Source organism: Hyaena hyaena, unplaced genomic scaffold (genome assembly GCF_003009895.1).
Source record: "Hyaena hyaena isolate Hyena2069 unplaced genomic scaffold, ASM300989v1 scaffold_299, whole genome shotgun sequence".
NCBI classification, from domain to species: domain Eukaryota; kingdom Metazoa; phylum Chordata; class Mammalia; order Carnivora; family Hyaenidae; genus Hyaena; species Hyaena hyaena.
The window spans coordinates 1,074,505-1,280,258 of NW_024080930.1; the positions used below are offsets into that span (position 1 = coordinate 1,074,505).

The 205,754-nt window shown below is 41.1% G+C and overlaps 3 protein-coding genes, 1 long non-coding RNA gene and 1 pseudogene across 9 annotated transcripts; 2 read left to right on the top strand and 3 right to left on the bottom strand.

Annotated features, from left to right (window-relative positions):
• Positions 1-45,898: 45,898 nt before the first annotated feature.
• On the bottom strand, positions 45,899-46,210 carry LOC120242020 (annotated as a pseudogene).
• Positions 46,211-63,652: 17,442 nt separating this feature from the next.
• Positions 63,653-112,254, top strand: LOC120242013. The gene is made up of 5 exons (XR_005531003.1): positions 63,653-63,761; positions 64,958-65,118; positions 82,004-82,139; positions 83,609-83,747; positions 112,185-112,254. It is a non-coding gene; the product is annotated as an uncharacterized LOC120242013 (long non-coding RNA).
• BHMT (betaine--homocysteine S-methyltransferase) lies at positions 74,009-91,605 on the bottom strand. Of its 2 annotated transcripts, none has more exons than XM_039247459.1 (8): positions 91,524-91,605; positions 89,979-90,111; positions 83,607-83,725; positions 82,478-82,669; positions 81,971-82,118; positions 78,834-79,016; positions 76,715-76,943; positions 74,009-75,153 (listed from the first exon to the last, which is right to left on the bottom strand). In XM_039247459.1, the coding sequence occupies exons 1-8, from the start codon at positions 91,554-91,556 to the stop codon at positions 74,967-74,969; spliced, it is 1,224 nt and encodes a 407-aa protein (XP_039103390.1). In that variant the 5' UTR covers positions 91,557-91,605; the 3' UTR covers positions 74,009-74,966. The 2 variants fall into 2 exon arrangements, with proteins under 2 accessions (XP_039103390.1, XP_039103389.1); XM_039247458.1 differs by lacking the exon at positions 91,524-91,605 and adding an exon at positions 90,822-90,985.
• Positions 112,255-120,655: 8,401 nt separating the features above from the next.
• BHMT2 (betaine--homocysteine S-methyltransferase 2) lies at positions 120,656-138,356 on the bottom strand. The gene is made up of 8 exons (XM_039247460.1): positions 138,224-138,356; positions 132,868-133,000; positions 130,995-131,086; positions 129,421-129,612; positions 127,187-127,334; positions 126,307-126,489; positions 125,834-126,062; positions 120,656-121,592 (listed from the first exon to the last, which is right to left on the bottom strand). The coding sequence occupies exons 1-8, from the start codon at positions 138,254-138,256 to the stop codon at positions 121,511-121,513; spliced, it is 1,092 nt and encodes a 363-aa protein (XP_039103391.1). The 5' UTR covers positions 138,257-138,356; the 3' UTR covers positions 120,656-121,510.
• On the top strand, positions 132,979-200,642 carry DMGDH (dimethylglycine dehydrogenase). Of its 5 annotated transcripts, none has more exons than XM_039247449.1 (16): positions 132,979-133,177; positions 139,661-139,835; positions 149,421-149,515; positions 151,224-151,388; positions 154,105-154,309; positions 161,548-161,796; positions 163,597-163,795; positions 170,711-170,880; positions 171,892-172,045; positions 173,735-173,900; positions 174,768-174,898; positions 176,139-176,356; positions 177,746-177,903; positions 180,626-180,685; positions 193,992-194,126; positions 199,945-200,642. In XM_039247449.1, the coding sequence occupies exons 2-16, from the start codon at positions 139,694-139,696 to the stop codon at positions 200,158-200,160; spliced, it is 2,463 nt and encodes an 820-aa protein (XP_039103380.1). In that variant the 5' UTR covers positions 132,979-133,177; positions 139,661-139,693; the 3' UTR covers positions 200,161-200,642. The 5 variants fall into 5 exon arrangements, with proteins under 5 accessions (XP_039103380.1, XP_039103382.1, XP_039103384.1 ...); XM_039247451.1 differs by having other exon boundaries at positions 139,661-139,742; XM_039247453.1 differs by lacking the exon at positions 199,945-200,642 and adding an exon at positions 184,429-184,601 and having other exon boundaries at positions 193,992-194,077.
• Positions 200,643-205,754: the final 5,112 nt, after the last annotated feature.

A 205,754-nucleotide genomic window follows, 5' to 3' on the forward strand; every position in this document is an offset into this window, starting at 1 on the left:
GTGTGACAGACAAGTATATCAATTGGAATGATTGAGTGAACAAAAAAAGAATAAATGAATGAATAGAATAATAAAAACCATAAGACAAATATTTTTAAATGTATAGGCAGTATATAAATAATTAAATCTCATTTTATATAAAGGGAAATTATTCAGTGGTAGAAACTGATTGTTTTCAATTGTGCATCAAAAGAGAGGCTGAGAGAAGTGATGGATAGTCTACATCAAGACAGATTGTGCCGGGTCAGGCCAGAGTACATTAGGCAAGAATGACAGACACGAAAAGGGGCCAGGCCAACAGGAGACAAGATGTTGAGCATAAGTATCAAGCATGATGCTCGACCTAGCCAGTCTGGAGTGTAGGTCTGTAGGGACCAGCCTGGCACTGTGTTGGCCACATTCTCTTTCCTGTTTCCTTGCAGTATCATCTGTTCTCCCTAACTGAATTCGCGCAAGAAGCAGCTCTTAGTATGAGGGGATATCAATCATTTTTGCCAGAATTACTCAAAATGTACTGTGGTAGCCAGCCCCCAACATGGTCTCCCATGACCCCTACTTCCTGGCATCACACCCTTGTCTAGTCAACTCCCATGTTATATGAGGACTGGTCTGCATGACCCTGGAGTATGGTAAAAGTAATGGTACGCCACTTCCAAGATTAGGTTATTAAAGACTGAGGGATCCATCTTGGGCTCTTTCTCTCTCATCTCTCTCTCTGTCTCTGTCTAGTCACTCACTCTGGGGGAATCATGTTGTCACAGTGTGAGGAGCCCTGTGGATTGCCTCATATGGTGAGAGACCTTCATTTTTTTTTAATGAATTTAATTTATTGACTTACATAGAATACCCAGTGCTCCCAACAAGTGCCCTCCTCAATGCCCACCACCCATTTTCCCCTTTTCCCCAGGCTCCATTCACCCTCAGTTTATTCTCTGTATCTAAGAGTCTCTTATGGTTTGCCTCCCTCCTTCTCTGTTTGTAACTCTTTTCCTCCTTCCCTTCCCCCATGGTCTTCTGTTAAGTTTCTCAGATTCCACATATGAGTGAAAACATATGGTATTGTCCTTCTCTGACTGACTGACTTCAACTCATCATAATACCTTCCAGTTCCATCCACATTGCTGCAAATGGCATGATTTCATTCTTTCTCCTTGCCAAGTAGTATTCCATTGTATATATAAACCTCATTTTTAAAAAATTTTTATAGTTTTTTATTTATTTTTGAGACAGACAGAGCACGAGCAGAGGAGGGGCAGAGAGAGAGGAAGACACAGAATCTGAAACAGGCTCCAGGCTCTGAGCTGTCAGCACAGAACCCCATGAGGGGCTCGAACCCACAAACCGTGAGATCATGACCTGAGCCGAAGTTGGACACTTAACCGACTGAGCCACCCAGGTGCCCCAAACCACATCTTCTTTATCCATTCATTAGTTGATGGACCTTTAGTCTCTTTCCATGATTTGGCTGTTGTTAAAAGTGCTGCTATGAACATTGGGGTACATGTGCCCTATACATACATCAGCACTCCTGTATCCCTTGGGTAAATTCCTAGCAGTGCTATTGCAGGGTCATAGGGGAGTTCTATTGTTAATTTTTTGAGGAAACTTCACACTGTTTTCCAGAGGGGCTGCACCAGTTTACGTTCCTACCAACAGTGTAGGAGGGTGCCTGTTTCTCGACATCCTCACCAGCATCTATAGTCTCCTGATTTGTTCATTTTAGCCGCTCTGACTGGTGTGAGGTGCTATCTCAGTGTAGCTTTGAATTGTACCTCCCTGATGATGAGTGATGTTGAGCATCTTTTCATGTGTCTGTTGGCCATCTAGCTGTCTTCTTTGGAAAAGTAGCTATTCATGTCTTCTGCCCATTTCTTCACTGGATTATTTGTTTTTCAGGTGTTTGGTAAGTTCTTTATAGATTTTGGATACTAGTCCTTTATCCAATATGTCATTTGCAAGACAGTATCTTTTCCCATTCCGTTCGGTGCCTTTTGGTTTTGTTGATTGTTTCCTTTGCCATGCAGGAGCTTTTTATCTTGATGAGGTCCCAGTAGTTCATTTTTGCTTTCACTCCCCTTGCCTTTGGAGATGTGTCAAGTAAGAAGTCGCTGTGGCTGAGGTCAAACAGGTTGTTGACTGCTTTCTACTGTAAGGTTTTGATGGTTTCCTGTCTCACCTTTAGGTCTTTCATCCATTTTGAGTTTATTTTTGTGTATGGTGAGAGAAAGTGGCCTAGTTTCATTCTTCTGAATGTTGCTGTCCAGTTCTCCCAGCACCATTTGCTAAAGAGACTGACTTTTTTCCATTGGATATTCTTTCCTGCTTTGTCAAAGATTAGTTGGCCATACATTTGTGGGTCCAATTCTGGGTTCTCTAATCTATTCCATTGGTCTATGTGTCTGTTGTTGTGCCAATACCATACTGTCCTGATGATTACAGCTTTGCATTAGAGGCTAAAGTCTGGGATTGTGATGCCCCCCATTTTGGTTTTCTTCTTCAATATTACTTTGGCTACTCAGGACCTTTTGTGGTTCCATACAAATTTTAGGGTTGTTTGTTCCAGCTTTGAGAAGAATGCAGGTGCAATTTTGACTGGGATTGCATTGAATGTGTAGATTGCTTTGGGTAGTATTGACATTTTAACAATATTTATTCTTACAATCCATGAGCATGGAACGTTTTTCCATTTCTTTGTCTTCTTCAATTTCTTTCATAAGCTTTCTATAGTTTTTAGCATATAGGCCTTTAGGTCTTTGGTTAGGCTTATTCCTAGGTATTTTATGGTTCTCGGTCCAGTTAATAATTTTTTTTTAATATTTTTTATTTATTTCTAGGAGAGAGAGAGAGAGACAGCGTGAGCAGGGGAGGGTCAGAGAGAGAGGGAGTCACAGACTGAAACAGGCTCCAGGCTCTGAGCTGGCAGTCAGCACAGAGCCCGACGCGGGCTCGAACCCACGAACCGTGAGATCATGCCCTAAGTGAAAGTCGGACGCTTAACCGACTAAGCCACCCAGGCGCCCCCAGTTAATAAATTTTTTAATGTTTATTTATATTTGAGAGAGAGAGAGAGAGAGAGAGACAATGTGTGAGTGGGGGAGGGGCAAGGAATCAGAGACAGAATCTGAAGCAGGCTCCAAGCTCTGAACTGTCAGCACAGAGCCCAACATGGGGCTCAAACTCAAGAACTGTGAGAACATGACCTGAGCCAAAGTCAGATGCATAACTGACTGAGCTACCCAGGTGCCCCTGGAGAGGTTATCTAGGTCACATCTGAATGAAAATTTCTTTGGAATAGGGGCCAGAAATCTATATTTTTAACAAACTCCTGGGTGATTCTTATGTACTCATAAATTTGAGAACTACTGCCTTATGCATTTAATCAATTAGTATTACTTCTCTCAAATGAATTTGCATTTTAACCTAATTTCTAAGACTTTAAGCTGTAAGTACTGTTTAAGGCTTAAACACTAAGCCTAGAGATTCTTGACGGTTTTGAGTTCAAGACACTATTTCACAAATATACTTTTGGTTGTATGTTTCAAACAGTTAAAACACTGAATGGGGGGGCGCGCCTGGGTGGTACATTTGGTTAAGCCTCTGACTCTTGATTTTGGCTCAGCTCATGATCTCACAGTTTGTGAGTTTGAGACCCACATCATCCTCTGCTCTAACTTATGGAGCCTCCTTGGGATTCTCTCTCTCCCTCTATCTCTGCCCATCCCCAGCTCATGTGATATATCCCTCTTTCTCTCAAAATAAATAAAACATCAAATAAAATTTTTTTAAAGGGGCACCTGGGTGAGTCAGTTGGTTAAGTGGCCAACTTCGGCTCAAGTCATGATCTCATGGTTCGTGAGTTCAAGCCCTGCATCAGAGCCTGCTTCAGATTCTATGTCTCCCTGTCTCTCTGACCCTCCCCCACCCCTGCTCTGTTTCTCTCTCCCTCTCTCAGAAGTAAATAAACATTTAAAATTAAAAAAAAAATAAAAACGCTGAATGAACACTACCCAAACCAGCAATGGTTATAATTAATCACTGCTACACTATAGCCTTGTCCATGAAAGTATCCACACAAAAAACTACTCTGCTGGTCATCCTTCAGCCCTGGGCTGCTGTTTGACTTGCACAGTTTATTACTGACTGTGCTTACTCATAACTCAAGAGGTCAAAATTTTTCATATTCCAGCAAAAGCAAGTCAAGTTTTGTGCTAGATTTGTGGTGGGCCTCACCATTATTTTTGCATTATCTTTTATTGCCCTATCTTATATCCAGCCCAACTCAGTGTTGCACTGGTAAAAGATTCAAACCAATTCAGAACCATAGCCTAAACTCTTGATGATATGCATCAGTAGAAAGACTGAACATTCAATTTTTCATAATTCAAGGAGTGTTTAGTGACAGGAGTAGGAGCAAAGATGTAAAATGGGTGTAGGAACCCACAAGGCATAGTACCTAGTGGCAAATAGCTGAGCCATCACTGAGGACCAGGGAAGGGATTGGTTCTTGGAACTGGGGCACAGAGAGGGCTGTGCAGATCAGATAATGACCTTACAGGAGCTGAGCTGAGCTCTTTGGTGGAGGGAGGAATCTATTCCCTAGTGACTTCCATATGGAAGGAGCAGAATAATGATCTCACCACACCTCCCTTCCTCTTCTCTTGCTCGCCATTGGCCAGCATTCACTTTGGTGAACACTGCTCCAGATATGTTTTTCTTCTTTAGTACTGTTTTTTGAAAATGTGGCATAACAAACTGAGGAGGTTATCTTTCATGTAACTAACCGGTGTTTAAAAATCCTGTTGTAGGATATAATTTCAGCTTTGTCAAAATAAAATCTTTTACACTGATAATGGAGATAATTCTTTACTTTTTTTTTTTTTTTTTTTTTAAACCAGGAAACTATCAGTAGCCAGCCTCTATTCTGAGCTGCGGGTAGAGGATGAGGAGCCACTCATGATATCATGATATACTGGACGCTAACAGTTTTTTGAGTACCCAAATTTTCAGGAAAATACCCTGAATAAAAAAATGTCCTTTTTAAAAAGCACATTTTATAGTTAATAGAGATAATAGGGATGTGGGGATTAATTTTTAAAATGCTGAATCAAGTATTTGTATCATAATGCCAGGAAATTCTCTCTCCCTTTGTTTTAACTCTGAATAAAGTTGCAAGATTTTATCACTTACTTCCCCCTGATTTAAGCTCAATTTGTTTAGGTTTCATATAGGCCTGTCTTTGTAGTTAGATGTAACATAAATACTGAACCAAGATCCCGAATGATAGACTTCAGCTCCCAACTTCCGGAAAACTATGTTCCTTAATTTACATGTGTTTTTTTTTTCTTGCTCATTCCTGGCTTTGTTATTCGAACCTTAAAATGGTCAGAAAACTCCAGTTTAAGATATTTTTAAAGTCAATAACACAAAATAGGACCTTAGGAGTTCAAAATCGTTTAGCATTAAATTTGTTTGAAGGAAGAACAATGAGTTTTCATTTCCAAATCTGTCATGTTACAGAAGTTAGCTTGAACCTGTAAGACACCTAATAATCACACACCCCTTTCATAATACCAAAGATTCAGTTCTTAGCAGAAAGGTATGTCTTAATACTCCATATGCTTATATCTTGTTGATTCCGCCTTTCCCGTTTAGAAACTATATTGAAGTTGCTTGCTCTGAGATAATAGAAAATACATGTGTTGCTCTCTGCCCCCAGTTCGTGGCACAAGGCACCTGAAACTCCTATAATTTCCTAAGTGAAAAGAGTGCTATGAGCATCTCTTGTTCTAATATTTGTCTTTCACCCCATTTGTGATGCAAGGCTCCTAAAACTCTTAAAGATTTCTAAGTGATAAGAGCACCAGGAATATCTTTTGTCTATTGAGGTGACTCTGGGTAGGTTCCTGGATGGGGGCTGGTCACCAGAAAGACCAAACCATGATTAGAAGCTTGGAATTTTCAGCCCCATCCTTCATTCTCCATCCTGGGGAGAGGGCTGGAAATGGAGTTGATAATTCATCATGCTTGCGTAATGAAGCCTCCATAAAACCCAATAGTACAGGGTTCAGAGCTTCTGGGTGGGTGAACATATCCACCAGGAGGGTGATATACCCCAGCTCCTTGGGAACAGAAGCCCTGCACTTGGGACTTCCCCAGGCCTCACCCTGTTTTCCTCTCCATCCAACTGTTCATCTGTATCCTTTATCATATGCTTTACTAAACTGGTAAACATAACTGTTTCCCAGAGTTCTGTGAGCCATTCTAGCAAATTAATGGAAACTGAGAAGGTTGTAGCCAAATTGGACAGATGATGTGAGTAACCTGGGGAGCTACCATTTTTTTTTAAGAGAGAGAGAGAGAGAGAGAGCAAGTGGGCAAAGGGGCAGAGGGAGAGACCAGATCTCAACCAGGCTCCACAATCAGCACAGAACCTGACCCTGCTGGATCCCATGACCCTGGGATCATAACCTAAGCTGAAGTTAGAGGTTTGGTGCTCAATCAACTGAGGCACCCAGACACTCTGGGACCTACTACTTTTGATTGGCACCTGAAGTGGGGTCAGTCTTTGGGACTGAGCTCCTCACCTGTGGGATTTGGCATTATCTCCAACCAGGTAGTGTTAGAATTGCGTTAAATTATAGGATGCCCCACTGGATTCCTCACAAAAACTCTCTGCAACACAGAGACTTGTTCGATGTCGGGAAAACCCCAACGCACATTTGGTTATGTCAGAAATGTCAGGGGTGCCTGGGTGGCTGGGGCGATTCAGCGTCTGTCTTCAGATCAAATCATGATCCTGTGGTTTATTGGCTCAAGCCCTGCATCAGGTTCTGTGCTGACAGCTCAGAGCCTGGAGCCTGCTTCAGATTCTGTCTCCCTCTCTCTCCGCCCCTCCCTTGCTCACATTCTGTTTCGCTCTCAAAAATGAAAAAACACTAAAAAAAAAAAAAAAGGAAATATCAGAAGTAGAGCATTCTGGGTCAGTAGTAAGAGAGATACAAAGGAGAGAAAGATGGAAGGGAATGGTGAGGTTTTCCCAAAAACTCTTCCCAATAACCTTTTATTTTATTATTATTATTATTAATATTATTATTATCTTAATGTTTATTTATTTTTGAGAGAGAGACACAGAGCGTGAGCAGGAGAGGTGCAGAGAGAGAGAGGGAGACACAGAATCCAAAGCAGGCTCCAGGCTCTGAGCTGTCAGCACAGAGCCCAACACAGGCTCGAACCCATGAACTGTGAGATCATGACCTGAACCAAAGTCGATGCTTAGCCAACTGAGTCACTCAGGTGTCCCTGACAACAGTCTTTTATTGGGAACATAGAAAAAAAAAATGTCACATTAAAGGCAAAAAAATGAGAGAAAATTCACAGGAATACCCACTTATCATCAGCAAAAAGTAACACTCACAGAGAACCATGGAAAAGATGATTCCACGTCCTCTGGGATATAAGCCACTGATGGCATTGCTTACATAACTTTGAGACCATAACACCAGACTGAGTCAGGATTTCTAGAACTCTAGTCTCTACTAGCTGATGAGTTCACAAGATTGCTAACCCAAGATTGAGCAGAATAGAATTAATTACATAGGACTGGATGAACTGAGGAAGGATGATTATGGGTTTTCTTTGTAAATTGTGGATCCTGTTCTGTGTTTTGGATTTAATGAACCCCTTTATCTTTTCTCTTTCCCTACCTATAACTCATAACAAATTAATAAATAATGCTTTTATAAACAGAAATGAAACATTTATTTTTCTCCCTTGCCTGAACCCTCCAGAATTTGGAAATTCTTATTGAGTATTCTTTTCATGGCAACATAATTATTTGCTTAGGTTAAATAAGAATCTTCCCCCTTTGTTAACAGTGCATGATTGGAAATATTGGTTATATAGCCAAGGCTTTGACTGAAATATCATATTTGAGAATGACAGTCACAGAATTAGATATGACCTAGCATTTATAGGAGCTAAGGTTAGTTTTATGGAGCTAAAACCTACAAAACTTTTTTGGGAAAACCCAGGCTAGTAGCTGGCTTAAAGATTTCCTGGCCTTACATGAGAGTAAGAAGGTCACATCCTGGCAGGACTAGGAAACTGATAATATTTTGGAGATCTTAAAAAGAGAAGAATTCATCCAAATCTAAAGGTATTACAGGTAAAATCTGATGGTGAGTTTTTGGTTTCCCAGTCTTGTAAGACATGTAACAGTTCAATCTGAAGGGCACCTGGATAGCTCGGTAGGCTAAGTGATGGATCTTGGTTTTGGCTCAGATCATGATCTTAGGGTTTGTGAGTTTGAGCCCCGCATCAGGCTTCCACAGCAGGCAGTGAAGAGCCTGCTTGAGATTCTCTCTCTCCTCCTTTCTCTCTGTCCCTCCTGTACTAGCGCTGTCTCTGTCTCTCTCAGAATAAATAAACATAAAAAAAATACAAATTTATTCTGAGATTCCTTATGAAAACTTCTAGCAAAGCAAACTTAAAAAGGTCTATCATGGAAGGGTTCCTGGGTGGCTCAGTTGGTTAAGAGTCCAACTTCAGCTCAGGTCATGATGTCATGATTCACAGTTTGTGGGTTTGAGCCCCATGTCCAGCTCCATTCCTGACAGCTTAGAGCCTGGAAACTGTTTTGGATTCTGTGTCTCATTCTCTCTCTCTCTGCCCATCCTCTGCTCACGCTGTCTCTCTATTTCAAAAATAAATAAACATTGGGGCACCAGGGTGGATCAGTTGGTTAAGCATCTGACTTCGACTCAGGTCATGATCTCACGGTTGTGGGTTCGAGCCGCAAGTCAGGCTCTGTGCTAACAGCTCAGAGCCTACAGTCTGCTTCAGATTCTGTGTCTCCCTCTCCTCTGCCTATTCCCCATGCATGCTCTGTTTCTCTCTATCTCAATAGTAAATAAACATAAAAAAATAAATAAACATTAAAATTTTTTTCTAGAAAAAGGTCTATCATGGTTAATTACCATTCTTGCTATTCCTATGTATATAATCAAGCCAAATCTAGTGAGAATGGCCCTATTTTATGATAAAAAATAATCTTCCTTTGGGATTGTCTTTGATCAAAGGGGGGTGGTAAACTGTTATGAAAATTTTTATCTCATTAGAAAACTATACCATCTTTGTGGGTTATCACATTCATATCCTATGTATCGTCTTTGTGTTATATTCTACCTTTTTATTAATTGGAGGTAACTGATGGGTAATAAAAAGTATATTTACAACATATTACCTACCTGTAAATTGGACTAGATCTTGTCATCTTTCATTCATTGCCAACTTTTACCAAATATCAATTCTTCCATTTTTCTTCATTGGCCACAATTCTCTAAACTAATGTTTCAGGTTTTTCTCCCTCCTTTCTTGACTTAGCATTGAGAATTAAAACCTAACTATGCAGTGGGCTCCTGGCTGGCTTAGTCAGTAGAGTATGTGACTCTCGGTCTTAAGTCTGAGTTGAAGCCCCATGTTGAGCCTAGAGCTCGCTTAAAAAAAAAAAAAAAAAAAAAAAAAGACCTGACTACTCAGATCCTTATTGAAACTCTAGGTTGCCTTCTTTTTTAAAAAAGATTTTATTTTGGGGGCATTTGAGTGGCCCAGTCAGTTAAGCATCCAACTTCAGCTCAGTTCATGACCTCATGGCTCATGAATTCAATAGCAGAGAGCCTACTTCAGATCCTGTGTTCCCCCTTTTTCTGCCTCCTTCTCTCTCTGTCTCAAAAATAAACATTAATATATATTTATGTATATACATACACACACACACATATATACATATATATATAAATTTAATTTTTAAGTCATCTCTAAACCCAATGTGGGGCTCGAATTCATAACCCCAAGATCAAGAGTTGCATGCTCTACAGAGTGAGCCATCCAGGTGCCCCAACTCTAGGTTGCCTTACAGCTGGCCTTTTTCTTTAAAGTCTCTAAGCCTCACTATTTCACATGTACTTGAAAGGACATCACTGTGCATGGACTAGCTTTCTCTCTGGACAAGCCACTCTCTGGGCCACTAAGGAAGTCTAGCAAAATGCTCAAGTCATGAAAAGTAACTCTGGGGGGCGCCTGGGTGGCTCAGTCGGTTAAGCATCTGACTTTGGCTTAAGGTCATGATCTCTTGGTTTGTAAGTTTGAGCCCTGCGTCAGAGCTCTGTGCTGACAGCCTAGAGCCTGCAGCCTGCTTCAGATTCTGTGTCTGCCTCTCTCTGCGTCCCTCCCCCACTCTGTCTCTCTCAAAAATAAACATTAAAAAAAAAAAAGTAAGCCTGACTGGGAACAGCATTGCCAAGATCATCTACATGTTAGTTTCAATAAACTCAGCGAATACTGCTGCATAATTGAAAGATTTTCATCTACCAATCTTAGATTGTAATATAATATTTTAGATTAATATTTCTTTTTTTCATTTGAGGCATCCCTCTTTTAAGATGCCTGACCCCAAAACAACTGACCTTTGCCACCACCTCTTAAAAGATGGTTCTACTGATTTTGCAAGAACAGCAGCAAGGAGAGTGTTCAGGAGATGATATCTTGGACACTGCTTTACCCAATCAGGAGATTTATGATTCTTTGAGTAGTTTGGGTGCAAATGATATGATGGTTCTGAATGAAATGGGAGACTGACAATGTTTAATGTTACCTGATAAAGGAGCCGTGGGGCAAGCTGAGGGCAAAGTTCAGGCTAACAGCAACCCCCCCCCCACTCCCCCTCCAGTCCTGGTGGGACTGGTGTGGTATTCCTTGGACACTCCCAGTTACACAAAAACAAGAAAGGACAAAAAACAAATGGTTAAACTGTTAAGACTCTCCACCAGTTTACTAGAGAAAGGCAATCCCATCAACAGCCTAAAGTCCAAGAACTCCCTACTGTCTTAATGTTAAGGCTTTACTGGAGGGAAAAACAACTTGAGCTTGACAATAGCTAGGCCTCCAATAATCTGTGAGTTTTAAGCATATGAAAATCCCTCTAGGAACTCCCTCTTGCCTTTATCTCCCCTGACTCCATAAAACTGTCACCCCCCACACTTAGAAATGCAACTCTTTCTGCCGGCCAGTCCTGTCCCTGCGCTTAAATAAAATCACCTTTTTGCACCAAAGAGGTTTCAAGAATTCTTTCTTGGCCGTCAGCTCCAAACCCTATGACCCTTCCCCCCAGGTTCACAGCTAATGAGCCCCAAAGCTTAATCATTACATACACCCAATATTAAAAAGAAAACCACGGGCACAAGATGGAGTCACTTATGCCAGTCCAAATCATCAGACTGGGACTTAATACCTAACCTAACAGCAATTTCAACCTCCCTCTGAAATGGAGTCTTAACCGGTCAGTCAGGAATTTTCCGGCCAGCACCAGTAAACTAATCTGTCACTTCTCTCCATCCCCCAAAGGAAGATGAGGCAATCTGCCTATGGTAAAACCCCCTGCTCTTCCACCCTCGCTCCCCGCCACAGGAAGGCGACCTGGCCTGAAACAATCATTCTTTTTCTTTTGCTAATAAATTCCTTGCCCCACCCTCCTTCCTACAAACACTTTTTGGTTTTATACAATTCCTGTTCCTGGGAGCTCCCCTCTACTTGCCGTGTGGGATGCTGCCCAATTCAGATTAATAAAGCAAATCAGATATTCAAATGTACTCAGTTGAATTTTTGTTCTTTAGTGACTCTGGAAAGTAGGTCATAGTTAAGAAATCCCTGTACTCTCTGGATATCTGCTTGTTGCAAAGAACCAAAGTTCCCCACATAATTTAGGTAAAACTCACTCGTGACCTCTCATTTACGGCTAATAAGGCCAGACACAGACCCTTTAAACTTCCGTTCTCTGTTTCAGCATTGACTAGTTGAACTGTTTGTCCCCTGGAATTAGAAAGTGCTTGTTAATTGAATTTAGGTTAAGTTTTCCTTTTTCCCCAGGCCTCTAAACTTTCACCCACCCTCAGTCCTTAAAGGACCCAGCTGAAAATAGGCTGACCTCAGGGCAAAACATTCTGCATCTACTATCCGATCACACCAGCCCACCCTTTCATCCCTTGTTTACTCTTCCCTATAAAAGAAAAATCCTTTCTCTCTAACCTTTGAAACACTTGCAGATCTTGTCAGAGAGTTCTCCCTATTGCAATGGTCCCTCCTCTCCTTCCCACCCTGCCTAATCCTTTCAAATAAAGTCTCTACTTACCTAATCTGGGTTGGCTTTCTTATGTGACACTACTATATTCACTTGAAAGCAGGAACTTAGGTGGAGTAGATGACACTTTAGTGAAAACTTCTATGTATACACGAATGAACAGTTTGGAATATCTGTTTATGGTAGTAATATTAATAGTTACACAAAAATAAGCAATGTAACAGAAGTCTATTATAATAGGATAATATATTAGAACAGAATTGGTAGTTCTAGTAATAATATAAATACTGATTTTTTAAAATTTATTCATTTTTGAGAGAGAGAGAGAGCGAGCTCGCATGAGGGAAAGGCAGAGAAAGAGAAAGAAAGAATCCCTAGCAGGCTCTGTGCTGTCAGTACAAAGCCCACAGGGAGACTCAAACTCAGGAACTGAAGTCAGGAACCATGAGATCTTGAACTGAGCTGAAATCAAGAGTCAGACATTTAACCAACTGAGCCTCCCAGGCACCCCAATTAAATTATAGAATTTAACCTTTTCTTTAAAAAAATCCTGGAAATACTTTAATTAAAAAAAATAAGTTTATAACAATTTTGCCTGGTATTAAGTGGGAAGCATGTCAAGATACATTTGTCAAAATCCATAAAACAGGGGCACCTGGGTCACTTGGTTAGTTAAACCCCTGACTCTTGATTTCCACTCAGGTCATGATCTCATGAACCATGAGGTTGTGCCCCACTTTGGGTTCCGTGCTGACAGCACCACGCTTGTTTGGAATTCTCTTCCTCTCTCTCTGCCCTGCACACATGTGTGCATTCTCTTTCAAAAAACGACCTGAAGGGGCACCTGGGTGGCTCAGTTGATTGAGCTCAGGTCATGACCTTGATATTGAGTCAGGTTCTGTGCTGATAGTTCAAAGCCTGGAGCCGGCTTCCAACTGTGTCTCCCTCTCTCTCTTCCCCTCCCTCATTCACACACACACACACACACACACACACACTCACTCTCTCTCTCAATAACTAAAAACATTAAAGTTTTTTTAATAAATAAAAAATTTAAAAATTAAAAATAAAACATAAAATGTATAACCCCAAAAGTGAACTCTAGTGTAAGCAATTGATTCTGGTTGATAATGTTGGCTCATGAATTGTGTATAACAAAATGTATTGGTTCAGGATACTGAATTTGAGAAGACTTTGGTGTCCAGTGGGAGGGTATACATGGGAATGCTGGACTTTCAGTTTAATTTTGCTGTAAGCCTAAAATATAGTCTATTATTTTTTTAAAAAAACAAGAACTAAGAAAAAATTCCCCCAATATTAATTTCACTTGATTTTCAAATTATCTAATAAGCGAATTTTACACTTTCATATAAAAAAGATATCATGAAATGGAGAACTTATGAACTCTTCTGTTTTTGAGAGAGAGCAGAAGAGCCTGCAAGCTAGGGAGAAGCAGAGTGAGAGAAAGAGAGAGAGAGGGAGAAAGAATCCTGGACAGCACCTGGAACTTGGGCCTCAGTCCCATGACTCTGGGATCATTATCTGAGCCAAAATCAAGAGTTGGATGCTCTAGTGACTGAGTCATCCAGGCGCCCCATGAACTGGGTTTAAAAAATTGTTACTTAGGCAAAATAGACACAAAAAATGTCCCTTTTAAGGTTTGAAACTATAGACCATACCCCACTTAATCAACTGGGACCCTATTCAAACTGAGAAAATTACATTGCTATAATTTTATGTGCAATATTATTAAGTGCAATCAGGGGCGCCTGGGTGTCTCAGTTGGTTATGCATCTGACTTCAGCTCAGGTCATGATATCAATTTGTGAGTTCAAGCCCCGCATCGGGCTCTGTGCTGACAGCTCAGGAGCCTGCTTCAGATTTTGTGTCTCCCTCACTCTCTTCCCCTCCCCTGCTCATGCTCTTTCTCTATCAAAAATAAATTAAAAAAATAAATGCAGTCTGTCATTACATCAAAAACTATAGATGACCTTTACATTTATCAGGAAAATTTTCTGAAAAATGACAATTCTTTGTTTAAGAGTACAAACTTTTCAGGACACCTTGGTGGCTTAGTCGGTTAAGTGTCTGATTTCAGCTCAGGTCATGATCTTATGGTTAATGAGTTCAAGCTCTGCATCAGGCTCTCTGCTGTCAGTACAGGGCCCACTTCAGATCCTCTGTCCCCCTCTTTCTCTGCCCCTCCCTTGCTCACTCTCTCTCTCTCTGAAAGAAAGAAAGAAAGAAAGAAAGAAAGAAAGAAAGAAAGAAAGAAAGAAGAAAAGAAAAAGAATTCAAACTTCTTGAATCATGTGATTTTTAAAAATTTATGTTAGGCAATGAGAAAGAATGAAATCTGGCCATGTGTAGCAACATGGATGGACCTTGAGGGTGTTATGCTGAGCGAAATAAGTCAGGCAGAGAAGGACAAATATCATATGTTTGCACGTATAGGAGGATTAGGAGGAACTTGACGGAGGAACAAGGGGGAGAAGAAGGGCGGAAATGGTGGGGGAAAGGGAGAGAGGCAAACCATGAGAGACTCTTGAATGCTGACAAAAACTGAGGACTGATGGATGTGGGGGGGAGGGAGGGTGGGCATGGAGGAGGGCACTTTGGGGATGAGCACTGAGTATTATGTGGAAACTAATTTGACAATAAACTATTTAAAAAAAAATTTATGTTAGAAAACTGGTGAGGAGGGGCACCTGTGTGGCTCAGTTAGTTAAGCGTCTGGCTCTTGATTTTGACTCAGGTCATGATCTCTTGGTTCTTGGGACTGAGCCCTCAGTAGGGCTCTGCACTGACAGCATGGAGCCTGCTTGGGGTTCTTTCTCTCCCTCTCTCTCTGCCCCTTCCTACTTGTGTGCATGTTCTCTCTCCCTCTCTCTTTTTATTTCAAAATAAATTAATATTTTTAAACACTTTTAATTAAAAAAAAAAAGAAAACTGGTGAGGAAAACCTGACATCAGATGTAACTGAAAACGCAAATATGTACATGTATATATATACATACATTTTTTTCTCTCACTGAATTTACCAATGAATTTACCAATTGCTAATGCACTTTTTACAATTCTCATTATGAATAATTTCAAAATATTTTCAAAATGTACTAAAGACTGGTACAATGGTTACTATATTTACTAAATAATTGTTACCATTTCACCATATTTTTATTACTCTAACTGCTGTGGGGAAAGGGGTCTATATGTCTTAGCCATTTGCAGTTAAGTTGTAAACACTGTAAAATTTCACCTAAATACTTGAATCTGTAGTACCCAAGAGACTTGGGAGAGGCAGAGGAGGAAGAGAGAAAGAGAGAAAGAGAGAGAGAGAATCTTAAGCAGGCTCCACACTGAGCATGGAGTCCAATGAGAGACTTGATCACATGACCCTGGGATCATGACCTGAGTCAAAATCAAGAGCCAGAGAGTCAACCAACTGAGTCACCTGGGAACTCCCAGTATCTTATTTATATGTACTTATTCATACACCAGTATTGAGTTAGGCCAGATCTGAGGACCTGGATGGGGTTCCATGGGACCAGCCAAGAGAGTTCTTGGCTTTGCACAGAATGGAAATCAAACTCAAAGCAGCAAGAAATGAGAGCAGGGTTTACTGAAGATACAGAAAGAGTAGATACAGACAGTATCTGGGATACTCGGAAAGGAAAAGGAGCATAAGTTGAGTCTTTGTTTGGGGGTCTGGAGTTTCGATTGAGGACAGTGGTCTGGGATATGTGTCTTCTCAGACATCCAGGAACTGGGTTGAACAAGGATGAGGGCTTAGGTGTCCTCTATAGGTCACTTAAGCCCAGGAGCCAGGGGACTTGCTGTCAAGATGTCTGGAGTCAGTGTCTTAGAAAATGTGCATGATGGCCTCACCTGGTCACTCATTAGATGTTATTTATTGTGCTAGAAGACTCTAAAGAAATTATTAATTCCATGACCTTTATAAGGAGGACATACATTTAGGCACATGTAAGGCAGAGGTGCAGGTCCTGGCAAAAATAGAAGCAGGAAAAGGAGCAAAGAAGGCGGGGTCCCTTATTTCGTGGGGTCCCTTCAGTTTCACATCTCACTATTGCACTAACAATGAGGCATCCATGTGGTCTGCCCTGGGAGCAGACAGTAACAGGGTGCATTGTCTAGAAGGATCAAAAACCCATAATAAAAACCTATCATGTGTTGGCAATTCTAAGCAATGTCAATGATAAAATATTTCTCCCTAAAAATGTTTGTTTAGTTGTAAATATCGCTAGATACAATTGAGTAATATATATAAGATTCAAATTAGCACTTTTTACTACCTATTTTTAAATAAGCATTGTATTCTAATGGCAGTTAGAAAATTCCCAGTTACAAAACTGGCCCCTGGCATTCCTCATAGTTTGGATTCCTTGAGCTAAGTTGGGAAGGTTGGAGGTAAGGGAAAGATAGCTTGTGTTTGAAATCCCTGTGGGTACTAATATCCATGCATCTAAAAACAGAAGATTTGAAATGAACATTGGCATAGTCATTGTAAAGATAAAGAAAGAGAACATGACTTGCTTCAATCCTGCTGTTCTATGTAACCACTTGGAATCATTATCTGGGTTTAAAATTTAAAATAGCGGTGTGCCTGGGTAGCTCAGTTGCCTAAGCATCCAACTCTTCATCTTAGCTCAGGCCTTGATGTCAGAATTGTGAGTTCAAGCCCCATGTTGGGCTCCGCGCAGAGCATGAAGCCTACTTAAAACAAAAGGTAGGGGCGCCTGAGTGGCTCAGTCGATTGAGCATCCGACTTCACCTGAGGTCATGATCTCACAGTTCATGGGTTCAAGCCCCGTGTCAGGCTCTGTGCTGGATGCTTGCTCAGAGCCTGGAGGCTGTTTGGTAATTTTACAACATTTTCTAATATCTAAACAACTTTAGTTTTGTGGACAGAAATATATGGACCACTCCTGGTTTCACAAAGACTTGATCTCATAAATGGTTTGGGGCAAATACTGAAATGCACGTCTTAGAGCCAGCTGGAACTCCTGAGCAGAAGACAAATAAGTTTTCACTCACATAAATTATCTCTGTTAAATTAAATAATATCTTTATTTTAGTTGGAGTTCTTATTTAATCACAATTAAACTCTGTTATTATTCAAATAATGTTATTATTTGAAAGAGCACAACAGACAGGTATAATTTTCCCCCTAAAAATTAAATTAATTTAATTAATAGAATTAATCCATTACAGTTTTCATTTTTTAATGTAATCCTGGTTTCTTTATACATTTTAAAAAATTTTTATTTACTTCTTTTTGTGAGAGAGGCAGAACACAAGTAGGGGAATGGCAGAGAAAGAGAGAGACAGAGAATCCCAAGCAGGCTCCAAGCTGTCAGTGCTGAGCCTGACAGGGGGCTTGAACTCACAAGTTGTGAGATCATGACCTGATCTGAAACCAAGAGTTGGACACTCAACCAACTGAGCCACACAGACTCCCGTGTTTCATCATCATCATCATCATCATCATCATTAATCTGAGAGAAAGAGAAAGCATGAGCAGGGGAGAAGGGCAAAAGAGAGAGAGAATATCAAGCAGGTTCCGTGCCAACTGGCGGCTCGATCCCACAACCCTGGGATCATGACCTGAGACAAAATCAAGACTTGGATGCTCAACCAATCAACTGAGCCACCCAGACACCTCTCATTACTTTTTTTTTTTTTAATCTGACTGGTATGTTTTCTATAGTCAAGGATTAATAAAATAAAAATTCACTACTTTTCTGGACATTAGTATTATCATTTTGAAGTCATGATTATTACTGGAAATAATTTTGTTATATAGAGATTTAGGGGTTTAAAAATGATCAGCTTCAGGGGTGCCTGGGTGGCTCAGTCAGTTAAGCAGCAGACTCTTGGTTTTGGCTTGGGTCATGATCTCAGTTTCATGACTACAAGCTCCATGTTGGGCTCTGCATTGACAGTAGTGTGAAGCCTGCTTGGGATTCCCTCTCTCCTTCTCTCTCTGCTCCTTCCCTACTTTTGCTGTCTGTCTCTCAAAATGAATAAATAAAAGTAAATAAATAAATAAATAAATAAGAACGTTCAGCTTCAGGTATCAAATGAAATAGGTAGGCCACTGGTCATGTGTGAAGAATTAGCAATAATTCCCTATTGTTATCAATATATAACCAAGTAGCACTTTTTTTTAAAATTTTTTAATGTTTTATTTATTTCTAGGAGAGAGAGAGACTAGAGACAGCGTGAGCAGGGGAGGGTCAGAGAGAGAGGGAGTCACAGACTCTGAAACAGGCTCCAGGCTCTGAGCTGGCAGTCAGCACAGAGCCCGACGCCAGGCTCAAACCCACGAACTGCGAGATCATGACCTAAGCGAAAATCGGACGCTTAACCGACTAAGCCACCCAGGTGCCCCATATATAACCAAGTAGCACTTTTAAGCCCTAGGTTTTGCAGAACATGATCAGATTCAGAAGGGTGAAGGATATGGGATATTTCTACTGTCTTATTCCCCAAGCTAGTGAAAGAGAAGAAACAAATTTACCAAAGGTTAGCAATATGACAATAATAATTGTGGTAGTAACACTGACCACTAGGTAAATAATAATTTACCTAGAAAGCTCTTGCTAATGGGTCTAGCAGAAAATAAATCACAACAGTTTTACAGAATTTTACAACCTTGTTCCATCTAGAAATAAAGGACTGCCCAAAATAGAATGGGAAGACTCTGAGGATTTTGATAAATTGGGAGTGAAGTTGGAGGCTCTGGGCTGCTGCCCCAATACCAGTGTGGGGTGGCCTCACACTCTACTGGCAGCAAGAAGATAATTCTAGGAGGCAAGAATGTTCTTTTTGCTACCACCTCAAAAATCCCTCAAGGTAGTGAAAAATGAAACACTGACTCAGTTCCTTCCTTGCTTTCTTGAACTGGAGGCAGTAACTCTGGGAAATCCATCTCAGCTTTGTTTAACATTTCTTCCACTTTGTCCATTTTCTTCCCCTACTTGGGGAGGGCAACAGAGAGAATTCTGGATGGGTTTGAATGTTTACTTACTGGGTACATTGTAGAGGCTGCTTTTAGACAACAGGTTTGTGCATTGGTAAGTTGAGGACCTACAGTGACCACCAAGCTGAATGCAAATGGACTCATTAAGGGACCTGCCTCAAAATAGCCAGGGGCCTAGCTAATCACTGCGTTATTTACAATAAGGCACAAGTCCTGAGATTACCAAAATAGTGAAAATTTCGAGCTTTCCATACTCCCTCACTCCACCCTGGAACTATAGCTCCTCACCATCCCCTTGCTGCAGACAGTCTCTCCCTCACTTCCTGCCGTCTGCTCCTTTGTAGTGCATTCAATAAAATGTCTCTTCTGTTTGGCCTTGGGTACATTCTTTCACGGCCTGCGCCTGCGCTGTGGCCCCCATCCATTCCGCATGCTCCACATAAATTACTTATCCCTCCTTCATTTGAAAAGTAAAAATAAGAGAGGTGATAATAGTTAACATGTATTGAGCAGCTCACTGTATACAGGAGCTGCAGAGCCATTATTATTCCCGTTTTCCAGAAGAGAAACTGAAGGTAAGTACCTTGCCCGAGTTTGTCCTAGTGGCACCTTCTTAACCACTCCATATACTTATGCGAGCAGAGATGGTGAGAGGATTCAACACGGCAACGCCTGTAAACCCCTAAGATCAATGTTGACGGTGTTGAATCTTACCTGAGCCCTGTGATCCTGGAAAACAGCAGTGGTTAAAGAAATACCCCCACCCAGTGTGTTCTGGAAAATGATTTACTATCCTTAGTCCATACCTAAGGCTCATGGGTTCTCCCTTGTTTACTTACGATAAAGTCCAGACACAGATAGCCCAAATTCCCCTTCTTGGCTTCATAAATAATTAGCTGAACTGTTTTGTCCCCACTAATCAATCAGAACAAAATACTTGTCAAACAGACTGTGATTAGGATTGTCTCCTTCCCCCATGACCCTGGACTTTTATGCATCTATGGCCTGAGCTAACATGATTCAGCCCTTAAAAGCCTCTCCTGAAAATAGGTTGACCTCAGGGTAGGACTTTCACTCATCTACTATCAGATCAGTCACTCCACCCCTTTTTCCCCTTGCCCACTTCAGATTCCTTCCAGCCTGTTTACCCCTTCCATAAAAGAAAATCCATTTTGTCTCCCCCTTGAGAAACTTGCAAAGCTTATTGTTAGCGAATTCTCTCTCCTATTGCAAGAGTCCCTTCCTCCCCTACTTCCTGTCTTTCAAATGAAATCTTTCCTTATCTAAGTCTGGATTTGTTTTTTATTTGATGTTACTGGCATATAATAAGCACAGAGTAAACATTAGCTATTATTATCCCCTTGCATCTTCTTCCTTCCTCCTGTGTTAAAACTTTGTCACTATAGACAGGAAGCAATGGGGGAAATTCAGCTTGCTCCTTACACCTGATGGGTGTATATTAATCTTGGTCCCTAAAGGAAATAGATGGTATAATCAAATCTGAATAACTTAAGGGAGACTAGTTTAATAGATGTGGCTGGGGCACCTGGGTGGCTCCGTTGGTTGGGTGTCTGACTTCAGCTCAGGACATGATCTCACAGCTTGTGGTTTTGAGCCCTGAGCCCCATATCTGGCTTTATGCTGACAGCTCAGAGCCTGGAGCCTGTTTGATTGTCTTCCTCTTTCTGCCTCTCCCCAACTCACACTCTGTCTCTCTCTCAAAAATAAATAAACAACAAAAAAATGGGATGGCTGGTGGAGGGAACCACAAGTGATAGTGGCAATAGAGTTTTCAGCATCTGAAGGTTTTGAGAGGACAAAGAAGGCAGATGTTGCCAGAACCTGAATGGATAGAATCCTGTGGAACAGGCCAATTTGACAGCAGCATGGACTTTCCATTAATGAAATTGATGATTTTGGAGTGATGGGGGTCCGGAGTTAATGACCAAGAAAGAACACTTGAGACATCTTTGGTGCCAAAAGGTGATTTTATTAAAATAGAATCTGTGGGCAGCAAAAGCTGTACTGGGGTTGTAAAGAGTGACTGGTTATATGCTTAGGAAGCTGGGGGAGATAAAGTCAAGAGGAAGTTTTTAAAGGGATTTCCATAATGTAAAGAAGATTTTCAGATTACTGGAGGCCTAGCTATTGTCAAACTAAGGTTGTTTTTCCCTCTAGCAAAACATTATCTTAAGACAGTAGGAATTCCTGGAGATTAGGAATTGGTAAGATTCCTATTGGTAAGATTGCCCTTTTCTTGTAATTTTACTAGATATTGGTAAACTGATAGAGACTCTATCAGTTTAACCATTTGTTTTCTGTCCTTTACTTTGTTCTTAGGCAGCCAGGAGTGCCTGAGAAATGTCACACACATCCCACCATGGGGGCGGGGGTGGGGCAGGGGGAGGGGTTGTGGGACATCAGCTTGCCTTATGCTTCCTTATCAGGATGACCCATCCAATTTGGGTAAGGGAACAAAGCTCCATCCTTACTCTTCTCCCTCCCTTAAATCTTCTGTGCCACTCCATTGGCAAAATCCAACAGAAAGCCAGAGTGCACAGGAGCCCTGTTAATGTAATCCACAGAAATAAGGCATCTGGGGAAAAAGCTGGGTGGGAAAGAGTGGAGATCTATAAGGACAAAGTGGAAAACATCCACCACAAAGGGGTTCACAGGCTTCTATGTGTCATAGATGGGATCTTTGGAAACAGACTCTGAGACAAAGAATCCCATGCAGAAGATTTATTAAGGAGGACCCTTAGGAGATACACCTGTAAAAAATGGAGGAAGCAGGACTGGGACGCAGGGAGAAACTGACTCATGATGTGGTTGCAACGTTAAGGCCTCAGCCTATTCTGTGAGGTGCTGTGGATTTGGGAAGGTCCTGCTGAGGGGTCCCCGAACTGAGGACTTGAGGACACCCCTTTGTACCCATGCCATCAGCCAGTCAGGATACAACCTTGGGCTAGGGCTGGGCAGTGCCTGTGACCTAGGAAAATTCCCAGGGAGGGATGCAGGTCTGAACATTCAGTACCTGGAAGGGGGGGGGAGGGTGATCTAAGTGGAGCACTGCCATGTCCACTGCCATATGTAGGGGTGAAGGCAATTGCTGATGAGCTGGCCAAGGACAAGTAAAGTATTGAATACAGAAATGATAAGATACACTGCTGAGTTTTGAGAAAGGTTTAAAAAGAGTGAAACCAGATGCTTAAAGGCATTTGAAAAAATTCAAGCTCTATCCCTTGTATATATATAAATAAAAATAACTCTCTTCATAAAAATACTGTGAATAGAAAACTTCTGAACACAGCAAAATACCCCCCATGTATCAACCCCAGAGCTAAAATCATGCTTACTGGGGGTGCCTGGGTGGCTCATTCGGTTTAGCAACCCACTCTTGGTTTCAGCTCAGTCCACCATCTCACGGTTCATGCGTTTGAGTTCCGCATCAGGGTCCATGCTGATGGTGTGGAGCCGGCTTGAGATTTTCCCTCTGTGTGTGTCTTTCTCTCTCAAAAGGGAATGAATACACTTAAAATTTTTTTCCACCTATCAAATTAGCAAAGAACAAAATATTTGATAATGTACTTAATTATAGTTATAGTGTGAAGTTATAGTGTGAAGAAACAGGCACTCAGACACAGTGGTAGTGGGATAGTGAATGACTACAGTCATCTCTGAGAGACAATCTGGCAACAGTCATTAAAATTAAACACAGGCAAAGGGGCGCCTGGGTGGCCCAGTCAGTTGGGCATCGACTTTGGCTCAGGTCATGATCTCATGGTTCGTGGGTTAGAACCCCGCGTCAGGCTCTGTGCTGACAGCTAGCTCAGAGCCTGGAGCCTGTTTCAGATTCTGTGTCCCTCTCTCGCTCTGCTCATTCTCTGTCCCTCTCACTCTCTCAAGGATAAATAAACATTAAAAAATTAAAAATAAATAAATAAAATTAAAAAATTATTTAAAAAAGCCAAAAAAACAAAACATGGTTCAAGCCCCGCATCAGGTTCTGTGCTGATAGTGTGGAGACTCCTTGAGATTCTCTTTCTTTCCCTCCCTCTCTCTCTTTGCCCCTCCTCCACTCACTCTCTCATAAAATGAACAAGTAAACTTAAAGATAAATATATATGTAAGAAGAAAACATTTCTTATTGCATTTCATACCTTTGGATGAAGCAGGCTCCAGGCTCTGAGCTCTCAGCACAGAACCCTACACAGGGCTCAAACTCGCAAGCCGTGAGATCATGACTTGAGCCGAAGTTGGATGCTTAACCGACTGAGCCACACAGGAGCCCCCAAAACTTTTTTATGAACAGCATCTATATAACGATATGTCAGAGATGAATATAGAGATTTACCACCTTCCAGCCCAGAGCTGTGGGCAAAGGAGGCGATGCCTTTTGTGTTTTGTCCAAGAAAATGACTGTCAAAACATTCTCAAATCTACTCAATTTTTTATTTTATGGCACATATCGCCTCATCTCCCACTGTACTTGGGTAAACAGCAGGATGCACCATTTTTGAGCAGGTTGGCAGGTATACCCGTCTCTCAGTGTTTGCAGAAAGGCACATTTGGGCTGGGGTGTGTCTGAACCTCCCACGGGACTATAGAACCGCAGAAGAACAATGACCTCCATTGTGCTCCTGTTTTATGAGGCAAGCATAACAGTGTCTCCTATGGTTCAGGGAAATATGTGCCTCAGCATAAGCAGACTGAACATAGGTGATAGATGTCCAGAACGTGGGGTCACCACTCCCACCACAAGTGGGAATTGAGTTTGAGGGAAGCCCCTCTCATTGCAAAAAAGGTTTGCCTTACAAACCTGTTCAAACCTGTTCTCTCACCAGGGAATCCTTGCTGCTGGTCTTCGCATGGCTTAATATAGATCCCTAACTATTAGACTTTAAATACCTTCTTTTGATGCCCTTTCAAAATTTAAGGGAGCCAAGAAAAGGTTGTGAGATCAAACAACAATCTCAAGGAGGCCACTTTTTGATTACTGGAACACAGATCTTTTTACCATAGCAAATCATACAGACATGCCTCTGTATGATTATGATACAGTTTCAACAGCATGTATTGTGGGCTGGGGGGGAGGGGATCTCGATGGACAATTGTTTCCACTATCTAACTTCTGCCAGAAAGAATGGCTCAAGTTTCAGTTGCTGCCCTCTGTGGTCATTCACCAGAATTCAAATAGTCCCATGCAGCAGGTCAAGTTATACAGGTGCCTGGCTGTCTATTTTGCAGCTAATTCACACTGGCAGGCACATCAGGAAATGATGCTGTTCACAATCAGATGTTCCACAGGAACATTACTGGACTTTGTCTATGGCTGAGTGGCAAAATTGATGATACCTGCTCTGAAAAATTTCCACATCAAGCTTATGTACAACAGGCTCTATCCAGGCGCTGCTACCAGGAAGGTGAGTCCACACAATTCTGCAGATTCGTGTGTTTCTTTGGGGACCTAAACCAGGTCCTAGCATGGAGGCAAAGGTGTTTCTTGAAGAAAAATTCTGGCTTTGGCTCAGGTATTCTGCAGTCCACTTTCCCTTCAGCCAGCGGGTTTGTGGCAGGGTTTTCAACTTGTTTAATAGAATGTCAGCCTTGCCCCCTGCTTGCTCGATGTACAACATTTGTGTATCTTCCATCAGTCAGCAACATAAGATCCTAACACTACATCCTAGTTGGAGAATAGCCTTGAATTAAAATTTTCTCATTCTTTTCAAAACCTAGACAGAGAAAAGTAACCCATCAAGATTCTTTAAGGGACTTGCTATCCATCTACTTTTTGGTAACTGAAGATCTGTCCTTGTATCACATTAGATTATTGTAAACCTATTTATGCAATATTAACTTAGTCCTTTCTGGAGCCCCCGTTACTGAGTTTGTCTTTTAGAGAGTGCCAGAACCAGATTTTCTTTAAAACTATTGAAGTTATTGACTAATATGGCCTACAATATCTCCTTATGTGAAGCATCACATGATGGGTTTATTTTATTTATTTATTTAACACCTTGCCAGCTTTTAAAAAGATGTTTGTTTATTTATTTAGAGAGAGAGACATACACACATAGAGAGTGGGCGAGCTTGAGAGGGGGGCAGAAAGTGAGGGAGAGAGAATCCCAAGCAGGCTTCATGCTTTCAGTGCAGAGCCGATGTGGGGCTCAATTCCAAGAATGCTGAGATCATGACTTCATCCAGAATCAAGAGTTGGATGTTTAACCAACTGAATCATCCAGGCACTCCATGATGGGATTATTTTATCTTACGGTTTAGAACCAGGGGGAAAAACTGGTTTCCTCATTTCACATTCTAAGAGCAAAACATTGTATTACTCTTTCTTTTCTGGTTGACATAAATATAGTTAGTAATAATGCATACTTACCATGCTAATCTTTGGGGCCGCAGTATATGCACCCTCCTTGTTTTTATGGTTTTGGTATTATATTTCTATAGCAATAAATGTGTTATATATTTATCCCATATTGGAAGCTACTGTATGGCCCAACTTTATTTTTAGATAAAATAGGACTATGAATTTATACTATAGAATACTCCCATAAAAATAACACAATGCTCATTAAAAACAAAAATAACAGCACCAACCAAAAACTTATCAACAACAGACTATACCCAGGCAAGAAACAAGATTTTAAAAATAAATAAAGTCGGATAAAGAAAGAAAGTGCTTTTTATTTGTTTTGTTTTTTCATTCATTAATTCTTAAAAAAAATTTTTCATGTTTGTTTATTTTTGAACGAGAGAGGAGAGAGACAGAGCATCAGCAGGGAAGGGGTAAAAATAGAGGGAGACACAGAATGGGAAGCAGGCTGCAGGCTCTGAGCTGTCAGCACAGAGCCTGACACGGGGCTCAAACTCATGAGCAGTGAGATCATGACCTGAGCCGAAGTGGGATGCCAAACCAACTGAGCCACCCAGGCACCCCTTCTTTCATTCATTCTTGAATTCATTTACAATAGCTAAGTATGAGATACATTTGTTGATTCTCTAAAGGCAGTAGTAGACACTGGATATGTCAAATTCCATGCTGGAGGCTGGCACCTGCACCCTTTTGGGAGACCCCAGGAAAGGAAAAGAGTGGAGTGGGGGGACAGAATGGGAGTGAGGAGGGTCACAGGTGTTCTACATTCACTAAACATACATGCTTATCAATGTAAGCTGCTCTGGTGGATCAGTCTTGACTCTGCCAGGCCTGGTTAAGCAACGATGTAAACTCTGTGAGGGCAAGGATTTTTACCAGACACAAATGAGCTCAGCTCGGGTTTTCTATTGAATGAATGAATGAACGAACGAACGAACAAACCTCCCTGTGGTCATGGTGATCGAAGTGTCCCGAAGCCTGAGTTCTTGCCCTTATCCCCAGGCTTTTCTTGCTGGGAGATGGTAGCCTCACCTCTGGAAACTCTGGTAAGCTACTTCCCAGAGAGTCTGCCTCAGTGGGTTATAGGTCTTAGAAAAGGGACTCTTGTCTTTTCTCCATCCATACTCCATGCCTATAACTATAAAGCTGGTTGTGTTTTTAAATTTCAGTGTGTCTCAAAATTACCTGGAGTGCTTGCTAAACCTCAAGTTGCTGGACTCTATTTCCAGAGTTTCACTAGGTATGGGGTGGGGCTCAAGAATTTGCATTAAAAAAAATTTTTTTTAACGTTTATTTTTCAGACAGAGAGAGACAGAGTGCGAGCTAGGGAGGGGCAGAGAGAGGAAGACACCGAATCTGAAACAGGCTCCAGGCTCTGAGCTGTCAGCACAGAACCTGATGCGGGGCTCGAACCCACGAACTGTAAGATCATGACCTGAGCTGAAATTGGACGCTTAACCAACTGAGCCACCCAGGCGCCCCAAGATTTTGCATTTCTAACAAGTTCCCAAGTGATACTGATGCTGGTAGTTCAGGGATCACACTTTGAGAACCATGGCTTTAAACCAGGTTTTCTTACCTAATCATCTGCCTATTGTGACCCTTTGGTGGCGTCTGTCCTGAATGCTTTTGGCAAACGTGCAGAATGGTCTCAGGAGTGTGAGGCTGACTAATCTGGTGACTGTGACCTGCATTATCTGCAGCTGGTGGCTGATTGAAAAATGGAGCAATTAAGGATTAAGACATAAATCACAGGAAATTAATATGAAGCACCACTGAGTATAAAACCCATAAAATTGCTAGTATTCCTCTGTTTTGCTTAAACACGTGCATCCTGCTTTGCTCTGCTGTTCTCCCCAGCATGGATGTGACCACACCCAGAACAAATAAAAGACTGTCTGTCTCTGCTTTCAGAGAATGATAAGGTCATGGGCAGGCAAGAGAATAGAAGTCAATTCAATGAAATAAGATTCTGGGGCTGATGATAAAGAAAAATGCCATTATATTCATTTAATTTTATAAATATCTATACTCTGCTACTGTGGCAGAGTGGAAATCAGAATTTTTTTCTGCCTCTGAAAAGTGGCTTCTTTATGTCCAAATGATTTCTCTCTGAGTCAGACCTTCATATAACTATTTCATATTGATGAAGTTTTGGGGGGTTCGTGGGGTCTGGAGCCAATGGCCAAGAAAGAATTCTTAAAGACATTTTTGGTGCAAAAAGGTGATTTTATTAAAGCATGGGGATGGGTCCCATGGGCGGGAAGAGCTGTACTGGGGTCATGAAGTGTAACCTGTTATATACCCTTAGGTTGGAAGGGGGTCAGGAATAGATTAAGTCTCTAAGGATTTGGAAGCAAGGTTCCCAGGACCTCAAGGGGCTAGCTGTTGCTAGGGAAACGCCATTTATTACCATTTAATAAAACCTCAGTCATGAGACCCTTCAGATATATATTGGAGAACCATAAGCTTGGAGTATGATTGCAGCATATACTTTGGGGCAGCTGAGATGGGGGAAGTAGACTTACAGGATCCTCAAGGTTGGGATAATGTTAAGCTAAGATTCTGTTTTGCCCCTAGCAAAGTGTCATCATGGAGGCAGCAGAGCTCCCAGAGGGAGGTCACTCTGGGGGTTTCAAGACCTTGTCAGTAGACTGCAGGCAGTAAGGGACTTTAGTTTTTCATTTGCCTTAGTTTCCCACATCACCATGGCAAGCACTTAAACCCCTTTCCTTTGTTCTAGGGTAGCCAGGACTGTCTGAGGAATATCATACATATTCTACCAGTGTGTGTGTGTGCGCTCGTGCGTGTGTGCGTGCCAGCCTGTATTTTGCCCTCAGCTTGCCCCACGCTCCCTCATCAATATGGATTACTTATTGATTTTGATGATATGGCTTCTTAGAATAAAAACCTGAAGCATACTATAAAATAAATATGAATCTGAAATGTAGGCTGATGAGATGGAAACAAGCTGAAATTTCATAATGCCGATTAATAATTCATTTCACTTCTTAGAAATTTATATTTGGATTTCTTTTTATATACCCTTATATAAGTTGATTAGCACCAGGAAAAATGAATTGATATAATGTCTAGAAAATCTGGTAGGACTAATTTGACAAAATTAGTTTGAAAACTTTCTTCCTGTTCTATCCCTTCTATGAGGTCACAAAGTCACTTTTAACATTCCAGCCTTCTCCAAGTCATTACTTATTCTCCGAGGTTTTCTTTGACTAATCAGAACAAGATGACAAGTTCTTTTTTTTTTTCATCCTACTAATCTCTGAGTGTTATTTACCTAAATCTGCTCCATCTACAATTCATAATGATTGCATTGATGCACATACTTTAGGATGGAATTGATTTAAATAAAATTTATTTAAATTTAAATTACTACCCAGGAAGATGGAATGTAATAAGCTTGACTGCAGCTTCCTATCTCTTATTTGATTTAACCATAATATGGTTCTCAACTCATAAATAGGTATAGTTTCATTTTTAGAAGCTTACACCATACATTCCAAGTAGTGATTGATTCTGAGAATTTCTCAAACTGTTTTTGCTGTCTAATCAGGAAAAGGAAACATTTGAAACAAATAGATGTAAATTAATTGAAAGGGTTAAACACCTCTGAGTTAACAGGTTTATCATGATTTTATTTGGCATATTTTAAAATATGTTAGCATATCAACCAAAACAAAAAACAATGTACACTTCTATAAATGTTTTATCTGATTAAAACAGGGCATGCTGAAATTTTTTGAAAGATGCACAAAAATGCTGAAATTAATATGACTTGGAGAACAAATCTTTCACCTTCATCCCTTGACTTTGTGGGCATTTGGTACAGTACAGGGAATTATGCAAACCCATACTTGCAATCACTCCTTTACAGAAATTAACATAGAGGATGAGGCGGGATATCTTGCAGTAGAATCTAATCTTGCTTAGGGAAAAAGAAGAAGAAAAGGCTGCAATATCAGAGTTTGGGCCCGTTATGCATACAGGATAATGAGCTTGATAAGTTTAGAAGCTTGGGTCTAGCCCAACAAAGAGATGCCAATGTGGCCAAACAGTAATGTGCTATGTGGTCTCCACAGTGCGTCTGGGTCTCTGTACTCATCACCTTATATATAAAGGGCTATTTTGTTTCCTTAGTATATTTCACTGTAACTATACTACCTTTGAACATTATTGTTTTTCCATAGAAGGTAGTGTGTATGTTATGTTATGTTATGTTATGTTATGTTATGTTATGTTGTTATTGTATTGTGTGTGTGTGTGTGTGTGTGTGTTTCATCTTAATACTCACCCTCAGGCTGCTCAAGAATAATGAGGGTTGTATTTTCAGGGTATTTTGAGAGAAAGACTGAAAAGGGCAGATCTTAGAATACTAAGCCCATGTTGGGTTGTCTTGGACTATTTCAGACATATAATTCCCATACATTCATTGGACTTGAGAGATTTTTTTAAGTTTTCTGAGCAAGACATTTTTAAGCCATCTCTCAGGGTGGGTTAATTTTACAGAACCAGTCTTGCCTATAAAAACAGCTAACATTAAATGCTTGGTAAGTATTAATTCACAATAGGTCCTTACGACTACCCTGTGAGGCTGATTTTCATTTTTCAGAGGAAGAAGCTGAGGCACAGAAAGGCTAAGTAACTTCTTTCCTTTGTGTCCCCTTCCCCGGTACTAAGTGGTAGACCTGGGACTAGCCCTTTCTCAGTCTGGCTCAAGAGCCTGCACTCTGTGGTGTGTGTGTGCTACTTTGACAAGAGAAAAGCTCATCAGAGTTGGGGCAAATTCTGTTCTGGGTGGCAGATGATTTTATTCTTGAGGATGAATGGTTTTTTGGTTGTTTTTAAAAGTAGGTAAACAGGGGGCGCCTGGGTGGCTTAGTCGGTTAAGCGTCCAACTTTTGCTTAGGTCATGATCTCGCGGTTCGTGGGTTCGAGCCCCGCATCGAGCTCTGTGCTGACTGCCAGCTCAGAGCCTGGAGCCTGTTTCAGTCTATGACTCCCTCTCTCTCTGACCCTCCCCTGCTCACGCTGTCTCTCTCTCTCTCTCTCCTAGAAATAAATAATAAAAAATAAAATAAAAGTAGGTAAACAGTTTTAGGAAGGGCAGTGGGCCTTTTGCTGGGCCCTGATGAAGGAGATATTCAGCCAGACTATGATTTGCGTGCCACATCTGGGAGCCAGAACCTCCCAGAGCAGGGCAACAAAACCAATAAGGACATGGAACAGCTTCTATATAAAGCAAGAACTGGAAACTAAAGACACTTCCACTTTCTGTCCTCAATGGCCAAACCTGTCAGAGTCAGCAAAAGATAGGAGAAGAATTACTGCTCTAGAAGTTGGGAGTTTTGGGGTTTTCCCAACAATTCCTTTAATAAGCTATATGGATATGGGCAAGCCTCTTAACATTGCTAGCCTCAGTTTCCTTATCTATAAGATGGATTCTGGGTTTCCGGGGAACAGTTTCTGCACCAAGGCTGTATAGGGTAGTAGTTTGGAGTAATGACTCTGGAACCAAACCACCTGACTCTGTAACTATTTAACTTCTCCGTGACTAGATTCTTCACCTAAGAAACAGGAATATTAGTTTCTATTTCACAGGGTTGATGAGGGTAACAATGGGTTAGTACATATAAGTACAGTGCTTGACACTTGGTAAGCTCTGAATAAATGTTAGCCATTAACTCTATGAGTATCTAGTATAGTGTCAGGGTCCAACTTCATACAATGGAGAATATTTAGAAATGTTATCATCTTGGATCCTTTTTGTGGTCTTTCCTAGCTTAAGAGGCTCAAAAAATCAGAATCCTTTTGGCAACCCCATTCTGTCCCCACTCCTGTCCAAGCAGGGATTCCTCCCTCCCCACCCCCCATTTAAGCTATTGTCTAGGCAGCAGTTCAAGCAAGGGGAGGCAAGAATTGGAGCAAGAGAAGGAAGAAGTGGCATTGAGGCCAGATGAAGGGTGTTAGTCCAAGTTGTGTATAAGTCGGGAACCACTTATGTACTAATATGTGTGAGTGAAGCTTGATTCCCTCATGCAAATACTGTGCCTGGGCAGCTGGAGGTGTCGCTCTATCAGGTGGGTCCCACCCTATCCTCTGTCACCAGCTGTGTCACTCCCATCTGCCTGCATGCCGCTATTTCTCCATTTCCCACCCACACTGGCCATCACCACTACCTACATGCCCTAATGTCAAGGGAGGTAACCATGTGTCATGGCAGATGGTGCCTGTCTGCTCAGTGTCAGAGAAGAGCTTCATGAGTCCACGCATTGCCAGAGCTGGACTCATCCTCTTGAAAAGGGTGAATGAAATGAGGTTAGTTTAAAGTTGAAGTTTTATTTTATTTATTTATAATTTTTTATTTATTTTTGAGAGAGAGAGAGACAGACAGAGTGGGAGCGAGGGAGGGGCAGAGAGAGAAGAGAAGGAGACACCGAATCTGAAGCAGGCTTCAGGCTCTCTGCTGTCAGCACAGAGCCTGATGCAGGGCTTGAACCCATGAACCATGAGGTCATGATCTGAGCCAAAGTCAGACAGTTAACCAACTGAGCCACTCAGGTACCCCTAAAGTTCTTTTATAAAAATCCAATGTTTTAAGACTCTCTGTGAAAAACAAACACAAATCCTGTGAGGTTCCCTTTAAGGTGTACTCAAGTTCAAACATGTCATAATAGACTAAGACTTATAATTTAAACTATGACATACTCCTTGATTTAAAATATATGCTACTTAAAAATATATATATATGCTACTTAATTCAGAATTTTTTTTTTCATAAAACTTCGAATTTTAGGAATGAAGGGGACTTTGGAGACCATTCATTTCCATGTCAGCATTTTTTTTAGATGCAAGAACTGATAGGTAATGAGGTAAAGACACATGTCCTTGTTCACAGGGCTAATTAACAGAGCTGGGGAAAAAACAGAATACTCAGTCAAGAATTATTTTCCTTCTGTCACAGAGAACTCCTCCTCTAAAGTAGTTGTTCTTGCATTGCAAAGGGTTCTAGAAGGGGAAGTCAAGTGAAACTAGTAGCTCCAGCAGCTCATGCACAACAGTGGCAAAGACCACAGGGCCTAGGCCCATACCTGCCTGGCTGGAAGCTTGTCTTCTCTACTTCCCAGTAGAGAATCACAATTAACCCCTCTGTATAGTCACAATGAATCCGATTGCAAATGTTTCGGTGTGTTTGTCAGGTGTCTTGCTCTGTATTAGGAACAGAATCCATATTAGATGCATGTAAATCTGAAACCATTTCTGTGTTTAACTGCTTAATTATTGTTAAATATTATTTCTGAAAGGGTCACTGTGAGTATCTAGAGCAGTTATAGTCAACAGCTTTGCTAAATTGACTAATTGTTTAGGTCTTTCTCGATTTAAGAATCTTCAGAAATCAGAATTCTCTTCCTAACCCCATCCTGTGCCCACCTTAGCCCAAGCAGACACTCTCTCGACTCTGTAATCCTGAGGACAGAAACCCGGGTAGAACTTGATCTAAGCCCTATCCCAGTGTCCAGCTCAGTGCCTCAAAAAGAAATGTGTGTGAAAGATTAATGTAGTGGTACCTCTTGAATTTTGATATAAAAATGACTTAGAGATGATTATCTGGCTGGACTGAAGGTTAGAGTTTGGATTGAGATTGCATTTGCTATAGGAAATGATGGTGATGAAAGAGATATAGCTAATGTCCCCTCATGCCACCCCTTGAAATTACCAAAGAATGAATATGAGAATGAATGAATGAATGAATATATGAATAAATGAGTGAATGAAGATAAGGCTAAAACTCTCTGTCTCAGTAGACACCACCACTGGGATATAATCTTCAAGTAATGGAGGAGGAATTTCAAAATGAGATCTCAGATGGATTAAACTGGTGTAAACTGAGTATTAATGTATCTTCTTTCCCTGTTGACACCCCTCACCTCTAGAAGTCTGCATTATAATAGTTATACAAGGGATGCATTCAATGCCCTTGTAGGAAACCAAACAAATTGAATACAGCCTTTTCTTGTTAAAAACAAAATTCAACTAAGTAAATTTGAAGATGTAATTGGCTTTATTAAAAGATTCATGAATTGGGTACATCCCAGCTAACAAGTAGAACGGAGCTCCAAGGAATTATACAAAGTGGAAGGTTTGCGGGGTGCCTGGGCAGCTCAGTCAGTTAAGTGTCCAACTCTTGATTTCAATTCAGGTCATGATCTCATGGTTCATGAGATGGGTTCCCCCATCAGGTTCTATGCTTTCAGAGCTTGGGATTCTTTCTTTCCCTCTCTGTCTGTACCTCTCAAAGTAAATAAACATTAAAAAAGTTCCTTCTTTAAAAAAAAATAGGAAGGTGGGGGGGCAAGAAAGTTATTAGTACAAAAAAAGGATTGTTTCAGGCAAGGTGGATTTTCCTTTGTGGGAAAAACAAGGGGTCTTATCATACAGATTACTTCATCTACCCTTGGAGGATGAAGAGGGCCCCTGTGGCCAACTTGTGTGTGATCAGTACATTTCTGAGTGACTGGTATTTCTGGGGGAGGTTGAACTGCAATGAGATTAGGTATTAATTAAGCTCCTGGTTTGTGGACTTAGCCTAACTGACACCATTTTGGGCCTGTGGTGGTCTTTTTAACAGACCTAAGACCTGCAGCCTGGTTTATTTTATTTTTATCTTATTTTATTTTACCATCAAATCCTGGTTGGTGCACAATGTTACATTAGATTCAGGTGTACAATATAGTGATTCAACAAGTCTACGCAGTATGCTATGCTCACCGCAAGTGTAGCTATCGTCTGTTGTAATACCACCGGCTACATTCCCCGTGCTGTACCTCTTATCACACTGACTTATTCATTCAATAACTAGAAGTCAGTATCTCCAACTCCCCTTCATCTACTTTGCCCCCCCCACCCCCTTTGGTAGCCATCAGTTTGCTCTCTGTATTTGTGCCTGTGACCCAGTTTAGAAAACAATGTTCTAGATTGCGTATACCTACTGATGAGACTGTCATCACTTTTTCAATATTCTTCACAGTGGTGTGAGATTAATGAGATAACCATTTTACATCTTGTTGTGAAAGAAACTCAATATAAAAGCTATTATTGTCATGATTATAATCCACAATGGTCTGATGAAGTAGTATATTTAGATATCTAAATGTTAATGGAGAGTTTGTGTTAAGTTTTGAATTTATTTGATTGATTTGTTGAATTTTAAATTATTTGGAGTTTTTTAATTGGACTATGAGGTTTTAATTCACATGGGACCAATAATTATATGTCTTCTCTCTGTTGACAGGATCTATCTGTTCCATGTAATCCTTGTCTCTACTTTTTTTTGCATTCATTTTTATTTCTTTCTGGAAACTTGTCTGACTGGTCTTTGCTTCTGAAGACGTCAGGTTATGCAAAAGTCTTGGCATTCTTTGCTTGACGACTGCACAAAGGATTAATTAAGTACAAGGCAAATTCTTGTTAAATATCTTAGTCATATAATTCCAGAGAATTTCTTGTACATATTACTCACTAAAGTATTTTTTTTCCTTTTAAAATGACCACAAAAATTACTGAAATAGAAAAATGCTTTGTTCTTTCTCCTTTCTGGAGCTCTTAGTTTTCTGCTTTAGTTTTCATGGCTAGACTTCTAGAAACTTGAAAACAGTTTCTCTCTTGTTATTGGGCCCTTTTGGACAAACCCTGGAGCTGAAATATGGCTTGATATATTTTTGTTGTTTCTGAGCTTATCAACATAATTAATATTATCAAAACTGTTTTTGGGACCCAGCTTAATCCCTCAGCTTCTGTTCCTGATGCTAAGAGGATTTGCTTTGGAGAAATAAATTTTTAAAAGTTGCATGCCAGGCATGATAGCAGCAAGAGCATTCCTTAACCTTCCTGCTTCTGCCAGCATTTGTTTCCATGCACATCTGTCTGCAATGTCTCCGAATTCATGATGGTGCCTCCAGTCTAGAGAAAATTGTGAATCCTCTTTTCTGAGTCTTTACAATGACTTCTTCCTATGAAGGAGCCACAAGAACTAGAATATTTAGCCAGAATATTTTGTTGAAATACCCAATTTAAAAATCTTGGGTTCTTGGGGCACCTGAGTGGCTCAGTCAGTTGAACGTCTGACTTCGGCTCAGGTATGATCTTACGGTTCCATGAGTTTGAGTCCTGCATCGGGCTCTGTGTTGTTGCCGTGGAGCTTGCTTGGAATCCTCTGATTCCCTCTCTCTGTCCTTACCCTGCTCACGTGTGTGTGCATGTGCTCTCATTCTCTTTCAAAAATAAATAATAAGGGGCGCCTGGGTGGCTCAGTTGGCTAAGCGTCCGACTTCGGCTCAGGTCATGATCACACAGTTCGTGGGTTTGAGCCCTGCGTCAGGCTCTGTGTTGACGACTAGCTCAGAGCCTGGAGCCTGCTTCTGATTCTGTGTCTTCCTCTCTCTCTACCCTCCCCTGCTCATGCTGCCTTTCTCTCTGTCTCTCTCTCTCAGAAATAAATAAAACATTAAAATAAATAAATAAATAATAATAAAATTTTTTTTAAAAATCTTGAGTTCTTAGGGGTGCCTGGGTGGCTTAGTCGGTTAACCATCCGGCTTTGGCTCAGGTCATGATCTCATGGTTGGTGGGTTCAAGACGCATGTCAGGCTTTGTGCTGACAGCTCAGAGCCTGGAGCCTGCTTTGGAATCTGTGTCTCCTTCTCTCTCTGCCCGTCCCCCACTCATGCTCTGTCTCTCAGAAACATTAAAAATTTTTTTAAAAATCTTGAGTTCCTTAATAAAAACAAATTTCAGCAATGCTGTTTTCATTCCATATGCCTCTTCTCTCTTTTCTTTTCCTTTTTCTTTCCCTTTTTTCTTTTTTTCAGGTTCCTTCAGTAAAAATATTTGCATTCTCCAGTGTGCTGAGATCTTGGACAAACAGGACCTCAAGTGTCAAATGTCCTGTCAGAACTTATGTTCCATTGATGACAGACTGATAACAGTCAATAGTGCAATAGTGAGTTGCTATTGTTTTACCAAAAGGTGGCATTTCTTTCATCTTTAACATCACCTAAGTTGTTAAGAGACCATAGCTCGGTTCATAACGTTTATTGTATTCATTTGGCTCTTTCCTTAATATCCCTACATTTCATTTATTTCACTGTCTGCCCTGCTACAAAAGTTCCTGCTTTATCTCTGCCTAACATCCTTTCCTTCACACTCCCTACTCTGGTTTCTAAAGAAAACCTGGAAGAATAAGGACAGAAGTCCATGTAAAGAGACTGCAGGCAAGGAACAAGGAGGAGAGAGAGATTGAGGAGGGCGAACAGCTGGTGAGTGGGGTGGTTAGGCTTGTCGCTGCTCCTGGGCTCCTTTTTCCTCAGCTAACCAACCTGCAGCCAAGACTTGGCCACTGCAACTTCCTTTGGCTCCTGTTCCTGACTTCAAGACCATCCTCAGGGCAGACTGCCTTAGAAGGCAATTGGTTATCGTCCTGCTGGCCCACAGAGCGCTTCTGCCACTGTACCCACTGGCCTGGCATCATAGAAATCTGACAAGCCTGCCTTGCAGAGATATAACAGATCGGCTTCTGTCCTTATTTTCCTTTATTACAGTGGAGAGAGACAGGTCCAGAGGAGGAGGAGGAAGCCGCTGGTGCCGAAGTCGCTCTCTGGAAGGGAGCTTTTGTGAAATTCATTCTGCAGGGAAAACAATTGTGTGGGGGTGTCATTTTCAGTGTACTGTTGCTGGCAGGGTGATTTAAACAGTACTACGTCCCCTATCTGCTGGGGCTTGATTTCCACTCCTGCATAATGCACACGCGGGGTTCTTTGTACTGTGGGTTGCAGAGAGCCCACGGGTACCTGGGGCTGGAGAGCTGCAAGGGTCTCTAATTTTATGAGTCAAACAAAATCTAAGATACTGAAAAATTTTTTATTATTATTTATTTATAAGTTTTTAAACCATTTGTTTATTTTGAGAGAGAGAGAGAGGCAAAGAGAGGGAAGGAGAGAGAATCCCCAACAGTCTCCATGTTGTCAGCACAGAGCCTGACTTGGATTCAATCTCACTAACTGTGAGATCATGATCTGAGCCAAAACTGAGAGTCAGATGCTTAAATGACCGAGCCACCCAGGCCCCCAGAATACATATTTTATAAATCTTGTGTTTTTATTGCTAAAACAATATTAAAGATCAGTTTTAATCATCATTCTATATTTTGGCTATACAAAAACCACTTCTCAACTCTAATTGAATGGGTGAGAACTGGGTGCTCATTAGAATCACCTGGGAATTTTTCAAATTACAGACGCCCAGGCCTTATTCTAAACCAACTGGCTCTGAATCTGTGGTGGTGGGGCCCAAGCATTTGTATTTTTTTTAATAAATAAAAAACAATTTTTTAAAATTTTATTTATTTATTTATGTATTTATTTATTTATTTATTTATTGAGAGAGAGAGAGAGCAGGGGAGGACAGAGAGAAAGGGAGACTCAGAATCCGAAGCAGGCTCCAGGCTCTGAGCTGTCAGCACAGAGCCTGATGCAGGGCTTGAACCCACAAATGACGAGATCATGACCTGAGCCAAAGTCAGATGCTCAACTGACTGAGCCACTCACGTACCCCCAGGCATCTGTATTTTTAATTTAAAAAATTTTTATTTAAAATTTTATTTTTATTTTAAAATAAACTCACAGGAGTTGAGAACCAATGGTAGAAGATATTATTGGTGCATAACCTGTTTGCTCTCTAATCAGTTTAAGAAGTAATCTCTCTCTGGTCACATTTTGCTCCCTAGCCCCAGAGGTAATCACTAGCCTAAATTTGGTGTGTATTGTTGCTATCCAAATATTTAAACTTTTACCACATGGGTATGTATGTTTGCAACTCCAAATAGTACATAGTATGGCATATATGTGCTTTAAAAACTTTGTATACATGGAATTATGTCATATATCTTTCTGAAATATTTTTTGCTCAAGATTTATTCATGTTGTTACATGTGGTTTTAGTTCATTTTCATTGCTATAGAGTATTCAATTGTATAAATTTAAAAAATTGTTTTTGTTGTGAGCCAGTGAGTATAGCATTTTAACAGAATTATTTCTATTTTGGGGGGTATTTTCTCGCAGTTTTGTCTTCAAGCACACGTTTTTGTTTTTTGTTTCTTTTTTTAAGTTTTAGAGAAAGAGAGAATGTATGATTGGGAGGGAAGGGCAGAGGGAGAAAGAGAGAGAGAATCTCAAAAGCCAACTCAGGGCTCAGACCCATGACCCTGAGATCATGACCTGAGCCTAAATCAAGAGACAGAAGATCAACCAACTGAGCCACCCAGGCACCCCAAACATATGTGTGTGTGTGGTTTTTAAAAAATATTTATTTTTGACACAGAGATATTATGTGTATGAATACATGCATGAGCAGGTGTCAGGCAGAGAGAGAGGACACAGAGTATCTTGGCATTGACAGCACAGAGCCTGACGTGGGGCTCGAACACATGAACTGCAAGAGGACGACCTGAGCCCATGTCAGACACTTACCCAATTGAACCACCCAGGTGCCCATAGCATACATGTTTTAATAGTGATAATTTACATTATAACTCAATTTTGGGTTTTCTTTTTCCATTTAATATTATATAATAAACTTCTTTCCATGTTTTCATAGGTCATAATGATTATTTAATTAACTGCATAGTTTTCCTTCGTGTCTATTCATCATAATTAATCTGACTATACCCCTAATTTTTACCCCTAATATATTTTTGTAGGATGGAGCTGGCAATGTTATAAGATTTGCAGATATGCAGCTTACTTGATTTGTTGAATTCTTTCCCTAGAATAGTTTTCCAGGAGTCGGATTATTGAATCAAAGCCTCTGAAAAATTTTATGATTCTTGATACATTTTAGAACACTGGTTTCTAAGCACAGTTTTATCATCTCTGGGTTAATGCTGAATAATTTTGTTTCATAGGAGAATATAATATTAGGAGTGCTTCTTTCGGAGAAGCCATACTCTTGGTTCTAAACCCTTAGAACAAATTGAACATTGAAAAGAGTAGACTAGTACGCAAAGCTCAATGGAAAAGCAAATACATAAGAGATAGCAAATTCACTGGATAATAAATTAACTCCACATGTGATTTCATAATAGTAATTGAAAATCCCATACTTATGTCGCTGAATCTCTTTACTAAACTTCAGTCTTGGGGCACCTGGGTGGCTTAGTCAGTTAAGTGACCGATTTTGGCTTAGGTCATGATCTCACGGTTCGTGTGTTCGAGCCCTGCATTGGGGTCTGTGCTGACAGCTCAGAGCCTGAAACCTGCTTCTGATTCTGTGTTTGCCTCTCTCTGTGGCCCTTCCCCACTCATGCTCTGTCTCTCTTAAGAATAAATAAAAAACATTAAAACAAAATAAACCTCAGTCTCCTCAGCTGTAAAATGAGGTTATGATAGAAATAATAATAGCAGTGAGTAGCACAACAACATTTTTGCAGTTTTATCACATGCTAGGCATTGTTCTAAATGCTTTACATATACTAGCATTTAATTGGCTTAACAATCCTATCATGTAGGCGTGATTATTATTATTTCTATTTTGTATTTGAGGAACCAAGGCACAGAGAGGTTAAATGACTTTTCTACTGTCACATAGCTAGTACATGGCAGAGTCAGAATTCTAACTCAGAAAGTCTGGCTCCAGAGTTGATGCTCATAATCACTAAATAAATGAGATAGTTTATATAAAAGACCTACTTCAGTGCTTGGCATCTAGTAAGTACTCAATAAAAGCTTGATATTATAATAACGTATTTTTAAAAATCATTTGAAGGAGTATAGGGAGTGAGTGAATTGATTAAAAAGCTCTAGAAAACAGTCAATGGAAATTTCAGCAAGGCAAATTTTCACTCAACAGCTAGGCATGAACAATGAGAGGCTGAATGTCCACTTGTCAAGAATGCTGTAGAAGAAATTTCTGTATCACATGAGTGGGTGCACTGGCTGAACTCTAAAGCAGTTTCCAGCCACAGGATTCTATGATTCTGGGCCAGAATCTTATGTTCTTCTCCCACACGCTAAAGCTCACTTGTTTTCTTTAATATCAGTTTCAGTTTAAGAACCTTATTGATGTTATTTTCATTGTAATTATCTGAATCATTCACCAACAAGAGCGTGGCTTTGTAGTTTGTGTAAGCCTTTGGCAGTCTCTTATGTTGTAATGTTTGATGTGTTACAATACCTGAACTCATAATGATGGGTGCTGGGGAAACCAACATATAAACATGTCAGTTTCCTTGGTGGTCAGCCTTCCTATACAGGCACCTGTAGGGCTACTGTCACTTGGCTAAATATCATTTAGAGTCTGTCATCTTTATCAAGAGAACGTACGGGCCCATGAAATGGGGCTTTAAATGTTTACATTGAAAAATTATGGGACTATGATTTTGGATGTGAGTTGATGCCGCATTTATAATAACACAGTTTGCAAGTGATTCAGGAGAGAACCAGTGATTTCCGGGTGGGCAGGAGAATTGCTCCCCTGATGGAAGTAATAATTTTGCTCAAGCCATAGGGAAGCCACACCTGACCTTATGATTTGTTCTCTCTTTGGATTTCAGCCTATGCAATTATTTTGTCTATATACCATTACATCTGAAGCAATCTGTCAGGATAATGCACAATTTTGTATATGAGATTCATGTCATTTCTCCAAAAACAGTCATTTATTTTTTTTTTTAATTTTTTTTTATTATTAATGTTTTTTATTTATTTCTAGGAGAGAGAAAGACAGCGTGAGCAGGGGAGGGTCAGAGAGAGAGAGGGAGTCACAGACTGAAACAGGCTCCAGGCTCTGAGCTGGCAGTCAGCACAGAGCCCGACGCGGGGCTCGAACCCACGAACCGCGAGATCATGACCCAAGCGAAAGTCGGACGCTTAACCGACTAAGCCACCCAGGCGCCCCCAAAAACAGTCATTTAAAGGGAACAGTTAATTCCACTACAAAGATGATGTGGAATCCATAGCAAGTATACAAGATTGGCCCAGAGATTCAGGTCTTAGAAAACAATTTCTTATTGGCTATATATTATTATCTTTGTTCTAATGTTTTAGATTGTACTGAATGTGTAGTTACTATGGAGATAGATGAAAATGGGCATAGTTTTGAGTATCAAATTGTCAACAAATTTTTTATATAAAAATAGGATGTAGAGTGAGAAGGAAGGGAGACAAAGGCTTTCAAAAACAGTTATGAGATTTAATCTGTGATAGAGGAGGGAACGAAAAAGAAAAGAGCAGATAGATAAGACTTTAGACAATACGTTCTTCAAAATCTTAAGGTAAAACAACCAAGAGCCTGAAAATCCATGTATAATTTTTGACTCCTCAAAAACTTTATTAGTAGCCCAGGGCTGCCCGGAAGCCTTACTGATAACAAAAACAGTCAATTGACACATATTTTGTATGTTATATTTACTATATACTGTATTCTTACAATATAGTAAGCTAGGGAAAAGAAAATGTTATTAAGAAAATCACATGAAAGAGAAACTACATTTACTACCCTGTATTTATAGAAAAAAAATTCACGTGTAAGTGGACCTGTGCAGTTCAAACCTGTGTTGTTCAAGGATCACCTGTATTTATATTCTGTATTTAACTTGGAAACATTGTAACTCAAATGAGAACAATTTTAAAATGCCATTTTATTTTGAGTAAGCTAAGGTCAGCTTTGTAATCTGACCAACTAATAAGCAATTATGAGCATACATTTGGGGCATCTTGCTTTAGGGAACTCTAAAGACAGTAGCAAGCTGTCTGGCAGTAATTATAAGTGTCATTATCCTTGTGTTATTCATTCTGAATCCAATAGGATGAGGGTGGTGTGTCTAGTCAGCCTGCAACATGAATTGGAACCCTTAAGACTTGAATGACAGCAGTGGGCAGTCAGAGTCAGTGCTGTTGTGGAATGTAAGCAGAATTTCTAAAAGGAACACGTGTTACTTACATACATAACATAAATATTGAAAGATTGGCTTAGGCTAAAAATACTCCAGGTTAACTGTAGGACTGAATAGTAAAAGAATCAGTTCCTATTGTAGACTTTTGAAAACATTAAATTCTGTTGATCGTCTCTATTTAAAATGAAAGTCAGTTTTTTTAAACGTTTTCTTTATTTTTGAGAGAGAGAGAGAGCACAAGCAGGGGAGGGGTAGAGAGAGAGGAGAACAGAGGATCCAAAGCAGGCTCTGTGCTGAGAGGCTGACAGCAGCGAGTCTGATGCAGAATTCGAACTCGTGAGCTGGGTGATCACTACCTGAGCCCAACTTGGATGCTCAACTGACTGAGCCACCCAGGTGCCCCCAACTTTTGATTCAAAAAAAAACAGTGGGGAGTTGACAAGAAAAGTTTGTCCAAGAAATGACAAACATATATTACAGCCGAGTACAAATCTCAATTTAGAATTTGCTCTTAAGCAAATTATACTTTGACAGTATCTTGGTACATTTTAGAGAATGCATGATTATAAACATGAAATTTGAAAATATTTTTGACATATTTTATTTTGTGTAATATTTTGAAAAGAGTATCCTGAGCCAGATGACCTATTTGTCATTTATAAAACAAGGCAAAGAAATTGAATTTAGAAATTTCTTGTAGGTTAGTTGAACAAATAAAACTTTCCTACAGATCTAGAGGTTGACCTTGGTGTTCCTGCCCATGGTAAGGCCTCGAAGAGGGTCAAGGCAGACAATCTGGAAAAAAAAAAAAAAAAAGGCATCTCTCCTCTCTGCTGAGAAAGGAAGCATAAAGTGATTGGAGCAGCTTGGATTTATGCTTCTTGAACAAGTATTTCTCTGCCTCGGACACCTTCCGTTGTGGGATAACTCTGCCAGAGGGTTACTCAAGAGAATTTTTTTTTTTTTTTAGGTAGGATTCATGCCTAGTATGGAGCCCAGTTCAGGTCCTGAACTCACGACCTTGAGATCAAGACCTGAGCACAGATCAAGAGTCAGATGCTCAAACAACCCAGATGCCCTGAAAATTCTTTTCTTTTCTTTTTTAAATACAGAGAAGGCTGCTGAATAATATGTCGAGTATGGCATGGAAAACTTGGTATTCTTCTGTTGAGTGCTGTGAGTCACGGCTGCAGATGAGGCATGTGAGATCAATGGCCTGCCTGCTGAGATTGGAGCAATAGTGAGAGGAAATCTGCTCGGTGCCATTTGTGGGCAAAACGGCCTCCTCGTCAGCCTCCTTTTTTCTCCTGTCGTGTCCTTCCAGTCATTCCGACTTGGAGGCTCCTTTTTTTTCTTTCTTCTTAACTTTATTTATTTATTTTGAAAGAGAGACAGAGTGCATGAGCAAGGGAGAGGCAGAGAGAGGGAGAGAGAATCCCAAGCAGACTGCATTGTAAGTGCAGAGCCTGTTGTGGGGTTCAATCCCATGACCCTGGGCCGAAATCAAGAGTTGGACACTCAACCGACTGAGCCACTTAGGCACCCCAGCTTGGAGGCTGCTTATGCCCTTGCGTGGAAGGACAAGTGTCTCCTCTGCTCACTTTGCTAAGGTGGCATGAATTCCTCTTAGGAGTTGGCCCTTCCAAAGAGCAGGGAGCCCCTGAATCAAATGCTCCTGTGACTCTGCAGAGCAGCTTGGAATCTTACTAGTCTAATCCACCAGCAATGATTCTGGCACAAATCAAGGGATTTAGAACTGGAAGGGACTTTAAAGACTTAAAAAATCCAATCGTTATCATTTTACATGTGAAGAACCAGGACCATGTGAGAGCCACAGAGCTACTTAGTGCCAGAGAAATGGGACAAGAACTCAGTATCTCTAGCCGATTCTTGTAAATGGAAGAGCATGGCGTTAATTCAGGAGATCTGTGACTTCTGCCTCCAGGCCTGTGCTCATTCCTACGTGTAGTTACTAAGCGATGGTGGTAAGAAACATAATTTTAGAAGGGGTGATTTGGGGCTTCATATTTAAAGAAACGAATTGTCATGAGTCTGTCATGTGCAAACAGAGTGCCAAACAATTATCTTAACACTGTTTTATAAAACAATTGGAAGCCCCACAGCTCTTCCTTATTGGAATGTGTCCTTAACTGAACTCTTGGAGATTAATACTTCATCTTCTAACCCTCTGAATGTCTCACGCACATAGTGAGAAGGCTAAGCTTGAAATCCTGAATTCTCGGGCTCATATTTAGAGATGACTCCTTTTCTACTAGGTATTCTTTATCTGAGCCTTAAGACTAGACAGCTAGGTGGGTATTCATTTATTGGGAAGACCTAATGTCATCCCTTCCAGGCATTCTGCCCAACTTGCAAAGTGGAAGTCCTTGAAACTTTTTCTCTCACTTGGCCTGATATGTTTTGTGTAGTTATGTAAATTTACACAAAGCAAAAAATGTTCAGGAAGCAGAAACAGACAGACAAAAACACTTCATTTATTAGCATCCTGGAAGCCAATTGCATTGCTTTAGTCCTGCCCTCCATAAACATAGTAGTTGCCCCTTATCTGCAGTTTTGCTTTCTGTGGTTTTAGTTTCCCTCCGTTAAGTGCGGTCTGGGAGCAGATGATCCTTCTGATGAATCATCATGAGGTCAAGAGCAGACGAATGCTACATCACAATGCCTACGACATTCACTTCACTGTTGTGTTAACACAAGGGCACTTTACCATCTCATACCATCACAAAAAGAAAAGGTAAGTGCAGTCAGCCAAGGTATTTTGAGAGAGAGACAGAAAGACCACGTTCAAATAACATTCAAATAGAATATTGTTATACTTTATTATCAATTATTGTCGTTAATCTCTAGATTTATAAATTAAACGTTATCATAGGTATGTATGTATGAGAAAACAACAGTATGGGCGCCTGGGTGGCTCAGTAGGTTAAGCGACTGACTTCAGCTCAGGTCACAATCACACGGTTTGGTTTGAGAGTTGGAGTCCCACTTCCGGCTCTGTGCTGACCACATGGAGCCGGGACCCTGCTCAGATTCTGTGTCTCCCTCTCTCTGCCTGTCCTCCACTTGCACTCTGTCTCTCTCAAAAATAAATAAACATTCAAAGAAGAGAGAGAGAGAGAGAGAGAAACAGTACATATATAAAGTTTGGTACTATCTACAGTGTTAGCCATCCAATGGGAGGTCTTGGAACATATCCCTGTAGATACTGGGGGCCTACGGTACATAGAAGAACAGAATGCAGATATTGGCTCTATGAAAGCTTTAAAGCAAGTGAATTTTTACAAAATTGTATACCTGCTATGTGCCAGGTTTTTTCTTTTTTCCTTTTTTCTTTTCTTTTTCTTGGCAGCCCTAAAAAGGGCCTTTATTTACAGAAAAACGGATGATGAGGCTTTAGCCCCCAAAGCTAAAGAGGGTGCAGCCCTGGTGCTTGAGTGCGTAGACCATGTCCATGGCTGTGACTCTCTGACGCTTGGCATGCTCTGTGTAGGTGATGGCGTCTGGGATCACCTACTCCACGAACACCTTGAACATTCTGCAGGTCTCCTCATAGATGAGGTCAGAGATGCCCTTGAGGCCACCAAGCCGGGCCAGCCGCCTGATGGTGGGCTTGGTGATTCCCTGTATGTTGTCGCACATCACCTTGTGATGGTGCTTGGTGCTCCCCATGCCCAGGCCCTTCCCGCCCTTGCCGCCACCAGACATAACTGCCTACATGTGCTGTGCGAGTAGATTACAGTGGTTGGGGTTTTCTTTTTTTCATATGTTATTTCATTCAAGAAGATGCTTTATTGTCCTTCTGGCTGTTGTCTGTCATAAAAACTTGTTTTTGGGAAAGGATTTGATGTTGGTTATATTTTAGTTTATGCATTTATTTACCCAGTAAATATTTTTTGAGCAATTGCTATGTACCAGACACTATGCTAGGTGCTAGGATGCAATAGAGAGAAAAAATTAGACAAATTCATGCCTTTAGGTCTTAGTCTAGTGAGGGGCAGAATCTAATGACACAAATAAATGTAAAATAACTTGCCGAGCACTGGGAAGGAGAGGTACAAAGTGCTAGGAGATGAAGGGAGGGGGATTTGACCTGATCATAAAAGGTAAGGAAGGCTTCCTTATAAAATGATGCTTCAGCAGAAATGTGAAGGAGTTATCAAAGAGTGAAGAGTGATTCCAGTCAAGGAAACAGTATATGCAAAGGCTCTGTAATAATGGAGGATCAAGGGGCATAATATGCATTAAAATTTTTCTTTTGGGGAATCTGGGTGACTCGGTTGGTTGAGCTTCCAACTCTTAATTTTTGCTCAGGTCATGATCACAAGGTTGTGGGATCGAGCCCCACGTCAGGCTCTGTGCTGACTATGCAGCCTGCTTAGGATTCTCTTTCCCTCCCTCTGTTCTTCTCCCCTGCTTGTTCACACTCATTCTCTCAAATTAAAATAATTTTTTTTTTTTTTTTTTGCTTTTGCTGTAATGTGGTGAATAGGTTTGACTGGGGTTAAAAGCGATACTGGTTAGACTGGTTAGGTTGTTAAAACAGACAAAGCTTGGAGCACCTGGGTGGCTCCATGAGTTGAGCATCTGACTTCAGCTCAGGTCATGATCTCACAACTCATGAGTTTGAGCCATGCATTGGGCTCTGTGCTGACAGCACAGAGCCTGCTATGGATCCTCTGTCCCTCCCCTCTCTCTGCCCCTCCCTCATGTGTGCTCTCTGTTTATTTTATAAAAATAAATAAACATTAATAAAATAGACAAAGCTTGGCTTAAGAAGATGGAGAAGATGGAGGAAAACATAATTTTGACAGAACTGGGGAATAGTTTGGACATGAAGGTGAGAGGGAAGGAGGTATCATGGATGACTTCTGGCTTTCAGGCTTGTTCAGCTGAATGTCTAGTTCATTGAGGTGGGAGCCATGGAAGGAAACCAGGTTAGGAGAATTGGTGAATGTGGGGAGTGATGAAAGCATGACTTCATTAGGCTTGAACATTGAGAATCCCAAGAGGCCGAAGTAAGCTGCCAGTTGTATAATCAAGTTTGATGCCTGAGGAGACAGAGGCTTGGGCTGAGATATAAACTTGTGAGTCACTTCTGTGTGGACATTTAGTAGAGAGGGGAGCACATGGAAAAAGACTGTTTTAGAATAGATTTAAGTAAATGCTTTACTTTCCTCTGAAGATGGGTCATTTTTTTCTCTCCCAAAGTTGATTTATTTTGAGAAAGAGAGAGAGGGCAAGTGCACTCACATGCAAGCAGGAGAGGACCAGACAGAGAATCCCAAGCAGGCTTGATCCTGGGGGTTCGACATGGGGCTCGATCCTATGAACCAAGAGATCATGACCCAGGCTGAAATCAAGAGCAGGAAGCTTAATGGACTGAGTCACTCAGGTGCACCAAATGACTTTGATTCTTGATCAAAGTCTTACAAGTTTTAGAGCAAATGGACAAACTTAGGAATTGGGCAGAAATATCCCTAAAATTATGCCACACAGGTGGACCTTGCTGAGCTTGTTGAAAGTTAACAGAAAGACATGAAAGACATTTTTAAATCTTTAAGGAAAACAAGTTTTTAGCTGTCTGCTTGATGGGCAGATGGCACATATGGAGAGAAGGTCAGGTAAAGTGCCTAGATATATAAAGCACATTAAATTCTGTGTTGGCAAATAAAGTGATTAAAATTATCACAGATGTCCTTTCAATCTAAAAGTAGTTTGAAGGGGTTGGTGTGTGTGTGTGTGTGTGTGTGTGAAGAATGAATTAATCTAGAAATTAAATTAATTTAGAACATACCTACTGGTTTTTAGTTCTTGCACCCAAGAAAATACTATGAAACTTTTTAAAAAAGATGAAAGATAATGTGGATAACCTAGATGTATACTTTCATAGAAGGAATACTGTTATATGTTATTAGGTGAAAAAAAACATGTTACAAAACATTACTGAGGTATAATCTATGTATCACATTATTTTAATTTTTAAACAACATATGAGAAAAACCAAGAGATATTCCTATTTTAAAATTATAGGTTGAACATTTTTCATTTTTAAATATTCTTTAAAAACATAGTTTTTATTTGGTACATACTGTCATCGTATGAGCGTCCAACAATTTATTGACCCATTCCTTTGTTTTCCCAATATCTCATTGTTATAAAATCACACACACACACACACAGTATAGGTTCCTAGAACTACTGAGTCAAGCTGTTTGAGTTTCTTGTCAAATTGCTCTTCAGAGAAGCTGTCATGATTTTTCAAAATTTACAAATTTTGAAATTTTATAATTTTGAAATTTTGAAACAGAATTTTGTAATTTTGAAATTTTGAAACAAAATTTACAAAAATGTAGTCTCATTGTACTTAAAATAATTTAAAATGCCTTTTTTAAATTGAAATTTTAATTTTTTTAAATTTGAGAAAGAGAACAAGGGGAGGGGCAGAGAGAGAAGAGAGAGAATCCCAAGGAGGCTCTGTGCTGTCAGCGTGAGCCCAATGTGGGGTTTGATCTCACAGCTGTGAAATCAGGGCATGATTTCACAAGAGTCAGGATTTTAACCTATGAAGCCACCCAGGCACCCCCAATTTAAAATAAAGTTTTTTTATTGTTTTAAATTTTTTTTTGAGAGAGGGAAAGCAAGCAGGGAAGGGGAAGAGAGAGAGGGAAAGAGAGAATCCCAAGCAGGCTCTGCAGCATTAGCACAGAGCCTGACTCAGGGCTTGAACTTATGAACCATGAGATCACAGCCTGAGCTGAAGTCTTCATCTTAACCAAATGAGCCACCCAGGCACACCAACTTTTTTTTAATTTTAGAGAGAGTGCATGTGTGCAAGTGGAGGACAGGGACAGAGGCAGAGAGAGAGAGAATCTTACTTAGGCTGCATGCTCCGTGCTCAGCTCAGAGTCTAACTTGGGGCTTCATTCCATGACCCTGGGATGATGACCTGAGCTGAAACAAGAGTCAGACGCTCAACCAACTGAGCCACCCAGGCGCCCTTAAAATACCTTTTCAAAGTTAATAGGAAAAATAGTATTTCAATATCGTTTGTATTTGTGTCAGTTGTGTTACCAGTAAGATTCGAGGTTTTTGATGTGTATCAGCCACTTATATTTTTATTTGAATAATTTAAAGTTCTTTTTTTGAATAATTCTTAACTTTTACCTATTTTTCTATTGTTATATTTTGGAAATTAATAGACTTAAGGCATTTTTATATTTATAGAAAAATTGAGCTAAAAGTACTGAGATTTCCTATCTACCACTTCTATCTATTCTCTCCTCAGTTGTGTTAGTATTCTATATTTGTTACAAATGATGAGCCAATATTGATATATTATTATTAAGTAAAGTTTATAGTGGGTTCACTCTTTGTTTTACATTCTATGGGTTTTGACAAATGTATGGCGTGTATCTACCATTACAGTATCATACAGAATAGTTTTACTGCCCTAAAAAAATCTGTGTTCATCTATTCAGCCCTCCTTCCCCCATCATTTCTGGCAACGAGTCATCTTTTTATGGTCACAACAGTTTTGTCTTTTCCATGATGTCACATAGTTGGAATCATACAGCATATAGTCTTTTCAGGCTGGCTTCTTCTACTTAGTGATATGCATTTAAGTTTCCTCTGTTTCGTTTCATGGCTTGGGAGCTCCTTTTTAAATAATATTCATTCAACTGAAAGGATATTCCATGGTTTATTTATTCACCTATTGAAGAACATCGTGGTTGTTTCCAAGTTTTGGCAATTATGAATAAACCTGCTATAAACAATCGAGTGCTTGTGTGGACATAATTTTCAACTAATTTGGGTAAATACCAAGGACTGTCATTGCTGGATCATCTGGTTAAGAGTATGCTTAGCTTTCTAGAAACTGCTAAACTGTCTTCCAAAGTGGCTGCACCATTTTGCATTCCCATCAGCAATAAATGAGAATTGTAGCTTATACAACTTTTTAAAAACCTGTTTATAGAGATAACAATAAAAAAAATCTACGCATAAACTATTTGTCTGTGAAGGAGAACCATTTGTTTGTTGCACATGGAGTAGAGTGTCTCTCCTTTCCACCAGCTTATTGATGATATGTTAACACTCATTTTCAATAGATAATTTTACTTCAATGTGAGGATCTGCCTATAGTTAAATTCCTCCAGAATTCTTTTTGATATTGGATACTTTGGATTTTTTATTGTAATAGTAATTAAGAATCATTTTCTGGGGCTCCTCGTCTGGCTTAATTAGCTATGCATCCGAGTCTTGATATCTGCTCAGGTCATGCTCTCGAGGTCATGAGATCTAGTTGGGCTTCCCACCGAGCATGGTGCCTGCTTGGGATTCTCTCTTTCCTTTCTCTGCCCCTCCCCTACTCATGCTTTTTCTCTCTCTCTCTCAGAATAAATAAATAAACATCTTTTTTAAAAAGGAATTATTGGGTTGGCTGGGTGGTGCAGTTGGTTGTCTGTCTTCAGCTCAGGTCATCGTCTTGTGGTTTGTGAGTTAGAGCCCCACGTGGGGCTCTCTGCTGTCAGCACAGATCCTGCTTCAGATCGCCAATCTCCCTCTCTCTCTGCCCCTCCTTGCTCTCTGTCTCTCTCAAAAAATAAACATCAAAAAAAATTATTTTCTAAGTTTTAGTAAATTCATATGCTGCACTAACAACATGGCAAAGAACACATCAACATTTTGCTATTTTGTTACACAGCAGTAAAATATTTCACTAGTCAATTTTATAAGTAGATGCAATTAACTTCAGTGTGTAAGATAACCACGAAGACTTTGGGTCATTTTTACATTCACAAAAAATACTTTGTTACCATGATTTTCATATTTCTTTTTTTTAATTTTTTTTAATGTTTTTTTATTTATTTCTAGGAGAGAGAGAGAGAGAGAGTGTGTGTAAGCAGGGGAGGGTCAGAGAGAGAAGGAGTCACAGACTGAAACAGGCTCTAGGCTCTGAGCTGGCAGTCAGCACAGGGCCTGACGCGGGGCTCGAACGCACGAACCACGAGATCATGACCCAGGCGAAAGTCGGACGCTTAACCGACTAAGCCACCCAGGCGCCCCACCATGATTTTCATATTTCTTATCTAAACATTCCAAAGAAACAGAATGAGACCTTTAATATTATCAGGGCAGGGCTCCTCTGTCCCCTCCTCGCCCCTGCATCTGAGAACTCCCATATCCTGCAGAAATGAATTCATTTAATCATAGACTCCCCTAAGCCACAAGGACTCTCAAGGTGCTTTTTTGTTCAGTCGTAAGTCTGACCCACTTTAGGTCACACCTGACACGGGATGCTTGTCCTAATCTTCCACAATTTCGGATATCCTGGTCTCCTGAAACAAAAAGTTTCATGAGTTTTTCCTTCTTCAATACATTCTTCATTAGGTCAAAATAATCTTACCTGGAGTTAAAAAATCATTTCTTTGTGGGCTTTTTTTTTTTTTTTCAAAAGCATCCATGACCATTTTTCTTAAAAGTTGTCAAGAGACTCTTGAATGCTGACAAAAACTGAGGACTGATGGATGTGGGGGGGAGGGGGGGATGGGCATGGAGGAGGGCACTTTGGGGATGAGCACTGAGTGTTATGTGGAAACTAATTTGACAATAAACTATTTGTAAAAAAAAAAAAAAAAAGTTGTCAAGAGAAGAGAGCTTAAATGTTCTTACCATAACAAGGAAAAAGTGGTAATTATGTGATGTAAAGGTGGTGCTAATTAACTTTATTGTGGGAAACATTTTGCAATATATACCTGTATCAAATGATCACATTGTACACCTTGAACTTACACAATGTTCCACGTCACTTATATCTCAATAAAGATGGAAAAAATGTAAATCTCTTAGTACACAAAGATAGGTTCCCTCTACCCGCTACCCCGGCTTTTGTGTCATTATTCCTAAATATGCCTTCCATTTTATTTCTGGCATTTTGTCTTGTTCTTAAACATACATACAATATACCAGAAGGAATGATTCATTTTTACCTGGGGCTACTGAACAAGTTTTTATTTAGGAGGTGAGTTTTAGGACTTAAAGGATTTTAGGAGGAAGAAAGGGTTGCAAAAAGAGAATTCCAACTAGTGTAAACCAAGGATGTGAGCATGACAGAACATGTCATGTTTGGGAAGCCTTGGTCTCCTTTTGTGGCTAAAACACAGTGTATTTATAAGAAGATGTGGGGGGAAAGTTATGCTGGAACCAGACAATGAAAGTCCTCAGACTACTCTTGGAAAGTGGATTTTAGCTATGGGCAAAGACTAGGACACAACTATGTTTAAAAGCGAATTCTGGAGGTCTGCACAATCTGGAGGGCATTTTGGAATGGGAGAGCATCGAGGCAGGGAAACAAGTTATAAACCTATTTCTGTCATCCGAGTGGAAATAGCTAAGGGCTTGAAATGAGGTAGTTGCTTTGGGATTGAGAAGGGAGACTTTTGAAGGATGAACTGACAGGCGATAATGCCTAAATAATTGTTTCCAGAATTCTGGTATGGTCAAGGGGTTGGTTGTATGCCAGTTCATTTGTTCTTTCTTTCTTTCTTTCTTTCTTTCTTTCTTTCTTTCTTTCTTTCTTTCTTTCCTTTCTTTTCTTTTTTAATGTTTATTTATTTTTGAGGGGGGGAGGGGCAGAGAGGGGGAGTGGACATAGGACCCAAACCAGGCTCTGCACTGACAGCAGCCTGATGCGGGGCTTGAACTCCGTACCCACGAGATTATGACCTGAGCCTAAATCAAGAGTAAGACACTTAGCCGAATGAGTTAGCCAGGTGCCCCTTATTTATGTTATTATTTTATTTCCATGCTTTCTCTTCCTGAAGTGTCCTCTCCCGTTCAATTTTCACTATTCATCTTTCAAAATAGTTGGAATTGTTTTCTCTTTGAAACTTTCCCTCCCTACCCCACACAGAGAATTGACTTCTCCCTCCTTTGGGATCCACTATACCCCAGAAAGGTTGACATTTTACTGCACTTATTTAATATTTGTCTCCTTTTCCTAGATACTAATCTCTTACAGGAAGGAGCGATCATGAATTTTTACTTCTGTAGCTTCACTACCTAGAATAGTGCCTGACACATAGTTGCAATGGGAAAAACATTTGTTCAATGAATGAATGAAATGGCAGATACGGGAGATTTTCCAGTCTCATGTCTTTACTGGCTTCCATACACTATGGGTCACTGGAAAAGGGAAATGGCTCTATGTCTATAAAATGGGATGATAGTACTAACCTCACATTATCTGTGTGAGATTGAAATAGTGGAATGAAAGCTTTTAGGGAATTATAATACAACTAAAACTCTTTATATTATGGGAAAATTGCTTCTTCCACCCATAAGGGTGCATCCAGATGTGAAAACTGGTTTTATCTGCGACTTGTCTGCAAGAAATCTAGAGTGTTCAGGATGATTTGGGAAGAAGGTATCCTGAGGGCTAAGACAGACTTCACATAAAAAGAGGAAAGTTTCCTTAGGAGCATGTGCTTAGCATTTTTGGAAGTTTGGTTAATTCCGGGAGGAAGATCTCATACCATAATTTCTAGGGATAAATCTGCAAAGCCCATAGGTGGGAGCAGTACCTATTGACAGAGGCTCTGCCCACAGCTAGACTTAGGTGCTGGTCCAAGATGTGGAGTCATGGACTTGCATCGTGTGAACCCAAGTCCCCAGCCCAGTACTGTGAAGAACTGACTGTCACCTAAGCACTGGACTGTTGGGTCCTGACAGATGCCCTCTTGCTCTGGTGATTTCAACTCCTCAGCTCCTCCTATCTGTAACTGAAGTGAAAATGTGTGGCCCACACTTTGAGCCAACCACCTTGATCCTCTGCTATTCTGCCATTGCCATTTGGAAGCTGAGAGGCTGTTTTGTCTCCAGTTCTACTTTGCACTGAGTATTCACCGAGTACTTAATTTACTATTAAGCAGAGACCAGAAGGGAGAAACAGATTTTAAAACATTTAAAAGTATTTAAGTGCCAAAGTGCTTTTCTAAGGATAAAACTAATAACAGAATGTTGGTTTCCATCCAAGGGTTTCTGGAAGACAAAAGCAATTCTTTAGAATACATCTTGATTGAACCTGGGGGGTATGGTGGATGGGGACGTTGGATTGAAGTTGGAGGGGGGAGCAGGCTCTGTGTAAAATTGACTGTGGCCTCAGAATTTAAAATGAAATCATGTGTGTCGAGGTACCCTCCCCCCACTGTGTCAACCACACTACTCTTCTACGAAGAGTAGTTATAGATCTTAACTGTAATTTCAGGCACATTTTTAGTTCAAACACTTAAAAAAAATCCCAGTTCTATTAATGCCATGATGGATGTTTTTGCTAACACACAGAGCCAAGTTTTTAAAAAAACTTAAGTAGGCCCTATAAAAATTAGAAAGAATTAATTACCTGCTTCCCTCAATTCCCTGCCTTTTAAAAATTAAATATTCTAAGAAGACGTATGTGAGTGGCTAGCACATAAACATTGGTTGCTCTTTTCTATGCTCTCATATTTCTGCGTTCCTTCCTCCTTTTTTAAAAATAGTATATATATTGCATTTAACTGCATGTTTCCATATCCATCTCCCTCATTAAACTTGAGCTCATCTGGGACAGGACCAAGTCTCACCGGTCTCAGGCCCCTCAGTGCCTATGTTATGAGTGCAGCTAGGGAAGAGGTGTTTTTCAAAAACTATCTGTTGAACAAATGAAACATCATTTTTAGCTCTAGGCCTTTGTTTTGCTCTCGGCCTAATTAAATACTTTTTACTTCATCACAAGTGCTGGCTCTTAATCCGATCAAAGGATGATCACGTTCATTTTTAATGAAAGAAGTACAAGTAAAACTATACAGAGGTGCCGCATTGTCATCTGGTCATCCTTGTACACGTGGTATATGCAGTATTAACACTTTGTTAGTTGTGCACACTAACAGTGTTTCTAGGGAAGGCCTTTGGCCATATCTATCAAAATTAGAGGTGAACATACTTTTTGACCCAGAAGTTCCACTTCTAGGAATTTGTCTGGCAGATATTCTTTCACAGGAGGCAATGACACTTATAAGAACATTGACTATGGAGAGTGAGGCAGCTTTGTATATACTGATAGGGGGATGATTGCTAAAATCTGTTAAGTTAAAAAAAAAAGATATCATTCAAGGGGCTCCTGGGTGGCTCAGTCGGTCTGACTTTGGCTCAGGTCATGATCTCACAGTTCACAAGTTAGAGCCCGGCCTTGGGCTCTGTGCTGACAGCTCAGAGCCTGGAGCCTGCTTCGGATTCTGTGTCTCCCTCTCTCTCTCCCCCTCCGCCACTCATGCTCTGTCTCTCTCTTACGCTCAAAAATAAATAAACATTTAAAAAATTAAAAAAAAAAAAGATTCAAGACAAGCAAGCACCATGTGCTACCATATATTATATGATAATGAGATGCCTCGGTATATTTGTATGTATATGCATTGCTCTCTCTGCATGGACACTAGTGGTACGGTTACCTGTGGTTTAGGGGAACCAGTTGGATCAATAACAGGGAGCTATGGTTTTTGTCACTTGCAACACAAAAAGTCCCATTTTGCCCACTTTTTAAACCCTTTACCATTTTCCTATCACTGTTAGGATTAAGCCCAAAGTCCTTCTCAAGGCCTATAGGGTACCTCAGAGACAGAACTCCCACCTACTCCCCCGTCTCATCTTTAGCCTCTCTCCCTCCTTGCTTGGTCTTCTTTCAGTGTCTCAAAACCATTTGCTTTCCCATCTCATGGTCTTTGCAGATGCTGTTCCTTTGCTTGGGAAGCTCCTTCCCTTCACCCTCCCCTGCCTAATTCCTAGTTGTCCCTGAGGTAACAACGCTGAGGCTACTTCATCAAAGCGACCTTTGCTACCTCCCCAGGCTAGTGTAGTCTCCTGATAGATGCTCCCATGACAACCCAAACTTCCCTCTCTTTACCAAACATGACGATTAGAAATGATACATTATTTGCTTGAGGTCTGCTTTCATCGCTAAGTCACAAGCTGCTGTGTATTGTGGTTCCCTTTCTATATGTACCAAGCACAAAGCAGGTGCTTCTAAACCCTTGTGAAGGGAAGAAATGAAGGGCGGAAGCAAGGGACGAATGAAGGAGGCAGGATGGGAAGAAGTAGGGAAGGCAGCCAGGTCAGGGAGAGGTGAGGGAAGAAAGGAAGAAAGTACCAAGACATTAAAGGCCATTGTGGAGAGCTACCCTCATGTATGTTCTTCATTAGTAAGTAGCTGGCGGGCTCAGTATTCTCAGATTTATTTGAAAATTACAATGTTTACTCCGTGACCTTAAAATTCATATTTTATAAAATGGAGTATTTTGATTTACTGTTTAGGGAAAAGGAATTTATCACCACTGATGGACATTTGTTTTACGTTGGCCTAGAAATCCTGTTATTCTGAATATTTCCGTTTTTGCCACTGAGGGGCAGTAGTAACCTTTTTTCACACAAAGGGTTAGGATTTCTATTTTTTATGAGTGGGAAGATGTTTCCATATGTACATGTTAGGCTATTTTAAACACTCCACATATTTTTATACTGATGCTGCTGTTTAAGTATGAATCAGATGAGGTTTTGGTTGTATTGAGAATGAGATCAAGCCTCCTCCCCAGCCTCCAAGGCCTGAATGAGCTCTAGTCACACTGATCCTCTCACACCAAGGCCATCCTCCTTCAAAGCCTTGTCACTACTGCTTTCTCCATGGAGTGCTGTCCTCATTTAGGTCCCTGCAACTCAGGAGGGCTTTCCAGATCCTTCCATAGAAAGTAGCTTTCCCAGGGGCCACAAGGGTTTTATGAGTCCTGAGGCTTATACAATTTGAGAACAAAAAAAAAAAAAAATACAAAATTATTAGTATAAATATGCATACAAAAGTGAACATTTATTTAGAATTAGAAAAGAGGGGTACCTGGGTGGCTCAGTCAGTTGGATGTCCAACTCTTGATTTTGGCTCAGGTTAAGACCTCAGGGTCGTAGGATCAAGCCCCATGTTGGGCTCTGTGCTGAGTTTGGAGCCGGCTTAAGACTCTCTCTCTCCCTCTCTCTCTCTCTCTCTCTCTCCCCCCTAGAAATAAATAAATAAATAAATAAATAAATAAATAAATAAATAAATAAAATAAAAAATGACTAAGAAAAGAAGCCATAACAAAGGACAAATACCCCAAATGACACATACCCCAACCATTAGAAAAGCCAGAAAAAGAACATATATTTTTATTAAAGAACTGCCTGACATAAAATTGTTTTACGATGAAATTTTGGCTACATACTCTTCAGTCGCCTTTTCATGTGACATCGATGGTGTCACACATCTTTCTATACAGTGAATACAAGGATAATTCAGTCTTTGGAATAGTATCATTAATTAAAATGTGTTTTTATGATTGAGAGTTTAGAAAAGTTTCCTCAGTTTCACTACTCACTATTGGTAATGTCACGTAAATTTTTAAGATTGTTGTCAAAATTTGAGAAATCTCTTTTAGGTTTTTTTTCACATATGGGCCCTAAGACTTTAGGGTGTTCCAGGTGTTTTGTTTTGGATGGGGGGGGGGTGTGTAGCATAGTGTCCACATGAGGCCCTCTACTCTAGTGGCTACCATTCCTCCAGAGGCTCAGAAGGGACCTATGTAGATGAGGAGCTCCATCAGGTTCATGGTCAGGGCCCCCCTCTCTGTCCACTTCCCAATTACTTGTTATCACTTCACTTGGTTTTCTTTGCTTTAAAAACTTTTTTTTAAATGTTTATTTATTTTTGAGAGAGAGAGACAGAGTGTGGGGTAGGGAGGGACGGGAAGAAAGAGGGAGACACAGAATCTGAAGCAGGCTCCAGGCTCTGAGCTGTCAGCACAGAGCCTGTCATGGGGGTCAAACTCACGAACTGTGAGATCATGACCTGAGCCGAAGTCAGACACTCAACCAACTGAACCACCCAGGTCTCCATGGGTTTCATTGTCCTCAGCACTTTACACAATCCAAAATCATGTTAATTAAGCATGTGCCTGGTTACAGATGGCCTTCCTCCGCTGTGGTGTAAGCTGGCAAGGAAGAGAGCCCTGAACAGTATGGTTCCAGCTGAGCTCCCAAAGCCTCCCACAGGCTTGGACTAAGGAGAGGGGTTCAATCATTTGTTGAATGAATGAGTGAATGAATTAACATGGGATTTAATATCAATCTCTAAAATTTGTCCTTAGAATTTGTGCATGTTGATTTTTCTTAAGAGCCATTTTAAGGAAACTTAATTACATATCAAGTGTTATGAGCACTAATGAGGCTAATTGGATAATTTTCTGAAATGGCAGTTTTTACTTGATATCATCACGATGTGTTCATTTCTTTAACTACAAGTTTTGAAACAGCAAAACCACAGGGCGCCTGGGTGGCTCAGTCAGCTAAGCATCCGACTTTGGTTCAGGTAATGACGTCACAGTCTGTGAGTTGGAGCCCTGCGTTGGGCTCTGTGTGTCAGCCTGGAGCCCTTGAGCCTGCCTCGGGTTCTGTGTCTCCTTCTCTCTCTGCCCTTCCCCCACTTGTGGTCTCCCTTTCTCTCTCTCTCACAAATAAACATTAAAAAAATTATTAAACAATAAAACCACAGATTCTATAGTGTTTGTATGGGGCTCAGATATTTGATAGGGCAGCATTCAAAGGTTCTTGCTCCATTAGCCCACCAAGTAATTCAAAAACAAAACAAAATAATTGACACCAACACACGTTTTAAAGTTATTAATGTTTAAAATAATAAATTTAAATATTTTGCAAAGGATGTATTTCTGACAGTGTAAATTGACACTTCAATTGTATTAATTAGAAGCAAAATAACAAATTGATTTGATTCCTGCTTTCATTCATTTTAAAAATACATTAATGAGCTCTTCTTTCACAGCAGAAAATGTAGTGTTCATTTTTCTCCCCTAAATCTGTATTTTCATTCCACTACTTTCAATGTCATTTTAAAAAAATATTTTTAAATGTTTATCTATTTTTGAGAGAGAGAGAGAGAGACAGAGCGTGAGTGGGGAGGGGCAGAGAAAAAGAAGGAGACACAGAATCTGAAGCAGGGGCTGTCAGCACAGAGCCCCATGCGGGGCTCAAACTCACAAATCATGAGAACATGATCTCAGTTGAAGTTGACGCTTAAGTGAGCCACCCAGGTGCCTCAGTGTCAAATATTTTTATGCCTGTAAGTCTTCTGTGGATAGACCCATCGAACTTTTTTACAACAAAAATATGTATATACATTTAAATCTAAATTTTTAAGGTTTTGTGATCATAGGCTCAAGTACTAAAAAATTTTTGGATTGAGTTATTATAAGCATTACTAATATGTAGATTAAAATATAAATATACAACAAAAATTATGATATGTAATTATGAAAAGTAAAATTTTTTTAGCAATGCATTTCTTTTTTTTTTAACTTATTTATTTCGAGAGAGACAGAGACAGTGTGAGTGGGAGAGGGGCAGAGAGGAGGAGAGAATCTCAAGCAGGCTCCATCAACGCTGCCAACCCAGAGCCCAGTGCAGGGCTTGAATCCACAGAGCCCCGATATCATGACCTGACCCGAGAACAAGAGCCAGATGCTTAACCTACTGATCCAGCCAGGCATCCCACAGTGCCTTTCTTAATCAGATGATTGGAACTAATTTTTCTATAAGTTTATGTATCCATGTTTGAATATTATTTATTGCTAGAATTACACAGAGTTTAGCATAGATTCTATGCCTATTTGTTGTTTTATAGTTGTAAGTTCTGAGAAAACTTACTACAGAAATAAGCAGATGGGAAAGAATGTTTTGTCATAGCACTATTACTCAGTTTTCCGAGCTTGCAAGTTTTACAGTAACATATCATCAGTAATTATTATTAATGCACTCTCAGCCAATATGTCCTGCTTTTATATTGATAGCAAAGAATGAGGAACTTACCTGACAAGCAAAAAGATTATTTAGTCAGCCATTAAAGTCCTCAGCACCAGGGTTTAGGAATCTCTCTGTGTTTGGTGCCTCAGGGGTTTTCACATCTCTGGACGATCTTGGGTTTGACAATGAAATACCATACATGGCTTTGAGATGAGTGAAAGGTGTGCTTTTTAAAAATTTTGATGGTGGGGAGTAATTACTAAAATAAAAATGGTAAGGAGAATCCACAAACACCTGGACCATAAGTGTGTTTCCAGGCAGATTAATGGCAGGAAACAGTCCTTTCAAATTGAAGTTGAGAATCTGAAATTGATGTCCTTTAAATAACCTCTGTCTGTGTACCCAAGTGGAAAATGCCAGAGTCACATTGCAGTTGGAAGACCATGCGTTCTGACCATATTTCAGAACCACGTGTTTCCCTACCACACACCTTCCCTAGTCCTTCACTCGTGTAGCAATTTCTGTTTTCTTTAAAAAGAAAAAAAATGCTCTGGGAGCCTGGGTGGCTCAGTAAGTGTTCAACTTCGGCTCAGGTCATGATCTCATAGTTAATGGGTTTGAGCCCCGTGTCGGGCTCTGTGCTGACAGCTAGGAGCCTGGAGCCTGGAGCCTGCTTTGGATTCTGTCTCTCCCTCTGTCTCTTAAGATAAATAAACATTAAAAAAATTTTCTTAAATGCTCTATTATAATTAGCTTGTAAAGCTCCAGCAACTGCACTCAAGACTAAAATATGAATAAGCTGCATAAGGAAAAGAGCAGTAGGCTCTGGAAGTATAGTGTGTCAACTTCTAGAATCTGCAACTCACTCTTAGGAAATATGATTTATATAGGAGCATCACACTTGATGACTGTAGTAAGAGGATCAAGGGTGACCAACTATATATATATATATATTTTTTTTTTTTTCTCTGAGAGAGAGACAGCATGAGCAGGGAAAGGTCAGAGAGAGAGGGAGAGAGAGAGAGGGAGACACGGAATCTGAAAAATGCTCCAAGCTCTGAGCTAGCTGTCAGCACAGAGCCCGATGAGGGGCTCAAACCCATGAACCGTGAGATCATGACCTGAGCCGAAGTCGGACACTTAACCAACTGAGCCACCCAGGTGCCCCAAGGGTGACCAACAATACTTAAAAGCAATTGATAAGATGATGATTGCTTACAGTCACATCCACCAGGGTGAAATACTCTTTTAGAAAAATAAGCTGAAATTAAAGTACAAATCCAGTATTCAGTGATTCAGTTTTAATTCACCAAGCAAATATTTAAGAGTCTACCATGTGCCAAGAATGTACTGGTTGCTAAAGATTTTGAAATTAGTTCTTAGACTAATTAGCTTCTGGCAGAAAGGCATGCACAGGGTGACTAAGAGCAGCCGACGCTGGGGCCACCTCTGCTTTAACTCGGCTCCATTTTTTAGGGTTAGTTGGCTTCAGGCAAGTCCCAGATTCCTTTTCTGAAAAATGGAAATAATAATATGTAGTTCGTAGTATTACTGTAGGGCTCAAGAAGATAGTTCTGTAATAAACACTCTGAAAGTGGTAGTTACTATTATCAGCACTGTATTTATTGCTTCCACCACCCTGGCACCTGGCGTGGTATCTGCACATAGAGGGAGACTCAATAAATGCTACTGAGTCAACAAATAAATGGGCAAATAACAAATAACAAGCATTTTTATATGCCACTCTATTTGTAAACAAAGGAATTACATTGTGGGCAAAACAGGTTATTAACAAATGTCCAGTTTTATTTACAATATTCATTCATTCTACTCTAATGCCAAATAACATATTTATTTCTCCCTTCTATTCAATGAAATCATAGATTTACTTTCAGTAAGCATTCTGTGTTTTCAAACATTCTCCCATCATTTTTTTTTTTTTAGCAGAATCTGGGCGGATGAAAATTATTAAAGGCTTTTATTTTTTAAAAATTTATTTATTTTGAGAGAGAGAGAGAGCGTGAGTGAGCCTGAGTGGAGGAGGGGCAGAGAGAGAGAGGGAGACAAAGAATCCCAAGCAGGCTCCACACTTAGCCGAGAGCCTGACGCGGGGCTCAAACTCACCAACTCTGAGATCATGACCTAAGTGGAAATCAAGAGTCGGATGCTTAACCAACTGAGCCACCCAGCATCCCTCTTTTAAAATGGTACAAAATAGTTCCAGGAAACCCAAACGTTTCCTAGAGCTATCTGAACCTGGTGGTAAAACCGTTTCCCATTTTTTAGGATTCCCAGGCGGAAATGGGGAACCAATGCCATAGCGCCCTGGTGAGGTGAGAGTTTAAGGGACCATGGAGGACATATTATTGTAGAGCGTTTCTCTTGTGCCAGTTTGGGTGCTGCTCTGGTGGTACTAAGGGGCAATTCTTCCCCTTTTTGAGGTGAAAAGCCTAAATTCAAGGCCTCCAGCGTCTTTCCCAAGAATCCCTTTCTGTTTGCTCCCCTCCCCCGCCTTTACTTTCACTGCTCTGCTTATCCCATCCAGGAACAACCTCTGCAATACACTGGAGGGAAGGCTGGGTATGTGTGCCTTGTGAAACACATTGTGGGGCTCCCCACGTATAATTAGTGCTCCAATATTGATTATTTGAACAAGCTCTTTATATTGACTTGGATCCTGTTTCTTGCTCTTAATCATTAAAAAAGTATTGGGTGGGGTGCTGGGGTAGTTCAGTCGGCTGAGTGTCTGACTCTTGCTCAGGTCATGTTCTCACCGTCAGTGAGTTCGAGCCCCACGTCGGGCTCTGCTGACAGCTCAGAGCCTGGAGCCTGCTTCAGAGTCTGTGCCTCCCTCTCTCCTTTTGCCCCTCCTGTACTTGTGCTCTCTCTCTCTCTCAAAAATAGGTAAACATTAAAAAATGGATATTGGGTTATTAAAATTCAGAAACATAAATAAAGCCTGGGAACTAGTGAGCAGGCTTTTAACTGATCACTCTACCGGGTCCATTAATCCAGTCCTGAGCGTACTGGAGGAAATATATTTTAAAGTTTCCCCTAATATAAATAAATTTATTTCTAACTATCCTTCCTTTCAAATACAAAACAAATTTCGAAGTATTCTCTAGGTTATGTTAGTACTTTCGGTGATGGTGGTACTCTCCGTCTCTTGTCCTGTTTGAAAACTACTGAATTGTGCAAGCAGTTGAAGAGAATTAGGAATGTGTTTTGTTCTCTTTCCTAGCTCTGTTTTTCATTCTCTGCACGCCCACTCCTGCCCATGAATCCAAGGCTGCAGTCTTTCTCTCTAAAACCTATTTGTGCTTGCAGTGTACCCACTGGTTAATTTACACAGCTCTGATTCATCCTGACAGTCATAGGCTTCCGACAGGTGAGTACCTCCGGGCAGTCACCTGGAGACACTTTTCTGTACTAATACATATGTTTCATGACGGAACTATGTATCACCCTCATTTTCCAGGTATAAGATATGACAGAGTTCCAGTTTCTTATCCGATACTCTGTTTATATTTTTTTCATGTCTGTATAAGATGTTTGTATTTTTTTCATGTTTCTTCTTAGGCGTGTCTCAGCAATCATTTTTAGTTTTTCTGATCTTATCAATGATCCTCCAGATATTTCATTGTCCCTGTGGTTTCTTTCCCTTCTCGTTTGTAACACAATACTTTGTTGTTCCAGTAATGTATTAGTCGAAGATGATTTCTGCTGGGCCGTGTAAATAAATAATGAACCATGAAACCTGCAGGGAAAAATGGCAACATTACAGGAGAAAACTGTAACTAACAAGGAAGAAGCTGGCTGAAGGCCTGGTTTGGGGCTGGCTCTATTTAGGCAGGTGGAGTGTATCTTTCAGCTTCTCTTACTCTGTTGCTTCTTCATTCTTTCTTCCCTACCTGCAGTGTCCCTTGACCTCTCAGAAGCTTTGAATTCTCATGTTTCCCTGTTTCCAGGCAGGAAGAGAAGCCATCCGTGGAGGACAAACTTTGGGGCGTCTGCTATGCATACCATATCTCCGCCTGTTTTTAAATGCCTCCCTCATTTACAGGGAGGCTACCTGGTAGCCATTACTCTATCAGGTGACTCACCCCCAGCCATTATTGATTGTACCAGGACAAAAACGTATTATTCAAACTGGTGATCAGTTTGATAATAAAAAATGAGTCATTGAGGGGCACCTGGGTAGCTCAGTCGGTTAAGCATCCGACTTCGGCTCAGGTCATGATCTCACAGTTTGAGGGTTCGAGCCCCGTGTCGGGTTCTGTGCTGACAGCTAGCTCAGAGCCTGGAGGCTGTTTCAGATTCTGTGTCTCCCTCTCTCTCTGACCCTTCCCTGCTCAGGCGGTCTCTCTCTCTCTCTCTCAGAAATAAATAAAAAAAAAAAACATTAAAAATTTTAAAAAAAAACAAACTTCAAGTTTGGTCCAAAGCTCTTACCTCCTTTTCGGCACACAAAAGGCTCATGGTCCCACTGACTTATGTGTGATCTTGTGGTTTTGTGCATATGAGTGATAGGGGAGTGTGCACTCTTCTCTCACAAAAGCCTTTTTCCATGATTGACCCCTCTAGCATGGGGAGAAGGAAGAGGGAACAAGAAAAGATGTCTCCTGAGGCGAAATACTCTGCACTTCTACTGGAGTTCCTTATCTCTAAGAGGCATTCCCCAGCAGGCATCTTGAGGTAAATCGGCAAGACCAGGGTTCAGCAGCCACATGATCCGGGCCTGAGAGGTAAGGCTTCTCTTTCTTTCAGATTCCCACCCACTTGGAGTGGTTCCCTGTAGCTCCCCTCCCTCAGTTTTGGCGAGGGGGCCAATCCGCAGACCTGGGTTTCTTATCAATCCTTGCCTTTCTCCCCAAGAGGAAAACTCTTTAGACCTTTTCATTATAGAACCTGGCAAAGCAGTCTAGTGTCTCTGGTCCCTGAGAGTATGGGAGTCTCTAGTTAGCAACTGCTCCTTTATTTCAGCTCTGAGGATTTCCTAACTTTTCTTTTATATATATATATATATATATATTTTTTTTAATTTATTTCTAGGAGAAAGAGAGACAGCGTGAGCAGGGGAGGGTCAGAGAGAGAGGGAGACACAGACTCCGAAATAGGCTCCAGGCTCTGAGCTGGCAGTCAGCACAGAGCCCGAAGCGGGGCTTGAACCCACGAACCGCGAGATCATGACCTAAGCGAAAGTCGGACGCTTAACCGACTAAGCCACCCAGGCACCCCCTAAATTTCTTAATACAGCAGTGATCCCTGCACCCTTCTGCTAACTAGAGGGGCGGGACTGGCTCTTCAGCAGAGGCTCACAACTGTACTGCTGCTGTAGCTCAAGGGGGTTTTTGTTACTTACAACCAGCATCTCAGCTATTATGCCATCAAATAAATTAATTCTGTCTTTGAACTTTTCAAAATGTTTATTTTTGAGAGAGAGAGACAGAGTGCAAGCAGGGGAGGGACAGATAGAGAGGGAGAGACAGACCCTGAAGCAGGCTCCAGCAGTGCTGACAGCTCAGAGCCTGACACAGGGCTCCAACCCACGAATCATGAGATCATGACCTGAGCCGAAGCTTAACCGACTAAACCTCCCAGGCCCCCCATCAAATAAATTAATTCCTATTCATCTATGTATAACTTTTCCCAATGGTATGCATTTGGTAATATTGTTGTCTACAGAAGTCAATGTGTGTCGCAGAGGAATGACTCTTTCTTGAAACTTCCAATCCCACCATGTTAGTGCCTTATGTGAGACTCACCCTCCAGAGAAAGCTGACAGTTTTGCGATTTTTCCTCCAGTAGAAGTTGGCAGCTTCCATGTAGGAATAGAGAAAGCGTGCAGTGGGGTTGCTCCAAGGCTGGGCTTTTCAGGGAGCACAGTGATAAAGAAGAGAATGAGGAGGTGAAGGTGGCCGGTGGGGAGCTGTTAAAGCGATAACCGCTTTAGTGAGGCCCAGGGTGTAGAGCATTAAGTGGTTCCCCATCTCTCCTGTCAATGGAATCAGCTGCGGAGCCTTTGAAAGCTTTGCATGTTGAGTCTCTTCCCCAGGGCATCTGATGTCACTGAGGCAACTTAGTCATCCTGAGTGATCCCAATATAATGAAGGTTACAAAACACCAGTGTATGTAAGAAAAAGAAATGAAGGTAAATAGGCCCTGGCAGATTGAAAAGGGAAGGAGAGGTCACGACTGAGTGAGACCTGGATTCAGAAGGGAGGCGGCTCTGAGGGTGGGATGTTGGGATTGATGGTAATGATGAGTTTCTGGTGTGGCTCAGAGTGGCGGGCTTCCTTGAAGCGGGAGGAGGTGAAGGAGCTGATGAGGTGAGGCTGCAGGCTGGATCACCTTCCTGGGTGGTTATCATTTTCTGGGGGACTGACCGGAGGCTGCGGTTGCAGAGAGAGCATGTGAGAAGAGGTTCACGCTCTTGCTGACTATGGTGGAGGGATGGGGGGAGGGGGAGATTGAAAAAGACAGGGATGGGAGGAAGATGGCTGTTTGGATGACATGAGCTGCAAAGGAGAAGAGGCTTTTTGGGGTGGGGAAGTCATGTTTTGGGGAGGCTGGGTGGCTCATTAGCTAAGCGTCCAACTTTGGCTCAGGTCATGATCTCATGGTTTAGGGGTTTGAGCCCCCCATCAATTCTCTGCTGTCAGCACAGAGCCCGCCTCAGATCATGTATCTCCCTCTTTCTCTGTTCCTCCCCCCTTCTTGTGCACACACAATCTCTCTCTCTCTCAAAAATAAACTTTTAAAAACAACCCTAATTTCTTTGAAAAAAAAAAAGTAAGAAAGAGAAAGTGCTGGTTGGAAATTGCCGTGGGGAGTTTAGAGGAGCTGTAACTACACACTTCCCTGCAGGCAGTTTAGGAGAAGGTTGGTGTGTAGGAAAACTCAGCATCCCCCTGGGAGCTGTGAGTCACTCTTTTCTGTGTGTCTCCACTAGTCACACAAAACACGTCACTTCTGCTGACCAGATTGGTGGTCATGGGGAGGGGTTCCCTCACACCAAACAGTTCTCAGTGACACCAGCTGGGTGGCCTACAACTTTAACTCACTCTGAAGGTATTTAGTGTCAGGTCACACAAGATAAGAGGCTCAGTCCTACAAGACTTCGCACCCCACTTCCTTCTGTCAGATGCTAATAGCAAGTTCAAATTGTCACCTGTGCTTCTGACCCACGGGGTATAAATCAGAGGTAGCCACCACCCCCTCCTCAGGTTCAATTGATTTGCTAGAGTGGCTCATGGAACTCAGGGAAACACTTGTGTTTACCACTTTGCCCAAGGATATGATAAAAGATCCAGATGAACAGCCAGATGAAGAAAAATATAGGGCAAGGTGTGGGAGGGTCTTAAGAGTAGGAGTTTCTGTTCGCATGGAGTTGGGTTGTGTCACCCTCCTGGTGGATGTGTTCATCCACCTCTAAGCTCTCTGAACCCTGTGCCATTGGGGTTTTATGGAGACTTCATTGTGTAGGCATAGGTCAGTTATGAACTTCATTTCCAGCCCCTTTCTCTAGGGTGGAGGATGGGTGATGGGGCTGAAAATTTCCAGATTCTAATCAAGGCTTTGTCTTTCTGGTGATCAGCCCCCATCCAGGAGCCCACCTCAAGAGAACCAAAGAGGGGCACCTGGGTGACTCGGTGGGTAAAGCAGCCATCTCGATTTTGGCTCAGGTTGATCTCACAGTTTGTGGGTTTGAGCCCCACATTGGGGCTCTCTCCCTCTTTCCCTCAAGGAACAAATGATGTTCCTAGTGCCCTTATCAGTTAGGAAAGTCCAAAGTTTTAGGAGTTGTGCACCAGAAGCTGGGGGCAGAGACCAGGATATGTTTTCTATGATCTCACAGTAGGAAATGGGCAGTTGCCGTAGGACAGAGCTGCAGTCCGAAACTTCTTAGCTTTTAAAAGCATCACCAAGGATACTCCATGGAGAAAGGATCTGAGGAATCAGAGAGACTGCTGGAGACACCTGTGTGATGGCTTGATCCAGGGAGTGGATGAAGAAAGGAAGTGAGAGGTGGTTGGATTTTGGATAGACGGTATTTTGAGTAGATCTGACAGATTTTGTTGATGGATTGAAAGTTGATGTGAGAGAAAGAGAGGAGTGAAGGATGACTCCAAGGTCTTGGCTTGAGCAACTGGAAGACTGGAGCTGCCATATACTAAGATGGAAGACGCTGTGGCAGGGTCAAGTTTAGGTGAACAAAAAAGAGAAGGACCTGTCCCAGTGGTTAAGTGGGGCTGCTCTTAGGGTGTGGAGGGTTCTGGGAAATATTTTCTGGGACACCTGTCAATATAAGTAATTTGATTTAAACAGTGTTTTTTGTTTAAAATATATTTAAAAATTCATGAGCTTGGGTTGCCTTGGTGGCTCAGTCAGTCAAGCATCCCACCCTTGATTTTGGCTCAGGTCATGATCTCTTGGTTCATGAAATTAAGCCCCACGTGGACAGCGTGGAACCTGCTTGGGATTCTCTCTCTCCTTCCCGTTCTCTCTGCCCCTCCCCCACTTGCACATGGGCTCCCTCTCAAAATAACTTAAAATAAAACTTAAAGAAAATTAAATAAAAATTCCTGAACTTATGTGCGGTGTGGTGATCTGCCATGTGATTGAAAATAGTGGGTGGGAAAGGGGCACTTCTGTATTTGCTCCTTGTCCAACTAGTGTACGTAACAATTACCACCATCTCTCCCTGTTAAGGAACAGGAGCCATCTCTTCTTGTTCATTTTTGTCAGATGTGCTACCTTTCACATCTTCCATCAGGAGAAAAAGATAGCACGCTATTATTATTCTCATTACCATGCCATGGTTCTTTGGAAACTCTTTGTATTGAAACAATACAGATCTTTCGTTTGCAGTTGTCTAATGCCATTTACTAATGCTGATTGCATTAGTCTTCTTGATGCCACATCGCCCACGGTGCAGCCTAGGGATACTGGCTTCCATGACTCTCAGAGATGACTGCTGTGCTTTGTACATGACCACAAGTGCATGTCTTACCCAGCATATGTGGGAATATGTGAATGATAATTCATTTTATGCTAAACTTACTGCTGGGAATTTGAAAGTGCAAATGAGGAGGAGTATATCTTCCAACCATGTTGTTAGGGTGTAAACTGCCTTCCCCAAATGTGATTGCTTTCAGTGTTGACTGTGTTGCTGCCTTTAACACACATGCATCAGTAGGCAGAGCTGGAAGAGAAGTTCCATTCACTCAAGGAATGTCCATCCCTTGTCTGGCATGACTTAATACTAATCTGGGAGACTAGGATAGCACCATATTCATAAGAGGCCAGAGGACACTGATGGAAATAGCCTGTTGAGATTGTGGAATAATTTCTGGAAAAGCCTCAGAGGATGAGGCATGGCCACCCCTCTTGGAGGCCTGACATATGTGGCAGAGCCTGTGGAGGGGTGTAGAGGGGTGGGGGTGTTGGGCGTGGGAAGTAGCAGTATCTGGGGAAGGATGCACAGGGTGGTGAACAGCCATTGCCTCTTCTGCTGTTCTTGGCTGCTGTGGACTGTGGGTGGTGCTGAGGTGGGAACCCCAAAAGATGAGAGCCAATGTGGAGCTCCTGTAGGCTGCTCAAGTCAGTGGCTGGCAGCGATCTTTGATGGCCCAGAGCCCTGAACTTGTCCTGTGTCTGATACAAGTCATACAGAACCAGTGTTGGCACTGTGCTGGTAGCCCATCTCACTTGATTCTGGGACATTAACACTGCCCCTGCCCCTGGGAGCATCCTCTCCCCAGGTGCCGCTGCTGGAACTGGGGCCAAAAAGAGTCCCAGGCCTCATGAGGGACTTGGGTGCTCCAAGAGTGGGATGGAAGTGGGGGGCATGGGAAGGGGGTACAGAGGAACACGGGGCACCAAGAAGGGAAGAAACAGGGACCAGTCCCATCCAGGCTTGGGGCACCCCTCCTGGATGGCTCAGTTGGCCCTGACCAGTCTTAGCCACTACAGAGGGACTTAAAAATTTGGGGGGAGGGCATCTCTGGTGACCAGGTCCAGGTTTGGGAAACTCTTCCTGGACAGCCATGGGTAGGGGCTCAGGGTTCAAGGCCCAGGGCCCAGGTAAGGGACTGCCTTGGGTCTAATGGTCAGACTGATGTCAAATACATGTTCTTGGTAATGGTCCCATCTGGATATCTAAATCTGGGAGCCATCAAGCTTCTAAAAATGGCTTTATGGAAGGAAAAGGTTCTGAGGCTTCTAGCTCCCAAACTCTACCACTTGATTATAAAACATGAGAAGGCAGTTCTCTCCCTTCTTAGGTAGATGAAAAACTCTAAGCAAGAATTATTGACTTAATGGTTTCTAGAACTTCAATAGCTTATGGAAACCTACAAAGAACTCTGAGTCCTGAAAACAGAAGCAGTTCATACTGTGAAAAACCACAGACCCGAATGTCCCTAGGAGTAGCACCTCTGGGAAGGAATGACATTCTTCATGTCCCAGTGCCTGACCGAGTCTAAGCTAATAACATTTTCCCTGCCCTCTGAACAGCGTTACTTGTTTCAGTCTGCTGTCTGCGTAGCCAGGGGAATAATTAATTAACAGTTAAGTCTGCTGGAAGCATACCACCAAGTGGCACTCGGTAAATATTTGTTCTCAGTGATGAGGCTGTTGCCTATCTATACGATCAAATGAGAAAAATTAAAATGTGGGGTTTTTCTTAGCGAGGTGTTAGACGTTTGTCATCTTATTGATGAGAAAATTGAAGGTCAGAGGAGCGAGGTGATTTATCCAAGGGTGCACAGTGTGATAGGGGCAAAGCAAGCCTTGTACCCCCAGTTCCTGATTCCAAATTTATTCATTGCTTTTTCTGCTACATTGCACTACTGTTTTGGGGAGATGGCTGAATTCCACTAAGCAAATTCACATGGTGAGACATTAACCTTTCCAAAGAACAGTAAAATCTCATTAAGTCAGAATAATTGGAAGAATGGCCAGGATGAATTGGGGAAAAGTTTGAACTATTTTCAGAAATTTTCAGCTTTTTCCTTTCAAGGCCATGTAGTAAATTGGAGCGAATAACCACCAAATGGGGCCAAAGAGAGGTCTCACTGAACCTGTGTGAAGGAGCAAACAGGAATAATTTATAAATGGTACATCAACAGTTTGCATGTAAGTGATGACTACCAAAAATATTATAGGCATTTGGGGAAACAAATTCTGGTTAAAAATAAGCTAAATGTTTCCCTTGAAATCTCCTTGCAAAAATTTACATAGGGGCTTTAACAAATATGTCAAACCACATGTTAAAATTATTGCGCCTTTGATTTAGTGGCATGTAAATTAACCTGTTTGATTTTGCTGTGCTCATACTCACGTTATTTCCATAGCTCACAGCAGCAAGAATGATGACATCTGTTTCTCACTTTCTATCCCCTTGATTTTCCCTCTATCCAAGGCCCACAGAATGCTTCCAGCTGCCCTGAGCCTGAGCATTTTCTGTCTATTCCTTTCCCTGACCACACTCCCCCCAGTTTTCACCAAATGACCCTCCCCTTCCTGCCACCGTCTGTGAGAAGGCCTCACATTTGGCCACCTTTCAGGTTTTTTGTTCAAGCACTAACATGAAGTTGTTCTTGAAGATGTTCAGAAATGCTGGGCCTTGCTTTCTCTAATTCTGTTGTGGAGCAGAACTGTCAGGCATACTACTCCTGAAGCAGTTGGTAAGCACCTTCTCCTTTTCTCTCTTCAAATTGACTTCTTCCTCCTTTAATGGGTAAGAATTAGGGTTGTCTGTCTGGCAGGCAGCACACGGAAGACTCCACGCTGTGCAAGGGATTGTTATTGACTTACAGGCAGCTATTTGGGAAAACAGTCTGTGTAATGATCTCAGCCAAGCTATGTGCAAGTTGGGAAAAAGAAAGATATCGGGGGAAAATGGATACACACACATATATAAGGCTTTCTGTGCTGGGTGAGTTGTCCTGGATGAGATTCAAAGATCCAGGTATCTTAGGGAAAAACTGACCGAAACAAAAACCATGGCTACAGATACTTCTGCCATTTCATGTTAGTTTATTCTGATGAAATAACTTCACTTCAAAGCAAACTAGAGCTCCTCAGGCCTTCCCCGCTAGTGACCTGCTGCCCCCCTCCGGAGAAGTTGGAAATTGCAGCTTTTGGTTCCTTCCTGTCCATTTCTGTCTCCTTACCCAAAGTCACTTGGCTGCAGCGTAAAGAAGCATGGGGCCGTAAACTGCAAACCATATATTCAGTGAGTTTACATTACACTGGGTAATGGAAGGATCTTTATTTCTGGGCTGGAGGATGAAGTCTTTAATTTTGTGAATTGTATGTCCCGGTTCCACTCTCCTTCTCCCACCAATCCAAGCTAAAAGCGTCTTTCTTGGCAGGCTGGGACTAGCAAGAAGTCCTTTCTGACTTGGCATCCTACCTTAGGTATCTTATCCTTAAAAGGGAAAGTCTAGACCCCTGAGCTTTACGGTCCCTCTGGCTGATTCCATAAAAATACCATTACCAGTGAAAAATGTCTATTTAATAACTTGAAGAAACTCCTAGGTATTAAACAAGCCTTCCTTTTAATGAGCAAGATTTCTAGAAATAAATGAATTACACTTGGTGCAAGGGTTGAATTTCAAAAAATTGTTTTCAGTATAGGAAATATGCCGCTAGGAGGCAGTGTTGGCATATAGTTTTATTCAAACATATCCAATATAGTCCCTTTTGAGGAAAATAATTTTTAAACCAAAGGCTATACGAATGATTAGAAATTATAATGTTTTGTGTGGCAACAAAGTTCTGCAAAGAGTAGTAAAGGGTCATCTATCTTATACAATAATAGAACAGTAAGTTGGATAAAAGTTTCTATCATCTGTGAGTGAAGTAAGAAACACTGAACCTGATTTGTGAGAAATGGTAGGTAGCAACTTGGTTAAAAAAAGAAAAAATGACATTCACTCTCCTTTTATTTCACCTCAGCCACATGCAGCCTCTGAAAGCTGTACTCCTTTGGCTTTATTTCTATGCACTGGAAGATGAGGATAGATTACTAATTATCTTAGTAAGAAATTTCTGGAAATTTTTTCCTCTTAAATACTGCTGCCTTCTCCTTTAAAGCTCAAATAGTTGTGAAGTAGGAAGGTTGTTATTTTTTTAAATAGATGAATAAACCGATGCATGGAAATTTCATGTAAAACTTAAGCAAATTAGAGAGTAAAAATAGAATAAAATACAACCATTGTAGTCTCACTGCTCTTCTTTTTTAATAGCTGAAGAAATTACAATTGCAAAACACCCCAAGAATGTGTAGAAAGCAGCACAAACTTTTCATACATTGAGAGTAGCCATGTTTATGCTAATATTTTGCATCTTCAGGTGTGAGGTCTTACGGCAGAGTAAATGTTATCATGTAAAAATATCATTCTCAATCTAGGAAACTTGGATAGAATTTGGAGAATCACTATTTTTTCTTTATTATATGTAAATTTTTTTAATATTTATTTTTGAGAGACACAGAGAGAGACATAGTACCAGTAGGGGAGGGGCAGAGAGAGGGGGAGACACACAACCTGAGCAGGCTCCAGGCTCTGAGCTGTCAGCACAGAGACTGACATGGAGCTCAAACCCATGAACCATGAGATCATGACCTGAGCCAAAGTCTGATGCTCAGCTGACTGAACCACCTAGGTGCCCCTACTAGACTTTTTTAAATGCTAGCAAGGTAACAACAGGCTCACTGTTCCTCAGCCTTACTAAAGGCATTTAGGTGGATCCATTTTTGTGCAGGATGGAGAAAATCTAGCTACTGATGCCTCCTTTCCCCTCCCCCATGGGTCTATACATTTTTTAGCAGTAGAAATGGGTGAAAGAGGGAGAACAACTCTGGAACTCTGAGAGCAGGATTCTGGTCTTTTGATACTTATTGATCAGGTCCCATATGACTGATTTTTTTAGGAACAAACTTAACGAAATGGCTAAGTCCCCATATCCGAAGTGTTTCATAACTGTTTTTCAAACTGTGGGTCAGACCCCACTAATGGGTCATAAAATCAGTTTGAAGGGTCTCAACCAGCAGGTTTTATCATTGAGACAGGATGGAGAGGAATAGAATAGAAAATGCCAAAATGAATCTCACATTTTATTTCAGCGGTTATATGGTATGTGTTTTACTGGATTATTATATAACTTTTGTTTTTTGTTAAGGGTCATGTTCAAAAGGACTTGGAAGTCACTTCCCTCTGGCACTTTATCTGTCTCTGCCATGACAGCTGCTGTCTCATCCTTCTTACCAGCCTGCAAACTTCTTGAAGTAGGAACAAATATAGGAATAACTTTTCCTTGGCCACAGTGATTTCCCTAACACCCTATACGTGGTCTGAGGGAAACTGTTTAAGATGTACTTCTTACTTATTTTGCTTCTAAGTAAATTTCTAAAGTATACTTTTAAAATCGTCAAGTGTTATTTGTAGTTCTGTGTCGTTCAGCTCTTACCAATTTTATGTGTGAGCCTGGCGTTAACATAAGCATTGCTTCTAAGCCATCTTTTCCTGATTTGGGAGAATGGTGGCCTGAGCATAAAAGTCACTAAAGATGGTTTGCACTGAGGCTACTGTGCAGATTTGAATTTCTGTTTTTCAAAGAGCTCTCTGAGCTGCTGCTCAGTGGTGGCTTCTTTCTGCTGCATCAGCTCAGCTGTTCCTTTGGTCACTCCCCAGGCGTCGGGCTTTGACATGGAAGGGTTGTATGGCCTGCCAGAGGCTATCTGAAGATTCTCCCAGTATTCCTTCCTGGCCCTGGGGGAACAAGACACACAACATTAGACTCCTGCCTGAGCGTCCTTGTCTGTGTCACTGAGCTAGAATATACCTCCACAGAGCTGTCTTTGGGCTCTTGAGGTGTCTGGGTGGCTCAGTCGGTTAAGCATCTGACTTTTAATTTCTGCTCAGGTCAGGATCTCACAGTTGTGAGATTGAGCCCCATGTGGGGCTCCACCCCCCTCCCCCCCCAGCATGGAGCCTGCTTGGGATCCTCCCTCCCTCCCTCTCTCTCACTCCTTTTTCTCTTCCCCTCTCCCCCCCCCCGCCCACCTCCTTCCCTCTACCCTACCCTGTTCATGCTCTCTCTCAAAATAAATCAATAGAAATTTAAAAAACAAAAATTCTTCCTTCGCCCTCCTCTGCCTTTTTGCCCTCCGGGGCCATTAGCTTAGACTGCATAGCATCTGTGCATATTTCATACTTGAACTTGATAAACCAATCTGAACTCACCTATTTATCTCTCTGCCTATCAGACTGTTAGCTCCTTGGGGACAGGCCTGTGCCTTGTTCCTGCTACCTCAGTGTCCACACCCGTGTCACACAGTTGTGTACAATCAATGTCAGATGAACAGACTGAAACTGTTTCTTTTGCTTGGTGTTCACCCCCACACCCTTCTTTATCTTGTGGCTACTTAGCCCTTCAAAAATACAGCCTCCAAAATGCTGTCCTCTAAAATATCTTTATATTTGGCAGAGATAGCCATTCTCTTCTCTTGTTACTTTTTAAATCTGTGCCTCTACCAAAGCAGATACTGCAGTATAATACATTGGCTTTCTTACCCATTTTCCCCAGTACACTGAGATTCTCTAGCCAGCTTTTCATGTATATTTTCCCAGTGCCTTGCACATTGCCTGATGTAAAATTTGTTTGTTTACTGTTCATCTCTCCCATTGGGATGTAAACTCTGGGGGCAAAGACCCATCTTATTCACCACTATATTCCTAACTCCAAGAATTGTAGTTGGCACAGAACAGACAATTAATATTTGTTACATTTAATTTATACTTAAATCTTTTTATTTAAAAACATTTTTAAGTTTATTTATTTTGAGAGAGCATGCAAGTGAGCAAGAGAGGGCATAGAGAGAGGCAGAGAGAGAATCCCAAGCAGACTCCATGCATTTAGCATGCTTTTAGCCCTATGCAGAGCTCGATGAGGGGCTTGAACTCATGAACTGTGAGATCATGACCTGAGCTGAAACCAAGGGTCAGATGCCCAACAGACTGAGTCACCCAGGCGCCCCAATTTACACTTCAGTCTTAACAACCAATTGATTAAATGTTGTCCAGTGTCCACCACATGGTACTAGCCCAGAGCATGAAATCCCACTTCATTGCAATTTATATTATTTATATTCTAAAGCCAGAAATCACTACACAAGGCTATTTTATAAATGTCTCTGTGAAAGAATTTAAGGAGGATAACTGATTATTTATCACCACACAGCACATTATCTACACTCTGTTATAATCTCACTCGGATATACTCATAATCTAAATGAATTTGGTTTGGCAAATGCAGATTAAAGGTTCTTACCTGGCTCTAATCCAGGGTTTGGTGTGCATGTCCAAACCACTTCCCCAGCTGCCGTGCTTTTCTGATGCTGGTGGCAAAAATCCCCTTTCTGGGGCCAGCTCCTCTGCAATCGCCCTGATGTGGTAGGGCTCAAATCCACAGCACCCGCCAATGTACCTGACCCCCAGCCTGTAGGCCTCTCTGGCGTATTTCTGAATATCCCATCTGGTTGCAGCTCTGGGCTCCAGTCCTATAATAATAGAGTGAATTCTTTTTTAAAAATTTATTCAAATTAAACAGCTATAATAAGCATGTTATTTTCAAGAACTGAATTAAGAAAGTTGTCAACATTCACTTATTAATTTTTTAAAATTATGAGCTAATTTGTGTTTATATGTCCAGTTTTATTTATTTATTTTTTTAAATGTTTTATTTATTTCTGAGAGAGAGAGAGAGAGAGAGAGATAGTGTGAGCAGGGGAAGGTCAGAGAGAGAGGGAGACACAGAATCCGAAGATAGGCTCCAGACTCTGAGCTAGCTGTGAGCACAGAGCCCGACACAGGGCTCGAACCCATGAACTGTGAGATCATGACCTGAGATGAAGTCAGACGCTCATCCGACTGAGCCACCCAGGCGCCCCTATATGTCCAGTTTTAAATGCTGTGATAGCCAACCTTCAAGATCGTTCCCAATGATCCCTGCCCTCTGATGCTTTTACCCTTGTGTAGTCCCCTCTCATACTGTTACCAGGTTGGTCTGAGAGACCAATAGCATATATCAGAAGGCATGGTTAGTGACTTCTGAGACTAACTCTACAAGGCATTATGGTTTCTTTCTTTCTTTTAAATATATATTTTTTACATTTATTTATTTTTGAGAGACAAAGACTCACAGAGCACAAATGGGGGAGGGGCAGAGAAAGAGGGAGACACAGAATCAGAAGCAGGCTCCAGGCTCTGAGCTGTCAGCACAGAGCCCAATGAGGGGCTCAAATTCACAAGCCAAGAGAGCATGACCTGAGCTGAAGTTGGATGCCCAGCTGACTTAGCCACCCAGGTGCCCCGGCATTATGGTTTCTGCCTCAATTTCTCTTGTTCTCTTTGAGCAGCTGCCATGTTGTGAGAAGACTCAGGCATCACAATGGGAAGGCCAATAATCAAAGGAACTGAGGCCTCTAGTTCTTCTCAATAGAATGGCAAGACACTAACACCTATTCCTAACAGCCAACTTAGAGAGCTTGGAAGTAGATTCCCTAGCTCTCATCAGGCCTTCAAGATGACTACAAACCTGACCAATATCTGGGCTGCAACCTCATAAGGGATGCCCAACAAAACTATCCAGCTAGGCTGCTCCCAAATTCATGACCCACAGAAACTCTGAGATATAATAACTGTTGTTTAAAGGCACTAAATTTTGCGTAATTTGTTCTATGGCAATAACACAGATGCTTTGCCTTTCTTCAGCCATGGTTCTTCTAGATGGATTATTTTATAATACCTTACTTCTCTGAGGGTCCCTATAAAATACAGTATCTAAAAACCTTAGAATGGAGTAAGAAGCTGGCCAAACTGGCCCTGCTGGCTGGATTTTCAGGTAGACACACCCTGCTTTCCACACATGCTCGATCCCTTTCCCTAGACTGCATGTATTCCCTCCCTGCCTCTGCTAAGCCTCTTCTTTCAAAGTTGTTATACAGTAACCTAGTGATGGTATCTTCTCCTTGCCCCCAAGACTCTGGAGTATCTGAGCAACACTCAAAACAGGGGAAAAGGATCTTGGACATAAACTGGTCTAACTTTTTAATTTTTCTGATGAGAAAATTAAGATCTAGAGCTAGGCGGCGTGGCTAAGTTTACATAAGTCAGCGACAGAGCTGGAACTCGAACCACTGTCTTTGCTGATCTCACCCTTTTCACCAACCTACAGATGAAAGGTTCAGAGATCTTTTTTGCTTGCTGGTTCCATCTTTTCCTTCTACTGTGGTCTAACATCAAAGGGTTTTTGGTTTCAGGGAGAGACACTGGGGGCAAGAAATGTGATATATATGCCATTTCTTTACGATGATAAAGCTCTATGGCTATAGATTTGGAATTTGTCAAACATTAAGACATTGAGATAATTTATGAAATGTCTGTCTTACCAAAGGGGAATTCTGGCAGATCAATGAATCCCTGCTTGTTGCAGTCTGGAGTGTGGTAGGCCAAGGGCTGACTCATCAGGTGGGCTTTCAGTCCAGCAGCCTCCAAGCCTTCTTTCATGAGCTTCACTGTCTGCAAACTAATTGTGGGGTCAAAATGGCAGTTCACACCTACGATGGAAGCTCCTGCAAGTGGGAAGAACAACTGAGCTTTAGGGATTCACCAGATAACCAGTGGCCTCAACTCTCCTCACTTAATCAAGGAGCTTTTATTTGAAACAGTGAACTACAAGTACAGCCTTTGAGTCTTGCTTCCTTGCAAACCTATTTTACCTTTGGGTGGTGATGATTATAACAGGCAGCAAGGGATTTCTGTGAAAAGTATTTTGAAGAATCTGTTATAACTGAAGTGTCATTTATGCACACTTGGCTGTCCATCTTCTTTCCAAAAAATAATTATTGGAGTTGTTTTTTTTTAACTGCAACTTTTAGGAGTCAACTTTTCAACCTCAACACAATAATTTTTTAACACTCCCAGCTGCCAAATTGCACCTGTGGTACCATACCACTCACTTGAGGACCGATGTTCCTTTTCATCAGGCCAATTAAAAAATATCACTGATCCAGATTCTGGGAGCAGCTAAGCTGATGCCACAAGCCACGGCATCCAGTGCTCAGCGGCAAGCATCTCAGCTGTCTTCACGGGGCTGGGTCTGCAGTTGGCTCCTTCATTCTTGCTCCAGGTCTCCCTCTCATTATTCCTCTGGGTCTTTTTTCTTGTTCAAGGCACCAATGACCTCGATCTTGGAAATCCAGCTGTTGCTCCTCTGTTGTCATCTGATGCAGTGTCTCGGCAGCATCAGTCTAGTGGGCAATCCCCTCCTTCATCAACACTCCCCTTCTCTTGGCTTCTCATGTTCTCTCAGCGTTGCTTCTACCTCGCTGGCTGCTCTCTTTGGCGTTAGGTGCCGACTCCCTCAAGGCTGAACCTTTCAATCCCACAGTGTCACTGGGCCCCAGTGAGCCATGTTCTCTTCTCCTACACTTCCTTTCCAGTCCCAGGCTTTCAGTATGATCTATATCCAGAACTCTCCCAATCTCTCTCTCTAACCCTGACCTCAACTTTGGGTCCCAGACTTAAATATTCAACAGTTTGCTTAACATCTTCACTTGGATCTTGACTACCTTTTTGTTTCCTCTCCTCCTCCTCCTCCTTTTTCTTCATTGGTTTTTGCTTTTGTTTTTTGGATGTTCTGCTGCCAGAGTTTTTCTTTACTTGCTTGACTTCATTACACTAATGAATTAATCATGTGTTGCTTATCTATTGGATGTCTATTAGGTATAAGGGTCCTTTGAAGGGATTATAGAGAATTATAAATATAGGACATGGTCCCTGACACCATGGGTTTCATAAGGGTTGACACAAAGGGCTTCCTAAGGTTTGTTCCATGATAACAAGGCTCTGTGATCAATTGTGAGTAGGTAGCTGTTTACTATATCTCCTTCTTGGAGACTGCCAATATACACAAATACATCAAAGGCTCTGAGAAATTCTGTGTATTGTTCCAGTTTTAGTTTATGTGCTGCCTAAGTGAGTACTAAGGCTCTGAGTAAAGAGACCTGCTTGACTTGGTTTATCACAATACTTTCTACATATATTTCATGACAGAACCCTAATAATGTTCTCACAGATTAGAAAATGCTGACTGAGGATACTCCAAATCAATGGTATAAGTAGAAAGTGTTATAGTTGCTGAGAGGAGGGAGTGTTTCCTTGGGGTAGGGATGGTGATGTACGGAGATGTGGAGGTAGAATTTGAGCTAACATTGGAAGATGGACTGGAGTTATTAGGCTGATATTAATTAAGGACCTATTTTGTGGCAGACGCTGTGCTAGGCACAGGGCACTCAGTGCTAAGCAGACACAGTCTCTGCTTTTTGTGATCTTATAGTCTAGTGAGTCAGACGTTAAAGAGATAAACAAATGAAGTAAGTGGCAAGTGCTACAAAGGATATAAATAGGGTACAGTGATGTCAAACACTGTGGCCACCTACCTTGGATGGAATGGTGAAGGGAGAATTAGACGCAGGCCAGGAATCTCTGCCACTTAACAATGGGAGTCATGGAAGCCTCTTTGGATCTTTTTGAAACAAGTTAACTTGCTTATCATCCCTCCCCCCCTCCATTTTTATATTTCCAAAAAAAAAATTAGGATTATATAGCTTCATTCCTAAATCTAAATAATTGTCATTGTTAATGACAAGTATGCAGTGACTTTTGTGAAATATCAGGAGTTGGATAAAAATCAGAAGTGGAACAGCCAAATACAGTCTCTCTGTTCCCCAAGTGAGTAGGACTCTTGCACGACACTGAGCTGTGCCTTGCATTTAAAGTGAGGCAGCTTTGAAAACAATCTGTCACTTTTCCCTAATTGAAATGAAACCTGATATTAGGAATGGAAATTACTGAAAAAGATAAATTAGCATTTCATACTAAATTATTTTAAGTTCATTATACCAATTACAAAAAGTGAAGCAAATAAGAAATTTATGAACATGGAAAAACTCTGGCCAAGAAGGCAACTGACTTAAAAGTTATTGTTTAAAGGCCTCAGCTTAGGTTTAAAATAAAACACGTTTTTCTAATGCTCCTTCTGGTTGACTGAAATTCTTCTCATTTCTAGGTATTAAACCATCAGTGTAGGTCTAGTGGCCCCTTTGAAAAGGCTGGTATGTGTGCTTTTTACTTTAGTTTACTTTTTTCTCTTTTGGACTCAATAATATTATCAGTACTCCTAGGGGAGCAAATTTTTGGTTTTCCTTTTAGCAAAAGTAGTATGTAGGGGTTATAGATGGACCTACATTACATATGTAATTTTATTAGTTATTTATTTTTTGAGAGAGAGAGAGCACGTGGGCATGAACGCCAGTGTGGGAGAGGGGCGGGTAGAGAGGGAGGCAGGGGATCCGAAGCAGCTTTGCGCTCACAGCACAGAGCCCCATGCTGGGCTCAAACCTACAAACCATGAGATCATGACCTGAGCAGAAGGAGGACACTTAACCAACTGGGCCACCCAGGTGTCCCTGTATGTAATTTTAAAAGAGTCACTAATGACAAACTGGTCAAAATCCATCATCACCTGCTTTAACGAGGCGCACTGCACATTCGCCAGGGCTCACACCGTGCAAGTCTCCCTCTGGGCCGATGCACATGGTCGCTGCCACAGGTTTCCCAGATGATTTCAAGGCTTCCACTGCCCACACAGCCTCTTCCACATGTTCAAAATACTGAAAGAAGATCAGATTAAGGTACTTTTTATCTTATTTCTCCCCAATTAGAAAGCATATTTTATTGCTTAATAATTATGACTAGATGAATAGTCTTCGCATTTTGAGTGTGACCCATTAGCATTTTTTTAAATGGAATTGAAGAGTCATTACTGTGAATTGCAGTCAAAAGGTTTGAAGAACACGTTATTAGATTAATTGAATCAAATTCAGTAGAAAGCTTAAATTGGAAAAAGACGTTAAAACTAAATATTACTAGCCATGATTGGAACCTAATCTCACATGCTCCCCATGAAAACCAAAGATGGAGAAAATATACTAAGCAACCATGTCTCATCTTTGGCGATATCTTTGTTTACCTCTGCAATCAAGAAGTCCACGTTCTTCTTCATAAAGACCTCTAACTGTTGGTGAAATACTTTTTTAACTTCAGTTTCACTCTTGCAACTAAGGTACGAAGGCGTCTGACTCACACCTCCTGCCACCAAAGCATCCCCCTCATCAGCCACTTGCCGGGCAATGTCACAAGCAGCTTCATTGACTTTCTGCCCCTAAAGTGGGTGAATATATGACAGGTCAACATTTTCATGTGAAATTGAAACCAAATTATTATTCAAATGTCCACATCTCAGTTGTATGTTACAATAGAGATTTTATTCTAGAAAATGACAGGGAAAGAATAGTTCGCTTTACCAAGTTGAGCAATTTGCAGAAACAACAATAGTAGTAATGAAAACAGTAAATCTAATGATAGTATGTAGGATATTACGTACCAGTGATCTTTGAGAGGGTAAAAATCTTTACATAAAAGGACCTGGTATCTTCCAATGCCTAAGCTGCGCTTAGAAAAATACCTAGCAAATAGTGATGATGATGATGATAATGATGATTTAAGATCAACAAGAATAAAATTTTAAGTGATGACAGAATTCATGACTTTTTGTCATTATGCATTTTCTTAACAGATAATCACAAGGTATATTCTAATTACCTTAAGCATTAAATATTGACACTTGTCTTCACTAAACTCCAGTGCTGTAAGTCACATAGTCTCATGGAATTTTGGAACTTCTTTTTCATTTTAGAGATCAAGAAGTTGTTGCTTTGATGGCATAGTTGAAGGGTTTGCTCAACATGACAAGGTTGATTATAGCTGAGCCAGGAAGATTCCAGGGTCACTGCCCCCTTGTGCCATTGACCTTTCCCCTACACTGTGCCACATTAAAAGACTTGAATGATATAAGAATTTGTAAGGATACCCTCTCAGCACCTTAGGAGACTGAGACAATCATTTGTTAACTTCTTTGATCTGCTTATTAAATGCCTTTCGGTCTCCAGCTGAAACCTAAAAGAGTTGTTCACACATATCTCATTTCTGTATTATCAAAAAACCCTGAAGAAACTCAACATTTTTCTCTTTGAGAACTTTGGTGATGACAGGTGTGTTTACTATGCCCTTCTAAGAGTGCCATGTGTGGTTTTACTCACAGATATTTTCTCTGCAACATAGTTTCCCCTGTTCTCCAGCTTGTCTTCACTTGCATAAAAGGTGAAGGTTTGCATGACATTGGATCCAGCCCTGAGGAACTCTCGATGAAGCTGGCGGACTGGGAGATTGAATGAGGAAAGGTATTAATTACTATTGGTTTACAGCCTGTGATGTTTTCTAAAGACTATCAGATAAACAGATGTGAGAACACCTGCTTACATTTCTGGTTGCTTGGCATTGGTGCATGCATGTGGAGGCTACTGAGAGGTAGATCTGGTGTCTCCTGTTAAGAAGAGGAGATTATTTCTGCCATGCACACTGGGGTGAAGGGAAGAGGGAGGTTCCACAGGGGGGAATCATTTCAACATTTTTGCTGGGCAGAGAAGATGGGGAAAGGCATTCCCTACAGAGGGAAGGGTCTGAACAAAAAGGAGGCAGGAGTAGGCTTGGCATTCGGGGTGCAGTAAGTAGTCTGAAGCAGGTGGAGTCGAGGCTGTATTGGAGAAGTAGTAGGAGGGGCAGTTGGAGAGGTGGGCTGGCTGACAGAGTACAAATGGCCTAGCACATCATCCTAAGGAGCCAGGGCTTCAGACCACAGGTTTGGGGAAACCTGTTTTCCACTAGCAGTTTGTAAGCAATTGAGTGATGTTATTAGTTCAGTGTTTTTGAAAGATAATTCTGGTAGTAGAGTGGAATAAGAATTGGAGCAAAGTTCCCAAGCATAAGTCTGTGGATGAATGCCAAATGGAAAATCTTTTACAGACTAAAGAAAATATGATAGGGCTTTTCCCCCATACGATCAAATAAACTCAATTTAAGGAACTACCTTTGCTTTAAATAGTATTTCTGAACTCTGGTTCCCCATTAGACAGCCTGCAAGCTTTTTAAAAATAATGGATGCTAGGGCCAAATCCACAAATACTCTATTTTAATTGGTGTGGGGCAGGGCATAGATTTTTTAAGTTTCTCCAGCTGATTTTTATCTGCAGTTTTGTTGAGAACCACCAAAATGCTGTACTTTATTTTGGGAAATAAAATAAAGACTGGGGCTGGGAAAATGTTCCATTTTATTTTTATTTTTTATTTTTTTATGAAGCTGGTGTTTTTATTTTATTTTATTTTACATTTATTTTTGAGAGAGAGAGAGAGCTCACGGGGGGGGGGGGCGGTTGAGGGCAGAGAGGGGGAAGGAGAATGAATGATCTGAAGCAGGCTCAGATGTCAGCATTGACAGCAATAAGCTGTCGTGGGGCCCAAACTCAAGAACCATGAACCAGGAGATCATGACCTGAGCTGAAGTTGGACACTCAAATGACTGAGCCACCCAGGTGCACCAAAATGCTCTTTTTATAAAATGATAGCGAGACTTAGCAGGTGTTCGTTTTTGTCAGGAGAATTAACTGGGCATAGTAAGAAGTCAGCAATCCTGAGTCAGCCTCTGAAATTTATTTTGACATTTCAGAGGGCTTTAAAAGTCAAAGGTCTCAGAGCAACTACATTAGAGGCTAGGAAATTAATAGGACACTGGAGTTCCTAGCCCTTTATGTAAGAGCAGTCTGGTGTCTTTGCATGCTAGCTAACTAGTAGAGAGCAGAGAACATAGGAAGCTCAGTTTTGTTTTTTAGTGAGCAAATACGTGAAGCAAAAAACTTTTGAATTTCAGAAAATGGGTTTCTAAGCCTGGAAACTCTAGTTCTGAGTAGAAACTTAGAATCATGCCTAAATGAGGAAGCTTCAAACTGGTTTTTGTTTTTTAAAGTTTTATTCATTTTGAGAGCGAGAGAATCCCAAGTAGGCTCCATGCTTTTAGTGCGGAACCTGATGGGTGGGGCTCCATGCACAGCCTGAACCCACAAACTGTGAGAGCATGACCTGAGCTGAAACCAGGAGTTGGAGAGTTAACTGACTGAACCACCCAGGTGCCCCTAAAACTTGTTTTAATGAGCAAAAGGAAGCAATTAACAACACTTTATACACATTCCCCATTTATCGATCAAACACAGAGCTGCTGTGGTTGGAGCAGGGTGAAGGGCCTATGGATGAGGTTTCCTATACACTTGGATGAAATGGCTTGTAATTGGGAAGTCTACCCAGGGGGTCTTTGGATGGATTTCCAGAGACTCGGTTAAAAAACCCTGGGATAGGGGCGCCTGGGTGGCTTAGTCGGTTAGGCGTACGACTTTCGCTTGGGTCATGATCTCGCGGTTCGAGGGTTCCAGCCCCGCGTCGGGCTCTGTGCTGGCTGCCAGCTCAGAGCCTGGAGCCTGTTTCAGTCTGTGACTCCCTCTCTCTGACCCTCCCCTGCTCACACTGTCTCTCTCTCTCTCCTAGAAATAAATAAAACATTAAAAAAAAAAAAAAAACCCTGGGATAGTGGGCAAATTGTGTATATGTATATTTTACACTGCGTTTTATACCCTTTTGTTAGATTTTTCCAGAAGGCAGTGACCCAAGTCCTTGCTCTTAATCAATAGGATATTCTTCCATGCTTCTTAAAGCTGCAGAGCTTCTCAGAAACGTAACCCAACTTAGACTCATCTGGGAACAATTAATATGAATTCAGATTTCCTAGGCCCCTCCAGATCCAGCAAACCTTAATTCTTTGCTGAATTCTGTACTAATTTCCCTGGGTATAAGAACCACATCTTTTGGCAGAGACTATGATAGGAGAATTAGTCCACTTAAATAAGACAAAAATACTCAAGAAACAGATGGCCAAGAGATAAACATGGTGTTTCTGCACTGATAAAAGAAAAATCATTATCAGAGCAGTTTCTCTGCTTGAGCTCCTCTAATGCATAGCTTTAAAAAAAAAAGTGACATAAAATCGAAGCTTGTGGTTTAAAATACTTTTAAATGTTTGTTTATTTTTGAAAAAGACAGAGTGTAAGTGGGGGAGGGGCAAAGAGAGAGGGAGACACAGAATCTGAAGCAGCCTCTATGTTCTGGGCTGTCAACAAGGAGCCCAACGTGCGACTCAAACTCATTAAAAGATCATGACCTGAGCCAAAATCGATGCTTAACCAACTGAGCCACTCAGGTGTCCCTCAAAACTTGTAGTTTAAACAGTCTTATTTACATGACAGAGTTTGCACAAAGGTAGCTTATCATTAATATCAGTTTGGCTCAAGAAATATTTCATTGAATTTAATGCAGCAAGCTGACCTTAAGAAACAAACCATAGAGAGATGCCTGGGTGGGTCATTTGGTTAAGTGTCTGACTTCTTCAGCTCAGGTCATGATCTCATGGTTTGTGGGTTTGAGCCCCGCGATGGGCTCTGTGCTGACAGCTTAGAGCCTGAAACCTGCTTCAGATTCTGTGTCTTCCTCTTTCTCTGCCCTTCCCCTGCTTGTACTGTCTTCTCTCTCTCTCTAAAATAAATAAATATTAAAAAAAAAAAAGAAAACAAACCATAGATATTTTTTAAGTCCTCATTATTGAATCTTAATTATCCCATTGTGTTCCTTAAAACCCTTTAATGGCAATGTTTCCCAGAGCATGGTCCACCTTGCTATCACTTGGGAACAATTATAAATAGGCAGGTTCTTGGACCCACTCACGGACCTAATAGATCCAAATCTCTAAGTGGAGGCTAGGAATCTATCATTTTTAATTAACTGCTGGTACAATGAAAATTTGAGGACTACTGCTGCTTTAGCTTCCCAAGCCTACTGAATTCCTCCCTTCTTCCTTTCCTTTCCTTTCCTTTCCTTTCCTTTCCTTTCCTTTCCTTTCCATTCCATTCCATTCCATTCCATTCCATTCCATTCCTTCCAGGGTAGAACACAGTATAATTTCTACATTTATTTGGAAATATAAAAGTTGTGTATATTTGCTGGGTTTAACAGTGTGACTATAGCTCTCTTACTTTGAATACTGTTTCAGTATAGTTTGATTTGAACACAAATTTCTGTACTTCTCTAGCAGAAATAGATGAATACAACCAAGATATTATCAGGAGAACAAACAATGAATTTAATAATAGTTAACATTTGTAGTGTTTAACATGCATCAGGCACTATTTTAATGACTTTACATATAACTTATTTAATGCTCATAACTTTTGAAGTAGATGTCAGTATTATCTCAGTTTTATAGGAGAGGAATCTGAGTCCCAGAGAAGCTAGGTAATTTCCTCAAGTCCACACAGCCTAGTGGCTATCAGAATTTGATTCAATTAGTCTGAATCCAGAGTCTGTATGTTTAATTTTAAAACTGTACTGTCTCTCAGTTTATGTGCTTTGTTAGTTTCTATCCCTTATCACTGAGTTCACTGAAATACGCTCTTCAATAACAGTAAAGACAACTGTTCAAGCTGTATACTATTCACAAGAATTTCCTCCAGTTTCCTCTGAAAGAGGCTGCTTCTTTCACAGTGTTGGCTACTGATGGCTGTCAGCTGAGACCTTCTCTAGGAAGTGCCCTAAGCCAAAGGGAGCTTCCTTGCCCAGGGCTAAGACCTCTCCTGTTAGAGGAGAGGGTTGATAGTTTGCATGCAATGCTTGGTTTATTGGTAAGGAGAGAACAAAGATCCAGCTCCCTGATCTCAATTTGGGACTACTCTGCAGGGCCTGTCCAACTCCAGAGCTTCCCGAGGAATGGCCAAAGCCTCTGTTACAACTGCATCACAGTGTAATTCCTCCCTCTGCCCAATCCCACTCCCCTCACTCCCTTAGCGGTGTTATTTCATAAATTCACTCCTCATTAATACTCCTGAGCACACATCTCCACTTCTGGCCAGCTAGTAATGAGTACCCACCTCATCCTGGGTGACAGAGTTCCCAGCATGCTCTAGGAGTATAATTGTTTAAAAACTTTCTCCTGTGGTGAACTAAAATGAGATGCCCTTGGAAGGGAATGTCCTGGCAGGGGCAGTATCCCAGATGTTTGAGAGACTCAGGAGAAGTAGTAATTATAAGGACTTTACAATCGGATGGCCAATGCTGGGTGTCACTAACATACTGGAGAAAGACAATGAAAGGTTAAGGGTGATTCATCATCACCAGTTTAAGGTAAAATATGAAAGTCTGAAGATCTCCTGGGTGGCATATAAAGAAGCTCACCTCTTGTAGCTAGAGAGCAGAAAAAGCTGAAGATCTGGCCCAGGACCAAGTTATATAGGGAGCAGAGAGTCACAGAGGTTGAATTCTCAACCAGGCAAGGCTTCTATCACCAAAGTTAGGGTCTGATTAGGAAGAAATGGGACTCTGAGATTGGGATGAAGACATATGAGTGGGTTCGCTCATGAACCTTAAAATCCCAAATTTCCCCCTGAACTCTCTGGGCCTGCAGAAGTGAGCCATTTCTCCTCTTTAAAGATTAATGTTTGGGGTGCCTGAGTGGCTCAGCTGGTTAAGTGTTTGACTCTTGATTTTGGCTCAGGTCATGATTTTATGGTTTGGAAGATAAAGCCCCACACTGGCTCTGTGCTGACAGTGTGGAGCCTTCTTGGGATTCCTTCAGTCCCCTTCTCTCTGCCTTTCCCTTGCTCTCAAACACACACACACACACTCTCTCTCAAAGTAATTAAATAAACATTAAAAAAACCCACAAAGATGAATGCTTCCTACTTGCTTTAGGTTGATGCAGAAGCCTTATAAGACAGTATCATCTCCCTCATGTTCCATCCCAACTCCCCTCTTAGCATCTCCCCATAGAAGATCTGTGGTCAAAAAGAGTAAGATGAGAGAATAAGGTACATAGGTATGGGTGCAGGGCAGGTAGATAGTTGAATTTAAATAGGCTGGGGCTAGTATATAATGCATTTAACTAGTTGGCAAATGTACAACAGAGGAGGGCTTATCTACCAGACAGTGAGTGATACTGTACCATGGAACTTAAAGCAGGTAGGGAGGCAGGAAGAACACGTTGGGAGAGAATGGATAATAAACGCTAACATGGAAGAGATGAAGGACTGAGAATTTTGGTGAGGTTGAGGAGTGGTAGAATTAGAGTCTGCAAAAAGATAGAAAGAAGCAAGTGGTTAGAGAGTGGGGATCTTGTTCAACTGGAGATGAGGAAGAGATCAAGGCACTAAGAGGAAGAGTTCTAGACAGATCATCTGCATGGACACTGAAATTACTCAAGAGGTGAGGGAGGGAAGGGCAGAGAAGAAGGCGGTGAGCCAGGTTCTAGACTCACCTAGAGGGAGGGGCAGGAACCAAGAGGCAAATGCAGGTGACAGCAACAGGGAGGGCCACTGTGATCATCCTCCACGTGAATCTGTACTTACATACCTATCACAGTGCCCAGCCAGCAATAATAAATGTTGGAAAATGTGCCACGAATGTCTGTGTTTGATGGCATGCTCCGAGACTGGTCGATGTCACACCCTTTTATGAGAACTTAGAATAGAGCTATATGCACCAACCTGCTTCTGGGTGCTCCACGGCCGCCTCGGGGGTCCAGGGGCCTGCCTTCACATAGCCCCTCTTCTCCAGTGCAAAGACAAACCCTCCATCTCCAATCACAACTTCTCCAGAATTCAAACGTTCAAGAATGCCCTAAAATTATAGATGGGGGTGGGGGAGGAGGAAGGGAGTTACTTGAGTTATTTTTAAGACGATTTTCTATTTTTAATACTTTCCTTATCATATTCTTGAGAAGTGTGATTTCTTTAGAATTCTCAGAAAGTACATGTGTTTATAAATTCAGGACTCTAAGGCAAACAACCAGAGTGCTCGTATAATGAAAATACGAAACTATGTGTATACATGTGCTGGGGTTGAGGGTCTTTCAGAACACAGTAAGAGTTTTGAAGAACGTGGTGGGAAAGTGTTACCTTTGAAGAAATATCTATAGAAGGATTCAATGAAAATGTTTTATTGTAAAGCCTCAAATGCATACTTAATCACGCGTTATTAAAATGGTGAAAGTTACTCTTATTCTAACAGTCCCAACAGTTGGCCTGGCCCCATCTGTCTCTCGGTCAATCCCTGGGGCCTCTGTCAGCGAGGCGGCAAGGTACTTTGACACCCAAGGGTCACGTATATCGCCTCCTCCCTCCAGCCCAACCATCCGCAGTCCGCAGTCCCGCTGTCAGTCTCTTCCTCCACCCGTCTATCCATCCACACCACTCCCCCTTCCACTTCCCAAACTAGACCAGGGCTGACAGTCTGGACTGGAGCACTCATCCCAACTAGGAAAGAGATACGCTTAATCAGGTGCTGGAATTGCTGGGTTTAGGTTTTTAAATCTTTTTAACAGCCCTTACTCCACATCTCTGTGCCCATTTTTTCCCGAGGCTTGAATGGTACATTTTGTTGTGATCGCAGAAACCAAACTGGGGGTGCAAACTTGACATGGCCCACCCAACGCGTGCGCCCCGGGGCTGCGGCGGGACCCGCACAGTGCGCCCAAAAACCCGGCAGGTAGGCGGCCCCGGGATCCCGCTGCACCCCTCGAGGCGCGGGCTGCAAACGGTCTGGGAGCCGCCGGCGCGCGCCTCCCTGGTCTGCCCACGCAGGGCGCCGAGGGGCGGGCCCCGCGGCACTGAAGCTGACGCGGAGTCACGGCCGGGGCGGGGGGCATTACCAGGGTCCCCCTAGTCCCACCGCTGGGGAGGAGAAAAGCCGTGCCTGTAGGGCTAGGAGCCGCACCTAGGGGAGTGCTCTGGTGTTAGGTGCGGGACTCAGAATTGGGAGTCTTGGAGCGCTGGGGGTGTCCTGGAGTCCCGGGTCACTTAGATCTAGGGCGCGCTCTGCATATGGGCGGGGGTGTTGCGGGGCGCCCAGAGGCACCTTGGGGTCCTGCCCGAGAAATTCTGAGAGCACCTTCTGGTCATAGCTGTACTCCGGGAACCCCTCTGCACTTCCTGACGCTGGGACGCGGGGGGCCGGGGGGGGGGCGGGGGGGCGGTCGAGACTCAAAGCCACCGCTGGGATGGAGTGCGCCCTCGGGTCCCCTGGAGACTCACCCTCTTGGTCTTTTTGCCCCCAACGGGTGCCATTTTCGAGGTGTCCGGTGGATAGTAGGCACGGAAGCTGCCAGACGAGGGGAGCTTTACTCCGCGCAAAGCCCGGAGCTGCCCCACCGCCGCAGCCAGGCTCTTTATATCCTGTCCTGGGCGCGGGGTGGGTTTCCCCAGCCTTGGCGCGTCCAACGCGGGCCTTGCACGGGGAACACGCCCCCCGCCCCCCCAGCTTTTTTACTGAGGCCCGCGGCTAGCTGGGAACTTGCCCTGTGGAGGAGAGGATCGAGATTGTTCTCTCAAACAGGTGAACAAACAGACAAGTAAAATAAGAAAATAACTGGGTTGCCGCTCGCTCAGGTTTCCACACTGCCTTTGCCCAGTACCTTCCCCCCCACCCCAGTCCCCCGACTCCCCCTTCCTCACATCGAGGAGTTCTGACCCTGCTTTATCTCTCTCTTGTGTGGGACCATGCACCATTACCCACTTAAGTCACCAGAGGAGGCCCCTAAGAATTCTATTCATGCACAAATATTTGTCAAAGGCCAGGATACAAGGTTATTGAATGGAGGAGGTGATGCCCTGGGAAGAATTTGCCTGAGGTGTGATCTAGGTGAAATGTATCCAGGGGTTATGTAACAGAATACAAGCACAGCATTTACTGAACGGCTAATACTAACTCTGAATTACTGGGTATGTTCAAAATGAACTTTTGCCTTACATCCAAACACGCCATGCAGTTTCTAATAACACAGTAATTTTCTAGTAAGAATATCTTTCCAATATATAATCAGGACAGACTTTTAACATGTCTATATACTAGTGGAAATATACCTTGGACATTTCAAAATACAGTTCGAAAACTGTGTGTAAAGACATATAGGCATTAGAAGAACTGGAAAGAAATAGAAATGTTAACAGTAGTTATCTGATGATGGTGGAATTAGGGCTTGCTTTTATTTTATTTTTTGCTGTATTTTCCAAAATATCTTTAAAATGAGAACACATAGATTTTAAAATAATAAAAAACATTACTTTAACAAATGTACAACACAACAGTAAATATCCTGGAGAACAGAGTTAAAAATCCTGAAACAGAGTTCAGAACCTTTTATCCAAATAAAAGCACATAAGGGAATTTTGTATGTGGAACAGGAACTTTCATTTCAACAAATGCAAAGAAAGAAATTATTGCAGCGAATGATGAGTTCATAGAAATTTAGTTTATAAAATGATGTGCACTCAAGATACAATTGAGAAAGTAGAAAAGTCCTTTTTCTTGTGATAATTGTCGAGTTTAATATGGGAAAAAATGTAAGGATGATGGATGCATATACTGTAATTTAAATAATCGAATGTTTCAGTTGCCCAACAAGAATGAGGAATGAAGGAATGTTAGCCTTCCCAGGGTTTACATTTTCGACTGTTAAAGCACTGGAGTGTCTGAGAAGCTAATAGTTTAGTTAATGAATTAACTACTTACAGTTGTACCCTGATGAGTATGGGAGAAATGAACAGGTTCAGAGTGAGTTGGTGGTGGCTGCAGGGAGTAGCTGTAGTGGCGGGTACCAGGCGATAGGGGGCGATATCGGGGCTCTGACAGTAAAAGCTGAAGCGGACTTTATCAATTTCACACTGTTCCAAATTGTAGCAAAATTTAGGAGAGATTTTTAAACCATTAGCATTTAATTTAAAAATGAATTGCGAATTTTTAGTAGATCGTGGAGATACATTGCAAAATTTTAAGGTCTTTCCCCAGCTGTTGTTCCCAGTACAAGTCCTTCCTGGAGGTAACCACTATTCCCTATTCTTCCAGAGCAACTCTATGGATATTTAAGTATATACATGTATAGTTGACAATTTGTGTTTAAATGTAGGACATTTTAGTTATTTAAACAGTTGTCCACTTCTCCCTATTCCAAAATGATTTATGGGCAGTTGTTGAAATATTTTTGTTTTTTCCACAGCTTCTCAGTTTGTTATCCTACTTCCCCACCCCCATCCCAATTAGGGTCATTAAAAAGAACATTCACCTACTATTTCCACAATAGATAATAATGTCCACAGTTCACTGGGTGTTTACTGTGTGCCAGGTAATATGTTAGATCTTTTACGTGCACAATATCATTTATTCACAACTCTGTGAGGTGGGCACCTCCACTTTGCATTCAAGAACCATGAAGTTAGGAAGTAGAGCGGTTATCAGTATGACTTCTAAAGTTCCTTTGCCCCATTCCCAAAGGACTAAGTCTGTTTTGTTACCACCTGGGGTGTGAGTTCTGTAATAACTGTTTTTGGGAGGTTGCCCATGTCCTTTGTTCCCTGCCAGAGCAATGAGATGATGAAGGTCATAATACTGAAGACTTTGGCCTTTTACAGAACTCATTTGGTGTTAAAAATAAATCTTGAAGGGAAGAAGGAGGGATAGAACTGAAGATCCACCTTCCTCTGTTTTATAACTTTCAAAGAGTGGCTGTCTTTCTGTCTTCTGCTGGTGCTTTGCTTTACTTATAACCCCATTTATTCATTTAATAAACCTTTAAATGTTTCGTTCACACAGTGTTTCAAACACCGTGCTTGCTGCTGGAGGTATAGGATATCTCCTCCTTTTTTTCCAAGTGGGATAGAAACCTTCTCATGTAAGAATTAAAATGTCTCCTTTTTCGATCCGTAGATGGGAAAACATTAGGACTTGTCATGTTCCATTCAATTGGGATTGTCTTTAAAACAAAACTGGCTTTTCGTAGATCTTTTTAGACTAAAAATATTGCATTTAGCCTTTAAACCTCTGAAGATATGTCATGTTTTAACACCATGTAGAATACTGTTTACCAACTGGTGACATGGAAATGGAGTCAACCTCTGTGTTTCCTTTGGCAAGGCCAGTGTTTTTAGAAAATGGAAACTTCTTTATATAGAGCCTTCCTGTTTGCCAGTCAGCCCAACATCAGGTGTCCTATGGTCTTCTTGTTCACATAGGTACCTTATCTGGAAGGCATTTGAATTTTCAACTCTTGCTGTAAGTAGAAGGTATATATGGGGCTGTTAAAGACATATAAGATGTCCTTTGGTTTAGCCCCAAATTAAAGATTTTATTTTCATTTATATTTTTTCATTACTATTAACCCCAGCTATTTTCTGTTGCCACTGCCCAGGATCAAAATAAAGGGATGGTGGTGGCGGTGGGCTTTTCATCTACAACCCTCCTCCCCAGTGCCCAGACTTTCCCCACTTTATTGTTTCTGGTAGCACTTCATTCTCTCTGTCCATGGACATGGCCACACACAACACACCAGGCATACCAAATCCCCTCACACCATTATCCCTTTTTTAAGAGCCTGGGTTTATTCATATGTAAAATTCAAGTTGAAACTAGGTGACTTTTCACTTTTTGTTTTTGTTTTTGTTTTCAGTTGGCTTGGCATAAACTTCGCTTGGCATAAACTAGAGCATAAAATAGCCTCTTCCCCGGGGTGCACACTCTGCCTTCCCCTTGTGGTCACCAAGAATTCCCTTAGGTTGGCTCGGAGAGTGCATCTGGCTCTTGTTCATGCCTCCAACTGTAGCCCATTCCTACTTTCTGGAGATACAGCAGAGTAGCTCTATTTTGCTTTTTTCTTAGACTGTTCAGGACTTCCTTCCACCACAAGTACAAATGTTTGTCTCCGAGCTCGCGAATCTGCCATCTTGTACAGAGTCTCCTGGTTTCCACAGGAGAGTCCTCCAGCCAATGTTCCTCTGAACTCTGGACACACCCAGGTTCCCACACTATTCTTCCAGCATGGCTTTCCCATCCGAAGTTTTCCTTCTAGCTCTGAAATTTTTCTTTCTTCTCTCTCTTTTTAATGTTTGTGTATTTTTAAGAGAGAGAGAGAGAGAGAGAAAGAGTGCAGGGGTGCAGTGGGGGAGGGGCACAAATAGAGAGGGGACAGAGGATCCAAAGCCACCCAGGCTCCCCTCTCTCTTCTCTTAAGCTTTTCCTTTAACACTTTCTTCTGCAGTCATGTGCCTTTAAAACAAACAAACAAAGAAACAAAGAAACAAACCCAAACCTCAATAACTCTAACTTTATGGGCACTTACAATATGGAGTTAGCTGTGCTATGTGCCTCAGAGGCATTATGTAACTAACCTTCACAATAACCCTAGGAGATTTTGCCATCCCCACTTTACTGATGACAGTATTAAGACACATAGATTAAATGGTAACTTTCTAAAGATCCTGTCAGTAGTAAGCATGGAGCTGGGAGGAGGATTTTAGACCAGGCAGAATGAAGCCAAAGATAAAACTCTCCAGAGCTACTCTATACTTCGTTTTTGGTAAAATATTCTTCTAAAAATCTTCCCAACTCTTTATAACCTCACCCATTCATGTCTTCCCTGTCCCCACCGCCTACCAGCACACACTCACTTGACCCAACACAGAGGTTCCTTCTCTTCGTCAGGAGAAGTTCAGATTCACTGGATGTATAATTTGTTACCAACAGCAGTCAGTCTGCCCTGTGCAGGTCGTCACCCACAAATTAACCATGACTTTAGGATTGTGTCTGACCCCTGGGTTGTCCAGTCACTTGGAAAATTTATTATTTTCAATGGGTATCAGAGAAGAAAAGCCATGATTTCCTGGAGTGATCTGTGAAACCTTGGTTTCTCTCATCTTTGTGAGCTGCTGAAAGATGAACTAAGATATCCATTGCCTCTTTGAATGGGAAAAGGTGGAGTAAAGGCTACAGATCCCCTTTTTCTCAAGGGGCCGACACATAATGTCTGTGTAGCACATCAACTCCAGCATGTAGCTCCTGATTTCAATCCTGTGTCCTGGTTTAGAACCTTTGGGGGATATCACACCACATTGCTGGTTGTGTGGTATGAGAAGGGGAAAAGGGAGAGATAGAGACATATAGGAAAGATTAGTGGAGGCTTGGGAATGATCTGGTTGTGGTGGTATGAGATGAGGCGTCCAGCCCAGGGAAGGGTAGACGTGAGCAATGCACTGAGGAGCTTATGCTTGCTGGGAAAGTCACTACTAGTTTGGAACCCAAGGTGTCATCTCTCGCTTTTTTTCCTCACAGAAAATCTTGCTGTTTTCTCATTTCTTTGTCCTGTTGGACTGCACATAATTGTTGTACCAGTCAGCTAAATCTAAAAAGGATTTAGTGAGGGCTTTTAGCTTGGTGATGATCTTTGTCCATGTAAAGCATTTTTTTGGAGTGGGCTAGTACTTGGCTTGACTTTAGTCACTTTAAGGTTATTACCAGTATACACGCCTTATTTGATTTAGAAGAATAACAACATATTTCTTTTTTCTTTTCTTTTTTTAAAGATTTTAAAATTAGTTTATTTTAAATCTACTTTTATTTATTTTATTTATTATTATTATATTTTTAATGTTTATTTTTCAGAGGGGGGATAGAGAGAGAAAAAGAGAGAGAGAGAAGAGAGAGAGAGTGTACGAGCAGTGAAGAGGCAGAGAGAGAAAGAGAGGGAGGCAAAGAATCTGAAACAGTCTCCAGGCTCTGAGCCAGCTGTCAGCACAGAGACTGATGCGGGGCTCGAAACCACCAACCATGAGATCATGACTTGAGCCAGTCAGACGCTCAACCGGCTGAGTCACCCAGAGGCCCCAAAGTTTATTTATTTAGGTTTGGGGGGGAGGGGAGAGAGAGAGATACAGAGAGACAGAGAGAGACAGAGACAGAGAGAGAGAGAGAGAGGGAGAGAGAGAGAGACAGAGAGACAGAGAGAATGAATCCCAAGCAGGCTCCACACTGTCAGCACAGAGTGTAACACAGGACTCAAACCCATGATCATAGGATCACGACCCAAGCCAAAATCAAGAGTTGGATGCTAAACTCAGAGAGCCACCCAGGTGCCCCAATAACATATTTCTAAGTAGCAAAACTAGCATCATCCATCAGCTTCTGAACCTCAAGAATACAGGAATATATGTACTTTTCAACTTAACACAACATACAATAAGAACCCCAAAGATTAAAAAAGTATCGGATATATAAAATATAAGTTTCTTTCTAACTTCCATTTCTCCAGTTTCAACCTTTTTTGTACTTATAACTTACTCAGCTTAAAGAATTAAAGAAACATATATACCTATATGGTACTTCAAGAAACCAGCTTCCAATGAAGTATACATGCACCAGAAAAGCTGCAATAAAAATATGAGCTGCTGGGGCAGATGAAGAGCACCTGGAAGTATAACCTAGTACAACTGTTTAGAAAAAATTGGCAGTATCGGGGCGCCTGGGTGGCTTAGTCGGTTAAGCGTCCGACTTTCGCTTAGGTCATGATCTCGCGGTTCGTGGGTTCGGGCCCCGCGTCGGGCTCTGTGCTGACTGCCAGCTCAGAGCCTGGAGCCTGTTTCAGTCTGTGACTCCCTCTCTCTCTGACCCTCCCCTGCTCACGCTGTCTCTCTCTCTCTCTCTCCTAGAAATAAATAAAACATTAAAAAAAATTAAAAAAAAAAAGAAAAAATTGGCAGTATCTTTTAGAGCTGCACATATCTACATCAAGCAATTCCACTCCTGGTTGGTGTGTAAGTTTTTCTCAAAAGGCGCTTACAAGATTGTTCATAGTAATCCATTCATAAATGGACCAAACGGAAAAGCACCCAAACACTCATCAGCAATAGAATCGATCAATGAATTGTGGCGTAGATACACAACAGAGTGCTACCTGCAGTGCGAGCAAATCCACTTATAACTACTTGCAGAGACATGTATGAATCTCACAAATGGTGTCTAGTAAGAGAAGCCAGACAGGAAAGGGCAATACTATGAGATTAAATTTATATAATGTACAAAACCAGTCAAAACTAAGCTATCCTCTTAGAAGTCGCAGTATTGATTGCTTGTGGGGGAGGGGAGAGTGGCAAGAAGGAAATGAGGTTGGGATACTTTTAGGATGCTGGCAATGGTCTATTTTTTTATCTTAGTGCTATGTACCTAAGTGTGTTCAGCTTATGAAATTCACTAAGTTGTACCTTTACGACATACATACTGTTATTAGTATGTATCTTACACTCTAATAAAAAATTTAAAACAAAGAAAATTGACATAAAACAGCTTCTTGGACTTTTATATACCTACAAAAAGCCCAATAAACTAAATAAACTAAAAAAATCTAAAATAAGCCAGTCTAGGGGTGTCCAATTGGTTCAGTTGGTTAAACATCTGACTTAATTTCAGTTCAGGTCCTGATCTCATGGATCGTGAGATGGAGCCCCGAGTCCCAAGCCCTGAGCCGGTCTCTGTGCTGATTTTGTGGAGACTATTTGGGATTCTCTCTCTCTTTCTCTCTGCCTCTCTGTCTCTCTCTCCCTCTCAAAATAAATAAACTTTAAAATAAGCCAATCTAAAATTTGAATACAGCCATTTTACTGGTGGTAGGAAATGATTCAGGAGGACAGAATTAACTATGATTGTTTTCTTATTATAAAAGTAATCCATTTTGAAAAACAAATTCAGTACTTAATATATACATATGGTACCCAAAATTCAAAAGGTCATTAATTGTTAATGAGATTAACTCTACCAGCATGATCTAGAATAAACAATAAAAAGAAAAAATTAAAACGCTATTTCAGGGTGTCAGTTTTATTTTATTTTTAAATGACTTTTAGATCAGCATTGCATAATGTGTAAGAAAGATCCATTTCTTAAAAGTTAATTTTGCTTTAATTAATGAGTTAATTAAAATAGATAAGATGTTCACTTGATCCAAAATTAAAGAATTAAAAAAGGGCATCCTGTCCTTCAGACACCTGATTCCTCCAGTCAACCAATGTTTTAGTTCTTTTGGGTCTATTCAGAAATATTTTATGCACATACAACAAATATATATAAACATTTTTTGCCCCCTTTTAACCAACCAGTAGAGTGCTGTCACCATCTTGCTTGCTTTTCTTATTAACAACATATCTTCTCAATCATTTCACATTAATAGACAAGGAGTCTCTTCTTAATGGCTTAATAATATTTTGTTGTATAATATGGCAGGATTTATTTCACCTGTCCATATTGATGAGTAATAAAATTATTTCCATGCTTTGCTACTTTGAACTGAAATGAACAGTTTTCTACCAACGTATTCTCATACATTTGCATAAATATCTACCTAGTGAACCTAGAAGACTAGTTAACTTTGCATCATCAATATTCATTTGTTTTCTCTACTTAAACATTTCAGTTTTGAACTTAAAACAATCGAAAGTGAGGTTTAGAGTTATAAGGGTTTTCAAGTAGAGGAGATTGATTGACCCATGCACTCCTTCACTTCTTCAGCAAAGAATGATTGAGTCCTACTTTGTTCTCCCCGGTGAACAAAAGATACACGTTTTCTGCTGTCCTGGTGTTTACATTTCTGGTGTGTGTATATGGTGGAGTGTGGGTAGGGAGAGGAGACAGATGACACACGAAATGAATATATTATCTATATGTTAGGAGAGGTTAAGTAATGCTCTGGAGAAAAATAAAGTAGTGATGGGGAATAGGTCAGGAAGGATGTTGCAGGAAAGAAAGGAAGGAAGGAAAGGAAAAAATGGGGCGCCTCATGGCTTAGTCGGTTAAACATCTCATTCTTGATTTTGGCTCAGGTCATGATCTCACCATCATGGAATCCAGCTCTGCATTGGGCTCCATACTGGGCATGAAATCTCCTTGACATGCTTTCTTTCCCTCTGCCACTTTTTCTGCTTGTGCGCTCTTGCTCGCTCTCTCTCTCTCTCTCTCTCAAAAAGGAAGGGTGTTGCAACTTTCAATAGGGTCAGTGGGCCCTTGTAAGGATTTGGCATTTGCCCTATATGAGCTGGGGGCAGTTGGAGGATTTTCCCCATCATTATGTTTTTTCTTTCTTCTTTAAAAATAGGGTTTTTATTTTGAAATAGTTTTAGATTTGCAGAAAAGTTGCAGGGGCATCTGGGTGACTCAGTCAGTTGAGTATCTGACTCTTGACTTCACCTCAGGTCATGATCTCAAGGTCATGAGATTAAGCCCCATGAGCTCCGCACTGAGCATGGAGACTGCTTAAGATTCTCTCCCTCCCTCCCAGTCCCTCTGTGTCTCCCCCTCTCCTTCTGCCCCTCTCCCTCCCTTGTGCTGTCTCTCTCTCAAAAATAATTAAAAAAGAATTTTTTAACACTCTATTTATTTTTAAGAGATAGAGACAGAGCATGAGCTGAGGAGGGGCAGAGAGAGAGGGAGACAGAAACTGAAGCAGGCTCCAGGCTCTGAACTGTCAGCACAGAGCCCAACACAGGGCTCGAGCCCATGAATTGTGAGATCACGACCTGAGCTAAAGTAGACACTTAACCGATTGAGACATCCAGGTGCCCCTCTAAAATAAAATTTTTAAAAATTATTTTTAAGATGTTGTAAAGATAACAAAGATAGTTCATCTTCTCATCCTAATCATCAAGGTCCTAGTACGACCACAGAACTCTATAACTTAGCTACTAGGATTTCTAAAAGCAGACTGCTTTACCCAGCTTCAGTTTATCCTGATGTTACTATCTTATATTACTATGGTGCTTTTCTTGAAACTGAGGAACCAACATTGGTATACTCTTATTAACTACACTCCAGACTTCAAAACGTTTTCACCAATTTTTCCATTAATGTCCTTTTCCTGTCCCAGAAACCAATCCAGGATGCCTCATGGCATTTTGTTCTTTTTTTTTTTTTTTGTAATGGTATCTGTCTTTCTCTGCCTGACTTATTTCACTCAGCATAATACCCTCTAGTTCCATCCACATTGCTGCAAAGGCATGATTTCATTCCTTCTCATTGCCATGTAGTATTCCATTGTATAGATAAACCACATCTTCTATATCCATTCATCAGTTGATGGACATTTAGGCTCTTTCCATAATTTGGCTATTGTTGAAAGCACTGCTATACACATTGGGCTACATGTGCCCCTATGCATCAGCCTTCCAGGGATACAGAAGTTCTAAATGATGATACTTTTGTACTTGTTATTATCTTTCACTTGTTCAACAATTATTAATGGAAAGTCTACTGTCTATTTCTAGGTGTAATAGACACCTAGAGGTTGCTAGCTCTTCTGTAGCACCTACTAATAATTATTAGATGAAAACATAGCACAGTGCCTGGCTCTCAATAAATATTGGTTAAATCAGCCAGAAGAAAATTTGGCAGCAAGTGACTGACAAAGGAATGGCCACTCTCGTCCAGTGACCTTGGCAGGAGCTCCAGAACTTCTCCTCTACTCCTCTCAAGGTCATCACTTTGAATTTCTGTTCTTCCCTTCCTTTTCCTTCAAATAGCTGCTTTTTAAGACCACCCCTTCACTTTCATCACATGTTGGGTCAGATGGTTCTGGAATTGGTTTGTTACGCTGCTGAAAGCAAAACGCCCTGAAGAAGTTACATCTTGAAACGGCATCACTCATCCAGTCTTAATTTCTTCTGAAATAAAGTGAATCTTAGCTTGCTTCTTCGCTTTGAATCTCTAATAATCTTCCCCTGGGGGTGACAGAGGAGTTATTCTTTTTTTTTTTTTTTATCCTAGAGAGTGAGTATAAGCTGGGGAGGGGTGGAGATAGAGGGAAATAGAGGATCTGAAGCAGGCTCTGCGCTGACAGCACAGAGCCCGATGTGGGGCTCAAACTCAAGAACCATGAGATCATGACCTGAGCTGAAGTTGGATGCTTAACCGACTAAGCTACCCAGGTGCCCCCCACCCCCAGATTAAGTTTTAAAGAGCTGGGTGTTGGGGTGCCTAGGTGGCTCAGTCAGTTAAGTGTCTGACTTTGGCTCAGGTCATGATCTTATGGTCGGTGGGTTCAGCCCTGCATCAGCTTGGACCCTGGAGCCTGCTTCTGATTCTGAGTCTCCCTCTCCCTGCTGGGTGTCTCTGTCCCACTTGGACTCTGTCTCTCTCTCTCAAAAAGAAATAAACATTAAAAAATAATTTAAAGAGCTGGGTGCTTGTTTTGGGGTGAAAGCTGAAACTGGCTCCATTCTGTTGTTCTTCCACCTGCAATGGGCTTCTTGTCCTTATATTGTTGGGAACCCAATCACATTCTCAAGTAGGAGAATGTATTTCAAGTCTCAAAGTATTTATAAATTTATAAATATACTTTAGAACACAACAACAAACTACTTATATATATTTTTTTAAATGGTAAGCCATAAAATATTAAAGAAATTAATATAAAATGAAGATCATAATGATTTTTTTTTCAAGTTTGAGAGAGAGATAGGAGCAAGCTGGGGACGGGCAGATAGAGAGATAGAGAGAGAAAGAGACTATCCTAAGCAGGCTTCTCACTGTCAGCTCAGGGCCTGGTGCAGGGCTTGAACTCATGGACTGTGAGATCATGACCTGAGCTGAAACCAAGAGTTGGATGCTTAACTGACTGAGCCTCCCAGGTGCCTCGATCATAACGTTTTTAATTGGGTTTCCTGAGATATGGTTTTGGTTTCAGATAGGTTTTCTGGGATGTGACTTGAGGCAGCCTGAGTGAAGAAGATGATGGGGAAGGGACCCTAGAAAGGTTGCTAGCTCTTCTGTAGCACCTCCCAATAATCATCCCAACTGTCTGTTGTATGTGTCTGTGTGAAAGACAGGATGCTGACGCATGAATTGACTGGACCTGTTCCACACTGATTGAGGGTTGCTTTGTGGATGTTAACTCCCTTACAGATTTGGTCGTTTGCCTATGGGAAGAGAGGTTCCATTTGTACAGGTGAGGGCCCTGGGCCACAGCAGGATGACCGGGACAGCACTAGAGGAGGGTGCTGTTGGTGACAGTTGTGTCTGAGCCGCAGGTGAATTTCTGTCAAAGGTGTGGAGGGAATGGGACCCAGGGTACCGGAGCCTCCTGCACTACTTCTGTGATGAACTGAGGACACAGAATGGTAGGCACTGCTATGACTTGAAATTCTGGTCTGGGCTCCTTAGAGTATCAAATGGGGGAACTAGTTCTGGGTTCTTATTACAATTAACTTCTTGTACAAGCCCCCAGATCTGATTCCATAACAACTCTGTGAGCTCACAATAGCTATTCCAGGAGGATATTCTCCTGACTCTTTTTTCCCCCAATATTTATTTATTTATTTATTTATTTATTTATTTATTTATTTTTGAGAGATAGACACAGAGAGAGAGGGAGACACAGAATCTGAAGCAGTCTCCAGGCTCTGAGCTGTCAGCACAGAGCCCAGGGGAAGGCTCATACCCACAAACCATGAGATCAAGACTTGAGCCAAAGTCAGATGCTTAACCAGCTGAGCCACCCAGGAGCCCCTCTCCTGACTCTTTGTAAAAAATCGTGGTTAGATATACATAGCACAAAATTTGCCATTTTAACCATTTCCATGTGTGCAGTTCAGTGGCATGAAGTACATTCACATTATTGTGTAGACATTACCACCCTTCATTTCTAGATCTTTAGTTTTCCCAAACTGAAACTCAATACCCATTAAACAAGAACTCCCTGTTCTGCCCTCCCCCCTTTCCTGGCAGCCACCACTCTATTTCCTGTCTCTATGAATTTGAGTACTCTGGGCTCCTCGTACAAGCGGAATCGTAAGTATTGACTGGTCCTTTTATGCCTGGCTTATTTCATGTAGCATAATGTCTTCAAGGTTCATTCATGCTGGAGCATGTGTCAGGATTTCCTTCCCTTTTAAGCCTGAATAATATTCCATTGTACGTATATACCAGATTTTGTTTATCTATCCATCTGTTGATTTCTGCTTAGATTAGTTCTACTTTTTGGATATTGGGAACACTGCTGCTATGAACGTAGGCATACAAATATCTGTTCCAGTCCTTGCTTTCACTTCTCTCGGATATACACCCAGAAAGTGGAATCATATGATAATTCTATTTTTAATTTTGTAAGGAACCACTATTCTGTTCCAGTGGCTGGACCATTTTACATTCCCAGCAGGAGTGCACAAGTGTTCCAATTTTACCACATCCTTGTTGACACTTGTTATTTCTAATGGGTGTGAGCTGATATCTCATTGTGGTTTTGATTTGCATTTCCCCAATGATTAGTGATGTTGGGCATCTTTTCATATGCTTGTTGGTCATTTGTATGTCTTCATTTGTATGTCTAATGAAGTCCTTTGGCCATATTTAAATCTGGTTTGTTGTTGTTTGAGTTCTTTAAACGCTATAGGAGTTTCTCTCTCTCACTCTCTCTCTCTCTCTCTCTCTCTATATATATATATATACACACACACCCATGTAAACATTCTGGATATTAACCCTTAATCAGATATATAATTTGCAAATATTTACCCCCATTCCAGTTTTCCTTTTTCCCGTACTCTTTTTGTTTAAAAAAATTTTTTTAATGTTTATTCATTTTTAAGAGACAGAACGTGAGTGGGGGAGGGGCAGGGGAGAGACACAGAATCTGAAACAGGTTCCAGACATTCAACCGACTGAGCCACTCAGGCATTCCTGTTTACTTGTTTTTTTTTAATGTTTATTTATTTATTTTGAAAGAGAGAGAGTATGTGAGCAGGGGGAGGACAGAGAGATTGAGAATCCCAAGGAGGTTCTATGCTGTCAGTGCAGAGCCCTACTCAGGGCTCAATCTCATGAACCATGAGATCGTGACCTGAGCCAAAATCAAGAGTCAGATTCTTAACTGTCTGAGCATCCCAGGCCATGTTTGTTTGTTTTGAAGATCTTGGGGCTTGGAGTGATTTAGTGATTTGTAAAGATCACAAGTATCATATTGGAGCCACTGGGACTTGAACCCTGGTTTCCTACTCTTTACCTCCTCTCCTTTTTTCACTGTCTCACCCAGCTCCCTAATAGTTGGTCACATCAACACAGAAGTAGTTTGTCTTGCATAGGCGAAGTACCAAGGAATAAAATTTTAATTGGTCCTTTGAATGACCCAGGCTCTTGCTGCTCTCCCCAATTATCCCCTCCCATCATCCAGTGCTGATGCTTCTTGAGATACGGAATGCACCTGGTGCCTTTAGTTATATTAATTAGCTAATTAATTAATTAAATTTATTTTCTTCATTACGTCCACCTTAAAATTCTCTATTCTGTTTCTTAAAATGTTTTTAGGAATCAGAACTTGTTTATCAAAGGCCATTTTATTTACTCGAACAACTGCTGGCTGATCTACAATGAAGACAGCCGATGGGTTTTTCTACCACCTTTTAAAGAAGAGACTTTTATTAGATGGAGCAGGTTTCCTTCCATTCCAAATTAATCCTAAAGCACTGATGCTAATACATGCAGGCCACTGCTGAATAGAGTGCCTGACACAAAGTAGGTCTCCAATAAACATTTGTCAAATGAATGCCACCATGCCACACCGAGGGGGGAAGATTTATAGGGGAGGCAGCCTCAATTGTTTGATTTAGCAGGGGAAAAGAAGCAGTATTTTCTACATTATGGCCTCTGTGGAAATTGGTTTTATTTGTCTCATTCTTCATGTCTGAGGCTGCAGGCCACAGCCTCCTCAGGAGAGGGCAGGAATAAATCTCTGCAGAAGAACGCAGAAAGCTGAAGTAGCCTTTCTGGCTGGGTATTGGCGGCATCTTAGTCATGGGCCCTTTTGATCAAAGCGTCCACTGCCCTGCTGTATTGTGGGAGGCTCTGAGAAAAGATTCTTGAGAAAACAAGGCGACTATTTGGACTTTCAACATGATTTCTTTTCAACAAAGACCCCTTGAGTAAATCACTAAACTTTTCCTGGGCCTCTGGTTTCTTTCAGCAACAATCATGGAGCTGAACCAGAAGAGCTATTTTCCTCAGGCTCCAAGATGCTGTATTTCTACTTTAGTATTCACTGTGCAGGAAAGTCTGGAGAAACAACTTGAACAGGTCTGAGAGTTAAATGTACATATTTTAATTTTTTTAAATATTTATTTTTTTTTTGAGAGGGAGACAGAGCATGGGGTGGGGGTGAGGGGGAGAGGAGGCAGAGAGAGGGAGACACAGAATCTGAAGCAGGCTCCAGGCTCTGAGCTGTCAGCACAGAACCCGACTTGGGGCTCGCACCCATGAACTGCGAGATCATGACCTGAGCTGAAGATGGATGCTTAACCAACTGAGCCACCCAGACACCTCTAAATGTACACATTTTAGGATCCACACTGTCATTGAAGTTTCTGGAAAACTTAAACAGATAGTTTTGCCTGCTTTTTAGTTTTTATTTCAACAATTATCTCCAACTTAGAATCTCAGCTTATAACTTCAGTTACACATTATGATGTATATCTTATGCATATCATTATATTTCAGCGTGATAGCATCATAGTCAGTGTGAATACTTACTTTCTATTTGTTAATGAGCTCATTGTGTTTGGCTGCCTACCCGTCTTCGAATATCCTTCCTATGTTTTGGGGTAACTTCCCATTTTAGGAGTCTTGTCCCTCCAAAGCAGAAGCCCCAGCACTCACTTTCTCATCTTTCCAAATGGTGGCTAGGATGTAGCAGGTCTGTGACTTCAGCCCTGCAGTTTGGACACAGGAACTTGAGAGTCTGAGTGAGAAGCAGGCAGTACGATGAGATATGCCTCAATGCTTTTTGTCAATGAAAGAATATGATGGAAGCTTTAGTAACAGTTATTTATTCATTCAACAAATCTTATGCTCGGAGGTGAAAAGGGTATGGTGATTAGTTAAGGTACAAGCCCTGTCTCTGAAAGCTCACCTCTGTTTCACTATTTATTTATTTTTAACGTTAATTAATTTATTTTTGAGAGAGAGAGAGCAAGCCGGTGAAGGGCAGAGAGACAGGGAGACAGAGAATCCCAAGAACTGTGAGTACAGAGCCCTAGGCGGGGCTCAAACTCACATACCATGAGATGATGACTTGAGCCAAAATCAGGAGTTGGAGGCTTAACCAACTGAGCCACCCAGGCACCTGTTACCTCTGTTTTAGAGCTAAGCATCTACCCTAGGATGACAATACTCATAAAAATATTTAACATTCAGGAATATTTACCCTGCTGCAGGGACATGTGTTAACTCACTGTATTGTCCCCACAGCTCTGAGAGTAGGTTCTGCTCTTGTCCCCAAGTTAAGAGACTTGTTCAAGGCCACGTAGGTACTGGGCAGCAGAACTGAGACTCAGGGTCAGGGGTCTGGGCCCAGACTGCTCTGGCAGTATGTTCATGTCATATGAGGATTTTAGTTTGGATGACACCATTTAAATTCTTCATGTTTAAAACTGCTTCTTTCATTATAAAATTGAGTATGAACAGTCATAATTGAACCAGGAAAGAGTAGAGATTCCTCCCTTTTTTTAAAAGATAAAACTAGGCTCCAAAATGAACTGTAATCTTTCTGTACATTTCCTTTGGCAAAACTGAGACGGACTAGAACTTTAGAAAGAGAGTTTTTAATGGGCTCCCGGCTGGCTCAGCCGGAAGGGCATATGACTCTTGATCTTGAGGCTGTGAGTTCAAGCACCAAGTTGGGTGTAGAGATTACTAAAAAAAAAAAATAATAGTAATAAAGAGATAATTTAAATGCTATACCTCTCTGTCTCATTGTTTCCTCGTTGTGGCTTATTCTTAACACAGCAGCCAAAATGACCCTGTCCCTTCCTGGGTCACAACCTCCCTGTGCCCTCTCATATCACTAAGGGAAAGTTGAAGTCCTTGCTAGGACTGACATGTTCTCATGTAATCCGACTTTCTTGTTTCTCAGCTCTCATCTCCTGTGGTTCTCTTCTCTCTCACTGTGTCCTCGGCAACTCTGACTTCTTGGCTTCTTGGTTGTTCTTTGTGCACATAGGGCAAGATGGCTGCCTCAGGCTTTGGCCTTTCTGGATTGCTCTTCTCCAAGAAATATATGTGGCTATTGTTGTCGAATCCAGGCCTTTTCTTGAAAATAACCTTTTTAGCAAAGGTTTCCGAGGTCCCTCTCTATCTAAAATCTCAACTCTGTAGGCTCTGGGATGACCAACATTGGCCCAGGAGAAAGGGCTCTCCCAGCACACAGGACTTTCAGTGCTAAAACTGGGTTTGTCCTGAGCAAACCAGGCCAATTAGTCACCTTGTATCATCTCAGCACCTACAGCAATGGCTAGCCTATAACAGCCTTAATAAATATTTGTCAAATAGAAGGAATAAATGAATAAATGAATGAGCAAGTAGGTAAAGGAAAGAAGTATTTTTAGTGAGAATGTGTGTGGTGGTATGTATTGCCCCTAAAATCAGAGTATATAGATATATATGTTCATCATAGCAACTTGTAAGTCTTCTTTAGCATGGAAAGAAGCCCAACTTTCATGAATGGGGGACCAGTATTTCTTGATTTCCTAATCAGAAATGTATAATTTACCAATTTTGCTGCTACTGAAAGTGGTTTGGAATACAGTGTTCCACACTCATCCTTTATTTATTTATAAATTTAAAAAAATGTTCATTTATTTTTGAGACAGAGAGAGACAGAGCATGAGCAGGGGAGGGGCAGAGAGAGAGAGGGAGGCACAGAATCCAGAATAGGCTCTGAGCTGTCAGCACAGAGCCCGATGTGGGGCTCAAACCCACAAACCATGAGATCATAACCTGAGCTGAAGTTGGATGCCCAACCAACTGAGCCACCCAGGTGCCCCCACACTCATCTTTTAGAAAAAGTTAAAATGGCTGTGTTGGCTTTATTGTTTTTAGATATTAAAATGGCTCCCATATTAAAAACATTTTTTTAATGTTTATTTATTTTTGAGAGAGAGAGAGAGAAAACCGGGGAAGGGCAGAGAGAGAGGGAGACACAGAATCTGAAAGCAGGCTCCAGGCTCTGAGCTGTTATCACAGACACTGATGCGGGGCTTGAACCCACAAACTGCAAGATCATGACCTGAGCCGAAGTCGGACACTTAACCGACTGAGCCACCCAGGAGCCCCAAATGGTTTCCATATTTCAAATGGCAATGATGCATTTTTAAATGTGCACTTTTTTCCATTGCTAATGATCCTGAGTCCTAATTCTCTTCTCCATCCTAATGCTTCCTTCAGCTCTTGCTGCCTGGACCTTCCTGGAGTTGCTCCCTGAGCCATTCTGCTCACACAGCCTGCCATTCCACTTACTGATGCCCCCTATTTGCTCCCACCAGTCTCCCCAACTTGAGCTCCTTTGAGTGAGAATAATCTAATATTGGTCTGTCATACATCATGTTCTTGTTCTTCAAAATATGTTTGGCACGAGGGTGCCTGGGTGGTTTGGTCATTAAGCATCTGATTTTGGCTCAGGTCATGATCTCACATTTTATGAGTTCGAGTCCCACACTGGGTAGGCTCAAGCCCTGCTTTGGGTGAACACAAGCTCTGGCTGAGCCACGCTTCTCTCTCTGTCTCTCTCGCCTTCTCTGTATCTCTTGGTCCTCACTCATTTGCACCCTTTCTCTCTCTCTCTCAAAAAAAAAATTTTTTGGGGGGCAAGAGAATTCAATAAAGCAGCATAAGACAGTGATGTATTCCTTTTTGCATTCCTTGACCCTACCATGGTTTGTATATTCCTTTATTCATTCAACACATCCTTTTTGAGTCCCACAATGTGCTAGACACTGGGAATACAACAGTTAACAAAATAGTTTCCCTGGCCCCTCAAGTAGGGGACGAGAAAGTAAATAGGAATGATCAAGGGAATCTTGACATTACATTGTACTTATTTATGATAAATATTGGATACTATCAGACATATAGGAAGGGTGCAGTGACTATCATAGGTCAAACACTAAATGTTATTTGAACCATGAATGGTTGAGTGATTGTGTGAATAAATGAATGATTGCGTGGATATAATTGTTATGAGAGCACAGAACCCTCAGTGTAAGTCATCACTATCAACTGCAAAGATGCTTCTCCAATTTTTCTGTTTGGAAGAGGCCAGCTCATCTGCATCTATATCATGAAAAGCACAATTTTTCTTTCCCCTTCTCTCCTCTTCTCTCCTCTCTGCTCTGATCAAATACCAGCGTGAAATGAAAGGTGCCTGCTGAGCACCCGCAATGCCAGTCAGCACACCCCATCTACTTTGCTCAGGACTCTCTAATAAAAGAACTCTGATGTCAGGCAAAATTGTACCCTTCTGAAATTCTTTTCAGCATTTTCATTATTGACTAAACAAAGTATGTGCTGGTCTTCAAGGCAGCTGATTGTACAGCCAAAATGGGTTGCTTAACTTTGCATAGGGGGATCAAATCCTGTCTGTGCTCAGCGCGAGGTGGGAATTGTTTTCCCAGCTGAACTTCGCCCCTTAGTTTCCGCACATCTCTTCCATCCCTTCCAGCGATTTGCTGGTCTGCACTGTTGATTCTACAAGCAGCACAGCAGGGTTTATCAGAGGGCCATCTACTCTTCTCAGTAACTCCCTAGTACAGTAAACATCTGCTGTGGGACTGGAAAGAGCTGGTTCAAGCCAGTTTTTCCTCATTGCACTGGGCATTCTTAACTTTTGACAATCACCTCTTTCTTAATTTCCCCCTGCCACATCAGAACCTGTAGAAATGTTGCTTTTTAAGGAAACCCCCAGTTTTATATGTTAAAATATTCAAAGTAAATTACAAATAGGAATTATTACATTTTAGATGCATTCAAAAGATTCATATGCATCTCTAATAAGTGAGGACATTTTCCTACATAGCCATAATTAATTATGATTCCTTAATACCCTGTCTATATCTAAATTTTCCCAGTTTGTACCCAAAAGGTCTTTTATGGTAGGTTTGCCAACACTAGGATTCAATCAAGGACTGTGTATTGCATTGGTTTGTTATATGTAGATGAGCGGTCCCAGGGTACTTGATGGCGGAAACAAAGGCAGAAGGAAATGGCAGGTAAAATTAAATTTCCTGGGGCGCCTGGGTGGCTTAGTCGGTTAAGCGTCCGACTTTCACTTAGGTCATGATCTCGCGGTTCGTAGGTTCGGGCCCCGCGTTGGGCTCTGTGCTGACTGCCAGCTCAGAGCCTGGAGCCTGTTTCAGTCTGTGACTCCCTCTCTCTCTGACCCTCCCCTGCTCACGCTGTCTCTCTCTCTCCTAGAAATAAATAAAACATTAAAAAAAATTTTTTTAATTAAATTTCCTTACAACCTGCAGCCCACTTGAGAAATACTTGAGGCTGGCACAATAAAACATTTCTCCAGAAACTCCCTGCTGTCTTAATGTTTTGCTAGAGGGAAAAACAACTTTAGCTTGACAATAGCGAGGCCTCCAGTATCCTGTGAATCTTCTTTAGCACATGAAAGTCTCTTTGGAAACTTCCCCTTGACTTTACCTTCCCCAACTCCAAGTATATAATCAGTCTCTCTTCATGGTTCTGAGGCAGCTCTTCCTGCCCATGAGTCTTGTCCCCATGCTTTAATAAAATCACATTTTTTGTACCCATGATGTCTCAAGAATTCTTTCTTGGCCATTGGCTCTGGACCCCACCATCACCCCAAAACCCCATCAGTACTGACCGGTGGCAGAGACCAGACCAGCTCTCCTGTAGGATATATGATTCACCTGATTGCTTCCTCGTGGTGTTATTTACCTTATTCCTGTATCACTTGTATTCCCTCTGAATCGGAAGTGAAATCTAAAGACTTGATTAGATTCCACTCAGGGACTTTTGTCTGATATACCATCACTGATGATTCATGTTTCTAATTCTGTGTCACAACAGGAAACTCATGATGTCTGATGATTTTGTTGCAGGATTCTTTACTTCAATACCTGGGGTTTGTTGTCTCGCCACTTCGAAGAATGAAGAGGTGAACACGAATAAAATGAGTAGCATGCAAAAGTTTATTGGGGTATAAGATTAGAAAGTAAGAGTAGCATGATGGCTCTCTTTGCACAGAGGAGGGTGTTTGAAAGTTAATTCCCAGAACAAAAAGCAAGGGATTTTGTTTTATGAGGTTTTGGTTGCATTCTTCTTCCTTTCCCCTTATTCCTTCTCCTCTGTTTCTCTTCAGGTTCTACCCTTATTGGTTAGATAACTCTAAACACCTAGTCATTTCTTTTTAATTGGCTAGTTTCCATTGTACAAGGGATGATTTATGGCCATGTTGTTCCTTGTGGGTCATACATTTTATGGTCTACTACTTATCTCTAGTTAGGTCTTTTGTCAAATTCTTGAGGGAAACCTGAGGGAAAGTAGGTGGTGTCTGTTACATTCTTAAGAGGAATCTTATGCCCAGTGGGGTTTGCTGTGGTCATATGCTCCCAGAATTGTTTCAAACCACCTGTTTTCCCCCACCCAGGGATTCCTCTCTGCCTATTTTATCTTATCTTTTTCCCATCATAATTTCTCCTCTTGCAATTAGAAATCTTGATATAAATTTTATTAGTTTTTCTTTTTTTAAGTTTATTTTTTTAATTTTAAAAAATGTTTATTTATATTTGAGAGAGAGAGAGAGATAGAGAAACAAAGCATGAATGGGGGAGGGATAGAGAGAGAGGGAGACACAGAATCTGAAGCAGGCTCCAGGCTCTGAGCTGTCAGCACAGAGACTGATGAGGGGCTTTAATCCATGAACTGTGAGATCATGACCTGAGCTGAAGTTGGACATTTAACCAACTGAGCCACCCAGGCGTCCCTAAAAAAATTTTTTTTATGTTCATTTAGTTTTGAGGGAGAGGAAGAGAAAGAGAGTGTGTGAATGGGGTAAGAGAGATAGAGAGGGAGACACAGAATCCAAAGCAGGCTCCAGGCTCTGAGATGTCAGCACATAACCCAATGCGGAGCTCGAACCCACAAATCGCGAGATCATGACCTGTTGAAGTCAGCCGCTCAACCAACTGAGCCAGCCAGGGTCCCCAGTTTATTTAGTTATTTTTGAGAGAAGGAGAGAGAGCCCAGCAGAGAGAGGGGGAGAGAGGGAGAGATAGAGAATCCCAAACAGGCTCTGCACTGGCAGCATGGAGCCCTACATGGGGCTCAGCCTTACAAACCGTGAGACCATTACCTGAGCTGAAGGTGACTCAGATGGATGGTAAACTGACTGAGCCACCCAGACACCCCAATACAAATTTTAAAATTAATTAATTTCATTGAAAAAGTAATAACTACTCATATTAACACATTAAGATACTAAAAAAAAAGTATCAGAGATAAGGAAGTCTTCCTACGACACCATAGTTTTGTTAGGGTAGGCAGTTAGGTTCTAAAAGGATACCTGGAGGCCAGCATAGAGGAAGTCATGGGCATCTATTGGGAAAGTCAGAGCTCTGTCCTGGCAACACTCCACAAGAAGCCAGATCAAGCCAGACAGGCCCAAGATAGCAGGTGCCATGACAGGAAACCCCTGACCACGTAAGGAAGAAAAGGACAGAACACTGCTTCTAAGGAATCCCTGCCCCAGGTAGTGTATATTCCACTCCCTAGTTAAAGACTGTCAATAAAAGATAGAAAACCAAACCCCAAGCAGCAGTTCTCTCTCTCTCTTGAGTTCTCCTTCTCTCACATCTTGAGAGTGTACTTTTGCTTTCACAGACTTTCCCCCTTGTGATGTGTGTCTGTCCTTGAATTCTTTCTTATGATGAGACTAAGAACTTTTGGGGATTTTTCTGGGATGCGTTGGGTCAAGCCCTCAGGGTATCTCCCAGTTCACCTGACAACAGTCTCAATCCCTAGTCTCCTTTTCCATAGGAGGGAAGCATTCCTCCGGGAAATATCCTACACAAACACAGTAGGAACACACTTTGATTTAACAGCATATCTAGGAAATCCATCCATTTCAGTATGTGTTGACTTAGTGTATACTTTTAATGGCTGCATGGTTTATCATCCTGTAGATGTTCCTTAATTCACTCAACTAATGGTTCATTATGGATATTTTGGTAATTTCCAGATAGGTACTTTTGCACAAAAAGAAAATAAATAACTGTAACATAAACCACTCAATCAGATTGTTGTATCTATGTTATGATGTATGGGAGACATGGAGGTAGAAATTGTATAAAAGGCTACACCTTGATATGCTTGGGGTTCAGTTTTTTGGGTATGAACCCACTGAGCCTGTGCTGGCATGACTAAAGTTGCTTCCTGGAAAGAAATCCTTGGTGTCACAACTCTCTGTGAGTTCTATGCTGACAGCAGCAAGTCTGATGTGGAACTTAAACCCATGAGAGAGCCACAAGATCATGACCTGCACCCAAGTCAGACACTCAATCAACTGAGACACCCAGCTGCCCCAAGAGTGTGTAAATTCTACATTTTAATAGACATGATAAAATTTCTTTTCAAACAGTTCATACCAGTTTACACTTCTACAAAAAGCATATGTGTGGTAGTGTCTTTTTCCTTATACCCTCATGACCATAAGATATGGGTTTTTTTTCAATCAATGATAAGCACAAAAAGATATTTCATTGTTTTAATATGCATTTCTCTAAAATGTGTTGTATATCTTCATCTATATTTCCTAGGTGAAGGAAACGTATTTTCTAATCTACAGGGTAAGGAAATTCTTAGCATATCAAATGTATGCAATATTTGTGGCAGGATATTAGCATTCAGATTGCTTTAATCTGTAAATGTATTACCCCCCCTCCCTTTTCCTGCACTGCAAAGATAGAAATATTTCCCCTGCCTCCAATAAAGATGTCTTTTCGGAAGGTGAACCTCATTTTTCTATTGATTTTGGTCTAAAGTCCCATTATCACTCAAAGAGCAAGAGGAAAAGAGAATTTCTCTGAAAACTTTATAAGGTTGTGGGCATTGAGGGAAATGGGGAGGAGGCTGTATGATGTGCATGTGGGGGGTTCAGGAGATGAGAATTGATCTCCAGAAGTTGCCCAGAAAGGGAGAAGACCTGCTGCCAAGGGAAGGAAGGATCAAGTTGGTCCTGGCATGTACTGTGTTAAGGGATAACATGTCAATGCTCGGAGCTGTGTGAACTCTCTGCCAGTGCCTGCAGACCACAGCCTGGAACCTCATAGCATCTCTACCAGGTGCACTGTGCCTCCTGGGGCATCTGATTCACAGTATCCTATCCTACAGTGGAATAGCGATTGTCAAGCAGTGGTGATGAGGCTAGTGCTGACCCCTAGGCTTTGCTTGGCCCCCAGCTCTATACGTCTCCCTCTCATAATAATTGCCAGTACAAGAAAATGTGGTGGAATGGAGTTCAGAATGCCAATCTCATAGGTGAGCTGCGCCCTCACAATATCTACATGCATGGGGAGAGGGTTGAACTAAGACAACTTGAGATGCACTCCTGGAAGAGCAGTTTCTAATCCTTGTTACACATTCCCATTTGAATTTATCTTTGTTTAAAGCATTTTGGATTTTGTGCATACATTTAAATTTTCTGTATGGTAACATTTATGTTTTTTCCTTTTATGGATTTATGTTTAAAACTTTGATCAACCTTGAACTTGTTCTAAGAGTTCCAACTTTTCCTTTCCATATGATTGACCAAATATCCATCATTATTATTTTTTTTAAATTTTTTAATGTTTTATTTATTTCTAGGAGAGAGAGAGAGAGAGAGAGAGAGAGAGAGACAGCACGAGCAGGGGAGGGTCAGAGAGAGAGGGAGACACAGACTCTGAAATAGGCTCCAGGCTCTGAGCTGGCAGTCAGCACAGAGCCAGAAGCGGGGCTCAAACACACAAACAGAGAGATCATGACCTAAGCGAAAGTCGGACACTTAACCGACTAAGCCACACAGGCGCCCCCAAATATCCATCATTATTAAACAGTCCAGCTTTTCCTCACTGACTTGAAATGCCCCCTTTATCATACATTAACTTTCACTGATCTTTCTTTTAAAAAATGTATTTATATATTTATTTTTGAGAGAGAGAATGAGCAGAGGGGAGCAGAGAGAGGGAGAGACAGAATCCCATGCTGACAGCACAGAGCCAGATGCAGAGCTTGAACTCACAAACCAAGACATCATGAGCTGAGCTGAAATCAAGAGTCAAGCACTTAACCAACTGAGCCACTGAGGCACCCAGATCTTTATTTTTTTTTAATACACATATTTAGCTACATTACAAATAGTGATTATTTGGCTAGGTTACACCTTCCTCACTACCCATCTTTTTCTAATTTTCCCATAACCCCTATGGTTTTTTTCCCTCTAATGTGAACCAGAGAGTTTGCATGTCTATTTTGCCTCAATCTTAATATTTTTCACTGGGATCATATTATATTTGTTAATCAATTTAAAACAACTATGCCGCTTACAATATTGTGTTTATCTCTTTATAAGCACATGTCGATTTATCCGTATTTATGCATATTTGTTCTATAGACCACAGTTATTAATTTGCAAAGTAGATGAATGACTTTCCTTTTTCTAAAAGTCTAAATGAACTACTCTTAGCAGGTATGGTCCTTAAGTGATTTTCACTTTATTTGTTTATTTAAATTTTATTTTTTAATGTTTTATTTATTTTTGAGAGAGAGACAGACAGACAGCATGAGTAGGGGAGGGTCAGAGAGAGAGGGAGACACAGAATCTGAAACAGGCTCCAGGCTCTGAGCTGGCCATCAGCACAGAGCTCGATGTGGGGCTTGAACCCACGAACCATGAGATCATGACCTGAGCCAAAGTCAGACGCTCAAGTGACTGAGCCACCCAGGCGCCCCAGTGATTTTCACTTTTTATGGACTGAGGAACCAAGGTTTAAAATCACATCCTTACCACCTAACATATATAATTCATGTTTATTTGTTACTTTGCTGCTAAACCCTAAGGCTTGAGGGGTGACTGAGTGGCTCAGTTGGTTGAGCATCCGACTTTGGCTCAGGTCATGATCTCATGGTTCATGGGTTCGAGCGCCGCATCAGGCTCTGTGCTGACAGCTCAGAGCCTAGAGCCTGTCTTCGGCGCTGTCTCTCTCTCTCTCTCAAAAATAAATAAAACATTAAAAAAATTAAAAAAAAATAAACCCTATGGCTTGAAATGAGATGGTTTTAATTTGTACTGGTGTGGACCCAAGGAAGGGGTTTACCACGAAAGATAGCTCCCCTGCCTGATGTAGCCTCTCGATTCTTGCTCTTTACCCACTGTCGTCCACTTTCCTTTTCACAAACTTCATCCGTCAAACAAACTGTTGTTGTCCAAGCATCCACTCCTGGAGTGTGGTTTTCAGGACCAGGTACTAAATTTAAGCAGAGGCTTTAATGCCGGAATGTGGCCAGAAGAGAATCACCATGAGGGTGAAGGGATTGGAAACAAAGTCATGCAATTATATTACACTACACAGTGTGCACTGAGTGCTTGCTGTATGCCAGATGCTGTTCGTCACTATCTTGTTATTTCACTTAATCCTTAGTACTCCAGTGAGGCTGGTTCTGTTGTTATCCTCATCTGACAGAGGAGGAAATAAAGGCAGAACAGTTAATTGTCCAAAACACAGTGCTAGTATGACAAGGCATATCTTCAAAGTCTATGCCTTTGGTTGGAGGAAATGAGGAGGAGTAAGTATAGGGAAGCATGACACCTACCTTTAAATTTTTGAAGACCTAACATATGGAAGAAACCATACATTTGTTCTATGGGTGCCCAGAGATGAATATGTGGACAAGCAGGCAAAAGTTGTTGATAAATCGATTTCTGGTTAATGAATGCAATGACTTTCAAGGAATGAACTATATCTTAAGGAAGAGTATGTGATCTTGCAAGGTGGTGAGATACTACTGGTAAAGTCCAAACAGAGACTGGCTGGTCCTGGTTGGGTTTGCTGGTGAAAATATTCAGGCACATACTTAGTGATTTGTATTAGTTATCCTCAAGGACCCTCAAGGCCTTGAGAGAATGGTAAATGATTCACTTTTTAATTTCCAGCATGATGGGATTATGTATTATGCATAGAGTGGCAACATGTATTTATTTATTTATTTATTTATTTATTTATTTATTTGTTTATTTATTTATAGAGGGAGAGACCATGAGATGGGGCCAGAGGATCCCAAGCAGGCTTCTGTAGGAGTTTAACCTAAACTCCTAATCCAAGATCGATAGTATTGGTGTGAGTGGGAATAATATGGTTAAGACTATGATGAGAGGAGGTAAAAAGGTTATTTTTTTTGTGCTTTCAAACTGTCAGTTTATTTTTATGCCATTTGTTGAAGGGAATATGGTTAGTGCTGTGGCGTGCCTGAGTTGTATACAGAAGTATAGGTTAAGTAATGCTGTGATGGCTGGTAGTGTAGTTATAATAATTACTTCATTTTTAGTCAGTTCTTGAATGGTTTTTCATTTTGGGATGAATCAGCACTAGGCCCATCTCTCCTAGTCATAGTATCAAATATATATGGAACCGATTATGTATAAAACCTAAATCTCCTACAGTGCTAAAACTTATTATCCCAACTATCATAGTAATTCAACTAACATGACTATCAAAAACCAACATAATCTGAATTAACACCTTACAGTCTATTAATTAGCCTCACCAACCTTCATCAATTTAATGATAATAGTCTTAACTTCTCACTACTATTCTCAGACTCTCCACACTCCTACTGGCGTTAACAGAATGACTTTTACCATTAATAAAACTTACAGCCAGCCAGTCACATTTATCAAGAGACTTTAACCTGAAAAAAACTATACATTACAATATTCACCCTTCTACAACTATTTCTAATCATATCTTTACTGTCATAGAATGAATTATATTTTATATTCTATTCAAAACCACACTAGTCCCCACCTTGATCATCATGGCCCGATGAGGTAATCAAACAGAATGACTGAACACAGGCCTCTATTTCCTATTTTATACCTTAGTAGTTTCATTACCCCTCCTAATCGCACTATAATATATTCAAAACACATCAGGGTCCCTAAATTTCCTAATCATACAATACTGAACCAAACCAATCTCAACCACCTGATTAATATTTTCCTGTGACTAGCATATGTAATAATATTCATAGTAAAAATACCCTTCTATGGATTATACCTCTGACTACCTAAAGCACATGTAGAAGCCCCTATCACTGGGTCAGTAGTTCTTGCCGCTTACTTCTGAAACCAGGCAGGTATGGAATAATACATATTACAATATTACTCAATCAACTAACAGACCAAATGGCATACCCTTTCTTAATTCTGTCCCTATGAGGAATAATTATGACAAGCTCCATTTGCCTACATCAAACAGATCTAAAATCCCTAATCACATATTCATCTATAAGCCATATGGCCCTAGTCATGGTAGCAGTCTTCATTCAAACACCATGAAGCTATAGAAGAGCAACAGCTCTAATAATTGACCATGGACTAACACCACCAATACTGTTCTGTCTTGCAAACTCAAACTATGAATGAGTCCACAGTTGAACAATAATCCTAGCACGAGGCCTACAGACTCTCCTCCTCGATGTGGGGCTCGAACTCACCAACTGTGAGATCATGACCTGACCTGAAGTTGGACGCTTAACTCACTGAGCCATCCAGGTACCCTAGAATGACAACATTTTAATGAGTTCCAGGTTATCTACTTTACAGAAATAGGATTGAAAGTCTGATTCATATTAAGCAAAGCTGATAAAAATACATGAAAATGCACAACAGAAAAATTTGGATAAAATCTCATAAAAGGAGCCACTGTGTACATGATAGAGGTTGTGAAGTATAGTAGTTATGAACGTGGATTCCAGAGCCAGACATGTGGGTTCAAATCCCAGTTCTGTCATTTACTAACTGTGTGACCTCAGGCACGTTAACTTAGATTGAGTTTCCTCATATGTAAATTACTGTGTTAAAAAAAATGATCTCATTATTTAATCCCAATAAAGGACAAATGAATGTGGATAGACAGATAGACAGATAGATAGATAGATAGAGCTTGAAAGCAAGAGTGAAGCAACAGCCTGGAACATAATAAGGAGTAGAAGTTTGCTATTATTTTCCAAAGAATGTCCATGATGTATTAAATATTCACAAGTACATCATTTTTAATTTTACTAATTGTCATACATTGATACATTGTTTTGGAAAAAGCAGAGAGATATTGGCATGTGGCAAATAACACAAACATAAGTCAAGAAAATATTACACCATGATGGATTAGAATTGATTTTTAAGAAAGTCTTCTAAAACTATTGATTTATTTTTACTTCTTTTAACAATCAAAAATAAGTATTTCATCGAGCATTTATTATTTTGCCTAGCACAGTGCTAACTACTCCAAGGAAAAAAATGAGAAGCACAGCACATTGTCCTTGTCTTAAGTAGTTTATAATCTAGCTATTTGTGATTGTGAAGACACATTAAAAAAAAACCTCTAGACTCTAACACTATCTTTTTCTAAGGACATAACACCTTTAAGTAAAATCATCTTTGAAAGTAATCACATAACCCTGCCATTGCTCAAGACATTTTTTGCTTCTCTTCCTTGGGACTGCCCTTGGAGTCATTATACAAATCACGTAAAAAAAAGCAGACTCATCGCTATTCCATCTTCTCAGGCACCTAGCTTGGTTGCCTGAATTAATCATAGGTTTGGTGTTCAGTGACTTCTGGTTACTTTAAAATCTCAAATTCACTCTAAAAGACAAGTTTTGCTGTTATTTAAAAAAAAATTTATTTGTATTTGAAATAAAGAGAACACAAGCAGAGTAGGAACAGAGAGTTGAGAGAGGCAGAAGTGGGCTTTGCACTGACAGCAGAGAGCCTGATGTGGGGTTCAAACTCAAGAACCGTGAGATCATGACCTGAGCCAAAGTCAGAGGCTTAACTGACTGAACCACCCAGGTGGCCCAAGTTTTGCTATTCTTGATGACCTCCCAAAGAATGTACCACAGCATCACTGCACAGTAAGGAAGTGGGGGACCAGGGGCCTTTCCCATCATCTTTGCATCCACTGCAGCATCGGGCTGGGTCTTCATCCCCAGCAGGGGCACAAGATGCACAAGATGCACACGTCGAACTGAACCGAAGGGCCGGCAGCACATTAGCTGTTGAGCATCTGGAGATAGCACGCTGGGCTGGGGGTAAAGGCGAGGAAGCTTTCCAGATGGGGCTGGCTGGGGATTTCCTTCTGTTCTGTTATTTCTGAAACAGCACTACTTCTTAGACATCTGGCCGTGACAGTGAAGGACAGAAAGGTCTGCCTGAAGCTGGCAACAGATTTTCCCAATATTCCCTTCTAGCCCTGTGTTTGAAAAAATAAATAAAAAATGCATACCTGTTTTATAAGTCTAATATATATGTGTCTATGTGAATATAAATAAGTAAGTACATATGCATGTTATGTACTTTTACATATGCATATGCATGTTACATACATACATATGCATGTATGTATATTTGTATTTGCCGCATACACATAGGTTTGGTGGATGATCAGGCTAAAGTAGAACTTCAGTTTCAACATACAGGCTGAAAAACCATGTCCATTAATGCTTTTCTCACATTTCTATCAAAAACAATCACTGGGTTTCATACCACCTCTCAGAAAAAGAAAACGTGTTTAACTTGTACATGTGTTGGTGAATTACAATTATTCTGAAATTTCTAGCAGGGTCCTTCTAGCTCTCCTCAACATTTTTATATAATGGCAAATGTATGCAGACAGAGTTTTACAAAAATGTTTATTTATTTTGAAAGAGAGAGAGAGAGCACAAGCAGGACAGAGGCAGGGAGAGAGAGGAAGAGAGAATCCCAAGCAGGCTCCACACTGTCAGTGCAGAGCCTGATGCAGGGCTCGAACCCACAAACCATGAAGTCATGACCAGAGCTGAAATCAAGAGTTGGCTGTTTAATTGACTGAGCCACCCAGGCGCCCCAAAGATGTTTTTAAATGTAAAAACATAGCATAAGCCTTCAAAAGTAACCTGAATCTGAATACAAGTTACTTTGTTAATATTTGTTCTTATTTTTAGACAAAGAAAGAAGAGTACAAAGGTTCCTGGTCACAGACCTTTATAGTAAATATATTTATATAGCTTTTTACACTTTATTATCAAGCAATGAATATATTGACATATTTTGGATGATGAAAATGTCAGAAATCTGGGATGTCTGCAGGTTTCGGTGTAATCACAAGTTTTTGTGAACATCAGTATGTTTCGGAGTTCAAGATGCAAGAAATGTCTGGCTTTGTTCTACAGAAAAATGTTTTATCTTTACTTGGCAATGAGTTTTAAGGATCCCTAGATAATAATTAAAGTAAGCCATAGCTCACTTATTTGAACTATTTTAATCATCACCAAAGTGTGCTCTCATCTTTTAATTTTGTATTACTTTGTTCTAAGTTTGATACCCATAAAAGCAATTTTCTCTGATAAACATACATATCTCCCAGAAGAAATGTTTGGCTAAATGATATCTTGCCTACTTTTACAATCTAAATAAATTTACATTAGGGAAGTTGTTTCAGGTAAAAAATGAAGACTGTTCTAAATCCCACTGAAGGGGTACCTGGGTGGGTTAAGTGGCCAACTCTCGATTTCCGCTCAGGTCATGATCTCATGGTTTGTGAGACTGAGTTCTGTATTGGGCTCTGTGCTGACAGTGTGGAGCCTGCTTGGGATTCTCTCTTTCCCTTTCTCTCTTCCCCTCCCCTGCTCATGCAAGCGTGCACACTATCTCTCAAATAAATAAATAAACATTAAAAATTAAATCCCACTGAAATGGATAAAGAAGTTAAAAAAAATGGGTTAAATATATAATAGCACTGAAGCAAGACGATGAGACAGCAGAGATTGACTGGTTTCTAAAAGAGGGCAAAGGGATGGCATTGCACAGATATAGATGAGAGAGAGTCAGAGATTGAGTGATTCATAACACAACAGTCATTCAAGAGGTCCTCAGAAAAATGTCTTCAATAATAAAGTGCATTGATGAATAGCATAAATTGTAACAATTTATAACAAATAGCATAATTTAGAAGTTGGAAGACCTTCGAGAAAGAAGACCTGTTATTCTTCTTTCAACAATGAAAAGGAAGCTAATTAGAAGTTCCTAGAAAACCAAATGTACCAAGAATGTCACAGTCTAAGTGTGAAACAAATTAAAATATGGCATGCATGTGGACTACAGATGAAATGAAATGTGAGAGAAGAGAATCTTGGAACATTCTCTTACAGGAGAGGCTCAAGTGTCTTAAAGCAGAATTATTTCTTTTTCTCCATAGTTCCATGCTTATGTCTTGGTTCTACAGTGAATGTTTAGAAAATCATTAATGTATCAGGGTATTAGCCTGGAAATTTTATTGGCAGCACCAAGGCATGGCAGACATGAGGTATCACGGTCAGTCGTAAGACAGACACTCTGCAGAAGTTTCTCAAGAAGTGGCCAAGAGCCAGTTACATGGCTCACCTCACTCGACCCTGGAAAATCTAGCTCACAGACCAAAGGGCCAGCTTCTCTGATTGAGAGCAAAGAGGGTGCCATTAAATTGGGATCAGACTGCACTCTTGGAATTTGTTTGCATGAGGGAAGAATGAAAGGTCTTCTAGTCAGTATTGGCCCCCAAGCGAAAGAGAGCCATCCTGGAGGTGTTCAAAACTCCGGAGGTATTTAGAATCACCAGGAAGGACAATGAGCCCCCCGAAACAAGGTGTTATCCAGAGCAACCTGCTGAAAAAGCAGGATCTGAAAGGGAAGTGGCAGTGAGAGAACAGGTCGCCTGTGACATCCCAGGGGACGGCTGTGAGGGATAACAGGGGCATTCAGGAAGACCCGCCAGGCCCAGAAAATGCAGTCTTCCTGTTAGGCTGTCACACAAGGATGAATAGCTGACTCCCCTTTCCATCCTCTCTCTTCTCCCTGAAGAGGTCAGGAACCTTGGTTAGCAGCATGGGAAGGGAGGGTTGGAAGCATAAGAAAGAGAAGGACCAGCCTGGCTTTCCCTAGTTTCCTGCCTATTGAAAGACAACCAATGGAAAACAGGAGGAGATGTAAGCGTCATGTGTTCCAAGTTTTGATTTTTCTACACTTTTAATTACTGAATTAAGACTGTGTTTGCTAAATAGAGTGGTGAAGGGGTTTTCTATTGCCTAAGACTATCCATCGAAGTCCTAGGTCATGTCCATATTTTTAAATAGGGACAGAGGAAAGAATTCACCCAATGAGCAGGTTTAAAGAGCAGAGAGAGAGATGAAAATAAAGTGGCACTCTGATTATTACACTACATGAATCTGTTTAATATGACAATTACAATAATAGTGTAAATGTTATTTACTAGATTTACATTTTTTTAAAGTTTATTTATTTTGTTAGAGAGAGTGCAAGTGGGGAAGGGGCAGAGACATAGAGAGAATCCCAAGTAGGCTCCACACCACCAGTGCAGAGCCTGATGCAGGGCTCAAACTCATGAACCAGAAGATCATAACCTGAGCAACCTCGGACACTTAGCCAACTGAGCCACCCAGGCACCCAGCTTTACATTTTTATGATAAACCTATAGTCAAAGCTTGAAAGACTTAATTATAATTATCAAGCAGAACTCAATGATGTAACTGTTATGGTACACCTTAAAGAAGCAAAGAGGTAGATGAGGAAGAGAGAGTAGAGGGGAGCAGAAAGGGTTAATTCTTAAAAATTTTTAAAAAAATGTTTATTTTTGAGAGAGGGAGAGACAATTCATGAGCCAGGGAGGGACAGAGAGTGAGGGGGACACAGAATCTGAAGCAGGCTCCAGGCTCTGAGCTGTCAGCACAGAGCCTGACGTGGGGCTGGAACTCACGAACCATGAGATCATGACCTGAGCCAAAGCTGGATGCTTAACTGACTGAGCCACCTAGGCGCCCCAAGTTAATTCTTATTTTACATAGTGGAAGTAAGAGATACTGCTTGATATCAATGGATTAAGAAATAAGTGGTGAAATAGAAAATTCAAACTTAGATAACCAAAATAATAAAAATGTAATACATCAAAATTGGGGAAACTAGAGCAGGGACAAAGGGGAATATTATATGATTTAAATACCTCAGCTTTTGTAGAGGATTAGTAGTAATTACAGCTTAAAATTGATAAAACCATAAGTAAGGTATAAGATTTCAAAACACAAATGGGCAAACAGGTGATCACCTCTGGGAATGGCACTGGCATCAGGAGGGGCAACCTTTAGTTTTACTTTTAGCACTTTTACAAAATGTTAATTTATTTTTGAGAGATAGTACATGAGCTGGGGAGGAGCAGAGAGAGAGAGGGAGACAGAGGATTCGAAGCAGGCTCCATGCAGGCAGATGTGGGCACAAAGTCAGGAACCTGTGAGATCATGACCTGAGCCGAAGTGAGACGTTCAACTGACTGAGCCACCCAGGGGTCCCTAGTTTTAACTTTATATACTCGTATACTTTTCCAATTTTTACTGCACGCATAGTGTTTCTGACAATAAATAAAATGAGGTTAGAGCAAAGTAGCAATGTTAATTAGGAAATTCCTACCTGGCTCTAATCCAGGGTTTGGTGTGCATGTCCAAACCACTTCCCCAGCTGCCGTGCTTTTCTGATGCTGGTGGCAAAAATCCCCTTTCTGGGGCCAGCTCCTCTGCAATCGCCCTGATGTGGTAGGGCTCAAATCCACAGCACCCGCCAATGTACCTGACCCCCAGCCTGTAGGCCTCTCTGGCGTATTTCTGAATATCCCATCTGGTTGCAGCTCTGGGCTCCAGTCCTGCAACACAACCATCACAGTATTGCTGTTACTGTCCCTGTATTCAAATCACAGGTGCTCCGAGGGCATTTTTTACAATTAAAAAATGATGAACTTTAGGTTCTGCTCATTTTTAGTTAATGTTGAATGTGTTTGTCTTAAGCAGTCTCTTTTAGTGAGACCGTACCGAAGCTGTTCAATATAGCCCTTTCCACATTATCAGAACAAGAAAATGCGAGGACCTCTCATATGTGCCTGGGCTTACCAAAGGGATATTCTGGGAGATCCACAAACCCTCCTTTGCCACAGTCTGGTGTATGGAACCCTAGGGACTGCACCATCAGGTGCGCCTTCAACCCCGCAGCCTGTAGGCCCTTTTTCATGAGCTTCATTGTCTTCAAGCTGGTGCTGGGCCCAAATCGGCAGTTCACGCCCACAATCGCTGCCCCTATGCAAAGAAATAAAGAACTTAGATATTTTATGTATTCTATTTTTTAATAGTTGGAAATTGCCTTAGAAATTAGCTATCCTTCAGCATTCTCAACAATAGCTAAAACATGGAAAGAGCCTAAGTGTCCATCAACGGACGAATGGATCAAGAAGATGTGGTTTATCTATACAATGGAATACTACATGGCAATGAGAAAGAATGAAACCTGGCCAGTGTAGCAACATGGATGGACCTTGAGGGTGTTATGCTGAGCGAAATAAGTCAGGCAGAGAAGGACAAATATCATATGTTTGCATGTATAGGAGGATTAGGAGGAACTTAACTGAGGACCATGGGGGAGAAAAAGGGGGGAAGTGGTGGGGGAAAGGGAGAGAGGCAAACCATGAGAGACTCTTGAATGCTGAGAACAAACTGAGGACTGATGGATGTGGGGGGGGGAGGGGGGTGATGGGCACGGAGGGGAGCACTTGTGGGGATGAGCACTGGGTGTTATATGGAAACCAATTTGACAATAAACTATTTGTAAAAAAAAAAAAAAAATTAGCTATCCTTCTCTACCACACAAGTTTTACAAATAAGCAAACAATTCCAGTTCATTCTTTCAGCGCTGAGCTGCTCTCACAATAAGAAGCAAACTTTGTTAGATTTTATAAATGAAAGCTGAACTGCTTATCACATGATGGGTCCAAATTACCTGCCTTCACCAGTTTAACAGCACATTCTCCAGGTGGTACACCGTGCATGTCTCCGTCTGGGCCGATGCACATGGTAGCTGCCACGGGTTTGCCCAACTCTTTTAAGACTTCCACAGCCCAGATGGCTTCTTCGGCATGCTCAAAATACTAAGAGAAATTTCACCATTTCTATTGATCCAAATGGAAAGCGGATTTTGAAAGGTGGAAAGCAAATGTTGCCGAACAGTTATAAAAATAATCAAATAAATAATATGGGATAAAACTTGCTAGGAACAGGTCTTTACCAAACTAAAGAATACTTTTCTTTCTTTTTTTAAGTTTATTTATTTACGTTGAGAGAGACAGCTCGAGCGATGGGGGAGAAACAGAGAGAGAGAGATTGAGAGAGAGAGAATAGTAAGCAGACTGAGCCCAACATGGAGCCCAACGCCTCACTCGATCTCACGACCCTGGGATCATGACCTGAGCCGAAATCAAGAGTCAGACGCTCAACCAAAGTGAGCCACCCAGGCACCCCTAAAGAATGCTTTCCTAAAATACATATTTTAATTCCTTTAACAATAATATGTAGATTTTCATTCAGAGATCATTGATTCAGCAAGATGATGACTGTTACAAAAAAAAAAAACAAAAGCAAAAAACACAAAGGTTTTTAAAGTCATTAAGTATTTAAATTCATAATTTTGAAGGAATGAAAGTTTTACTAATAAATTATAGATTCCTCTTTTATGGAACTAGGGTAATTGCTGAAAAAATTATGAATAGTTTATTATGCTTTATACTTCAAAGTGATTTTACATTCACTTCTAGTTAGATGTTCATAAGTGCTCCAGGAAGTAGGGAGAAATATGATGGTTTCTGCCTGGCGAGAACGCTGAGGCACAGAGCAGAGAGGAATAGCTACCGAGTTTCTTTGCCGAGGGTGGACAAGACACTTGTGTGGTAAACCCAGGCCATTTGCAGGGGTACTTCCCAGGAATCTCCTTAAGGGCCACCAGTGAAAAGCTGACCTTAAGTAAGTGAAGAAAAGCCAGCAAAAATCTCCCTGTCTTCTTCCTCCTTGACTTAGATTCTGCGGAAGCAGCATGTGAGGAATGTCAGAGTAGTCCACAGAGATGTTCTTGCAAAACCAACTTGTGTTCTCACCCATCTGGAGAACCTGTCAGGTGGGGCTGGTGCCCATCTCTGCAGATGATTGTTGCCAGGTGTGTCTGTCAGGCTTGGTGAGCCCTGAGCCTTGGGAAGGTTGACCATGTAAGGTCTTCAGTGGGTTCAGAGAGTGGTTAGGGAAATAGCCGTTGGGAGGCTATTGTCCTTGTAGAGGGTAGAGATTTGGGTTGAGAGCTTGACTTCATGTGGTAGCAAAGGTGGGAAATGGGGAATGAGGGCTTTTTTTTTTTTTTAAATGTTCATTTAATTTTGAGAGAGAGAGAGCAAGAGAGAGAGCAAGCCAGGCAGGGGCAAAGAGAGGGGTACAGAGGATCCAAAGCAGGCTCTGTGCTGACAGCATTGAGCTCGACATGGAGCTCAAACTCATGAACTCTGAGATCATGACCTAAGCCGAAGTCACATGCTCAACTGGTTGAGTCACGCAGGTGCCCTGGGAATGAGGGCTCTTTAATTTTTGGAAGTGGAAAGAAATAAATGTTCTGGGCCTTCATGTCCAATCAATGACCAATTCCTAACTGATTCTTTCTTCAAAATATCACTCACATATTATAGCTTGAGGGAAAGCAGAGGAATGGGAGTACGCAAAACATGAACAGAGGAGGGCAAGGAAACTGCTTGGTACTGAGTATTATTAGTGGGGCCTGCATGACTCTGAGCACCCATCTACCTCCTAAGCTTTGCTCTCTCACAGCCTCTAGCCCATGCACACAGCTCCTTCCAGCTCTGTCCCTCCAGAAGGAGAGGCTGTTCCCTGAATCACAGTCCCCTTCTTACTCAACATTACATGGTCCCCTGTGAGTCAGCTGCTATAACCATCCAAAAGAAAATCAAGGCTACAGTTAGGCCTGTCTTGCGTCTGCCCTTTGGCTTCACACAGAACCTAGCGTACAATCGAGAGGCTGTTTGCCTTGACTACAGAGCATTTAAACAAACCTTTGACCCTGTACCTGAGGAAATGAGGACACAACGCAATCCGATACCCTCCCTGAAAACCAAGCCGAAGACTCTGCAGTTGTATTTGTCAGAATAGAGTCAATCCTTTCCCCTGAAACACTAGCCTTACCTCTGCAATCAAGAAGTCCACATTTTTCCTGGCAAAAACATCTAGCTGGAGTTGAAACTGTTTTTTAACTCTAGCTTCATCCTTGTGGTGTTTGTACATGGATGTCTGGCAGATCCCCCCTGCCACCAAAGCATCACCTTTGCCAGCCACTTCCCTGGCGAGGTCACAGGCAGCAGCGTTCACATCTTCCCACTGAGGTTGGAGAGCAAGGGTTTGGATGTGAGCCCAGCATTTTAGAGATAAAATAGCATAAATAACAAAGAGGGCAGTGAGCAAGCAACATGAGTTCAAGGCATGGTTAAACTGCAATTCGAGAAGACCAGCAGAGTTGGGTACCTTCTCCTCTACTACCTGTGAGCTTATAGTTCCATGATTGTACTTGCCACACTGGATTTTTGTAAATGTTTGTTAGTTTGCCTCCCTCACTTGACTGTGAACCACTTAAGTATAGGGTATGAGGCAGATGAATAGATAAAAAGATGTGCTATGTATGTACACAATGGAGTATTATTTGGCAATCAAAAAGAATGAAATCTTCCATTTATAACTACATGGATGGAACTAGAGGGTATTATGCTAAGTGAAAATAGTCAGAGAAAGACAAATATCATATGACTTCACTCATATGAGGACTTTATGATACAAAACAGATGAACATATAAAGGAAGGGAAGCAAAGATAATATAAAAACAGGGAGGGCGACAAAACATAAGAGACTCTTAAATACAGAGAATAGAGAGTTGCTGGAGAGGTTATAGAAGGGGGGATGGGCTAAATGGGTAAGGGGCATTAAGAAATCTACTCCTGAAATCATCGTTGCACTAAATGCTAACTTGGATGTAAACTTTAAAAAAAAAAAAGGAATAGGCTCTGTGGCTTTCTTTCATCTTTGTTTCAAGCATAGAGATTGGACTATTACTCAATAAATGTTGGTTAGTTGAATGAATAAATGGGCATGAACATTTGCAAGTATTAATACTTTACATGTACAGAATATCTCACAGTACTTCCACATTCTTCTCCCTATCTACATTTCTCAACAACCCTATGCATTTAAGCATAAATTATCTCTATATGCAGAGAGAAAACCAATGCTCCATGCAGTCAAGTGTCTTGCACCAAGTCACACACCCAACACATTACAAAGTTGGGTATCAAACCCAATTCTTCTCATTCCTAGGCCAGTGCCGTGTTCTCAAGGATGACTCTGTCTCCAGATGGACAAGTCAGAAGAGAAGAGAGTGAAATAAGGTGAAAAGGGCATCTATAAAGTCTTTTTTCTCTACAAAAAAAAATGCACAGAAGGATGACCATGTCCTTCCAATGGCCTATTCTTTCCCAGCCCTACCCTCCACACCGGCCCCAGCTAAAATGGCAGAAAAAAAGCTCATTTATTTAGTATATATTCATTTACAGAATAATCAATTCTTTAATAGACGTTTTGTGTGGAGTTTGTAACATAGTAACACATCAGGTCAATTCCATAGTTTCCCATCAAGAGGTTATTTTTATTACAGATGATCCCTGACACTTCCCCCTCCTCCCCCCATCATGCCTGCTCCCACCAAAATTACCTTGCTCTTCATATTGTCCTCACTGGCAAAAAAGGTGAAAGTCTGCATGACATTTGATCCCGCTCTCAAGAATTCCATGTGAAGTTGACGAACTACAAGGTAGTTTTTTGAATTAAAATTAAAAAGATAAAATCATAGGAGCTATCGTTTACAGCAAAAGCAGCGTACTCACATCTCTTTTAACCAGACACATTTTAAACCTAGTACTTATAAAAAATTGCAGATTACAGTCAGTAGAATTCAAGGACAGGACAAGGCGGAATCAATACCAAATTGGGGCTCTTTGGAGTGGCCTCATATTGTCCTGGCGATGGGCCTCAACAGCCTGGTGCAGCCACAGGCAGAGATTAAGGCCTGGTTGGCCAACTGCCCCTTGGTCTTTCCATCTAGAGAGGGTTTATTCATTTGCTTGTGTTGTGAGGGATATGGCTGGTCTACTTACAGTCAGCACTGGGAGACCTCAAAAAAGAATGAGGAAATTCTCATATTGGACAGAGTATATGTGGGTCATGCCCCCATCAAACCGATTCAACAGCAGGTGGCTGCTAAGGTTGCCCGCAGGGAGCTTCCGTTGGCCTGTCACAACACCCTTCCCTTCTTTCTCCTCATCCTTGCTGTTTCAACACTTTCTGGTTTAGCACAAAAATCTTCTAAAATGAAAAACAGGCGTGCCTGGATAGCTCATTTGTTTGTGTTTGACTCTTGATTTTGGCTCAGGTCATGATTCCAGGGTCATGAGATCGAGCCCCTCGTCAGGTTCCACGCTGACAGCATGAAGCCCCCTTGAGATTCTCTTACTCCCTCTCTCTTTGCCCCTCCTCTGCTCGAATACGCACATATGCTTCCACCATGTGCACTCTCTTTCTCAAAATAAATAAACTTAAAAAAAATTAAAGTGAAGAACAAGCTTTCCTTGGGCCAGAGGAAAACTTCATGATAAGCACCAGAGAAAGAAAACCTGGTCCTACCACATAACTCTGGGTGTTTGATGAAACAATGCAAATACCATCAGGGACTTACAACATGTGGGGCTCTTCATACTGGCTAACTCATGAGTCCTCACAACTAGCCCATCTCACACCCTCATGTGGCATGGATCAAGACACGGATCCTTGGGGAAGTCAAGTGACTCATCCGAGGTCACACGGCTGGTCGGTGGAAGAACCAAGACAGGATCCCAGGCTTCTCGGATACACCACGCATATATGCATAAAGTCAGAGCAAATCGAACCGTCCATTCCCAGCTTGTATCCATTTCATTCTTTCACTTTATTTTCCACTTTAATTTAGGACATTGCTCTCAAAACAGAGTAAAAATAGAATGAAAGCTCCAGTTTGATGTTACTCACCAATCCCATCCCAGTTTCTACCTCCAACTCTTATTGCTTTTTGTCTAGCTAAGGGGATGAGGTGAAACTGTGTTTCTTTCTTCACACCCCTCTCCCTCCAACAAACCCCAAATGTCTACTGTCTATGCTCTGTTAATCTGGTGGTTACCATTAGTCATCTTTACCAAACACACTGTTCTAGTATAAGATGCAAATTAGCCGAAGGATTAATGTGAAGCCATAACACATTAGGCTAAGGAAACTCTTGAGTATCCCCAAGGTGAATAGTCATGGAATGAATATTAAGGTGTATAATTTAACACCTCCTGTATATGAAGATGTGAGTGTGCGTGAGTTGGGGGGGGCGGGTAGAGGACATTTTCTTCTATGTGCTTTAGCTCATGTACTGTCACTGTCTCTATCTTGGCAACTCTGGCAAGGGGAACAGTCCTTAGAAAACACTGAGATTTATTCCCTTATCTTCTCTCAGTCAGAGTTAAGCAAACTGTCACTCAGATGAACACTCTTGGGCTGCAGTCACTGACCTGCATCTGGATGTTCCACCACGGCTTCTGGAGTCCAGAGCCCAGCCTTCACGTAGCCTCTCTTCTCCAGAGTTACGAGAAAGCTGCCGTCTCCAACCACAACCTCCCCACTCTCCAGACGTTCCAAAATACCCTGAAGGAAAGAAAGAAAAATCACCCAAGATGCTTCTTTTTATTTTTTTTCCTTAAAGCAGTTCCCAATTTTAGGAAAGATGGTCCTGTGTTTTTATAGATCCAGTTCTGCTAAAATCCTCAATGTCTAACAATATTCCAGAAAGATTGAGTATACTATATTTCTTGGACATTCCAGGTACGTGTGTTGTGCAAAGTGCTGTGACTGTTTTTTCTCAAATAACATCTAATCGGAGTCAAATTCTAGTAAAAGGGCTGAATCTGCGATATTTTGGTTTTTCAATGTGTTTGTGGCAGACATGGATAGTTGCCTAATTATTATGTGTTTTCTCATCTCTTCTTTGTTAATGTATATCATTTGGGGAGACAATGTCCCCAACTTAAAAAAAATTCTTGGGCAGGGGGCAGGCCATGCCTGGGTGGATCAGTCGGTTAAGGATTGGACTTTAGCTCAGATCGTGATCTTGCAGTTCGAGGGTTCAAGCCTCACATTGGGCTCTGTGCTGACAGCTTAGAGCCTGGAGCCTGCTTTGGATTCTGTGTCTCCCTTTTTCTCTGCCCCATCCTGCTCCTTCTATCTCTCAAACATAAACCAACATTGGAAGAAAATTTATAAAAAAATTCTCAAGATGCTCAGTCAGTTAGGCCATTCGACTCTTGGTTCCTGCTCAGGTCACGATCTCACAGTTTTTGGGATTTATCCCTGCCTTGGGCTCTGCAGTGACAGCATGGAACCTGCTTGGGATTCTCTTTCTTCCTCTGTCTCTGGATCACACTCTGTCTTGCTCTCTCTAGAAATAAATAAACTTAAAAAAATTCTCGGGCTCCCTTGGCACTGTGGGAGGGGGGCATATGACATAGAGCTGGCCAATGAGACATGTGTGGAAGCCAGTTAAAGATTTCTGGCAAAGTTTTACTTTCCTGATATAGATGGGCCCTCTCTTCCATCATGGCATTTTTTTCTCCTTCCTGGTTGGAATGTCAACATAAGCCATGGAGGTAAAATTGTTACCTTGCAGCCATGCCATCTAAAGTCACACACTAAGCCCAGTGGAGCCAACTAAGAGCAGCTGTAACTCACCGTTGCGGTGTTTTAATGACATCTTTAAGTAGCTGCAGCAGCCACAGATGGTTAGATCTCATGTTAGGTGACAAAACTAGCCTCATTTTCTGTAGAAACCACAGAAACATAATCCTAAGGGACACAAAGTTCACAACTGTGCCCTGCATTTTCCAGCATGTTCATATACATGTTTTCATTTTGTACTCCCGACAGCTGTCTGAGCTACGCAGGGCAGATGGTTTTTATTCCCATTTTATAAATGAGGAAACTGAGGTTCAGAGAGACTTAGTGACTTGTCCAAGATCACAGAGCTAAGAAAGATCACAAAGTTAAAGCGGACTTTAGATCTTCTAAATTCCTGATCTAGTCTCTTTCTTATCCCACCTTTCTGTGTGGCCCACCCACACTTGAATAAAAGGCTGTATCCAGAGCAGTTCTCCAAGAGCTTACAGTTTCCATTATCTAACAGGTGCCTCCCCCAGACACTTGCATGTCTCACCCTCTCACTTCCTTCAGGGTTTCAGTCAAGGGTCATCTTCTCAGGGAGGCGTTCCCTGAGCATCCTATAGGAAAACTGCAAACACCCCCATGGTGGCCCCTATTCTGCTTGTGGAGACTGGATTAGTCGAAGATACAAACTTTTATTGAAAATGCAAGGCCATTTCATTTCAGCCCTGTCTACAGCTGGACACACAGCAATGCACGAGTGGGAGAGAAATGCCTCCAGTTGCCCCTTCTAACCAGTCATATCTGCAGTCCAGGAAGACACATTAGAAAGAGTTGCACTGGAGGCCACCATATCTGGAGCATCTGCACTTTCCTGTGGAGGGAAGTGGAATGGAATACAAGCGGTGTTAGGTATGCTAACCATAAACACTGCTTTGATCAAGAGGGCTCCTGACTCTGGTTATTCTTCCATGTTTTATATCTAAAGATAAATTTTAGCTGAATGTGGAAGAAATGTTAATATTTATTATGCTTCTCACCTATTTCTCTATTCCTTCCATAACATGCAATTTGCTCTTTTAATTTTGTACTTTTGAAACACAAAAAAAGGACTTTAGCTTTACACTTTCATGAGAACTTTTCACATGCTGGGCACAGTTCCACGGGAGAGGGATAAGCATTGGACTAAGACAGGGTCCCTGCCCTCAAGCAACTCAAAGTCTGCCCACCGGAGGAAGGCTAGTGGGTCAACGAGTCATTGCAACACATGTAACAAGTAAATGCTGCAGAGGACTACAGAAGAGAAAATCAGGGGTATAGTCATCTGTATAAAATCTCATCTTGAAAATCTAACTCTTCCGTTATAAGTTAACTATGTTGAGAATCAAATTTAATAGTACACACCAAACAATTCTAGAGGGGGAAAACATGGGCATACAATTTAGGTGTTATAGGTTAGTACCTCACCTCCCACATCCAACCTGTCTCAGGGTTGCACCAAGTGTATCTATTTAACACTTTTTATATACGCCCCCCACCCCATCCTTACTGCCCCTGGATTATTGAAATGGCCTCCAATTCACCCCAGCCCACTCTGCTGTATCTCCCACTGCTGCAGAGCAAAGCCTTGCTTATCCGACTCTTATGATTACTTCCTCCTTTGTGTTCTGCCTCAGGTCAAACACCCTCCATTCCTGCATCTGTCATCTGTAACCACAGTATGTGGTTACTTACCTGTCCCCTCTATTTGGCTTTAAAATGCTTGAGGCTCAGATGACAAATCTCATTTGTCTGTATCCCTACCACCTCATACAGTGCCTGACAAAGAGTAGACCCTTAATAAACCATGCCACGATTCAGCAGACAGCTAAGACTTTTGAAAATGTCACTTGTGATAGATATGCTACAAGTTTGGTCCTGAGGAGAGAGGAAAAAAAATGACTCTTCAACAGAAAATAAGTTAGCCAGAGTTTTAAGAAAATTATAGTGCCTATTTTGATTATAATCTTCATGATAACAAGTTGAGGCATTTTGATCCGTTACCTAGATGTTTGTCCAAAATTTTAAATTTTTGCCAGTTTTCTTAAAAGCTATTAGCAAAATGACTACATTATCAAGACTTGAATTCAGAGCACCCTTTGGCCTCTCCTTCACTGCTCTCTCTACCACCCTAATTAATTACTACACCAGGATGATCTTAAGACAGCTCCAGAATGACAGGGACTGTGTAAAATAAAGAGCACTGTAAATTAATTTGCAGTACATTTATATTTTCATTCCATCCTCCCTTTCAGTTTGGCAGTGAATCTGCCTTGGAACTCGTAGTGAGCTCTGAGAGGCATTTATGCTTCCTCCTGTTGCAGATATCAGTATATACTTCTGGATTTAAGATCTGGCTTCAGGGCACCTCTGATCAGACAGAGGAGTAGACCAACTTCACCCTCTGGCCAGAGGCTGCCTGAAATGGCAACCAGGACTGCTCTTGCAGATTAATGAAGCTGGGAAGTGTCCCCTATGGCAATTAAATGAATTCTTAAAATGCACCTGTTGGCTGACAGGAGAGATTAGCTGCTTCCCACTAACATTTTAACTCCAAGGTACACATTAACATGGGTTATCATACGATAACCTTGGCGTTTCAAGAGCAGAGGCTGGGAAGAAATTGAAAAAGGGACAGCATATTTTAAAAAACCTTTTAAAGAATGAGCCAAAGATAACACAGTAATACAGAAAGTTTAGAGAAAGAAATTGACACAATGTCCTTTATCTTTTATTAAGCTCATTTTCTTCAATGCCCATATTTTACTTTTATAAAACATATCCAAAGATTTTTTTTGGTTAAAATTGTTAAATCCATATTCCACATCTTATGCAACTATTGCCATTATTATTTCTTTCTTGCACTGCATACGGAAATATTTTTACATAGTTGGGGTCAGTCTGTACACTATAACTCCTTTCGTAACTTACTATTGTCACAGTAGTTTGCTTGTTCTCATACTTAGCTTCTTAATTGGCTGCCTAATAACTTATTAGGTGGATGCACCTTTACTTAAGGAGCCACCATCGGTGGGCATCTTAGTTGTTCCGAAATTTTAGCAGAAATAGATCAGTTGTGCACACTTTCATGCCTACATAGCTTCTCCCTTCCCCACTGTGAATTTCCAGGCACAGCTGGCTTGCTTTGAGGGATTCTGGAGATGTCCTGCAACCAAGTTTATACCTTTCCTAATTTTGTTTTGTCACCCCTTCTCCTAACCAAGTACTCACCTAGCATAGAAAAGATGGGGGTACAAAGCTGACACTTCATGGGGCGCCTGGGTGGCTTAGTCGGTTAAGCGTCTGACTTTCGCTTAGGTCATGATCTCGCGGTTCGTGGGTTCGGGCCCCGCGTCGGGCTCTGTGCTGCCAGCTCAGAGCCTGGAGCCTGTTTCAGTCTGTGACTCCCTCTCTCTCTGACCCTCCCCTGCTCACACTGTCTCCCTCTCTCTCTCCTAGAAATAAAAAAAAAAAAAAAGCTGACACTTGGTGAGCAGACAGGAAACAAGGCCTAGAGAACGAGCCAGAAAGATGGGCCCTACTGCTGANGCAGAGAGCCGCCCCCCCCCCCCCCCCCCCCCCCACCAACCTACGGACTCTCCTACCAGCCCCCACTCCGCGGCTGGGGTCTGGAATCATCTTGCACCCTGGTTTCAGGCCAGCACATTAGTTGCAGGGCCAGGCTCCCACCCTTCCCAAAACATGTGGGAACCAAGCTCTGGGGCCATTGAGCCAAAGACCCGAGGGTGCAGATAGGCTAGGGTAGAAAATGTGAGAGCGGCCCCTGAGTCCGGAGCTAGACTTCAAATCCCGGCTCCACCCTGGATTAGGTGGGTGACCTTGAGCTAGTGGCCTGACTCTCTGGGCCTCAGTTTCCTCACCGGAAAAATGGGAATTATTGTGAAAACGAGAAAATGTGCATAAAGCAGTCTGCGCAGTGTGACTGAGTCAGGGCTCAATAAATATTACCCCGAGATTGTTAGCTAACCCTCAATACAAGGCGGTATTGTCACCCCTGGCAAGTGGCGAACGCGTAAACCGAGGCACAGAGCTCTCCAGGTGCCCGGCCAGGGCCGCAGAGCTCAGCCAAGGGCTGAAGTGGGATCTGAACTCTCGGCGCCGGGGGAGCCCCGCGGCCAGGAGCGCTGAGTCCCTAGCGGGCTCCCGGAAACTCACCGTTTTGGCCCCGGGGCCTCCGGCAGGTGCCATCGCGCCGCGTCTGTGTGGGCGCCCCGTCCGTGAGAGCGCGCCAAGCTCTCGAACCCGCCCCTCGTCCGGGGGAGGGTCCCGCAGCGGCGCCGCCGGCCGCGCCGCCCCAGGGTGTCGGGCGGCCTCGGAGCAGGTGCCCGCGCCCGCGCCCTCGGCCTCCTCGGCCTCCTGGGCCTCGCCATGCTCCGCCCGGGCGCGCAGCGGCTGCGGGGCCTCCTGCGGCCGAGCCTCCCGCCGCGGGGCTCCCCCGGCCGCCTACGCTCAGCCTGCGGCCGCCAAGGGTGAGTGGGGGCCCGGCCCGCGCCGAGGCCCGCGGACCGGCCGCTGCCGGGGTGGGAGCCAGGGGGCCTGAGGCCGGCCGCCGGGTCAGGGGCGCGTCGGCCTCTGAGAAATGGGCATTCGGATTTCTTCTAGATTTACGTGCTTTCTTTTACACGCGCTCGTGTACAAAGTGAAACAGTATCAGAGGTTTCCCAGTGGAAGGTCACTCCTACCCCCTTCTCTTTCCCAGCCAGCTGTTACCAGTGTCTTCTGTATTCTTCCAGAGACTGTCTATGTGTAAGCAAACACAGGTGTGTATGTGTTCCTCCCTGCCTTACTTACACCTTGCTTTTTACGTGACGTGGAGAAGCCCACGATCCAGCTAGGAAGAAAGTCACGCGAATAAATCTATTAAACCGCTGAGCAGTAGCTGTAAAATTAGAGAAGTCTGTATGTGGTGAGGAAGTGAAACGAAGAAGAACGTTTTACTCCATCTGGCTCTCCTTAGCCTGGAAACCATTGGATGGAGGAGATGATCCAAGATTTATAGGAGCTAAACTTCATAATTACGGTTTTTCGTTGGAATAGAATGATTATAAGTGTGTTCTTCAAGTATACTGAAAACAATTATTCTTTAACTCTTTTAGGAAAAAAACAGAAGTTCAATTCTTCAGCTGTATTAGTTAACTGCAATGGACCAGAATTATATGGAATAGGATTCAAATGCCTCCTCTCCCCTCCCTTAACCAGGTTGCTTCAATCAGGGTTTCGATGTCCAATGTTTAAATAAGCACTATGCAACCCTCACAGGCACTGTTAAGTTTCTAGAGACACAGAGGGGGCGCCTGGGTGGCTCAGTCGTTTAAATGTCCGGCTTTGGCTCGGTCATGATCTCCCGGTTTGTGGGTTCAGGTCCGGCCCTGTGCTGACAGCTAGCTCAGAGCCTGGAGCCTGTTTCAAATTCTGTGTCTCCCTCTCTCTCTGACCCTCCCCTGCTTGCGCTGTCTCACTCTCTCTCTCAGAAATAAATAAAAACATTAAAAAAAAAAAAAGATACTGGAGACACGAGAAGATGTACATTAGCCAGAAAATCTATAGCTACCATAACCTCGTAAACTACCATTTATAAAAATTGTCTTCCAGAGAGGAAACCCTCCCCTCATCTGCAGAAACAAGATGGAAAGACAGAGCAGAAACCGTGATCATTGGAGGTGGCTGCGTTGGTGTGAGTCTGGCTTATCACCTGGCCAAAGCAGGGATGAGAGATGTGGTCCTCCTGGAAAAATCAGAGCTCACTGCTGGATCTACCTGGCACGCAGTAAGGAAAGCCCCTTCAAACTGTCACGTGCACTGAGCTGTGTGCACCAGTGCAATTGACATTCTTCTCATTACAGCTCCCCACTTTGAGGTCTTTAGAGTGAGTCTCCCTTCAACAGTATTGGAAAGTGCAGTTGCAGTTTAGTGAGCAAAATTTATAATATTTGCATCTTGAACATATAGCTTCTGGATTCAGTCCTGGCTCTGCCATTTCCTACCCATATGACTTTTGGCCGGTTACCTCAGTTTCCATTTCCTGATGTGCAGAAAGGAAATATTCACAGTACCTAGCTCATAGGGTTGTGGTGAAGATGGAGTTAATATGTGTGAAGGTATTAAACACATGGTAAATGTTTAACAAATGTTAGCTTTTTTTTTTTTAATGTTTTATTTATTTCTAGGAGAGAGAGAGAGAGAGAGACAGCATGAGCAGGGGAGGGTCAGAGAGAGAGGGAGCCACAGACTCTGAAACAGGCTCCAGGCTCTGAGCTGACAGTCAGCACAGAGCCCGACGCGGGGCTCAAACCCACGAACCGCGAGATCATGACCTAAGCGAAAGTCGGACGCTTAACCGACTAAGCCACCCAGGTGCCCCTAACAAATGTTAGCTTTTGTGTGGAAGGATATAGCTGGATGATTGCAAGTATAGCCAGAGACCTTCACCTACATTCCCCTCACCTGGGTTTCGTGGTCTTTTAATTTTTATATATGATTTTAATTCTGCACCATGAGACAACAGCTTGGCTTCATGAGGCTGAGAGCTGTGAGGGCTGAGAACATGTGATGTTGCTTTTCTGTGGTAGTAAATAAACATGCAGCCTCTTCACTTGGACACATTTAATAATACAAATAATTGTCCCAGCACTACACAATAATTGGGCTGAAATGGAAAGTTGCTCAGGTAAGTGAAGTGATTGACACTGCTCTCATACCCGTCTGCCATACCAGTTATTTCTGAAGTCAGCTACGGAAGGAGAGGAAGTTTTTGTGACTGTCGGTACATATTCCTTTTGGAGAAAGAGTTGGGCAGTGTTAGCCGCTGCTCATCATCCCTTTCTGACATTAGTTTTCCTCTGCTACGTCAGGAGGGAACCCTGCTTTTCAGGGACTTTTGAATCTAGAACCCGTTCAAGGTTTGGGGGGTATCAAGCACTGAAAGGGCTGCCTGTGTCCTGTTGAGATCAGGGGCCAGTGCAGCCCAGACTTAAGCCCACCTGGCCGCTGGGTCCTGGTGGTCTCAGAGTCAGACCACACTCACTGGTTGGATGGAGGCTCCTAGGAAAGTCATACCAAGCCCACCTCCTCTTCCCTGTCTCCTTTCTCTCCAGTCCCCTCATTTCTGGGTCTGAAAGGGAGGTCCAGGCACCTGTTCTTCCCTGGGTGTAATTTCAGAGCCTTTACAGGCATACCATCTCTTGTTTCACTGTTTGTCTCTCAGCTCGCTTCCTCCTACCTGGAGAGAGGGTCTGGGAAGCCACCAACACTCCTGGCCCTTCTCCCCTCCCTGAACTAGACTTTCTATGCAGGCTTCATGTTATCAAGCAAAAGGAAGCCTGCATTTCTCCCATATCTCTCCTGGCACTTCTCCTTCGTGGACACTCACTCAACCTTTCAGCAAATATTCACCGAGAGCTTATATTGTGTCAGGTCAGCCCTGGTCTGAGAGGTGGGGCCACAACAGTGAATATAGCTAAGTCCCCGCCCTCATGGAGCCACGTTCTGGTGTGGTAAACAGAAAACACACAAACAATGCCTGAGAGTAATCAGTGCCTCAAAGAAGAATAAAGTGCGATAGAGGGATGAAGAATGGTGGGGTGGAGAAGGCAGAAGGCTACTTTGAGGAGGTGACATCTCAGCGGAGTCCAGAAAGAACTGAACAAGGTGCTGGTGAGGCCATCCAGGTAAGAGCATGTAGGCAGAGGGACATTGAGGCAAGGGAAATATCCTGAAAGGGAGGCTTATACCCTTTTAATACTTCTGGATTGTTAAACAGGGCAGACACTAATGTTTTAATTACTTATTTGCTCATTTAGATTGGATTGATTTGATGTGACCTACATTTTAGAATAGATTACTGGATTCCCTATCTTATCACCTCTCAGACATTCTATGAATGAAAAAACAAAAACCAACATACTCTTAACCTAAGATTTTTTGAGAAAAGTGGGCAAAGATTTTAAGATGATAGCTTCTGGTTCAATTTTAACAGTGCCAAATAATTCTTCCTTAACCAGAGAGATGCCAGAGTGAATGGAGAAGGCATTCTCCTGCTTCATGCACAAGGTATTATGCTATGGTTTACAAATTGAGATTCATACAGTGTGAGCTCAAGATGGACTCAGGCATCAGAAGCCAGGTTATTTGGCCCCCTGGAAATAAAGAAAAAGGAAAGAGTGTTGCCCTATGAAGTGGCTCCTAGGAACTTTTACAAGTCAGGGAGGCCTCCCTCTGAGGAACAACATGAAGAAATTACACATATTAGGAATTTGTAACGCAGATAAATATTAGGAGCAGATATAAGAATGTAGGTGTTTGGGGAGCCAGCTAAAGCGGGAGGGTACAAAAATCACAGCAGTCTCACTGAAGTATAACATGTGCTTAAGGTTTATATCTGCAAAGTGCAGGAATCAAGTACTTAGTGAGGAAGGCACAGCTTGTAAAGTGAATATTAAAAATGAAGTCACGCTGGGGCACCTGGGTGGCTCATTGGGTTGTGTCCGACTCTTGATTTAGTCTCAGGTCATGGTCTGCACAGCTCCTGGGATTGAGCCCCAAGTTGGGCTCTGTGCTGACAGTGCAGAGCCTGCTTGGGAATCTCTGTCTCCTCTCTCTGCCCCTCCGTGTCTGTACTCGTATGCTCTCTCTCTCTCACAAAAAAACACTTAAAAATAAAATAAAATAGGGGTGCCTGGGTGGTTCAGTCGGTTAAGCGTCTGACTTCAGCTGAGGTCAGTATCTCACAGCTCATGAGTTCGAGTCCTGCCTAGGGCTGTGTGCTGACAGCTCAGAGCCTGGAGCCTGCTTTAGATTCTGAGTCTCCCTCTCTCTCTCTCTGCCCCTCCCCTGCTTGTGCTCTGTCTCTCTCTCTCAAAAATAAACATTAAAGAATAATAATAAAATAAAATAAAACTGGAGTCACAAATCTAAAAATCCTGAGGTTTTGCCATATTTTAACAGCACTGCTCTGTCAGCAGGTGACACTAGTACCAATATAGAGCATTTCATGTAGGAAGGATGGAAAGGGGAGAAGATGGAGCAAGAGACAGCTTTGAAGCATGGGCTCCCCAGGAGAGGCAGCCCCTGGGGACTGTGCTAAGCATGAGTGTTTTAGAGAACTGAGGACTGAAGATCTAAAGATGCAGGATGCTCCTTTTGGGGTGTGGGAAGACAATATAAGAGCTTTCTGCTTATTTTTATCTACAAATGTAAGAAAGAAATTAAGCTTTAGTAGTCTTTATAAATAGCCTTTACCTTTGATGCCGGTGACATGCTGGGTATGATTTCAAGGCTGACTAAAAGAAAGGTTGGCACACCAGGATCGAGGCAGCCTCGTACTTTCTTTGTCTTCAGTCCACCATGACATACTGCAGATCACATGCTATAGGATTCCATCGTTGCAATGCCTTTTATAGAGACAGGGCTTTAAATAATAGAATTTATGATGACAGGGAGAGGGAATGAACTTGAAAGTGTTGTGCTACATGGAGGTTTGTTGTTTATCTCCTACAGTAATTAAAAGAGTTAGTGAAAGAAAGTTTTTCTTTTACAAGAAGGTGAGTGTTTTAAATTTGATCGCCTTTGTAGTGATTTAAAGGGCTACCAGTCGTTAGCAGATACATATAAAAAATACCGCATAGCAGATACATATTAAAAAAATAAATGCAATCTATCCTTTCAAAGTAAAGATGATGGTGAGATAAGTGAGAAATGACAGCATTTTGCAAAAGAGTCCTGTTGGGAAGAATGCATTTTGAAAAGAGATGTTTGGAAATGCTGGTACCATTAATATAGATTTTCTGGTTAAAATGATATGTATCATCTAGAAAAACTCTCATATATACAAGAGATACATTTTTTAATCGATCTAAAATTTTCCCAAATGGTGAGTTTAAATGAGGTTCATACTCATTTATTTAAAATATGAAAATGTGGGGCACCTGGGTGGCTCAGTCAGTGGTGTATCTGAATCTTGGTTTCTGCTCATGTCATGATCCCAGGGTTGTGGATTGAGCGCCATGTCTGGCTCCATGCTTAAGATTCTCTTTCTCTTCCTCTGCCTCTCTCCCCTGCTTGTGTGTTCTCCCTCTCTTTCTTTTTTTTTTTATTTTTTTATTTTTATTTATTTCTAGGAGAGAGAGAGAGAGAGAGACAGCGTGAGCAGGGGAGGGTCAGAGAGAGAGGGAGACACAGACTCTGAAATAGGCTCCAGGCTCTGAGCTGTCAGTCAGCACGGAGCCCGACGCGGGGCTCGAACCCAGGAACCGCGAGATCATGACCTAAGCGAAAGTCGGACACTCAACAGACTAAGCCACCCAGGCGCCCCTCTCTCTCTCTTTCTCAAAAAAAGAAAAAAAAAAGCAATACCTTCCAATTCGCTTATAACAACAACTGATAGACAAGAGCACATGAAATGTTAATAGTCAAGTTTCAAAAGAAACCTCTGTGTAAGTGGTGCCTGGGGTGGAGGAAGTGGTGTCCAGGTGCACAGAGTAGAGCAGAGAGAGCCCTTTTCCCACGAAGACCGTTGTAACATTGACAGGCAGCTTCTTCAGCCGTCACAGGCATTGAAAGCAGTCTCAAAAGAAAACAAGCCTACGATAGGGCTTCAAGTTGCTGTTTTATCCAGGTTAATATGTATATATATTAGTAACAAAGCATATCAGTCATATAGATTTGCTAACATATTAATAAATAAGTTGACTATTCAAAAGCTTTTCCATATAGTAAATTTCAAAAACTCAAAATCTTCCTTAAATAAGTAAAATTTTAAAATGTGAATGCTTTTCTACACAGTAAATAAAAAGTATTTAAAACATTTAATTCATTTCAAGTTGTCTTTGTATGTTTTATGATCTCTGTTAATATAGCAATACATATTTATATATCATGTGAGAACAAAGAAATATACATATTTTAGTGGGTATGCTTAAACAAAATTTTTTTTAATGTTTATTTATTTTTGAAAGAGAGAGAGACAGAGACAGAGAGACAGAGGATGAGCAGGGGAGGGGCAGAGAGAGAGAGGGAGACACAGAATCTGAAGCAGGCTCCAGGCTCTGAGCTGTCCGCACAGAGCCCTACGTGGGGCTCAAACTCACGAACCATCAGATCATGACCTGGGCCGAAGTTGGACGCTTAACCCACTGAGCCACCCAGGCGCCCCTACTTAAACATTTTTTTATTGTACATGAGTGCATGGAGCCCCTGCGTTATGAGATGTCTTAAAGTCAGTCACTGGGCTTTTTGAGGTTGTAGAGGCTCACAAAAGAGCAAAACAGATTATTAAATAGATGGAGCATCATTAGGTTTAGTTACAATTGATGGTTTTCTAACACCATGTTTCCTTTCATATTTACTCACTGTTTGCCTACTATAAGGAAGAGACTTTTCTTCTCCCTATTTATTTCTGTGTTTATTTAATCAACAAGGATTCATAAGTCTTATTTTATTCAAAGAGTTTTAGTTCCTAATGATTATTCCTGTTTCTGTTTCATCTTCCCTCTTATTTTCGCTTCCAACAGTAATCATTTTCTTTCCTCAAATAAAAGGTAGGCCCCTTCCTGTCTCGGTATAGACTTGTGACTATTCTAGCATCTTCTCTTCTCTTAGTTCTTAGGTCTTTCTCTAATTGCTCTGGCACTTAATCACGTGCTCTTAATTTCAGTGTTTTGTACGTGAAACTTTCATGACTTCAATCAGGCTATAACATCTTGAAGGATAAGAACAATGTTTTCTCCTTCAAAATTCCCATTTAATACATCCTTGCTGAAGCCCAGAACACAAACACATTGTACCCTTCTTATATTCCATTCGCAGGATTGGCCCATAAATAAATACCATATATAATATTACATTCACATATCTTACATTAGGGCACCTGGGGGGGGCTCAGTTGGGTTGAGCGTCCAACTCTTGGTTTCAGCTCACATCATGATCGCAGGGTTGTGGGATCAAGCCCCATGTCACACCCTGTGTTGGGTTTAAAATTCTCTCCCCTCCCCACCCCAACTCCAATGCTGTCTCTCTCTGTCTCTAAGAAAAAAAATCTTACAATAAAAAGCACAGATATATTTGACCCAGATTTTATTATTAACTAATTAATTAATTTTGGAGTTTTATTTAAAATTTTTTCTCTTATTCTCAAGTTAGTTAACGTATAGTGTAGTCTTGACTTCAGGAGTAGATTCCAGCAATTCATCACTTACATGTATCACCCAGTGCTCATTCCAACAAGTGCCCTCCTTAATGTCCATCCCCCATTTATCCCACCTCTCACCCTCACACCCCCACCAACCCTCAGTTTGTTCTCTGTATTTAAGAGTCTCTTATGGTTTGTCTCCCTCTCTGTTTTTATCTTATTTTTCCTTCCCTTCCCCTATGATCATCTATTAAGTTTCTCAAATTCCACATGTGAGTAAAATCATGATATCTGTCTTTCTCTGATTTGTTTCATTTAGTATAATACCTTCCAGTTCTACTTACATTGTTGCAAATGGCAAGATTTCGTTCTTTTTCACTGCTGAGTAGTATTGCATTCTGTGTATATATACATACCACATCTTCTTCATGCATTCATCAGTTGATGGACATTTGAGCTCTTCCCATAATTTGGCTATTGTTGATAGCACTGCTGTAAACATTGGGCTGCATGTGCCCCTTCAGATCAGCATTTTTGTATCCTTTGGATAAATTGTTGGTAATCCAATTGCTGTGACCTCAGATTTTAAACACAGATTAAAAGACAAAAGCCAGCTGATAAAAAATACAGGGTACAAAAACATTAGTGTAGGGACTCCTGGCTTGGCTCAGTCAGTGGAGCATGCGACTGTTGATCTCAGGATTATGAGTTCAAGCCCTGCATTGGATGTAAAGATTACTTTAAAAAATAAGTATAATTATTATATCTGAGAAAAAAACTAAACCCATGACTTACTTCTGTCTTACCAGCAAGGAAGCGAGAAAAGTATGAATTGTTCAGTAGAAGTAAGTGTACTATTTCAGTAAGAGTGACTAACTTTTCCTTAACTAACAATTCCAGAAGAATTTATTCCTTAAACAAAGTTCATTGGGCTAAATGTCTTGAATAACAATTTTACAAAACTGAGACCATGGGGCTCTTTCAGATGAAAGATTATTAGTTTATAATTCTATGAAAATCGATTTCTGGGGTAGGGAAGAAGAGGTCTGATATAGTGTAGATATACAATTTTCTGGTGGTCTGGTTTACCCCAGGGTAAGCTCAGAGGTGAGTAAATAGTGAATGGAACCCTCTGCCAGTACTTGTGAATATCATTGTTTTCAACTGACAGGAGATGTATGGTTATCTAGCAGACGCCTGAAGGTTAGGGATTCTCCATTAAGGATCTAGAAAATCTCATATTCAAATGAGATAACTAAGCTTATAAAGGAGAGTGGGATATTTGATGAAAGCAAAAGAGCCAGGCTTGCATTTCCATGAGAATGGCACCTTGCTGTGAGAGCACCTCGAAGCCCAGTCAGGATCTTTTCTCAGGGAAGCAAAACAAACAAACAAAGCTGTGCATATGTCCAAATGTTTGAACAAGTATTTGACAGAAGTCCTAGGGTTCTGGCCCATAAAGGATGATTGGTGAATTATAAATGGGGTGCCTTTGAGTTCAGAACAAAATACCTACCGCTATCATAGAAGAGTCTTATAAATCCTTCCTAAACAGATTTTACTTTGAACAGACTATGTTCTGATGAGCTTTCCAGGATGCATTAGCAGCAGAATGGGGTTCCAGATACTTAATTGAGAGAAACTGCTTCATATAATTGCTTAGAATTCTTTTTTTGGATACTACATTGCATCTACCAGAATTAATAAAAGGGATTTGGCATGCTACTATTTAGATAATTTTTGTGACTGTAATTCATAAGGATTTATTCAGCAAACATGTGTGGGCTACAATCAATGTGTTTATCAAACAGGTTAAGCTTCAACAAATGTCTTTTCACCAATTAGCCAGGTTCTAATTCTCAGGAATTTTCCAATTCTTGAATTTTGGAAATTTTGGTAAAGGGAACAGAAGGGCAGTTCAATTTAAGGGAATGGTGGGGACTGGGTCAAGGAAAACTTTGCTAATGCATGATCCTTCACCTTATGGACACATACATGATTTGCTAGTTGGGGTCCATGTTGTACACCCCCCACCCCATATTCTTTGCCGCATATATTACTAATCCTCTCATCCAAATCGTCCCATTTCTGAATCTGCAAACACTCTTTCCTTAGTAACTTTTAGGGACTTAAAGTATATGTTCATTGGGTGACTCTCACATTACTTACATGGTTTCAAATTGGTTCTCATAACCCTGCTGCGCTCAAACTGGAGCTGCTGTGTTCTCATCTCAAAGAACTGGCTGGTGCTTTTCAGTTTCTTGCCAGCAATAAATTACTGCTTCACAGATAAAGTAGTAAAACTTAGAGAATGTTGTTGGCAAGGATATGGACAAAAACAAACCCTTGTGCACTGTTGGTGGGAATGTAAATTTGTATAGCCACTATAGAAAACAGTATGGAGGTTCCTCAAAAAATTAAAAATAGAAATATCATATGATCTAATAATTCCACTACTGGGTATTTACCCAAAGAAAACAAAAACACTAATTTGAAAAGATATATGCACTCCTGTATTTTTGCAGCATAATTTGCAATAGCTAAGATACAGAAGGGTGATGTATATATGTGTATGTGTGTATATGTATATATGCATATGTATGTATGTATGTATATACACATATATATGTATATAGATATATAGATATATATGTATATATAGATAGATATACATATATATGATGTATATCTATATACATATACACACATACACATACAGTGGAATATTAAGCAGCCACAAAAAAGGATGAGATCTTGCCATTTGTGACAACATAGATGGACTTAGAGGGTATTATACTAAGTGAAATAAGTCAAATGCACAGAGAGAAGTACCATACAGTTTCACTTATATGTGGAATTTAGAAAACAAAACAAATGAATAAACAAACAAAAAGCAGAAATACACAGAAGAAACTGATGGTTGCCAGAGAAGGTAGGAGTAGGGAGAGGGAAAAAGGGGTGAGAGTCAGTGAGAGATAAAAGCTTCCAGATTAGAGGTGGGGATAAAAGGTACAGCATGAGGAATATAATAAGTGGAACTATAGTAGTATTATATGGTGACAGATAGCAGCTACACGTGTGAGGAGAGAGCATACTGTAGACACTTGTTGAATCTCTATGTTGGACACCTGAAACTAATGTAACACTGTCTGCCAACTATACTCAAATAAAAAAAATTAGAGAATGGTAATTGTTTAAAAGTATTTTCTTTGTCTCCTTTCAAGGCAGGTTTAACAACTTACTTTCATCCTGGAATAAACTTGAAGAAGATACATTATGCTAGCATCAAACTTTATGAGAAATTGGAAGAAGAAACTGGGCAGGTAAATGCATTTAACTTGAAATTGTCTTTCAGATCAGTTTCTCGGGAATATGTAAGAGTTCTGAAGAATTTGGACATATTATCATGTGTGTAGTGACATTAATGGCGTGTGAAATGTTTAATGTGGTAGAGAAATCTGGCTAATGTTTAAGGTAAGAACACCTAGAATTTGCTTTATTTTCAGTTTAACTTCTTGGAGTACATTTCCCATGTAATTAACCGCTCTTCTTGATTTTTTAAATAAAGAAAGAATAAAAAGCAGCTTTTAAAAATATCTTTACGGGGCGCCTGGGTGGCTTAGTCAGTTAAGCGTCCGACTTTCGCTTAGGTCATGATCTCGCGTTTCGTGGGTCCGAGCCCTGTGTCGGGCTTTGTGCTGACTGCCAGCTCGGAGCCTGGAGCCTGTTTCAGTCTGTGACTCCCTCTCTCTCTGACCCTCCCCTGCTCACGCTGTCTCTCTCTTTCTCTCTCCTAGAAATAAATAAAACATTAAAAACAATTTTTTTAAAATATCTTTAGTTGGTTACGATATGTAGAAACTAAGAAATCAGAGTATTTCAGCAACTGGATTACAAAGGATCTGACAGCAGTGCTTGCCAGATTGTCACACAGCTTTGAAAAGTACTTCACTAAAAGCCCCTCACTTTTATTTTTGTCTCTTCTCATACTTATATTAGTATTCTCAAAATAAAGTCACAGACAAAAACCACCCATAGGCTAAGATGGAAGTGTCCTTAAATTGTTCATGCTATTTTCCTTGCCTGAAACTATCAGATGGCTCCCCACAGGCCAAAGGCCAACGGGGGAGAATTTTCATCAAGTGAGCCCTGCTTGCCTTTCCATCATTTTCTCTTGCCACTCTTTGCTATGCTCATACGCTTCAGTTCATCTTAATTACATATAGCTCTGGAATGTGCTGGGCTCCCTGCCTGAAACAACATTTTCTCTGGCTCCATCTCAACACTCACCCTTTCCTCTTCCCTGAGGTCACCCCCTTTGAGAAGCTGTCTTTGACTTCCCCTATCCATCAGTCAGGACAGCTAAGGGCACTTCTCTTGGTTCTAACAACATATATATGTTCTTATAACATTCCTTTAACACCAGTCTCTGTCTCCCCCTCTCTCTCTGTTGTGGCAGTTGCTTTACTGGTTGGTCTTCCCTCGGAACTATGAGAAACTTGAGGGCAAGGAGAACATCTTTTATTTCTGTAACCTAGGCCCTAACTGAGTGCTTGGCCAACTAAAGGTCATCAAGAACTGTCACACGAAGGTTGATTTCAATATTACCATGCAATCTCATCACTGTAACACTCTGATTCTTTACATGCCTTCCTCAAATCCTTTGTCTTTCTCTTTTTCGCATAGTTTTTTACTCTGTGCATGAACACTACCCCATGTTTTTGTAACTATGCTTTCGGCTGTCTGCCTTCCCCTGTAGACCATAAACTCCATGCGGGCAGGGATTGCTTCTTGTTCCGTACAGCATCTCTGCAGCTTAGCCTAGTGTCTGACACAGAGGAGGCAATTAGTAAAATAGTTGCTGAATGAATGTCTTTTTGTAAGATGCAACTATTTGATATAGTCATCTATTGCATGGCGTAGTCCATCTCTTTTCTTATACACTTGCATTTTCATCATGCTGAAGGAGAACCATGTTTGAATGCCTAATAATGATTTGCTTATGTGTTTTTATTGGCATTATTGTCACAGGTGGTGGGATTCCATCAGCCAGGCAGTATCAGAATTGCCACTACTCCTGTCAGGGTCGATGAATTTAAATATCAGATGACTCGGACTGGCTGGCACGCAACAGAGCAGTACATTATTGAGCCTGAAAAAATTCAAGAGATGTTTCCGCTACTCAACATGAATAAGGTATTTTTCTTAAAGGTATTTTCACCATCTGTTAACTTGAATTAAACGTTGAAAAAGTTACTTTAAGAAGCTTATTACAGGTAGAAAAATGTTGTGTGCCTGTCTTGAATGGTGAAATCAGATGGTTAATGCTAGACTTTGGGTATGTAACAAGGTGGGCTATTATATATGCCAAATTAAATATAAAAAAGTATTGAAAAAAATTTTTCTACCTCGGACAACTAAGGAGACATTTTCAATACCTTTCTATTACTATGTCCCCCAGATCTAGGGGTTTCTATACATAAACATAAACTTCTGTTTGAGAACTTCAGAGAAAACAATGACCTGGTATGATAAATATATATATATATAGAAAGGTTGTCTTATTAAAACTTCTACAAAATCAAATTTAGAGGTGCCATGCTGTATTGTTCCATAAATTTCATCTAGCTCATAACTATACTGCCAACAGGCTCTATACTAGGTGTTTACCTGGTTTTAACCAGATATGGCTGAGAAAATCCACTTGGGAATTGTATCTTTTTTTTTTTTTTTTTTTGCTAGGCGATAATCCCATTTGAATAGTAAGAATGACCAACACTATACTACATAACACTATGGCACAGATTTATGTACCAGGTACTATGCTAAGCTTTTCACAGGCATAATTTTATTTAATCTTCACCATAATATTATGCAGTATCTGTATCTATTACTACTAAACAGGAGATAGCAGTGTGGATAGTTTACATAACGGATCCAAGTTCATCCAGCTGGAAAGAGCTGGAGCAGAGTCTTCAATGAAGCCAGGCTGACCCCTTTGTACGCACTACTCATGTGCACCACCAGGTGGGGCTGTTGAGGAAAGTAGAAGCTTAAAGTTTCTCCCCAGTAACTGCTATAGCATCTCTGGACTGCAGCAGTGCCTTGCATCACTGTTGGGGTGCTCCGGCTGTTTGGCCTCGTGAGTCTTTATAGGCTGCTGGCTCTCTCTTGTCTATAGTTTTGTGTGATGACCGTGTGATGGCAGACAGATGTTGTATTGCATTGTCTGCATTGAAATTCCATCCATGTAAGAATATGCTTATATGTGTTTATATGTCACTCTTGGAATGCTTTGCTGGAAGTCCTCACCATCACAGTTTTCTCAAAGGTATTAGGCAATAGAAATACATGGGAAGAGTATTCTCTTGAACTGGGGGCAGGGTGCCAAATCAAATAGATACGGGATTACTGCAATGAGGATATATCCATTATAAAATACCAATGTGATGTTTGGAAGTCTACAGTAATATGAATTCCATTAAAATCAAAACAAGTCTCTTGCACTAAAACTATAACAAGAGATTGGATTAGTAATCAAAAGCTGCCCACAGAGAAAAGATGAGGCCCAGATGGCTTCACTCGTAAATTCGACTAAACATTTAAAGAAGAATTAGTATGAATCCTTCACAAATGTTTCCAAAAATAGGAGAGAAAACTTCCCAACTCATTCCATGAGGCCAGTATTGCCCTGATAGCAAAACCAGACAAAGACATCACAAGTGAAAAAGACATATTGTGAATATTGGTGCAAAAATCCTTACAAAAATACTAGCAGACTGAATTCAGCAACATATAGAAAGGATGATGCAGCATGACCAAGTGGAATTTATGCCAGGGTTGCAGGGTTGATTTAACATCTGAAACTCAATCAATGTAATATGCTACAGTGATAGAATAAAGGACAAACACTTATGATCATTTCAATAGATGCAAAGACATTTGACAAATGTCTTGCTTGTATTTGGTCCTCAGTAGATTTCTGTTGAATGGATGAGACCTAGCTATAATACCGCACAGTGTTCCTTCTATCAACTCTGTTCATCAGACTGTCATTCTTCTTTGTTCCCCCCTGGTACTTAGACTGAAGTCTTAGCACTACATAGGTATTCAGGTGTTAAGCAGGTGAATGACTAAATCAAGTATACATTTTCCTGACACCTACGTATATTCAACATGTGAATTTATTAACAGTATTAAACAATTCAATGTCAATAATTGATCAGTTAGCATTAGATGAACTGAAAATGTTAGAAACCAAAATGATAATGCTTAGACAAGATAGAAGTTTATTTCTCTTTCATTGGGGCAGTCCAGGATTTGAATGGTGGCTATTTTCCAAGAAGCCCTTGGGACCCCAGTCGCCTTCTAGATCATTGCTGTGTTATTCCTAGGGTGTGATTCTTGTGTTCTTATTCCAAGATAAGAGCTCCAGCTGTCATGTCTGCATTCCAGACAATGGGATGGAGGAAGGGCAAAGAAGGACAAAGGCATATGCCAGTGGTTAAAAAACAAAAACAAAAAAAAAACCAATTCATGAAAGCTGCTACATGACACTTTCATTTGTATTTCCTTGACCAAAACTTAGTGATACTTCTAGCTACCAGTTGAAACTAGTAACTGGCAACTATTGGAAACTGTTCTTAGTGGCCATGTGTCTAAATAAACATTCAGTTTACACTGCTATGGGGGCTGGGGGAGAGAAGGGATGTTGGAGACAATTGCAAGCCTCTATTAAATAGCCTGTCTACTTAACATTCAGTGTGAATCCTGCCCTAGTTTGAGCTTTGATAAAGGGAAAAGAAGTCCAGACTGATCAATCTGATGCCATGATACACTTTTACAGTCCAGCTTTACACTGAATAATGGATATATATTTATTTAAATGTTGACTCTTTTATGATTGACTTAGGTTTTAGCTGGACTGTATAATCCTGGAGATGGTCACATCGATCCTTACTCTCTAACTATGGCCCTAGCTGCTGGGGCTAGGAAATACGGTGCCCTTTTGAAATATCCTGCCCCAGTGACTTCCCTGACACCCAGGTCAGATGGAACATGGGATGTTGAAACACCGCAGGGGTCTGTGAGAGCAAATAGAGTTGTGAATGCTGCAGGTAAGCATTATATATGTTATTCTCTCTATGTAATTATATATATAATTAGTGGCAGTTTTCAAGTGTCAAAGAAATAAGACATTTGGCCGTAGAATAATATCTAATATTTTATACTATGTGCATTTTTTTAAAGAAGTCCTGTTCTTTTTTGTTGTTGTTGTTTATATTTTTATTTATTTCTAGGAGAGAGAGAGAGAGACAGTGTGAGCAGGGGAGAGTCAGAGAGAGAGGGAGTCACAGACTGAAACAGGCTCCAGGCTCAGAGCAGGCAGACAGCACAAAGCCCGAAGAAGGGCTCAAACCCACGAACAGCGAGATCATAACCAAAGAAAAAGTCGGACGCTTAACCGACTAAGCCACCCAGGTGCCCCACACTATGTACATTGTTAGGGATCACTATAATGTTCCCAAGGTGAACGTTTTGTCTGTTTCTAAGCCCTCCATCCATCACTTTGCTTTTGGTGTGTGAGATGCCACTCTGTCCTTGGTTACTCACAGAAAGTTGGTGTTCTCCATTCTCTGCTTTCTTCTGCTCCAGATCGTCTTTTGCTAATGATGCTGCTCTTTCCCTTCTATGTTCACTCTTTCTTTATCCTAATAACCAAAGTCTAGTGTTCAAATTTATGAGCCTCCTTTTTTGTTCTCCGTTTACTTTTGGGGGCCTATCAGATCATTTGTGTTCTCTCTTACCCATTTCTTTTTTTTTTTTCTCTTATCCATTCCTGATCCATTGACTCCAATCAAAAAACATACCCTTCTCCTTTCAGAATGTTATTAAATCTATTTCATAACCTTGATTTTTCATGTTGTTCTGTTACAATTTAGTTTCAGATTAGTGAAGTCAAAAGGGATATTTGAGATAATCTAACAACCCACCCATTTTTCCACTGTGGAGACCAAGTTCCAGAAATGTCATGTTACTTGGCAAAGCAACACAGTTCTGTTGGGGCCAGGTCTTGGGCCTGGGTTTTTTGATTCCGGAGTTAATACACTTTCTAACAGGTCGTTTACCTGCGAAGTTATTTTCAACTATCACACACACAAAAGTAAGCTCTTGTGCAAAAGAAAATGCTTATGCAGTCTGAACTGGACTAATAATTTGTATTTACCTGTAGTTTGTAGTGGTTAATTTAAAACCCAAAGTAAGCAGTAGGTAGTAACTGATTTTCTCGTGGTCTGTTCTTTGAGTCATTACTTAAATTATAAAATGAAAACAGTTTTTATTATTTATCAGATCAAATTATATGCCATGAGGACAGGTCAGAAACATGGATCATTAAGTTCTTCCTCTAAATTATAACTTCTGATTGATGTTATTTATTTTTTTAAGCAAAACACTTAGTGGTTCTAGAAAAGTCTAGAAAAGTCAATATTTAAGAGTTTAAATTAGTATTTTTGAATTTTTCTAATCCATGCCCTCCATTTGAAAAGCCTAAAAATCTCATGCTTTCTGTAATATCATTTGAAATTTCAAATAATATAAAAGGACTTGCCTCAACAGTAAAAGCAAAGGCATACATAAAACATTGCTTTGGTTTTGAGCCTCGCCTCTCCCCTTCTCCCTCCTCCCCCTAATCCCTATCTGACAACCTCCACCCATCACCATCCTTGGGCACCACTGATCTGAATTTTATTAGAAGATCTAAGGCAATGAAATCATTCATATTTTCTTCCCCACGTAGCAAGGATTCCTTGTAATCTTGTAACTTTATGGTCTCACAAATTTATTGCCTAAATGCATTGGACTGTTTTTATAGTGAAAACAAACCAAACAGACTAAACAAATGCAGTCTGACCTCCATGCCAGACATCACTAATTGATCACTGCTCTCCGATCATTTCAGACGGACCTGGGCGTGTTCTCCAATTTCTCTCATCACAGTGCTTCAGGCAGCCACATGCTCCCAACTGATATTTTTAGAAATGATGTAGAAGAACTTAATTTAACATATTTTTTAATTGTTCTCCTAAGAACTTAATTTAACATATTTTTAATTGTTCTCCTAAGATGGCAGTAAGCTTTTATTTACATAATTACATAATTCATTGACACTGTAATAAATTTTTCTTTTTTTTAATGTTTATTTGTTTTTGAGAGAAAGAAAAAGAGAGAGTGTGAGCAGGGGAGGGCAGAGAGAGAGGGAGACACAGAATCTGAAGCTGTCAGCACAGAACCTGACGTGGGGCTCGAACTCACAAACCTCAAGGTCATGACCCGAGCCCAAGTTAGATGCTTAACGGACTGAACCACCCAGGCACCCCTGTAATAAATTTTTTCTAAACCACAAACTGTGAGGAATAAGGAATCACTGAAGATAAAGACAGAATAATTCTCAAAGATGTCTGCCCTAAACCCAGGGCAGTGGTTACCAGGCGAAGTTTTCTATGCAGCTGTGAAATTTGTGAAGTGAGTGGGTAGGGGGCGCTATGGCAGGAAGTCCCGGGGTACAGCTTTTCTGGTGCTGGGCTGGGAGACAAATCCCTGGAATCAGGTTGGCAGTGTGGCCCTGGGGACCTAGTTGTTTTCCAGCCTGGATTGTTCTCTAGGATGCCCTTCTTCGGTCTTTGTTCCAGAAGTGTTTTACTCAGCCACATCGACTGCCTTTCCCATCCTCAGTTTTTGGTAAACCAAGCAGCTCCTTCTTGAAAATTATGTGAAGAACTGAGCTGTCACAATGTTCAATTCTTTATCTCATGCAGATCATATCTCTGACCCATAATCTTATATATTTTTTCCCCTCCTTGATCTCTCTTCCCTTCCACTGGGTGAAAGTTACTGGAGAAAATCTTAGCATATGTGCTGCCAGAGCAAGCACAAGTTACTGGAGAAAATCTAACTGATTGCATATTTGTAGACCACGGAAGGTGTGGAGAAGTGTATGCTTGTTTTCACAAAAATCAAATTAACAGTATAGAAGGTAAGCCTCAGTAACTGAGGGCAAAGGTTTGGGTATGTTCGCTTCTGGAAGTAAAGTTAAGAGAGATCAGTTTTATGAATGAAGCATCTTCAGAAGGCGTTCTGTTAGGATGATTTGAAAATGCGTGGCTGACGGAATGTATCCCAGAGTTACTCAGTGAGACCAGGATGTCTCACAAATTCAGCCAAGGCCTTCAGGCTAGCTCTGAAATCTAATTAAAGCAACCAGGGTATAGATTTGGAAATGTGACTGAAATGTAAAAGATGTAAACATCAGTATTATCAACTCGATTGTACCATAACCTGCTAGAAGTTTCTTTATACGAAGTCATAACAGAAGGCAGCTGAGTCTTCTCAGGACATTCATGAAAAGCAAAGTCTAAAAGTAAAAATGTGTCCATGTGCTGATGTGTCTCCAGCACTGTCTAGGGCTGTGGGGCTCTCTGGGCCAGAGACACATGTATTGCCAACCATGTGTCCTGGGAAAATTATTCATTTGTAAAATGGACAGAATAATGCCCATCTCAAAAAGCTGTTATGATTGGTAAGTGAGCCAGTAACATAAAGTGCCCTGAACAGAGCAAGTACCTCATGGTAAGCACTAGAAAAAATAAGTCTAATAATTATGATTACAATGGTTTCCTTGAAAGTCTATCTGCCCCTCTCACCCCCCATCCTGAGAACACTAGTGTCACTCTGCTATAACTTCTGGGCACAGGCTTTAATGTTACCCACCTCCTTTCACTTGTTCCATAGTCACCCAGCACCCATTCTGCTGGTACCTTTGGTTCTCAAGCTAATGTACGTTAAGAATCGCTATGGAAAGTTTCCCAGACTTCACAAAGATTCTAATTTAAGTGATCTGGGTGGGGACTCAAAAGCTCTATTTTAAATAAGTACTCCAGGTACTGTAGTGTCTGTTCCAGATGGTCTGCAAAACATCTTTAGAGAAATACTATTACATAGATGTTCCTAGAGGAGAGAGAATGTAGTAACTTTATTCTTTTACATTTTTTAAATTTGTTTTTTAATGTCTATTTATTTTTGAGAGGGAGAGAGACAGAGCACAAGCAGGGGAGACACAGAATCTGAAGAGAGAGAGAGGGAGACACAGAATCTGAAGCAGGCTCCAGGCTCTGAGCTGTCAGCACTGAGCCAGACGCAGGGCTCGAACTCACGAACCGCGAGATCATGACCTGAGCCAAAGTCAGCAGCTTAACTGACTGAGCCACTGAGGCATCCTGTAGTAACTTTATTCTCAAGCAAGCAGAGCTGAAAGCCAGTTTTGGACTCTCCTGACCTCTTAGGATAAAATAGACTAACTTGTCTTTGGTACCTTAAGCTTTTAACATTTGCTTCATTCTACCCCACCTAATGTATAGCTCAGGGGCATGAGCAGAAGATATTTTATTATCATGTACATACTGCATCATCCTTTTTATATGGACCGCTCGGGTTGGACCAGGACATGTACACGCCCATTCTCTCCATGGTGAAGAATGTTTCTCTTGACTTCATTTCTATTTGACTCATTAAGCCTGAGGTAACTTTGTAAACGTTACTTAAGAATTTTCTTAATATGATAAATCAGAAATATGATTGGATCATGTCCACGCGAAGCCCAGTGTTCAGCCAAAAGGGAACTGCTGAATTTTGCCTGATAACTCTACATCAAAGAATGCCACTGTATAAACTCTCACTGTTCACCGTATAAACCACCTTGTACAAGTAAACTTGTCTACGAACCTTCACTCTTCATTTTAACTCTTTCTATTAATTACTGCATTAAAAAAATGGAAGTCATTTCCATTTCCAATAACTATTTTTATTGACCCTTCAGTTGTTTCTCAGGTCATAATGGTAGATTTTAGTGATTCTTCCACATTTGACTCTCTTACCTTTGAACTCGCAGGGTAGGTGATGTAGCAAGAGTTGAATTATAACCACGCCAGATTTAGGTTAACTTGCTTGACATAAAGAGGAAGGAAGTGACAAAAAACACCGCCACCATAACAGCATTGGGCTTGTTATGGAGGATAAAATCATGTAGTTCTATAATACTCATGCGTATGTTCCCGCTGTATTTTAATGATCAAGTGCATTAATAAGCAAGCAGTTAGACTGAGAAATTCATAAATATCTTTGAGTAGGAAAGAATCTGTTTTCTTCAGTTTATGTTTTTAATTGAAATAAGTGTATTGAAGATACTGGAGTGGTTTGAATTGCTAGGCTAAATATTTTGGCTTTTTATATTTTAAATCTGCTGTAGTGCATATAACTAGCATGTATGGCTTTCCTGTATTTTCCTACAAAGTTCTGGCATTGGAAATTCACATCTTCCTACTAACAAAAATTAATTAAATCTGTAAATTATTAAAAGAGCAACAAGAGGATTTAATGCCCACAAGTAAGATTTTTGGTTTGCAAATAGACATCCATTTCAGGGGCTATTGAACAAGTATGGCCAGGGGCGCCTGGGTGGCTCGGTTAGTCAGGCGTCTGATTTTGGCTCAGGTCATGATCTCACGGCCTGGCCCCTGAGTCTGAGCCCCATATTGGGCTCTGTGCTCACAGCTCAGAGCCTGGAGCCTGCTTCAGATTCTGTGTCTCCATCCCTCTCAGTCTCTCTCTCTCCCTCATGCTCTGTCTGTCTGTCTCTTTCTCTCTCTCAAAAATAAATAAATACTAAAAAAACAAACAAACAAGTATGGCCAGTTTAGCCATTAGGTCAAAACAAAACAACAGAGCCCAAGGATGATGCTTAGAGAGTTAAATAGAAATAAATTTTGACACATAAGGGTACATAGTTTGGGTTCACAGACTGATTCATAATTGATGAGCCTGTATTTAGCGCTGAACCTCATAATGACAGAGGCTTCAGAACTTCTTATTAGATTTCTAAAAAAAAGCAGAAGCAGAAATGGTTAAAAAATTAAGAGTGTAACCTCTAATGAAATAACTTGAATAAGATCCTCTAATCATTTGAATGATTACTCAAAATTATTCTGAAGCAAACAAGCGAATAGAACTTTACCCTGAAGAATCCACTGAAGGATCAGGCGACACCACATCCCTGCCATATAATCATTCTAGATTCTAAGTTACCTTTATACAAGGAAAGGGGTCTTGGATTTTTAAAACAAAGTCTTTCCATAGCAAGAAAACCAATAAGATGTGTTGATTCCAAGGTCTTCCAATGTGACATTGGGTATGTCTCTTTTCTTCTCTGGACTTTAGTTCCATGTCTGTATACTGAAGAGTCAGCTGGGGGAGAATCAAGGGTACTTTCAGCCACAATTTGTTTTTTTCTTTAGCAAAGGTAAAAATAACATTCATTTCTACCAGTAAGACAATCCCAACACACACTGTGAAGTGAGATTTGTTCTCATACAAGGAATCCCCACCTGGTTCCTTCATGCCCCTTGCAAGGAAGGATCTTCCAACGTATTCTAACTAAGCTTTTACAGTAACAGATAAGACTTACTGTGCTATCTCTCCCAAAGTATATACATTTTAAAATTTTAACTTAACAGATCAATTCTGTATTTGTAGAATCTTAGGCATCAGTAATTTGGGGAGAGAGGGGTCTGGGGGATAGAGGGATTGACTTGGAGGGCTTTCTTATGCACAATTACTATGTTGATCAACACAGGCCCCTTTATTGTTTGATCATCTCCGTTTCAGGAGTAGGATCCATCCATTACTGTCTTTTTCATCAACATTTGTATAGTTTATATATTTGGGATGTTTAGTTTTTCCTTCAAATAAATTGGTTGTTGTTGTTTTCCTGTCTGCCTCTGCTTATTGGCAAAATACTTTTTCAGGAATTACAAATTCCTGAAAAAGAAATATGTTTCCATTAGATTACAAATATCTTCAAAATTCCGGGGCAGGTAAAATACTGTCTTCTCTTCCCCCATTGAGTTTTGAAATGGCAAAAAATTTAAAGTTGTCATCACATTCTTTAGACTTTCCGTGAGTACTAAAGTCTTTTCAATATTTTATTTTAAAATAAATTGCCATATCGGTGTCAGGTGTGGTATGTTTACACACGTGGTAACATTTTATTTTATTTTTTATTTTTTTAATAGTTTATTTATTTTTGAGACAGAGAGAGACAGAGCATGAGTGGGGGACAAGCAGAGAGGGAGACACAGAATCTGAAACAGGCTCCAGGCTCTGAGCTGTCAGCACAGAGCCCGACGCGGGGCTCAAACCCACAAACCACGGCATCATGACCTGAGCTGAAGTCGGACGCCTAACCAACTGAGCCACCCAGGCGTCCCTGTGGTAACATTTTAAAATGGTTTTTTTCTTTAAGGATTTTGGGCTCGTGAAGTAGGTAAGATGGTGGGACTAGAGCACCCTCTCATTCCGGTCCAGCATCAATATGTTGTTACATCGACTATACCTGAAGTGAAAGCTTTGAAACGAGAACTCCCTGTGCTCCGTGACCTGGAAGGATCCTATTATCTGCGACAGGAAAGGGATGGGCTTTTGTTTGGTCCATACGAAAGTCAGGAGAAAATGAAAGTACAGGACTCGTGGGTCACCCATGGAGTCCCTCCAGGTGAGTGTCACAAATGCAAGTGTGTGCAGGTCAGGCACATATGTCTTGTCTTCTCTGTGGCAGGGGTTGGAGGCGCTGGCTGTAGACTAAGATGACATCATAACATTAGACTACTGGGTACCTGGGATGTTGGAGGTGAGGGATTTGAGGTCAGCTCTGTTCTCATGTCATTTTCAATGATCACAGCAGGAAGTAAGGAAAGAGAAAAGAGGCAGTTGGTGATGGAGAAGCTGAAGAAACGTGTCTTCTGCTTCCAGATAATTTTCACCTGCCCACACCAACCTCCTGCCTCCCCTCCTTTTTCCTCACTCTCTTGCCTGCTTGGTCTAGTTTCTGGATTTGGATACAGTGGATACTGTACTTTGACGGTTGGAAGTATCAGGGACAGGATACCCAGCCTGCTAAGAATGAAAGCCTTGAAGTCTGTCACAGAGCAGGATAAGTTGCTCCTGCCAACTGACGCCCTCCCCTACTACATAAATAAGTGTAGAACAGTCCTGTTCTAGGCGGGAGGAACTATAGTTTCTGTAAGAGAGGTGGACCTGTTTTTGTTTTTCAGGAAACATTTCTACAGAGTGAAATTAAAGATGGAGGTTACCTAAGGAGGTAAACAATTAAAGCAATCTATAGAAAGTGCTGAAATGTCATTGGGGCACTGACATATTATAGGGGGTATAAAGAAATGGAGGAAATTGTACTTTCTAGAATTGTACTTTGATAAGCTACTTGAGATAGGGACTGAAGCTCTCCCCTACTCCTCAGTACACCTGCGCCCATGTGACCACGAATGATCACTAAACTCCCTTCCATAGAAGTTGCGCCAGCTAGCTGAGGGCTTTTGTTTTGTTGAATGGGCTCTGCACATTTCATTTGGGTCTGTGTGGAGTAGCTCTTGATGTCAGGAAGGCTGACTGCCACCTGAGAGCCTTCCTTTCTGCAGACAGCCTCTCTTGAAAATAAATGTTGAGCAAATATTTAAATAATTCCAGTTGGAGGGAGAGCCAGATTGTTAGCTGGCCTCGGGCGCGTACATGTCATGGTCCAACACTTGTGGTCTGCAGGCCTCCATGCAACTGACACAACATGCATTTCACAGGAGGAACAGGCAGCTGGCTGGCTGCTGTGTGGGAAAGTCACCAGTATTGGTGGAGAAGTTCTTTTAGAAGCTCATCTATGGCCCTGCCTTCAATGACAGTACCTTTTAGGACTGAGAAAATTATTGTATTCCAAGACCTTGACTCTTTTCTCAAATTTCTAGCCTTCAGATACATTAAGGAGTGGGCTTGAAAAAGGAGGCATCCATGCCATTCTTTCTCTGCTAAGAGCTAAGAGACATCTAGAATCCATTACTCTAGATCCTGGAGTAGTTTTGTCTTTATATCCTGTGTTCTGATGTGACTTTTTTGCAAGCTCCTCCTTGCCCTTATCTGAAAGGATAAAGCAGACTTTTAGAGTTAACTGAAGGATAAAAGTTCCCTCTTGACAAACCAGTTATTGATTATTTTTTAAAATTATGATCAGACTAGTTGTTGAAAACTGTTTATATACCTAGATTTATATTTATTATTAAGAGTGTTAACTTTCATGATTTTATTGTTTCCACAAAAATAAATGATTGTTCTCAAAAATGTGATGGGTACTTATCTGTTGACAGTGACTATTAAGTTTGGACTTAAAAAAAAAAAAAGGAAGTACCTTCTAAAGACCGTCTTTAAATGTAAGCTGATTCAGACTTAAGTCACTTTAGAGTAGCTGTCAGAGCAATTGTGGCATCCTGACAACAGTGGTATGTCTCTTCAGGGTTTGGAAAGGAGCTCTTTGAGTCTGATCTTGACCGAATTATGGAACATGTGGAAGCTGCCATGGAAATGGTTCCAGTCTTGAAAAAGGCTGATATCATCAATATTGTCAATGGTCCTATCACCTATTCTCCTGACATCCTGCCTATGGTGGGGCCCCATCAGGGAGTCAGAAACTACTGGGTGGCTATAGGCTTTGGGTGAGTATCTCTTTTTATTTTATTTTATTTTATTTTATTTTATTTTGTTTTGTTTTGTTTTGTTTTGTTTATTTTCAAGAGCGAGAGCACGAATGGGGAAGAGGGGTAGAGAGAGAGAGAAAGAGAATCCCTAGTGAGGCTCGATTCCATGATCCTGGGATCATGACCTGAGCCAAAATCAAGAGTAGGATGCTCATCTGACTGAGCCACCCAGGCACCCTGAGTATCTCCATTTAATTCAACATTTATTATAGAGTCAGGTATCTTTTTTAATAGTCAAGTATCATAGATAAGTCTTGTCTCATAATCTTAGGCCAAAATGGAAAATGGGGGAAGGACAGAGAGTTTTCTTCCTTTAATGACCATTGAGATATGAGGAATAAAATATTTCAATCTTGGGCGCCCTGGGTGGCTCAGTCCGCTACGCGTCTGACTTCAGCTCAGGTATCTCAAAGTTGGTGGGTTCGATCCTCGCGTCGGGCTCTGTGCTGACAGCTCAGAGCCAGGAGCCTGCTTCAGATTCTGAGGCCTCCCTCTCTCTCTGCCCTAACCCCACTCACTCTCTGTCTCTCTCACTCTCTCTCAAGAATAATAAATAAACATTATACATTTTTTAAAAATCACTTTTAAAATCCTGACTGTATAATGGTTTAATCACTTGTATGGATTTTAAAGATGATCACATAGTAGGGCAGTGATTTCCTGGAAACTTCTCTTTGCATATTTCCTGCCATTTCCATTATTCCTGTCTCTTTTCATGCTGTTATGTTCATATTGGTCAATTTGCCCCAATTTTAGAAGGCTGTTTTCATAACACAATGTGACAAACACAATACAGAATATCAAATGAATATGTATCTGATGCTTTTTTAACCGTAATTCATGTTTATCCAACATAATTTGCTTCTTTATGATTCCTCAGGAGCTTACTATTTACGATTCCATTACCCATTTGATGCTTCATCCCTAGTATTTGTCCCATTAATTTGTTGAATATTAATGTCAAGCCTACTTTACTATCATATCACAGCTTCTAATATTCTATTTTTCTTCCCCATTTTATTTCATTTTATTTGGCCATGTATTCAACTAATATCTCATGTTTGCCAGCTCTGTAGCAGGTCTCTTTGCTAGCCACTGGGCAACAGCTGAGAACAAGGCAGCGAGGTCCAGCCAGAAGCACGGGGATGCTTGGGGCGCTATCCCGCCAGCACAGTAGAGAAGCTGTGGTCTGAACTGCAGGAGCAGCAGCACGGACTGAGAGATAGGAGCTAAAATTATTTAGACTTGATGATTGATTGCATTAGGTCTTGAGGAAGAGAAAAAAAATGGCAAACTATGGCAAACTTTCTAACCTGACCCCTGGTTGGATGCTGGGGCCATGGGGAGAGAGAACCAAGAAAAGAATGAGTTTCATTTATAAAAAGGTTGGGTTTGAAGTGTTAAGTTGATATCAGTGGGACATCTAGAAGGAGAAAACCAGATGGAGACCTAGGACCTGGAAGGTATAATGTAACTGAGGGTTTGAGTAATTACCAGCAGCATCTGCATGCAGGCGTGTGTGTGTGTGTGTGTGTGTGTGTGTGTGCGCGCGCGCATAGGAGTGTTTCTCATGTACGTTACCTGAATATCTTTGGAGGAATGCATATTCATCTCCTTTGCCCATTAAAAAAAGATTTGGTTATTTGTCTTCCTACTGTTGAGTTGTAGGAGTTCTTTATATATTCTAGATATAAGACCTTTATCAGATACATGATGTGCCTTTTTTTCTTCCATTCTGTGGGCTGTCTTTTCACTTTCTTAATGGTGTCCGTTGAAGCCGGAAGGTTTTTAATTTTGATGAAGTCCACAATGTGTATCATTTCTTTTTTTAGCATGTAGTTCTGGTGCCATATATAAGAAACCATTTTCTAGTCCAAGTTCATAAAGATTCATACCTATGTTTTCTTCTAAGAGTTTTATAGTTTTAATTCTTTCACTTAAATCTTTGATCAATTTTGAGTTAATGTTTGTACATGATGTGAGGTAGGGGGTCCAACTTCATTCTTTTATGCATGGCCAGTTGTCCCAGCACTGTTTGTTGAAAAGACTGTTCTTTCCTCACTGAATTATGTTGGCTTCTGTGATATCTTTTTTCTGACACCACTTCTGACACCCGCATTGAATTTTTCTTTCTTTCTTTTTTTAAAAAATGTTTTTAGTTATTTCTGAGAGAGAGAGACAGCATGAGCAGGGGAGGGTCATAGAGAGAGGGAGACACAGAATCTGAAACATGCTCCAGGCTCTGAGCTGGCTGTCAGCTCAAAGCCCAATGCAGGGCTCGAACCCACTGACCATGAGATCATGACCTGAGCCAAAGCCAGACGCCCAACTGACTGAGCCACCCAGGTGCCCTACTCTCTCAATTTTTCAATTTTCTATTTCTCTGACACCAACTGGGTGTCCAACAATTCAATTCAATTCTGATCTTAACTTCCAGAATTACTGGTTAAGGACTGAGTCCTACAAAATTGCTTCCACTTCAGATACCAGTTGCAAATTCTAGGGATCACCTGTACTTCTGACTGGCTGTAAATCTGGGAGTTCCTACAACGTCCTTTTCAGGCTTGACAATTCACTAGGATGAGTCACAGAAATCAGGAAAATACTTTCTTTTACCCATTTATTATGAAGGATACAACTGAGGAACAGCCAAATAAAAGAGATGCACAGGTTGAGGTGTGAAGGGGAGGAGTGTGGCACACTGCTTTCATGCCTTCTCTGACACACCACCTTCCTAGCACATCAGTGGGTCTACGAACCTGCAAGCTCTTTGAACTCTGTCATTTAGGGGTTTTTATGGAGGTTTAATTACACATGCATAATTGATTAAATCATCGACCATTGATGATTGAATTTCTTGTGACTAGCTGCTATTTAACACCCCCTGGTATCCCTCACTCCACCTTGAGTCATCTCATTAGCATACAAAGACTATAAATTCCAGAGGTTTTAGGAGCTCTGTGCCAGGAACTGGGGACAAAGACCAAAGATTTATTTTTTATAATACCACAACATCCTTGTCAAAAGTCAATTCACCTTATATGTATGAGTTTATTTCTTGACTCCTAATTCTATTCCTATGATCTATAGGTCTATCTTCAGGCTAGTACCACATTTTTCAGTGTTTATTTATTTATTTTGAGAGAGAGAGCACGTGCGTACATGTGAGCAGAGGAAGGGCAGAGAGAGAGAGAGTGGGAGAGAGAAAAACCCAAGCAGGCTCTGCATCAACACAGAGCCCCATGCAGGGCTCAGTCTCACGAACCATAAGATCACCACCTGAGCCAAAATCAAGAGTCAGATGCTTAACCTACTGAGCCACGCTGGTGCCCCCACACTGTTTAGATTACTATCGTTTTGTAGTAAGTTATGAACTTGGTAAGTGCAAATCTTTGGGGTTTTTTCAGGTTTGTTTTGGCTACCTTGGGTCCCTTAAATTTTCATGCAATTTTTAGGACCAGTTTGTCAATTTCTGCAAAGAAGCCACCTAGGATTTTGATAGGTATTGCATTAAATCTGTAGATCAATTTGGAGAGTATTGTCATAACAATATTAAGTCCAATTCATGGACATAGGGTGCGTTTCCATTTATTTTGGTCTTTCAAAATTTCTTTCAACAAGGGTTTGTAGTTTTCAGAGTACAAGTTTTCCACTACTTTTGCTAAATGAATTCCTAAGTCTTTATTATTTTTGATTCTGCAATTGACTGAATCATAGAATTATTGATTTAGTCAACAAATATATGTGGATCATTGACCATGAGCCATGCTCTAAACAAGCAGATAGTATCCCTGATCTTATTATAATTATACTTTAATGGAGCATCTGTTACTACTTGCCAAGGAAATTAGGAAGTTGATTTCTTCAGAACACCAGTTACTTATTACCTAGAAACTGTATGTACTTGCATGGGGCTGATGTTGCATTCCTGCTCTGATTGTTCTGGGCAATTTTCCCAGGTTTTAGATGTTGGGAGATGGAGAGGGAAGACGACAGGTCGGGGGCAGGCATAGTGCCTCAGACTCTGACAGATTTGGTCTGAACAAACAAAGGACTTGTTGCTATCTAAAATTTGAGATTGCTAAGATGTTTCTTACATAAAACGGAATGCTCACATTGGCTGCCCCTCCTGGCTTACATCAGTGATCCGTTCCCTGGTTCTGGAGGCCAGTGGTTTCCATATCTGGCTGAGCAGCAGAGTCACATGCCCGTGTTAAAGAACCTCAACCTTGTGATCAGTCACTTGCGTATGTTCCATCCTCCTTTACATCGTATCTGTGTAATTCCTGTTTGTCAGGAGAACCTGTGAGGTTGTGTTGAATTAGAAACCTATACGCAAATGCATTCCTGGACACTATAGATTCTGATTCAGTGGTCTGGGGAGGGACCCAGGGATTTGCATTTCGATGTTGACTGTTATTACAGTACAACCAGTACAGAGACTTCGGGGAACTTGCAAACTATCTACATATATGCCAGTGCTCATTTACCTTACTCACAGATCACCTTCAGTCGAAACTCCTTTACTTTTGTTTTGTCACAATTCTAACAAGGTTTTTTGCTTCTAGGTGACACTATGCCCCCTAAAATGTTTAATGGGTTGCTTTGAATTGAATCTAGTTTTCTTGGCTTAGAGCAGATTATAAACAGCAAATCTGAGGAGGGGAGAGTGCTGTGAGAGGTAAAATCAGACAGTTTAATGGAGTTATCCTGAAAAGCAGACACAAACACTCAAAAAGCATAGTAGCTGGACCATTTAGAAACAGGTTCTACAGATTAATGTTAGTGACAGAAGAACCTAACTCTCCTTTCTCCATCAAGTTCCCTTCCACTTCCACTCCACGCAAATTACTTCCTATGAAAATCTTATCAATTGGGCTTAGGCCTACTCTGTTGTTGGTTATATAGGGGCCCAACAGCCACCAAGCATTGCTGGCCTATTATGTGCTTTACAATGTCATGTCAATGAATTCTCCACCAGAACCATGAAGAAAGTGTGCATGAAAGAAGACCAAAGCACTGGTTACTGACTCTGCCGGTCACATAGCTAGTACCGGCAGAAGTAAAATCATACCCACATCTCTTTTACTTCATGCTTACTTTTAGCCCCTCAGCCAGGGGCTCTCAATACATGTTTCATAACATGCAGTAGTGTGGCATTTTACCCACAGCTATTAAGGGTTAGAGAGCTGAGGTTTATAAAGGATTTACTTTTTGAAAACAAATTAGCCTTGACTCAGGATTATCCCCAATTAACAGCAGTCAGCCTCATTTGTTAGCTCATATACACCTGTTGAAAGGGAAAGATCATGATGGCATAGCAGTGAGGCCACAGGAAACCAAACACAGCCCTGGCTATACACGAGTCTGTCAAGGATGTGAATGCTGTCTGTAATGAGCATCTTGGCTGAAAATTGAGAACTGTTGAAGAAGTAAAGTTCAGTAAGAAAGAGTGTGTGCTGGAGTCAGTTGACGGAGTCTGTATCCTGAATCTGCTCTTTATTTATTGCAGTGTGACCTTATTTAATCTGCATGTGGGGGGCTGGCTTTCCCAGTAAAAGAAAATTGCTGAAGAATAAATAACCTGGCACATGTTAGGTGGAAACAATGCCTGGTAAATAGCAAGCACTCAATAAAAGTCAATAAAACTTCACACAATTTCAAGTCTTATAAACGGTATCTGTTGGTCTCAAAAATGACAGCTTTTGTGTATCATACATTGGGCCTGGTTAAGTGAATTTTAAGCATACATTTAATAATGTTTCTTGCCTTCTTGAAACTTAGTGAGATTGTTGACTTGGATGACCCATGTCTTTTTTTTTTTTAAACTATTCAAAGAAGTACAAATTGTTGCCTTGTTATTCTACTTGAGAAGTATCTTCATAACAAAATTAGTCATTCGCTTTTCTAAAATGGCAAAACTGGTATCTTGTGGGAAAATAGTTAACATTTATAGTCTTTGGTCAGGTGTCCCCAAGCTCTTAGAACCTGTGATTCTGGTTGATGACTTGTGGTCATTCCAGATACTGGAATTTCTTGCATTTTGAGGTCTGCTCATGTAGCTCCCCCATGACTTTCTGCTCATCTAATTCCTCAGAAGCTTCTCTTGACTTAAACCACAGATAAATGTATAGGAGAGTCCTTCATTAGATAAGAGGGAGTGGGTAGTACTGCACATGACCAATATTAAACTATGATTCCTTCCTCTGATATCAAACGATTTGCCACAGCCACATTCTTGGTTTTAAAGCATCGTCATCTACAAATAGACAACAAGCCTACCGTCACCACTGAGTGTTCCATTAGTTTCAAAATACAGGGGACAGTGTTCCTTTTCTGTCCTCCCCACAAGTCCCTGGGTGAGCGCCTCTTCCCCTGAATGCTTCTAAAATAAAGGTTCAAGGTCCTTGCCCAGAGGCCATTGCCTAAGGGGACCTGAACTAAGTTGAGTCTGAGAAGACATGGGTGTGCCAGTCGGCAGTGTATGGTTTCTCCTGCAAGATTCCCATCAGTCAGGATAATTCTAGATTAGAAGAGCTGCTAAGATAACAACCACATCTTCTTTTCTCCCTTTCCTCCATTTTCCTAAAGTGAGCATCTTTCCTAGCTAAGAGTCGTAGACTATTTTGCAGGTATGCATCTCTGGAAAGTGTGGAAACAAACTAGCTCTCCAGTCAGGCACATTTAATTTGGATGCCCAAACATGTATTTTTCCTGAGGAAAAAAGCTATAGTGTAAGCATTATGTTGACTGTACACTCTAAAGATCACAGAACACTCCAACTTGCAGGCCCTGTAAAAGAGGTGGACATGAGTTTCATTATTTGAAAATAACATCTGTTAATAAGAGGGTATTTATTTCTGTATTTGAAAGATATGGCATAATCCACGCCGGTGGGGTGGGGAAATATCTCAGTGACTGGATCCTGCATGGAGAGCCTCCTTTTGATCTGATAGAATTGGATCCCAATCGCTATGGCAAATGGACAACAAGTCAGTACACAGAGGCCAAAGCAAGAGAGTCATATGGATTCAACAATATTGGTAAGGTGCAAATTTATTTAGGTAAATGTAATTTAATTTAATTTACAATGTAAAGTGTGTACGGAAATGACCTGCAGTGCCTCTAATTTTAGGTTTGTTATCTGCTCTTTGTGGTGGGAGAATTTAGGGATTCTAATAAGCCTTAGGCTTCTAAGACACAACAAGGAATCTATACGAGTTTGTATATTTAATGTGTGGAGTGCATCAGTGATTTTAAGTTTTTAAATTTTTTAAAATGTTTATTTATTTTTGAGAGAGAGAGAGAGAGCGTGAGCAGGGGAGGGGCAGAGAGAGAGGGAGACCCAGAATCTGAAGCAGGTTCCAGGCTCTGAGCTAGCCATCAGCACAGAGCGTGAAACATGGCTTGAACTCACAGTCTGCAAAATCATGACCTGAGCTGAAGTTGGATGCTTAACAAACTGAGCCACCTAGGCACCCCAAGTGATTTTAAGCTTTAAATTTACTTTTACTTTGTACTTGGATAGTTATATAAATGATGGTCTGGCTTTTTTTTTTTAACATAATTTTAAAAAATTGCAATATAGTTGATGATATATGTACATGTACATATGATATTATGTTAGTTTCAGGTGTACAACATAGTGATTTGACTTTTTTAAGGTTTATTTATTTATTTTGAGAGAGAGAGAGAGAGATAATGTGCGTTCGCATGTGCGAGCAAGGAGAGAGAGAATCCCAAGCAGGCTCTGTGCTGCCAGAGCAGAGCCTCACAAGGGCAACTGGATCCCATGAACTGTGAGATTATGACTGGAGCCAAGGTCAAGAGTCTGACGCTTAACTGACTGAGTCACTCAGGTGCTCTGTGATTTGACATTTGTAAACATTCTGAAATGGTCACCCTAAGAAGGCTAGTTACCATGTTTTATATAAATTTCATACATATATATGCTTCTGGATGTTAAGAACTGTGTTTTCTACTTTCTGGATCCCTTCGAAGTTTTTTTATAGTTTTGGTTATATGGTATTTAAATACTACTTTTCCTTTTACAGTTGGTTATCCTAAAGAAGAACGATTTGCTGGGAGACCAACTCAGCGAGTCAGTGGGCTTTATAAAGTCCTGCAGTCTAAGTGTTCCATGGGGTTCCACGCAGGCTGGGAGCAGCCACACTGGTTTTACAAACCAGGCCAGGATACTCAGTACAGGTAAGTGAATGACATGACCTGCCTGTGGCTCTGAATGTAGAATGCGATTTTGGAAGTGGAATGGAGGGACATTGGAGAAGTGCTGCCCCTCCGCCTCCAAAGAACTCACTCCACCAGTTCCAAAGAGCATTGAGCCTTTTCCTACAAAAATGTTTTTTTGGCAGTGGAGGCATTAGTCTATCCCACATGACACTGGCTCACATGTAGAACCCATGTGGCCTCCAGAGTCATACAGCCAGCTCAAGTGAAGCCTCCACCTAGCATTTTCCAGGAGCTCGGAGGAACCTTCCCCATCCCCTCTTGATGCCCACATGGCTTCAGGTGGCTCCTAGAGATGTGTCCTGGTTTAGGATGCCTGGCCGAATCGCATCTTATGGAAATAGTAAAAGAATATGGATTTTCTATTTATCAAAGATAGCTCCGCAACTGCTTTTTAGTGTGTGTGTGCTGAGTCATGCAAATTATACGCACCATTGAAAAATTAAGGGGAAGGATCATTTACTTAGCATTTTAGGTGAAGCTAAAGTAGAAAGCATGTCACTGAAACAATCCTCTGAATTCCTCTGTACTGTTGCCATTGTTACACTTGGATTTTGTGTCATTGTTGTCATTTGGGATTAATAGTGCTTATGTATTTTTTCTCATGAAAATCCATAAACCAAGAGAAAACAAATAGCAAATCTAGAAATTGTTACCTCTTTTTTTATTTTTACTTGTTATTTTGCTTACTAAACAGGTTGCAATGTCTACTTTAAGACCAGATCTAAATGGTACAAAGTATAGTAGAGACCCAGTTGTTGATTAATGAATTTGGGCTCAGTAGACAGTCAGTCTACATTATCTGGGGGCAAAATACTGGTTGGTTTTTCCTAAATGACTCAGATAAATGCTAAATCTATTCTTCACCTTTGCTCTTTGGACCTGACCTGTTTCTTCCATTATTTTAATAATTAAACAACCAAAAAACTCACTTAGCAGAGAGTATTCTGCTCTGCATTTAAAATACCACATTAGAAGTGTACGTCGTCAAGTAGAAAGGACCCTGAATGAGTCAGTAGACTTTTGTTCCAGGCCAAACTCTGGCATTTACTAAGACAAAAGCTCTGGAAGTCACCTTGTGCCTTTTCTTTAAAAAATGAAAATGTTGGACCAGGTTCTTGCTTATAACAACATGAGCATCACTTGGGAGACTGTTAGGATGCAGAATATAGGTCTCCACCCCAGACCTGCCACATTAGAATCTGCATTTGAACAAGTGTAAGTGATTTATAGTTGCATCAGTGTTTGAGAAGCATTGGACAAGATAGTTCTACCCCATTATATTCTGATTTAATTAGGTCCAAAACCTTGGTATTTGTTAAACGCTCCCCAGGTGATTCTAATATTCAACCAAGATTGAAAACCTCAGGGCTGGTAGACTTCTATGCTTCCCTCCAGATCTGAGAGCCCACATGTCCTATCTTAATTTCCAGTTAATTAATACTTTATTCACTACAAAATGGTTCAAAAGAATAGAAGAATAACTTTAAAAAACCAGCTTCCACCATATATGTATGATTCACAGAACAGAATTTTAAGTTGTACTTCTTTTCCCAAATAGGATTTTCTAGATCAATAGGGTTTATTAAAATACTCTGTAATTTTCTGAAAATGAATGACAGTTGTTTTATGACAAACATTGTCTTTTAGGCCAAGTTTTCGCCGTACAAACTGGTTTGAGCCTGTGGGATCTGAGTATAAACAAGTTATGCAAAGCGTAGGGGTTATTGACCTGTCACCATTTGGCAAATTTAGCATCAAAGGCCAAGACTCTGTTAGATTGTTGGACCATCTCTTTGCAAATGTCATTCCAAAGGTAAATAACCTTATATGGGTACAAGGTTCAGGATTCTGGTCTGCTGAATTCTCCATCCTCTCATTTTAAATTTCTTAAAATGTTTCCATTATTTATTTTTGAGAGGGGACACAGAGAAGGGGAACAGAGTTTCTGAAGCGGGCTCTGCACTGATAGCAGAGAGTCCAATGCAGGGCTTGAACTCACAAACTGTGAGATCATGACCTGAGCAGAAGTCAGATACTTAACTGACTGAGCCACCCAGGAACCCCTCATTTTGAAATTTTATCTATTTATTTTAAAGTTGATTTTATTTTGAGAGTTTGTGTGTATGAGTGGGGAGTGAGCAGAGAGAGGGAGAGAGAATCCCAAGCAGGTTCCATGCTGTCAGCCCAGAGCCTGATGCAGAGCTCAAACTCATGAACCATGAGATCACAACCTGACCTGAAATCAAGACTTGGATGCTTATCTAACTGAGCCATGTAGGCACCCTATCTGTCCTCTCATTTAAAGACAAAAAACCAGTATGTTGTTTTTGTCCACCTAGTGGTTTCTGTATGAATGCTATAGCTCTTCAACAGACCCTGAATATTTTAGCTAATTTTCTAGTTCCAATTTTTATTGAAGGAATTGTCATTCAAAGACTTTATGACTTTGCTAAATTGTGTCAATAGAGAACTGCAAAATTGACTGAAGTGTAATTTTTATGACCAATAATTATAATTACCCAAAATTAATCTTGGGTTTAGGTTTAAAGAGTTCACACAATTGATATAAATGGTAAGATTCAGATGTCTTTCATGGACACTTGTTTATTTCCAAGTTGTGTTAAAAGGGTACCTAAGATTTTAATTTTATATTGAGGTAATTTTAAATTCTTTTGTGTAGGTGGGTTTTACAAATATAAGTCACATGTTGACACCAAAAGGTCGAGTGTATGCTGAATTGACTGTTTCTCATCAAACTCCTGGGGAATTTCTACTAATAACTGGTTCTGGATCGGAACTTCATGATCTTAGGTAAGTGTACAGCTAATAAGAAAATTTTATCTGGGTTATATATTGACTCAATCTTGCCCCGAACTTTTCTTTTGCCAATAGTTGAAAGTACAACTTTAATTCTCAAACCTTATTCTTTCAAGTAAGCTTCATGTCTTTTATAGGAAATTGTTTGAAGTGAGGGACCCTGTCCCCACATCCCAAAAGGTAATTCATCCATAGGGTTTACTGGTTCTAATAATATTAACTCCCAATTTTTAGACATTATCAGTGTGTCAGAACTCTTTTTAGACATTATCTCATTTCTCTTAATAGATGTATCTTCGAGGTATATATTATTTCCATTTTCATGTGAGGAAACTGAAGTTTGAGTTAAAGTAACTTGCTTAAGCCAGTCCTTTTGATTCTGATGCCTACGTCCAGCCCACTTCAGTGAGCTGCCTCCGTGGGTTATCTTCCTCCTTTTCCATGTCTTGTGTTCTCTGGCCCATAGCTAGATGCAAGTCCCTGAGCTGCCAAGTCAACCCTTCACATGAATCTTTAGTCTATGATTTAGTCTACCATAAAATCTGTAGTCTTTAGTATTCCAAAAATATTTGGAACATTATTGTTTAATAAATGTCTTGCTCTGAGATCCTCTCTCTGGCTAGAAAATGATATCCTCAATCCAAGATGTATCTCAGTAGCTAGCTTTGTGTAAATCCAGAGGATCATTTTGTGTAGCTCCAGGGACGGCTCAGTAAATTATAAACAAACCTTAAGACTGGGTTCCAATAACTCATCAAAACTTTGAAATTGAAACCAGTCTTTAGAGTTTTTATCATTTCCTTGTGTTTGTCAAGGCCATTATGTGTCTGGTGGCAGGCACATTATTAACCTTTAGCAGCACAAATGTGCCTCCCGTGTACAGGTATTAGAGAAAATTTGGGTTTAAATTAATTTTTGAAGATTGAATCATTAGTTTAAATGCCATAGGGCTGTCACTATTTAAAAGAATTACGTGGCAGGGCTTACTTAAATTGAAGGATTCTTCTGTACTGTGAAAAATTACCCCCAAATTTGTAAGTGGGTGGTTTAAACAGAATCACTTGACATCTCCGGGACTCAGTTTCCTCAGCTTAAAAAATTAGGTTATTATATGAAATGACACTCTGGGGACTTTCTGGTAATTCTAGACACAGAGCATGTCTTAAGAGAAATAATGTTACCAACATGTATTATTCAAGCAAGATTTAACACAATGTTTATGACTCAAATGCAGATGGATTGAAGAAGAGGCAGTCAACGGTGGGTATGATGTTGAAATTAAAAATATAACCGACGAGCTTGGAGTCCTTGGGATTGCAGGGCCCCATGCAAGAAAGGTTCTTCAAAAACTGACCTCTGCAGATCTTGGTGATGATGTTTTCAAGTTTCTTCAAACCAAGCCTTTAAAGGTTTCAAACATTCCTGTCACTGCTATTAGGATATCTTATACTGGTAAGAATTGGAAAAACAATGCTCTAAAATTTAAGACGAAGTCTTTGAAATTCAAAAGAAGCTACCAGAAATGAACATGTGCACACGCGTGTGCATGTGCGTGCACACATTCACACTGACTTTTGTCAGTATAACTCTGGAGGAAGATTTCTCCTGTCCACCTCTTAGAGTAATTCTGTCTATTCACTCCTAGGCTGGGAGAGTCATTTCCCAGATTTCCAGTTGTTGTTCCAATCTCATAGCTACTTACTACTGGGAAGGGAGGATAAAAACGTTGGAACAGGACAGCTGTGAGAATAGTTGGAAGGGTTGGCAGACTATTCAGGTCAGCTGACTCTATCTAGAAACATCCAAGGTGGTCTCCCACAGCCAGAATCTCTCATAGAGACCATCTTCAACGTGTCAGGCACCTGTCTTAAGGCATTACCACGAAGACTCTTTAAGTGCACTAGGGAATTCTTCATATAGCACCTAATCTTGTGCATCGTAGGCATTTGAAATAGAGACGAATGAATGTTCTTCAGTTCCCCATTGGTGCTTTGGGCTCACTTCCAACTTCCTCTAGACCTCCGTGCTCTTTCACAGAAAGAGTGTTTAGTGCCCAGGCATTCATTCAATTACATGTTACTCATGGTCCGGTGGTGTCCTGGAAAAACAAGTCACCATCGGCCCTCAACATTGGGGAACAAAGGGAACACGTAACATATGAAGGCTACTGCTCTTCTCGGGGCTTCTGCTGTTCACTTTCCCCCTCCTTTCACCTGACCTCGGCAAAATGGTGACCGGAATAAAGCATAAGCAGAATAAAAACTAAATAGATATTTGGGTTGGGTTTCATTTCCTTTGATTTTTGCCCACAGCTCTAATGGTGAATAATATGACCCAGAGGTGAAGAAGATGGGTATGGGGGGCATTAGAGATAGTAGTTTTCCCACAAAAAAGACCATATGAGTAATTGTGAGTTGCCTATATCTTTAAGCCTTGTGATTTGGGAGCAAGGAGTCAGGGGGTGAGATTTCTAAACATTGAACCCTTTATAATGATAAACTAAGCCACACTAATACTTAATTACTTAACATTAGGAAGCTGAGGTCAAGAATCCAGATTAATTCCTATATTAACATCTCCCTGTGTCATGAGAAGAGGTCCTAGTTACCACTCTGTGTGAGAGATAGGATGGGGCATGAATGCATCTGTGATATGGCAAGCTCCTTTGTGGGGTGGGGGGAGGGGGTGGCAGTTGCAGCTTTTTTGTGAACCGGTCTTAAAACTCAACAACGTCTATACTGCATAAGTGGAATCTCCATTTATTAATGTGTTTAAGCTAATGCACGTTAGACCTGTGGTCATTGTTCTTACTGCAGCGTGGTACTTCTGGGTTTGTTTCAGGTGAGCTGGGTTGGGAGCTGTACCACAGACAAGAAGATTCCGTAGCGCTTTATGACGCTGTCATGAACGCAGGCCAGGAGGAAGGAATTGACAATTTTGGAACATACGCCATGAATGCCTTAAGACTGGAGAAAGCTTTCAGAGCCTGGGGGTCAGAGGTTTGAAATGCCAGCATCTTCGTTAAAATTTTGTTTACTCTATCTGATTTTTGTATAAGGGCTAGTTTTAATTGCATTAACGTTGGCTCTGACTATACCAGAAACTATGTGTTATTGGATAACCTTATTTAATTCAGGGAAGATGTTTTTCTCCTCCATTTCCCAGTTGAAAGCTCAGTGGCATTATGACACACTGTTTATCCTGCATATTTCCTCCCGCCTGGCCGACAGCCCTGGACATCCGTCTCTGACTACGTGTGGAGCTGGGCCTGCTCTAGAGGAGACTGCTACCCCACAGTATTTAAGGAGTGCTTTTCAGATTCTTCCTCTTCCTCTGTCATGTTGCCCATCCTCATTTTCTTCTTAAATCATGTACCTTTGGGGGGAAATAGCAAGACACTCAGAAAAGGGTCTTTCTGAGGACCAGAGCTGGTGGTCTAACATCTGTTGGCCCCGCCTGCTTCCACCAGCAATAACAGGAGCTAAGGATTTCAACTAAGGGTCAAGTTACACACCATTTTCATATACATGATTTATTTTACCTTCTCCACTCTCCCTGAAGAAGGTATTATCGGTGAATCTTGGGCAAGGAGTTCGGAGTTGGAGGTTATCTAAATTATCCCAATTCTATATATAATCACACTAAGAAATGGTAAATAACTTGGCCCAGATAACAGAGAAGTGGCCAAACTGTAGTTCACACTGTGTTCTGTTGTATCCCCAATGACAGGCTATTTATGGATCCCTAAATTTTTTTCATATTCCTAGTTGTTTCCTTAGAAGTTGTTTCCTTGAGGGGCACCTGGGTGGCTCGGTCAGTTAAGTGTCTGACTTCAGCTCAGGTCACTATGTGATAACCACAGTTCCTGAGGCTGAGCCCCGCATCATTCTGTGTGCTGACAGCTCAGAGCCTGGGTACTTCAGATTCCGTGTGTCTCTCTCTCTGCCCCTCCCCAACTCACGCTCTGTGTCTCTCAAAAATAAATATTAAAAACTTAAAAAAAGTTGTTTCCTTGAGGTTTGAGGCCTGAGAAGTGGCATAAAGGACAGTAGTATCGGATATACTTCTGAGTGGGGTTTCTTGGGTTTGAATTGATCCTCCATCATATATTAGCTACGTGGAGTTAACCCTCCAGAGCCTCTGTTCAGTTTTCTAAAAATGAAGATAATCTTTATTCTACAAAGTTATTGTCGACCTTAGATAAAGTGCCTACCACGTGATAGAATGGATTTAATTCGGGGGCAAAGTGGGTTTGAAAGCATAGGCGGGGCCCTTGGGACATTTAGACTGTGGGCAGAAACAAGTGGGCTTTGAGGTGGAGAGGCAGCGCCCTGGAGTCACTGAAAGAACAAGGGCTCTGGGGCAATTTACCAGGTTTTATTTTGCTGGGGAGGCGGTCTCCAGGAGGATTCTCAGCCTGCGCCTGGGGCCTTCAAAGAGGCCGCTGCAGGGAGAGAAATAGAGGAAGGCTCTGTCCCCACACTCCTCAAGGAATGAAGCGCAGAAGCAGCCTTTGGGAGTTAGCCATTTCTCCACTCCCCTGGTTTCCTTTTCTCTAGTTTGCTCCCGGGGTTCCCTCCCCTTAACCGCTTTTCTTCCTCTCACGTCCCTCTGATGTCCCTGCAGTGCCAGCACGCCCTCTAGTGGTATTACAGCAATCTTCTGTGCTTTGTTTTATTTTTTCCCTGGAGAAATTCTGAAATTAGAGCAGATAAAAAAATCAGCTTACAGTTGCTCAAGTTGATTAGGAAATATGAGACCACATTTTATAGCATATAAAACAAGTTTACATTACTCATCTAGTTTATATGAGTTCTGTGTTGTCTTTTAAAAAGTTTGGCCACTTTTTATGGAGTTTAGACCAGTTCTCTTGGTGCAAAAGGGGACAATAACAACAAAAAATAAAAATTTTCAACTGCAAGTTGAGTCTCAAATAATGGCTCTAGCTTCAACTTAAAGTATATTGTGGTTATTCAGCCTTATAGAAAAGATTTGAGATGTGATCTCCGGTTTCCTTTTCTCTTTCCTGAACTCTGTCGAAGCCACGTTCCTTCCATCTGCTTTCTCCTCTACTTGTCCTGATTTCTGCCTAATTGCAAGATAAGTAAATTACTTAATAATTTTTCAAGACCTAACTATGTGAAATTATTATATAAAAACACATTTAAATCTTATTTCAGAGAAGAATAGCATGTTATATTATCCCTCTAGTATTTATTATCTGTAAAAGAGCCATGGAAACAAACTTAATTTTAGTGTCTAATATGCTATTCAAATAGTATATGCTGACAGGCTACATTTAAATTTTAGAGTAAAAAATCACTTTGGAGAGGAGTCTGTAATTTTCCTATCAGAATCTATTTTCACAATCCAAAGGTGTTCTCTTCCCTAAAAAAATAGTATATGAAGGTGGTGTTACTGAAATGATTTTCACTCATATAAGATTTAAAATGTGTTTCCAGGGGCACCTAGTTGGCTCATGTGACTCTGGGTCTTGGGATTGTGAGTTCAAGCCCCGTGTTGGGCACAGAGATTACTTGAAAATAAAATCTTTCCGTGCACCTGGGTAGTTCAGTCGGTTAGGTGTTCAACTCTTGATCTCAGCTCAGGTCTTGATCTCAGGGTCGTGAATTAAAGCCCCATGTTGGGCTCCATGCTGGGTGTGCAGCCTACTATAAAAAAAAAAAAAAAGCTTTTTCAAAAACTATGCTTCCCTTTTAGATGAACTGTGATACAAATCCCTTGGAAGCTGGACTGGACTATTTTATAAAGCTAAATAAGGTATGTTTACATTCCAAAGTGTACTTGAACTACACCTTAAAACTATGATACTGTTTCGTCACAGAGCCATGCTTTAAGATTTAACCAAGTGTGATTATAGGACAAATGAGTTGACCATAAATGCTAAGCATTGCTCAGGTGCTTTGTATTAAGATTTATCAAAATTAGGTATCGGTTCAAACAATTGCAATATGTTCATAGATGTAAGATAGAATCCAGTAACTTCAAAGACTAAAGCTAAATTCTGGGATAAAAATTGGTAAGGATAAGATGTCAGGAGACATTCTTGTAAATCCTTGTGATTTGTGAACTCACACATTAGCTAATCACACATACAACTTTAATTGACTCTCCTTGGGTGCTCAGAGCATAAAGCAGCCTTGTCAGCAAATCTGTCCATCTGCTTATTAAGCACTTTTATGTGTAAGTGCAACCTCTAAGTATAAGCAAATGACACATTTCAAATGTTTAGCATCAAAAGCGTATTTACTGAGAAGCCAATACAGGTTTTATAACTCAAATTCACATTCCAAAGAGAACCCCTCCGTTGGTAGTTCTCACCTCAGACAGATAGCATTAGCATCATTTGGGAGCTTGTTAGAAATGCAAATTCTCAGCTCCCACCCCAGATCTGCTAAGTCAGAATCTCTGGGGCTCAGGCCAAGAAACCTGTGTTTCAACAAGCTGCAGAGGAGTCTGATGCATCTAAATTTGAGAAGCAACAGCCTACGTAACTATTGTGCAAAAGCACATAATGAAGCCAATTTCTTACAGCTTCGTTCGTCTCTACAAATTCTACAACTACACATGAAGTGATCCTGTTGTTATGGACTGAATGATTGTGTTTCTCTAAAGTTTATATGTCTTAGTCCTAACCCCCATGGGATGCTATTTGGAGGCGGGGCCTCTGGGGAGTAATCATTGATGGGGGTGGGGTCTCCACGACGGACTTTGTGTTCTTTTGAGAACAGGAAGACACCGGAGCTCACTTTCTGTCCTCCTCGTGAGAACACAGTGAGAAGGCGGCTGCCTGTGAACCAGAAAGGGGACACTCACAGGGGGGCTTTAATAGGCCAGCACCTTGATCTTGGACTTCCCAGCCTCCACGACTGTAAGATATAATTTCCTGTTGTTAAAGCCACCGAGTTTGTGATATTTTGTTACAGCAGCCCAAGCTGACTCAAACACCCACCAGGTAGTGTCTTGGTTACTGTCAAAGAACCTAACAGAGATACAGTCGGTGGTAATATTGAAGAATAGGACAGCAGCTGCTGCTGTGTAGGATACTTGTTAGAATTCCAGAAATAAATTGTCCTGTTTAGGTGCTAATCAGCTAAAGTAAAGGCCAGTTTCCCATTCTATGGAAATATGTGAACATGTGCATATGAATCAGGCTAAGAAAACTTTTTAAGTGCCCCTGCATCAAGTTCCCAAATTCTAAGCTAAGATATTAACATAAACATGTATATTTATAGTATTAGATTTTAGGAAAAAGAACCTCCTTAAGGGTTTTAAAGGGAATATCTTTCTGTGCGTTTTCCCTGTGACTTTTATTTTTATGATGTACCATCTGCCTCCAGACCAGAGAAAGCAGGTGCTTGGAATTTGGGCAGACCCTTACAGCAGATTGCTCCTTCTGATAACAGAAGTCTTCGTTTAGTTGTTTAAAATAAGGATAAAAATGGCCTGACTCTTCAAAGCACTAAAGTTCTGTTATCAGTCACCAGTAACTGACTCTCTTGCTTCACAGTGTTTGGCAATTATTGTTTGGGGATAAGGCATAGATAAATGAGCTCTTCATCCTTAAATTGGGTTTTTGGAGCTCCCTTTATGATTAGAAGCAGGTGTGGATTGCATATTTATTAGTTCCTTTAAATTATTTCAATAACCAAAGCTGAGCTCAGAACTAAGTTGTTTAATAGATGATGATTTGGATTTATGGTACGTTTTTTATCACTTCTGAATTACTGGTTTTCATTCTGGTGTCACAGAGTTAATTTTTAATGATTACATTAGTTGAAGGGCTCTGTAGCACCAGGACCTGGACCTAACCGAGTTAGTCTTTTTCACTTATATTGACTTGGGTGGTTGATGGGTATCAATGTGATGCTCGCTAATCTACAAGACTGCGGAAGAAGTTGGATCAACTTTGTCCGGATCCTATGTGGTGGCTTCACAACAACGTTATCTTTGTTTTGTAGCAGTCTATAATATGAAATTGGCTTCTGAGAAACTATTTAACATCACAAACTAAACAATATCATTTGATACTTCACCTACTATGCCTAAAAATAAAAATGTTACCCAATCTGGTTTCATACTACATTTTAAAGAATATGTAATGCCAGTTCATATTGCTTTGGAAAGTTGACAGTCTGTGAAAACTGAAGCAGCAGTTAAGATAGAGGAGTATTTTTTTATTCCATAAATAGACAAGTAAAAACAAAAATTTTTTAAAAACCCTAGCATGTTACAATTGTTTAAAATCCTTTTCTATATCTTTGAAGCAAGCACGTAGAATTCCCCCCTTGGCCCTTAAGTGTTTACACAACAATTGGATAAGCCATAATATGACAAAAAAATCCTATAGGACATAGGCTGTGTTGGACCTAGGAGGCTCCTAGAGGAGGCTCAGTACTACTTCCTCTTATGACTGAAGAAATGGAAGCAAGACAAGGTGAAGTGACCTCTGACCTCACCACACTGCTCCTCACCTACCACTTTCCCCAATAAGGTCCTATCCCGTCATGGGCTTCTCAGCCTTGAATCATTGCCCAGGAATGTTTTACTGGCAATATATTCTAAAATATGCATGGACTGTGTTTTATTAATCAATGCCTCCCACAGTCGTGTTTTTATTGTCACTGATTTTGTGTTTTATGTTAGTATCAGAATAGCTGATTCAACCATACTAAGAAGGAAAAGGGGTGGCTGAGGAGATGGGCCATCGGGCCTCTTTTGAGAGAATTGTGTTCTTGTCAAAACCAGTGTAAAAGTAGGGAAAACAAAAACGGAGAATTGAAGAAATCTTAGATGGTAAAAGAATGTAGTGTATGGTGCTCGCTTTCCTTGCTTCTGAGAGTTGCTTGAGCTGCAACCTTCCCATGGTGTTGGCTGATGTTGATGAGGTTTTGGGGTGATGATAGGGGGGTGGTCTGGAGCTGACAACCAAGAAAGAATTCTTGAAGACATCTTTGGTGCTAAAAGGTGATTTTTATTAAAGCATGGGGACAGGACCCGTGGGCAGAAAGAGCTGTGCTGAGGTAGTCAAGACTAGCTGCTTTTATACTATGGAGTTGGGGAGGTAAAGTCAAAAGGAAGCCTCCAGAGGGACTTTGATCTGCTAAAGAGGGTTCCTAAGGTAGCTGAGGCCTTGCTATTGTCAAGCTAAGGTTGTTTTCCCTATAGTAAGGCATTAACATTAGGACAGTAAGGGATTCCAGGAGAAATGATATACTCTGTATTTGCTTCAAGTATTTGTCAATGGGTTGCAGGTTATAAGGAAATTTCATTTTATGGGCAATTTCCGTTTTGCCTTTATTCCCCACATCACTATGGAGGGGTGATATTGGGGCTCCCAGAAACAGTATACAAGCTTCTGGAGGTTAGGCTATTGATAGATTGCCTTTTTCTTGTAATTTACTAAGATATTTGTAAATTGGAGACCCATGTTCTGTATGACTGTGATCTCTATCATTTGGCCATTTGTTTTCTTTCTTTTCCTTTCCTTTGTCCTTGGGCAGCCAGGAGTGCCTGAAATTTCACACACATTCTACTTGGCGGCGTGTGTGTGTGTGTGTGTGTGCACATGCGTGCGAGCTTGCACATTGTTCTCAGCCTGCCTCATACTCCCTCATCAAGGTGAAGTAGACACACAGTTGTGCACAGGCTCATTCTCCTTCTGAGTCAACGCTGAGTAAGTACCATTCATTAAATACCTTGCTAGGCCACAAGTCTCGTCGTTAAAGACATAACTCCTGATGGCTCTCCTATTTCATGAAGTTTGAAGCAAACTGAAATTGTAGGAAACATTCTTAATCTGAAAGTATCCCTTGGCTCCAGGAGGGTTGTCTAGCAGTACACAACAGTGCCATCTTGTGGAGAGTGAGCATAGTGCCTGGAAAGGAAGCATTAACCAGAAGTGTAATACACGTAAAAGTAATTAAATCATATACTTCAAAATCTCGACTAAAACCCCTTTACCTGGAAAAAGTTATATCATTGATATTAATGGTATTATAATTTCAAAAGAAGCTACTTTGGGAGAAAATTACTGGTTCTCGTTTTTTTGGTTTTTGTTTTAGTTAAACATAAAATGTACTAGTCAAGAGCAAAAGGAAGATCAGCTGCCTTAGAACGGAATCATTAAGTATTATTGGAATTTTCCTCTGGGAAATACTGAATCTATGTCCATTTAGAGAGACTCTCTGCAAAGATTCAGAAACTGAACTACCAATGTAACATGTTGAAGCAGATTAGAAGAATTTTATGAAGATCCTTCCCACTCCCAATTTCTTCCTTTCCTTCTCTTTTCCTACCATGAGTTTCTAACCAGTAGAAACAGAATAAGGTGGTAATAACCACAAGGAAGATGACAGTGTTGATAGAAAATACAGGGTCTGTCTTGGTGGAAAAATTATTTAAAGCATAATAGTAAGGACAACAACACAAAAACAGAGGCAAAGCACCACCAGGCTTACTACATTCTAAGTAGTCAATAAATGTTAGCATTACTAAAATATCAGAATGGAAATGAATTGTTGACAGACAAGTTAGAAAGGCATTTTTAATGTTAAAGTTGTATTAAGTACCCAACTCTGGGGAAATTTTAGGTAAATGTTAATAGGCATTGAGGCAGAAAATGTTCAGTGACTCTGTCTTGGCTATACATTAGAATCACCTGGAGTATAATTCCTTTAAATTATAAAATGATTAGGGGCGCCTGGGTGGCTCAGTGGGTTAAGTGTCCGACTTCGGCATGGGTCATGATTTCATGGTTTGTGGGTTCAAGTCCCGTGTCGGGCTCTGTGCTGACTGCCAGACCCTGGATCCTGCTTCAGATTCTGTGTCTCCCTCTCTCTCTGACCCTCCCCTGCTCATGCTGTCTCTCTCTCTCCCTCTCAGAAATAAATAAAACATTAATTTTTTTTTAAATTATAAAATGATTCAAAAGAAATTCTGAGGTTCATGCTGCAACCCACATCAATTTAAAAAGAACTTCCAGGGGTAGGGACTTGGGCATCAATTTTGTTTTGTTTTGTTTTAATTCCCCAGGTGATTCCAAAACAGGTAGAGAGTGATAGTGCTAGACCAACACTTTTCAACTGGCTGTATATCACTAACTTGGAGAACTTTTTAAATATTGCCCTATCCTCAGTGGTTCTCAGGTATGGTTCACAGACTAGCAGCATCAGTGTTACCTAGGGATTGGTTAGAAATGCAAGGTGTTGAGTACCATCCCCAAATCAGAAACTCTGGGGAGAAAACCAATAATCTGCTTGAACAAGCCCTCCAGAGGATTCTGATAATCACTCAAGTTTGAGAACACTGATCTACCCCCAAACCAGTCGGATTTGCTCTGGGGGGAGGGTTTTATATGTAATGAAGATTGAGACCCACTCTTTTAGTTCTTTACCTTTATGCCTCTCTGGTCCTGCCAATAAACAGGAGAACAGAAAAACAAGTGGATTAGTAAAAGGAGGGTTCTATGGAATCTGTAGTGAATTGGAAGTAAGTAAATCTGTGACCTACTCTGGCTAGGCTACGGTTAATATATTTTGCCCCAAATTCATTCATTCTCTCTCTCTCTCTTTCTCTCTCTGGATTTGGGCAGTAAGTGAATTTTTTTTTTTTTTTACGTCACCAAATTCTAGCTGTGTGGCCTTGGGAAAGCCATTTAGTTTTATTTTACACCTGAGACTGCTAGTCTATAAAATGACAGCTCCTCATATGTCTAAAATCCTACGAAATACCACCTATCAGAGTAGTTGAGGACGCTGGCACTGTTATCCATATGAGCCACATAACTGTGACATTTTAATTAAGCCATCCTTATTCTCTCACCTGTTTCCATTGCTAAATGATAAAGGAAAAACAAAAGGAAGAGAAGAAGTAAAACCTAGGCTAAGACAGAGTTTATCATTCCTGAAACATTTGTCGGACTTTATTAAGCTAACAGCCATTGAATCGGTCTCCTCCTATGTATCCAATTCCTGTTAGGAAGCAATGCTCTATTTCCACCCTAAAAGCTTAAGTGTGCTGTTTAGTTGCCTGCTTTAAAATGTGGACATCTATGGAAACTCAATACTAGGAATAAGGTGAAGTAATTCCTTAGATTGCTTTTATCATATTTTTATTTTAACAGCTTAACTAAGCATGCAATAAATGGACATACTGAAAATGCACCATTTGCTACTTTTTAAAAAATGTTTATTTACTTTTAGAGAGAGAGTGTGTGAACACATGCCGCCTGAGGCATGGGCGGGCATGGGGGGGGGGGGGGGGGGGGGGGGGTGCACTGGGGAGGGATAGAATCCCAAGCAGGCTCTGCATTGTCAGTGTAGAGCTGGACACAGTGCTCAAACCCACAAACTGTGAGATCATGACCTGAGCTGAAATCAAGAGTCAGACGCTTAACCAACTGAACCACGCAGGCGTCCCACCATTTGCTAAGTTTTAATGCATGTATGCACTTGAGAAACTATGATCACAATTGAGGATTGTAAACCTATTCCTCTTCCCCCAAAATTTGTTCAGGCCTTGGGGCGCCTGGGTGGCTTAGTCGGTTAAGCATCCGACTTTCGCTTAGGTCATGATCTCACGGTTCGTGGGTTCGAGCCCCGCATCGGGCTCTGTGCTGACTGCCAGCTCAGAGCCTGGAGCCTGTTTCAGTCTGTGACTCCCTCTCTCTATGACCCTCCCCTGCTCACGCTGTCTCTCTCTCTCTCCTAGAAATAAATAAAACATTAAAAAAAAAATTTAAAAAAAATTTGTTCAGGCCTCTTAGCAGTTCCTACTTCCAAACCCTCCCTACACCCCCACTTACTCCCCAAGGAATGACCCGTAAGTTTTCTATCTGCTTAAAAACTGTGATTCTGCTGATGAGAAGGTGAAATGAATGATGGTCTACTGTGTCTTGATGGGGTGGTGGGTCAGTTGATTCATCCCCTAGATGAATGAACCCATATATGGTTTTATCAGTTGGACTGTGAGCCCAGCACAGATGTACCTGATATTCACCAAGTGATGGAAGAAAGTTAAGATTTACCTAGATGGTAGGATAGTAATGGCCACATGGTCCAAGAGGGATTCTTATCAGGACTGTGTTTAAATGATGATCCCTGAGCCCCATTTAAAATAAGAGACAATTCCAGAAAGCATTGGGGGACAAGTGCAGAAGACTGTCACCTGGATTTCCATTTCCACTTTGCCACTTACAGGTAACAAGTGACAGCTAACAGGCTGGTCTCTTTGCAACTCTCTGACTCTCTATATCTGTCAACACAAGAACATGATTTTCCCACTAGTGCTGTACCTGGTTTCTAAGGTCAGCTTTCTTGGGACCCATGATGTTACCCCAACTGTTTTATTTATGTCTTTGGAGACTTCAGATATTTAGGTTTAAAGGACTGTGGACAGTTAAATGAAAATGATGACTTCTTTGAATTTTCTGATGGGTTTTGAGTCCAAATAAATGGTATAGGAAAGGTCCCAAACTAGGTTTTTCTAATGTCCTTCCCAGTCTGTGAGAACTCACTACCCTGACTCACCATCTCAGAGCCTTCTTGTCACTACTCCTGGTAAATTCAGATTTAGCTACCTATCTGCGAACTATGCATTAACCTAAGAATCACAACCAAAAATACACTGGCTTAATTTATTTCATTTCCATGTGTTTTGAGGTAATATGAGTGCTTTTAATAGTGCTAATAAGATGAGTAATTTTATTTCACTTAAAACTTTAATTTGATCATCTTTGTGGACGTTATATTTAGTGTATATTACAGATAGGTATTTTCATTGCTCTTACTGCTTTTTAAAATTAATAGGTTAAGAAACATAAGGGAAGGCTATTTGTGAGCTATAGTCTCAGTGCCCCAGAAATTTATGTTTCTCAAAGATATTAATCACTATTTATATAATTACGTTGGCAGTGATTCATTAAATATATTTTGTTCTCAGGTCATCCTGATAGCACCAATTTTAATCACAGCATTTACCCTCAGACATATTTTCTTCTCTCACTTATAATTAATATCTATATAATAGAGTAAAATCTACAATCTTGGAAGAAAAGCCAAGTAAAGGAGAATGAAATGCCATTGCCCTACTTTAAATCTTTCTGTGTCAGGCACAAGGTGAGCTTGGGAGAAGAGAATTCTATCCAGGGGAAGGTTTACCTTTTATCTGTGTTTTAACTATGTGTTCTGTACTTTTAATTAAGTTTTTGTTGTTGTTAGAGTATTTTCTCTTTTTAAAGTTTTTTAAAATGTTTGTTTATTTATTTATTTATTTATTTTGAGAGAGAGAGAGAGCAAGAGAGAGTGAGTGACCATGGGTGTGCTCATGGGGGAGGGGGAGAGAGAGAGAGAGACAGAGAGAGACAGACGAAGAAAATCCCAAGCAGGCTCCATTGCTGTCAGCACAGAGCCTGATGTGGGGCTCAACCCCACAAACTGTGAGGTCGTGACCTGAGCCGAAATCAAGAATCGGATGTTTAACCGACTGAGCCACCAGCTGCCCCATTGTTAGAGTATTTTCATTCATGTCTGAGAACAATATTGCTGACCAGATCAGTTCCTAATTTAAGGATATACAGATACAGATGTCATATTTCATTAATGTTTCAGAGTGTTTTCAAATCCTCCTTGGTAGTAAAAAATTTTTGTAATCCTTTAGAGGATTTGCATAAGATATGTAAATGATAGACTCTAGGGATAGTCACCTTATTTTTTTTTTCATTTTTTAAATTATTTACTTATTTTTGAGAGACAGATAGAGACAGAGCACAAGCAGAGGAGGGGCAGAGAGAGAGGGAGACACAGAATCTGAAGCAGGCTCCAGGCTCTGAGCTGTCAGCACAGAACCTGACTTGGGGCTTGAACCCACGAACCATGAGATCATGACCTGAGCCTGAGTCGGATGCTTAACAGACTGAACCATCCAGGCACAACCTAGTCACTTTTAAAAATGTATGGGCTCTGTGCTGACTGCCAGCTCGGAGCCTGGAGCCTATTTCAGAGACTGTGTCTCCCTCTCTCTCTGACCCTCCCCTGCTCACGCTGTCTCTCTCTCCTAGAAATAAATAAAAATATTAAAAAAATAAAAATGTATGGATAAGATCTAAAGATGAAGATTTGTGTGGCCATGTAACTGAGCCTCAGGAAAGACCCTTCACTTTGTTGGGCCTTTCTCTCCCATAAACAGGGGATAAAATTTTTTATCTCCTAGGAATGTCATGAGGATTAAATGAGGTCATGAGTATTTATCCCTCAGCATCTGGCACATAGCAAGTGCCTAATAAATTGAAAATAGTATTTAATATTTATTTTCACTGAATAATGTCATTCACTGAATCACATTTTCTCTTTTAAGGAAAGTTTTCTGAAGTCCCTTCCCCACTTTTCCTATTTCTTGTGATGAGCTGATACCTTATGTTCCCACTTAGACTTTGGTTAAATTGTGATTTTGGCAAAGGTGGGGTTAGGCCCTCCTTCTAGCACACCTTGTTCCTCCCACCCCCCAGCACATGCCCCAGGAGCTCTTGTCTAGCATCACAAAGGGATCCCTTTTTTTTAATATGGTGAAAAAATTTATATTTAGATTCAGCCAGCTGGACACAGTTTAGATGATCCCAATTTTGTTGGCAACATCCAAAGCATCATAGTCAAAAGCCAGTGGAACATATGCCTTCTTCTCTCCCTTGGGCCTGATCAGGGTATTGATTTTGGCCTTGTTGGTGTCGTAGAGTTTCTTCACAGCCTGTTCGATCTGGTGCTTATTGGCCTTGAATCTACAATGAACACAAGTGTGTTGTTATCTTCTCTTTTCTTTGTGGCTGACTGGTGTCAGAGGGAACTTGATGATCATGTTGTGGTTAAGCTTGGTTTCTTCTGGGAGGGAGCCACTTCTGAAAGCTTTGGTCATGGCCGTCTTTAACGCAGCCCCTCCAAAGGTGAAGCAGATACTGGCATAAGTGGTTCAGGACTGGGCATGTTGTGATGTAGAGGAAAGGAGTCACATCCCCTCAGGGGCCTCCTAGAAACTGCAAGGACGTATCTGTTTATCTCTGAATGCCTCCTGCCCAACACGGTGTCTGAACACAGCAGGGGCATAACAACAGTTAGTAAATAATTGAAAGAAAATTCTCTTAATAGGGACTCAAGAAGACCCAAAACCTTCAAAATCTAAATGAATCTTTAATGGTAAGGATCCAGATTCCATTATAGGAGATGAGGAAATTATAATCTCAAGGCACTCCACAAATCATACAGAATAGCCCATTCGCCTCGGTATTATTGTGAAATGCTTCTTTACACAACGTGTGGGACTTTTTTTTCATTTTATATTGACCGCTACAGACAAGAACTCTAAAAAGTACCCTTTGTTGGAGCACTTGGGTGGCTCAATTGGTTAAACATTTGACTCTTGGTTTTGGCTCAGGTCATGATCTCCTGGTTCATGGGTTTGAGCCCTGCATCGGGCTCCACGCTAACAGACTCTCTTCTTTACTCTGCCCTTCTCCACTCGTTCTCTCTCTCTCTCAAAATAAATAAAGAAACTTTAAAAATAAAAGCAAGAGGGGCACCTGGGTGGCTCAATCCATTAAACATTTGATTTTGGCTCAGGTCATGACCTCATAGCTCGTGTGTTCAAGCCCCACATTGGGCTCTGTGCTGACAGCCTGGAGCCTGCTTCGAATTATGTTTCTCCCTCTCTTTTTCTGCCCCCCCCCCCGCTCTCTTTCTCTCTCTCTCTCTCTCTCAAAAATAAACATTGAAAAATGAATAAAAACAAATGTAAGAACAATTAAAAGCACCCTTGTCACTATTTTTCCATGATAGCAATTTGTCTTTTAAAAAGATTGCAAAAATTTGTTGGTGAAGTTCTTTCTGTATTTAGATAGACATGTTTTAACTATAATGAACTTTGGTTTTGTTACCAGACAGAACCGGTTCCGAACTTAGGTTTGGTTGTTTGCCACTCAACGATCAGTACTGGAGACACAAGTGATGGTAGGAAAAGAAAAGTTGATTTATTCAGGAAGTCAGAAAACTGGGAAGATGGTGAATATCCCAAAGACCACCTTCTCGGTTTTGGCAAAAGCAGAAGGTCTTACAGGGGAAGTTGAGGGACATGGGGAGGGCCAGTGGGCTCCCTGCGTAGAAGTGAATATGCAGGTGGTTAGTTGTCTATGGACATGAGCTCGAACAGATGTGCTAGTATGAGCAGTGGCTGTTTGCAAATGTGGTCAGGCCGTATCTTCTGGGAAAGTCTGGTCCTTCACTCCTCAAGGCCTTGAGTCTGCAGATCTCAAGGGAAGTAGGTTAATTTGGCTACAAACTAAGGGACTTAAGTCAGCAAACAAGGAGTGCATAAGCTTGAAGCCAGCTAACCCCCAAGATGGATTGGAGTGCTGTTACAGTTTGTTAGGACTTTCGTTACCATGAATTTATCCTATATATGAATTCCTATGATTCAGCCTTTTTCTATAGATTGGTTTTTCTCCCACCAGTCTGGTCTTAAATAACATCAGGTCTAGCTGTCTTTGGATTTTTATCTGGCTTCATAATAAAGCTTTATAGTTGGTTCTCACCATCTGGATCACACTGGGGAAGGTAATCGGACTTTCATTTTGCAATTATCTTAACCTTGGCCAATGGAAACTTCCAGTTTCCTGTGAAGGTCAGCGATTTAAAATTGCAATATCTATAGAAATCATACTTCATTGTGGGCTTAGCCTAGAAGGTCTGAACCAGTAAAGGAGTAAACTGAGGGGTGGTCATCAGGCAGAGGGTATGTGGGAACCCCTCCCACTGTTTCACTGAGCGGTTAAGGGGACTCCGTGCACACCATCCTAAATGTTTTGTATAGCCGTACAGAAGCTGTATAAATGTTGGTGGCGGAGGACATTTTTGGCATGAGATCTTATTTCCTTTCTTCTTTGGCCAATGAGGAGATCAAAGTTGTTTGCTTTCTTCTTTCAGAGAATAGTTATTCTGTTTATGGGATCTCTTTGGAGAATTTCCCCCCTTGCATTGTAATCTCTAATTAAATCTCCCTCATAGAGATGTAATTTGTATATCACAGATACCCCCTTTCCCTGGTAAGATAAGAGATGCTTTTGGGTCTCCCTTATGTAGAAGCCTTAATCCATGTCCCTCCCAGGTCATCCTTCACTTCTTCCACTGTCACTGCTTGTGGCCTCGGACTAGCTTCCCAGTCTTATCTAGTGTCTGTGGCATTCTGGGTAGGTAGAATTGTGCCTCCTTTTTTAGCCAAGTGTCTCCACTGAAGAGTCATCACTCACCTGTTTGTTGAGAAGTGTGTGAATGGACTGGAGGTTATCCCTGTAGTGGTGTCACTGTCACTTGCGTTGCATTGGGAGCAACTCTTAGTGTGCCCAGGGGAACATAGTAGGAAGAGGAATGTCATCTGTCATGTGTTGCATAGAAGGAGGAAAAACAAGTTTGAAAAGCATTGTGTTAGACATTTGGATCAAAGAGCTTATTCTTTATCTAATTTTGTAGCCCACACAGGGCCTGGTGTACTCACATGTAGTAGGGCTCAATACATTCCTGAATGAACTGAGTACAACTCAACAGTTGATACAGTTCTTGGACCATTATTCTGAGAAGGAAAAATAGGTACACCATTTTGGGGTTGTTCTGACATCACACATCAAAAACATAAATTTCCTTTTTGGAAGAGTCTTACTGAAGGTGGAAACTGAGTAGTTCTTTGCTCACCACCAGCCAGTACTGCTGTCCAGAACCATTAGATACAAGGGTCGCTTTCATAATCCACCATCGCAATATCATGCCTTAGGTTTTTCCGCCTAGGCGGTTCTGGTAAAATTGTTATCACAAGTTATTGCCCTTAAGTCTAACCTATTCTGAAGGAAAAGGTGGCTGATACTGTCATTTGAGGACTAAGAAATATTTGTCTAGACGTTTGATCCAATCTGTATTTTTATTTGATGTGTAATTGGCGAGAAAATCGCAAAGACAAATTTAAATGCTTGCATCTCTAACCTTGTCACAGTGTCTGAGCACTCATTCATCATCATTATCTTGGATTCCTGCAGCCAGCAGACTTCATAGGAAAGCAAGCACTGAAACAGATTAAAGCCAAGGGGCTGAAACGGAGACTGGTCTGCCTCACCTTGGCAACGGACGATGTTGATCCGGAGGGAAATGAAAGCATCTGGTATGATGGCAAGGTGAGTGCTGAGGACCTTGTGGCCAGGGGCCACTGCAGCTGTTCTGTACCAGAAACTTTCCTTGTCCCTATTTCCATTTAGAGTTTTGTTTTTTGGTTTTTGTTCGATATTTACCTATCATTTGGGAGGGTCACACACTTTGATCTCTGAGCTAACATTCAAGAAGCGGAAATCAGTTAACTCAAAGGAAAATGAAATGCTACTCGTTTCAAAAAACATAAAATTCTCTAGACTTTGATGAAAGAAAATAAAACCAAGGGCTTAAAATACAATGGACAATGAAGCAGGTACGATTTATGAGGTGAAATGATCCACTTGCTCACCACGCCCATATCTGTGAATGCAAGAGATGGATTTTATAAAGAAACTGGCATGGTGGCCTTTGAGGAAGAGATAATTCTAACCGGAGCACACCAGCAGAAAGAAAATTCCAAATGAAAATATCCATGACAACAGAGAGTAGAGCCTTAGAAAGTAAAGTGAACGGTAGAAACCGTTTAGTTCTTCCAAAAGAGTCAATGTGCCTTCTTCCCATTTGGGCATGTTAGGTTTTATTCTATCAGTATCCAGTAAAACCAGATAACTTAGCAATAGAACTTCATTTCCTTGACTTTTTACAACTCTTTGTAAAACCCGGTTCGGTGTCAGATGTTGCTGTGTTCTGACTGGTGTCAGCAGGCAGATGTGGGACTCTGCTTAGACTCCAAGGTGAGCACAGGGCCTTCACACTTCATCCAAACTGATGTTCCATATTGAACAAGGTCTGCTTGGTCCATATTCAAAGACTCGGAGATTTGGTGCCTGGGTTTTTTCTCATGCACTGCAGTCTACTTGATACTTGTTTCCATTTCCTTCTTCTCTTCAGTGACAAAAAGAGCCCTGGAGGTGGGGAAAGCCAGTGGCATAATTTCTCAGCCTTTGGGATCACCAAAGAAATGGCCATTTGAGCTGAGGCATGGGTACGTTTGACATAGAATAACATCTGCAGCGTTTCTACTGTGTGCTGGATATTTTTTACGTACTACTCTAATTTTACAACACCCCTCCCAGATGGATGTGATCATCTCAGTTTAGAGATGGAGCTTTGGAGTTCAGAACCCAACTAACTTACTTGAGGGTTGCACATCTAGTGACTGACAGAGCTGATATTGATCCAGGTATAGTGGACTTTGCATTTCTTACCCTTTCTCCTAAGCCATGCTGAGTAGTCCAATTTGCCTTTGTCTGTGTCCCTGCTGATGATCTCCCACTGTATTCTCTTCAGCGTGTAACCACAGACCTACAGTTCTTGGACATCCCAGAAGCAGGTGGATGTTTTTAGACACTATGAAGCCAACAGGTTTTTTCTTTTTCAGATTTCAAGTTCTTTCTTAAGAACCGCACCTTTAATTGTGCTGAGTTTGTTCATCTGTTTGAACCACTTGAACTCTTACCTCACTGTCTCCCCCTCCTTTTGTTCTAAATCTCTGGTTCAGACCTCCTTTTTTTTAAAGTTTATTTATTTTGAGAGAGCGGGAAAAGGGTTGGAGAGAGAGAGGGAGAGACAGAGAGAATCCCAAGCGGGTCTGTGCTGTTAGTACAGAGCCCCACTCGGGGCTCCATCACACAAACCATGAGACTGTGAATTGAACTGAAATCAACAGTCAGATGCTTAACTGACTGAGCCACTCAGGTGCTCCCAGACCTTTTTTTTTTTTTTTAATAGTTTATTGTCAAGTTGGTTTCTATGTTTCCATATAATGCCAGTGCTTATCCCCACAAGTGCCCTCCTCCATGCCCATCACCCCCTTCCCCTCCTCCTCAGCCCATCTGCCCTCAGTTTGTTCTCGGCATTCAAGAGTCTTTCATGGTTTGCCTCTCTCCCTCTTCCCCACCATTTCCCCCCTTCTTCTCACCCACAGTTCTCCATCAAGTTCCTCCTAATCTTCCTATACATGCAAACATATGGTATCTGTCCTTCTCTGCCTGACTTATTTCACTCAGCATAACATCATCAAGGTCCATCCATGTAGCTACACATGGCCAGATTTCATTGTTGCTCATTGCCATGTAGTATTCCATGGTATAGATAAACCACATCTTCTTGATCCATTCATCTGTTGATGGACACTTAGGCTCTTTCCATGTTTTAGCTATTGTGGGGAGAGTGCTGCTATGAACATTGGCGTACATGTGCTCCTATGCCTCAGCATTTCTGTATCCCTTGGGTAAATTCCTAGTGGGGCTATTGCTGCCCAGAACTCTTTTCTTAATAGGTTTTTCCTCCAACTTCACATTCACCTACAATTTCCACTGATATACACCTTTGCCGTTAACGAGCTGCTTGACCTGGTCTTAGCCTCTCTGGACCTCCATTTTCTCATCCTATAAAATGAGTTGTATGACAAGATAATGTCTTAGGTTCTTGGCACCTCTAATTTTTTCTGTAGTTGTCAAGTTCCCCCAGCCCCATCGTCTGTTTTTCATTTTTCCACTCTGTTTTCATCCAGCTTTCTAATATGGTGCCCACTCTTGCGCCGGCTTTCTGTTTTGGCCAAAGGTTGCAGATTATGCTATCATGTTCTATATGCAACCCCAAACCAACCCTGATGAACACGGTGTAAGTCTGACTCCCAAATACAAATTAAAAAGCCTAGAAACTTGTACCTTAAACTTACAAAACATTACATGCCAACTGTATCTCAAAGCTGGGAAGGGGGGACCTGGAAACCCAGTTCCCTTTTTGAATTTTACTTCCTTTGCTGTCTCTATGCACTGAGTTTACGTGCTATATTTTTCATCATTCTTCCCATATGCCATCTGCTTACAGGGCTGTTAATCCAGTTGTAGTTGGCTTCATAAATCAAGTATCCCGTGAATTTCCTGATATCCACTTGTGTATTCTCTGATGCTCAGTAGGATGGTCATCTCATCCTGGAGATGAATCTCTTGGATCCTCTTTATACCCCGGAATGAGAGGACATACTTTTTGTTCTTATTTCCTGACTTTGTTGAGACTTGTACTGCTTTTGGTATTTGGTATTCTATTCTTGCAAAGGCTTTCTATGCAATGGGGACGCGGCCGTGAATAAAACAGACAAGCATCTCTGTCTCCAGGGGTCTTACATTCCATAGGGGAGACAGTAGACAATGAACATACTAAATAAAATAAAATAAAATAAAATGGAACATCCGAGAGTGATGAGTGCCGTGGAGAAAACTAAAGTCCAATTGAGAGGTGGGCAGTGATAGAAGGAGGGATTATGATTTTAAATAAGGCTTAATTTTTGAAAAACAAGGTGTAAGAGTGGGCACGCAAAGGGCTTCTGTGAGTTATAAAAGCAGCTTTGCTGGGAAGTTTTAAAGATGTTTGGTAGAAATGAAGTTTGGAGAGTCGAGAAAGCTGTCTTTTTTATTATTTATAAGCTAAAACACACAGGGACAGCCAAAGAAACACCATGTACCATCCAATTTAAATTACGTTCTCTCTTTCCAAGGCCATCTACCATGTTACCTCCCCTAAGCCAGAGGGGTCTTTAATTCTCACAAAGGGAGGAATGAGAAAAGGCTAAACATAAATGAGGATTGCTTATATTGGTAAAAGGAGAGCCTGTGTGTAACAAAGAATATGAAAATCTACTAGGCAGAAGGTGGGCACAGTTTCTTGTGATTCATTAAGCAAAGAGAAGAAATAGATTTAATTGAATCTGGAAGATTTTAAGGTAGAAGGATATAAAACTGTTGCTAGGGAAAACCTTTCCTTGGAGATTTCATAATGAGATAAAAGGAAAGGCCAGACTTGTAAAATATTCCAGGCTACTCGGCATTAGATTAGAGAGAAATTAAAGGGGAAATGAAAGTAATCTAGCAGAAAGCAATGTATTCAATAAATATTTTTAAAATAGCACTCATGCAATAAATGTACTATTTCTTTTCATTACTCATGCAGACCTAACTGCAAGATGAATCACTGCTGGGATTTTAAGAGATGGGAAGGCCTGGGATTCTCTGAAGAGAGATGGTAGGGGTTTGACCCACTGTGTTAGGGGATTTGGCCAAGAGACTTGCTCTGGCCTCTTCTTATATTCTTAAGACGCCCAGGCAAATCAGGTTACCTCTCCAGGGTTCTGAACACAGACCTCAGGTTTACAGACTAGGAAGTGAAACCAAGATTACCAAGAAAGTCTTTCAAGAATCTGTGATTAAAACTCCAACCTTCGTGACCCCAAGCCCTACCTTACAGGACTTCACTATGATATAAACGAGAAAAACCATTTTAAAGCATATGTGTTCTCTCAGCACTACCTTGGCAGTTAATAATCTGCCAGAGAAACAGCTTTTGCTAATGAACGCATTCATGTTTGTTTGTTGTTTAATCAACCAGTTCTCCCCATAAGAAGCTTAGAAATGATATGGAGAGGTTTCTGATTTGGGGCTTCAGTGAGATAATTACAAACTGGGACCACAGAGCTAGGCGTGTGTACTTACTGCCATAAATGTGTCAGCATCTAAAAGACTAGAAATGCTATAATAAGACTGTTGACTGTAGTGGACTCTTTGCTGAGGCAGCTGAAAGATCACCAGGCTGATTCATGTCCATGAATATTTTTCACCATCAGCTATAGGCAGCCCATTGCATGAAACAGTGAGGCTTAAGGATTAGCTCAACGTTGTGTAGCCAGGAGGAGCCATTTTGAGTAGAGCTATATATCATATTTTGCTTTTGTTGTCTTCCTTTTACATTTTTTAAATATGGTGTTTTAACCTGACATTGTTGTATCGCTTTTTTTTTTTTTTTTGCACTTTACTGTTTCTCTTTCATCTTTACCTTCGATCTAGTTTCCACTCATCCTCTTATCTTCATAACAAGCCTGACAGGAATTTTTTTTGCAGCATGAAGCCTTTGTTTTCATCTCCTAGGTTTTGTTGGTTTGCTCAGTGCTTCTCTCTGGTTTGCCAGTTTATTCCATTTCACCCTCCCTAATTTTCATGGTTCATGCTTACCTCCACGTCTCCACTCAACCTGCAAAGTTGCATCCTTCCCTATCCGCTCATTCCACCCACCTTCAAACTGTAGAACAAATCCTGACTTAATTATGTTGACTTCCTTGGCTTCCTGGTTATATTTTCTTAAGTCTCTATGTTAATTCCTCAGCTGGGCTAGAAGCCTGTGAGGGTAGGAACCAGACCTCAGTCATTTTCTAGAATATCCAGCAAAATGTTTTGTACGTGGTAGATCTAGAGAGGGTAAAGTTGACATTATTTTAAGGGCCTCACAATCGCCAGTAATTGCTAAGTTCTATATATTTGTAGAGAAAGGTCACTTCACATTGGCTATTGATATATCTATAGTTAATTTCACTACTCTTTTGGCAAATCATATCCTAAACCACAACAGGAATTCTTGGATAAACTTACATTTGAATTTTTAGGAATTTTTCCCTTGTATCTATTATTGCCATGCTGGCTTGAAGGTAGAAGAGTAGGGTTTTTTTAAGTTTAAAACAAAAATATTTGAATCTTCCTCCTATCAGATCTCTTGGCATGAAACTGAGCAAAATAGTGCCAGCTATTAAAAAAAAAACCAACTAGGTGTTCTTACTTAAAAGTGAGAAGTGTGAGAGTATGATTGATCATATATCTTGAGAATTATTTTTCCTCATTTGTAAACCTAAATTCACTAATGAGAATATTTTTCCCCCCACTGTTAGCCCTATAAACTGTACTCCCTAAAACTTTCAGATTGTAAGTTGAACCTGTTTTTTAAATGTTCAGTCTGGAGAGAAGGAGCGCAAAGCTGTGGCCAGGATGCTGAGGATGGCTGCGTCTTGTTTTTCAGGTTGTTGGCAACACGACGTCTGGAAGCTACAGTTACAGCATCCAGAAGAGTCTGGCGTTTGCCTATGTGCCTGTTGAGCTAAGTAAAGTAGGACAACAGGTAGAAGTTGAACTGTTAGGCAAAAATTACCCAGCAACCGTCATACAGGAACCCTTGGTATTGACGGAACCAGCCAGAAACCGGCTTCAGAAGAAAAATGGAAAGAGCAAAATTTGAAAAAGACCTTCAGCAGGCCATTGAATTATGTTTGCTCTGTGACTGTATGAAAAATCATAGCTGAGTTTTTGGGGGAATACAGGAAATGAAGAATTCATTTCAAAATCATCAAAATCTAGATTTATCATCTTAATAAAGTATTCTTCTCTAAACAAGAAAGAAAAATGGATTAGTAATGTACATTGTTCTTTCAAATGAAGACATCTGAAATGAATGTTTCTATTACCCTATATTGTTTGTGAAACTCAGCAAAACATTTAGGTATTTGCTAATACACAATCACTATTGTAACTGAATTAGAGGAAATTGTATAATTTTAGGAGCATATGCATATGGTTCTCGTAACCTGAAAACAAGTTAATTGTTTTACATAAAAACAAATGTGATACTATTCATGGATGTGTTTTATTAGGAAACAGTAGTTGAATAAGGGATAGCTTTAATTTTTATAACCTATCTACAATAAAAGTAGTAAAATTTAATATTGATACATAAATTTTTATTCAACTCTCTGAAATACTCATTTTCCTAATGAATTCCCTGAAAGCAGTATTATGGGACATCATCATTGTCCTTTCAAAGGTTATTTTAAAAGAGTAATTGGGAAAAAGAACAGTCTTCCAAAGGAAGCAGTGCCTATAGACCTTTTGAAATGAAGCTGAAACATAGATTGTGCCAGTAGAAACACTGTTGGAATACTGAACACCTCTCTTTGGGAAGGAATTAATGCGAGTTGACATCACATGTGCCGTTCTGAATATCATTTCACAAAGCATCTGACAAAGCAGGTCAAACATGAGCTAAAGAGCCGACAGGATAGCCCTTTGCACTGTGCACAGCAAGAAAAAATCCATTTGGAAATAATTCCCACATACATTTTTTGAAATTAAATTTAGTGGACTGAAGAAATCAATTTTTTTGGTAAAAGGCAACTTATCACTTAAAATTTGTTACATGCACATTTGTTAAACATGTATCGAACTTTTCCTAGGTATTAAAGTTGAATGTGAGACATAAAATTCGGTAATTAGAACAGACTTTTTTTTAGAGACAGAGTACAAGCAGGGGAGGGTCAGAGAGAGAGGGAGACAGAATCTGAAGCAGGCTCCTGGATGTCAGCACAGAGCCCAACACAAGCCTCGAACCCACAATCTGCGAGATCATGACCTGAGCTGACGTCGAGTCGCTTAGCCAACTGAGCCACCCAGGTGCCCCTAGAACAGATTTTAAAATAATTTCTTAACTTGTAAGTGTTGCAAAGGTGCCAAGTATACATTTAAGATGTTTCATTAAAGCAATCATATGTTAGAATTCCAGTGGACCCTTACTTTCTCTTCTGTATATCTTTATTTTATATGAGAAAAGAGGGAAATTTTCTTGGTAACAAAATTTGATAATCTTGATAGTTATATAATTGTCAAGAATATTACCTGGGTGCAGTCACTATGGAAAACAGTATGGAGGTTCCTCAAAAAAGTAAAAATAGAACTGCCACATGATCCTGCATAATTTCATTTCTGAGTGTTTGTCTGAAGAAAACCAAAACCACAAATTCAAAAATCTTGCCATTTGTGACAGGGTGGAAGGAACTAGAAGGTGGTATGCCAGGTAAAATTAAAGAAAGACAAATACCATATGATTTCACTTCTATGCAGAATCTAAGAAGCAAAATGAACAAACATTATAAAACTCAGATACAGAGAACAAATTGGTAGTTGCCACAGCGAAGAGGTATTAGTGGGTGGGCAAAATGGACGAAGGGGGTCAAGAGGTATAAACTTCCAACTCTAAATAAGCCTTGGGGACATAATGCAGATCATGGTGAACAAAGCTAATATGGCATGGCATATTTTAAAAATTTTTTTTTAATGTTTTATTTATTTCTAGGAGAGAGAGAGAGAGACAGTGTGAGGAGGGGAAGGTCAGAGAGAGAGGGAGTCACAGACTCCGAAACAGGCTCCAGGCTCTGAGCTGGCAGTCAGCACAGAGCCCGACGCAGGGCTTGAACCCACGAACCGCGAGATCATGACCTAAGCGAAAGTCAGACGCTTAACCGACTAAGCCACCCAGGCACTCCGATGGCATGTCATATTTTAAAGTTGCTAAGAGAGTACATCTTAAGAGTTCTTATCACAAGAAAAAAATGCAACTTTGTATGCTGATGGATGTTAGCTCGACTGGTGGGGATATTTCACATTGTATATAAATATTGAATCCTTTTGTACACCTGGAACCAATGTAATGGTATGAACCAATTATACCTCAATTTAAAAAACCCTCCAGATTCACTCTCTCAGTTTGGGTATTACGTGCTGGGTAAACCCTTTACCTGGGAGATCCCGCTTCTCAGTCTCTGCCTCTCTGTAGCTCTGCAACCATTAAGGTACTTACTTATTATCATTTCTGGATTCCTTCTCTGCAAAATAGATCATTCCAAGGGTTTTTTTTTTTTTGATACAATAATCAGTGATGAAAGTACAACATTGAATTCATGTCCTATTAATATAGCACTAAAGCAGATCAGTAAAAAGCATAGAAAATTTTAGACAAATAGTAAATGTTTAAAGAAATCCTACCCAGTAGCGCCTGGATGGCTCAGTTGGTTAAATATCTGACTTCTGCTCAGGTCAAGATCTCATGGTTCATGGGTTCGAGCCTCACGTCAGGGGCTGTGCTGTGCTGTGTGTCTGAGCCTGGAGCCTGCTTCGGGATTCTGTGTCTTTATCTCTCTCTGCCCACCCACACTTGCGCTTTGTATCTCTCTCTCAAAAATGAACATAAAAAAAAAAAAAAAGAAATCCTATTCATAGTATAGAAGAACGTACTTCCTGATTTCCTTAAGAAGTTGTCCTCATTCCTTTGTGGTATACTGGGTGCTATGAAGTCACCCTGGCACTCCCGCACTGACCCAACCAGTGGGCCTGGCCTAAGTGCCAATGACCAACACAATGTGGCCATGAAATATTGGGCCAAATAAACCAGACTTTATCCCCTGGGAGTTTGAAGTGTGAGACATCCGAATCAACTGATTAGGACTGAAAGCTGAAGTTGAAAAGATAAAAGAGAAGCCTTGGGGTAACAAGAGCTCGTGACAAGGGGAGTGGCCCTGAGAGAAAGCCCAGATTCTGAAGCTTCCAGTTCCCCATGGCCCATCCTCCAGCTATTAGGTGAAAAGCTTGAGGCAATAGAGCCTGACTAAAGCCACTAGCTGCTGGAGACCGGACCATACCCAGAGAGGCTTCAAGGAATTATTCCAGGATTAGTGTCGGCCCTGAAGAGCCAACAATCAGCACACTTCAAGGTACCCTACTGATGTGCAGAAGTCCGTGTTAGGGAAGGATGTTCTCAAGAGTGTGATGATGAATGATGGGCGCTTTCTTCCCTTGAGCCAGGAAAGCTTCTTAAAACTGTGGAACACTTTCCAGTGAACACAGTATCAAAACATTTATGGATGTTGTTAAGTTGCTCATGTTCACATCTAGCTAATCTATGTCTCACTCCTTTTGTACTGATGGGAAAGGTGACAGATAAACCCATTTTTAAGTATGTCGCATGGCACGTTAAATAGCAAATGGATTCTGGCACATTACTAAGAGGACTTTGTGAATATTTGAATTGAAGCAGAAGATTGACATTATTAGGAAACAAAGCATCTGTGAGAGGAAGCCAGTTTCAGTTATACACATAACATCCTTTAGCCAAGGCCTCATAAAAGCTAAGAACCCTAAATCAAACTCTTCTTCTGATAAACTGTCATATAAAAGTAAAAATTATCTTGCTTTTGCTTATCTGGCATTAATGAGTATCTAGTAGTTTATAGAAGCTATTTTATGAATTATAAAGGGGTAACACATTACTTAATTACATTTTCTCTAGGTATAGATTCTGGGAGTGTTAGCATGCCATGAAGCATAGGAGTGGCAGTAAAAAGGTTACTAAATGGAAATGTAGAAGACTTGCTTTCCTCAGCTCTGCCAACCAGCCAAAAATACACTTCATAATCTTCTACCAAAGCCTATCCTGTATTTAAAGCTCTATGAGTAATTGCTTTCCTTACTGAAGTATTTATTAGTCTACACATGTTCACTGAGTATTTGCGACAGGCCAGGGACTGGGAAAGCAGTGATCAGACATGGTCCCTGCCTTTGCAGAGTTTACAGCGCAGAGAGGTCTAGCATTTAACTAACAAAACCAGGTGTATATTTAGTTACATACTGAGGTGTCATGAAAGCCAAGGGGAGAGAACTTTTTGAGAAGGAGAGGAGGGCAAACTGTGTCCAAAGATACAAGTCGTCATGTGAGATTAGGGGCTGAAAAGTGCCCATAAGGTTAAGCAACAGAATGTGGTTGGTGCCATTGGCCTGAGCTATTTCATGGGACAGGCAAGGGCAAGCGTCTGACTGTATTGAAAAAGGACTAGGAAGGGAGTGCCTGACTGGCTCAGTCGGAAGAGCAAATGACTCTTAATCTCGGGGTTGTGAGTTTGAGTCCCATGTTGGGTGAGAGATTACTGAAACAAATAGGAAGGGAGGGAGGGAGAGAGAGAGAGAGAGAGAGAGAAGGAAGGAAGGAAGGAAGGAAGGAAGGAAGGAAGGAAGGAAGGAAGGAAGGAAGGAAGGAAGAAAGAAAGAAAAGAAAGAAAGAAGAAAGAAAGGAAGGAAGGAAGGAAGGAAGGAAGGAAGGAAGGAAGGAAGAAAGAAAGGAAGAAAGGAAAGGAAGAAAGGAAAGGAAGAAAGAAAGAAAGAAAGAAAGAAGAAAGAAAGGAAAGAAAGAAAGAAGAAAGAAAGGAAGGAAGGAAGGAAGAAAGAAAGAAAGAAAGAAGAAAGGAAGGAAGGAAGGAAGGAAGGAAGGAAGGAAGGAAGGAAGAAAGAAAGAAAGAAAGAAAGAAAGAAAGAAAGAAAGAAAGAAAGAAAGAAAGAAAGAAAACCAGGGTACCTGAGTAGTTCAGTTTGTTGAGCATCTCGCTATTGATTTCGGCTCAGGTCATGATCCCAGGGCCACAGGATGGAGCCCCGCATCAGATCGGGCAGCGTCCTACTCAGGTACAAGAGGGTATCAGTTTGGAAGCTTTCAGCTGCAAATAAGAAAATATCCCATGAACAGCAGTTTAGGCCCTTGTTTTAATAAATTGCATAGTACGAAGTCTGGAGGTAGGCTCAGTGACACCATTAGATACCTCGGTTCTCTTTATTTCATTATGTCAAATCCTCCTCCCCCTAAAAATACTTTTTTAGGCTAAATCATTTGTTGTCGCAATTACTGATGTTTTGATCGTCTATCTACATCAAATCAGTGAATCTTTATTATCTTTTTAAACATTGTGTTCCACAATTTAGAGAAGCTTCAGTTATACCACCAGCCCTTTCCGCTAACAGGCTCAGCTACATCGAGGGGGGATGAACGGGTACTTCCTCATGGAGCGTGGGAAGAACACGTGCGGGCTGGCGGCCTGCGCCTCCTACCCCATCCCGCTGGTGTGAGCCTGGACGGACAGAGGGACATAGGAGGGAGTCCGCGGCCGCCCAAGGCCGCGCCCCCGTGGCCCCCTGCAGCCCGAGCTGAGGAAGAAGAGTTCCAGCAGAGAGCCCACCCCT

What these genes read in the sequence shown, in the direction of transcription:
- BHMT (XM_039247458.1), bottom strand. Translation starts at nt 90,911, where the DNA reads ATGTCAAGTTTGCACCCCCAGTTTGGTTTCTGCGATCACAACAAAATG. An exon ending in TGGACTTCTTGATTGCAGAG is followed by an intron (nt 82,119 to 82,477) that starts GTAAACAAAGAT and finishes ATCTTCTTTCAG; the next exon opens with TATTTTGAACATGTGGAAGA. An exon ending in AAACCCTGGATTAGAGCCAG is followed by an intron (nt 75,154 to 76,714) that starts GTAAGAACCTTT and finishes TTGTTCCCCCAG; the next exon opens with GGCCAGGAAGGAATACTGGG.
- BHMT2 (XM_039247460.1), bottom strand. Translation starts at nt 138,256, where the DNA reads ATGGCACCTGCCGGAGGCCCCGGGGCCAAAACG. An exon ending in GAGGCCCCGGGGCCAAAACG is followed by an intron (nt 133,001 to 138,223) that starts GTGAGTTTCCGG and finishes TCTTTCCTTCAG; the next exon opens with GGTATTTTGGAACGTCTGGA. An exon ending in TGGACTTCTTGATTGCAGAG is followed by an intron (nt 127,335 to 129,420) that starts GTAAGGCTAGTG and finishes AATTTCTCTTAG; the next exon opens with TATTTTGAGCATGCCGAAGA.
- DMGDH (XM_039247449.1), top strand. Translation starts at nt 139,694, where the DNA reads ATGGAAAGACAGAGCAGAAACCGTGATCATTGGAGGTGGCTGCGTTGG. An exon ending in TAGAGTTGTGAATGCTGCAG is followed by an intron (nt 154,310 to 161,547) that starts GTAAGCATTATA and finishes TTTTTCTTTAAG; the next exon opens with GATTTTGGGCTCGTGAAGTA. An exon ending in TGGGTGGCTATAGGCTTTGG is followed by an intron (nt 163,796 to 170,710) that starts GTGAGTATCTCT and finishes TGTATTTGAAAG; the next exon opens with ATATGGCATAATCCACGCCG.